The sequence below is a fragment of the Homalodisca vitripennis genome, chromosome 3 (assembly GCF_021130785.1).
Source record: "Homalodisca vitripennis isolate AUS2020 chromosome 3, UT_GWSS_2.1, whole genome shotgun sequence".
Classification (NCBI taxonomy): domain Eukaryota; kingdom Metazoa; phylum Arthropoda; class Insecta; order Hemiptera; family Cicadellidae; genus Homalodisca; species Homalodisca vitripennis.
In genome coordinates this window covers 69470609-69758966 of record NC_060209.1, presented here as the reverse complement: position 1 = coordinate 69758966, position 288358 = coordinate 69470609, and the positions used below count along the sequence as shown (strand labels likewise).

The window sequence follows — 288358 nt, the reverse complement described above, 5'->3', positions numbered from 1 at the left end:
TCATGAAGTGACATACATCATTATCTATCTCTTTTTTCCCATATAATGATGAAGATTAATGCAAACTTTTAAGTTCACATGTGATTTAGCTTTTGATATATTATGATGAGAGATAGCCGATGGTGAGATATCGGTGGATAACCAGACAGGTAGACAGGCAGAAATGATTTTTTTCAGTACCTTGAGGGATAGGCTTTGCTATAGCTCATCTAACAACCAAAGGTAAGCTTGCAATGTGTAGTAGATTTCTTATCTACCTTTTGCACTGTGTTTGTAAACAAATTTTCAATGTATCTATGTCATTACAGTTCACAATGAGTTATAACGATAATCGGCATAGACGATTAGGAAATAATCTTTACTAACCTGTCTCAGAGAAGTGAAATCCAAGAATGTCTACAACGGTTTTAGAGGCAACTATCCTAAATTTCGTATAACTGCGTAGATTTCACACAAAAATTAAATTGACATTCTACACCTAATTTGCGAAATGAGAGTATTGTTCAACGTCTTAGAAGCATGAGAGTAGATTCCCATGGCAAAATCCTTATTTCATACATTAATGCTTGACGACAGAGAACATGCGAATATTATATATAGCCTCAGAGCAGTCCTATTTCTGAGTACTTACAATGCCCAAAGGAAGAAATTTAAATTATGTTGAATAAAACTTTCCTATATATATATATATATATATATATATATATATATATATATATATATATATATATATATATATATTAGGGTCTAATTAGAGGGATTATGACAAATTACTCTTTTTAATCCAAGTTTCTAAGAAAGTTCCATACATTGTTCACATAAGCAATTCGAGTATTGAAATAGCACAGCAGCTCTTCACTATAATGTATAATGTAACTAAGTCAAGTGACATTATATCGTCGGTGATTTTATGAGAGTTTAATTATCTCCTGGAAAATTAAATGAAATATAGTCCAAATGTATTAATGAAATACGGGTATTAATAATATCAAATAATGAAAACCTTTTAGAAGGTCTTATACTCCCAAACAGATTTGACTGTTTTACTTCGTTAAATAGGTAATGTAATATTATTAGTACTTATTAATAACACACAATTCAATTTTATCCTGTATATTAAAGAATTAAAAACTGTATGTATGTTCAACCCACTTTAACTGTGGTTCTTCATTATTATATTGTATTATACGTTTCATAAACCAATTTATAGACACACCATCTGTTGATTTATGGTTATAACATCAATGGTGTTAGAACCAGTGCCAGATTAGTCTCGTGACTGGTAGGTTTGCCATAACTCTTCCGACATCTTCAACTTCTGCGCTGTGGTTGTTATAATATCACTAAACGTTTTACATTGTGTATGTAAAACGCAAAATCTAGGAAATTCAGTTACGTATATTTTTGCTTTTGAATTCATCACTTGGTTAATATAAGAACATGTTGAACTAGTTTACTTAGATTTACTAAATGTAGCACAGTATATTAAAGTTTTGTCATTATAAACTAAAGGAGAGTTCTCCAAAGTGTGTCACATTATGTTTGCACACTATTAAATTTCAAATAAATATAATTTAAAACTGCATTTCGGGTAAATCCAATTGTTGAGAGCTCTAACACATCGGTCCCCGAGGTGTTGTTATCTACTTGTATTAACTTCCACGTCGTTCCTAAAAAGTTCTTGGCAAGTTTATTATATATATCAATCTTCAATGCCTTTGTTTATTTACTGTGATGTTGATGCTTAGGAATTTCAAAGGGCAATAGTCAAAATCAGAGATAGCTTATAGAAATTTTATTTTTGGCCTCTGTTTTACTGTATTACGCATAATAACTTTATCGCATTATCTTTACTCTCAACGATTAACTAGTTGCCTAATAACTAATAACAAAACTAAAAAAGTTTAATTTTTTGAGTGTGGGTTTTAATGTTTTCACTCCCACTATTAACTCATTGACGACCTAATATAGCATATCGACCCATACATCAGAATTTCAACTCACAACATTTAAAGTATGTGTCAATGTACCAATAGTAGTGTTATGCAAGGTAATGGTTAATCATTATTGCCTGTTCCACTTCTAACTCTAAGTGATCTATTCCTCCAACTATTATTTTTACAATAATAAATAACATTACAAAGTGTTGTAGGAATCTGATGTTCAAGGGACTGATTCCATATTATTTAGACAGTGTACATTTTAAATGGAATAATAATTTTAAATAAAAAAAATATATCTTTTCCGATTTCTTAAATTTGTTTCTGAACAAATAATATTTTTAATGTCTAGTAGGACAATACAATTTGTGTTAGATATTATTATTAACCTTCTTCCCCCACTATTACTTAAAGTTATACATTTTCTGAATATAATCTATCTTTTTATGTGTGAGGCAATTTCTATCAGGGCTTTATGAACATAAGTAGCAGTTACAGTTACACACACACGTACAATCAACTTGTAACGAAGCAAAACGTCAAAGTCGTGCACTATATTCAATATCTGTGAATACTGGATATAACTGTAACCTTGAAACAATAAAAATTATACCGATGACTAATTACAATTTGTTTTTAATAGGTAATTTACTTACCCGTCACATTCCAAAGTGATAGACAACATTACGTGTTATAATTATATGAAAATCAGTTTAATTATAGTGAAAATACAATACGACCTGACGCTATAATTAACCATAATGACTTAATATCATAAACAAATGATGTCTGGATTCAATTACAATTATTTGATGTTTCAGTTTTATGGATTTAATTGGATAAAACCCATTAAAATAAAATTATTTTTGAACGTATATGTCAAATCTGTCCGAAGTAACAATGCTTAATTTTTTTCTTTTTGTTTTTTATTGTTTTTTCGTCAGTTCATGGTGTTCATTCATCAAATTAAATATTAAGCAACATATTATTGCAAGTAACCATTTGGAAGAACATAAATACACTCTAAAGCCATTTAGAACTTACTCAGATAAGTAATCAACATTGTCATTCGTGACCTTTCCAGATGAAAATGTCAATAGGAGTTAGAAGTACTTAATATTTAAAAAATTCAAATCATGAATCCTACATTGAGGGCAGACACAATATAATTGTGTATGAAGATGATCAAATAGAACTCCCATATATACAATTATCCATAAACCGTTTACTCTGGCCTCCAGAATTAGTTTAACTGAAAAGTAAAATCAGCTGTTTGAAAAGTAATCTTATTACGCTAAACAATTTAATATTTTTCAATTGATAGTCTCACATATTAAAGCCCGTATTTTAACATTTAAAATGAAATTTAAATTGTTTTCAATAACTATTTAAATCAGAATGAATCATATTATAGTAATTAATACATATTAAAGTTGTTAATTGTTATATAAAAATAAAATTTTGGAAATAAAAAATAGATTTTCTCGAAATACCCTGTCTTTAACTAAATTTACTCGACAGCGATTTAATTTTAAACAAAAAAAATCAGAATTGGAGCGGAATTGGATTAAAATCTGTTAAAATGCGGTGCATTAATAAAAATGCTTATTGATTATTTGAACTAAATTTTTATAAATATAAAATGCACAGAATGTGAGGAGGGTTTAGAGTATGTACTTTAGAGTATGTCCCAGATAACTTTAGTGACTAGTTGTTTTAAATAATTTAAAACGTGAATTAAATAAATAGGTTGTTTTATTTTCTCCGATTTATAAAGCATACTAAAGTTATAGATTGCACGAAATAATGCCACTATTAAAATACTATTTCAAGTATTCACAGTATTTTCCAGGTTTATGAACAGTTAAACTGGAATATCTACAGAGTTTTGTATTTTCCACTTCAGGCTGTGATGCTATATAACAAAATTGAATTGTTTTCCGTTTCTTACCTTATATGTTAGATTTTGGAAGGTCCTGCGTAATCTAATAAGAAAATTTTAATATCAAACCTCTAAGTAAACAGTTTCTAATCTTTCCACCACTTATTGATTGCAGAACGAGAGTAACAATTTCTAATATACATCTCTGACGTAGTACGAATTTACAAATAATAATGTTAAGATGCACTATCATATTAGATTCCAGTAGTTCCAAGCCGTACATGTGAGAGGGTATGTTCTCGAACTTGGAAAGGACAAACGTGTAACAACAATTCTAAATACATTACTTACCACCTATATAAGTATTAAAAACTAATGGCAAACTATCCATTCAACTGCCACTCTTTATATTGTAATTGTAAATTGAAAATATTTTGTATTGAATTCTTTGCAATTTTTTCCTGCTTTCACACGATGCTCACAGGAAACTTTTGCCCATTGGAAGAAGCAGCACTGCAGTATTCATTGTTAATTCAACAACAGGCACATATGTCAAGTTTTCAAACATTTTTATGTATTAGCTTACATATATTGAATTTTGTGTTAAATTGGCATTGCCTACGTTTTTAAAAGTACTATAGTATATACTTTTATGAACAGTGCATTTTGCAGTGTATAAAATTAAGAACTAGTTAAAACTATGAATGTAAAGGTTAAAATGTTTTAAGATTATATATTAAAACGTAATTTATGTGTACAGAGTATTAATTAAACTTTTTATTTGCAACTTTTCAGTTTTTTCAATTAATGTATTTTTATAAAGAAACAATATGGGTTTAGATGAATTACATATTAAATAAAAGGATTGTAAAAAGTAAAGTATGGAATATCCACTCACGATAAATTATTTACTCTAAACACCTTTTCAAAAGACTCGTTATGATGACACGCATTAACTTTAAATTATTCATATTTATTATGTACACACATACAGGTCTTCACGTACTGTAATGAAAGGTGGTTGGAAACAATCATAACATTGTATGAAGTTATGTTGACAGTGTCAATCAGACGACAGTAATTATGAGTATGTGATGTTGACAAAGAACAAAGTCCTTGGAAATGAAGACAATGTAATTATCATCATCAACCAACGTCACATATCGCTACGGTAACTCAATGCTCTCATTAACTTTTAATTACACCCGCCTTTGTCAGCTGCTTTAATACATTCCATTTGTCATTTATTGCGTGTACTAATCATACGTGTGTTTGTTTTCCCCCGTTTGCAAGAGGCATTATTATTATCTTCGAGTAATGCAGCTCTGAGCTTCGTTACATAATCCAATTTGTTATTAAATATTAGATAAGTGAATTGTGTTTGTTAAATTATCAGTTATTTTCATTCCAATATACAGGAATTGTATAACTAACATATAAATAAATAAAAATCGTGTTACCAAAGTGATTACATATGAATAAAACCTAATCAATAAAATCGCTGAGGATATTATTGTTATTTCAGAACAAGGTATTAATATAAATATAGAGTGAACAATTTTTCAAATTATTGATATGAATTTGTTTTTTAATAAATTGAAAAAACATCCTTATAATTTTACCTAATTATCAGCCGTTCCCTCTACTTCGTTAACTAACCCTGATAATTTAATACTATGTTACAACATTAACTTATTTTACGTCACAAAATTATACAATAATTAATAAACCTACTTGACTCCTAAATTAACAGAAATAAAATATAGTAATAAGACTCACATTCTGAAGATGTTGAATAGTGAAGAGTAGAGCACGAGATGTGGAATTCGCATAAGATAAAAGTATATTATTTATTCCTCACAACGTTTTATGGTAAGTGCTAATTTGCAGAACTACAACCTATAAATAACCATGTTAGTGAGATTTCTGGGGCGAATTGTCTTTATAATAATTATGAGTCTTTCCAAAATCTGTATAACCATCTTATTGGAACAAAAATCTCATGGTAAAATCCAGAAATCTGATCATGAACATGTATGCTCAACACATTAATTACATACACCAATACATTAGTAGTCTACTTTAACTTTACGTGTCATTGTACTTAAATAGTAGTTTTATAGATTCAATTTTGCACACTGCTCAATCTAGCACAGTAATCATTAATAACAGTGGATCATACAGGCATTATCAGTACCACGGTTGACTAGGTTAAATACAATACCTGGAAACAATGAAAAAATGTTCACATATATTACCATCAGTTCATATAGTAATTGTGGTGTAGTGGGGGAGAGAGTGGCTAATTTGCAGGAAACACGATGCCTGTCACTACTAAACATACGACCGACGGGGACGTCATTGCATAATCAACTTTGTGTGGTTAGGTAAAATATATAACCACGCCATCTATGGAACAGCTACAAGGGTGCTTTGAACGTTTATTGTTTTGTTTGATAGCACACTTTTTCATGTAAATGTATACACTCATCTTGTAATACAAAATATAGTATTCGGAATTTTCTAGTATAATTTATCCATTACAACAAAATATACTGTATTATATTTAAAAGATGGCATTTACCTATTCATTAAAGACATTTAATCAAAAATTAGTATAACTTTGTTGTTAATTGTATTGAATAGTAATTCATATAATTTTTTCAATTTAAAATAAATGTTACACCTTCTATGTACCTGAAATCAAAATTTAAATATAGATTTAAAAATTTTAACAATATTTCTTAGTAAACTTCATAACAATACAGGTATACTGAATTTTCGAAACCAGTTGAACGTTTTTTGTTGTTGCAATTGTACTTTGAATTAAAACGTTAAAAGATATGTCAAAAACTATTAGTTTTCACCTTTCTTTTCTCACGTATTTTCAATTGAAATTGACAAATAACCAGGATTTAAAATATAGTTTTTAATTAGGACTCCTAAGAACTTATATTTGGCCAAATATTTTTAAAAGTACTTACCTAGTTTCAAGATGCAGGGTGCTTTCTACGTTCGTGTCAATTCTGCATAATAGCAAATAGTTTTCTAGAAAAAAAATGTATTTAAAAAAGTAACTAAATGTTTCAATCTTGAATTTAAAAAATTGCGTCGGAACTAGTATAGCTATTAATCTTGATAGTAACTAATATTTATTAAAAAATTTTAAAAATTAATCGCTCATTTCTAACTTCAGTGCCAACACTTCACAATACTCTGTTATATATAACGCTTGTGGTTTTAAAGAATAATAACAGTATAATACTTCCCGGCGGAGCAAGTACTTTTTGCGATTCAATTTTTATTGAAATTAAATAAGGCTATTGCCATTTATACAATTTAATGTAAATAAAAGTCGTTTGACAGGTATTTGGTCTTCTAATCATATGTTAGTTTGCTTATTTAAACGCATATGTGACAGATACGGCCAAATACAAAATAATTGAATCGGAAAAATTAAGGGCTCTGTGGTGTAATGGTAGCACATTCACTCGGCAAGTGAGAGATCCGGGTTCCAGTCCCGGCGGAGCAAGTACTTTTTGCGATTCAATTTTTATTGAAATTAAAATAAGGCTATTGCCATTTATACAATTTAATGTAAATAAAAGTCGTTTGACAGGTATTTGGTCTTCTAATCATATGTTAGTTTGCTTATTTAAACGCATATGTGACAGATACGGCCAAATACAAAATAATTGAATCGGAAAAATTAAGGGCTCTGTGGTGTAATGGTAGCACATTCACTCGGCAAGTGAGAGATCCGGGTTCCAGTCCCGGCGGAGCAAGTACTTTTTGCGATTCAATGTTTATTGAAATTAAATAAGACTATTGCCATTTATACAATTTAATGTAAATAAAAGTCGTTTGACAGGTATTTGGTCTTCTAATCATATGTTAGTTTGCTTATTTAAACGCATATGTGACAGATACGGCCAAATACAAAATAATTGAATCGGAAAAATTAAGGGCTCTGTGGTGTAATGGTAGCACATTCACTCGGCAAGTGAGAGATCCGGGTTCCAGTCCCGGCGGAGCAAGTACTTTTTGCGATTCAATGTTTATTGAAATTAAATAAGACTATTGCCATTTATACAATTTAATGTAAATAAAAGTCGTTTGACAGATATTTGGTCTTCTGATCATATGTTAGTTTCCCTATATATATATAATAGGGTAAGGAAAACGAACCGTATTATTTTGGTTGACCCAATCTTAAATATATTATCCTAAACAGCTGTTTAATTTCGTTTTGTTGTAAAAACCCCATCCAAATGAAGACATAAACAAATTATACAACTACTGGATTAATAGTTCATTTGGAATTTCTCACGAACTAATTAAGATATGTATTAAATCGTGTACATCTTTAAGCCAGTTTAAAACTATAGATTTCTTCCAGTAAATGGAAATTTCAAAATTGTAATTGTAATTTTAGAAGAGCGTTTAAACATAAAATTCAAATGTGATTTAGAAATATGATTACATATTAGGCCTACAGCCTTTTGGAACAGCTGTTTTTCTTTAAATAAACCATGTTATAACATTTCGGGTTCCGTACAAAGATGGTGAATGCTTAACTGTCTCTTAAAGGTAAAAAAATATGGTTACAATTTTAAGGCACGATAAACTAAGAAAGTTCGTTCATGCCACCTGTATTTTCACAGTGGCTCGTGATATCAATACTCTGCAAATTTACACGAGCAAATCTTTCACAGTTACCATTGTCATCGTGTGAATCATACAGTTCGGTATGGTGTGGTGGACGCAGATAACTATGATTAATGTAGACTAATCTCTGTGGTGGTGCTGCTGTACCGCCATCCACCACATCTCTGGTATAATTGTGTCCTCACTGACACTTAATAATTAATTATTAATTTCTGACACCTTTTTAGAGACGTTGATCCGTTGATCAAATTGATATATTAATATAAAATAAAACTTAAACTGTTAACTAAACTAGTAAATCTCCGGTGCCACACAAAAAAGAGAGTTTAATCATTCACAAACACGCAATGTTATCTGTTTTATTGCTTCTACTTTATGCTAAACACATTAATATATGTGAAGGAGAAAATTAAACACTTTTCATCACAAAACAATATATTTACATTTGCACAACAATTACAATTAATTTTACTGTGAAATTTTAAAATACGTTATTTTATAGAACTTTTGAAGTAATAAAAGGAGGGCAAAGATCAGGTCAGAGTGTATAAAGTTTACAGTAAAACTAATTTACCACCAATCACCAGAAAGCTCTTTCAGGTATAATAAAGTTTTCTCACAGTCCAAAAAAATATTGGCATTGGGCTCGTTATGGAGCTCTTAATCATTATCTTTAACGTATAATTATAACAACTCTTTTAAACTTTTAATTTTCAAAACAGATTATATAAAGCAAGTTTTGATAATTTACCTTAACCGGCAACTGTTCGTTTTACCGTACAATCGCCAGAAAGCATAGGGAGGTGTCACCTCATAGTGGCCACGAATGACAACAAACTAACACAGTACATAACTGGCCTGGGCAACTCACTCACTACTGTGACAACTGGTCCCGTCGGAACTACTGCAAAATATACTTTGTACCGGGTACTCGTCTGTCCCGTTCCCGCAAACCGAAAGTACCCGGTACGGAAAACACATTTCGAACACATTTTGTACTCGGTTGCTGAAAGTACCGGAAGATGTCGCAAGTAATATTAAAAAATAACCTCACTTTTGTAGATGCTACGTGAGGGTGAAATTCAAATATTTATCGTTTTGAGCAAAATTGAATTATTATGCATGCAGTAGCATATATTTCGTAAATTAAAATAGTTATAAAAATTGAATTTATATATTAGATTATGGTTGATTTTTAAAGTTCCAAAATAAATGTTTTTAGTCAAAAATAGCCTATTATAAGATATATTTTGAATTAAAATGCTTTTAGCGGGAACATGTTTCGTTCGTGCACCCCGTCGGTGCACCCTGATCCACGTTGACCGGGAATTTCACGGGAATCACAAAAACTGTTTCATTGAAATTAATATTCGTTTTGATCGTTACATTTTTTTGTCTATCTGAATAAGCATGTCAACATTGTAATAATTATTTTCAACCTGAAGGTCTAATTCGAACCGTTTATCAAAGTACTTTAGTCCACGATGAGATTATTATTTATAAACATGTAAAATTCTATGACTTAATTGAATTACAAACCAAGTAGTAAAAGAAGTAGGGATAGTAAAAAGTGCCGTGACGTATACGACATCTGCATTATATAAATATGGTATAAGATATGCCATTTACCCACATATAACTAACTGCTATAAACTTACAAATAATACAGGATAACACGTTTCCTAGCTAGTTCAGCTTAGATGTTGTCTGTCTGTATGTATGTTTGTGGGCGATATTATTATCTTTTGAAGGGTTAAAAATCAATGTATGAACTTTAGCAGAAATATTTATCATATTGTGCAACACAAGCATGCAAAATTAAACTCTCTGCAAATATCCCTGTGAAAATGTTGGTGATTTAATAAATCGCAAAGTAAATTATTTTAAAAATACAGAAAGGGTTTAAATACAAAATATGTGGATAATATCTAGACAAATTAAAAGATGTATAAATTTTTATCATAGGGACAAATATAACGGAGAAACTTTTTTCGCGATTTTCCCGATTATGAAGAAAAATTCATTGGAGTCGTGCATTAGTCCAAATTACAAAGGGTTAAGAATAAAGTAAACAACAAGATAAAGATTCATGTTTTTTATCATAAAACAGTGTATTATATGAATAGCTTACATTTATTGCGATTATTTAGCATTTGTTACTTCTTCAGTATTACAACTACATAAAAGGATGTTGAATTTAGTCATGTATTATTGTTTGAAAATTAACCTACTTTAAAAAATAATGCCATTTCTATTAATTTTATTTTTATAGACAGCAATGTTTAATTCCCAAGCTGAAAATAAATAATTTAATATTTTGTACATATTACTGTAACACTCATTATTGTGCAAACTTGTGTCACAACATACGATGTGTTTCCCTGTGTAACTTTTCTCATTTTTTTAATATGAAAAGTTTTAAAAGTTGCAGTGAATAGAGTTTCAAACCTGGATTCCTGAGGTGATAATCTGTGTTAATTATTCATTTAACAGGGATAGTAACCTGTGCTGTCACGTATATGTCATTTTAATTTCTTAAAACTCTACAAGTTTATCAAAATAATAAAATATGTAGGCAATGTAAAAACATGTCCAATGGTGTATCAAATTTTTTATTAACTCAATAATAATCTATAACAAATGGTATAACCGTGGTATATGAGTGCATTAGTCACAATTACAGAGGTTCTAGGGAAAATATTTTTAAATAGATAAAAACAATATATGTTAATAATAACTCTTGTATTTTATGAAAAGCTTATATGTATATTTATCTATGCTAATGGTAAGTTACATGCCTTACTTCGTTACTTTTACTAAATAGAAAGAAGTTCAATTAAATAATGTATTATAATATTTAAATGTATAAGGCTTAAAAATAATTGGTTTTCTCTTTTTTACAGTCGACATTGAAAACAATGAATTTAATATTTTGTTAAAAACTTAATTTCTCAGTACATGACAAGAAAGCTGTTGGAAACCAAACACACATTAAAAATAAACAGCTGTATGTTTGACAGTTAAGAACAAACCATGTACTCGTTTTTGTGCAAACTTGAATCAAACCATTCACTTTATTCATCTGTGTAAGTTTTATAATTTTGTTTAGTATTAGCGGATTTAAATTTGCAGAATACAGTATGTTGACATCAATTTTCCATGAGGGCAGTGTACTAATGCACATCTAATGAGCTTTTCTAATTATCGGGAGAGACAACTGTTATAATTGTTTTTCTTAGTTATTATCATTTACTCTATAATAATATCTTATACCACCGATAGATACTAATGGGTAACCAGACAGCTCATTTTTATTTTACTTGACTTTGTGGTCGAAAATATGCAAGGAGCACGTTTTGAACGTCTTCGTCACCGAATTTGTCTATTGAATTCCAGACGGACCTGAACATTTGGGTCAATCAGCTGTCAAACTTATCACGCTGAAATAAGCAGCAAATTAAATTAAGCTTAATTTAATATTTACAAGTTTATGAATATTACAAAAATTCTGCTTGTCGATTAAACAATCAGGCAGATTATAAAAAAAATACAGCCAAATCAATATCAATATTCTCCACTGCTCAGGTTGTATCAGTTCAAATTAGTACGTAATATTTTAGTACATATAAGTACTAAGTAATTCGTAATCATTAGGTACAGTATATTAATGGAATAATCGAAGAGTTGCTATTTCACTCGATTGGCTGGGATAACACACGTTTGACTGGGATTTTAGCATAAATATATCTAGTATATTTCTAAAATATTTGTAACCTATTTCTCACTGCAATATTATAATTCTGGAATTTTTTCTTTATAATTCAATAATTGAACAATGCACTCATTGAAAGCACATCCCACAAATCAGATTGTAAAATATACTCACCTCGATTAATTAAACTGTAATTTAGTTCAAAAGCAAATCCTCCTACATAAGAGGAGCTTATGGAAATGAAAACTTTATTCAGATTGTTGAAAGTTTTTACCTCTATTTTTATGGTTTGAACATCATTCAATAATATAAATTACGTTTAAACCGTACTTTTATATTATTTGAACATTTGCCATAGTGACTATGACGTTTACAGTAGACAAAAATCTGTCCCTAAATGAAAAGAATATTCTCATACAAATTTAGATTAAATCAATTTATATATTATACCTTTGATTTACGTTGATTATATTGACTAAAATATTAACATACACAAGATTACATTGTATGGAATATGTATAGAGTATATTTCAAGTATTCTCTTCAATTTATTATTAAGTAAGCTACATGTTTAAAGGAGAACTTCATTCCAACGTCATAATTAATACAATTAATTTACAGTATTATTTTACTATTTTTATTGCATTGTTTTTATATGTTGTTTTTCCTTATTCTATTTTACCGCAATTTTCTTGGGTACATTTACTATATATGTAAGAAAGGTAAAAATTTCTTTTTGAAGAATAATAATTTTTATTACAACCTCTGAAAATCTCATAACATTTTATAAAACTTATTTACTACCATGACTTCTATTTCATTAATTAGCGTTGAGACAAATTTAAAGTGTTGTCACTAAATAGAGATGTAACAATGTTATGGTTGATTCAATGTTACATTGTAGATTTTTATTTATTTCACTTACAATGTCTTAAATTTAAATATAACAATTTTACGGAATAATTCAGTAATTGTTTATATTGTGTTGAACATATTATTCTCACTCTAATATATTTTACAACATATATCTAACAGTAAATTTAAAAATTATTAGCCTAATATAAATAACTCAGTAAACTTAAAAACGCGTTGCAGTTTTGTACGTTAACACAGCAATGTCCTATAGAAATTAAAAGGCATTGTACGATAATTAATAGCATAATTCTGTAAAGACTGTAAGGTTAAGCGAGTCAAAACATGACATGGACAATCCATTCCACGTCGACAATAACGGTGCCAGTGTGTTTGCCGGAGCTATAGTTTCTTTACAATAATGTGGTTGTTTTGATCTTTCGAAATTTCGACTCATATTTTTTTCGGAAAACTGATTTACAATATGTAACTGCTACATATGCGCTGCTATATGTTTTCGCGTGTGCTAAATAATTTCTCTCTATTCGGTACCTTGCGGATCTCCTAACAGAGTGTACCCTGGTACTCATAATGTTTCTAAAAAGTGGTCGTATTAAGTTCTGATACACCAGAAACCTCAAATTCTTGTAGGAAGGACCTCATTTCACCAAACCTGTAATTAATGAACGCTTGACCAGATTCGCAGAATAAGTGTTATTTAGTGATTTTTAAGAGTAATCCACAAACCCAAATGACTTTAAAATATTTTTTGTCCACTAGAAGCTATTAAAATAATAATTAGTTCTTTTAATATTTAAGTTTTAACATTTTTAAAAGGTTCTTCTTATAAATTTCATTCATACTCCAAAATATAAGTATTAGGGAAGTAACGTAAGGGAAGAGGATAGATATGTATTATGAGTTGTGTGTTGTATGTAGGGGTGCCGGCGCGCGTTTGTGTTTTATTACGCTTGGTTTCAGTAGGTTATAAATAACTACTTTCCTGACATTATAGTATGTTTCCTGGTGTTATATATATTTTAGTCCGCAAAGGAATGGCATAATAGTGTTGATATTTGAAATCATTATTATTTAAACTAAGCTTAATTCTAGCTTCAAAACATTGACATTCTTATACAATTACAAAATAATATGTGTATTTATCTTGGTCAAAAAACGTGAATAGAAATGTCCTTGAGGGCTCCTAAGTTTTCCGAACAGCGGTTGAAAATGTATTCGTCAAATCGATTGTTGTTCTCATTGGACTTGCTGTTAAGGCAATATAGTCATAAGTTAAACATACTACTACACATTTTTTTATTTCTTTTTTAATGTTTCGTTATTAATTCATCTTAGGTCATTTGTAGTTATTTTACACTATAATGCATGTCCAATTATAGATAATTCTCCATGTTTATCTGAAAGTTAACCCTGATGTTCAGTTTGCCACATATGTGTTCAACGCTCAGAACTGAGAACATCTTTAAATACTTCTGGGAATAGTTTTTAGCATTTAATACATCTTCATAATTTGTATCTAAGCCGAGTTAGTTAATTACTGATGTAAGTAATGAGACTTGAAATTATTGTATCCTCTCTATAATAAGCATAGTACGTTTTGTACGTAACAGATGTTCAATAAAAATGCTAAGTAAATGACTTGTAAATATAAAGAATAACCTTCCGCAGCAATTCTGGTGATTTGGCTAGACTTGTCGTTTTGTAACTAAAATAAATAAAAACTAAAAGACATACACTTTAATAGAAACACTGAAACAAACCGAACACTGTATTGTATAGGTGATTCTAATAATAATTATTATGCTCATCTCTAAACCTACATTTTAATGTTTTCATTTATTTAATATAAACCAGTAAATATCTGGTTGTTTTATAAATGTAATAAGCTGAATTATATTAAACAGGTAAAACAGAAAGTATTTTGAGAGTGAGATATGCTGCAGCTGAAAGTTTACAGACGCGATTTGAACTTAAACAACGAAGTTACTTGAGCTGGCTGACTTGGATTGAGATCAAAAGTTTGACGGGATATGCCACGCACTCCTCTGGCTTTTAAACTAAACCTTTTCATGATTTGTATCTTTATTCAGAATACGCGTGTTTTTTATATAAATAAATGTAGTGTGTAAATCCTGCAGCTCAATATTCCAGAACTCCCTTTTCTGATATTTATATTATGTTTTCATTTAGCGCTTGTCATAAAAAACGTAAAATCATAATAATTTAAAACTCAATACTATTCACAGTTATTAAAACCACTATTACCGCAAGCAACCATTTACTAAGTCATCCGATTACATGTTACTTCAGTAATATATGAGTGACAGAAATAACTAAATACAAAATAATCTAGGAATATCTGTGAATACAAAAAGTGAGGGCTCTGTGGTTTAGTGAGAGAACGCTCGTTTGACATATAAGATATCATGATATATTATAATTTTAGGGTGTACATAAAACCTGGTATATCTACAAATTTACTAATAAAATAGACCAGCAAAGTTCAAATCTGCATTAAAAGCTCTTTTAAATTAAATATTACATGAAAATGTTTTGTTAAATATACCCATCCAAAAAAGTTTATTAAATATTTTTTTTAATTTTAAAATCAGAATCTACAGAAAAAGGTTTTATCCCATACCTTTACATTAAAGTTATATTAAGTTTACTTTAAAGTTGTCATATTCGTACCGAGTACTTTCAATTTTGGGACATCTGGTTTTTTATGAAACTATTTTAAATGTACTCATTGTATGTGATTGAGGCAGGCTGCATTTTATTTAAATGTTACAGCTCTACCTAATCTCCTAATATAAGTGTCGGAAACCTTAACTGAATCACGCTTTACACTAAAAGCCTGTTGGGACTTTGCCCAATGCGTTTTCAGTTGTGTAAAACGCGTTGACCAATGTAAAATTCCTACTAATAGCAGGAATTTTACATTGGTCTCAAAGAATTGTATTGCCCATAACGAAAGTTATATTAACCCTGCAGATTAATTTTTGAATTTACAACCGTTTAAAAATTTGCTAGGTTGTACTTTTTTAACACTTTGTATTTTATTTGGCTACACAGTAATTCTAATTAGTACAACAATTCATTGTCATTATTTCATTTACAAAACAGTAAATTATCTATTCAGAGGCTGCTATTTCAATACCTTAAATTAATTTTTAAAATTTTTCATTTAGAACCGGTGACGACACAGATAACACGGATCCCTGACACTCACCCTGACCAAAGTAACTACTTTAGTGACCAACAGAGAAGTTGCGGGATTAGAAATATCTATACAATTACAAACAATTTAATGGTTTCTATCTGTACCTTCGTGTATCTGTGTTACTCAATCACGTAAAACTATTTAGACCGATTGTACTGAAAGTTTACATAGACATTCTTAAGCTCTCTGGTTAAAACATAGGCCTATTTCGAAAATCCTTCCGTCCCAGTGTGACATAACTGATCTTGAAAACTCCCTTTTTAAGTTAATCAGTAGAATTGTTTTTTTTTTATTAATGTTCTATACATTATAATGTGACAATACAAATATATTTTTAATAATTTAAGTATCATTTTAAATCTATTTAAGTTTACATTATTTAAAGCACAGAATAAGTTTAAAACTAGCTACACTTCTCATTTTAACTTTCTCTGCAAATACTGATGAACAATGATGTAAACCAACTAGAAAAACAAGAATTATACAAGTAGTATTTTAGATTAATTTAAGTTTACTCGATTTAATAAAGCACAGAATAAGCTTAAAACTAACTACACTTCTTATTTTAACATTTTCTGCAAAACTGATGAACAAAGAGGTAAACCAGCTAGAAAAACAAGAATTGTTAGTAAAATTTTACTATTAACTGTAAATTTTAGCACATTTCAATTACGTAGTGCTTGATAGTTAGTGTGATGCAGATATCAAGACAAAGTTAACATCGCCTTCAGTACAGATTTAAAATCAATTCGTCTTAGAACTTTTTTGACTGAAGTATGTATTTTAGACCAACTCATCTATGGCACAACTACCTTAAAGCGGAACCAACTGCAGTGGCCATTGTTATACACTTTCTTTTAATGTGCTTCTCGGACCTGCGTATATCTATGAATGGGTCTTTATAGAAAAATCAACTCGTGTTTAAAAATGATATGATGTATTAATCATTACATCATGACTGTGTTAACTGAGAAGCTAAGAGCTTTGACTTTAGAACTCCTTCACGCTGAGCTAAAATAGTTTAAATAATATTGCAGATAAATTTGAATATTAATACAATAAAACTGTTCCTCCCTCCGAATAAGTTACCCTAAACCCAGGTCCTGAATCTTAACTCTAAATGGGATCAGAAAATTGGAATATCTTTCAGTGATTATCACCAAGCACAGGTCATATTTAAAAGTAATATGACCACGATTTCCTGGGTTCTTTTGTAAGAACTTTGTCTTACAAAAATTTCCTACTTTATATATTTTATTTCATGGAGCAAACACCTTTAACCTTAGTTCTTGATGATGCAAAATCGTAAAACAGGGTAATTTTATTGCCGATGAAAAGAGTTATGGCAACCCTATTTGCTCTACCAGTCATGCCAACCTCACATAATTCTTCCTTTACAACCGGTGGTGACACAGATAACATGGACCCCTGACACCTATACCGTCCAAGGTAACTGCTTTAGTTTCCAATAGGGAAGTATCAAGGTTAGAAATATTTATTAGGATATGAAGCTTACATTCCAAGAATGTTTTAAACCATGGTCTGAAGGTTATTTACAATAATTTTACTAATGAGCAGACTAACTTCCTTAATTAGTAAGAGCTAATGCTATATGTACTCAAGTATAGCCAGGGTTATTTGCACTCTGCAAAAAGTTTAATGAAATTTTAAACATAATTGAAAATCAGATAAAGTAATAAAAACAGCCATGTTTAGATGTATATTACTACTACAGTTAACAACGATTAAAACGCATAACTAGGAGTAATTACACAACTTTCTGTTGTTTATATTACGAGGTCGAATAATCTCAGTTAAACTCCTGAAATTACGAGTTTAATGACGAGTTTTACATCTGTTACTATAAAACTTGTTTTAACACAACAATCTTCCTTTTTAAATAATAATTATTTTATTTTAGTGTTGTTTTTCGTTAATATTTATTTAAATCGTTGGAACGAGTCACTTTAATTGTCATTTGCATTTCTATGAGAATTATTAATTAAAATTTACAGCAAATCTGCGCTTATACGTTTCTCTTTAGAATATAGTCATTTCATAGTTTTTTAACTGAGATACTAAAAACGTATTTCATTACAATACAGTATTTTAATTGCAATATAATCGTTATTTTTGCAAGACAGAATAAAATTTGTTTGATATTAGGGCATAGGATTGAGAGTTGATAAAAATATAAACAGCGAGCTTAATGCAGAAGTGGTTGTACTAGTTACTTAAGAAATAATCCATTCATTGCTAAAAATTAGCAAAATTGAGCGCTCGGACGATTTGTCTACTCGGTGTGCCCAGGCTGTCGAACGTTAAGTTGATCAACGAAGCGAGTGATGAGGTAGCAAGTGTCTCAGTTATAGTTGGCTCACTACAATCACAACTACTATTATAGTCCACTAGCCAAGGACATCGCGGCTGAGAGGAATTAAGCGATCACGACGCTACGCCATCACTCGACACGTCACTTATTTCAGGGAGGGCGGTTGTGTTTCTATGAAGCTTAAGAATATCATGAAATGAGGCGGAACATACATACGCGGTAGTCGTGGTGAAGCCATAGTGTTCGACCTCAAAATGAACAGAACTAGTTTCCCGTATCTGAGCCTAACTCGTCCATATGAATGGTTTATCTCCTATACAACTAATAAAAGATAAGCAACACCACGTGTCACATAACTTCGTGAGGGTGCTTGAATAATTTCCAATCCACAGGTCATTTCATTCTCGAGATGTTTCGAAGAGAAATATATACACGAAGTCATACACAAAAGTATATTTTACATCCAAAGATAAATAAAGAAAAAAATTAAGCCTCCTGAATAATAGTAACGCTAAGCCAAATTCTATTGGGCATGCATTATCATAGAACTTACTCATTATGCTAAATTAAAAGTATACAGATGAAATCTCTCCCGAGGTATCTTACTTCATGATACATCGTATTTTGTTCTTTAATTTATTGTTCATAGCAGTGATCACTCAATAAACGGTTAGAATTTGCTAGGGAGCTTAAGAGCGCACTAAAACCAAATCTTATAATCAATTTGTAACAATTATTCTCGACTCTAATGTTTTTTTCTTTTAAATTTATGAATAAAACAAAGTCTTTGTATCATATGGTTATACTTAGTTTTTTTACAAATTTATTTATTCTGTTACCCATAACAGAGTAAAATAATATTCGTTAACGCTCGGCGAAATCACATGAAGTGTCATATAACAGTGTGCCCCATATAATAATGAAGCTTCATGCAAACTTTCAACAATCATTGCAAAAGTATATGGGTTGGGTTATACTTCAAGATATCGTGCGAACAGATAAATAGAGAGACTAAATTTATTTTTCGTCTCTTAAGGGATAGGCTTTGCTAAAGCTCAGCCAACACTCAAAGGTAAATCTTGCAAGGTGTACATTTCTTATCTACCTTTTGCACTGTGTTTGTGTCAATAAATAAATTTATCTATGTCATCACGTTGGTGAAAATGAATTACAACGAAAATTGACATGAATGATTAGCAAATAATCTGTATTAATTTGTCTCAAGGAGGTGATGTTCCAAAGTCAAAACTTTTTTAAATACAACTAATTTGTATAACCTTAATTTGTATAGTTATGTAGATTTAACACAAACTTGTAACGCATTTTCTACAACTAACTTGAGAAATGAGAATATTCAAAATCTTATAGGCATGAGAGTGGATTCCCAAGACTAAAACTGTTTTATAAAATAATTCTTGACGTCAAAGAGAGCCATGAATATTGAATATAATCTCAGAGCAGCCCATTTTCTGAGTACCTTCAATCCATTTCAAGCGTAGACAGTTAAATAATGTTAAACAGAAACTGTCCAGGATATGTTATGGCCAGAGTAGAGCAATTATAACACATTGCCGTTTTTAATCCAAATTCTTAAGTCAATTCCATATATTAAATCAATATAACTAACTAGAACGTTGTTATCGAGCAGCAACTCTTCACTGTAATGTAACTATGTTGAGTGGCATTATATTTGATTTTATGAGCGTTTCATTATCAACTGGAAAATTAAAATAAATACAGTACAAAAATATTAAATAAAATTGCATAAAGAATTTTGCTGTTAATTATATCAAATCCTCAAATAGCTTTTAGAATATCTTGTAAACCAAAACAGATTTGACAGTTTAACTTAATAGTATGAATTGTTAACAAACAATTCAAGTTTATCCTGTATATTATATTATTATTGAGCATTGTATTTCAATGTATCGTCTACAGTCACTGTGGTTTTTCATTATGAGTTATATGATTTATAAACCATTTTATAGAAACAACATCTGTGGAATTAAGTTTTTTTTATCGATGGTGTTAAAAGCAGTGCCACATGACGTCACGTGACTTTTAGAGCTGCCATAAATCTTCCGACACCGACTTCTGCACCGTGGTTGTTGTATTATCAAGAAAAGTTTTACATTATGTATGGAAAACGCCAAATCTAAGAAATTCAGTTACGTAGATGTTTGCATTTGAATTCATCACTAAATTCAAAATCAATTTATACAAAAAGCAACTGTTAGCACGGTATAAAAGTTATGTCATTATATACTGCAGAAGTATTCTCCAAAAATTATAAACAACATGGCTACACAAACATCATGTTTGCACATTATAAAACTTTATATAAACATTATTTAAATGGTGCTTCCATGCATTTCGTTGAACTGTTAGTATAAAACCAAGCCTTCCAGGTAAACACAATTGTTGGGAGCTCTAATACATCGGACCCGGAGGTATTGTTATCTACTTGTATTAACTTCCACGAATTCCCTGACAGGTCTTGACAGGTTTATTACATCTGTCTACCACCTTTAATACTTTTGTTCAGTTACTGTGTTACGTTTTATCGTAATTATTTTACGAATTAATGTTTCTCTCTCCCACTTAAGGATTCTAAGTGCAAACCAGTGAAGTGAAGTGTGGTTAGTTATAACCAAGAGACTAATAACAGAACTTTTAGTATTGGCATCTTTTACAATGTATTACGCATTATTAACGTCCATTATAATGAAGCTAATAATAAAAAGGTTATGTTTTTCAATATGCATTTTACGATTTATAAACCAATTTATAGAAACTAATATGTCACCTTCACCTACTCCAAGAATATAATATATAAATCGGTCTCCTCAGTGATTTTGGATTTTAAATTGCAACATACGCAATGGAAAATGGATATAATGTATTTTCATTTGGTATTTTGATGCCTATATTATTATTATGGCGTTAAATTTATCGTATATGAGTAGAAAGATTTGTTTTAGTTCCTGTAATGCATTATGATCCAGTTAACTGTTTCATATCCTTATTATCGTCTAATAGAACTTTCTTAAAATCTTGTCGTTGTCTGTCAGTCTTTCCGTCAGTTTGTGCGATAACGTTTATGAGAAAATCCTACAAACTTGGTTTATAGATAATTTTGGTCCAAGGAAGAACTCTATTTATACTAGGTTCAAAGGGTTAAAGAGCAGTCCAAGTGTGTCTATCTGTTCATCTGTATGCCCATCTGTGACTCTTGAGAGAACAAAAAGTAGAGTCTATAAACTGGGAAGATAAGTTCCTCTTGGTCCATATAAGAACCTTATAGATTTTGGAGTCGAAAGGTCAAAGAGCAGTACATTTGTGCGTCCAGCTGTCTGTCTGCGCATGAACTCACGTTCTATTGGGATCTTGGACATCACAATTTTCTCAATACTTAAAGTATGATTCATTGTACCAATAGTAGTGTTATGCAATGTAATATTTAGCCATTATTGTTTTCTCCGCCACAAACTCTAACTGACCTGTTCTCGTAACATTAAATTTTATCCGAACAAATAACATCACAAATTGTGTAGGAATCAGATGTTCAAGGGTACTTAATCAATATTATCTTGACGTTATACATTTTAAATGGACTAATAATTCAACATCACAAAACAATTTTTTCCACTTCTTTAATTTGTTCCAAATTAACGATATTTTTAATTCAAATAGTTAAAGATGTAATTGGACAAAAACTATTAAAATAAAATTATTTCTAAACGTATATTACGCATCTGTTTGGAGTAACAATGGTCAGATTTGCTGCTCTATTGATTAATATTTTTTGTTTCTATGGTTTTCATTCACAAGATTCATTAGTAAGCACCAAATTATTGCAAGTAATCAGAAGAATATAAATACACTCTACAGCCTTTTGGGACTTCCTTATTGAGATAAGTAATCAACTTTGTTATACGAGACCTTCCGTGATCAGGAATTGAATTTAGAAATTAACTTAAAACTTAATAAATGAAAAATTCAAACAAGTCCTACGTTGAGGTTAGACAAAATCAACAATCATCTATAAAGTCCCAGTAGAATTCACAAATATAAAGATCAATAAGCCGACTTTTCTACATCTATTTTTGACTGTGAAGTCTAATCGGATATTTGGAATTTAATCTTTAGTGTACGCTGTAAAACCCTTTATATTTAAATTCAAAGTCTCACAGCTTATGGCAAACTTTTTCAGTTTAAAATCTAATTTTAATTGTTTTAATAGCTATTTAGATCAGGAAGAACCGTATTATTACTATAATACGTTTCTATAAATAAATATTATTATTAATATAGTAATTAATTGTTATATAAAAGTAAATCTTCTGAAATAAAAAATAAATTTTCCCTAAATACTCTTCCTTTAATTACATTTACCTGAAAACGAAGTCGTTCAACATAGTCCAGAGCTAAATATGAGAAAAAGTTTAAGAACATCTGTTGAAATACATTCTATAAAATCGCTTTATTAATAAAAGTTATTAACTCTTTGAAGTATAATTTAAAAAAATATAAAATACACACATTTTTAGGAAAGTTTGGATTATGCGCTCCATAAGGATGGCTCAAAGAACTTAAGTATATAGTTGTTTTGATTAATTTAAAGCACGAATTAAAGAGTTTTGTTTTCTGTTATACGATTCAAACTGCATTTAAGACACACACACACACACACACACACACACACACACACACACACACACACACACACACACACACACACACACACACACACACACATATATATATATATTGCACGAAATTATTCTGCTGTTAAAATATTATTTCATTATTTATAGTATTATCGGGGTTTAAGATAAATATAAATTGGAAATTTTAGACAGTTTTTTTATTTTTTCCTTGTCATGCTGTTATGATACGGGATCTATAAATACTGAATTGTTATCCGTTTCGTACCTTATATGTTAGAATTTCGATGTGTGTGAGAACCTGCGTAATCTTAATACAATTCAATATCAAACCTTCAAGAAAATGGGCCCCCTCATATTTATATTATTTCCTAACTAGTAAGTAATGAATTTTTCAATCACCGGTCGGTTGGAGAACGAACATAATAATTTCTAGTATACCTATCTGCAGTAATGTTATAAGCATATATATATATATATATATATATATATATATATATATATATATATATATATATATATATATATATATATATCATTCATTATCCTAATTAGGTTTAAATAGTTTCAAACTGTACATATCAGAGAGGTATTGTCAAACTGGATAAGCATGAACGTGTAATGAGTCTCTATACATTAATTCCAAATTTTAGGCGTCTTTTTTAATATTATAAAGTAATTGTTAATGGCGACCTATCAAGATTATGTCATTATAAACTGCCTGCTCAGGCTCCAGCAAAATGTTACAAGTTCAAGTTGGTTGAAAATGCATCGGATTACAAATATCACTATCACGTGCAGTTTGTTGCTGACAGACTTTGAAGGAATTTTCATAGGATGACATAAAGAATATATATAAAGAATATTGCAGACATTTTAGTGAAATGGGTATGAAACAATTTTTCCTAAGTTTATTGCTATTCGTTTCTTTTTACCTCAGAAGAAGCATAATTGCAGTATTTACTGTAAGTCAACAAAAGGCACATATGTCAAGTTATATATTTTTGTTTATTTGGTGCATAAGCTTGCACATATTTTATTTTGTGTTAAATTAGTATTTAATACGGTGATTTTACTATAATATTTGTATAAGCATTCGTTACTTTTGGCAGTATTAATAGTTAAAATTACGAACGTAAAGGGACAGTATAAGGATATATGTTAATACATGATGTTACAGAGAACTAATTAAACTTATAATATACGCCATTCAGTTCTTTTCAATTAAAGTACCTTATAAAGAAATAATACGCTGTTAGATTAATTACAACTTAACTAAGAGGATTGTAAAATAATTAAAGAAGGAATATCTATTCACGATAAACCACTTACGCAATACAATATTCATTTTCAAAACACCCTCAGTGCTCACCTTCATTAAATTTAAATGAATTACGTCTTCGCGTAATGTAATGAGGGTGGTGGGAGACAATCATAACAAAGCATGAAGTAATATTTACAATGTCGATCAAATATAGCAGTAATTACGAGGCTGTGATGTCGACAAAGAACAAAAGCTCTTGGAAATGAAGACAATATAATTATGATCGTCAACTAACATACGTCACATATCGCTACTGTAACTCACTGCTCTCATTAACTTTTAATTACACCCGCCTTTGTAAACTGCTTTAATACATTCCATTTGTCATTTATTATGTGAACCAATCATATTTGTATTTATTTTATTGTTAAAGGCAATACTATCTTCGAACTATCCAACTCAGAGCTGCGTTTACCAAAACAATTTGTCATTAAATACAAAATAACATATATATATATATATATATATATATATATATATATATATATATATATATAATATGTAAATAATTAAAGATATTATTATCTTGGGTTATTATATTTGAATACAACCCAATCAAGAAAAAAGGCTGAGAAGATTATTTTTAATTATAGTGCACGTTAAGACTTTAGAACAGAGTAAACTTTTCAAATTCCTAAGATTTATTTGAATTTTAAACTTATTATACTCCGTTATATTTTTACCTCCTTATAAGCCGTTCCCTCTACTAGCTACGCTTACTAAGGCTGATAACGCACCATATAACAACGTTTAAATTTTCCAGCAAGTCAAAAAATTGCTACGATATTTGAGAAGCCTACTTGACTGTTATATCAGAAATACAACAATGATAAGCCTCACAACTCAGAAGATGTTGAACAGCGAAAGGTATAGCATGAGAACGAGATGTTGCATTCGAATACTATAAAATTATCTTAATTATTACTCTTAATATCTTATGAGAATTGCTCATTTTCAGAGCTGTAAACTAAAAATAACAGTGTAAGTGAGATTTCTGGTGTGAATTTTCTTTATAGCAATTATGAATGTCTCCAAAGCTTTTATAACTATTTTATGAAAGATAGATCTGATGTCAAAATGCAGGAATCCGACTATTAGCCTTTATAGATCGTACATTAAGTTTCGTTCAAATTTCATGTTATAAATAGTAGATTTATAGGGTTAAGTTGTGGACAGTTGCTCAATCTAGAACAGTAATTGTTAAAAACCGTGATCCATACTGGCGTTATCAATATCGCGGTTGTGTAGGTTAAATACGTAGATCAGTGGAAACTATAAAATATTATTCTAAAACAGAATCATCAGTACATGTAGTGGCCGGGGTGCTGAGGCGGGAGGGAGTGGTTTATTTGCAGGAAACGCGATTCCTGGCCTTATTAAACATACGACCGACGCCACTGTAGAATCAACTTTGTGTGATTAGGTAAAAATATAACCACGCCATTATTGAACAGTTACATATCAATAGGAAACGATTTTCAATATAAATGAATACTCTCATATTAAAATCAAAAGTATGGATTTTGGAAGTATCTGGCACAACGTATAAATGTATTCATTTAAGCGAAATATATTTTAACATATTTAAAACATGGGATTTTCCTATTCAATAAAGACATTTAGCTACAAAATATTATTAATTTTATTATTAATTCAATTCAAAAATATTTATTGTTGATTTTTACATTTAAATTATTTGTTATAAGTTTTATGTGCCTAAAATCTAAATTTGAATATACATTTATACTATTATGTTTTGTTCATAGGTTTTAACAAAGTATGGATATATTGTTATATTATATATGATATATTGTTCTTATGGATATATTTAGACAGATGTAGACTCCAGATTCCCCAGTGTTTCCCAGTGTCAAATTTCATACGCTGTACTAAGCATAAGATGAAATGAAGTTTAACTAAATATTTGCATCTTATGAATGTCGATTTTAAGAAAAACCAGCAGATTATAAACAAATGCAGTCACATCAATACTGCTTACTCTCCGCTACCTATATTGCATCAGTACGAAATAGTACGCAAGGTTTTATTACACATAAGGGTTATTATTCATAAGCCTTTGTATTATTTTAATACATATTATTGTAATTATTAGATACATTGTTTTAATTGTTCACCATGTTTGACAATGTGCACTCTCTACTTACAAAGTTTCATGTCAAACCTTGCAGTGTATCCTAATGGAAACATATAGTTTTGAATGAATTTCAAAAGGAATGAATCCTTATGAATACAATCATATTTGTTTATTTGGACAAAACAATAAAATAGATAGTTACCTCCGCTAAAACATACTTCAAAAGACTACAATCATTGTATAAGAGTATTCAAACAATTACAAACAATAAAACAGTGGCAAATTAGAGTTAAGCTCCAGGGCAACGAAATCTATACATTGTTGAAAAAACAGACTTTTCAATGTTTCCCTCCAAAAAAGTTTTGTTTTCTTAAATCTGAAGAGTATTTACAAAAGAGCAATATGAAGTGTGCGACTATATCAGAATTATATTATATAAAAAATATGAATATAATAAAGCTGAAAACTAAATTTCAATTCCAAAATATGATTTTTTAACACCTTTGAATATTTCATAACATAACATTAAGACCAAGATATTACAATGTTTAGTTTGGTAAATTGTGAAATCTTTTATTTAAGCTCTATTTTAACTAACGCTTAGTGTTTAAATTTAAATATGATATTTTACTGAATAATCGAATAGGTTTTATCGTGTTTTTAACGTATTATTTTACTCTATTATATTCCAAAACATAGATCTAACAGTTAAGTTAATATAAGCAGTTAATATAAAATGCTTTTCATATTTGTATTTTAACTCAGCAATATCTTTTACAAATGGAAAGGCATAGTACTATAATTAATAGCACAGTCTATGAACATTTCACAAATTATGACGGAAAATCCTTCATTAACTTCCTGTATTTCACGAATCCATAGTTTCTCCAAGATTTTTCAACCTATAAAGAGTTACATACCGTCACCCTACTTAGTGCCATGCTTATTAACATTATTATCATCTCGTATCAGAGTGTACCCTTGTACTTATAATGTCAATAAGAAATGCTCGAATTAGGTTCTGATACACCAGAAACCTCAAAGTCTTGTAGGAAGGACCAGATACGCACAATAAGGGTTATTAACTCATTTTTAAGATCAATCTAAAATCCCAATTGAATTTTATTGCTTTTCATATCTGCAAGAAGCAATTAAAAAGAATTGTTGGGTAAAAATATTTAAGGTTTAAGATTTTCGAGGGAAGTTGTGTAAATTAATTGTATTCTTTTCATTCTCAAGGAACTGTGGTCGTTTAAATTCCATACATCCTCTAAAACATAAGTATTAAGGAAGTATGTAAGGGAAGATAACATCCCGTATGAATTATAGATGTGTTTTATGTAGATTTTTTTTTTTTTTTTTTTTTTTTTTTTTTTTTTTTTTTTTTAAGCTAGGTTTCAGTAGGTTATAAATAACTACTCTCTTGAGATGATAGCATGTTTGAGTGCAAATCAGTGCAAATCTTTATTTTAGTTCGTCAAGGAACGGCAGTGTAGTATTTTTCATAATTATTCTTTATTTGAATTAAGCCTTCTATATTCAGGTCAGTTGGAGTTTCTTTACATTATTTTACATTCGGTTCCAATCAAAGATAATTCTCCACGTTCATTTGTACGTTAAAACGGATGTTCTTGTTGCCATATTTGTTCATTGCGATCAAATGCTCTGAACTTAGAACAACTTTGAAGACTTCTGGGAATATTCTTGAACATTTACTACATCTTCATAATTTTTATCTAAGCCGATTAGTTAATTACTGGTGGAAGGAATGAGACTTGAAACTGTATCCTCTCTATAATAATCATGTTTTGACGTAATACATTTTCAATGACAGGTGTTAAGTCAATGACTTATAAATATAAAAAATAACCATCCCCAGCAATTCAGGTGATTAGGGTAGTCTTGTCATCTTGTAACAAATAAATAAATACTGAAAAGACTATAAATGTATTAGAAACACTACAAACAAATTCTAGAAGGTTCTCATAGGTATTATTATGCTAATCTCAAAACCTAACACACCATACGACTTTTTATGTTTTAATTTATTCAAATAAACTAGTAAACCCTTGGTTACTTTGGTAAATGTAATAAGCTGAATGATATTAAACAGGTAAAACAGAAAGTATTTTGAAAGTGAGATATGCTGCAGCTGAAAAGTTTACAGACGCGATTTGTACTTAGACAATGAAGTTACTTGAACTGGCTGACTTTGATTGTGAACAAAAGATCGAAGGGATCTTCCACGCAGTTCTCTGGCTTTCAAACTAAACCATTTCCTGATTTGAATCTTTATTCAAAAGACCATGTTATATATAAAAAATGTAGTGAGTAAACCCATCACCTCACTATTCCCAAACTCTCTCTGCTAATATTCAGTTTACATTTAGAAATTTTAATAAATGACGTAAAACTTGATAATTAAAAAGTAATACTATTTACAAATATTAATATGACTATTATTGCACAGAACGTTTTTACTTAGTCTTTCGATCACGTATTACTACAGATATATATGACTGACATAAAGAGCTAAATACAAATAATCTATTCGTAAAAAATAAGGGCTCTTTGGTTTATTGGTAGAATGCTTAAGTAAGAGATCATGATATAACATAGTTAGGTTTTACATAAAACCTGCTATTTTCTACAATTATTGTATCTGTAATTCATAGAAAATTGTAGAATATGTATAATTTTTAAAATTCTAAGAAGAAAAAGTAAGACCAGTAAAGGTTTAATCTGCATTAAATACTCTTTCAAATTATATGTAACATGGACATTTTTAGCACAATATGTCCAACTCCAAACAAACGTATAAATTTTGATAATATTAATATTTGCAAGCATAAGGAACTTATTAAAATATTTTCAAATGTTATTTATTTAAAAAATTCATTTTAAACTATCTATTTCAAGGTCTAATTGAACGCTTTATTTGTACAGTAAAAACAATTAAATGAAGGATATTTTTTAAACCCTAAAACTTGTTATTTTTTGGTCCCCCTTTGTGAAATGATTGAATATTAATTTAAAAGATTGCACATAAATATTTCTTTTTCCAAGAATATTAATTCTACATACTATGTGACCCGGATATTAAAACGAATGAATTTATAATGGACAGCAATAATACTGGATACGTTTTAGATTTTAAAAAAAACTTTCTTTCAGTTCTTGCTCAAAAACTGTTACTGACTTGTATTCACTTTTTATTCAAATTTTTAAAACATTTTTTAAAGATAATGATAAATTATTAATGAAGATAATGATGTAATTTCTATTTATATCTGTTGTGTTGGAAGGAAATTTTAGATTGGTATCGTCGATTGTCGATATGGTCGAATGTAGAAAATTGTCTTCATTTTTCCAGAGTTAAGCTGCAATATGTTCAAAACCGAGCACCTAAAAGGCAAGATTACCATTTGTACTTACAAGGTTTAATGTAAATTGATTTTTTTACTGTTCAAGATTTCGCAATTATTCGGTCGGTGGTATTAACGATTTTATATTATTTATTCTATATTTATTTATCAGTTTTTTCCTTGTTTGGCTGCAATACAAATTTCGTTCATTTTTAAAATATTTTGTGATATTGTATTAGGTAAATCTGTTATAGACCATAGAGTCTTGGCTTTGAAAAGCACTATAAGTAACCTAAACTACTGTAAAATTTTTAGTTTTCTTTAGAGAGGTTTGAGTAGTTTCTATGTCAATTAAAAGCCGTAAGTGCAAAAAAATGAAGCTCTCTAAACACTCGAAGTGTAATATGAAGGAATGAGTGAAATTTAGAGGCATTTTATTGGCTAGTTTATACGATCACATTAGTTAGACAAACTTCAATAATTGAGTTTTTCAATCAACTCGTTACTAACGGCATCTGCAATTAATATAAGCTATTTATATTGCTGCTAATACGTAACTTTGTAGGCTCCCCTCTCACATTCGCCCTGAAAGTCTTATCAACTTAATCACAAAAGTAACTTGATTATATAATAAAATGCTTATGATTGAAATCTAATCTTAAGAAATTTGTATATTCTGCAATTGTCTCGTTACCATTACATTTACCCAAGATACCAAAGTAAATGAATAGACTTATTATGTAAACTAAAAGAGACCTATGTACCAAGTTTCAAAACCTTTCAAAAGGACCTTTCATCATGAGCTACCGTACTGACGGACAGAGAAGGACAGGACCTGTAGTGTGAGTTAAAATATTTCAAAGCTTTTGATGGATGCAGTCGAAGTTATTATATAAGTTTCCAAATCAACTTCAGGATTCATCATACATAGTAATTTCAAAATAACTTTATTTATCACATAATAATTTCAATTTACCTTACATATTACCACATAATTTATTTTTCAACACAAAACAAACATTATTGAAACATTGATTTTTATACGTATTCGATATAATAATTGTAGTTGACGTCGTTTGATATAATCCAGGATTATTTTACTCATATCAAAGCCATGAATTCACAAAAATAACTAATCTAAATAACTAATTGATACGTTTCACATGTGTCAAAGTTATATAACTGAACGGACTTTTGTGTACAATGGTTACTGCAGTTAACCACATACTTTCTTACGCTTTGATTTATATTACCAAATACCTGTCAAACGACTTTTATTTACATGTAATAGATTGTATAAATGGCAATAGCCTTCTTTAATTTCAATAAACACTGAATCGCAAAAATATTTGTTCTTCCGATCATATGTTAGTTTGCTTATTTAAACTCATATGTGACAGATACGGCCAAATACAAAATAATTGAATCGGAAAAAGTGAGCGCTCTGTGGTGTAATGGTAGCACATTCACCCGGCAAGTGAGAGATCCGGGTTCGACTCCCGGCGGAGCAAGTACTTTTTGCGATTCAGTGTTTATTGAAATTAAATAAGGCTATTGTCATTTATACAATTTAATGTAAATAAAAGTCGTTTGACAGGTATTTGGTCTTCCGATCATATGTTAGTTTGCTTATTTAAACTCATATGTGACAGATACGGCCAAATACAAAATAATTTAATCGGAAAAAGTGAGCGCTCTGTGGTGTAATGGTAGCACATTCACCCGGCAAGTGAGAGATCCGGGTTCGACTCCCGGTGGAGCAAGTACTTTTTGCGATTCAGTGTTTATTGAAATTAAAGAAGGCTATTGCCATTTATACAATTTAATGTAAATAAAAGTCGTTTGACAGGTATTTGGTCTTCCGATCATATGTTAGTTTGCTTATTTAAACTCATATGTGAACAGATACGGCCAAATACAAAATAATTGAATCGGAAAAAGTGAGCGCTCTGTGGTGTAATGGTAGCACATTCACCCAGCAAGTGAGAGATCCGGGTTCGACTCCCGGCGGAGCAAGTACTTTTTGCGATTCAGTGTTTATTGAAATTAAATAAGGCTATTGCCATTTATACAATTTAATGTATATATATATATGTATATGTGTGTGTGTGTGTGTGTTTTACGTATTATTCACACCAGTAATTAGTCGCTTAGTTAATTTCTACCCCTCCGTAGGGTTAATTTCTGGCCGGATTAAATCTACCAGTAAAACAGCACAAATTAAAGTATAAGCAGATATTATCACACACGATGAATGTCTAGGAGTGGCACCTTGCCCATCGCAAATATCGAGACACAGGAGTAAAGGGATAACTTATCTATAGCTCTAGTCGTACTTAGTAGAGGGTGATGATTGTTGGAGTGGATGGTTTACTTTCTACTAAAGGTTTCAGTAAGTCTAAACATGAGGAAGAATTATCCCTTGCCCGATTTTGCTTGTAGAAGCTAAATTAGAGCCCGCCCTTAGCCCTTCTACCAAGGTAGCGAGATTGAGATTTGTACCCATAATTCCTCCATATGTTGGATGTACCATGGTATCTATCCATAATATCCTATCACTCCAACTATTATAAAATTATTTCCAATAAACCCTTAATTTACGACCTACTAATATCTCAACCGTAAAAGGCCCTACTGAGGTCAGGACTATTACAGAACTTTCCAATATATTGAAGTGTAATGTCCGTATGGCCAATATCGTCTGGAATTATTATTACAATGCTTTGAATTGGCAATAATTTAAACTTTCATGCCTTTTATTATCTAAAATGAATACCCAATACAATGGTAACGCAAACGTACTACACCGATTGTGGATTATAAATACACAAAAATCGTAACTTTATTACAAGATATAGGCACAGTTTCGTAATGGTAAAATAATTAGTAAAATGTAATTTGGGTAAAACCCTACCTTTTTATCTTTCTTTCTGTAATTAATTATAAGTTAAGAAAGTATGGGACGCCTTCTCGAACACTCTGAATGCTGCAGTGATGGTTGAAGAGCCATTCATTATACATGTGGTGGACATGACCTAAGCGTCTTTATAAAGAGTGCAAGCAATTTGCTTTCAAGTTTAAGAATTTTGTTTCAAAGAGGTGGCAGAATTGCCTAGTTTAACATCAATTATGGAGAATCCAACACTTTGAAAGACTGAAAGGTTGATTATCATAAACACTGGAGTGTGTTTAAAATTCAATTCAATTCGACTTGGAAAACCTTATTTGAACATTTTCTTCTGAAGTCGTGCAAATTCATTGGTAACATGTTTCATTGTTACAACTCACGTCATGGCTCATCTCCACTCCTTCCACAGCAAATTGTGAAATCAATAATTGAATTGAATCCTTTTTACAAACTTCGTATTCCGTTCGTACGAGTCCAGAGACATAACTGAAGTTATGTGTGAAAAGAGTTTAAACACTACATTTAATTTTTTTAATGACTTTACTTTATAATATGTTGTATAATGTAAAAATATAGTAAATTTTCTATATGTAAGGCCACACCACATGTCGCGTACAGGCTTCGCTGAGGTTGAACGCAACATTTCAAGTCTGTGACTCATTTAATTATTAACAGATCGAACTACAGACAATCAAAAATAATTATATCCTACAGCAAACAAAAGATTAATTGAGGCAAAATACTAATTGATATTTCTATTCTGATAACTTTTGCCGAATTTCATGATTGGATATCTACTATACTAGGAGTCATTCTTGTTTATTTAGAAATAAAGTTTCGCTCGAAATATAAAGGCATTATATGAAATCTTTCTCGAGATAGAAGCCATGCGTTTACATTTTTTTCATACAGTAAGGTTTCGTAGCATAATTTTATTTAGATATTAAAGTTTCCGATGAGCTAGGAAGGGTACTGCATCGTTAAAGTGAGCTGAAATAAAATCTTATCACCAAATTCCAACATTGAATTTCACTGTATAATATTTTTATTTCTTAAATAATATATTTAACATGTATTTTATACAATCTAACATGATTTTACTTAGTTTGCTTAAGAATTTATTTATTCTGCCATTTTCTCATTATCATTATGGTTACCTAAAACACGAATGTAATAATATTCACTAAGGCTCAGCCAAACCACATAGAGTGAAATGAAACTTCGTGTACAATTTTGTCTATAGGTACATCCCTTACAAGATACCGTGCGGCCAGACTAACAGACAGACAAAATTTAAACTGTTTTAGTCCCTCGAGTGATATGCTTCGATAATGCTCAGCCAATAATGTATCTATACAACTACGTTATTTGTATACATTGGAAAGGGATATCAACATAAGTAAAGTTCCTATGTTCTACTTTTGCAAGTTATTATTATAACGAGCTAATTTTTTTATTTATTTGGCAGAAAAAATAATTTTTTGTGAAAACTTTTTATTTCTACGAAGTGGTTCTTTATACTGTATCGATAAATAAAGGTACCAATTAGCTTGTGTCAACTAGCTAGATTGTGGATGGGCAATAAGAGACGAGGAACCGGAAAGTCCCTATTTTCAGTCTCCATATCGTTGGCAGCTTATGTACATAACTATTACATAACAACTTATGTACATAACACACACACACACACACACACACACATATATATATATATATATATACACACACAGTATACAGTATAATACAGTATATATATATATATATATATATATATATATATATATATATATATATATATATACAGTATATATATATCTGTGTTGGATTTAGATATTTCTCATTATAAGAAATGTAAGTGTGATCTTTAAACTGTGGTATCTTTAACCCATTTATTGCCCTCCTACTTTGACTTGCAAATCTAGCAATTCATATTTCATTCTTTAGAGAAATCTTTTTCTTTCTTGTACAATAGAATATTCTAATAATTTTTTCGTTCCCCTTTTAACAAGACATCATTGTGGCTAAGAAGCCAATTTGGCGAATATGGATTTTCCTAATTCAAACTTCACCATTTTAGACTTATAGACTAAAAATTCAAGTTAAAGAACCTGTAATTGGAAAACAAATACATAAAACTTTCTTCAAAACTTAAACACCTTTTTTACAAGAACTTGATCTTTATTTAAAATCAAATTTAATTTTTAAAATATTCTATATTGGCTATTTTAAAATTATGATATTGGCTTATAAAATAGTCTATCCGTTTAAAACTAAAGTGTAACCATTGGACTTCATTGTAATTAACGTGCATGCTTATAATATACTTCATATCTCATCAAATACTTTGTTTGTCAACAACTCTATCAAAAATTCCTTGAGAACTTATTGTTCCAGTTTTATTCAATAAATTGTATTAATCTTTTCATTGAACAATAATTAAAATTTTCTATTATTAGAGAAAATTGAACACTTGAGCAAAGTTTTGGTGCTATATAATATATCCGCTCATGTCTGTAATGTTGAGGACTAAAAGAGAAACGTTTCGTGATTGGTCACACTCTAGCTTCAAACGGAAAATATATCACTTCGAGAGGGAGTTATGGCAACCCTGCTCAGTACAACATGCACGCCAACCCTATATGATAAAATTGTCCATTGGATGTGGCAATGAGATACGAAAGTAATATATTTAATTTCTGTTTTAAATTGCCTCGTTTATCACTTTATCTTTTTACTTTGAAATTAATTTCATATTCTTCTTATAATAACAATCAGATACAAAATGAATTCATGAATTCATAAACCACGGTGTGTCATATACGCGTGTTAAAAGTTATATTCAATTTTATTGCGTAAGTAGGTTATCCATATTCTTCCAACATGAAAGGAATGACAGTGAGATCAATATCTCACTCGTGACAACTAGTTTATGCCTTTCCCCCCTTTTTTAAATATCAGTAAGATATTCGATTTAACTACAAGCCTTTTTGGCACAAAGCCAACCTATCAAACTTATAGTAACTAACAATAATATTATGATAACGAAAATTAAAAGACACGAATTAAAACCGTGATTAGGATTGCTATTTACCTTACGGATAACTAGTTTGTCTCTTTGTCACCCAGATTGTGAAACTTTGGTTGTACTCATTTATTTATCTCACTGGCAAAACAGGAATTGTATTAAATTACATCTTAAAGTATTTAGTACTATTTCTCTGTTTTTGTTATGACTTTTTTGGATCTGGCGGACGTGCACTCCAAATCTCATGAGTCAAGTCTGTGACAGTGTCAGATTTCAGACGCTGCATGAATGCAGCGGCTGAAGCGAAGGGCGAAGTGAAGCTGAGCTTGGCATTCGCATAGAATCAACCACTCTCACGATAGCTACGTTTTGTGATATGGCCATATTTCTGGTTTGGGCATTTCAGTATCTACCTTAACCCTTGAAATTATAGACCCAAGCAAGCTGTAAAATAGTATAATTCACTTAAACTACCTACTCACCATCACGGTATTATAAAAATGCAAGTATATTACAGGAGGGGAAATATTCGAATAGTGATTCGGTGGAAAAATCTAACTGGTAATCTTTCGGTTGCACGTTAACACCTTATAACCACTGATTTATCTTAGCGAACTAATAAAAAAATAAGTTAATAGTTTGAAAAGGCTTATAATGATTTATTATACTTTATGGTTCTTGCCTCTATTCTTAACAGACAGCGAGTTATTTTAGCCATAAAAATAAGGAATTAAAATCAATTTTAAAGAATTTTTACCCATAAGGTATTTTCTGAGGTATACTCATAGCTTTGTTGTTCTTTCAATTTCATCATGTATCTATATGAACCTCTTAGTAGGATAAATACTATCTTATCAGAAGATAGAGATTAGGATCACGCAAGAATGAGTCAAAAACTTAGTGCTTATAGAAATTACAGCGGTAAATCACACTGTACGCGGTAAATACCGAGTAAATGATTCGGTCGATAGGTCTCACAGAATCTAGATCCGAAGGGGAAATATTTCCATGCTAATGCTGAAACAGTGCTGTCCACAATACGCCCACAATTTCTTTTTTTTCAGTAGCAAATTTTTATTACTCTAATTTTTTTATTAAGGATTACTCACATTTTACTCTAGTACTTGATGCTGCAAATCGTAAAGCAGGAGAATTTTATTGCCGATGAAAAGAGTTATAGCAGCCCTGTTCGCTGTACCAAGCACGCCAACCTCACATAACTCTACCTTTACAACCGGTGACGACACAGATAACATGGACCCCTGACACCCATACCTTCCAAGGAAACTGCTTTTAGTATCCAATAGGGAAGTATCAGGATTAGAAAGATATATCTATTCTATTATATAAAAATCCAATGTTTTCGGACGGTTGAGTGTGTTACTCAATCATTCAAAAACTCAGGAACGATCTCATTTCAATTTTGCACGTACCATCTTAGGCTCGCTGCTTAATATATCGTCTTATTCCAATATTTAAAATTAAAATTCCTCCGTAATACGCCACACTGGTTTTGAAAACTACCTTTATGCCGTAATCAGAGGGTAATAAATGTGTTATTGTAATCAACTGTTATTTTTAAACATTATAATGTAACAAAAAAATCGTATTTTAATTAGTAATCAGTAAGAAAGTACCGTTTTAAATTTCTTATTAAGATTGTGGTATTAAAAGCATAGAGTTACTGTAAAAGTAAAACAACACTCTTATTTCAACCTTTATACAATCGCCGGTAAGCCCAGAGTAAGAAGATGTCTAGATAATAAAATTAAAATGTTTAGTAAAAGCTTACTTTGAACTGTACATTATATACAGTTAAAAGTATGTTTTTATAAAAAATTTAAGATTAGTGTAATGCAGATATCGAAGGCAAAATTTACTATCTAAATTTGCTACAGAGTAAAAGACCGTTATAAAAGACATCTTAGTTGATTGTTGACTGAAGTAGACCTTTTAGACAAACTCAGCTATGACACCAGAAATACCCTAAGCCAGAATAAAATAAAATTGCCAGAGCTATACACTTTTTCACCGAGCGAGGGTTCTCAGACCTACTTAAGCTTATATTCTTGATAAGTTCATCAATCCAAAATCAACTGCCGTTCCAAAGTAACATAGAGCCACATTATTCATTATATCATGAGTGTCTTAACTGAAAAGCTGAAAATTTCAACATTAGGATTCCTCCACGCTGACCTAAAATAGTTTAATTGTACTTAGATCGAGTATAATGAAATACTGGAGGGACGTAAGCGTTATTTCACGGTACCTTCAACACGCCTTGATGTCACCAAAACACTGCTATTTTTTTTTATTTAAATTGCATCGGAAGATTGGAATATTTTTCAATAGCTATCACGTAACAAAGGAGTGATTAGAATGCCATTCAAAAGGTCTATTATCATGATGTGCATATTTTTCAGTTGGATTTTGCGTGCGAAACAGCGGGTAACTACAAGTTAAATATATTTATAAGAATATGAAGTTTACATTCAGTGAATTTATTATGCTATGCTATGCACTTTAAAATAAAGCAACTGTTATTTACAGTAAGTTTACTAATGATCAGACCAACTTTCTTACTTAATCATAACTGATGCTTTATATGAACCGAGAGCTGTATGCACTTTGCAAAAAGTTAATTAAAATTTCAAACAGTCTAGATATAGTACGAAACATACCCGTTGTTTAGAAGCATATTACTGTACTGCAGATAAAAACGACTAACAAGCATAACTAGCAGTATTAATATAACTTTCAGATGTTCATATTAATTAACATTTCATAAATTTGCGCTAGTTCGCTTCACTTTAGTAAAACGTCATTTCGTGGCTTTTTAACGTAGGTACTAACGCTTATTTCATTATAATACAATTCTAACTGTAATAATCGTTTGATTTTTTTCAAAAAATAAGATAGATATAAAGCATAGGAATGACAGTTGAAAAAATGTAAACAGCGAGCTTTATGAAGAAGCTTTATTTATACTAGTTATACAAAAAATAATGCATTCAATGCTATAATCTAATGACCGTTACTGTAATGCATATTTAAAAGGCAAAGTCAAATCTAAGTTTTGCAACAGGTTTAAAGATTATTATAAAACACATCTTTCAGTTGGTTATTGACTCAAGTAGGCCTTTTAGATAAAAATTCAAATTTGCATTTATCTTAGACACTCACTAAATAGGCTTCAGCGTATACATTCTTGATCGGTTCAACGGTGCAAAACCAAATATCGTTCCAAAATGACACAGAGCCCCATTCATTACATCATAAGTTAACTGCTCTAAAATTGTTTAATTGTTACTAAAACCATTTATAATAAAATATTGGAGGGAATTCGGGTTACTTCATGGTACTTTTAAAGACTGATTCACTCTCCGACTTGATGACCCCATACATTGGGGGTCATTTAAAAGTAATATGCTTGTACCTGTTTTCCAGTATAATATTGCGTGCGAAGAAGTGGGTAACTACTACTTTTATGAGAATATGAAGCTTAAGTCCAGTGAATTAATAATGCCATGCTATGAAGTTTAAAATAAAGTTTCAGTTATTTACAATAATTTATCTAATGAGCAGACTAACTTTCTTACTTCATGACAACTCATTCTATATATTACCTGAGTAGATCAAGAGTGATATGCACTTTGCAAAAAGTTCAATAACATGTAAAACATAATCTAGGTATAGTATGAAAAACAGCCATCATTTAAAAGTCTAATACTGTACTGTAGTTAAGCACGACTAACAAGCATAACTAGCAGTATTTATACAACTTTCAGTTGTATATATTACAAACTTGAGTAATCACAATAAAACTCTTGAAGTGATACGAATTTAATGAGTAGAGGTTTCTATATGTTACTCTAAAACGTGTTGTAGTAACAAAAACTTCCTTTTGTATATAATATTTATTTTATTTTATTGTTCTTCTTCGTTAAATTCATTTGAATCGTTCTAACACGTTCATTGTCATTTGAAATGCTACGAAACTTATTAATTAAACTTTTAGCAATCTGCGCATGCTGTTCACTCCTCTTTAGTAAAAGATATTTCGCGTCTTTATAACAGAGATAAAAATGTATTTTATCACAATATTTATTGTAACTCCGATATAATTAGTTGACGTTTTTGCCAGATAGAATTAAGTTTGTTTGATATTAGGGCGTAGGAATAAGTCTTAACACGAATTTTAAAAGCGAACTTGACAAAAAATTTGCAGAAAGAGCTTAATGTATGATCTTTGATGTAAGTACGTAGGTATTGTAGGGACGTAAGAAAAGAATTCATGCAATGCAATAAATTGAGGCGTGGCAAAAGTGAGCTCTCGGATGATTTGTCTACTTGGTGTAAATGTCTCTCTCATTAGCTACTACGATAGGGTAGCAAGTGATCAGTTGGTGTCTCTGTCCGGGTTGGCTCATTACAGTCGCAACTATAGTTTTCTCTACAATTGCAGCGTGGCTGAGAGAAATGAAGCGGTCGCGACGTTTTCATTTTCAATTGTTATGTCACCTTATTCGGAGAAGGCGGTTGTCTATCTAGGAAGGTTGCGAATATCATGGAAGGATACGGAACATGCAATCACCGTGGTCATGGAGAACCACAGAGTTGGACCTCACAACACCTCGTCCGTATGAATGGTCTGTTTTCTGTTGAACTAATGCTAATTACGAGTACGCAAAACCACGTGTCTCATACCAGGCTTCACTGAGGTTGCTTGTTGAGTTTCAGAAATATAGCTTACTTCATTCTAAAGATATCGCGAACATAACAGAGAGACACACAAAAAATAGTGTGGAAAACAAATTTGAAATTTTTACATCCCTTGATAGACAAATTCAAAACTATTCCATTGTTGGAAATACATCATCATATAACTTATTCTTTTCAATGTAAAAATGAACTTACATATAAATTTAAAAGTTTACAGATGAATTCTATCTCGAGATGTCTTGCCACATTCACATTTTTCATTATGTTAGGTTTCATAGCATTGTTTAAATAAAAAACGTTAAGGTGCGCTGGGCTGCTCAAGAGTGCGATGAATTCAAATCTTGTAATTAATGTTTACAATGATTTTTTACTCTAGTGTTTTTTTTCTTCTAACTCTATGCATAAAACACCACGATTTAAATCCCATATGGTTGTAATTAACCCATTAGATTAATTTAAAAATACTCGCTAAGGCTAAGCCAAATCTCATGTAGTGACATGACCATAATCTATCTGTTTACCATATATTGATGACGATAAATGCAACCATTAGAGTCCTTAGGTGAGGTGCCTTTCAAGATATCGTACGGACAACCAAAAAAATTGGCAGACAGATGGAAATAAAATGTTTCCACTCTCTTGAGGAATATGATTCGCTAAAGCTCAGCCAATAATCAAATCTAAAAGCTTGCAACGTTTTGGTAGATTTCTTATCTACCTTTTGCGTTGCGTTTGTGTCAGTAAGACAATGTATATACATAGATAATTGGCATAGATAATAAGCAAATACTCTGTATTAATCGGTTTCAGGGTGGCAAAGTCCTATAGTCAAAATAGTTTTACACAAGATTACCCTAGATTACTTAAGGTTGCGTCGATTTGAAACAAAATATTAATGGACTTTCTACAACTAAATTGCGAACTAAGAATATTGTTCAACGTCTTAGAGGCATGAGAGTGGATTCACTGGCCTAAACCCTTTATGCATAGTATAATTCTTCACGTCAGAGATTCTAGAATATTGAATTTAATCTTAGAGCGTTCTACTTTCTGACAACCTTCAATTGCAAAGGGTAGAAAGATAAATAATGTTAAAAAAGCTTTCCTGGATATATCATTCTCGAAGTACAACGATTATGACAGAATACGGGTTTTAATCCGAGTCATTAAGACAATTCTATATATTAACTCCATATAACTAATTAGAGCATCAAAGCTACGCTGCAGCCCTTCACTATATCATAACGCAGTTAAGTGACATTATACTGTTGGTGATTTATAAAAGTTTAATTATCTACTGAATATTATTTGTAATCAATATTAAATCCTTTCAGAAGATCTTGTACACCCAAAAAGATTTTACTGTTTCACTTTGATAACTCAGTATTGTAATATGAATAGTATGAATTGATAAAACACGATTCAAATTTGTCCTGTACATTATCGTATTACCTCGATGTATTACAACGTATTGCCCACTGCCACTGTGGTTTGTAACTTTAAATTATACTATTTATAAAACAAATTTTACAAATTTGTAGATTTTAATTAATATTATCAATGGTGTTTCAAAGTAGTGCCAGATGACGTCTCGTGACTGGTAGAGCTTCCATAACTCTTCAGACATCGATTTCTGCACCGTGGTTGTTGTACTGCCACGAAACGTTTTAACGTATTTCCAAATCTAAGAATTCAGTTAAACGTTCATTAAATAGATGTTTGATTTTATATTCGTTAATCTATTTAAAAGCAACATTTATATAAGAAACTGTTGTACAAGTTTATCTAACTCAACTAAATGTAGCACTATCTACAAAGGTATTGTTATAAGCCGAAGAGGAATTCTCCAAAGTGTACCACATTATATAACTTTAAATAAATATCACTTTAAACGGTGTTTCCATTAGCGGTAAAACTTATAATTTCAAATAATTTTTCCATGATCAGCAAAACGTAGAACTGTTAGGATAAAACCAAGCCTTCCAGGTAAACCCAATTGTTGGGAGCTCTAACACATCGGTCCCCGACGTGTTGTTATCTACTTGTTGTAACTTCCACGACTTTCCTAAAAAGCCTTGACAGGTATATTACGTCTGTCTACCTTTCATGTGTTTGTTCAGTTTGTTACGTTTTATCGTAATGCTTCTTTCTTCTACTTAAGGATTTCAAAGTGCAATAGTTATAATCAGAGACAAATAAAAGAAATTTTATTATTGGGGTTTTATATAATATATTACGCATTAGAAACTTTATCACATTAATTTTAACCTGAACTATTAATTAGTTGCGTAATAATTAATTACACAACTAATAAAGGTTAAGAGATACGTTTAATGCATTTTAATGTTTTCATTCCCACTACCCACTCTTAGATCCAATACAGCATTGTGGAATTACATTTTATTTTTTACTTTTTTATTTTCACTTTTATTTTTCTGTACGTTACTTTACTTCCTCCCAGAACACTATCTGTCACTCAGTCTCCTCAATGATTTTGGGTTTTAAATTTTAATGTTTGTATATTAACTCAGATTCTGTAATGTTTTTCGAAATATCATCCCTTTTATCAACACTTAAAGTATGACTTAATGTAATGTGATGTTATGCAAGGTAATAGTTAGTCGTCATTGTCTTATCCGCCGTAAACTCTAAATGATCTGTTTCGACAACCTTAAATTTTATAATAACACATAATATCAAAGAGGTTTTAGAGCTCTGCTGTTCAAAGGATTTAATCGATAATATTTTAATATTATGCATTCTAAATGGAATAATAATCCAACATCTCAAACAATCTTTTTTATTTATTTAATTTGTTTTATATTGAATAATATTTATTTTTCAAGGAACTCTATGTATAGGAAATAAACTATATTAGTTTTATGATCTATAGTATATATGAAGTATATTAGTTTAAGCTACTAATACTTAAAATTAGACGTTTTATGGAAACAACCTACCTTTGTATGTAAAGCGATTCGGTCAGGGATTTATCGACATAAAAACTGGCACCGTTACAAACACAATATCTTGTAACGAAACAAAACGTCAAAGTCATACACTACATTTAATTTTTGGGAGTACTAGATTGCCCATTACTAATTATAATATATTTGTAATAGACAATCTACTTTTTACTACTTTTGTCACATTTTAATGCAATAGACAATATTACTTATTATGATTATGTGACAATCGGTTTAATTAAAGTGAAAGTAGAATACGACTTGGCACTATACGTATTTAACCATAATTACTTTAGCAAACTATGCTTGAACTCAGTTATAATTATTTTATGTTTCATTTTTAAGGATTTAATTGGTCTAAACCCATTACATGTCGCATCTGTCTTGTGTAATAATGCTCAGATTTGTTGCTCTTTGGATTTTAATTTCTTCTTCAGTTCATTTACCAGAACCAAAGCATTGCAATTAACTAATTTCCACCAAAAACATATACAGCCACTTAGAACTTCCTTTTCTTGTTCTCTTAGTACAAAGAAGCTTAGAAAATTGCACCTTAGCACTGCTTTCGGTACAGGATATTTCGGATAGGTACTGTAAGGTTGGGAGTAGGGGCCGCCTCCTGTCGTGATTCTTTTAAATTCGGTTTATAATTACCTTATTAATAAAATTGTCCAATCATTCTTTGAATTAAACATTTTTAAATACGCTCATTGTGAGGAGGGATTCGGTGCCGTACTGCAAACGATGTCTCTTAGATCTTTAGTTATTAAATGTTTCAAATAATTTAAAAAAATCTAATTCAAAAAGAATCAAAAAAATATTTGCGTTATTTCGTTCGGTAGTTAAAAATTATTTAACATTTAGATTGCAAGAATAAACACGGCTACTAAAATACTATTACAGTATAATCCAAGTTTTAAGATCAATCAAAATTGAAATACTAGTATTTACACTTTTAAGTAAGTAAGTTTTCCACTTTTGATACGGGATGTACAAAATACTGAATTGTTAACCGATTCGTTCATCAGATGTGGCGGAGTGTGAGACACTTTTATTAGCCACCTCATATGTATTGTATATTAACTACTAACTGGTAAGGAATGAATTCTTCAACCACCTGTTGGTTGAACATAATAATTTCTACTACACATCTGTGTACAAATATACTGTACAAAGTATATTGTTAAGATGCTGTACCGTTATTATAGCACATATATTAAATTTTTATGGAGCTAATACTTCGTAAATCAAAACAACTTTTCGGAAATACTTGATTTATTCCGAGATTAAAGTTCACTCAAAATTTGACAAAGTTTACAAACTTTATATTCGATTTTCTTCAAAATTTCACACAATCGAACAAATCTAATTAAGAGTCTGATCAAAAAGAATTAAAATTAAAATGAAACTAAAAATATATTCTTTTCCAAAATGGTTAAAATTAACAAAATAAAATCAAAAAGTTCTCTTCTCAAAATATTCAAAAAAAATCAATATAACACAAAACTTGATACTAATTTTACGACCAAAATTTAATTCACAATGCGTCAAAATTTGAATTAATTCTCAGACTCTGAAAGATGGGAAACTTTAGAAATTTTAATTACAACAGTATAAAAATAAAAGATATTAACTAAACGCTGGTACGGGACTTACTACTTTGAAGATTGCGGAGGCTGATAGGGATTTAATACGCACTGAAGAAAAATTAAATACTTGAATTAAATTTACACGCGATAAAAAAGAATTACTCTAGATCCCAAAACTATAGGATTAGAGGAAGGACCACCGATGCTCTACTCGACGTCTGCTCCTTCTCGTTGTGGCTTCAAGACTCAACTGATCCCCCTCTCTCTCCAGCGAGCCGGGTCGGAACGTATCGCCGTAGTCATCTCGATCAGCTGATATCTTGTCTCGAACCAACAAACAATGTCTACGCACCGCATCTAGTTAACAAAAAGCCTACTTCCTACCGTGATTCAGCATAAATAATTACAACTACGGTACATATATTTTCCCTAACCCGAAGCTGAAATCACGGTAGGAACCTAAACCGTTAAAAAACTCATCCCGGACTAAATACAATAATTTCCCTCCACATTCACACTTTTAAATAACAATTCTTTTGTTCTTATCACTACATGGAGGCCGTGATGTGTGGTCCGAGGGGTGATGTGGTAGGATTGCCCGACGTCCAGTATGGATCCGGAGGTAGCCATCGCCGAGGGATGTGGTAGATGTGGAGTCGAGGCACAGTTCCCCAATGACCAGGCGGCAGGTGCATTGCGGGGCCTCGTTGATCTCGTGGTTGGCTGGCTCTGATTCGCTAATAGCACTGCTACCTGCTCCTCCAATCTAATAACAATTTCAGCCCGCGAGGCATTGAGCTCTTGGAGGACATTCATTTTTACAAAATATTCCCTCCGTATAATTGTATGGCTGTCAGTCTTTCACGGTGTTCTTAATCGTACGCCTGCGCCAGTGTCGCGAATGTAAACCACTACCATATGTTGTTAATTACAAAACAATCAATTTACAGGGATTACAATGGCACAATAATGAATTGTTTACATACAATAAACCTCTTATAGTGATTAAAATCAATATTACCCTGTCCTTCGACATTTGAAGGAACAGGGAAGAATTATCACTATCAATACAACTCATTGTATACCCAAAAATATTACCCTGTCCTTCTCTATTTGAAGGAACAGGGGACAACAATACCACAACATTACCAAAATTACCCTGTCCTTCTACATTTGAAGGAACAGGGAAGAATATCACAATACATCAGAATACATCTGTGTATTAACTTCATACACCATTAATGCCATTCATTGTCCCTGAAAATTACATGGTTTACAACACTCCTATCACACACTTACACGGGCATTTTATATCATGACTTCTCATTTTAGCCATACAATTTGCTGAAATAAAACCGTCGTCACATCACCCTTTTATATTCCATTATTTATTTTTACTATTATAATAAACTACTGGACTCTCATACTTAAATTGTTTTGTGTTTTGGGCCAAATTAATACATAAATATATAATCAATTCTTGAGGTTAATTTAGAAATAATTATATTGCCAATTTTATTGTTTTAGACCCATCTTCTGTTCCTTCTCGACAATATAATTGTCCTGAAAATAAAACATACTGACCTCTGCGGGGGGGGGTAATGTTTATTGAGTTCTCAAATTTCACATTTTATATGTTAATTTTAATTTAGAAATATGCACCTTCAAAAAAAAAGAAAACAAACTATCTTTATTTTAAAACAAAAAACACATTTAACCAGGATCGATATTTCCTTATTATTTCCGATAAGCATTTAACATCTGTATGTTCAATCATATTGCCCAGTCCTATCTTTACTATCGAGTCATAAATGCTTTCACTTATCAGGCTCACTTTGTTTTCACTTATCAGGGTTCACTTCGCTTTCACTTATCAGGTTCACTTGTAATAATACTTCATGATACGGACTCTTACAAACAAATACTTTTACAACGCGCTGAATTATTGCGGGTTGGGAACATCCGGACCTTTTTACATTTACACAGGAAGCTATCACAATATTCCTATCTCCTGCCCTCATTGTTCTTGACCCTTTCTACAATAACTATAATTATTTTATACCCCCTTTTCGAATTACTAGCATTGTCCCTAATATTTAATTTCAAAGTGGACCTTCACATTTTTCTAAGATTATGACGGTGTCATTTTCAAAAGCATTTCCGTCCCTAAAATTTTATTTCAAATATTAATTCCTTTTTGAGCAACAGATCCACATGCGCTAGCTCCATTTTATTTTTAAAATAATTTACTTAAAATAAATCCAATATTCTAAAATAACAATACTGTTCTAAGTCCTAAGTCTTACACACTACACAAAATTATGCAGGTTTATACACACTATTCAAGTTTATACAAGTCTTACACAAGTCTTATACAAGTTTTACACACTTGCAGGAATCCGACAAGTTTATGCAAGTTTACAAGTTCTTTCCTGTAAATAACCTGTTGTACAAGTTTATGCTCAAAAAGAAATAGCAGAGTGGCGCAAATTATGTACCGTTATTATAGCACATATATTAAATTTATATGGAACTAATACTTCGTAAATCAAAACAACTTTTCGGAAATACTTGATTTATTCCGAGATTAAAGTTCACTCAAAATTTGACAAAGTTTACAAACTTTATATTCGATTTTCTTCAAAATTTCACACAATCGAACAAATCTAATTAAGAGTCAGATCAAAAAGAATTAAAATTAAAATGAAACTAAAAATATATTCTTTTCCAAAATGGTTTAAATTAACAAAATAAAATAGAAAGTTCTCTTCTCAAAATATTCAAAAAAATCAATATAACACAAAACTTGATACTAACTTTACGACCAAAATTTAATTCACAATGCTTCAAAATTTGAATTAATTCTCAGACTCTGAAAGATGGGAAACTTTAGAAATTTTAATTACAACAGTATAAAAATAAAAGATATTAACTAAACTCTGGTACGGGACTTACTACTTTGAAGATTACGGAGGCTGATAGGGATTTAATACGCACTGAAGAAAAATTAAATACTTGAATTAAATTTACACGCGATAAAAAAGAATTACTCTAGATCCCAAAACTATAGGATTAGAGGAAGGACCACCGATGCTCTACTCGACGTCTGCTCCTTCTCGTTGTGGCTTCAAGACTCAACTGATCCCCCTCTCTCTCCAGCGAGCCGGGTCGGAACGTATCGCCGTAGTCATCTCGATCAGCTGATATTTTGTCTCGAACCAACAAACAATGTCCACGCACCGCGTCTAGTTAGCTAACAAAAGAGCCTACTTCCTACCGTGATTCAGCATAAATAATTACAACTACGGTACAATGCTGTACTATTAGATTTATGTAGTTTGAAACTTTATATATTAGAGGGGTACTTCAGCTTACAAGCAATGAATTTTGAGGAATTTTTATGTATTTTTAATATTATAATCATTGTAATAAAAATTCCTGCATAAAATTGCGAGTTAATTAAAGTTACAAATGTAAAGGAATGTTACAAGATTATATATCAATACATGATTGGTGTGCTACAGAGAACTAATTAAACTTTTATTATACACCATTTATTTATTTTCAATAAAATTACTCCCGTAAAGAAACCATACGAGTAACATTAATTACAACTTAATAAAGAGGATGAAACAATGATTAAGAATGAATATTCACTCCCAACGAACCACTTACGTTATACAGAATTCCTTTTCCATACACCTCCAGTGCTCACCTTCATTATCTTTAAGCTATTCTTCTTCACTATGTTCAAACATAGACATCCTTATGAAATGTAATAAAAGATGATGAGAGACAAGTATAACAAAGCATGAAGTTAAGTTGACAGTGTCAATTATATATGGCAATAATTATGAATTGTGATGTCAACAAAGAACAAAAGCCTTTTGAAATGAAGACAATTACCATCATCAACCAAAGTCACGTATCGCTATGGTAACTCAATGCTCTCATTAACTTTTAATTAAACCCGCCTTGTGAGTTATTGCGTGTACCGATCATATATGCCTATTTTTCCCTGTTTGTAAGAGGCGATATTATCTATGAGCCATGCAACACTGAGCTGCTTTTGACAACTCAATTTGTAATTAAATATTAGATAAGTGAATTGTGTGTATCAAATTCTAAATTATTTTCAATCCAATGTTTCGGAATCGTATAACTAATATACAATTATTTAAAGATATTATAACGAATTTGCTAACATTTGAATATAACACAATCAAGAAAATAGCTGAGGAGATTATTTTTGAGTTCAGTGAACGCTGTATATTTAAACCCGGAGTTAACCACTTTTCAAATTCCCGAGCTTAATTTTTTTTAACTTACTGCAAACCCTTGTAGTTTTACCTCCTTGTCAGCCGTTCCCTCTCCTAGCTACGATCACTACGTCTGATTATTATCAGACGTAGTGATTGTATATTTACCATGTCACAATATCTAAGTTTTCCAGTTTGTTCAGTCAAACTATTTGTACAATAACTGATAGGCCTACTTGACTCATACATATATCTTACATTTATAATAGTTATGAATATTTCCAAATCTCTATATTCGTATTATTGAATATGAAATCTGATGACAGACTTCATTGATCTGCTAATGAGCTTTAATTGTGCAATACATTAATTTCCGTTCATGTTTTACGTTAATTTCCAACAATAGTACATTGATAGGGTTGGGTTTACATAGTTCTTAATCTAGAACAGTAATTATTATAAACACTAGAACATACGTACGTCAATATCTCGGTTGAGAAGGTTAAATTCGTGGATCAGAGTAAACCATATACAGTGTTCACAAACGAAATCATCAGTACGAATAGTAGGTGCAGTGTGGGTGGGGGGGGGGAGAAAGGGGCTAACTTTCAGAGAACGCGACCTCTAGCATTATTAAACACACGACCGACGTCACTGCAGAATCAACTTTGTGTGGTTAGGCAAAAAAGGTATGACCACGTCATTGTGGAAATGTTACAATGGTACTTTGTACGTTTGAAGCTCATATTTACTCGATTATACGTATAGCAGCTGAACATGCTTTTTCATATCAATGAATACACACCTTATAAAAAATATATAGATTTCATGGTGTAGTCTGATGTAACGTATAAATGTATTCATTATAGAGAAATATACTTAAACATATTTGAAAGATGGCATTTGCCTATTCTTTAAAAACATTTAGTAGAAAATTATTTGCTATTTATTTTTTTTTTTATTCTATTGAAAAATAATTGAAGTAACTTTTTTAAATTTTAAACATTGCTGTAAGTTTTATTTAGGTACCTAAAATCCAAATTTAAATGTCGTACATTTATATTACTCAGTGATAGATTTTAACAGATTTTTGAGAAAACTATACAGAATTTTTCAAATCCGTTTAAAAATGTTTTAATGGAATTTTGTTTTTATATTAAGTTACTTTATATGTCATAAACGCTTAGTTTTTGACCTTTGTGTTGTCATGTATTTTAAACTAAAATTTACAAATCACACGAAATAAAAAATATTGTATACGAATAGTGCAAGGCTATTAGTCTTGCTAAAAGTATTTACATCTTTTCTAACTTTGGCGCTAACACTTCGCGAAACTCTACATAAAGGCAAATGATTTTTAATACAACGCTTAAGAGGAAAAAGAAAATGTTTTATGTGATATCTGTTACGATCAGATTAAAATTCGAAACAAATATTTATTTTGTACTTTCATAATAATAACAATGTTTTAAAATAATTGTTCCTCCAGGGATACTGAACGTATAGTAACAATAAAAATCGAAATTATATTGTTCTGTGAGACGCCTTTCAACGTACATAGGTTAAAAATCAGCGAATAGTGCCTTGATGAAAATTTTCAAGATACCATCTTGGTCTTTTATAGTTACCATCGATATCTCCTTTTCATACTTATCATCGATATCTCTGTGTGAACCGTACAGTTCAGTACAGTGTGGTGGCTGCTGTACCTCCATGCACCACATCTCTGGAATAATTGTGTCCTATGACAGCTATTAAGCTGCTCAGAGACTATTGTTTAAACTTCTACATTGTATCATATAACACGAAACTGTTAACTAAAAGAACGAATATACTGTTGCAGGAAAGCTTAATCGATCAAAAAAGGCACCACGTTATCTGTCACTTTGCTACTTTTGTATACTGAACATATAAAATTATATATTTAAATTTAAAAATACTACTAAACACTTTTAGATCAGTCATTTTTTAAGTTGCACATCGGAAAATGTTACATTGACATTTACATAACAGATACAGTTATTCATTATTGTGAAATATAAATTAAAACTTACAATCCCTCCAAATATGACAAAAATCACAGCAATCTCCATAAATTTGTAAGATAAATATTCTTTTTGTGCGTTTTTATTCTTTTTCTATCTAAACAAGCATGTCAAAACCTCATAAATTATTTATAGATTATAAATATACTTCAGTGATTCTTTATCAATCTATCATATGCCTAAAGCGAGCAAACCGTTTGTAAGCAATATAGTAATGATTTGTAATAATAACCAATTATCAAATAACTTTAATCTATCCTTAGTTTGTTTTGTAAGCATGCCAAACTTCCGGGTAATTGTGAAAGTAACGGCTGGAACGGCAAAATACAAGTTTTGTGTTATTAACTTATTGGAATTGTCCTACAGAACAAAACAATACAAGATTTGACGGGGCGCAAATGAGAAATAACGAAGTTGTAGAACATAAAAAATTGAACAACTGTTCACGCGCGGAGCAATATTTCTATGTTGTGTCAGGCGTCACGTGACCTTTTGTGACTGTGATTCAACCTCGTGATAACGTCATCGGATGCGGCGCCATCTTTGCAAACGAAAATGAAAAATAATACTGAAATGAGCAGAATTTTGACCCAAATGACAATGTTTTTCTTAATTTCGAGCTACAAATTAATTAGTTGTTATCGGGTTGAGACAAGTGCCTCCGGCCATCAGAGCGGGCTGCCGCAGCCCGCGCTGATGTCAACGGGAAAAAAACATTCATCGAGATAGTACATATCAGTCAAATATCAAATTATAGAAGGGCTGATCAGAAATATAAATCAAATTCTAAAGCAACGGCAATTATGTGCAGTGTAAAAAAGTTAATAAATCATGAATACCCCTAATATAAATATATAAATGAACATTAATAGAGAACACTTACCATTAGTATGTTCCACAGCATTCTGCACATTTGCAGAACGCCAAACTCCAACGAAATGTAGCGTTGTCTCGCTGGCTTCAAATGCAACGATGTGATCACCAAACCGAAATATGTCTCTATGTCTAAGCGAGTCTTTCAAAAAAGAAACCTGTCCGGGCCGATTTTTAAAAAACTACAACATTCAAAACTTATTTTTACTGCTTTTAAGAATTTTGCTGTCACTACGAAACATCAAAGTTTCCCGGTTTAAAAACAATACGCGACCGCAAGACGAACAAATACACTCATTATTAAAAATTCCATGTGCTATTAAAAAGGAAATCATTTCCTGTCGGTCAAAACGTAAACTCTTAACATGCCCGAGAAAACACTCCGACACACACAACTCACTACAATTCGTCGAACTAGGGGATGGCTGATCCAGGATTGACACGCACTCACTCGATTCAAACTACAGTACACGGTATCTTGTGAAGCACTGACCCAGGAGCGCTCAGATAACAGATATGCTATCAGTCCCAGCCGCAGACTATAGCATTTGTCTTTCCCGATTATTGAAAAAAAACTCAGTGGAACGGTACATTAGTATTTGGCACAACAGCTGCCAATCAGGGTTGAAGACAGTTTAAATTCTAACCTTGTGTGGATTCCATGTAGACACCGTCTACTTGAAATTGTGCTCTCCTTCGTTTTATTACAGCTTTTGGAGTTAGTGAGAGGCCTGATGTTGCTATATTTAAGAGATACTGGCCTCAGGTTGAAAGGGACAATTTTCCCCCAATATTAATGATTTGTTTGAAGCCAAAACAAATCCTATAAAAGATATTATGGAATATTATGGGGCTATTTTAGAGGACCAAAATTATTTAAAGCAGCCTCGAGATGACTACTTAGAGCTTCTACAGTTGTTTAATGTTTTTCTTAGTGATACAAGCTTAGAAGCTTAGTTAAGTTCCGTTCCCTGATTGGTTTCCATAATGCACGTTGGTTGGCTAAGGCTATTTATTGCCTCAAAATATATTTAACTAAAGTTCAGTTTATCCTTACATCTAAAGAAAAGAAAGGAATCACTGAGGAAGTATTTATTTATGGACGACTTTGGAACGAGGCGCCCAAAGCTGAGAAGGCAGTTATGAATGGCGTTCTTTTTTTTAAGCAATTTGAAGCATATCCTAGCTGTATCGTTACGAATGTCGCTTTAGAAGTATTTAAACGCCACCTATGTTTTTTTTTCGGAGCACTTGATTGGATGAGCACTTTTTAATACTCAGTATCAACACCAAAATTTCGATTGTTAAAAACCTACAGCACCCACCAAAAGCCTAAGGCCGTTAAGTGACTAGAGAGTAAATCATTTAACTGTGAGAGTCCTCTCGAAACATACATTACACAGCAGACAACGGAACTGTTCGACATTCTACTTACAAATGGTAAAGAAAAAACATCTTTTTTTCTTTGTAAGGCCCTGTGTTGTGACCTACAGATCCGAACTTTATGGATTTTCAAAAGAAAGTAAAGAACATTAAAGTAGTGAACGACTGTGCCGATTTGCTCTGATTCAAAACATTTAATACTTCTATAAAAAGAACATTAAGAACACTTTCAATACCTTCAGTTAATACAACTACACAGAAAACAGTTTCCAACGGAGAAGAAGGCAACGATAATGGCTGACAGTCTTAATAAGCCTTATTAAACTCGAACTTATTAGAAACTTTACATTTATGGAGATATATTTATTATTTTAATTTAAAAAGTTTTTTTGTATCAATGTATTGATGTTTTAGTATAGTCGAATAGATATAACTTCCGAATCGGCGGGGCGGGGCGTTCTGACGTTGGAGTGAGAGGGAGAACTGCCTGGTTGGCTACCTGACCAATAGGAGCGAGGAGCGTCTGACGCGGTTGCCATAGCAACAGGCACTGTTGCCACATCGGCAAAGGCATATTGGCAAAAGTGGTAGGCTTATTTTACTGCACGCTGGTACATCTGGAGGGTTTGTTGCTAATTATTGCTTGTTATTTGCTTCAAAGCAAACCACAGACTACCATGAAGAAATGAACCATGACACTTTTTCAAAATGGTTCAGAGAATCACTTCTACCTAACCTTTCTGCTCCATCGGTTATTGTTGTGGACAACGCCCCATACCACTCCAAGATTTTAGATAAGGCCCCAACGCAAGGTAACAAAAAAGCGGAAATTCAGGCATGGCTTCGCGAGCATAACATACAATTTGCAGAAGATTTTACAAAAGCCGAGTTGTTAGAAATATGTGAAATGAATAAACCACCGGTCCCCAAGTATATTATAGATGAGATGGCTAAAGCCCAAGGACATAAAATTGTCAGACTGCCACCTTACCATCGCCATTTCAATGCAATAGAAATGGTTTGGGCACAAGTTAAGGGACACGTTGCTCGGAACAATAAAACATTTAACATGACTGAAGTTAGGAGGTTAACCGAAGAAGAACTTCAACAAGTTACAACCGTAGAATGAACGGATATCGTAAAGCACACAAAAAAATCTATTTTAGAAGCTTGGGCACAAGAAGTTCATTGAAACAGCAGTAGAGGAAATGATAATTCACGTGAATGGAGATGACAGTGACAGTGAAACTAGTGACTTTGAAGATTTTGCTGACGAATATAGAGTGCAAACTGACCAAGGAACACAGGAAATATACGTCAACAGAATGTATGCTGACGGTGTTTGAAGTATTTTGACAGCCCCCGCAATAAATATATATTCGTGATGTGAATGCAATATTAGGTTTTCAGAGTACCCAAATTATTTGTGCTTCATGATATCCGAATTATTTAGTAGTTGTAGATTATTATATAGTATAATGGTAACATATTAATATCGCACATATTTGTGTTAAATTAGAGAAATTTCGTTTCTGATTACTAGTATAAACAATCAAAAGACAACACACACTGACGCGTTGTTTGTTGGTAAGTACGCTGGCGCGCACCGTCTCATGTTCTCTTCTCATTGTTCGGTGAGAAAGCGAGCGCTCACGGCAGTGCCCGCACCAACGTGGCAACACCGCGGCATCAGTCTCCCCACTGCTCGCTGCCCCTCCACACCCTTCCAATTCGGAAGTTATATCTATTCGACTATAAAAGTTCACTTTTGTTCATTAAAGTGTCAAATCATAGGGACCCCTAAATATTGACCTATTCACCTAAAATTTCTTTTGTATTATATATAACCAAATGGAACAAGGGCATGAATGTGGAGAATACATTTTGTAACCTTTTAGTTTTTGGACCACCCTAATGTCTAAATTTATTTGTATGTAAGATAATAATATTTTACGTATTTCAATACATGAACCATATAAAGAAAGCTCCATTAAACAATTTACTATACTATTTTAATCTATCCGACTTCAAAATACTTAATTTCTATTAATTTATTTTTCAATAATCATCAATGTTATATTCCCAAGCTGTAAGTAATGAATTCAACAGTTTTTAAAATAACACACACGCACACATACACAGTTTTAACTGTTTAAAATATCTATATCTTTCCTTAATTTAAGTAAATATGTATGTTCCAATCATAAATATTCAATTACTGCTATATAAATGTTAAAATGTAAGCAATAGGTAAAAATAAAATATTATGTAATTTAAATGTAGATTTTCCCCTCAAATAGCTAAGCTAGAGGGGATAAATTGTAATAAAACTGCATGATCTGTATTATGTTTTCTGAATAAACGTTTTTGAATTTGAATTTGAATTTAAAACTATAATCACTCATCAGATTACAATAAAAGGTTTCTTACAAACCAAACCTCTATTAAAAACAAACAGTTATATGACAATTAACGACTTTTAAGAACAAACCATGTATTCATTTTTGTGTAAACTTGAGTAGCAACATAAAATTTTTTCGCCTATTTAATTTTATAATGTTTTTAATACGGCGAGACGGGTAGACAGACGGACAGATAGAACTCGAACTGCTCTTTTACCATGTTATTCTGGAACCAATAGGGTTCTTCCTTGAACCAAGAGTACGCTATAAACCTGTGAAAGCTATAAGTTTCTAGAATTTTTATGTGAAGAGTTATCGCACAAATGGTCTGACAGACAAACGGACGGACGACGACAAGATTTTAAAAAGGTTCTATTGGACATTAATAAGGGTATGAAACCAGAACAGAAAACGTTTGGCATAATGCATTACAGGATCTAAAAAAAACCTTTTTTCTAATCAATAATAATGAAAACTTTAAACCTATTATCTACAAAAAGTAATTAAAATACCGAAAAAAACACGTTACATCCATTTTGAATTACGTGTGTTGCAAAATCCAACGGCACTGAGACCAAGTGACATATTGTGTACTTTGAGTTGGTGAAGATAACGTTTTAGTTTATATAAATTGGTATATAAATCGTATAATTCGTAATGAAAAAAACTTAATCTGTCATTATTAATGCGTAATACATTATATTACAATATAATAATAAGATTTTTATTAACAGTATCTGATTATAACTATTGAACTTAGAATCCCTAACTGGGAGAGACAAACATTAATTTGGAAAATAATTACGATAAAACGTAACACAGTAACTGAACAAACGCATTAAAGATGTAATAAACCTGTGAAAGCTTTTCAGGGTAGTTATGGAAGTTAATGCAAGTAGATAACATTATCTCCCGGACCGATACGTTAAAGCTCCCAACAATTGGGTTTACCTGGAAGGCTTGGTTTTATCCTAACAGTTCTACGTTTTGCCGATCATGGGGACATTATTTAAAATCATACTTGTATGAACATTTATAATGTCTAAACATAACGTTTGTGTATTCATATTTTTATAATGTTTTGAGACTTCTCTTTCAGTAATAACGAAAACAGATTTATAGATTGTGCTACGTTTAGTATATCTAGATCACTGGTACAACAGTTTCTTCTACAAATTGATGTTAAATAGGCTGATGAATAAAAAAGCAAACATCTACGTAACTGAATTTCCTAGCTTAGACAATATACGTACATGTAGAAAACTTTTCATGATAGCACAATAACCATGGCCCGAAGTCTATGTCGGACGTGTTATGACAACTCTACCAGTCACGTGACATCATATAGCTCTCCTGTTAACACCATTGATATTATAACTTAAAATTATAGTTGTTTTTTCTATAAATTGCTATATAAAGCGTATAATACATATTGAAAACCACAGTAAAAGTTGGCGGTACATTCAAATACAATGTGCGTCAATAATAATAATAATGTACAGGATAAAGCTGCATTTAATTTTAAATTTAAAAAGCTGAATTATAAATTCATACTAACAATATTAAACTACCCATTTAACGTGTTGAAAAATTCATATTGGTTTGGGTAAACAAAATCTTTTAATAGATATTCAGTATTTGATAATATCAACAACCTAATTATTCACGGTATTGCAATTAATATTTGTTGACAATATCGATGTTATAATTAGTTATATGGAGTTAATATAAGACATTGTCTTCATAACTTGGATTAAAAACCGTAGTTTGTCATAAATCCTCTACATCGGCCATAATATATCTAGGTGAGTTTTATTCAACATTATTTAACTCTCTACGCTTGGGGATTTAAGTTATCAGAAAGTAGGCTGCTCTTAGATTAGAGGATTATTACAGGATCCTTGACGTCGAGAATTCTTGTATGAAGTAAGTTTCTAGCCCTGGGAATCCACGCTCATGCCTCTAAGATGTTAAACAATATTCTCATTTCGAAATTTAGTTTTTGAAAGTCCACTTAAACTTTCTGTAAAATCTACGTAGCGATAAGAAATCTAGGATAGTTCTGTTTAAAATTATTTTTACTTTGAGATTTCACCTCCCTTAAAATCGATTAATAAAAATTATTTGGAAAACATTCATGCAGAATTTCGTTACAAATTCATTGAGAACTTCGTGATGACATGTAGATACATTGATTTATTCACACAAACGCAACGCAAAAGGTACATAGGAAACACATTGCAAGCTTTTATTTTTTATTTTTGGCTGAGCTGTTTCGGAGCCTATTCCTCGAGATATTGGAAAAACTTTATTTCTGTCTATCTGTCTAGCTGTCTCGTAAACAAACTTACTTCAATACTATAAGGGTAATCATGAGTTAGATTTTCCTTCATGTATTTCCATCTTATTTGGCTGAGCATTAGCAAATAATTTTACTTTGGTTTTACGGGTAACCGTGTTGGCACGAGAAAATACGATAACAAACAAATTTGTAAACAGACTGAGTATAACCATATGAGATTTCAAACGTGACTTTTGTATACATAGAGTTAAAAATAGAGTATAAAATCAACATTAAAAGTTTTTACCATACTCCTACCGAGATGGTTTTTAACTTTCAGTTAACATTTTGCAAAGTGCATAATACCTGTTACATCTACTCGGGTAATACACGTAAATAGCATGAGTTCTCATTAGTCTGCTCAATATTTCAATTTTTGTAAATAATTGAGGATTTATTTTAAACTACATTAGTTTTTGTTTAAGAGGTTAAATGTAAGAAAGGACCAATATGGTCCTAATTTCACCTCAATAAGGAAGTGTTTCTATTCCTAAAGTTAAGTTCGTCCGAAAGGTTTACTTCAATTAAAAAAAAACAACTAAATTGTGTTGTATAAAAGAGGTTGCAGAAAACGTTGAACAAGACTTGGTGTTACTTTTAAGCTTGTCCTATGCTTTCAACTATAAATGTTATCAGAAATTTAAAGCCAAAAGGGAGTTTTTCAAAACAGAAGGGTGTAGTAAGGAGATATTTTCAAAATAAAAAGGCTTATATGTTAACCAGGGAGCCTATGAATGTCCATGTAAAATTTCAATCAAGTCGTTCCGGTAGTTTTTACTCGATTGCGTAACACACGCGACAGGACAGAGGTACACTATAAGATTTATATTTGATAGAATAAATACATTTTTCAAACCTTGAAACATTCCTATTTGAAACTAAAGCAGTTATCTTGGACGGTATAGGTGTCAGGGGTCCATTTATCTGTGTCGTCACCGGACGTAAAGGTGGAGATATGTGAGGTTGGCGTGCTTGGTAGAGCAAAAATGAATGCCATAACCCTCTTCACTGACAATAAAATTACCTTTCTTTACAATTGGAAGTATCAAGTACTAGATTAAAAATTCTTAACCTTTTTTAACTTTTTAAAAATAAATTTAAAGCAATATATTTGATTAAGCCCAATTGTTTATTCCCTTATTAAAAAAAACATTGCTACGCAAGTCTGTCCACGTCTGAATCGGAGGAACAACAAAACTACTAGCAGAACATAAAAAATATTGTGTGGAAGATATTAGTTTAGTTAAAAAAAAATGGAATTGATTTAAAACTTTTAAAAATAATTTTACAACGGTTACAAAGCCAATTTATATGCGAAAATCTTCAATTACTTCTCCGATCGTAAAACGGTGATCGTTCATAACAATGTCTTTCACTATTTTCACGTTTTAATTGGTTGTTGATTTGCTGGCGCGTTCGCAAGGTTCGTCATTTTCAATGTTTTCACAGCCATCTTTGAATCATCTATAAATCTTGTATAAATCCTTGTTTTATTTAAATTAACTCACCATTGGCTTTTATTAACATTTCCTACTCTTCTTGACATATTATTTAATTTATCACACCAAATTTGATATATATCAATCATATATCAATTTTTTTTTACAAATGGAAATCGCTGATTTTATAAAACACTTCTAACCTGATCAGCTGCCATTGAAAAAGTAAACAATCAATACATATGAAAGTGTTATTATTCTTTAGGAGCAAGAGTACGAATCAAATAAAAATTCTTGAAAATTGGCCTCTTCAAACCTGTGAAACTTTTCAAGCTCCCGTCACTTTTTGAATACACCTCGTAGATTGATGTAATATAAACTGGTATTAGTATATGCTATTCATGTAAGGTGAAAATTTTTAAGTATTTACAGTTTATACATAATTATGTTAATAAATAATGTTCAAACCCCGCAAACATAGAGGTAAAAACTTTCATTAACTAATCTGTGCAAAGTTTTCATTTCCATAAGCTTCTCTTATGTAGGAGGATTTGCGTTTCAATTCAATTACAGTTTCATCAATTGCGGTGAGTCTATTATTGTACAAGTTTATTTGTGGGATGAGCCTGTAATGAAAGCCTTGTTCAATTAGTGGAATATCAAAAAGTTCTATAGTAATAATTTTATTTTATAATGAAATGCACGACACAAAGACTTTATAAATATACTTACTGTATTTATGTCAAAGTTTTCACCCAGTCAATCGAGTGTTATATTAGCGACTCGCCTTCGGCTCGCTGGGGGCTACCCCCCAGGCCCCCATTTGGGTATTGGCCAACTTCGGGGATAAGCGGAATTCGGGGACAGGAGCGATTTGGTTGTTGGTTCAATTCGGACTTGATGTTTTCCATTTACGTGTCCCCTACTGTGTCATTTCTCGTGGTAAAACACATTATTAAACAGTATTTAGTGTATAATGTGTATACAAAAAACTCAAGTAGTATTTTGCAGTATCTACCTTGTTTAGGCACGTAAAACGCGATTACGTTCGAAATTCTGGTAAAATTTACGTGAAAATTGAGATTTCGGGTCCGATAGCGGTCAAACCGTTACTAATAATGTTTACGCATCACGTGTGCAAGTTGGGAGATTTATCGGTACATATATTTCTGTCAAATTAGTTGCAAGTAACTTTTAGCTCATAAAAATGTTGTTTGCCCGTTAGTATGCCATGTACTGTAAGCACGACGTATCCAGTCTCGCCACGGGGAGGCCGGCAAACACTGAGACCATATATTATTAACAAAATTACAGCAATCGTTGGTTAATGATGTTCACTCATATCGTGTACAAATTTAGTTGTTTGTATACTTGTGTCAAATGATTTGGTAATAACTTATTGAAGATTGTTTACACATCACGTGTGCAAGTTGGGAGATTTAGCGGTACGTATATTTGTGTCAAATTAGTTAATAATAACTTATAGTTGATAAAACTTGTTTGTCCGTTAGTTTGTCAATGCTTTAAATGCAATCATGACGTATCCAGTCTCGCCACGGCGAGGCCCTCAAACACGGAGACCATATATTATTAACGGAATTACAGTTATCGTCGTTATTCAATGATGTCCTTTCATATCGTTTACAAATTTGCATATTAAGTTCTGTGTATACTTGTGTCAAATGATTTGGTAATGACTTATTATTGGTGTTGAAACATTTGTTTGCCCGTTAGTTTGTGAAAGCTTTAACTGTGTCCTTTCTCGTGGGAAACACATTATCAAACAATATTCAGTGTATAGTGTGGTCTACAATAAAGTTAAAATAATATTTTGCTGTATCTCCCTTGGGTAGGCCGTGAAACGCAATTACGTGCGAAATTCTTTTATATACAATACAAGCCAACTAGCAATTCTTAAATTAATACATTGAATTAATATATATCTACTAATTACTTAGTAGTTAGTTGTATATTATTACGTATTAATTTGTATTGATACAACCTGGGCAGCGGAGAAGAGTTAGTATTGATGTGGATGTATTTATTTATAATCTTCCCGTTTGTTTAATCGAAAAGCAGTATTTTTGTAACATTCACAAAGATGTGAATATTGAGTAAAGATTCATTTATCTTCTGCTTAGTTAAACATCTTAAATCTGGCTTAGGTGCAAATTGACTCCAGGAATCCGGAGTCTACAAATTTCTGAAGAGATACATAAAAAGTCGTCGACGAAGACTTTTAAACAAATTCTTTGGACCGTTACACACAAGAGTCACTTAGGCTACAAAGGAGATCAGTCTGGATACCCAGCAGCTATCCAGTGTAATCTAAAAGAATAGTATATATTATCATTGTGTCATCAGGTGAACAACTGAGTGCACAGCGATGTTTTAAGTACGATTCCATAACACGGTGGAACAACCAAGATTTGTACACCAGACGTAACTATGGTAAGAAGGGTTTATTCAATGCCAATATTACGTTATGCTATATTTGATGGGAACTCCCGATTTAAGGCGCCAAACTTTACCAGTGTCAAAATTTAGACTCTGTACTAAACGGAAATTGAAATGGAGCTACTCAATATTTGCATTGAATCAACCCTTCCCACCACAGTTATGTTTTTCATAAATATTGTAAAAAATTAATTAAAATATATATGTAAGTGTTCTAAATTTATACAAAGTTTTAATTTTTCCCAAAAAATAAAAATAAAATATAGCAATGCATTTTATTTGTGGAACTACTAAATGGTTTTGATATCGTAATAAATAGATGCAAAATATATTCTAATTAGAAAAAATTTTGAAGATTCTTCTAAATAGTAAAATTTGTAGCGAAAATTAGCCATGACTAGATCCCTCTGTTGCTATCAGACCGATTCTAGCGAACAAAACCTTTTTTTTATTTTTTTATTCTGTTCATCAGTGAGGCCTGATGATCTCAACAAGGTAAGGAGGGGATACCCCCAAAAAATACCTCTCTCTTGGCCAAAACTGAGAAACTACCTCAGTGTACATTAGGCTAGTGTAATTATCAGTAAATATTTAAAAATTGGCCGACCCGTTCGGCCTAAACTCCAATTGTAATGAATTGTACACCACCGTCTGATTGTATTACATAATATTATTTTAATAATTGCTATTGTAATATAAAGGTAACTTTTCTGGAAAATTAGTTGTTTCAGGGGACTGTTTGACTTTATATGTTAACATTTAAACAATTTTTTTGAAATAAATATCTGTTATTTGATATGTTATGATATTAGTTGCAATTTTCATTTTAATGTTCAAGCAATTTTAATTTAAATGTCCTACATTTTTATAAGATTGAATAGTAATTATAGTTTTTTATCAGAATTTGTAAAGAAGATTAAGAAGTATTTTCTGAAGCTGTTTTAATTAAATTTTATCACAGTAAGAAATTTTAATTTTAGAAGGTAGGGTTATTTACTTTTTTATTTACAAAACAAGAACTGTAAAAACTTTAAGAACTATCTTTTATACAAAATGTCTGGTCACGGAATAAATCAACTTATGTTCAGGTGACTTTAATTTCAATTTACATTTTGCCTTCGAAATTACACTTTAATTCAATAAAATTACTGTGTATCGTAATTAATTAAGAATAAGAATAATAAAAATCTCATGAGCGGTTTAAGATAAATTGATTAAACCTGGCAGAATCATGCACCATAATGAATTACACAAACATGAATAATATTAACTGTCTGCAGTTATCTGTATCAAAATGGTAGTAGCTAAAAGTTTAAAAGTTATGTTTTTAAATCTACCAGTAAACTAAATATATGAAAATATAAAAGCAATCAATAAATCCAATGGTGTATCGGGTTTTAATTATACAGTCAAATATAACTGAGAAAATTGTTTTTGTAACAGTTATCTTTCCCTACTATTACAAAAACTCTGGATTCTTTGCTTAGAATCTGATATTGAAGATGGAAGGTTTGAAATAATAATATAATTTCGAACATTTGCTATCATTATAAGTTACAATATGTAACTCATTGGAGAATTGCATTATTACATTAAGTTTAAAAAAACCGCATGTAAAATTAATATGAGCATATTCTGAAAATTTCAAATCGCCGCGTCCATCCATCCATCTACTAGCACTCCTTTTCTTAACACACAAGTATGAGTCATTACCAATAGTAGTGTTATTCAAGTTAATATTTAGCCATTACTATTTTCTCCACTGCAAAATCTAATTGATCTGTTCCCACACAACTTTCAATTACATCATAACAAATAACATTGCAAAGTTTTGTAGGGATATGCTGTTCAAGAGACTTATCGTTATTATTTTGACATTATACATTTTAAATGGAATAATAATTATACATCTCAAATCAATATTTTCCAATTTCTTTAATTTGTTCATAAACGTTTAATTTCCAAAGAGCCCTGTGTATAGGAAATAAACTATATTAGTTTGATAATAAAATTTGAAATATTTAATAATTCATATTTCCCACCCACTTAAAATTATACATTTTCTGAACACAATCTATATGTGTGTGTGAGTAAATTTCAGACAAGGCTTTCTCAACGTGAAATCCAGGTATAATACGCACAACACATACACACATACACATACGCACAACATCAATGACATACACTGTATTATTCAATTTTTGTGAGCACTAGACTGTCGACTTTTAAATGTAATTGTAACGCTTTAACCTTGAATAAATAAACATAATTCCTAATGACCAATTATAATGTTTTTAATAAGTAATCTACTTACCTGTCACATTCTAATTTGATATACAACATTACGTGTTATAATCACTATGTGGCAATGGATTTAATTCAATTTAAATTACAATAAGAACTGAAACTATGATTAACCATAATTATTTAATTTCATAAACAAACCGTGTTTGGACTTAATTCGAATTATTTAATTTTTTAATCTATGAATGTAATTGGAATAAAACATTGACATAACACTATTTTTGAACGCGTATGTCGCATCTGTCTGGAGTGAAAATGCTCGGATTTGTTGCTCTATTGATTTTAATGTTTCTTTCAGTTCACGGTGTTCATTCACCAGTTGCAAGAAACAAGTATTGCAAGTAATCAATTCCAAGAACATAAATACACTCTGCAGCCATTTGACACTTCCTTACTCAGATAAATAATCAACCTAATACGAGGCTTTTCCCATTCCAAATTCTAATTTAAAAATTAATTTAATACGAAGAATATTTACTTAATAATTTAAAAAATTCAATCAATGAGTCCTATGACGAGGTCAGAAACAATCTTCAATCGTCTATAAAGATGAACCAATAGAACTCCCAAATATAAAGATCAATCTTGACTTGTCTGTTTCCCAAGTTTTGGTCGACTGAGGAGTGTAATCAGCTGTTTGGAATTTACTTGACTCATCACGATTTAAGAAGCCTCATCACGTTACTTTCTAATGTTAGGCATTTTTTAGTGTTAAAAAGTAATGTTTTTATGGCCAACTGTTTCTCTGTAAGCCCGGTATAAAATCACAGAGGCAATTAGTTACTGAAATACTTTAGAGAAATGTTCGTAGGTTTATATATATATATATATATATATATATATATATATATATATATATATATATATATATATATATAAAGAATATTGAAATTTTTAATACATTTAGCAATTAAACCTTTTCCTAAATTCATTGCGATGTGTTTTCCATCTTTCACACGATACTCACAGAATAGGTTTCCCAATTAACCTGGAAGAAGCAACATTTTAGTATTCACTGTTAACATAAGGCACATATGTAAAGTTAATTTTTTTATTTGGTGCATCAGCTGACATATTTTTTATTTTATTTTATATTCGCATTTTTTATTTTTTATCTATAACCTTTTTATAAATATTTGTGATTTTTGGTTGTGCATCTATATATATATATAAATGAAACTGTTCGTGTGTAACAGCATCACTCACAAACGGCTGGACGGATTCGCCTAATTTTTTTTTTAATTTGTTCGTCTTGATCTGTAGAAGGTTATAGGATACTTTTTATCCCTTTCCCGATTCAGGATTCCGCCCCACTGGTTACAGAAATACCCGTAAGAAATGCATTGCAGCAAACATATGTTATTAAGTGAAAGAGTCTTTTCAAATTTTTAATCAGCTGTTCTTTGTAAACATATATAATGCGACAAAAAATTGTTGTTATTTTTGACAGTAACTAAGTAAACATAAATATTTTTGACGTTTCTATGTAAACAAACATTTTTTGACATTTACAACGTGTCACAAATGTCAAATTTTTGATAAACGTGATTTGATATCTTTTTTACAATTTCCAAGAACAGTGTTATTTTCCATCAGTAAAAGGTTTAAAAAAATAGTAAATGAAATGTAAATTATAATAATCAAAAATTTACATCCAAATATCATTGAAGCAACGATTTTGTCGGGAACATCTGCCGGGGAAGATGTCTTCATCCCTCGCATCCCCTTAATTCCATCCGACTTGCCATTTGAATTTAAGAGACTTCAGTTCCCCGTTCGACTTGCGTTCGCAATGACGATTAATAAGGCACAAGGACAATCACTTAACGTCGCAGGAATCCATCTGGAACCCTCATGTTTCTCGCACGGTCAATTATACGTCGCTTGCTCAAGAGTCGGAAACCCGAAGAACCTTTATATTTATGCTCCAAATAATACAACTAATAACGTTGTTTACCAAAACGCATTAAAATAAACAAAAAACTATTATAATAGATTTTATGATATGCTACGATGTATTAGTAGAGCAATAAATTAATTGGAAAAACGTATAATAAAATTAGTATTTCTTTTCGATGCTTGATTGATGTAGCCCTCTCTACTGCCACGCGAGCGGAGCCGCGGGTTTAGGCTAGTTATAGCTAAACTTACGAATGTAAAGACAATAGAAGGTTATATATATTAAAACATGATTGGTGTGTTACAAAATACTAATTAAAATTGTTATATGTAAATTCAGTTCTTTTCAATTAAATTATTCTCATAAAGAAGTAATACACTTTTAGATTATTAGAAGTTACTAAGAGTATTAAAAAAATAAGGAATATCTATTCACGAGAAACATCTTAGGCAATACATTATTCATTTTCTAAACACCCTCAGTGCTCACCTTGATTAAGTTTAAAATATTCATATTTACTGTGTACGCACGTACACGTCTTCATGTTAGGTCGTGGTAGACAATCATAACGAAGCATGACGTAATGTCGACAGAGTCAATCAGATATTGTAGTAATAATGAGATTGTGATGTCGAGAAGGATTAAAAGCCCTTGGAAATGAAGACAATATAATTACCATCATAAACCGACGCCACATATCGCTATGGCAATTCAATGCTCTCATTAACTTATAATTATTCCTGCCTTTGTAAGTTGTTGATACATTCATTTGTCATGTATTACATTTACAATCACATGTGACTTTCTATTTTTGTTAGATGCAATATACAGCAACACACGTGCTTTTGCATATTTAATCAAGAAAATGCCCAAGGAGACTTTGTTATATTTTATTGCACGTTATAATTTTATAACACTGGGTTAACCGTTTTTTAAATTCCCAATATTGATTTGTTTTTAAAACTTACCACACACTTTTTACCTTCATATCAGCCGTTCCCTCTACTACCTACGCTCACTAAGTCTGATAACATACAATGTGACAGTATCTAAATATTTCACTTTACTAACTCAAAGTATTGCTACAATAATTGATAGGCATACCCATACATTTAAAAGAAATAAAACATAGTGATAAGCCTGTACATTCTGGATATGTTGAGCAGAGAAGAGTAGAGCATTAGAACGAGATGTTGGATACGCATAAGATAAAATAATTTTTATTATTGCTCAAAACACTTTATGGGAAATGCTAATTTGCAAAGCTAAAAACTAAAAATAAACGTGTTATAATAATTATGAATGTTCTCAAAGCTTTTATAACCATTTTATTAAAACAAGAACCTGAATTTTTCGATCTGGAACGAAACTTTAATTGTTCAATACTTTAAGTTTCGTTCAAGTTTCATGTTCTAAATAGTAGATTTATAGGTTTAAATATGCACAATGTTTAATCTAGAACGGTAATTATTAAAAAAAAAAAAAACAGTGTACCATTCAAGCGTTATCAATATTACGGTTGAGTATGTTAAATACGTGGATCAGTGAAAACAATAAAATATTGTTCACAAACAGAATCACATGTACCTATTTAGGTGCTGTGCGGAGGGGGAGGGAGGGGCTAATTTGCAGGGAACGCGATCCCTGGCATTATTAAACACACGACCGACGTCACTGCAGAATCAACTTTGTGTGGTTAGGCAAAAAATATGACTACGTCATTGTGGAGCGGTTACAATGGTACTTTGTACGTTTGAAGTTCACATTTGCTCGATTATATAGCGGTTGAACACGCTTTGTCTATGAATACTTATATTGTAAAAATATATAGTTTTCAGAACGTAGTCTGATGCAACGTATAAATTTATTCATTATAGTAAACTATATTTAAATACATTTGAAAGATTGAATTTACCTGAAGTTATCACTATGTTTCTACTACAAGGATGAACTACATAAATTGAATTGCTATTTGATAACCATTCGCGCAATTCCATTTGCGGGCCTAATGTAAATCCTTAAGATGATAGTTTCAACTATAAAGACAGCTTAAAAGTATGGTCAATTAATCATACCTCTAAAATTGTTCAACAAAAATAAACTTTAAGCAAAAAAGTCAAATAGCTACAAAGTAACTTTGAATAATAATATATATATCATTGGATCTAATCGGATGTCCAAGCTCGTATTTGATACTCAGAATCATTGATATATAAATATACAATAGACAACACAATTCAAGAAAAACTGTATGGTTTTACTTAACAATATTGTAGTCGGCTGTTTGTTTTCTATAGGCTGGAAAAACGAACCGTATTATGTTGGTTCATGTAATCCAAAGATATTATCCTAAACAGCTGTTTTACTTGTGTTTTATAGTAAAAAGGACACAACCGAAATGTAGATAAAAGCACATAATACGACTAAAATAATGCTAATCGTGTATTAAAGACCCATTTCGATTTTATTACCTTATTAAAAAATAAAGGTGCTACGTAATTAAAGATATATTAATTAGTATACATCTTAGGGCTTGTTTGAAAGTACAATTTTCATCCGGTAAATAAACATTTTCAAATTTGCAATGTTTGTTTTAGAATACCGCTCAAACTTCGACATCAAACGTGATTTCGATACCTGACTACGTATTATGCCTACAGTCCCTCAAACCTAGAATGATGTTAATATTTACGCTTTGTTATTTTGACGCTCAGAACAGCTGTTGCTCCTTAAAAAAACCAGTTAAAAATGTTTGGGTTCCGTTCAATGATGGCGAATGCTAAACTGTCCCTTTAAAGGTAAATAAATAAGTTTAAAATTTGTAGATACCATAAACTAAACAAGGTCAAAAAGTTTTCACGGTTACCATTGACATCTCCGTGTGAATCACACAGTTCGGTAAGGTGTGGTGGACGGAGAAAGCCGTGATTAATGTAGACTACTAATCTCTGTGGTGGTGCTGCTGTACCGCCATCCACCACAGCTATGGTATAATTGTGTCCTCACTGGCAGTTTATTAAGCTGTCCAGAGACTGTTGGTCAAAACTATATTGATATTGAATAACACTAAAACTTTTATATAAACAGGTGAAGCTTATACGGGGATAATTAAAATTTTCAGTAATAATACAGTTTATATTAAGTGTATTTACCTCAAATTAATTAATAATAACATGAACAAAATAATTCAGTTTATATCACAAACCAAGACCAAAATGCTAAATCTTGATGTCTACTCTCGGATAAAACAGTATAAAAGTTGACAAATTTAGCTTGTTCATTTCAGCGTTTTACGTATAAAAGTACTAACTAACAATAACTTCCAGTTTTTACATCGGTAACAACGAAAAAATACCATTTGTTGGAGCTTTTCAGCAAACTGCAACTTTTAACATTCATAACTCGGATACTTGTTATCCGATTAAGACCAAATGTTTATGCAAGATAGGTACTTATGTATTGTAATTGAGATTTAATGTTATAATAGTATTAAAAAAATTTCTTAATAAATTATCGTATTAACTTTTATTTTTTACGAGTTAGTCCACATATTTATATGGATTTATATTATTTTTAATATTTCGTCACACAAATTGGTCATTGGTCACGTTATAGGAGCTCTAAGCCATTATCTTGCCCAAGTAATTTTGTAAACAACTATTTTAAACGTTTACTCTGTTAACATAGGTGAAATTGAGCAAGTTTACCGCATCCGGGAACTGTTCGTTTTATCACACAAAATCGCCAAACTGCCTAGGGCGTTGTTATCTCGTAGTGGCAATGAATGACAACAAACTAACACAGTACAGAACTACTTCAGAGCTCGGCAAATCACTCACTACTGACAACTGATCACGTCGGGACTACTGTAACAGATACGTTGTACTTGGTACTCGTCTATCCCGAGAGTACAAGTTACAGCAAACCGAAATTACCTGGTACATGTTACTTATACAGATACTTTACATCGTTACTGTTGTTCTTGGAACAAATTACTCAGATTCGGTTTAGCAGTAACAGTAAACTAACCGGAATATGTACCTGAACCATTTTAGGAGTACTACGTAAAGTATGATTCTATTTCAGTTCGTACTCAAAATACAGTTTTTACTCGGTTATTGAACGTACCGGGTACAGGTTGACTACACAAGAAGTAGTAAAAACTAACCTCACTTTTGTAGATGCTGTGCAATGGTAAAATTCTGAGATTTATCGTTTTTAACAAAATGTTATTGTTATACATGCAGTGACGTGTTCAACTTGTCCAGCCCCGTCAGTGCGCGCCTTAAAATTTCGTTTTGTACGTTAGATTTATTGTCTATCTCAACAAGCATGTCAACAACTCATAAAATATTTAAAGGTCATTACTACATTGATGCTTTAAAAATCTATCATAAACATAAACCATACTGCAATCAAACTCGTTGATTAGACTTTCTAATTTATTTTCCACCTAAAAATCTAATCCGAATCGACTATCAAAGTACTTCCGTAGTATCCAAAGTACTTTTTACCGACTACCCAGTCTACTATAATATGATTATTTGTAAACATGTAAAATTCCATGACTTAATTAAATTTCAAAAATGGATCCCTGGGGAGATAATCTGAACTGTTAGTTACTCAGTTAACTGGGATAGTGACAAATTCAGTTACGTATATGATATCAACATTAAATAAATACAGCATAATATATGCTATTTAACCAAAAATAACTAAATAGTATAAGCTAGCAAATAACGATAACATGTGTCCTATCTAACTTAGTTTAGATGTTGCTTGTCTGAATGTATGTTTGTGGGTATGTATGTATGACATGTATATTATCTTATGAACTGTTGAAGATAAATGTATGAACTTTATCAAGAACATTTACCGTACTGAGCAACACAATCATGCAAAGCAATAACATTCTATAGGTATCCACGCCAAAATAACGATGGTTCAAAAATGTCAAAGTTATTTTTTATCTAAAAGTTTAACAAAACAAAGTCAAAAATACACATTATGTAGGCAATATCAATACAAATTAAATGGTGTATTAATTTTGATCGTAGAGGCAAAAATAATACATAAACTTTTTCTAACCGTCAACTTGTAAATAAATAGTTTTTACAGTTATTATTAGCCTATTTAATATATCATAAAATCTTATTCACACAGTTGTATAGTTGCTAGGTAACAAGACTGAGCTCCTTTGTAGTCCAGGTGTCTATGGTGTCGAAACCATACAGAGTTCTATTTGAACATCTCCATTACCGACTTTTTATGGATCTATTTAGAAAGATGTAGATTCCAGATTCCAAGAGTTAATGTTTACCAATGTCAAATTGCAGACCCTGCACTGAGCAGAAGATGAAATGAAGCTTAACTATTATTCGCATTTTTATGATTATTACGAAAATACTGCTTTTCAATCATACAAAAAAGCAGATTATAAATAAATGTAGCCACATCAAGACTACTTACTCTCCGCAACCCAGATATCAATACGAAATAGTACGTAATGTTTTATTATACGTAAGTCTTAATAATTTGTAATTATTAGATACATTATATTAATTGAATCATTGAAGAGTGCTAGTTCCCTGGTTTTGTTTGGCCAAATGTAACATAAGTTTAACTGGTTAAAAACCTTAGCATAAATACAGCTAGTATACTTCTAAAACCTGTATAACCTTTATTTCATTATAACATAAAATTATAATTATATAAAGTTTTGTTTCGATGAACAAGGCTTTAATTGCAGGCACATCCCAAGAATCAGCTTTTGCAATAGGCTCACCTCAATTAATTAAACTGTAATTTAATTGAAACGCAAATCCTCCTACACCAGAGAGGCTTAAGAAAACTAAAACATTGTACGGATTAGTTGAAATTTTTTACCTCTATGTTTGTGGTTTTTATTATTATTCAATATTATAATTATATTTAAACTGTAAATACTTTACTAATTTAAGAGTTACCATTGTAACTATGCCGTTTATAATAGACAAAAATCTTACATGAAAAGGATATACTCCAAATTTAGATTAAAGCAATCTATATGTCATTATCTTCTTATAGACTTAATTTTTTATGTTTATTATATTGATTATAACATTAACATATACGAGAGTATATTTTATGGAAAATGTATAGTATATAATTTACTTAATCTATTCAGTTTATATGGTTGTAAAGTGCAGGTTAAAGGGACATTTTCGTTGCAACGTACTAATTAATAACATTAACTAAAAATAGTGTTTTTTTTAGCACACTTTATGTTATATTTTGTATTTCCTTATTCTACCATGACAAAGTTTTAATTGTTGATATTTATATATTTAAAAAGTTAAAAACTAAATTTGTTTTCAAAAATACGTATTTTTAATAATACCTCTAAATGTATCATAACATTTTATTAAACCTATTTACTCATATTACCATGACTTCTAATCAATTTGATGGCGTTTGACGGTTTAAGTTTTTTTTACAACGCAAAATATATCACAATATTATATTTGATTATATTGTTATATACAAGCTCAACAATGTGAAATTGTTGATACAACCTCTAGGTTCACATACCGCTTAGTGTCTTAAATTTAAATACGTTATTTTACTGAATAATTGATTAGTTTTGTATAGTGTATTTTTGAACGTATTACTTTTACTCCGTTGTATTTGAAAAAATATATCTAACAATTAAGTTGAAAATTATGACAATAAATAAATCAATAAACTTAACAATTCTCTGCATACTCGTATTTTTATTTTAACACAGCAGTATCCTTTATAAATAGAAAGGTATAGTACGATAATAAATTGCGCAAATATATGAATATTGGAAAGTTAAGCGAGTAAAAACATGACAAACATTACATTTTACTAATAGACGACAAAGGCGTCACTGTGTTTCACGGATCAATAGTTTCTTCAAGATAGTGTGGTTCTCTTGATCTCTCAATTTCTCGGATTCCTAATTTTTTTCGCAAGTTCTAAAATATAACATATAAAGTGTTAATACCTTCACTCTACTTGGAATACCCTACTTTACCAACGGATATTATTGTCATCTCCTAACAAAGTGTACAATGGTACTCATAATGATCCTAAATTTGCTTAGTGAATTATGTTCTGATACACCAGAAAACTCAAATTCTTGTAGGACGCACCTTAACCCATCAAAACTTGTAATTCTTGAACTCTTGCCCAGATACGCAAAATAAGTGTTATTTACTGATTTTTAAGAGTTATCTACAATCCCAAATAACTTTTTCATATTTTTAGGTCTGCAAAAAGTAACTATAACTAATTTTCACATTGAAATAGTTAAGCTTTAACATTTATGTGAAGTTTTTAAAATTAAAATATCAGTCTCCAGCAATACTCATGATTTAGTCATAAGACGTGGCGTAGTTTATGACAACAAAACACACCATGTATAATTTAATGTTTTCATTTGTTTAATATACACCAGTAAATCTTTGGTTGTTTTATAAATGTAATATGCTGAATGATATTAAACAGGTAAAACCGAAAGTATTTTTAAAGTGAGATATGCTGCAGCTGAAAGGTTTACAGACGCGATTTGAACTTAGACAACGAAGTTACTTGAGCTGGCTAACTTGGATTGAGATGAAAAGTTTGACGGGATATTCCACGCACTCCTCTGGCTTTTAAACTAAACCTTTTCATGATTTGTATCTTTATTCAGAATACAAGTGTTTTGCTCAAATAAATAATTAGTGTGTAAACCCTGCAGCTCACTATTCCAAAACTCTCTGTTCTTATATTTGTACAAGTTTACATTTAGCACTTGTCATAAAAGACTAAGAACTTGATCATTAAAATATTAACATTATTGACAGATATTTAAATAACTATTACCGTACGTAAACGTTTACTTAGTTTTCCGATCGCGTGTCTTCAGAAAAACGGTCTATACATCGCTTCATAGGTTGAATGCAGAACAAGGACTTTGTCAATTTTGACCAGATTTGTTTTAAATTGTGTTTATGTACATTATAATTATGTTTAAAATTATGGTTAATTCGTCACGTTATAATAACCGATTGCATCATCAACAAAATCCATTCACATTTACGTGTTTAGAGACACTTGTGTGTATCAACTCTGGTTTTAGATATAAACTTATCAACTTTTTGTCAAATATGGGTTGTTGATTATATTTTCACCATGATACTTAGCATCATTCTTAACATATTTTATATAAACTCATAAGCCCATAACACATATCCAACTACTGTTAACACATAAGAAAACAGCAACGGCCATAGTTATACACTTTTTGACCAAAATAGGTATCGTCAAAAAATCAACTTCCGTTTTAAAATTACATAGATCCTCATTATTCATAACATTATGAGTGTGTTAAATGAAAAGCACAGAATTTTCACTTCAGAATTTCTCTACGTTGCCTTAAAACAGTTGTTACCGATCGTTTATACTGAAATATTGTTGAGAAATTTGAAATAAAAATAATAAAAACTGCTTCTGCTTCCAACTTGGGGGACCCGAAACCTAGCTCCTAAATCTCAACTGTAAATTGGTTCAAAAAGTTGCATATTTTTCAGTGATAATCACCTCTATATAGTCTATATAATTTCGTACTAAAATATACTACTTTAAATTTTTGTAGAAATGGTGCACACTTTCTACCCTAGTATTTGATGCTACAAATCTTAAAGCAGGGGAATTTTATTGCCGATGAAAAGAATTATGGCAGCCCTGTTTGCTCTACAAGACACGCTAACCTCACATAACTCTACCTTTACAACCGGTGACGACACAGATAACATGGACCCCTGACACCTATAGCGTCCAGGTAACTGCTTTAGTATCCAATAGGAAAGTTTCAGGATTAGAAAGATGTATCTATTTTGTTATATAAAAATAGAATATTGTCTATCAGTTATTGAGTCTGTTAATCAACCACCTAACATCTCCTAGAACGATTTCATTGAAATTTTACATGGACCTTCTTAGGCTCCGTAGTTAGTTGTTATATAGGTTAAAAAATCCTCACTGAACATGAAAACTATCTTTTTGCTTTGATCAGTGGATATTAATTGTGTTATTTTAATCAATTTTATCCTAATAATTCATGTTGCTAATAAAAACTGCTTCTGCTTCCAACTTGGGGGACCCCAAAACCTAGCTTCCTAAAATCTCAACTGTAAATTGGTTCAAAAAGTTGCATATTTTTTAGTGATAATCACCTCTACATTATAACTGAAAACCGTTTTAAATATCGTATTACGATTATAATATTGAAAGCACAGAGTAAATTTAAAAGTTACGATAATTATTATTTCATAATTTCTGCAACCGCCGTTGAGTACAGACTAAGAAAATATCTAAAAAAATTTAAATATAAGTTTAAAATAAAAATATACTTCTGAATTTAAATTTTAGCAAACACTAAATATGCAGTGCTTGATCATTATATTAATGCATATATAAAAGGCAAAGGTAATTCTGAGTTTTGCAACAGATTTAAAAACTGTTATAAAACGTATCTAAGTTGGTTATTGACTGAGTAGACCTTTTAAACAAACCCAACTATGCATTTACCTTTACCTTAAAACTTAATGAACTAAAATGGCCAGAGGCATGCGAAATCTACTTCCATTTCAAAATGATACAGAGCCCCATTCATTACATCATGAGTGCGTTAACTGAAAAGCTAAGAACTTCGACTTTGTGATTTCTCCATGCTGGTCTAAAATAGTTTAATTGTTACTGAAATAAAATATTGTTTATAGTAAAATATTTGGAGGTAAATCTCAGTTATTTCTTGGTACCTTTACATAATATTTCACTTTCCGACTTGGTGGTCCCAAAACATTGGGAATCATTTAAAAGTAATATACCTACGATTTCCCTGTTTTTCAGTAGAATATTGTGTGCGAAGAAGCGGGTAAATACTAGTTAAATATGTTTATAAGAATGTAGAGTTTACATCCAGTAAATTTATAATGCTTTGAAATTTAAAATAAAGCTTCATTTATTTACAATATTTTAACTAATTAGCAGACTAACTTTCTTACTTCATGAGAACTCATTCTATATATTCCCTAAGTAGATCAAGAGCTATATGCATCTTGTGTAAAGTTCAATAAAATTTCAAAAATAATCTAGATATAGTATGAAAAACAGCCATTGTTTAACAGTATAGAACTGTACTGTAGTTAAGCATGATTAACAAGCATAACTGGCAGTAATTATACAACTTTAATAAGCTTTTATTACAAAGTTGAGTAATACACAATAACATTCTTGAAATTATACGAATTTAATGAGTGAAGGTTTGTATCTGTTACTTTAAAACGTGCTGTAATACCGCAAGCTTCTTTTGTAAATAATATTCATTTTTCTTGAGTGTTCTTTATCGTTAAATTCATTTGAATCGTTCTAACACGTTATTCTTAATATCATTTAAAATGCTATGAAACTTATTAATTAAAATTTTAGCAATCTACGTTTGTTGTTCGTTTCTCTGTAATAAGGGTTTTTTAAACAGATAAAAATATATTTTACTGTGATATATTATAATTTGTACTGAGCTATAATATTTTGGTGTTTTCTATTTTCAAAAAGTTTGTTGTTTGCTATTAGGCCATAGAAATTAGTGTTAAGTAAAAATTTGAAAGCGAACTTAATGAAGAACATTTGATTGTACTAGTTACACAAGAAATGATCCATTATGTACTATCGATTGAGGCGTAGCAAAAGTGAGCCCTCGGACAATTTGTCTACTCGGAGTATCCAGGCTGCTGTGAAGTCAATGTAACGTCTCTCTCACTCGCTCCGTTGCTGGGGAAAGCGAGTGTCTCTGTCCGGCTAGGCTCACTACAATCACAACTATAGTCCGCTTGCCTAGTGCAGCGCGGCTCAAAGGAATTAAACCATCGTGTCACTAGGCTGTCACTAGCCATGACACTTAATTGAAAAAAGGGGTAGTGTTTCTAGGCAGCTTGCGAATATCGTGGAACGAAGCGGAAATACATACGCGGTAGCCATGTAGAACCATAGAGTTGGTCCTCAGAACTAACTGAACCAACCCCTGGACCTCAGTACACCTCGTTTATATGAATTATTCACTCCTACAAAACTAATAAAAGGTAGGATACGTAAAAACTACATTCCACGTAATGCAAAATGGAAGTAATGTGTATTCATTCGGTTTTTTAATAGCTATATTTCATTATTATTGTGTTGAACTTAGACGAATATAAAGGTTTCTTTTAGATCCTTTAATGCATTATGTAAAACATTTTCTGTTCTGGATTCATAAACTTATTAATGTCCAATACAAAGTACTTAAACTTTTCGTTGTCTTTCTGTCTGTCCGTCAGACCATCTGTGCGATAACTCTTGGTAGAAAAGTCCTAGAACTTAGATTATAGCTTATTATTGGTCCAAGGAAGAACCCTATTCATTCTAGGATCAAAGGTTCAAAGTTTAGACCGCCTGTATGTCTAGCTGTCCATCTGTCTATCGATTGTGTGATGCCTCTAGAAAGTCTTAAGACTAAAAACAGAGAGCATACCTCATGGAAGAACCTTTGGACGATTTTAGAGTCAAAAGGTCAAATTGTGGTTCGTCTGTCCGTCTGTATGTTTTTGTTTAAACTCAAATTCTGACGTAATTAAATATTTAGGATCTTATTACCAAAGTGCTTACATATGAATGAATAATCCTAATCAATAAAATCGCTGAGGATATTATTTTTTTCTTATTTCAGTGCACGGTATAAAACTAAAAACATAATTAACTATATTTCTAGTTTTTTTTTTTTACTTTTTGTACTTTCTTATAGTTTAATTTACTTATTCCTTACTTTCGTCGCAATGTGTTGGCATCGTAAAAATGATATATAAATAATTAAAGATATCGTTAAACACGTGCTTATGAATATCTAATGAAGAAAATGACTGAGGAAAATTTTGTAATATTTTTGGGTGCGTGTTGTAACTGTAGACACTGAGTTAACCGTTTGTTTAATTCCCAATATTTATTTGTTATGAAAACTTACTTCACACCCTTATGGTTGTACCTGCTTATCAGCCGTTCCCTCTACTAAGCCTGATAACTTACCATGTGACAACATCTAAATATTCCAGTTTGCTACATCAATAAACTTACATCAATAATTAATAGCCTACATGACCCCTACATTAACAGAAATAAAAGATACTAATAAGCATAACATTCTGAACATGTTGAACAGTGACGAGTAGAGCACGAGATGTGGATTCACATAATATAAAATAATCTTAATTATTCCTTATAATAGGTACGTTATTGGAAATTCAAATTTGCAGGGCACCGCACTAAACATAACCTAACCGTGTAAATGAGATTTCTGGAGTAAATTGTCTTTATAATCATTATGAATGTCGCCAAAGCATTTATAACCATTTCATTGAAACAGAAATCTGATGGCAGAATTCAGAACTCTGATCATGAAATTTTATTGATCAATACAATAATTTTCGTTCACGTTTCATGTTATTTTCCAAACATAGTAGATTTATAGGGTTCAATTTGCACAATACTCAATCTAGAACAGTAATTATTAACAATATAGGAAGGACCACACAGGCGTAATCAATATCACGGTTGACTAGGTTAAATACGTGAATCAGTGGAAACGATAAAATAATGTTCACAAACAGAATCATCAGTGGATATAGCATGTGTGGTGCGATGGGTGGTGCGGTGGGTGGTGGGAGGGTATAATTTTCAGGAATCACGATGCATGTCATTATTAAACACACGACCAACGTCACTGCAGAATCAACTTTGTGTGGTTAGGTAAAAATATAACAACGCTATTGTGCAACAGTTACAGGTGCGTTGAACATTTCAAGTTTTGCTCGATTACATATGGATTTGCTTTTTCATGTAAATATATACACTCATGTTAAAATAAAAAAGATAGTATTACGAACTAATTGGTGCAAAGTATAAATGTATTCATTACAGTGAATATACATGAATAAATTAAAAATTGTCTATTCATTAAAACATTTAGTCACAAAAAAGTTGTGAATTGGTTGTTAGTTCTATTGAAAATAATTAATGTGGATTTTTAAATTTAAAATACTTGTTATGTGTTTTATGCACCTAAAATATAAATCTCACTTGTAGATTTTAACAAATGATTTAAGAAACTTCATAAAAATAAACAATTTTTTTTAAATCCGTTTAAAAATCTTTTAATGGAATTGCGTCTGGATCTAAAGATACCCTAAATGCTACATGTCAAAATTGTTTAGTTTTTCACATTTCCGTTGTTATGTCTTTTTTTACTTCAAATTTACAAATAACACTGAATTGTAAATATATCGTATGAACTATTAGTCTTCCTAAGAACTAATATTTAGTATGCATTTAGTATTATTTTAATAAGTATTTACTTCCTTTCTAACTTTGGTTTTAACAATTCACGATATTCTCCATAACGGCCAGTGGTTTTCAAGAAATACTTTACTTGAGTGAACAAAATCTGTCATATCATATATGTTAGAATCGGATTCAAAGTTTGAGCAAATCCAAAAATTATTCCTCCAGGGATCTCAATGTAACGGAACGGATAGTTACATTGAAAATCATAATTCGATTTTTGCTACCAGACTCCTTCTATGTAAATAGGGTAAAAATAACACAATAAAACTCGTACTTAACAGGCTTCCGTTCACTTGATTTAGAATTCAGTAACACACTTTAGAACGTAAAACGCAATAAAACAATATTTAAAGCAATCTAGAAACTCTTGTATGTATTGCATAAAACAATATTTAGTTCGAACTAAAGAAAATGAGCCCATTAAAAGTAGCACAAAATAAAGATAAGATATTATGCACGTAAACAAAACTGCATATTATTTCTCGAGCATTATTAGACACTAAACAAAGTTTGTTGATTAAAAGTTTACTTTTCTTCATAAGTATACGAAACTAATAAACACGAGTTATGAGTTCAACTGTTAAATACCAGTAAATGTGAAATTATTAATTTATTATTACAGTTCCAAAAATTTTATAAATGATGTTTTAATGTCCTTTTGTTTACAAGAAGTAATAAAATATACTTTGTGGTTTTAAATATTTAAGGCTTAACATTTACGGAAAACAGGTTCCCACAAATCCTTACATTCTATATGATAAACAAAATTATTGAGGGAGCTTAAGAAAATATGTTTGGACTTTTATAGAAGATTATTTTGGACATAATTAAGATAATTTGCTAGTGTTAGAACAAATAGAGCATTCGAGCTATATTACAACAAGTTTTTAGTGCTATATTATGAAGAGTAGAAGAAAGAGACGAACGTTTAATGATTGGCCGCACTCGAGCTTCAAGAGGGATATATGTAACTTCGATTGGGAGTGCCTACTTACCGCAACATGCACGACAACCCTATGTGATATAATTGTCTATTGCATGTGGCAATGAGATAAGAAAGTTTAAATTCTGTTTTAAATTGTCTCATTTATTTGTTTCTCTTTTTACTTTGTAATTAGACATTCCATTTGATACTTCTTTCAAAAATCCTAATTAAAGGGTGCACACCTTTTACCTTTGAACTTGAAGCAGCAAATCGTAAAGCGGGGGAATTTTATTGCCAATGAAAAGAGTTATGGCAGCCCTGTTTGCTCTAACAGGCACGCCGACCTCACAGTACTTTACCTATACAACCGTGGTCGACAAAGATAACATGGATCCCTGACACCCACACCGTCTAAGATAACTGATTTAGTTTCCAATAGGTAAGTTTCTCCATTTGAAACATATATTAAATATATTTATGAGAATATGAAGCTTGCATTCCGTGTATTATGCCATGTTATGAAGGTTAAAATAAATCTTCAATTATTTACAGTAATTTAACTAATGAACAGACTAACATTCTTACATAATGAGAGCTTATGCTATATATTACGCGAGTAGTTCCAGGGTTGTATGCAATTTGCAAAAATGCCCAGTGAAAATTTAAACATAATCGAGATAAAGTATGAAAAACAGGGATTGTAATCACAATTAAACTTTTTTAACTATACAAATGTAATGACGAGTCTTGTATTTGTTACTCTAAAACGTGTTTTTGTAACGAAAGCTTCCTTTTGTAAGTAATATTTATTTTATTCGAATTTTCTTTTTCGTTAAGGTTTTTTAATCGTTCCTAACGCGTTCCTTTAATTGTCATTTGCAATGCTATGAAACATTTTAATTAATATTTCAGCAATCTTCTCTTGTTCGTTTCACTTTATTCAAAAGTGATTTCGTGGCTCTCTAGCTGCCTTTTAATATTGTATATTATTACACTATATGATTTTAACTGCATTATAACCGTGTGATGTTTTTCCAAACAAATAAATAAGTTTGTTACATATTGGGGCATAGGAATTAGAGTTGACAAAATTATAAAATGCGAGCTTAATGAGTGCTATAAATTGAAGCGATCGCGACGATAAGCTGTCACTCGGTATGACTCACATATTCAGAGAGGGTGGTTGTGTTTCTAGGAAGCTTGCAAATACCATGAAAGGAGGCTGAACAAGCATACGCGGTATTCGTAACTAAGCCGTAGTGTTGGACTTCAGAAATAGCTGAACCAATTCCCCGGAGCTCAGTACACCTCGTTTATATGAATGATTCACTCCTATAAAACTAATAAAAGGTAGGATACGTAAAACCACGTGTCAAGTAACAGGCTCCGCTGACAGAAATATATTTTTAAATCCCCAATAAACAAAGAAAAAATTTTGACAGCTTCCTAAAAAATAGGTTCAATGACGCTAAGATCAATTCAGTTGTCGGCATACCGTCAACTCATTCTTCTCTATGACAAAATTAAGTTTCATGTAAAGTTAAAAGTATTACAGGTGAAATCTTTCTCGAAATATCCTGTCACTCACATTTTTATTCATTAAGTTAGATTTCTTAGCAGTGATTAAATAATAATAGGTTATGTGAGCTAAGGAGCGCAAGAGAGCGCTGCACTAATCTTATACCAATTTGTAGCATTTTTGTTTAAAAAATAATAACCTAAATTTTAAAACGAGAATATTGTTCGATGTCTTACAGGCATGAGAGTGGATTTCCAGGGTTAAAACCTTGTTTTAATACAAGAATTCTTGACATCAGGGATCTAGAGCAGCCTATTAGAGAGTTAGAGAGTAGTAGAGAGCTACATAATGTTAAATAAACCATTCCTGGTAGAAGTAGAGCAATTATGACAGATTGTGCTTTTTAATCCAAGTTATTAAGACAATTCCTTATATTAACTTTATAACTAATTAGACCATCGATATCTCACAGCAACTCTTCACTATAATGTAAATAGGTCGAGTGATATTGTATCGTCGGTGAGTTTATGAGCGTTCCATCCTCGACTGAAAAATTAATTTAAATTAAATATAGTCAATAAAAATTAACTTTATAAATAATTCTATTGTTAATAATATATAATCATAAATTGCCTTTAGTATATCCAGGTAACCCAAATAGATTTGACTATCTCATTTCATTAACCGGGATCTGTAATATTTTTAGTATGAATTGATAACACACAAATCAGGTTTTATCCAATATATTATTATTGGCGCATTGTATTTTAATGTATTTCCCACTAGTACTGCGGTTTTCATTATGTATCATACGATTTATAAACCAATTTATAGAAACAGCGTCTGTGGATTTAAAATAATTCTATCATCAAGTGATGTTAAATAAAGCAGTGCCAGATGGCGTCATCTGACTGGTAGAGTTGCCATAACTCTTCCGACATTGACTTCTGACCGTGGTGGCAAACGTGTACTACACGAAAAGTGTTACATGTACGCATATTACCAAATCTAGGAAATTCGGATACATAGATGTTTGCTTTTGTTTTCATCAGACTATTTAAAATCGTTTTATATAAGATACTGTTACTAGTTACCCAATTCTACTAAATGTGGCATAATCTATTAAAGCTTTGTTATTATGTACTGAAGGAGTACTCTCCAAAAATCACAAACAATATGGCTGCACAAACGTTATGTTTACACATTATAGAGCTGCATATAATTATAATTTCAAATAATTTTTCCATGATCGGCAAAACTTAGAACATTTAGGATGAAACCAAGCCTTCCAGGTAAACCCAATTGTTGGGAGCTCTAACACATCGGTCCCCGAGGTGTTGTTATCTACTTGTATTAACTTCCACGAGTTCCCTGAAAGGCATTACAGGTTTATTACGCTTGTCTACCGACCTCAATGCGTTTTTTCAGTCACTGTGTTATGTTTTATTGTAATTATGTTTCATTATAGCACTTAAGGATTCTAAGTGCAAATTTTATAATGAGGGACTAATAATACTAATTTTATTATTCATCTCTGTTATAATGTATTGCTCATTATTAATTTCAATTATAATTAAATTATTAATGACATATTACGTTTTATACTATACGCTATTATACGATTTATAAACCAAGAGCGCAAAATGTTACACGGTCTCCTCTGTGTCTTTGGTTTTAAAATGCAACAAACGCAATACAAAATGTATGTAATTTTATTTTCATTGGGTATTTTAATACCTATATTTTTCATTGTTAATGTGTTGAATTAGATGATTATAAAGGGATTCTTCATATCTTGTAATGCGTTATGCCAAACATTTTCTGTTCCAATTAACTGTTTTATACCCTTATTAATGTCCGATAGAACCTTCTTAAAATCTTTTCGTAGTTCTTCCGTCTGTCCGTCAGTCTGTTTGTGCGATAACTCTTGACAGAATAATCCTAGAAACTTGGTTTATTGCTTACTCTTAGTCCAAGAAAGAACCCTATTCACACTAGGATCAAACTGTTAAAGAGCAGTCCAAGTGTATGTCTATCTACCCTTCTGTCTGCCCCTCTGTGAGATGACTCTTGACAGAATAATCCTAGAAACTTGGTTTATTGCTTACTCTTAGTCCAAGAAAGAACCCTATTCACACTAGGATCAAACTGTTAAAGAGCAGTCCAAGTGTATGTCTGCCCGTCTGTGAGATGACTCTTAATAGAATGGCCATAGAGATGGAAGCTTGGAACATAAGTTCCACGTGATGGAAGAACCTTATTGTTTTTGGGTCAAAAGCTCGAAGAGAAGCCCATTTGTCTGACCGTCTGTCTGTGCATCAACCCAGAACTGTGTAGACAATCATAATAAAGCATGTAGTAAGTGTAAATATTTATAGGTGTATATGTAAATAATAATATGTAAATGGCAATGAAGCACTTTGGCCTGAATTCATTGCAATGTTTTCTCTTTTTTTCACGTGATACTCACAGAAAACTTCTTCCCAATAAACCTGGAAGAAGCAGCATTGTCGTATTTGCTGTTAAGTAAACAAAAGGTACATACGTTAAATTTAATGATTTTTATATATTGCATTAGCTTAATATATTGTATTTTGTGTTAAATTGGCATTTTCTAAGTGTTTTATACTATAATCATTGTATAAGCATTGGTTACTTTTGGCAGTGTGTAATAGTTAAACTTACGAATGTAAAGGGACGATAGAAGGTTATGTATTAAAACATGGTTGGTGTGTTACAAAGTAATTAAACTTTTTATATTTGACCATTCCGTTCTTTTCAATTACAGTATTCTCATTCAGAAATAATACGCGACTCCATTGCAAAGTAACTAAGAGGATTGTAAAATAATAAAATAAGAAATATCCATTCAAGATAAACAACTTACGCAAAAACATTATTCGTTTTCAAAACACCCTCAGTGCTCACCTTCATTAACTTTAAATTATTCATATAAACTGTTTACACACACACACACACACACACACACACTTCTTCATGTATTGTAATGTTAGGTGGTAGTGATATACAATCATAACAAAGCATGAAGTAATGTCAACTGGGTCATTCAGATATGGCAGTAATTATGACGTTATGATGTCAACAAAGAATAAAATCTCTTGGAAATGAAGACTGTATAATTACCGTCATCAACATCAACCAACGTCACATATTGCTACGGTAACTCAATATTCTCATTACATTTTAATTAAATTCGCCTTTGTCAGCTACTTTACTTTATTCAATTTGTCATTTATTACATATACCAATCATATGTGTTTTAATTTTTTTTTAGATGCAATATCTTCGAGCTATGCTACTCTGTGCTGCGTTTGAAAATGCAGTTTTTCGTTAAATAGAAAATAAATAAAAATTATGTACACAAAATTATCAGTTACTTTCATTGCAGTGTGTTGGCATAGTAGAAATCATACATAAATAATTAAACATATTATTACACACGTGCTTATGAATATCTAATCAAGAAAATGAGTGAGTGACGAGAATTTTATTATATTGTAGTGCACGTTGTAACTTTAGACACTGGGTTAACTGTTTTTAAAATTCCTAATGTTTATTTGTTATGAAACCTTACTACATATCCTTTTAATTTTACCTTCTTATCAGCCGTTCCCTCTAATATCTACGATTACTAAGCCTGATAACATACCATGTCTCACCATCTACGTTTTTCCAGTTTACTAAGTTGAAAAATTGCTACAATAATTAATTGATAGGCCTACTTGACCCTTATAATTAACAGAAATAAAACATAGTGATAAGCCTGACATTCTGAAGATAGTTGAAACAGCGAAGAGTTAGAGCATGAGAACGAGATGTTAGATTCGCATAACATTATCCTAAAAATTACCTTAATTATTCCTCATAATACTTTATGAGATGGGCTAATTTGTAGGAACTGAAATCTAAAAAAAACCGTGTTTTTGATATGTCTGAAGTAAATTGTTTTATAATAATGATGATTTTTTCGAAATCTTTATATTTATGCTGTTGAATAAGGAATCTGATGACAGACTGCAGTGAGACAGACTGCACTGTTCATGAGCTTTAATTGTGCAATACATTAATTTTTATTCACGTTTTACGTTAATTTCGAGCAATAGTAGATTGATAGTATTAAATTTACACAATGCTCAATCTAGAACAGTATTTATTAAAAACAATATACCATATGGGCGTTATCAATATGATGGTTCAGTAGGTTAAATATGTGGATAAGAGGACACGATAAAATAGTGTTCACAAACAGAATCATCACTACACACTGTGGAGCAGTGTGGGGTTTGATGGAGAGGCTAATTTGCAGGGAACGCGATCCCCGGCATTATTAAACGTACGACCGACGTCACTGTAGAATCATCTTTGTGTGGTTAGGCAAAAAAATATGACCACGCCATTGTGCAACAATTACAATGGTACTTTGTGCGTTTGAAGTTCACAGTTGCTCGATTATACGTATAGCGGCTGAACACGCTTTTTTCATATCAATGTGAACTATCTGGTGTAACATCTAAATGTATTTATTACAATAAAATGTACTTACATATATTAGAAAGATGGCATTTGCTTTATATTTAAAGAAACTTAGTATCAAATTACTAGTAATATAGGCTACTTTAAAAAATTAATGTGAACTTTTAAAAATTACATTATTGCTAACAGTTTTATTTACCAAAATCCAAATTTCAATACACATTTATATTTCTCAGTCATAGACTTTAAAAATATTGAACAATTCAAAAGACTGTACAGAGTGTATGAAATCCGTTTAAAAATGTTAATAGAATTGAGTGTGGATCTAAAGATAAATTAAATGCTATACCTTAAAAACTTTTAGTCTTTATCTTTCCATTATCAAGCCTTTTCAAATATACAAATCGGACGGAATAAAATATATAGTATACGAACAGTGCATCGCTATTAGACTTGCTAAAAAACCAATATTTAGTAAAGTAATTACACCTTACCTACTTTGGTGCTAACACTTCATGATATTTAACATAATGGAAAGTGGTGTTCAAGAAACACAAGTGAATGACACAAGCTTCAGTGAATGTAAAATATTTCATATCATATAGATTATGATCAGATTAAAATTTATAAAAATCCATTTATTCTGGACCTCCATAATCATAACAATGTCTCAAAACAAATAGTTCCTTCAAGGATCTCTGAACGGATAGTAACATTATATATTAAAATTATATTTTTAATATCAGATGATTTTCTATGTAAAATGAACCACTTTACAGGCTTCCGTTCAATTGTTTTTGGCATTCATTAAGACGAAATAAAACAATATTTAAAGTAATCTTAAACTCTTTTATTTATAGCATAATTCTGTATTTAGTTCGTATCGACCAAACTGGATCCACTAAAATACGTTATGCACGTAAACAACACTGCACATTTCTCGACCATTATTAGAAACTAAACATAGCCTGTTGATTAAAAAATATTTACTTTCCGCCATAAATATAATTCAGTTTAACTCTTAAATACGAATCTATTTGAAATTCACTTTGTTTCTTCTACATGGGAAACCTGGGTTAAAAATCCATTTAGATTTTCTTAAAAACTGTTTAAGAAATAAAGGTGTTACATACACAAAGAAATGTATGAATTTGTGAACATATTTAAGTCAGTTTATAATGTACATTTTATCCGAAAAATGTCCAGATTTCCAATTGCATTTGAATTTCAAACGTGATTTAGAGACCTGATTACATATTAGGCCTATAGTCTCTCAAACCTAGAATGATGTTAAAATATCCACGCTTAGAACAGTTTTTGTTCCTTAAGATAACTAGGTAATAAGGTTTCGGTCTCCAACCAAAGGTGATGAATGCTGCCTCTTAAAGGTAAATAAATTTGTTTTACAATTTTTAGATACCATAAACTAAGTAAGTTCATTCTTGTCATCTGTGCTGAAAATTTACAAGATAAACATCTTTCCTAGTTACCATCGAAATTTCTGTTTCACAGTTACCATCGACACCTCTGTTTTACAGTTTATCATCGACACCTCTGTTTCACATTTACCATCGACATCTCGGTGTGAATCACGCAGTTCTGTACCGTACAGTGTAAGCAAATAACAATAATTAATGCAGACTAAGCTCTGTGGTGTAGCTGCTGTACCGCCATCCACCACATCACTGTTGTAATTTTGTCCTTCCTGACAGTTATTAAGCAGTTCAGAGACTATTGGTCAAACTTCTATACTGATATCAAATAACACTGAAACTGTTAACTAAACAGGCGAATTTTCCATGGGAAAATATTTATAAATCAAATACGAATTACGGTCTCTTTCACATTGCTATTTTGTATGTTGAACATGTACGTATTAAAATTACAATTAATCACTTTTAGATAAGTCCTGTTTTTATTTTGCACATCGCATAAGCTTACATTGACATTTTTGACAACAGATACATTTATTAATACCAAACTGAGGCTTTTTGAAGCCTAAGTGTCTCTTGTGTGTAACATTGCAAAGAGTTTTGAACGTCTTCGTTGGCGCCTTTTTACGTATCTCTTTTGAAATTTGTAGACTCCCATTCCAAGAGTAAATCTTAGATACAGTCACATTGATACTAACTACTCTCCGCTGCCCAAGTTGTATCAATACAAATTATTACGCGATGTTATACATTTAATTACTAAGCAATTATTAGATGTAATGTTTTAAGCGAACAATCGAAAGGTTTGCTAGTTTGTTTGTTTCGCTAGTATAACACTCGATTGACACTGGGTGAACACTTTGACATAAATATAGTCAATAAATTTCTAGTCTTTGTAACATGTATTTCATTATGAAATATAATTATAAACTATAGAAGTTTTTAATATTCCAATAATTTCACAAGGCTTTCACTGCAGGCACTACCCACAAATCAACTTGTACAATATAGGCTCGCCTCAATCAATGAAACTGTAATTGAATTGAAACGTAAACCTCCTACATAAGAGAGGCTTATAGAAATGAAAACTTTACACAGATTAGTTGATGAAAGTTTTTATCTCTATGTTTGTGGGTTTTGAACATTATTTATCGATATAATTATGTATAAATATAAATACTTAAAACTTTAACAATATATGTTTAGGATATACTCATACAAATTTATATTACATGAGTCCGCGACGTGTTTTCAAAAAGTAACGGGATTTTTAAGTTCACGGGTTTGGAGAGGCCAATTGTCAAGAATTTTTATTTTATTGGTACCCATGCTTTTGAAGCATAATAAAACCTTTATGTGTATTCATTGCTTACTTTTTCAGTGGTAGCTGCCAAGGTCAGAAGGTCTGAACTGAGCGATTTCCGTTTGTTACTAGACATTGATACAAGAACTTGTATCCAATTTGGAGTGATAAATTAAATAACGTGTAAAAGTTTGTGGGAAATGTTAAAAAAAGGCCTATGATGGGTAAAACATATATGAGTAAAACAAGGATTTACGATAATTATAGATGTTTCAAAGATCACCGTTAAAAATATTGAAAATGACGAAAGCTCCGAACGCCCTAGCACACCAACAACGGATGGAAACGTGAAAATAGTGGAAGATATTGTTATGAACGATTATCGTTTTACGATCAAAGAAGTCGTTGATGACTATCCCATATCAATTGGATCATCGAAGGTTTTAGGTATGAAACGTGGCAGCAAATTTTGTAAAAATATTGTTCAGTTTTCAAACATCAGTGGCGAATGGAATTTGCTTAAAAGTCACTAAATGAAGTGAAAGACGATTAAGAATAACTGAAACATGTTATAACAGGTGACTAAACATGGTTTTACGGATATGACGTTGAAACCAAGGCTCAATCATCCCAGTGGAGGCATTCTGGATCGCCAGAACCGAAAATGGTTCAAATGGAGTCAAATGTGAATATTATCCGCTCCATGCTCACTGTGTTCTTCGATTTTAATACCATAGTGCATTATGAATTCTTGCCTCAAGTAAATAAGGAGTACTAACTGCAAGTTCAAAGCTGCTTCCGTGAAGCAATCCGATTAGAAACACCCGGATTTATGATTAAATGATTCAGAGTTTTTGCACCATTTCAATGCACCTGCGTCATTGCTTGTTCGTGAATTTTTTGGCAAAAACTGTATCGTAACGATGACCCAGCCTCCATATTCTCCAGAAATGGCTCTGTGAGACTCTCTAAGTATAAAGAGAACCTTAAATTCCTCTTTTGGGAAGAGGGGTTAAAAACTAGTAAAGATGACATAAAAGTGCATCGCTCAATGATCTAAAGCTATCTCAAAGACTGAGTTTGAGATGTGTTTTAAGGATTAAGAAGTACTGGCACAAGTGCATAATATCTTATTAGGACTATTTTAAAAATGACGACATTAATGTAGATGAACAAATTTTATTTCAAACAGTATTATCTCTTCTTATGGAGTTTTTTGTAAGGTTGTAAATTACGAGCAGTAAACTCGTAAGTGGTTAATATTTACTGTAATATTAACATATATTAGTTTATTGTATGGAATATTTATAGTATATACTTTACGTTTTCAATTCATTTATATAAGTTAAAAGGATACTTTCATTCCAACGTCCAAATTAATAAAATTAAGAAATAATAATATTTTACTCATTTTTCAGTGCACTGTACTCTCTATATTGTATTTCCTTATTTTATCATGACGTAGTTTTTGGGTGATAGATATTTATTGTATATGATAGAATGATAAAAACTTAATTTGTTTTTAAAATAATAATACATTTAATAACCACAGCAAAACACCTAAATGAATGTTTTATTACCTAGAGATATAAAATAACTCTAAGGAAACATATTATTATAAAATAAATAGCCATCAAATCAAATCTTGTACTACGTGGGATGACTAACAGCTTAATTAAATACATTTATTGCTCATGTTATAATATATAAAGATCGTTTAATACATACAACTGCAGGACTTATCTAAAGTCTAAGTATATAAGCTTGACATAAATAACATTATTATCTAATTTACTAAAATATAATTAATTTATTAACACAATTTATAATAGTAGTTATTAGCCAGAAATATTAATTACAAATATATTTGTATCAAATTTACAAACTTTCCTGTTTTCAGCATTATTTACTCCATACTATTTCAATATTGCAAATATTAAAATAGTAATTAGTAATAGTATTAAACTCTCAGTTCATTATCCGCATATATAATTTAGTCAGATAATCTTGTCAACAAAATTATAATCTATATTTTAATATCGCATCACTATACAACACATCTCACCTGTTTCATTACATACTCATGCACCAATATCAACTAAATATCGCTTTAATTATTAATGTAGTTATATATTAAAAATTATTTCCCTCCTCCAACACGAGTTATAGAAAAAGTCAAAAGTGACCAGAAAAACCAGTGATATCAGCCAGCGTTAACTTCCCTATACATTATTACGAAAATTATATCAAATGCCGTTTCCCGAATAGCGTCACATATGGGTTAACTTATTTCCTGGGCATCATCCTAACAAATTTCCCTAATATTAGTATTTTTAACAAAAAACTTACATCTTGCCAAAATACAGTGGCCAACAGTAGTTTCACATCCCTTTTCAACATCAAGGCTTTGCCTCATTCAAACTTTACAGTTATTCCAAATAACATTTCCCAAATTTTAAACTCCTTGTTTAACAAAAACTGAATCCATATTCGAAAACAATTTTTACTTTTAAAATATTCTATTATTAATTTTAAACTTAAAATTAAACTATTAGAACTCATTTTACTTAAAGTGCATGCTTATTATATACTGCCATCCCATCCATATGTAATAACTCTTATTAACTTTTTCAAAATAAATTTGGATTTTCTACATTTTTCCATTGTATTTAAACATTTTTAAATTTTAATAAATGTAAATATATATAATTTAATAACTTAATAGGTATTCATTTGTTATTTTAATGGACAAAAAATAGACAATTTGTTTTGATTTAACAACTATAGGCCTGATCATAATTTTAACTTAAAGTAAAACGTAAATATCTACAATATCAAATGCAATCAATTGTACATATGTAGGTTTTTACCTTTTGTTTGTTCGAATATATTATTTTATATGTTGCATAATAGAAAATTATAATACAGGAAACAAAAATTCATATTGAAGAAATAACCTCGCTTTTCATCATACCCTAGCACTATGTGTTCTCTCCGAGAGAAAAGTTCAAAATAAGGATTTTCCATCGCTTAGCGATACAACATAAAGGAAAAATTTGGTTTCCTTCACAAAACAAGGTGACCTCGGATTGCGGAAGCTTTAGAACGTCAGGTAGTGCGTAACCCCACCATCCGTAGGGAGAACTATCTCAATCTTTTAGGAATATATATATATATATATATATATATATATATATATATAATTTATATATATATATGTATGTATAATTTTATATATATATATATAATTTCAATAAACATTGAATCACAAAAAGTACTTGCTCCACTGGGACACGAACCCGGATCTCTCACTTGCCGGGTGAGTGTGCTACCATTACACCACAGAGCCCTCACCTTTTACGATTCAATTATATTTTGTATTTGGCAGTATCTGTCACATATGCGTGTATATATACTCGTATATATATATATATATATATATATATATATATATATATATATATATATATGACATATACGAGTATCAACCGTGTAGACCCAGGGTTTTATGCACTTTGGATAAAGTCCTAGAATGGACTAAAAATTCAAACAGTCTAGATAGAATATGAAAAACAGCCATTGTTTAAAAGTGTCTTATTGTACTACAGATAAGCACAACCAAAAGGCATAACTAACAGTAGTTATACAAGGTTAATAAGGTCAGTTGTTAATATTACGAGGTTGACTAATCACAATTCAACTTTCAAAGTTATACGAATTTAACGACCGGGATGTACCTGTATGTTACTCTAAAGCGTGTTTTAATAACGCAAGCTTCCTTTTGTAAATAATATTTAATTTATTTGAGTGTTTTTTCGTTAATTTAACTATCCTTAATTCTTTAATTCGTTCTAACGCGTAACATTAATTGTCATTGGCAATGCTATGAAACTTATTTATTAACATTTCAGCAATCTGCGCTCGTTCACTTCCCTTTAGTAAAATGTAATTTCGTAGCTTGTTAACTAATGTAATAAAACGTATTCCATTTTAATATAATTATAACTGTGGTATAATTGTTTTATGTTTTTCAAACAAAATTAAAAGGTTTGAAATAGGGTTAGGGCATAGAAATGAGGGTTCACAAAAATGTATCAGCGAGCTTAACGAAGAAACTTTGATTATACTAGTTATACATAAAATAATCCATTCAATGCTATAAATTGAAGTATGGCTAAAGTGAGCGCTTGGACGATTTATCTACTCGGCGTGCCCAGGCTACCGTGAAGTGAAAACGTCTCTCGACTCGAAAACGAATGCTCGGACTTAACCTGTCCCCGAAATCCGCTTATCCCCGAATTTGCTAACACCCCACTTAGGGTCCTGGGGGCATATCTAAAGGAGCCGAAAGCGAGTGTCTCAGTTATAGTCGGCTCACTACAATCACAACTATAGTCCGCTTGCCAAGTACAGCGCGGCTCAGAGGAATGAAGCGATCGCGACGCTAGGCTGTCACTCGGCATGACACATTCAAAGAAGGTGGCTTGTTTTCTAGGAAGGTTGCGAATATCATGAAATGATGCGGTCATACATACGCGGTGGTCGTGGCGAAGCCTTTGGTTTGGACCTCAGGACTAATACCCTGAACTAGTACATCTCGTCCACATAAATGATTTATCTCCTGTATTACTAATAATAGGTAGCATACGCAGAACCAAGTGTCATGTAACAGGCTTCGATTTCGTTGCTGAAATTTTTTTAATTTAAAGCTCATTTTATTCGAAAATTGTATAATAAATATATACATAGATGAAGAAAAAATTGTGTCACCTCCTGATAATAGCCTTCAATGGCCTTAAACTAAATTCAATTGTTCGACATACCTCATCTTTTGTTTACTTAACTGTTTTGTTTACAAGTTTCATGCAAAAACTACAATTTTTGTTTACTTAAGTTAGATTACATGGCATTATTTTAATAAAAAACACTTCAGCGAGTTCATTTAAGAGGTTATTAAAACACAAGAGTGCGCTGATATCAAATCCTGTCATTAATTTTTAACATTGATTTTCTATTTATTCTTTAACTCTATGCATATAAAATTCACGTGAAATGTCATAAGGTTATACTCAGTTTGTTTACAAATTTATTTATTCTGCTATTTTATCGTTTACAACATGGTTACGCATAAAACCAATGTAAATTTATTCACTAGCGCTCAGTTAAATGACATGGAGTGGTATACAGCAATATCTAACAGTGTTCCCCTTATAATACTGAAGTTTCATGCAAACTTTCAAGTCTATAATTGAGTTACTTTACGGGATATGGTGCGGTCAGACAGCCAGGAATACACTTAATTTCATCATCGAGGGATATGTTTCACTAAAGCTCAGCCAACAATTAGTTCACGATGGATTATAACGAACATTTGCATGGACGATTGGCAAATTTTATTAATCGGTCTCATTGAGGTGAACTGCCGAAGTCAACATCGGTTTAAATAAAAGAAACCCAGATCTCTTATGGTTAAGTAAATTAAGACACATCATTTAAATGAATGATCTAAAACTAAATTACAGTATGCGATATGAGAATACTTCTAGAGCCATGGGGTATAACTCTTTTTAACACAATAATTATTGACGTTAGTGATCCTGTAATATTGAACATATTGAAATATTAGAGCAGCCTGTTTTCTGACTACCTTGAATAGCCAAGAGTAGAGAGTCGAATAATGTTTAATAATATCATATATTATGCTCAAAGTAGAGCGATTATGACAAATTACGGTTTTCCAAGTTAACAAGAATTCCGTATATTACTCCATATAACTAATTAGAGCATCGAAATCGCGCAGCTACTTTTCACTATAATGTAACTAGGATGAGTGACATTATTCAGCGGTGGTTTTATGATATATATAATTATTTATTTAATTCAATTAGTGAGTTTTACACCTGTTTCTGTATTTCACCAAGAACACAATATGTCATTCGGTCACCTCGGTGCCTCTGGGCTTAAAATTTCAACAAACGCGATACAAAATAATGTAATGTGGTATTTTAATAGTTATACTGTATTTTTCTATTTAATATACCCCAAATATTACTGTGTTGAATTTAGATAAGAGAATGGCTTCTTTTAGATTATATAACGCATTATGTTATATGTTTTCTGTGCCGGTTAACTGTATATACAGGGTGTATATTATGTCTGGAAACACCCAAATATATCCTTTAATAATTTAAATATAAATTTGAAACCTCTTACAATCGTGATAGAGATTGGGCATCTACTTTTTGGAACAATGTTTTGTTATGTCACACCAACGGGGGACGTGCTGCCGAGGGTATCGTGAATATTCTTAATGGAAGCCTATACCTTGTGATACATAATGTTGAAGGTAATAGCTTACTGAATTGAATGCCACAAACCGCATCTCAAAGGAATTATTCTATCAGAAAATAGAGCATTTTTAGTATTGAAAATTTACTGATGTTCAACAATGTAATTTTAACATGGTTCTTGCCACAAAATGTGTTACACTAATTTTTTAGCATTTTTTTAAATGTTCAATTAAATAAAACAAAAATTTCATTTTAAGCTGGTTCTATTAGCACAAATTTGCCAGTTTTTATTACAGTACAATTATGGAAATACTTATGTTATTGATTTCTTATTACAAATAAAAAATAATGTATGCTGTTAGAAAAGTCTTACAACAAACGTTTTACCTGCATTTGGTGTCAAAGCAATTGTTCGAACTGTGTTCCTTCTACGGTTTGACAATGAGCCAATCTTGTGTAAAATGATTCGACAGAGTTGCCTAACATTTCTTCAGTTATCAAAGCAATCTCCTCTATAATCCTGTTTCTTAGGTCTTCCAAATTATGAGGCTTTCTTCTATAAACATTGGATTTTAAATGACCCCATAGGAAATAATCGATTGGTGACAAATCCGGAGATCTTGGAGGCCATTCGATTTCTCCTCTTCGGCCAATCCATTTATGAGGAAACCTTAAATCCAAATACTCTCTTACCCGTCTCCCATAATGGGGTGGAGCACCATCCTGCTGAAACCATACATTATCAAAGTATTCTCCTGATGCAATTTGAATAGCTGGGATTATTTCATTTTGGAGCATATTGTAGTAAAGTTCGGCATTTAAATTTCCATTGATGAAAAAGGGTCCAACAATTTTGTTACCTAAAATTCCACACCATACGTTCAGTTTTTGTGGTTGCTGTGAATGGGACTCAGTAATCCAATGTGGGTTTTCACTAGCCCAGTAACGGCAATTGTGCCTGTTAACATTGCCATTTAGGAAAAAAGTTGCCTCATCAGAAAATAGTATGTTGGTCAGAAAATCTCTATTGTCATCACATTTGCGCATCACAAGTTCACAAAACTCAACTCTTCTGTCGTAATCATCCTCACTTAACTGTTGGACTAAATGAACTTTAAATGGTTTGTATTTATTAATTTTCAAAATCTTACTCACAGACATAGGGTGCATATCATGTTGCTGTGCAGCTTTTCTGAGCGATGTATGTGGGTCTTCAATAAATGTTTGCAAAACATCTAGTGCATGTTCTTCATCTGTTGCAGATTGTATCCTACCCGACTTTGGCCGATTACGTACTCTCCCTGTCATTTCAAAACGCTCAATAGTTTTTGATAATGTTGAAACACTTATGGGATTCCTTTCTGGGAAAGTGTCATTAAACAAATTACAAACTTCCCGATAAGATCTTTGACGATCGCCATATCCTCGCATCATCAACAGAGTAATTCGTTCTCTTTCAGACAATTCCATTAAAATGCCAAATAAAAACTGAACTACTGTAATTAGATAACTTGTTGACAGCAATGCTTCAGAGACACTGATTAACTCGACAGGAATGATATGACCTTTGTCCATTTGTAATTCCCAAGCTTAGACCTGTCTAGTGAAAGCTCCATGCTCAACAAACTGAAACCTGTAGACCAGATGATTAATAACACAATAATGTTTCTCATAGGCTAGTGACCTTTGTCTCTTTAAACCTTCCTGCTGACTGGAAAACACCAAGTACAGATTCATAAGTAATCAGAGAAAGTGACTCATAAGTTTTATTCATTGTAATAAAAACTGGTAAATTTGTACTAATGAAACCAGCTTAAAAATAAATTGTTTATTTTATTTTAATTGAACATTTAAAAAATGCTAAAAAATTAGTGTAACACATTTTGCGGCAAGAACCATGTTAAAATTACATTGTTGAACATCAGTAAATTTTCAATACTAAAAATGCTCTATTTTCTGATAGAATAATTCCTTTGAGATGCGGTTTGTGGCATTCAATTCAGTAAGCTATTACCTTTAAAATTATGTATCACAAGGTATAGGCTTCCATTAAGAATATTCACGATACCCTCGGCAGGACGTCCCCCGTTGGTGTGACATAACAAAACATTGTTCCAAAAAGTAGATGCCCAATCTCTATCACGATTGTAAGAGGTTTCAAATTTATATTTAAATTATTAAAGGATATATTTGGGTGTTTCCAGACATAATATACACCCTGACCTTAAAATCTTTCCTTGTTTGTGAGGATCTTTTATTGTACATCAAGTAAAATCCTAAGGCCAACCTAAAAATAAGAACATTCTTTTATAACTAATACCAGGTATTTCCCTTTGTCATTCATCTCTGCTAAAAAAACTCACTTACAATGGTGTACATCTTCAGCTATGCTTCCGATAAATTTTTTTCATGCGAAAAAACTTATTTTCACCAACAACCTCTAAAACGATTTCTTAAATCCGGTACTCGTTTACTAAAAAATCCTTTTTGGTAGTTTCAAAAAAATCTGTTGAAATACGGTTTAAAATCCTTATTCATTATATGAAGTTATTTTTTTATAAATATAAAATGCGCAGATTGTGAGGAGAGTTTGGATTATCTAGTTTATACGGATGTATTAGATAATAGTTATTAGCCGTTTTAAATCGTTTAAAATATGAATCAAGTAAATAACTTGTTTTGATTCTTCGATTGTTTTAGTATACCTAAGATGTAGTTTACATGAAATAATGCCGCTATTAAAATACTATTTCAGTATTAACAGTATTATCCAGGTTTTAATTTAATTTTTTTAGAGGTAAATTAAATTTGAATATAAAGCAAAGTTTATTATTTTTCCACTTCAGGCTGTTTTGATTCGGGATCTACAAAATACTGAATTTTTATCAGTATTTAGTTGTTATCAGTATACCTTAGATGTTACATTGTAGCGGAGTGTGTGGCAGACTCTTAATACATTTTAATATCAAATCTCCAATAAAATGGTTCAGCCACCTTATGTGGATATTAATTTTTAACTGGTAAACAATGAATGTTTCCACATCCTCTCGGTTGGAGAACATAACAATAACAATTTCTAGTATAGATTTTTGACAAATTGCGGATTTACCAAGTATAATGTTAGGATTCAGTATCATACTAGATTTAAATAGTTTCAAACTGAACATATAAGGTTGAAATTCTCAAACATGTAACAAGAACTCTAAATACATTATTTCCTAGTGTTACGCACCTTTTTTATTGTTAAACAGTGATTGGTAATTGCAAACTGTCCACTGCCTGCTCAGGCTGTTATCATAGAGGCCGAATTGTTACTAGTTAAGGTTGGTTAAAATGCATCAGATCACCAATCCAACTATCAAGTGCAATTAGTTAATAATAAACTTTGGAGAAATGTTCATATATTTATATATTGAAGAAAATAAGTTTTAATAAACTCTTTGCCAATTTTTCTCCTATTCTCACACGATACTCACAGCAAAGTTTTGCCCATTGGGAGAGGCAGCATTGCAGTGTTCATTGTTAATTCAACAAGAGGCACATTTGTCAAGTTATATAATTATTTGCTGCATCAGCTTACATACATTACATGATTGTTTACATTTTGTGTTCAATTGGCATTTTCTACGTTTTTTTAATTCTATAGTCATTTTTTGAAAAATGCTTACTTTGAGTTATTTTCAATGAAATTATCTCATAAAGACACAATACGCGTTTATATTAACTGCAACTTAAATAATAGGAATGTGAAATAATAAAGTATGGAATATCCACTCACGATAAACCACTTACGCTATATTCCTTTTCAAACCACTCTCTATGCTGATGTTCATTAACTTTAAATTATACACATTCACTAATACACATACGGATCTTGTCAGCTGTTTTAATACATAACATTTGTCATTTATTGCGTTTACTAATCATATGTGTCTTTGATCTTCCCCGTTTGTTAGAGACAATATTACCTTCGAGCTATGCAACTCTGAGCTGCGTTTGGCTAGTCAATGTATTATTTTTATTACATGTACATATTAAATACATAATTTTTTTGCTTTAAATTATCAGTTTCTTTTATTTTAAAGTTTCGACATAGTAGAACTAATATACAGGATGTACAAAAAGTCCCGCAAGTCTTGTTTGAAGTAACTACCGTTATTTTGTCATGTCAGGGGGATAGCCCGCAAGGAGGCAGTAGGAAATCTCAAATGAGAGCATAGGTCGATTAGTACATCAAATTAAAGTGTAATTATTTAAACGCAATTTCAAACGTTAAATCAGTGTAATTATTTGGAAGAGTGAACTTTGAGGTCATATTTGTGGCATTGTACTCTACTAATAAAGACCTTTAATTTGATGTACTACTCGACCTATGCTCTCATTTACCATTTCCTTCTAACTCCTTACGGGCCATCTCCCTGACATGACAAATAAAAAGGTAGTTTCTTACAAAATTAGATGAAATGATGCACTAAGTTTTTTTGCTTTACGTTTAATTGTTCGGGAATTATAAACCCCGTGTGGATCTTTTTTTACGCCTTGTATAAATAATTAATTGTTAACAACAGTAATCAGTACAATATCATTAGCCATGTGGTTACATATGAATATAACCTAGTCAAGAAAGTAGCCGAAAAAAATATTGCCTCTAGTACGTACGCTCACTCAGACTCATACAATACCATGTGGCAATACCATTATATAAATATTCCAGTTTACTAGTTCAAACAATCGTTACAATAATTGATAGGCCTGTTTGAAGCCAGAAATAAAATATAGGATAGAATTTCCCTTTTATACAAGAAGTAGGTAGGATTTCCCCCGAGGCCATAATAGGCTCCTCAATCCTACGTATGTATGTATATTTTATTCATCAGGATCACGCAAACTCAACTATGGCACTGGAAATATCGAGAGTAGATTGCAAGAGCCGGAAAAGTCACTTTTTGACCGAATGTGATTTCCTAAAGCTAAAAAAATATTTTTTGGTCGGGGCATCAAGGCAAACTCAACTGTAGTACTGTAAGTAATTTTGCGGTCAAAAGTAGACAAATTTTAACCGAAGTGGGGTTCTCAGATCTACGTATGTACATATTCTTTTCTTCGTCGGGAGAACAAGGTAAACTCTAGTCGTGGAAATATCTAAGACCGGAAGTACATGTCAGGTGTTGAAGTGAACTGTTTTTGATCAAAGTAGGTTTCCGAGACCTATATATTTGTATTTTTGATCGGGGCAACAAGGCATACTGAGCTGTGACGTTGGTAATAAACTCAGTGGTTGTGCTGCTATGTCGCCAACACAAAGAGTCGCCTGCTGGCCGTGGTGGAGTTTACTTGCTTCTCTTGTGATCTGTACTTAACCTCAAATTATAAGCGATTGTGTTGTGTGTGAGGATCCTTTGCTACAGGATTCTGATTTCTCTGTATGTTGTATTAATCAATGCAAGATTCATTTTAACTGTGCCGGAATTACTGAGTCAAAATGGAACAGAATGGGTGCCAAAAGAAGAAATGCATGGAGCTGTAAGCAGTGTGGTAGGTCATCTTCTAGTGCAGGTAATACAACAGAAAATATTAATAAAGATAGTACAGCTGATCTCATCACTAAACTACATGAACAATATCTGTCAAAAATGCAATCAACAATCAGGGAACATCTGTCATTGAATTCTAAAGAAATAAAATATGACATAACTGATTATAAGCGCTCCCTTGATTTTTTCTCTGATAAAATTGACCATTATGTGAAGCAGATTACAGAATTGATTAATAAACTTTCCTTCTTAGTTGAATTCAAAAATTCTGAATTAACTGCAGAAAATAAAAAGCTAATGTCTGAGACTTGTAATCTGAGGTCCAGATTGGAATCTCTTGAACAGTATAACAGAAATAAAAATGTTCAAATAGATGGAGTCCCGGAAGCTAAAAATGAGGAGATGGTAGGGATTATTAATAAAATTGGGGAGATTATAAGTGAAACTGTGTTGTTTGAAACTGACATTCAAGCTTGTCATCGTGTACCTACTAAACGAAGCTCAGGAATAAAGCCAAGCGTTGTACAAATTTACAAATCGGCAAAAAAGGGATGCTTTTCTGAGGAAATCAAGAAACAAAAATCTTATTCTTAAATCAACAGACTTTATGAGTAACATTCCTGAGACAAGGGTTTATGTTAATGAATACTTGACGCCATACAATAAGGAGCTCCTTTTTGAAGCAAAGAAGTTAAAAGGTATTGGTTTTGCGTTTGTGTGGGTAAAAGATGGTAGAGTACTTGCCAAGAAAACAGAAAATGGTAAGACGGTTCATATAACTTCTATTGCTGAAGTGGAACAAATTATTTTACGCAACGGTGAGCATGGAAAATAGTTGCTCTTCAGTTGTAGTTATAATCTCCTATCGGGATTATGAATAACAGTTTTAAAGGACTTAATATTTTTCACTTAAATATCCGTAGTCTCCGAAAACATTTCAGTGAGTTAGAAATATGCTTAACTACAACAAAACACTATAATTTAATAGTTTTGAGTGAAGTTTGGATAAAATCGGATGAGGAAAGCCATTATCAACTACCAGGATATAACATGTTGCTACAGGCTAGAGAAGGAAGCAATTCTGGTGGAACCCTTATCTACGTTGACTCTAAACTTCGTTATCATCATCAGCTTATCTCCCTATCTACTGCTGAAATAGTAAATGTTGTTATCTCAGTTGATTCTAATGATATAAGTAATAATATTACCTACACTTAAAATATCATTGTATGGAATCTATCGTTCTTGTAAATACCTATTTTCCATGTTCAAAAATGATTTTGAAAATATTCTTAGATTAAATAATAATCCTACTGTCATAGTTGGAGATATGAACATATGTACTTTAAAGATATATGGTTCTGGCCTAGATTACGTAAATATGATTTCATCATATGGTTTCAAAAATGTTATTGATGAGCCAACCCGAATTTTCAACAACTCCCGCTCATGCTTAGGTCATGTGTTAGTTAGGAATTCAAGGGCTTTGTCATTTGATTGTAAAGTACTCCCTATTTCATTAACAGACCATTATGCCTTGGATGTGTCAGTTGAGAATGTAAATAAAACAATAAGTAAAGATAATGTACATTTTTGTAAAGTTGTTGATTATCAAATGTTGCGCACACAGTTATTAAATGCTAATTGGACACCTTTGTATCAATGTAAAGAGGTGAATGAATGTGTTTCAAATTTTTATAAATTATACAATAATTCTTATGAAAATTCGTGTCATTTGAAGCTAATAACTAGTAAAAATAGAAAAAGAAGTCCTTGGATTACAGATGATTTAGTTAAGTTAGTAAATAGGAAAAACTTATTACATAAACATTATGTTAAAGATAGGGCAAATATTAACATACTCATAAACAGTATTAAGACATCTATTCATTGAAACTGCAAGGTTGGTTTGTAGCCATATAAGGAAGGAAAAAATTATGTATTATTCATTTTTGATTGAGAGAGATGCAGCAAATACGGGAAAGTACTGGAAAGTTGTAAAATCTATATTGAATAAAAATAAAGGTAAAACTGGCATCAAAAAATAAAATTTAATGGTGTTTTAATTGAGGTAAATGGGAGTGAATAAACTAGTTGCAGATTATTTTAATAACTATTTTATTAAAGTATCTGCTCAGTTAAGGGAACAAGCCTTTGGATCGGATGTATTTCCTAAACAACAAACAGAACAAATTAGTGAAATTTTTCGGTATTTTCATGTGAACCATGCAGATACTGTATCATTAGTGTAATTAGTAAAATGAAAAATAAGAACAGTAGTGGTATAGATGGAATAAATATAATCACAATAAAGAAATTTTAGATCTCTTTGTACCAATTTTGTTTTATATATATTTGATTTGGCTTTGTCAACAGGAGTATTTCCAGATTATTTTAAAAGTGCTTGTGTTGTTCCTATTTTTAAGAATGGTGATCAGGAGGAAATTCCCTCATATTGACCGATATCTTTGATTAATTGCACGGCTAATATACTTGAAACACTTCTAAAAGAACAATTATTGGATTACTTTCTCTCCAGATCAATAATAAATTGTCATCAGTTTGGATTTTTCCCAAATAAGGGAGCAGACTTAGCTATCGAAAAACACATAAAAACATAGCAGAAGCCATAGATAAGAATAAATATACCTTAGCAATTTACTTGGACTTACAAAAGGCTTTTGATATGGTAGATATTGATATTTTGTTACAAAAATTTAAAAACTATGGTGTAGGTGGTAGGGCCCTACAGTTATTAAGCTCTTTTTGTGAAGATAGAAGACAGGTAGTCAAGATAAACAGAGCTGTCAGTGATATTTTGCACCTAAGTTACGGGGTTGCTCAAGGAGGAGTTCTTGGGCCTCTCATGTTCATTGTCTACATGAATGATTTGTTAAATGTGTAATTACATTCCCAAATTTATGCATATGCAGATGACACATCCTTAGTACGTTCTTCCGACAGTAGGGATGGGCTTTTGACGTGGATTACACAGGATTTAGACGTAATTTCGGAGTGGTTAATACATAATAAACTTCTCATAAATACAGCTAAATTAAAATGTGTTTTATTTTTTGATCGGAATAAAAAAAGTAAAGAACTTCAAATCAGATACAAAATTTATTGCCACACACATCAATGTCTATATAAGTGTTCTTGCAAGGAAATAGAAATTGTAGACTATGTAAAGTATTTTGGATTAATAATTGACAGGAACTTAAAATGGGATCACTATATATATTATTTAGCAGGAAAATTATGAAAAATTAATTAGATTTTGTATTTTTTAAGAGATTATATAAAAAATTATCATTTGAAGCAGTTATATACCTCCTGGGTTGAAGGCACCATTCGGTTTGGTATTTTACACTACGGAGGAACATATGAGAGTATCCTAAAACCAATTATAACTAAACAGAGATTTTCAGTTAGAAACATTAACAATATAAAAACATTTGAACCTGTCAAACATTTGTTTATAGAACAAGGTATACCGAAAATTAACCAATTGTGTGTATCATGTATTTTAAATTACATTCAACAACATATCTTTAATTACAGTGTTAAGCAAAGTATACTAAATCTTCTTTCAATGAATAATTCTTGAATTTTCTTATATTTCACAATATTGGTGTATTTTCTGTTTATTTATAATGACTCAAATTTGTAATAGTATGTATTACAGTTCGTTATTTGTTATATATCTATTTAAATGTCATTTGTATTGTTATTATAATTAGAGATTTTATAATGTTATCTGTTTATTTATTGTAATTCATATGAATTGTTATTTTGTTTGACTTGTTTATTTATTGCTGTTATTATAATATATAGATGTATATTATTGTTATTTGTATTAATAGTTTAATATGTACTTATTATTACCTTATGAATGTATGTGTATAAGTAGACTTGTTATTATGGTTGTCATATGTGAAACTTGGATCTGGTATGAGCTGGGAGTCTGTTGTTGGCATTTCTTTAGTTTAATATAGTATAAGTTATATACCATATAAACATTGTATAATAATAGTAGTAGCAGGATTTAGTTTGTTAATTTAATGTCCAGTCGACCAAATTATATAAAAATTTGGTGTGATATGTGTAAAGATTTGTCACACGTGCTTACTGCACTTGACAATGTGTATTTGCTATAATATATTGTAGAAATAAAGATTTTTACACTGGTATAATTGTGTACTTACTAACAAATCATCACTTCTACTTTCATAGTCAGCGACAAAACACGCTACAAATGTACGAGATTAGCAACTTTTTACAGTTACCATCGACATCTCCGAGAGAAACTCTCAGTTCGGTACGACGCAACGTAGCGGACCTAGTTGACCATAATTAATTGAGACTAACCTCTGTGGTGTGATGCTGTGCCGCCACCACAACACTGGTATAATTAAGTACTTGCTAACAAATCATCACTTCTACTTTCATAGTCAGCGACAAAACACGCTACAAATGTACAAGATTAGCAACTTTCACAGTTACCATCGACATCTCCGAGAGAAACTCTCAGTTCGGTACGACGCAACGTAGTGGACGTAGTTGACCATAATTAATGAGGACTAACCTCTGTGCTGTGCACTGGTATAATTATTGTGTCCTCGCTTACAAATTATATATTTGCCGCACCGTATGATTACATCATCCAGTCGTCAATGATGTCCTAGATACGCGTCGTAAAATGTAATTTTAGTATGCTAGCTTTATAATAAAAAAGTATAGAAAAAAAGAAAAATTGTACACTTTCTTTAGCACTAACGTTTATCTGAACGTAATTGTAGAAAAAAATCATTTAATTTAATGTTATACACATATGTCATTGTGTAAAAAATTGTGTTTGTAAACACTATCTAAATGCAATATTTATATATAACTATGTATACGTTACTCATGATAATTATGCATTGACTAGTTAAAAATAATTTTTGAATTTTTAAAATTTTCTTATCAATCATAATATGTACTGGTATAAAAGTTTTAAACATTTTTTTGAGTATTATATAAATAAATAAATATATATATATATATATATATACATATACATATACAGGGTTAATAAAAAGTCTGGAGACCCCCGACTAATATTGTAACGGCACACACGAGATAAACTAAACTCGCCACACATTTATGTTATATTATGAGGTACTTTTTGGGCATAATTACTGCTTCATTCACAAACCCAAAATGGGGGATTTTGGGGGCAGCTCAAAAATTTTAAATGTAAAGCCCCATCAAGTGACTTTGTCATTTTCAAGCCCCTGATAAAAGAAAACAAACAACGCAAACTAGAGGTCTCTATCTTAACCTAGTAAAAAATGACTGCCAATTGAAAATTGTATAAGCCAGAATAAACTACTTACAATATAGGAATGAACTTTTGGGGCAGCTAAAAACTGTCACTTTTAAGCAACACTCAGTTGATCTCTCATTTGTTAGGTATTAAAAGGCAAAACAATCTCAAAACGAAGTATGGGTTTAAATATCAAACCTAGCAAATAACAAAAGTTCAAAGAAATATTGGGAATTCCTAACTGCAGGAGGACTACTAGGGTACACTAGTTATGAACTTTGTCCCGAATTATCTGTTGTTTACACCAGTCTTTTAATTGTTTCATGTTCCATGTATATACATATGTGTGTATCTATGAACGTATGCAATATAAACCGCAGCACAATAACTGCCGTCATTTAAAAATATAACCAGACTAAACTTTGAGACTAAACAAAAGATGGTGACAATTCGCTTTCCAATAAAACTTTAAACTCGATTAATTCTCAACAGAAATCCAAAACAGTATGTTTTTTAAATACACTAGGCAATGAAAAACAACTTTTAAAACACAAGTTTTAAAATGTTAGGGTCTTATATTAACATGCAAATATTGAAAGATCCCTTCAGTTTTGTGCAAATTAAACATGTAAACTAATAATGTATTTTCAGTTTGATATTTAAAAAAGACGCCCAAAGGTAAAATCTACCTTTCTTCCGACTTTTGCAATAGTTTGATAAAAATCAATGTCGGCGTTTTACACACACACACACACACACACACACACACACACACACACACACACACACACACACACACACACACACAAATAAACACAAATTACAAACTGTTATTAAGCTGTTCGGAGACTGTTGTACAACCTTCTATGATTACAACAAATACCACTAAATGTTAACTATAAACAAGAAAATTGCCTGCGGCACTCAGAATTAAATCAATCACTAACACTGCTCGGTAACTGTCACATTGCTACTGTTTCATGCTGAACATATCAATTTACGTGTTGGAAGTTTAATTTATCACTTTCAGATGAACTGTTGTATCAAACGTTTGGCAATGCAAAATAAACATAGGGATTTGTAAAACAGTTACAAATTATTTGGTTATGAAGAAATATTAATTAAACCAGCTGACCATCATAACTGACAGAGAATTATGTCAGTGTAAATATTTTTCACTCAACTGGTGGTCCATTTTCATCTTTCTTTTAAATTCGCAATAATTGCGGAAAAAATCTTCGTCTACCTATAAACATAAAATCGACAACCGATACAATAATGAACGTTCGTTACCACAGTGGTGAATACTTTGTTGAAGCGTGAATCTTTATCCGATCATATGGTATATTAAAATCAGTCAGCCGGCAAACTCATTCTAGCCAACATTTTAATAATTATTTTAGTAATGTGTCCCTAGCCCGGAGCCGTTGAAACACATAAATTCGAGCACAAATGCGATATATGTCTTTTCTAGTTATATGGAGCTGTCTAGAGATGTCAGATGATCATAATCCACCTTCTGCATGGATTCTTTACATTCTCATCTCATCAACCCAGGAACCCGTGTGCGAATTCTGGTACGGGCAAGAATGATCACACAACGAATTATCACATGAGCGATACATACACTACTTATTGCTGTCTAATGATAAAGTAATAGACATCAATAACTATGTGTATACTAATCGGTGCAAAGAAAGGTTTCACTGTATATAATATGGCTTAAAATTGTAGAACCACTTTATTATTATGTTTTGTTTTTTCCTGAATTCTGCATTTTTATTTGTTTTGAAAGTTATTTTACGGTGATTTATCGAATCATTCTTATTTCTCCAGTGCTTAACAGGGAAATTTTGGCAGCGCTAAACTATCTACCAAACTATTTTCTTAAAAACAAGAAACTCGATATTTCTGGTTCTATTTCAAGGAAAGAATAAGCATACTCCTAGTTGTTGACTGAGGTAATGTGTTCTCCAGCGCTCATTTAATCAAAGGGATAAACTACAATAATATGTATCAACTTAGACAACCTCAGAAATATTACTTGGAACTACATTATAATTATTTTACCAAAGGGAACTTAGATTTACTAAGTGTTAGTAATCAGCTGTGATGAAACTCTTTTAAAATATTATCCTCTCTTAAAACATTACATAACAATATGTATAATGTATTTAGTTTGTTTTAGTGAATGTGAATTAGTTTTATATAATTTTTCCCTATATTATTTATTTTCAATTTCTAGAAAAAAAGATAATGTTGTAAGTAATAAAACAGGATTTTACGAACGTTTTTCATCACTTAATGTTTAAAAAAATTCAGTAAAGCCTGGCTACAGGATCTGCAATCTAATGTTTTCCACTGGTGGATAACTAACCTGATACACAACTGCAATCTATATTAAAATAAACAAACCGTACTAAGTAATATGACGCGCATGTCATGAATCACAATAAACATGTTGCGTAACTGTGTACACACTTATCTGTAAGACATGGACTTATAAAAACAAACATTAAGTATTATAATCTTAACTAAAATATAGAGGTCAAATAGGTATACACACAATAACAAATCACTGACAAAACCAATGGCCAATTTTAAATTGTCATAGTAGAAATGATATAGCGTCAATCCAGGTAAAGAGAAATGCCTTCCTTGTAGGTTCTTATTAGTCAAATTGCTTAATACCATACTGTGCCGTTCTTTGCTAATGCTAAAAAACGAACTATGAAGGAAACCTAAAATAACAAACAAAAGATAAATTTCTAGTAAATCAATAAGGAGTCACAGCATGGACTGTCTCATTATGAATACTGTTATGACTGTATGTAAAAAAAAAACATAAATTTTAACGTTGACAATGTAAATAAATTAGATTGTGGTAAAGTACTGGAGTACTACTGCCATTTACCAGTTATTATTTTACTTTACAAATTTTAAGAGATACACCTCAAATTTATTTTAAAAACTCAAACTTAGGGTGCAATAACCAATATATAATGTTTAAAAATACCTTTTCAATCTGCAAATGTTTAAAAATTAGCTAGGTTGCACTGTTTCAATACTCTTTATTTCGTATACTCTCTAAACTACGAAGTTATTTATCCCTATTAGAACAACATTTTATTGTCGGTACTTGATTTACAAACAGTTATTAAACTATTCAGAGGCTGTCTGACAAGCTTCTGTTTTTATATCAAATAACTCTAAAATATGTTTGCTAAACAGGCGAATTCCCTGTGGCAGATAAAACAGTTTAATCAATCACTAACACGGCACGGTATATGTCACATTGCTACTGCTTTATGCCGAACATATCAATTTACGTGGTGGAAATTTCATTAATCACTTTCAGTTTAATCTTTGTATAAAAGAGTTGCACATCGCGGAAATTGACATTGACATTTGGAAAGGAGTTACAAATGATGTAATTATTCTGGCATTATAATGAGATCATCTGACAATCTATTAAAAAGTATAAAACATATATTCTGGTCAAATTGGTTTAAATCCGTCGATTTTGTACGTGTCTTCTCTGTTAGGTTCGAAGTAGTTCCATATAATATGTCATATATGTTTAGAAACTCATATGCCAACTCTCCATGGAGTAATGATCGGACGTTATGATACTGGTAAATTATAATTTATAAATTATTTATTTATTTATTTATTTATATACGGACAACCCATTTTAACAAAATATAGTACAAAGTTTCAATGGCTAATATAGATAAGCTGCAACACAAAACAGTAATATTAACAAAGTACTGTAGTATGATAATAGATACAAAACAAGATGAATTAATACATGCAAGATGCAAAAGACCAAATGAATTAGCAAACAATAAGAGGTAACAATAATAAACTATGAAAAATAACATGATGACTAACAGACAACAAGGCAATAAAATATGAAAGAGCTAACAATGATCGACTATGAAGAAATAAAACAAAACCCAGAATATCAACAAACGAAAGAGAAAAAAAAACACAATTTGTTAATATCAAAAAAAATTTTATTTATGGATAAATTCATCATTATCCATAAATATCTCACCACGCCATAAGCAGAGCAATAGATATTTAGGTTTCAAAAATACGTTGATGTTACCGGTTTGTTATGTTTCAAAACAAGAACCTGATACAGAGTGGTGGTTTACAGAGCCTTTCTCTTCTAGTCAGACTAGATGTCCTTAGCAGGAAAGTACATACACGAGACGAAAATGACATCCATTATGTCCACGAAGTTCCTGGACCGATATGGACTGAGTGAGTTGTGATGTCTGATTGACCTTACAGATAACTTTTATCAATAGACATACATGACAGGTGTACACAAAGAATTCTAAATTAATGCTTCTATTCTATTTGTTTATTATTTTATGGATCTTTTAAAATTAGGAAATAAACAACATGGTTTATTAAAATACTACTTTAAATATATTTTCTTAAAGGTCACACTCTTTTTACCCCAGTACTTGGTGCTGCCAACCGTAAAGAAAAGGAACTTTATTGCCAGTGAAGAGAGTTATGGCAGCCCTGTTTGCTCTACCAGGCACACCAACCTCACATAACTCTACCTTTACAACCGGTGACGACACAGATAACATGGACCTCTGACACCCATACCGTCCAGGTAACTGCTTTAGTATCCAATAGGGAATTATCAGGATTAGAAACATGTATCCATAATATTACATACAAAATATATATCAGTTTATGTATGTGTGTTACTCAATCATATAAACACTACAGGAGCTTTTTATTAAAATTTATTGAAGCATAATATTTCAATTATCCAGCCGGCAATCTAATTATAGCCAACATTTTATTAGTTACTCTAACGATCTGAGACTACATCGCAATTCACGATAAATTAAGACTGATATGTTTACACCCCGCGATTCAGTAACGAATACTCAATCTCTCATTCGTGATCTTGGTTGAAGTGATTATTAATTGTTATATGTTGCTAATGAATGATCAGCAGCTACACTTAAATGTACTGTAAATAAACGGAGAGAAACCTAAAACTAAAATATTTTTTAGTTACAGTGTTAAAACCATGCTGAGGGATACTCCAAATTATTAAATAAACATGCAATATAGATTTTAAAAGCCTTCCCTTTTTCAGTTTGCTCGATTCAATTTTGGTTCTTCAATTAGTTTACAAGAAGCATTTAAACTACATATTATCTAATTTCTAAATGCAAAGGAACTCTAGCATCTGTTGTATTTTTTTTATTTCGTTTTCTCGTAACTAAATAATTTGTGTTGGATTGTACTTTTGTTCTATCTAGCAGGTTACAAACCTTATTTTAATACAATCATGGCAATCCATCTTAACACATTTTCATATTTTCACACATTTTAGCTCAAGAAAATTTTAGATTATTCTAGTATTTTGTCGGGATTTTCTTACAGTCAAAAACCTATTTGTAAAGATCAGCTGTTCGCTTTAATGTCTCTGATTGGTCGGAGATCACTTAGGTCTATGTGACATGGCAGCTAAACGAAACTGGGCCATCCCATTGGCTTTTAGTGAACCATACAGGTATATGCAGGAGAGAACCATGCAGATATATGCAGGAGCATGTTACACGACGTAGACGGACACGGGGCGAACCGCCCGTGGGGTCATGTGTTTCCAGTTTAGGAATTTAACTTGCCTTTAATTCTTGTTTTAAAAACATAATATTTATTCGTTACAAGGGGAACAAATCACACAAATTGTTATTTTAGACTTTATGTATTAAGCCCTCTTTTCACTATATTAAGTCAACTATTTTCAGTTTAATTTACACTTTACCAGAGATAATATGAATCCTGTAAAAAATCAACATATTTGCAGAATAAAAATTTTTGAATAGTGTGCTACAAACACAATGTTTTAGAACTCTAGTAAATTGCGTTTCAAAATTGTTTATTGTAAACTGAAAGTCTGTTTTAGGATTAAGTTGAAACATTCCATTTCAGTTGGACTCAAACATCTCCACATTTTCGTTTTCTGCTGGCGTTCTTGATCTCGTACTAGAATTTCATTGTAAGACCTGATTTACAAGTTCTATTGCAGTTGAAAAATATTTCCTTCTTTAATAGGATAATCTCCTGGTATAATGTTCTGTTTTATCCTTCTCCTTCTTCGAACTACTCTAGCACGATTAGTTTTCTTATGCCTTTCCTACTCCATCGCAAGTACTGCAGGAAAGCCCAATCAAAACTGTTTCACTCATCAAGTCGCTGTTTGTTTGCTCCTAAAGCACGGAATTACACGTCCAATTTTACCCGATCTCGGTGCCGACTGCCTTGTGAGGAGGATAATACGTCTCTCCCTCTGACCGACCACGTTGTCATTATCTCTGGAGTTTCTGTCCGGTTCTTAGTCTCTTACCTTATGGTTAACTAGACCAGTCTCTTTTCGATGTGTGTGGTTATGCCCCCCTCCCTCCCACCGCGGTTCACGTTGGCTTACAACTTTCGTTCCACAAAACTTTTTTTATTCATTGTAATAGTTCATGAGTTTAGAACCAAATCATGACCATATTCTTGGTTATAAGTTTGATGTTACGCGGTCGGTGTCATACCTAACATCAAAGTATTCTGGTTCACTATGCGTCAATGACAACAATGCCGACACAATGATCTTCTTGAATTATATCAGACTTGCTGTGGAGATTCATCTTTAGTCAAGAGAAGGCGGGAATAAATCTTGAAGATAATTGTGTTAGTAAGTTTTTAGATGAAAACTTTGATATTAGTTATGATTATATTGTTTAAACAAATAATAATAAGTATTGAAATTCCTTTCCTAAAATTGTTGTTGTAGCTGAAATTCTTGAAATTAGTTATTAAATAAAGTAGTAATTTGTGGAAGCTTCGTTTATTTGTCAGTGAAGAACCGCTGTGAATGAACCGAATAACTGAGCTGGAAATAAAAAGTGCTAAGACTCTTTTGAACATACTCTCAACATTGTTTTGACTGGGTTGTCCAAGACTATCAGGTTTTGTATCTGGGCCAAAACCTATGCTATTACTTGGCACGTTAGAGTGAAGCCTTATTTACCGCAACCAAATTAATTCCTTACGTTCAAATTTTGTAATTTACAAACCTACTGTACCGCTTTGTAACCCTCCCCGTCCAGCAGTCCTTGCTACAAATTTTAATAAGCTCCATTTTAATTTATTCTCTGCACCTTTATTAATTTGTTTATGTAACCATTCAAGCTGTAACCTATATAAGTAGGCCTAAACAATCAATATAAGTTAATAAGTTAGTGAAGAGGTATATATTCAAATAGGGTGCATAGTTCTGATAAAATAAAATTATATTGGTGCACTTTTTTGTCTTGTTACAATAATTGAACAAGGCATTCATTACAGGCGCATCCCACAAATCAGCTTGTACAATAGGCTCACCTCAATTAATTAAACTGTAATTGAATTGGAAACACAAATCCTCCTACATATGAGAGGCTTATGGAAATGATAATTTTATACAGATTAGTTGATGAACATTTTTCGTTGTATGTTTTGATATTTGAGCATTATAAATTAATATAATTCATTAATATAATTTTCAAACTATTCTATTCAGAGTATTCTATCTTATTGGCAGATATTCATTTCATTTCATTTATTTATTTTCAAAACATTATTTGGCAATGCTTTAAAAAGTATATAATATTTGTAAAACAATATGTTTATTGAACACTAGCTATTAACCGCGGCTTCACACGCACTTTTAAATATCGAAGTCCATATATTATTTATTAAAATCTCTTACAATGTAACATTATGCAGTCCTAGGTCATTTTCCAAATCTAAATAGTCGGACATCAAGTACATATTATTTCAGTCCTCATCAGATCAGAGGTTACCCTGACATTTTATTTTTCTGTACGTCTAGGAGCATTTCCGGTTTTATATCATTATATGCCAAAAGCGTCTAATTCTTGTATAACAATCATTCTGGTGTTACAATTGATTTTTGTTGTTTAACTTGATCAATAAAATATAATATGTGAACTTAACAGAAACTGCTTTGGCCGAATAGCATATGCTTCTAGTATAAATGGAATAATAGAAAATCCTTGAAGCTACATCATTTATAATTTCAAAATTATCGTTTATAAAAATTTGCCGAGATATAAGTCATTTTTGTCGGACTTTATTCTGGAAAAGCATAGCTCGTTGAGGACTGTTTGTATCAGTCTCCATGCTTTTACTTAAAGCACACTAATAATGCTATTTACAATCTAAAGGGAGCCAACCAATTTGGGTACTTTTATGTTCAAATATTACCAGCTTTGTTTGTTGAGGTGGTTTTTGTAATAGAGTTAAAATAGCACTTCCAATGGATTCAATGGTTTATATTCGTGAATTTTCCACTCATTAGTAAAATTTAAATAATAATTTTGTATATGCAATCTGCATTACACAACTGATCAAGCACTACATATTTAATATTTTATAAAATTTAAATGTAAGGAAATGCTTCTTCTCTTTGGTAAACTTTAACTGCAAGTGTCAAAAGTTGTACCCTACCCCTTACTTCAAGGAATATTTAGAAAATAAAGAAATAGCTGGATTGGTCAAGCCGTTTCCGAGATTAAGGCTTAGCAACACATTTGGCAATTCATTTTTATTTATAAGATTGTTATAATAATCACTAAGGGTTATATAAAGAATGTTCAAAAATATATTGAACAAACAAAATTCAAAAAACTTCTTTTTTCCAGACTATGTTGATAAAATGGATAGTAAAAGATTTCTTTTGTATGATTTTTGTTAAATTTGTAACCACTTTTATACCACTAATAATCGTAGGGCTATGACACTTAGCGAGTCAGAACATGGTGAGAGATTATACTTATTTAGCTGAAGATCATGGTGTTATCGTGTTCCAACGATCTTCATAGTTTCATAAAGTAATCTAATTCTAATTTTCTTTCAATTCATCCCAATTTTAGTCAATAATCTCAATGATCAAACCGCTATAAAGAAATGACACGCCATTTGTTGTTAAGATTTCTATGAGGATGACATTGCAAATAGTTTGTACAATAGAATAAAAACAGTAGTATTATTTTACTCTTTATAAATATGTAGATGTTCCATGTTTTTCTTTATCGTTTATATCAATTTCTTTCACTTTATTCACAAACACACATATCGTACTGACAGACATGACTGACATTTACCAGACCCTCAGTTGATAGGCTTTGCTAACAAAATATATTGTTCCATAATTATAAACACAAGAAAAACTAATAGACTAAGGCTCAGCAATTTCCTAGTCTATCATAACAGCGATAGATAATTTTAAGCATTTTGTGGTAGTACAGAAACACAATGTTGAAAACCAATGATAATTCAGTCGATGTCGTAGAGTTATGGCAGCTCTACCAGTCACGCCACGTCATGTGGCACTGTTTTTAACACATGTGTTATTGTAACCTTAAACCCACCGACTTTTAATTCCAAAAATAGATAAATATACAACAGAGTTTGATATACAAGGATAGTGATTTAGGATACCGAATCGATAATAGTAGATCAATAATTATTAATATATTATTATGGTGCAGGTAGACAGACATACAGGATGTTCAGTAAAAGAGCTCCTATACTTTGGGATTTTTTACACATAAAAATGAGCAAAACTGTTCATATGGACCGGTAAGTCCTAAACCTTTAGTTTTACGTCTATCGGTCTGTATGTGTTTTTTTATAAAAAACGTGATTTCTCTTGAACCGGTTGAAATAATTATAAAACTAACCTTTGGTAGACCTTTTTGAAAAAATATGAGCAAAATCCATTAACCCGTTTCAAAATGGCGGACGTTAGTCGGTTTTAAGTTATTTTGATGGAATAATTTAAACGTCCACCATTTTAAAACGGATAAACGTATTGCGTTAATATTTTACTTTCAAAAAGGTCTAGTAAACATTTATACATTCCTGAAGTGTCATAACTTTATCTCAACTGGTTCAAAAGATATAATTTTTTTATAAAAGCACATACAGGCAGGTAGACGGAAAATTAATGGTTTTTGGACATAGCAACATAGGAATATGTTTGCTAATTGTATGTGTAGAAAACATTCCAAGGTATTGGACAACTTTTAATTAATACCCTGTATAGACTTTAATATCACTTTTCCTGCCCCTCGAATAATAGGTTTCACTGACGATCAATCAATCACAAATTAACTCCAAATAAATCAATAATAGTAAAGTTTCGAGTGTATTTTTGTACATTTTCTTACCACAACTCATAACTGTATTATTTTCCCGCTTCACCTTTGTTTACTGTTACGAATTTAACATGCTGTTGATATTAAACACGTGAAATACAAACCTTTTAGCTAGTTATGCATCATTAGATAAGTTACAGGCGTAATTTTAAACATAGACAACAAAGTTACTTGATCTGGGTGGCTGTGATTGAAACCAAAAGTTCGACGGAATCTCTGGCTTTCAAACTAAACCTTTTCACTATTTATATTGGTGCCAGCTTTATGCAGAACACGCCTGTTTTCTTTATATAACTAAATGTTCTGATAATACGCAATTTGATCTTGTACTTGATCAAAAACTACTACTCTCTGATATCATATGCAGTTTGAGAGTTTGTAGCTCAACGGTGTTCTCAACTCTGGAACTTTTCAGTTTCTACATGTCCTCAATCTTTGGAGCTCCAGTCATCTAAGCTTTTCCGGCCTTAGGAGGGCTTCAGCCTTAGGTAACTTGCAGCTTTTAGACTCTATAAGCCCATGGTTCCGAGAATTCCTAGATTTTTGAAGTTCAAGCCCCATAAGAGTAGCCTTCTCCGACCATTTATATGGATTGCTCACATGAAATCTCAAATTGTTTTTTTTTTATTATTTCGACTTGGAAAAGGCTTATTCGCACTGGAAATTTTGGCTTGTGAGAAGGAACAGCCTGCAGGAGTTCCTGGCTTCTGGTAGTTTCCAGATTTCACTTTAAAATGAATTTCAAATCTAAAACAAGTATTAGCATGTTTGAAGTGTCACCCATAGATATCACAGAGTCTGGATTGTTCTCAGGCTTTAGGTCTATGTCTATAGGGGCTTCCGGCCATTGATGGCTCCTAAGCTCTTTGAAATCTCAACCTCCTGTAGCTTTTAACCAGTATGCTTTTGAAGTTAGCAGTTTTTAGATTAAGAGAGTTTCCTAATTGGTCTTCAACCCGGAACGCTGATTCTGAGATCACACAGCCTTTGGGGAAGCAACTTTAAAATTTGCAGTCGCCCCAAAACTTCTGATGTACTTCAGCCATTGGGAATCCCCGACCTCTGTAAATATAAAATTTCATGAATTGGTGTATATACTACCAAATCACTTGTAGCTCCCAGCTTGTGTGGATATGTGACAGAATATTTATTTGTTTCAAAATCATTTCAGTACATCTAACTGTAGTGAATAGCATTAAAAACTCACACAACCTATTGAAATATTCATTTTATATGTATGCATTATGGATAACTGTATAAATGAATATACACTTTTGTAATTAATAGGTTTTAAATTTATTGTGTAAACGGATCAAGGGGTTTTTATAGCTCTCAAATGCACAAAAATGACGAATATAAATAGTAACTGATAATTGTCACGTGCGTGAAAGTGGTGTGATCAAACAGGGTTCTGTGAACAATAAATAGTGTAGTTAGCTTCATATTTCGTTTCTCTTTGATTTATGTAATATTATTGTACCATATTTACCACCGTTTATTTGTGTTCTATGCAGATACCTACAAGTATTGCATAAATATTTAATATAGTTACTTTTTTGTTTCAATATCAAAATTAAGAGTATGATAACTAAAATCTAGAGTAAATATTCTTAAAAGCAGTAAAAATATAATTAGTTATAATAGCACACAATCATTACAGGATCCTTTGATTATCGATTCTAAAACACAGAACGATATTGCTGATACATTTATTCAATGATTAATAACTTAATTATAAATTTTGCTGATATTATTTTAAAGAGGCCAATCCCCTGTTAAGCCTTTTAATGTCCGTCCTCGAGGATCACTGGCCTGTGTGAGGATCTTATCAAACAGAATATGGAGAGTCGTTACAATACAAGCTCAGTGGTACTGATAAAAAGTGTTACGGTAACAGGCAGGATTTGAACCTGCAAACTCAGATCCAAAGTCCAACGTCTTGGACCGTTTGACGTCAGCACCTACATGATAATTATTATTAATCAATTACTAAATTTAATTATTATCTTTACATTTTATAGGCTGCTTTTACACTGGCAAGGTAAAGTTGCGCAAATGCGCAACTACTGTCGCATACTTTGAACAAGCTAATTTTACCTCGCTGGTTGCTGCGACAGTTAATGTCAACTCTGTTAACACACGACAGTAATACCCAGCAATGAGGAGTCTGTATAGGGTTCTGAAATCTGCCACCAGAGACGGCGAGGCGTCATCTTATACAGTCAATAGGACACTGCCTCAAGAGGTTGGTATGTAGTGTTTAGTAATTTTTCAAATTTATTTCATTGCTATTAATTAATATATTGTTATTATTATATATTATCCGGGTTAGAGTCCCGGCGGAGCAAGTACTTTTTGTGATTCAATGTTTATTGAAATTAATGTATTGTTACTATTGTCTTAACCTGTAAAACACTAATGCTTTATGTTAAAGACTCGCTAGTGATTAAGTCATTTTATTTTATATTTAAAATTTAGAAAGAAATAAAATGAAACCCTAGTATAATGAGTATTCAAATGTATTCAAGAGCAATAATTATATAATAAAACCCGGTTTTATTTGTCAGTAATAAGAAATTCTGTTAACGTATTCTAAACAAACACAAAAATAATAATTTGTACTCTAAAAGTTTAGTAAAGTGGTACAAATTTCTTTTAAAGTTCACTTCTTACTTATAACAAACATTAGTGTTTTAAGCTCTAAAATAAGGTATCATAGACTTTAAATTTTAAAAGGGAGGAAGTTTTTTAGACTCCATTTATACCAAGCCATCAAATAAATAAAGTTTATTTGGAAAGTTTTACAATAAAAAAGTGGCACTGATTCTAAACACAAATAATTATCCTGTATGAAGAACAACCTTGAAAAGACACTGGAAATCAGCAGAAGGGTTAAGCACGGGTTAAACTTAACTACTTCACGTAATTTATCCCAATAAACCTAAGAATCGTGAAAATTATTGTAGATTATGTAACATATTTATTTTATTCTTTAATTCAGCTCACGTCTAAAACCGCTTACCAGATTATTGTCACATTTACTGGAAGTGAGCTTAAACCGTAACTCAACTAAACCACGTAGAAACATCATTTTAAAGAAGCTTCATTATTTTCGTTTTACTGTGCAATACAATTTATTTATTTATACATGGTTAAAATGACAACAAAGTGTGAGAGATTGCTATTTCAAAAACTCTGTACGCTAAAGTATTGTTTTATTAAGGATTTTCTTTTTGCAATTGCTTACATGTAATGTAAGTAATACCTCTATAAACAATGCAAGTAGCTCGTTTTCAAGTCTTCGGAATTGTATTTCAAAGAGATGGTTAAATAATACAGTTTAACATCAATAACGGCGAAGCCAACACTTTCAAAGTCTGAAAGGTTTGATTATCATAAACACTGGAGTGTGTTTAAAATTCATTCATTCCTGATTCAACTTGGAACAACTTCCACTGGAGAAATGCAGATCGCTATGTTGTAACCATTGGAGAGGGATTATCAGTTCTTCAGCTTGTTACTATTTGTAATATACTATTTATTATGTATGAATTAATTGTATTTACCAGAGAAGTGTTTTTATTTACTGGTGTATCATTATTATTTACAAAATATGTAGAAGAGTTATTATTTTAAATTGATAAATTAGGAAAGGAAGCGAGAGCCTAGTTGTGCCCATTTAACACTTATATACGACTTTGGATAGGTACAACATGGAAAACGATATTTATATAACATTAAAAAGAACAGAAGATTTGAGTAAGTTTCGTGTGTTATTTATTACATCCGTTCTGTTTATAGACTCAAGAACAAGAAGGAAGAGATCGAAACGTTTCGTGATTGGCCGCACTCGAGTTTCAAGAGGGAAATATATCACTTCCGTGGGAGTTATGGCACCCCTGTTCACTCCTGCATACACGCGAACCCTATGTGATAAAATTGTCCTTATACGTGGCAATGAGATGTGGATGTGAGATATTGAAATTATAAATTTACAAAATGTGTTCTTCGTCCTTAAAAACTTTAATCTCTGTGTAGTTTATCATTATAAAATGTTACCAATACGATTACTTATCAAAACATTATTAAAGATAATCAATTTTGTTGAAAAAATAGCTGACGTATATATTTATTTATATAACTCACTAGTAAGTCAAAACTAATACTATTGTAACGTGAAGGGAATTGTGACACTCAAGTGGGATCGACCTCTGATGTGTGACACTTATTTTGTTCCTTTGGCACGCTGTGAAAACTTGGAAGTGCAGCCGTCCTATATACAAACCTATTAGGCACCACAAAGAGTGTATAAAATTTATGTTTCGTGATATATTAACAGAGCCCACTAGCTTATTTGATTGCTTGTAGTTTAAAGCTTATCAACTCAATCGGTAACTATAATGTACTCCTAGATGAGCTATTAAGCAATAAAGCAGTAAAGAGCAATCATCTTTAAATTTTCATAATTCAGGAGCTAAATGGGTATTTTCGAATAATACATTTAAATGTTTACAAACTAAACGCTTTTATTATAACGACACTATAACATGTTCCATTGCCTGTAATTTTAATTTAAAAACTATATTTTTTTTTAACTATCGAAACATTAATCCAGTCACTAAATTAATGAGTATTTAATGTATCGCTCCGGATTTAAACTTTACAAATGAAAATAAAAGCCACGTGTCTATTTTGGGGATAAGATAAATTTAGAAATTGTGACTAATTTTTAAAATTATTTTCAAAATAGTAGAAAGCAACACATTGTTCAAAAGCCACGAAATCGGTTATATATTGTTCTTGTACCTTATAATAGATTTTATCTTTTTCTAAATAAATAAAAACCAATATGTTACGAAACAAACGATTGAAATGCATAAACACTTAGTTACATTTCGTTTAACACATGGTAACATAAGCGAATCAGCTAAATAACCTGATTGATTTATAAAGCTTAATATAACTCTTATAAATTAATAAATGTAGAAAACTTAAACAATATATGACTTCAATGTCAGAACCGTGGGTTTTGGACTTTAAAGCAGCATAACAATATTTAATTTCTTAAAATGACAAGAAATCAAATCGTTCTAAAACTATGATTAATAAATAAAAGACTAATATTAGTAAAGAAACGAGATCACGAATGCTAATGGTGTGGAAGAGCTGCTTGGAGTCGAACTATAATGGATCGAATTCCTCATATGGTGGTATCCAATAGGGTGCGATGTGTGACATCCTTTAGATGCTGTGAGATGATCGAAGGGGTCAATTAGGATCCGCAACGATGATGTGAAGGTCTGGTCATTTATAATTTCATATAATTCATGTCAATTTTCGAAAACAGGGTGGCACAAATAGGTACGGTAGTGAACTAAATTATACACAAATACAATCAAATACTGACAACATTTTGATACTTTTGAAATATGCAAAGTGAAGGAGAAGTAAGTTTTGGGATATAAATTAAATCGATATCTAAAAGTTATGTGTGTTGATCTTCTATAATCAAAACGTAGAATAAATTTTGGTCAGCTGGGTCATTGCTAATTAGCAGACAATTAAAACAATTACAAACTTGAGGAAGTATAATTCTGATATTGTATGGATGATTCAGTAATGATACACTTCTATATATATAAAAATGAATGTTTGTGTGTTTGTCCTTTATGGAATCGTGAACTATTGGACCGATCATGATGAAAATTTGTACGTATATGTATTTTTCCACGGAGAAGGTTTATAAGCTATGCCCATCCCTTTCCCGATTCAGGATTCCGCCCCACTGGTTACAGAAATACCCATAAGAAATGCATTGCAGCAAACATATGTTAACGTCTTTTCAAATTTTTAATCAGCTGTTCTTTGTAAACATATATTACACTTATAGTTTTAAAGCATAGAGTAAGCTTAAGAGAAACGACAAATTTTGTTTAAACTGTTTTTGCAATCACTGTTAAACATAGACTTTACTATCCAGATAATACAATTCAAATTTGACGTAAAAATTCACCTTTAACTGCAATATTTATTTAATATAAACCATGCTCATGCTTGATCAGAAGAGTAATGCAGATATCATAATTACTATCTTACGTTGGCTACAAATATAAAGAATGTTATAAAATCAACCTTAGTTGTTTTTTTTGACAGAAGTATGGTTCTCAAAACTCCGTGTGTACATATTCTCTCGATCGAGACAACAAAGCAAGCTCAATCGTGGCATCGGAGATATAACTAATTTAATCTAAAATTTATTATAGTAAAAAAAAAAATTACTAAGTAATATAAGGACTTCGGTTCTTAAGATTTGCGTGCGAAGCCGTGGGTAACAGCTAGATAGAGGCAGGAATATGGTACATACCTTCATAATACGCCCAAGAGGCTCACGATGGAACGACTATCAATTATCTCAGCAATGTTTAGAATGTGATAGAAAAAGAATAAGTGAATATAGTGTACTGTTTTCAACGGGAAATTGCGTGCGAAGCCGCGGGCAACTTTTGCAAAAAATTATTGAAATGCGCAGCAAAGCGCGCCGGGCCCGCTAGTAATCTATATATATAAAAATGAAACTGTTCGTGTGTAACAGCATCACTCACAAACGGCTGGACGGATTCGCCTAATTTTTTTTTTAAATTTGTTCGTCTTGATCTGTAGAAGGTTATAGGATACTTTTTATCCCTTTCCCGATTCAGGATTCCGCCCCACTGGTTACAGAAATACCCGTAAGAAATGCATTGCAGCAAACATATGTTATTAAGTGAAAGAGTCTTTTCAAATTTTTAATCAGCTGTTCTTTGTAAACATATATAATGCGACAAAAAATATATTTATATATAAATTTCTTTACACTTATAGTTTTAAAGCATAGAGTAAGCTTAAGAGAAACGACAAATTTTGTTTAAACTGTTTCTCCAATCATAATATATAAAAATGAATGTTTGTGTGTTTGTCCTTTATAGACTCAGAAACTATTGGACCGATCACTATGAAAATTTGTATTTTTCTATGTAGAAGGTTTATACGCAATGCCCATTGATGTAACTAACCACCAGGCTGTACTGCAAGATATAAAAGTTATCAAAGCGCCTGCACATTATAAACTGCAATTACAACACAGTAGTTACGTATATTAAAATATCCAAACACTATTTGAAGGCAAAGAAATATACGGGCAAAGCTTAAGAGACGCGTGCGAAGCCGCGGGAAACAGCTAGTTATTGTTAAAGGTAATTTCATTTAGACCCACATTATAAAATGAGTCTTCATCAATCTTGATTACTCGTTCAGTTATCAATATTTTGTGAACCATAAATGAATAGTTTAAAGTTATTAAAATATTTTGACAATAATTTTGAACTTTTCTTGTGTTATTGAGCTACTACGTTTTTTATCAATTTGTAAAATAACAAATGAATTTGATATTATGTGTTTTTTTTATTACACCACGAAGAGTAGAGTTGAGTTAAGTCACCGTTTAGTCTATGATGAGAAGTATTGAATTGATTTGAGCTGTTTGTTAGTTTGTAGGTATTCTGTTGAATTACGCTTTTTTTTCATAAATTTGAACATTCATTTGAAATATAATATCGAGAAGTAAGGTGAAACGAATTTCGTTGAATTTTTTCATTGATTGAAACCAATTTTACGAGTAGGCCTATTGGTCATAGTTTTGGCGATTGTAGGGTAGTGGATAAAATTTTCTTGTGAATATATTGAAATTTTAGTTCAAGTTCTGGAGTAACAGCCTGTTTATGGAATTCGTAAATTCTTCTGGTGTGTTAAATAAAAGATGGTATTTCATAAAATATGGTATAAGTATCAATTTTAGTTCTTTTTTAATACTGAACATTTTATAAATTTAAAAGTATTTTAAATACTTGATTTTGGGTATTCTAACACAGTATTATATTTTGATATTTAGATAAACGCTAAAAGTAGACTTGATGTATTTTGTTCTGCAAAAGTGGGTGAGATCCACGCAACGGGTAATCGGAGCTAGATGATTACTCGTATGTCATGGCAGTGATTAACTTCTATAATTGGTGTTGTTTGTCATTTTCCATGAAGCAAGTCTCTAAAAAAATCATCTCTAATGGTTACTTTTAAATTATATTATTTATAATATAGATATTTATACCACACTCAAGCTCAAAGCCCAAAGTAATCTCACACTTTAGAGAGTTTTCAATCAAATGTTTAAGGTCAAGTATGTCTCTCATTTTTTTCTATTTGAAAATGTGAGCGATAAGAGGCCGGTGATGTAAAAGTTACCCAGATTAACTTGATAATGATTGGAATTTTGGTGACTAGAGTTCAAAGAATTTATCTTACATTGTTTTGTTTGAAATTATCTTATCCATCCCTTTTATAGCGTACTAGCGGGCCCGGCGCGCTTTGCTGCGCATTTCAATAATTTTTTGCAAAAGTTGCCCGCGGCTTCGCACGCAATTTCCCGTTGAAACAGTACACTATATTCACTTATTCTTTTTCTATCACATTCTAAACATTGCTGAGATAATTGATAGTCGTTCCATCGTGAGCCTCTTGGGCGTATTATGAAGGTATGTACCATATTCCTGCCTCTATCTAGCTGTTACCCACGGCTTCGCACGCAAATCTTAAGAACCGAAGTCCTTATATTACTTAGTATTTTTTTTTTTTTACTATAATAAATTTTAGATTAAATTAGTTATATCTCCGATGCCACGATTGAGCTTGCTTTGTTGTCTCGATCGAGAGAATATGTACACACGGAGTTTTGAGAACCATACTTCTGTCAAAAAAAACAACTAAGGTTGATTTTATAACATTCTTTATATTTGTAGCCAACGTAAGATAGTAATTATGATATCTGCATTACTCTTCTGATCAAGCATGAGCATGGTTTATATTAAATAAATATTGCAGTTAAAGGTGAATTTTTACGTCAAATTTGAATTGTATTATCTGGATAGTAAAGTCTATGTTTAACAGTGATTGCAAAAACAGTTTAAACAAAATTTGTCGTTTCTCTTAAGCTTACTCTATGCTTTAAAACTATAAGTGTAATATATGTTTACAAAGAACAGCTGATTAAAAATTTGAAAAGACGTTAACATATGTTTGCTGCAATGCATTTCTTATGGGTATTTCTGTAACCAGTGGGGCGGAATCCTGAATCGGGAAAGGGATGGGCATAGCTTATAAACCTTCTCCGTGGAAAAATACATATACGTACAAATTTTCATCATGATCGGTCCAATAGTTCACGATTCCATAAAGGACAAACATACAAACATTCATTTTTATATATATAGATATTTAGTTGAAACTGGTTTCACTTATAGTAAACTGTAAGTGAAATGACAAATAACAGCTGTTTTTCATTTCTCAACTTAGTTCATGAAGTGAATGTTTTGCGTAAACTTGTAACAGGGGTCTGTAAATAAGCTGGCGAATAATTTAAGTTTTTTCAGCGCGCTTAATTCAAATTATGTATTGTTTCAATAGAAGTAGTTGTGTACAAAATCCCAACTGTTTTTCTTACGTAAACTTGACAGTATGCTTATGTTGAGTTATTACGTAGTAAAAATTAACTTTTTGTCTTTGTATCTCGTATATCAAAAAACCTTATTCATCATACGGACCAAAAGCGTCTTCCGGCACTTCGTCGTAAAACACGATTGCAAACAATAAAAAACCACTTTTGGTAGTAGTGATGAAATTTGCTATTCAATAACTTTGACCAACACTAAGTGTAACCTGAAATACTTCTTTAATTGGCTTCCCTTTCATTTTTAACAAAAGATCTCGATTTTGTCTACAAATGAGACATAAGTAACAAAGCCGTTTGAAATGAACATGCTATTACTTTATATATATATATATATATATATATATATATATATATATATATATATATATATATATATCTGATATCTATGTTTTTCTGTTCACACCGCATAAATATATTGCCGATAGAAGTAATTTCTTGAAATATTGTAACCTCGCTGTCGAGAGACATTTTCAGTCAACATTTGTTAAACCGTGTTTTTGATAATTCTATATTTAGCTGCTTTATCTGCGTGATTTTCGATCGACAAAAATGGAACATATTTATAATATAACGGAAAATGTGAAAACTTAAATTTAATATTCCAACGATAAATTAAAGCCTTATATTTGGAACAAGTGTCAGTTACCAGGGCCAGGGTTATGATTTAGTACATTGCCTAAACGCACACTATTTTAAGAGCGTAAAACATAATTACAGTCGAGAAACACTGTAATCATACAAAAAGAGTGACAGGTCGCGTTTCAAGGCAACATAATCAGCTCTTGTAATTACATTCAAACATTTAGAACTGCAACAATAATAATGTAAACACGTAGCTAAATGAGGATATTATAGTTTTAGTTTTCATGTGACTATCGCTTTTATAACTTTTTATATCTATTTTTTTCACTTTAAACAAATAAATAAAGTAATGAAAAAAGTCAGAAACGTGTTCGTCAAATTTGTTTATTTCCACGAAGAAAAATGTTATTTATTAATTCCAGCTGATCTAACATGTTTACATTTCAAAATTTGTTTCATGTGATTTTATACCAGACCTTATTAAATGTTCCCCTATATGCTAACGTATTCTGTTATTTATAACAACTGTCCTTTTATCTTAACCTGAAACTTACTTAATTCATTCCAAATTGTTAATTTAAGCTCTTATAATTAATTGATTTTCCTTAATAACCGGTGTAATATTATGTTGAAATATAATTACAGTACAACCAAACTAATTTATGTACTTTGGTAGTTGAAATACTAAGCTATGGCTGCAGAGGGACAAGTTAGTGTGAGGAAGAAAAGGGAACAAGAAAGTTTGTGGCTTTGTTTTTCAATGTCAGAACAGCTCCAAAGTGTCTTCAGAGATTACAAGTTGTTGAAAAGTTTGATGGTGATCGGACAAGGTGTCGCGTCTCTGGCGGGCATTGGGCAACTTAAATACCTCGAGGAACTGTGGTTGGTTGACGCTGGTCTACATCAACAGGTTCGTGACGGTTTTTCCAAAACCTTCAATTCTAAATCTAATTTTCAAAGTTTCTGTGTTTTTTAGAATATTATTAGGTACTTTGGGATTATACCGACCACACCCAGACATGAATCGTTATTTCACATTTCGTTTCTACTGATTACTAGATTAGCGTAGAACAATATTTCGTCAATATAAAACAGGAATTGTCTTATCGCAAACCCCTCCCCATCCTCAGACAGAGGTCAAAGTCGAGCGTCTAGTAGATAACGTGATTGCAGAGTTTCGCCGCCCGTTCAGCTGGTGCATCGCTTTGTTGTACTTCCGTGTTTTACCTCTACATTTCTCCAAACACAAAAATTCAACAAAAACAAACATTTACCAAACTAAACTCTTTATTAAAAAAACACTAAAAACTTGTTTTTATTCTTGATCACATTCCGCCACCCAAAATGCGAGTGCCTCCGGCCATCAGCGCGGGCTTTGGCAGCACCTTCGGTGCTGCCCCGCGCTGATGTCGACGAAAGAAAAACATCCCTCGAGATAGTACCTATCAGTAAAATATCAAATTCTAGAGGGGCTAATCAGAAATATAAATTGAATTGTAATGGAAAGGCAATTATGTACCGTGCAAATCACGTGATGCCGCGCGGCCTGCCGTAATCAGGATTCTCGAGAAAGATAAGATAACAACGACAACAATACCGATCACAATACCTGGAAATGCTTGTAAGTTTGTAATTTTGTAATTGAAGAGTTGTTTTTTCGTTCTATCATGTTTGTTTCTATAAATTTCTATTTTTGTGTTCTTCATACTAGTGTGGTCGGTATAATCCCAAAGTACCTATTATTATATTTATTTAGTGTAGACACAGTCATGTATTTAACATATAAGTGTCTTAAACGTTATTATATAATATTATTGTATAATAACGATTTTTTATCGTTATTTTAATGAAATTTATTTGATTTTACTGACAAAATTTGTGTTATTTAATTTTAAATCAATTAGTTTTCTTAGAAGTTACGGTCGTGTCTCTGTGTTGACTTTTTCAAGACCGATACAAACCTGTAAAGATTTACGAATCTATAACGATCTGGACTATCGGTCACGATACCCTGAATAAATTCAAAGATTAAATTGTGATTAACTATTCCAGTTGGAATAAAATTATTTTTTTTATTATGCCTTACCAATGCTTAACCATCTAATACCAAAAACTATATTTACGCCTATTAAATATCATTTGAGTGTTTTAAAATAAAACTCAGAGTTCAAAGTCAATTAAAATTTAATGTCACTTAAAACTCATACTTTGCTGTCGAATTCTTAATCTTTATACTATCGTCAAAGTTGGAACTTTTTTAAAACTACCCCTTTGGCATGATTATTAATATTCAAATCAAACTAAAATAAAATTCCATCTACTCAATAAAAAAAACAATCGGCTCTAACTAAATTTTAATTAAATTAAAATAAAGCTTCTTCTCTTCTTAAAATAAAATAATCAAACAAATTCAAATTAATTTATATATATATATATATATATATATATATATATATATATATATATATATATATATTATTTAGCTCGAGATATACATATACAATATATATATATATATATATATATATTATAATATATATATATATATATATATATATATAATATATATTATAATATATATATATATATTTATTAATTCTAAAAGTTCTATTGTATACCTCGAGCTAAAGTCTGTATTTATATCCAGTTCCCGTTATGTTATATTGTTAATGTTTCAAATTCAAATTTAACTTGCTATAAAGTAAATTCTTGTTGATGTTCAAAATTACAAAAGTTATTCACAAAGTGTTCAAATCTTAACTATTATAAAGGTGAAATTAATCATTTGTTCAAACATGGAAAACAAGTATGATATTAAAGTTTTCTTTCTTCTAACAGCTTTCCTTTTTACTCGATTACTTCAATAAATCTGTAATCAAGTTTTTCGTAACTGCGTGATTCCCAATAAAAAGAAAACATGTCAGTATTAATATCTGCCGTTTGATAAATCTACTTAATACTAAAAATCACGTTTTTAATTTCTTAAAAAATTAAATTCACAAAATTGTAAAATTCAAACAAATGTAATCCAAAACATCTTTTAGGACTTCCGCAACACAATAAAGTATTAATAAATTATTATTTCACATTATTATTATCCTTTGAATTTGATAACCCACATACCCCGCTACAGCCCGATAGCGCAGGTTTGACCGTTACAGTCCGTAGCAAAGGAGGATCTTAAGTTAAAAACTTATGTTGATTGATATTGCGACTTTCATAAGAATCACCCATGGGTTCTCAGAGACTGTCATTTCAATATGAGTAAACAGGGCAGTACAAGTGATCAGAACAGCAGGGGCTGCAAACAATCAAGAACTTCGTTTTCCTATTTCAATTGCTGGAACTGAATTATCCAAGAGCCTACTACATTTGTCATTAATGACCTTCCCATCTCTCCTTTCCTCTTGACTTCCTCCTTTTTTCATTAAATCTACGTCATAGTTCGTTATATTTCACTGTGACGAGGATAGATCAATTTAAATATTAGTTGTAAAACCTATTTCTCGATGTTGGTGTAAAACTACGTGGTGATCCCTACAGAAATCATTATTCCCTCAGAGGCCCGAATCGGTGTTATTTTGGAACGCCTCTAGCCAGCTTTGATTATGTTCCCTAACTAATATTGGCGCATAATTAGAACCCCCATTAATTAAAACATAAAACTATCCTCTACGCATACTGTCCGTATTCCTTGTGCTCCACAACCCCACAATCCTCCGTCTAACACTTTTAGCCCGTTATAATTTATTTGGGTCAAATTCAGAACAATATTATTCGCTTAGATAATACATTTAAGAATAATTGCTAAGCCCACGGATACCTGTCCAGTCACAGGCGTCGGTCAGTGTGCACTTCTACTCGCACCCTCACTACAAGTACGTTCTGGCTCAAATCCGTCCACCGACCAAAAAGGGTTCATTGTACCCCGTCTCGATCCTCGGTCAAAGGTCACCCGACTACATCTTACACACCGACCGACCCAATCACAGTGGCTACACGCCACACCACATAACGGTAACTTTATCTACACCCTCATACACTGTTCTACGTTGTTATCGACTACTATCAATCGTGTTTTAAGGCATTATCGGTGAAACTATCCGAGTCGAGCTTCTTGCCGCTATATAGATAACGCACTTTGAACGGATCAGGCGGGCTTAGAACTACTCCCTCTCGCCACTCTTGGTCCCGAAGTGTCCTCGTTATCTGCTTAATCCTTGTATAAACTAACACATTCATATTATATAGTAGACATATCACTTGAGTGTTTCCGAATAAGGAACGGTGTATGTACGCAGTTCCAAGGGTTCAAAAGTCCTGTTGGTCCCATTTAACCACTATTTATGGCGCAGTTAACAAAAACAACAAATAAATATATTATTAAAAGTCCTACACTTTTATGATAGTAAATATAAAGATTGCGTTACAGAATGCCCTGTACATCAACGAGTGCCCGAGCCTGACACGCCTGTACCTGTACGGCAATGAGTTAACGGCGATTCCTGTTCTTGACCAATTGGGCAAACTTACACACCTGTGGCTTTCAGACAACCGCATACAGACTTTACAGGTGACGATGATAAATACCACTAACTTTAATCATTAATATAGAAGAACGACAAGCAAATGTATTTTATTATGATAGACTTTATCTGAGTTTAGCCTCAGAGTGTGTAAATACAGAACATTCTTGATTTTTATGTAAATATTGATCTATCTCCTGATTGTAAAATACTTAGTTTATGGGAGTTTTATAATTTAAACAAAACTATTGCATAAAATACGTTTTAAATAATACAATACGTTTTAAATAGCGAAGTAATATAGCTTGCAACAAAAGGATTGATTTTAGTAGAATAAAAAGATACTCGTTACTAAAGCTTTATTGTCGCTGTAATAAAAGTGTATTGTTTTTTATTTTAATTTAAACTAAATTGTATATCTTTACTACATTTGTGGTGGATACATAAATTTGTACCTAATTTACCAGTGTTACCGATCAATGAGAATAGATACGTTCGTTACCTGATAAAAGTTTTAAAGTAACTACCAATTTATTTTACCCAATTATGAACTAGCATTTTCTGTTCTTACAGTCCTGATGCAAAGCCTAGTTCTTAATCTTACGTTACTGGTGCCATGATTAATGCTATCTGCCTTGCATTGAGAGAACGATTGATGAAGTAGTTAGCATGCTAAAAGACAAATATTAAAGTTGTAAGCAAGCTCTCTAAATGAATAAATTTGATTAAAATTCACTTTATACATGTGGCTGGTAAATAATGGCTAAATAACTTACAATTTGGAGATTTTTTGTGAAATTATAAATCTCGTATTTTTAGGGCATTCATGAGAGGGTCTTTTTTACATTTGTGTACTATTCTTAAGTTGTGATTATAATTGATGATGCCATAGGTATCATCAGTCAGGTCTTCTGTAAACGTGGATCGCTGTGTCGAAGGTTTTGGTTTGGGAAGGTTTACAGTTTGCAGAGAGAATGACCGGACTGTCCTACGTTAAACTTGGTACAATCGATGCATGACAATTTGTAGACTCCTACATCATGTAAAATGTACGTAATTAAAGTTCATCTAAAAATTCCAGGAGACAAAACATGCATAAACACAAAAGCACATCATCGAAATGTAATAATTTTGTACATGGCCAAGAAGCAATTAATGGCCAAGTAAGCAATTTTAATAATTAACATCATGCCTGGGTGATTATTAATTTTTCAGAAAGAACGGTTTGTAATAGGCGCATATTTAAAGGCAAAGTCCTTATTAAGTGGTTCTAGCTTTTTATTTTAAATTTCAGAATAAAAAGACCATTCTTTCTAAAAATATATTTTATGATATAATACACATTTTCGTTGATTTCGCTCTTGATGCTGAAAAATCGCAAAGAAGGGGTATTTTATTTCCGATGAAAAGAATTATGGCAGCCCTGCTTGCTCTACCAGGCACGCCAACCTCACATAACTCTACCTTTACAACCAGTGACGACATAGATAACATGGTCCCCTGACACCTATACCGTCCAAGGTAACTGCTTTAGTTTCCAATGAGGAAGTTTTATGATTAGAAACCGTTATTAAAAATAAATCTTGAGAAAATTACATTTCGTGAATTTATCATGTAATGTAATGCTCTGAAGTTTACATAAACCTCAATTTGTTATAGTAATCTATGTAATGCACAGATTAACCGGGCAATATATATTACATGAGAATATCTGGAATTGTATGCATTTTGTAAAGTCCACTGAAAATTCAAACATAATCTAGATCGAGTATGAAAAACAACCATTGTTTAGAAGTTTGTTTATTACTGTACTACAGTTAAGCACAACTAAAAAGCATAACCAACAGTAGTTAAACAACTTTCAGTTGTTTATATTATGAAGTCAAGTAATCACAATTAAAAGTTTTGAAATAATGTGAGTTTAATGACTAGATGTACGTATATCTTACTCTAAAATGTATTTTAACAACGCAAGCTCTCTTTATAAATGCTATGTATTTCATTTGAGAGTTTTGTTCAGTTAAAGCTAATTTAAAACTGTATTTTATATCTATCTCAGTGTTTCTTTTTCTTTTTGTTTAAGAAAACGTTTTTTATTAAACATTTATTTATATTAGCACAAATGAACGAGACTTTAAACCCTTTTAAGAGCCAGCGAGTTACCCAATTGATGTAAGACAAGGTTTCAACGATCGTATTGTTTGAGTAGTTTACAACCTTTTGGATATATTTCACATCTACTACTACTATTTGCGCTGTGATCGTGTAAACAAATCTTGTAACTTATTCCTTCCTGAAGAAATTTCAGTCAATAACGAGAGAGTATGCCTTTTTCAGACAACCCTTTTTCGTTTAACACACGATCGACGATACTATCTATCACCTACCGTACTCGTAACTGTAGCAGAACATTACAATTAATCAGTTAACATCGTGTATTGCATATGGTAAGATGTGTGTTGTTTTATATCACGTAGTACAGATATTGAGGTATGTTGTACTAAATTTACGATATATAGCGAGAGATTAAACCCTCTAGAAACCGATTAATAATCACTTGAAACCTCTTAAACTCTAAAAACATTAAATTTTCCCGGGAGGGCTCACTTCTGGCTGGTTTATATCTTTCAGTTGAACTTACGTTTCGTACAGCACAAACCGATGTGTCACTTAAATCTGGGCAACCTTACGGATGTCCAAGAGCGACACATTACTAACCGAAAATGTCAAGATATTTGGATTTTAGTTGTAGATTGATAGGTCTGTCTATTGCGGGCGATGACTGTTGAAGTTGGTGGGGCGCCCTACATGTTAAGGGCTGTTGCTAGTCTAGACATAAGGGTGTACCACTCCTCCCTGCTTGCTTTACTGGAGAGGATGGTACAGAGCTGGCTGCCCCTTCTTCCGAGGAGACATGAATGAGATTAATGCCCAAAATCCTTTCTCATGGTTCTTGATAGAGGCGGCCCCTTGCCAATTTGGAATAGCTTGTCACTTTGGAAGCAGTTCAAAGGTCTTTTAGGACTAAGTGCAATTTCTCATCTTCTTGTCATAAGAGAAAAAAAGCACATAAATTCAGATGTCTTATAAGGTTTAACATATTTAATATTAAATAATCATGTAATACTAATACACGCCTAAATAGATTAGTCGAATTACTCAATTTATTTTTTAAAGTAACCTATAAGTTGAATGTGGTAGCACATAAGTCAGGTATTCCTTTCGCGTGATAATAATTATTAATATTAATGCTGAACACTAACAATAATTGTTAATATAATATTATCAACTCGGTAACTTCAATCCCTATCTTTCTACATGTACTGTTCAGGAAAACGAAAGTCTATGGATTTAAAGTTATAGGCAAACATCACAGGTGTTAAAAGTAGCGCCACGTGAAGCCCCGTGACTGGTAGAGCTGCCATAACTCTCCGACATCGACTGAATTATCATTGGCTTTCTATGTTGTGTTTCTGTACTACCACGAAACTTATAGAAATATGAATTGCTGTTATTCTAAATCTCAAAAATTGCCTGAGCTTTCTAAGATTTAGCTTATGTATATAATTATGGAAATATATATTATCACAAAAGTAATACGTAAACCACGTGTCGTGTAACAGAGTATATTGCTCATTTTATTCTGATAGTTAGCCTGCACGCGTTATTATGTCATACGATTGTACTCAGTTTATTTACTCTGCGATTTTCTAGTTGCCATCATAGTCGACCATAAAACCAATGTTAAAATGTTTACTAACGTTCAGCCAAATCCGATGAAGTGACATGCACCATGTTTTCCTGTATTTCTAGAAGAGAATTTCTATAGGATCCATTCAAGTACTCAAGCCTATAGGTTAATTTGTTAGAGATATCGTACGGATGGGCATACAGATAGACATAAAAAGAGAAATTAAATTTTTTCAGCTTTTCGAGAGTTAGGCTTTACCGACGCTCAGTCCATATTATTTGAAAGCAACTTTTCTGTTTGAAAATAACAGTTTCACTATTCGTACACTAATTTCAATTCTATCGTTTGAAATCAAATCTAATGGGTGTTTCAGACTTGTGATTTCCAATTGTGATATAAATTTGATGTAAATATTTGTTTGCAATGTCTTTTTCATGAACGGCAACACATACAGTAGAACTATTAGGATAAAGCCGATCCCCGAGGTGTTGTTATCTACTTGTATTAACTTCCACGACTTCCCTGAAAAGCTTTGACAGGTTTATTACGTCTGTCTGCCACCTTTATGTGTTCATTCAGTTACTGTGTTACGTTTTAACGTAAGTGTTTCCTGAAACAATGTACTTCTCTTCCACTTACGTATTACATATGAATATTTTTTACTGTTATGATGATTTTATTATTACCTTGTACTTTTATTAAATCCAGGTTAACTTTATTCAATATTTATTTATGTAAGTTCTATTCATTCTTAGTAAGCCGCTTCTTAGTAATACTATCCAGATTGTGAAGGCAGGTTTTAATTATATCAAATAAGGAGCTTTCAATATAATACAATTCATATAACGTTTTAAATTAAACAAACAAGTGGCATTAATCAAACAAGTTATTTGTTTTTATAAATAGCTGAAACCATCTGCTTCGAATATTCCGCTAATTACAATACTGGTTTTCTATTCAAGATTGTGTTTTAATTCCCTTTAAGATAACATAAAGTAGACAGTTTTATGTAAGTGTACGTAAAAGAATTCCTATTTATCAATCCGCGAGGGATATAAAGTGGGATATTTAACCAATCTTGTAATCAGGCAAAATGAAAATAGCTTTGAATAATTCTTAATCTGTTCAGTAATATCGTAGATTCTATAAAACTTATATGTATTCTAACTACTTTTTTAAATAATTTATTTTTTATCAATAATAAGCATGTCATTCCATCGAGCTATTTCTCATAGACACACTGTAAAACATTCATCTCTTAACCTTCAACTGATATTTTACATTTAAATTCTTCAAATGTCCACAATTATTCTTGGAATCATTGAAAGTAAAATAAATTCTGTTTTGAGACAACTTTCTTTAAAAGCACTTAATGTTTTCATTTTTATATATATAAAAAAACATTACTTCCACTCAAAATCGATTACACCACATTAAGAAATATTGATATTGAATTACAACAGAAATATGAGATTGAGCTGTACTTTCTGTTATGCAGCATGTTTACTCTTCATACTACAATTGCAACTAAGGTATTTGTAATACTTTATGGCTTCATCTTCCGCAATAATTGTTTTGTTTCTTGTGTAAATGAAATTAGTGAGTATTTTAATGTAATTGAAATTTTTTTACAGAATTTGAACTGTTTGAAATCGGTCAAAAATCTTTACCTGGGCAATAATAAAATATCCAACATTGACATAAAGCCTAAACCAATATTGAAAATTGAAGCTATTAATTTATCAGGAAATCCACTTCATACTTTTAACGTAAGTATATCTATAATTGTTTCTTCTTGTATGCACATTTACTTTCGTTTACTTTTCTTATATTAGAGTATAAACTAAATGCACTTATTTAACATATATGGCAGAGGAAATTATACAATAATGGACTATTACAAACATATGGAAATGACTTTTATTAATATTTTGTTTGTATTTAAAATTTAGTAAAGTTGTAGGTTTAACTAAGTAACAATAGATAGTTGTATGATTTTTCTCTCACTTAAAAAAAGGATTTTGGAAGCATGAAATCTGCTTGAGGTTTCTATTTAAAAACTGTAATTTGAGATCAAATAAAAATTTCTTTTTTTTATCTATCTAATAATATTGCATATTACTGTACTTATATGTTTAAAACACTTTTTTGAACAAATTTAAGATTTCCTAAACATTTATAAGCATGAGAGTGTTAAAAATGTAATGATTTTTCATTTATATTTAGTGTTTTATTAAATTTGCATTTTAGGTTTATATTAACGCCTAACCTTTCCTCGCTTGAAGTTACGAGTATTACTTCCACTTTGTATTACAATATAGTATTCCCACAATGTTTTCCCACATTCCGACATTGGTTCAGAACAATCAATAAAACTCATTAAAAACTGAAACGTCACACCTTGTAAGGTTGTTTTAGGGGTGCAACTCGAGGGCTACAACTTATATAAAACTTATAGGGGGAAAACAAGGAATGATGGTGTGTTAGTGTTTGCGAGTGAGCGTGTGTGTGTGTCGGTGCGAGAGGAGGAGCTGGGCGACGTGTATGGACTCAGCCTGGATTTCATATATAACAACAAACAATGTAACGTACTCGCTTTGTACAGGACTCATGACAGTGACCTAGACATCTTTACTAACGCTTTAAACCAATACTACTCAAATACTGATAAAAGCAAAACATACATCCTTATCGGTGACATCAATGCAAACCTAATTAAAACAGATAACAAAACTGAACGTTACTTGGACGTGATGTATGAGACTGGTTTTATGTGTGGAATTACGGAACCGACTAGAGTCGTAGGGGACAGTAAGACTTGTATAGACCATATATTTGTGAAGCACAATAACTATGATCAGATTAAAACTGCTGTAATAGCGAATAATATTACAGATCATTACAGTATTGTGTTAAACATTGAAATAAATTACCCTCGGTCTAATCCAAGCTATCCAATTGCCACTAACTACATCTTAGACAAATACAAATTGCAACATAACATAAACGGGTGTGACTGGACTCATGTTATTGACACAGCGGATCTCAATACTAGCGCTAATCTGTTTTTAGCCACTATAAAAGACTGTACGGACAACGCGTGTAAAAATATCACTAATACCAAACCGAGACTACGTAAATTGAAACCTTGGATTACAGAAAGCTTAGTACGGTCTATCAGGAAAAGAGATAAATTGAGTAAGCTTTTGAGAAAACAACCATTTAATACTGATTTGAAACTTTATTTCATGACATACAGGAACAGACTGGACAGACTTATAAGTATTACAAAAAAGAACTACTTTAGGACAAAAATTAACAATAATTGCAATAACCCTAAAATTTTTTGGCAAGCCGTCAACGAAATGAGTGGAAGGACTAATAAAAATGACGGATTTCCTCTAGAACAGTATACAGGTAACAGACAGTACGCGACGATGAATGATGTAAGTAAACAGGTGGCCGACGAGTTCAATGACTATTTCTCACAAGTTGGATTTAACTTGGCTAGCTTAATCGACTCGAGCGGTCCGCTTGTTGTAGACGATAACGACTATTATTATTATTATTATTATTATTTATTAACGGACAAACCATTTTGCAATAAATTACACAATAGCTGATACAAGCGATAAGGCAATAAAAATACAAAAAAGAATAAGTGTATAAATCGAGAGAATGCGATACAATAACATTATGAAGCTTATAAACAACAAGATGTAAACAAAAATATAAGCTATTGAAACATAAACAATGAAACTGCAAGATGTGTTCTGCAAATACAGCAATTAATTAACAAAAACCAGATACCAACAACAATACAATATATATAATAATAAATACCAACAATAATAAACTATATAAAAGTGCAATAACAGGAATAAATAAAATATAATAAATATATAAAAGCAATGAGAACTGATATTAACAGCTAATAAACTATGTAATTTAGCAATAACAAGAATACCATATATTAGTATTAAAAATGAGTAATTAATAAGTAGCTAGGAAATAAATTATTATATAAAATTGCAGTACACGACACTCCGTAGAGGCGCTTCCAATCACTCTTGAGCTGCGATAAGTGAGGTGACCTTCCTCCTGAACAGCTGGCCACTGCTGTATAATCAGTAGCCTAATTGGTGAGAACTTCCACTCCCCGCGCGATGGTCCGCGCCTGTACAATCCCAGCAGAACTATACTGTGGACTCTGTTTTTACTATGAGAACTGTACGGAACAAGACTTATACATCTGTGTCAGTAGCCTACGCGGAGGCTCAGCTCCTGGGTACGATTGCATTTCCGCTTCTTTTCTTAAAGACAACTTTCAGCTGTTTTGTGAACCTCTGCTACACATTATTAACAGTAGCATACGTTCCGGGAAGTTTCCCGATGCTTTCAAGGTTGCTAAAGTGATTCCACTGTTTAAGAGCAATGATATTACAGAAAAATCTAACTTCCGTCCAATTAGCTTGATTAGTGTCTTCTCTAAAGTGTTAGAGAAAATCGTAAGAAATCAACTCACGGATTATATTGAAAGACTAAATATTCTGACAGACCGCCCGTTCGGGTTCAGGAGATCTAAAAATGTGGCCGATGCGCTGTTCTCAGTAACGAAAGATATCAATTTGGCATTAAGCAAAGGTAACCGATGTTTATTAATATTTCTAAATCTAGCAAAAGCATTTGATACGGTAGACAGGAAAAAATTACTTCAGAAACTTCATTTGATTGGCGTACGTGGAACATCATTTAACTGGTTCCAAACATACTTGGCTAACAGAGAGCAGTTTACAACTATCAATGGTGTTAATAGTGACCTGAAACCCGTCAACTATGGTGTAATCCAGGGGAGTACCTTTGGACCATTATTATTTTTAATTTACATGAATAATATTTCAAAAATCAATATTTCCGGTAGCTTGTATCTTTTTGCTGATGACACTGCAATTTTATTCCAAGCGGAAACGTGGGACGATATTTTCGTAAAAGCAGCTCAAAGTATGTCAAAAATAAAAAAATGGTTCGATCAAAATTTGATAACCTTGAACGTTGCTAAAACAAAATGTATGCCCTTATCATTACGCGAATCCAGCGACACTTCGATTAATAGTATTAAGCACCACGTATGACTTCACTCGTAATACTGATTGCCCTTGTGACATAATTGACCGTGTTAATGAGTATAAATATCTTGGCGTTATGTTTGAAAATCGATTGACGTGGACTGTACACGTAAGTTATATAATTAAGAGATTAAGGAAAATGATTTTCGCTTTTCAACAATTACAAGAAGTGCTGACAATTAGAGAAATTAGGATGGCATATTTCGCATATGTGCAGTCAATTATTGAGGGGGGAATTTTAGCATGGGGGGGGTGCTTACAGGACAGTTATAGATCGGCTTCTCGTCACACAGAAATCTATTATGAAGGCGGCATTGGGGAGGTGTCGAAGGTACTCTTCGGATGCTTTGTACAATGAAATGCAAGTTTTGGATGTTAGACAGCTTTACATCAAAGCACTTGTTATTTACGTTTTTAAACATCAACCAAACCTATTTGACTCTTTGCCTCATGAATATTCCACAAGATACGCTACTACAGGACAGACTAGAATTCCGAGATTAATTAAAACCTTCTCTACTACTAATACATATTATATAGCACACATTATTTTTAATAAATTGCCGGATTCCATAAAAAATACTAATTGTATAACAATGTTTTCTTTAAAAAGAAGAATTATTAATTGGCTAAATTTGGTGGGAAGAGATCGTACTGAATTCTTAATTACATCAAATTATAGACAATAGATGATGTGGGTTAGGATGGGAGGCGGAAAAATTAATATAAGTGTTGGTGTAACAGGCATGTAAGGATGTAAGCGTGAGTATGTTTGAAATATACTGGAAGCATTTTGGGTTTGTTTGGAAGTATATAGCTAATAAGATTGTATGTATGTTGGCTTGTAAGTAAGTATTAGAAAATAAGTAATATAGTGTGAGCGAGTTTTAGTTTTAGTTTTTGTGTAAATATGTGTGTTCGAATGTGTGTGTGTGTGTGTGTGTGTGTGTGTGTGTGTGTGTGTGTGTGTGTGTGTGTGCGTGTTGCACGCGAGCATTTGCGTGCGCGTGTGTTTGTGAACTTGAGTGGGTGTGTGTCTTCTGGGGGAGGTCATGCGAGACTAATACTTTGATGCCATAAATATAGATAACAACCCTCGATGATAAGGAATGGTGAATTTTTGTACGCAGTTTTTCCGATGTCCGTCTGTTAACTAAGAGTTGCACCAAGGCCTGTCCGTGGTCTTGATCTCCGACAGTTGGTCGTTTGTCCTTCTAATAATTATTTCTATTCACTTACTTCATCTAGATACATTCTCACTTTAGTTTTATTTTTCATTCTATGAAACATTATTTTTACTTTATTTTATTTAATGTTTTTTACTTAATAAGATATAACATTTTTAAGGTTTGAAATACCAATCAAGTACTTTGTGGTGACTCGTTCTCACGCACAGGCTTTAGTAGCCCATGTGAGAATATTTCTCAAATAATTAAATTAGAAAAATATAAATTTATTTTACACAATATACGTTAAAACCCAAATATTTATGGTAATTGTATATTTTTAGACAATGAATATATTAATATAATTATATCATTTGTAATTTTTTTTGGAGAATAAACGATTTTTGATTTGATTTGATTAATTGTTTATCTATATTTAAAATTAACTTTTAGCCTGAGAAATTAGTCCTAGTGAGAAAACCATAAGCTGTATGTCCACCCACACTGTATTCTAGTCAGGATGAACCATAGCTAATAAAGGAACAGTTCTGTTGGAAAGGAAGTGGAGAAGTTGACAACTCTGAAGAGCCTCAAAACGTTGACCCTGTGGGACTCCTTGTTCCGGGTCACTCCTGTTACTCTGCTGGCCCACTACCGAGCGCACGTTATACACTGCATGCCCGACCTGGACTCCCTGGATACGGTTGACATCACAGAGGCCGAGAGGCATCTGGTTCAGGTTGGTTTAAAGCATATTACATCACATCATCAATCTCGACATCATAAAGTACGCCATAAATTACAATGTTAAATCAGACTATATGCTGTTAAGATTATATGAATGACTAAGAGGATTGTAAAATAATTAAAGAAAGAATACCAACTCACGATAACCCATTTATGCTGTACAGCATTTCTTTTCACAAGACCCTCAATGCTCACATTCATTAACTTTAAATTAGTTAGATTCGCTGTGTACACAAATACACATCTTCATGTACTGTAATGAAAGGTGGTGGGAGACAATCACAACAAAGCATCAAGTTATGATGACGGTGTTAATTAGGTATGGCAATAATTACGAGGTTGTGATGTTGATAAAGAACATAATTATCAATATAATTATCATCATCAACCAACGCCACATATCGCTACAGTAACTCAATGCTCTCATTAACTTTTAATTACACCCGCCTTTGTCATCTGTTTTAATACCTTTCATTTGTCATCTACGATAGTTGCGTGTACCACATCCTGTCTTTAGTTTTACCCGTTTGCTAGAGGCAATATTACCTACGAGCTATGCAACTCAGATCTACTTAGAAAAGAGCAAATTGTGTGCATTCGATTATGTGTTATTTAATTCCACATATTTATAGACCTGTGACAATAATTGAATAAGCATCAGCGAAGCCTATCACTCGAGGGCTAGAACAATTAATTTCCGTCTGTATGTCTATCTTCTGTCTATCTGTATGTCTCTCGGCACAATATATCGAAAATGAACTGACATATAAACTTGAAACTATGTATGAAGCTTCATTTTTATATGAGGAACGCTGAGTTCAATGATGATGCATGTTTACACCGTAGGATTTGGCTGAGCGTTAGCGAATAATTTTACATTGGTTCTATGATTTCCGCGATAAAATAGCAGAACAAATAAATTTGAAAACAAAATCAGTACACTTATAAAAGAATTCATCGTGTGACATATTATTAACACCTCATGTAGCCTAACTATCCCAACATAACAATCATTACTCCTAAATATACATCATGTTATGGTGACTAGGTATGGAGACTATTATTATTTAAACAATGATATGAAACCCAATTTAATGAGCAAAAATGTGAATGCATCATGCGGCAAAGTATTTTGAGAAAAGGTTTATCTGTGGACTTGAAATTTTGCGTGAAACCTAATTTCTACATAGACAAGAATGAGTTCTATGACGGTTTATCTCCAACCATGGAATTTCGATGAGTGTCTTTGAAGACTATCATACAGAAAACTTACATAATTTATCGTTTGTTTGCAGAGGTATGTAAAACTTTCTTTTCCGTATGATTGTCTTTCGTTCCGTCTATCAATAATAAAATGAGTTATAATGACTTGAAATTTTGAATCAGCGAAGCCTGTTATGCAACACGTGATTTTGCGTACTCTTAAATAAATACTTTAATATATTATTCGTTTTCTTGACTGTTATTTACACGTTTTCTGGTTTACATTGTGCCTAAACTTTTTTAACACAGTTCAATATTATTAATTAAATATTTCTACCCCTATAAATAGATGGATGTTTAAACGTCAACCCTATTGGCTGAAGCTAAACCAATCAGTGATTAATGAGACGCCATCGTTTTAATAATCTGACGTTATCTCCTTTGTTAAAGCTAAGTTCTTTATTTAAAGTGATTTTGGAAATAATCAGTCACTTTAAAAAATAAGATAGCATTTGTTGTGCTACAGCCAGCAATCTGTAATGAAGGAACCATATTGATCACTGATTGGTTTATCTTTAGCTAAACAAAGAACAACTCGTTCCCCTCTAGGCACCAGTCTCGTTGATCGGTCCAGTCTCGGGTCATAAAAAAGCAGCTCTGATCGAATTCTTTCTCTGTGACCTCTTGCTTCGCATGTCACCATCGAGAGATCTGAATAGGATGAAAAGGATAAGTGATTATCGAAGGATTATCAAGAGGATAAAGCACTCAAGGTTGGTATTACAACGTCTGGACGGTATAAAAAGCTCGCTGAACGCAATCTGCCACAGTCCCCAGAGCCAAAGATCGTTACAAAATCACTACCTACTTAGTACTATTCAAATATTTTGAGTATCCATCAAGTTCAATTTTCCTACTCCATTATTACGCAAGAATTCTCTTATCCCTATCATAAGTGTTTAAATTCTAAATATTACTTGTGAAATGTAAAAAAACTTCTTTATTTTCAGGTGTTTTATGAATCAAAAGTACAATTTTACCATTTAACTCTTCAACATGAACTGGCAAAACTTTGGGCAAATCAAAAATATGATTTAGAATCTAAAAATAAAGAGCTGGAAATTATTTGGTCAGCACTCCATTGCCACGGACCTGTCGACATAAAGGTTATCAATTTATAACATATAGAACATTTAGTAGAATTGTTTCTTAATAGCTATTTCTTAAAAACTTTATTGAACTATTTATTTTCTTCATAAATAGTACTAAAATGTGATAAAATAATCTTTAGAAAATAAATAACTGATCAGTTTTGTAATTATTTTATACAATATGAAAATATTCAACTGACGCCAAACCTATATAAGGAGTATATAGCTGTCCAGTCCTTCTTATCAAAAGGTATATCAAAAGATTACTGAAACAATATTAGTACATTGACGTTAATATTTTTTTACCTTCTTTACGGTTGTTGAGTTCAACTCCCAGTCACCTTCCGCTTAGTGCAGCGTCTGGAATGTGAAGGTGAAATGGAGCTAAACTCAACATTCGCATTGAATCAACCCTTCCAACCATAGCTACGTTACCTACTTTGACTAGCTAACAATTTGTCAGTTTAATATTGTAGACCTCAAAAATTATTTTTTGAGATTTCGAGTGATTAAAAAGATAATAATACCATCAATCTCCAATCAAGAAGAACAGTGCAAATTCAAAATTAACTATTACAGAGTAGCCTACACCTAACACAATAATGGTAAAGTCGAATACACCTAATAAGAGATCTAACAGGAGTTGCTGCTTTTAAAATATAAACTAGTTCACAAATCTGGATACATCTAACAGTTAATTTCCAAGTATTTACAGCCTTTTGGGATCTAATTGAGTAATTTCTAAAATAGTATTGACATGGTTGAAGACAAAGTAGTAGTAGATAGCTCCTTTACATCGAATTTAGTACACCTAATACAGTAATGGCAAGGTCGAATACACCTAATAAGAGATCTAACAGGAGTTGCTGCTTTTAAAATATAAACTAGTTCACAAATCTGGATACATCTAACAGTTAATTTCCAAGTATTTATAGCCCTTTGGGATCTAATTGAGTAATTTCTAAAATAGTACTGACATGGTTGACACCTAACAAGCAATCTAAGAGGAATTAGTTGTCATAACGCAGTTGTAACATAATTACAATTGATGTACATTACAATTAATTAGTGCCTCTAAATACAATTGTTGAATACATATAACACATTACCAAGTAAGTTTGATTTCTTTGGATCCAGTAGAGTAATTCCTAGTACAGTGAACATAGTTAAACAAACCTAACAGCAAAGTAAATAAGAATAGCTTCTTTAACTTCAATAACTTCCTAAAACCTTTGTTGCATAACTGAAAACACCTAATATCTTATGTCTCGTTCGTTAAAATTCAAATACTCAGAGTTTGAATTATAATTAATCTACATTTGAAAATCTGAGCCACTGTCGCTTTATTTTTCTCCATATATTTATTCCACGCACTAGGTGGTACGTAACTCATGTAACTCCTTTTAATCTAAAAAAAGGGAGCGGGCATCTGTAAATAATCTATTTAGCCGTGAATGATTATGGATACAGTCAATTACCTGAACGGATCTATTGATATTGTTAGTTTGTTGAAAATACAGTACTTATTATATTTCAGTACGTTTCATACATAATAGCACATTGTTCACTCCATTAATAAGGACATATATCTACAATACGTTTAGTAAGATACTCGTACTTTAACTATTAAAACTGACCTGTATAGACAAAATTGTGTGCGTAAACTCATTTTATTTCGAACATTAATATGTGATGTTGAAAACTAAACAAAGTCCGTTAAAACCTCATTCGTAACATCGGAAATAGTTACTGTGTTTAAACTCATATCTAGAATAGCGTAAGATTTTAATAATGTTATCAGAAACACAAATAGGTAACACAATAAGAATTTTAAAAAAATAAAACAAGTTTTGAACAAAAGACTTTAGTTTATGTTGATGAATGTACAAAATATTTAATAACCTTTTCAGACAGCAAAAAATAAAAGTAGCAACTTGCGCTTTTGGGAAGATGAGGCTCAAAGGTGGAAAGATAGAAAAGAACTCTGTCTTCAACAATATCGAGTACTGGCTGAGGTGAGTGTTTGGCGTCTCAGGTGACATAATTTTATACTAATCTCATTGTTGACCTTCTTACATTTTCTACTTTATATTCTCATAAATGGTTCTGAAAGTATCACTTTATCTTAAACATGTCATCAAAAAGTTTTATGGCTGAACACAAGCGAACATTTTTTCTTTTGTCTTATGGGTAACAAAAATGGCAACAAGAAAATAGCAAAATAAATACATTAGTAAACAACTAAATATAAGCATATACGAATGTTACATGTGACACGTTAACACATGTAGTCTAAGTACCCCAACACATGCAACATAATCTTTGTGACTTATTGTGTGGCATAGAGTAAAAGATAAGTGTGTAGACTTTTATTATTTAAACACTGCTAAATGTTAATGTAATAACACTGCACGAGAAAGATTTCATCTGTAGACTTGAATTTTGCATGAAACATTATTTCTGTATAGAGAAGAAATAGACTTACACGCGACATGTGGTATGGCATACTCCTACCTTGTCATATATACTAACTGTTTGTGATAGGTAAAAACGTTTCACAATTTGTTTTAACACAAGTGTTTCTATGTCGTTCTAATATTAGTGTTATTACTTTTTTCATTTTTCATGACTATTATAAAGTATTTTGTTTAAAACAATAAATCAGAGACAACATTTTACATGCAAGATTTTTGTCAAATATATTACACACAAGCGATGTAATTTCATTCAAAATTCAAATATTTGAATAATTTCTTCAAAACTTTATTTTAACGTTTATGTGCATATTTTGTTGAGTAACCCATAATACACACTACTAAAAAGTTGTTTTCGTTTGTTACGAGATTATTTTAATGTTAGTTAAAAATAATTGTTATTAATTTTAATATGTTAGTTATGCAAAACAATAAACGTATCATTTTTACCACAGTATAAAATAGTTATCATTAAACCTACATAAAATGTATGCCTCATGTCCACATAAATACATACAAAATTAAACATCATAAACCCCCATAATATACACTCACATATAGTTATACCCCTTTAGTGCATTGTTTTACTATTACCGAACCAATTTACGTTATTCTGTTTAGTAAGCTAATGCGTGAACAAATAATACAAAATTATGTTTATTTTTATTTCTTGAATATAACATTTGTTATGTCCCAGTGGGACAACACAAGAATATTGATGCAATTTTATTAAGATTTTTGTTTATCACACTTAATTCACATGCGGCAGAACCATATTCCCTCTCGCTTATCTATGTTAAAAATGTTAGAATATAAGTTTTAAATTGTTGAATATTTGCTATGTGTAGTCAAATAAATGTCAAGAATATGAGAGAACAAAAGAGTAAAAATATTACCATGGAAAACTAGTTTAGTTTACATTGAAATATCATACAAAACGTATACTTATTTTAAATAAAATTTCATAAAATTAGGTTAAGTAAAAAAAAAAACAATTATTGTCTTTGTTGTTGAAACAAAGGTGCAATTACTTACTTACTTACTTCGGTATCAGTGAGGATATTTTTCCGGCTTTATAATCACGATTCTTCCCTAAGAAATAGTACAACAAACTTGTTTCTTCATAACCTCACTTTTTTAATAGTGGTGGCTGGGAACCGCTAGTGCTACAACCTAGTGTCGTGCCATGACAATATCATATTGACAAATGTTCCACAAGTGGAATGTTGTAGAGCTAAAACAATAAGATTATGAGCTAAAACTTCATAGACGTTCTCCTCCGTTGACTAGGGGATATAGTCACGGCTCTCTAATTGAGATATCCCACGGGTTAAAATCCCATCAGACAGGAATAACAGCCAAAGTGACCCAGACAAGCCAGCATAGCTAAGAGCTAAGGCTTAAAAGAGATTTTTAAAAAAGTTCATAGATTATACTATGAATGCGTGGAGTTAAGTAAAAGTCGCGCGGTGCCAGGTCAGACGAATAAGGTGCGTGGGACAGCGGAACCATGCCATTTTATCCAAAAAAACGTTCCTTTTCCCGATGTTCCTTTTGCTTGTCAGTTAGGACCCGAGGAACAAACTTAGCAGCAACTCTTTTCATTCCAAAATCTTCCGTTAAAATTCGCTGAACCGAGCTCCAAGGTCAGAGCATTAATCTCTGACAGTTATTTTCGTCCATTCGGGCAGTTGGTGAACGAGTTTTGTCATCAATCTGCATGTCGCCATTTTAAATAGTGCAAACCTCTCGTACACTTGCGTTTTTCCCATAGCGTCGTCTTGGGACGCTGTTTTCAATATAAAAACAGTTTCAGCAATACTGAAACTTTGCCATCGTAAAAAAAACGAAAAAAGAACAAAACAGCACTAGCAAAAGCAATCACAGCAGATAAACGGAACAAGCCAGGTTGAGAGTACAGACGGCACTGAACTGGCTATGAGTTGCGATATACACGCCAACACCAAAAATACATACTACACATGCTCCGCCCACGGCAATGCTATTCCGGTTTCTTTTGAGTACCCCATCGTATATACTGTATATCGAAGCCTCAAAGTTTGGTGGCCTTCTCTTTGTATCTGTAATAATAATACTTCAACTGCAACGTACGTCACATATTCAATTTTTAAGCGTAAACGAATATGATACACGTTTTTCTAAGATTGTTTCAGCAGATTTGCGACATGTAAGTTAGACTATAAATCTTGTATGAGAAAATATTTTAGCAATACTATTGGATTTTATACTTTAATAACATTATCAGTTGAATGAAGTACTAGTTGTATAATTGGAAGTTTTAACTTCTACTGTGTTCTACTGTGTTGTATTATACTTAATGGTTTTATTTTTGGACCTCGTCACATTATATTTTAAAATTAAATAGGCCAAAACTAGATGCTTGAATTGTGTTAGTACGTAAAGTTTACTTGCACTGAATATTCGGAAGTTTATATATATATATATATATATATATATATATATATATATATATATATATATACACACACACACATTAAATTGTATAAATGGCAATAGCCTTATTTAATTTCAATAAACATTGAATCACAAAAAGTACTTGCTCCGCCGGGAGTCGAACCCGGATCTCTCACTTACCGGGTGAATGTGCTACCATTACACCACAGAGCGCTTACTTTTTCCGATTCAATTATTTTGTATTTGGCCGTTACAATAAATGTATGTTGATGTATAGGTTGATGTTTTGTTTTATTTTTATTATGTTCTTATAGCCCTATTTATATGTTTGTAATTTCCTGATAATTTCCTTAAGCCGAAATATAGAAACTGTTAATAGATTTGAAGATTTCTTATTGAAGATTTATATATATATATATATATATATATATATATATATATATATAATTCCAACGAAATTTCAATTTATATATTTTTTACATTCTTCTTTGATTAACATAAAACATATATAGTAATATAGTAAGATTATTACATTTAGCCACTGTTGTGTCAAAATTAAATTATATACCAATTCTATATAAATGTGATTTTAGTTTTAATAAAATTAATAGTTTTGAGGTATGAAATATATACCATGTGATAAAATAAAGTACATAACTGTTTTAAAGGTACAGTGTAAAATTTGTTAAAGTATATTTTGTAGTTTTATCTTTTATCATGGTTCATCGCAGTTTAGTAGCTTTTGTCCAGGTCATTACTGACAAATTTCAAATCGAGTTGGGATCCTCTGGAAATCTCCAGTTTGAAGAGGATGCTCTAGCGGGAAGTGAACTTTACCACCATTTAAAGCAGAAGTTTGATTCCTTTGTCTGTCATAGGTTAAAAGAGTAAGTATGTCACTACACAAAACAAATTTTGTTCTAGTTCTATACAAAAATACTGAATTTTACACTACAATCAATATTCTTATAATTATTTTTCATTGGTATAATTTTTGGAATTTGGTCAAAATATTTTATAATTACAATCTTTGGACTTAAATAGCGTTTTTTGCGCTAGTAAATATTTTGTCTATTCTATACAAGTTTCTGAAAAATTATTCAAACGAATTAATCTTTGGCACTTTCATAGGTTCAAGTTATGAAACCAACCAAAAACATCAACCAGCGTTTTTTAAAAGAGTTGTTTTTCAAAAAAGTTGCAAATGAATATTACATTTTCAATGTGCATTTTGAAGCCAATCAACTTCTTTAACTTTATTTTGAAATGTTATAGAAGTTCTTTTTAAAAGTATACTACTAAAATATCAACGTAAACACTAAGGTTATTTTTAAATCGCGATTGTTGCAATATTACAACAGTCTCTTGGTAACAGTTTCCCCAGCTATTGCTAATGTACATATTGTTACAATAGCTTTTATGCAACATACAGGTTGTTTCAACAATGTTTGGAAAGAGCTATCTCAACAGCCTATGGACCAATTTCTATTTATTGTTTATTCATTGCGGCTGAATGGAAGGGAAGTGGAGGACAAAGCTGCTACAACCAACATTTTGCTATGTATGCTTTCCGTAATAGACAGAAACATTATTAGTTCGCTTTTTCTACTTTTCAGACACGCTGTTACCTAGTAAAATATATATAATTAGGATTATTTTAGATAGTAATAATAAGAATACAGTAAGAAGTATATATCGTTCATATCATTCAACCTTATTTTATTAAGCGTTTACAAAATATACATAGCAGTACGTTCTGTGTGAATCTTAATTGTTTTGTTCAAAGGGTTAGGTTTAAAATGGAACTTGTGCTTTACGGTCGAAATAACATCAGTCCTTCAAATGACCTATTATGTATTATGTAAAAGTATGTAATCACTTGCTCAAGAATGGATGAATAAAAGCGATTATCTTCAGATGTCTGTATGTTCTATTTATTGAGATCTATGTAGAAACTCCCCTTGAAGTAATGTTATAAAAGTATCCACTGTTCACTTTCATTGCGAATTGCAAATAAAGAAAACTTGTTGAATCCCATTAATGGCTTAACACATCAGTCACCTCCATGAGCCAATTATTAAGTAGATAACAAACGAATTTATATCATTACAAGCTTTAATACTCTTCGGTAGTAAATTTAAACATTTTGGATCGAAATTCAAAAATGTTCTATAAAGGAAGGTTTTATTTGTTTTTAGTCTGATGAAATATTTTTGAACGGTACTTCTCGTTTTATAACATAGATATCCTGAGCCTCTATTTCCGCTTCTCTTGTAAAACTATTTAAATACTTTAAACGTAAATATATTTAATAATAAATGGATTATTAAAAAAGGGTCTTGTATATACTCAGTAATTCTTGAATACACTTTTATTCTTATAACATGTTTGTGCGTGATACTACGTAATTTTATTACTAAGAAATGCGTGGTTCCCGCCCAGAATGTAAGCCTATATTTTACTCTGAAAATAAAAAGAAAGGAATAATGAGTGCGTAATAACTGTACATTGCACATTTTTCTTACAAAATACAAAATTCTTATTCTCTTTGTGAGTTTGGAATTAAGCTGGTTTACATGAAAAAGCCAACTAATTTTGTTGTCAATATAAACTACAAGATTTAATTCATTAAATACTCCATTTAGTACAACTTATTTCTTCAATAATTTTATTAACTGAAATTTTGATGGATCGATACATGAGTGGTACTTGAAAGGTTGATTAAAATGGAACCCTGAGAGATCGAAGTTCAAAATTTGTGTTTTGACATTTGTAATTGATGCTGGATCTATCTCAAAAGTATAATTTCGGGGCCAATGGCCTTAGCATGTTATGCACGATCACGTTGCTTAGTATTCAATTGTCCCAAAGCACTGCTTCCTTAATAAGTAGAGATCTAACGACTCGATACTTAAGAGTATTATCACAAGGGTTATACAAGACAGCTACATGATCGACTATTTAGGAGTATTATCACAAAGGTTATACAAGACAGCTATGCAATCGACTGCTTACGAGTATCACTGTATAGAGGATATGTTAGGTTTATCCGACACAGATATACCAACACCTGATTATGAATATTATTACAGAGCTATCCGATGCAGCTATATGATAGTCCTCTTAGGCGGGTTGTCCGAGTCAGCTATTTGATCAACTGCTTACGAGTATCACTGTATAGAGGATATGTTAGGTTTATCCGACATAGATATACCAACACCTGATTATGAATATTATTACAGAGCTATCTGATGCAGCTATATGATAGTCCTCTTAGGCGGGTTGTCCGAGTCAGCTATTTGATCAACTGCTTACGAGTATCACTGTATAGAGGATATGTTAGGTTTATCCGACACAGATATACCAACACCTGATTATGAATATTATTACAGAGCTATCTGATGCAGCTATATGATAGTCCTCTTAGGCGGGTTGTCCGAGTCAGCTATTTGATCAACTGCTTACGAGTATCACTGTATAGGGGATATGTTAGGTTTATCCGACACAGATATACCAACACCTGATTATGAATATTATTACAGAGCTATCCGATGCAGCTATATGATAGTCCTCTTAGGCGGGTTGTCCGAGTCAGCTATTTGATCAACTGCTTAAGAAAGAATATCACCTTAGTAGAACCAGACGGCCATCAGTACTTTGCGTTATTTAGTTGTCCATCCATCACGTGTTTCAAATTAATTGAAAATAATATCGTAGTTCAAGCGCCTTTATTATGATTTATTTTCCATTTCGGAATTGTACGAGATAACTCATTTTCTAAATTCTTGGGATTTTGTTTTTATCACTGGCCATCGAAACTTCCGCTGTAATGAATTCAAAAATCTTTAAATTGAATTCATTTAGGCTTTATGTAGTACTCACAATTAATTATTTGTATTTGTGGAGACTTTTTAAATTTAACTGATTTAGTGCTTTGTTGACGTAGAATAATTAGCACTTATTTTGTAGAAAAGTGGTGGGAGTGGACTTTCAGAAGGTTTGGGTTCTCCGTGGTCCTTACACCAATACCCTTCTTCAGGTTAAGTTTAGAGATGTGTTGGACAAGGTTTACATATTTGGTTCTGTACAAGACTTGAGTACTTCCCCGATGGAACTTGCAGAACGTTTATTGCTTGGAAACCGAGTAAGTATAATCGTAGAGTTATAATTATTTTCAAGTTAAGAGATTTATATTTAGCGTAAAGTTTAACTCTCGAGATTATCAGTATATAAACTTACAAATATATATAAAACAATTATTTATATTTTTCAAAAAGGTATAATAAAAAAACACTGTTTATTTATTTATGTAAATGTTTATTTATTTACTTATGAAAATTTTGTTTGCTGTGTTATTTTTTTATTATACCTGTTTGAAAACGGAAAAGCCGAAATATTAAACGAAATTATATACCAAGAAGTCCAATAATTCTTATAATAGAGCAATTCTGCTTTTATACACCCGAAGTGAATATAATATAGTGAATAGGTAATAACTCTGAAAAATCACTGTGTTCACAATTTAAAACAATTCTTTGAAGCTTGCAAAGCTTTTTACCAGCGACAAAATATCTCAGCTAAAGCAAGCGTTAATTAACAAAATGGAGAGGGCAATTCAACAAAATGGTCGTAATGAAACACTTATAAGTTTATTAAATATCAGAAAAGTTTAAAAATTACATTGCTCACTTCTTCAAAAATTTGTGAAAATGTGTGTTTTGGTTGGATGTGCTCTAAACCAAGCTAACTAACCAAAAACTAATCTAAGTACTTCACTAAGTAACAGGTGCAGGAAGAAGTGATAGTGACTGGTTGCCTGGCTGCTGCCGACCCTCTGTTGAGCGACTCAGCGGCTGTCCATCGTCAGTTGCTGCTGCGTTCTCACGTCTTGTATCGCATTCGTGTGGCTCTTCTCGCAGTGAGTGATATTTTATACGGTTTTCATGAAAATATCTCACAAAAGATGTATAAGATTACATTTAACTTGAAAATATCTTTTTGATGCCTTTTTGTATAGCTCTTAATACTTGACAAAATACCCTCTAAGCCTGTGCAAGTTATCATTTATTGCACAGGAAATTCTATCGGTAATCGAATTGCAACAGCAAAGGTCAATGTTAGATTATGGTTTTCTCAGTTTTGCGTAGTTCTGATAACATTATTGATTGTTTTAAAAAGTTGTGTAGTACAGTAGAGCTTTGCTACTCTGACAATTTGGTTATCCGAATTTTCAATGATAAATCTCGTACTTCAAAGACAGTTACTTTCAAATTGTACAATAATAAATTATCTTACATCCCAGATTCTAATTTTAATTATTGAAGAAACTAGAAAAAAATTTAACTGAGCGGACAATGCCTTTGACGTGTCCAGTAGTAACTTAACTTATAAATCAAGTCTTTTTAAAGATTTTTTTTTAAGGATCATTTATCTTCCATGAGTTTGGTTTAATACTAAACAACAAAATAATATCAATAATACAGTATTGAATTCCTTTGTAGTACTGATAGGTTTTTATTATTTTTTCTCTATGTATTTGGTAAACCATTGTTCAATAAAATTTGAAAGAATCAATCAATGTATTTACCAAAATCTTGCAATAAAATTCTTTGGTCACTTGATTTTTCCGACTACTGTTTTTCAAAGCTACTTTCGCTTCTCTACTCAAAACGAATACAAATTTAATTGAAATTGTATAAGAAAATTTAGAGTCTCCATGAATCGTTTTTATTTCTGACCATTCTAAAATGTGATATGTGTGTTTATAGTATATACAGGGACTATATTGTCCAATTTTAGTAATAATATACTTTTTCATTTTTGTTTAAATTGCCAAACTGTTTTCACAACAAGATATGACTCAATAAACTTCTAAACGAATTGACCTCTTCCATCGTTATGAGCCTTATATACTTACCACAGTCCAACCCTTGTTGTGTACGTAATAAGATAAAACATAGATTTCCGTGACAGTTTATAAAAATCCTGGCATTTTGAATCTTTGGGGTCTGAACCAAATTGTCCCTAAAATCCTCTATTCTCTGAAGATACACCATCTCTGGGACAACTGTCTTTTAGGATCATCTAGATATAGTTCTACATAGCCACTGGAACCCTTGAAGCCTCTGATGGATGGACAGTTTGCCCTCTAGAAGCTTCTGGGACCATTGGTATACGGGTTCACGACCTCTGATAGCAACTGATCTCTTGAAGTTAGCAGCCTCTGGAAAACCTGCGTTGAATACCTGTGCATGGCTCCACCTGAACCCTAGGATCATCCACTCTCTAGCATTACCTAACCTTTGTTAACGTCCTACATTGTTGTATTATTCCAGATTAAGAGTATAATTCTTCTGGAACCTATTGAGCTCATGGAGCTTCATTAGCATAATCGTTTATAACATTTAAGAGCTTCCAACCTAAGGCTCACTTAGCCTTTTAAATCTTCCTGCCCCTATTGGTCTCTGGGAAACTCGCCTCCTGAGACACTTAAATCCGATTTCTGAATTCAACCAGCTCTAAAGTGCACACTGCCTGTGTTTTAACTATTGAATCTTCAGGCCACTAGAAGATGTTAGTATACTTCCTCGGATTCATCTAACTCCTGGGTGCTTCCGGGTTCTTAAACAATCCTGGTTTTTGGAAACACTCGACTTGTAGAAGCTCGGAACACGATAGATTCTGATTTTTCGCATTTCTCAGCATCTGAATACAGATAAATTGATGTACATTCAGTAAATTGATGAAAGTCATTCAATAAATTAAGATATCGAATTATGAAAAGTCAAAGGATTTCGGGTGAAAATTACGTTTCGAGAACAAGAAACTGACGTCGTTTTCAAGTTTCAGAACCTAAGGTATAAGGTTAGCATATCTTAAGAGGTGTTTTTAGCATTTCGAGCCCCTGATTTTATTTATAAATTGCATTTCTCTTTCATTGAGGAAATTAACTGACAAACTTGACACTGGTGACTAATTCATTGCCACTTTCTTGAACCATTTTCTTTGGCAAAAGTTACACAATAAACTATATACAAGTGTTTTATAAAACATTATTAGTTACATTATAGTACTATTATCACCAACCATATAAAATATGTACAGATTACCTAGTGTAAATAATGTACTTTTCCAGCTTAATTAAGTAGAAAGAAATTTTCATTCATAGACTTTACAATGTTTGTAAATGCAAATAACCTAAATATTTTATAATTATCTATTCTTATTATACAAAATAATAGGATACTTTAGTATATAAAATGATTAATGAAATCACAATTTCCTCTCACATCGGAATGTAAGTCAGCTTTCAAGAGCAGAGAGGTTTTGTAGATAACCGTACCAATAACAGTTGAGCCCGGGGTAAGTATGCAATCCCCATAATGCTAAGAGCTAGAGCCTGTAATGGTCTGTTACATTACGTGATTTTAGTTTCCAAGAGAAATTCTCAAGCTTCAGGTATTTTCAAGCAAGTATCTATTATTATCAATCACACAATTTATTACTAAAGTTATACTGTATGTTTATTGAAGTACAGTTTTCGATGAGTCATGTAGTAAAAATAAACGATTTCCAAAATATTCGACATATTTCAAATAGTTCAAATAAAAAAAAATATTTATTAGTATTTCAGAGTTTTGATTATGATTAAAAAACGTGCAAGTGTGGGTTTAGAAAAATACATTGATACGTAAACACTACAGTGCTACAACTTCCTACCTATCAAAAGCTTATCCATATAAAATGGCAAAGGCTGCATACAGAGTAGGATCGTGCCCAGGCAATGAGCTCTTACGCTAGCGGCATTGCCATCCAATAATGCAATACGGTAAACAGCATCGTTTAGTCTTATTGCTTATAGAGAGCTCCGAAGGGAACAATCCAGGTTGTCCAATGACACTGTATAGAGACTCCTAACACTTCTTAGCTGTTGTATTGTCTGAATGAAACTTTACACTTCCTGTTGTTAGTTAAGTGTTGAACAAGGTGTCATCTTTCTTAAAAGTACAATAAAAAGGATTCGCTTTTGGATTAAAATTGTACTTATCAATTACTTTCACTAAATATATGAAAGTCATTGATTAAATTAAGATATCGAATTATGAAAAGATAAAAGTATTTAGGATTTTCCATCGTTTTATAATAAAACATGTGAACATTACTTTTCTAGAACGAGAAACTGATGTCGTTTTCAAGTTTCAGAATCTAAGATATAAGGTTAAGCGTACAAAAAAGATAAATAATTTTACAATAGGCCTACATGGCGGTGAACTCGCCAAAGTCAAATTAGACCGCAGAAAAAGTTTGTACATCGTCTAGTAATTACGGTTGACCAACTTACATAATATAATGTAGACACATATGTGTCTCCGTGATATCAGATTGCATAAAATAGGTTGATTCAAGCGTAATATGTTCAAGACATTTTATTCAAATCGCTTGAAAATGGCGTAGTTTGACCTTGAATATCGCTTTTAACGGATTCACCCATGTCACCAGTGGTTGCAAGTTTGCACACGAAAGACTTTGAGAAGATTGCTCTGGAGTTGTGCAGAAAAACCGAAGTTATGGGTCCAAGGCTTACATGATGTGTGGTCAGTTTGGCCTTAGGACAGATCATGGATCATACAAAAATGGGGCGCAGCAGGGTCATCCTTCCCCCTCCTAAAATTTTTAAATACAAACATTAAATTTGCACCCATTAGTTTATTTTAAGCTATAACACATTTGTGAGGTCTTTAAACTCAACCTTAAAGAAGATTTCCTAGCCCCAATTTTTGGAGGATATTTCATACTAACCACCCAGTAAGTCAGCCCGCGTAATAATTCCTATGTACGCCACTGGGACAGATTTTTTTACAATATATAAATGCTATACATCCTTCAAATCTATGATAGAAGTTGAAAGTAACAAGCGTTTGTCAGTTACGTACATAATGGCGTAAAAAACAAATTAGCCCTACGGAAGTTACTTGTCAGATTGTGTCACATGTAGATTAAATTCAAGATGAACGTCCAAAACTAGCTTATCTTCCTTACAGTGGCGTACTAAGGGGCGAGAGGATGAGGAGGATAGAATTGTCCTCAAAGTTTTAAAATATTTGTTTTAAATATACACATAAAAGCAACCAACTTGTTTTAAATTCTCAGTGTAATATTTACGTTGAATTAAAAGTTGTAGGCCTGCCTAGTTTATTTATATTTGGATCTATTTAGATTTATTCCATTTCCCCCGATGTTATGTGCTCTTCAATCAGGTTCACTCTCCCAACCGAGAAAAGTCAGATCCTAGTTATGCCACAGATTCCTTATATGGTCGGAGCAACCAAAAAAAGAAGGAGTATATTAAGAAGATGAAATACCAAAACTGATTTCAAGCCAGCTCAAAAATTATACTGTTGAGACCAGTGAACATAATTCCACTGCGTACCCAGGGAGTCTACGAAATTCCACATAACTGTGGTTGTCGGTATTAGGGAGAGAAAGCGTTTAATATTCACACAAGTAAGCAAACGAAATTGACACACGAAACATTAACGAAAAATCAGCATAGTGAAAAACAGGTAGCCTACATCACTTTGTTGCAAAAATTTCTTAATTATACAGGATATAAGAAACATTTACAAATAATCAAGAAAGAAAATAACTTCAACGAAGAAGATAACGTGAATTTGTTGAAAATCTGGTGGCCTGTGATAAAGAAACCATATTGATCATAGTAGGTTGTTATTTGGTTAAGCTTCATCCAATCACAATAAAGCTTCACCCCTTCTATCTCACTAACTATACAGACGAATTCTTATTATTGTTGGTAGTTTCGGCTTAACATATGTTGACTGAATATGGTACTCTATGCGATACCGGCTACGTGAACCGGAAAACCGAGTTGCTAGTTATGACTCTATCCGCGTGAGCCTCAGAACTAAGATTAACTGGGTTAATTTCCAACAAATTATAATTTTTATTAACTAAATTATTGTCCACATTTCAGTGAGAGCAAATTCAGTCTCCAAGTTGTGGATGGAAAATTTGAAATTCTATTGCACAATAGTGTTTGACTTCCCTACAACAAGATAGGAAGGAGTACGCCACACCACGTGTTGGATAACCTTGAGTGATAGACTTCATTGACTCTTATTCAAATCCTATGAATAGACATGTATCTTCATCCAACTAATTCTTGTCTGTGTATAAATGAAGTTTCTTGCAAAATTTAACGAAATCGCTTTCGAGATATCCTGCGGATATTTAGGCTATGAAAAGGCTCAGCCATCGTCAAACATGAAGTGGAAGTTTCCTATGTACAAATGACGGTATATCCTAAATTTTAAGTACATAACTGATATTCTGGTCAGGCAAAAGAGAAATTTGGCCAGAAAGCTTATTGATAGATAAGCCAAATTTATGTTTAATATAAATTTAAAGCACAATAATTCGTTCTCAAGATATCACCCTGAGTTATATATAGGCTTTGCAAGCACTCACCTAAATTCTATGAAGGGATATGCGCCATTATAGAAGTTTATCTTGTTTACATACTTGTACAAATAAACTGTTACAATAGGGTATTTTATTATTTAGTGTTTTGTTACACATGTACATACACAACTACGTAAATCTAGTGCTGACAAGACAATTATTATCTTTGAAATATAAAAGGAAAAAGTTAGGTGCATAAAGAAAAACATTATTAGGGAATCTGTGTTATTTTCATTTATCACCCCACTCCATAATAGGACAGGACCAATGAAATCAAATGAAATGAAAAATGTCTTTATTAGAGGCGAAGTTAAGACTAAGTCCACTCTACCACTTAACCTCATAAAAAATTAAACTAACATATATACAAACATTTATAACTAAAAATAAATCTATTTATTTACATTACATATTAAATGAATCTTAGATTAAAAAACAAGCATCAATAATAAATTAATGTAACTTTATACATATTTACAATAGTATAACAAGACACACACGCATTCATTCAACTTGCATTCAATTGTCCTAAGTATCACACTCCAAAGTCACCAACCGCTATATTCCCTGAGCCCCCAGCATTAAGGCCCATTAAGGCCCAGCATCCACCCCAAAGCGAGCGCTCTTATCAATGGCTCTGATGTTCACAAGTAAAGCATTCCACAATCGACAGGCAGAAACTGTAAATGATTACTAAAGTTGTTCTACAATTGGGATAGATAATAAGGACGTACCCCTACTTGTACTTCATTCACTTATTTCAGACATAAATTGAAAGTTCTTTGAAAGATAACTGGAACAATTTGTATTTAAAAGAGCGTGCAACGGAATGAGTGAGTAAGTCTCGAAGATCTTCTAATATTACTATATTTTTTTAAAGTTATGACTGTATACTCGTACAAACTTTAAAGTTTATTTTTAATTACTGCTATATTTTCAATGTTTTGGAGAGTTACAATAGTCTTCAAAAGTATATTCCCAACAAAACAGAGTATTTATGTTTATATTCTGTGAGTATAAGTGTATATAACTTGTTATGTGTTTGCCCAGCAAGGCTCTCGGTGTGGAGTGTTCTCAACTCTCTGACTGCTGTAAACAACCACACACTCGTATATCATCGTCCCAGGTGGTGCCTCTGTACTTGGTTCTCTACCAGTACACCTTTCAGGTACTGTGTTAGCGATGATTAGAACTTACTTTCATTTAATACCATATGTATTTGTCTAATTTTCAGTGTAGATATACTAGACTTAAAAGTTGCATTTTTTTTAATTCCAGCAATGCATATACATTACAAGGAAAAGTAATTAAAGATTAAATATGCGGTGACTAATTTCTAATGTACCAAAATATTTTCTCATTCAAAACCTCTGAGACCAACATCAAGCTCTTTAACTCACTTTAAAAGTGTGAACTGAATAGATAAAAACTTATAAAACATTTTGGTTATATGATCAAATAAATTATGCATAAATATCCAAGAAACCACGCATGGTGGTGATCACTAAATTTATTTTATTATCTTGTGTCATTTGTGTTTTCTAAGTACTGTATACTTTTAAAATAAATAATTAGTGCCAGAATATCATTTTAAATGTTGTGCTCTATTACTTTATTTGTATTTTTACCTTTTTATTTCCTAACACTGACCATTTCATTTGTAGAAAAAAACTTTCACAACATTATAGAATTTAGTTCTTCCTGTTTTAATTGACAGGATTACTTCAAGCCACTGAAGAACACAACTGTTTCAACACCTACACCAGAAAATGGTACATCACTGTTACAGTCTGTGACCCATCGCTCAACATCCCAGCTTCTCACTAAACTTGTACTCACATGTGCTAACTTGCACCAACTGGGTAAGAACAGCCAGTTCAAAACTTTAACTTTATAACTTGTATAGACTGGTTTTATTCTGTATTCATATTTCATCAGAAACTGCATCTTAAAATGTTGCACTTGTATAGTTATAGCACTGTACGTCTTAGTAATTAATCTTCTGTAAAGCACAATTGTCAGTAAATTTATAATGATGATTCTGAAATTAAAATAAATATTAGGAAAAAATATAATAATAATTTATTAAATTACAAATTTTTAAATTTTTAACCCATAGCATACCTAAAACTCAAAATATTACAATTATAAATCCAAGTAAAACTAAATTGCTTTTATTCCAAATAAAATAAAATTTTTAAGAGCACAATATTAAGTCCTTAATGGACATCAGCTGTACAAAATGGAACAAATTTACAAGGTGGGTGAATGTAACTTTATAGTATAAGTACATTTTAGGTACTAAATTGTATATGGTCAGGGCTGTACTCAGCTTTTGTACTCACCGTGTCGTCCGTCGACTTGGTCCTTTCAAACTGACGTGGGGAGAAGCCCGCCCCGGCCCCCTGAGGTAAAATTGTCCAAAAAAAAGGTCTGAGTACAGTAATAATAATTTCTGTATCAGTAAGCCAGACTGCACAACATTGTAAAATAAGCATTATTATGGATCTATAATACTAATTTCACCCCTCTATTGTTTTTACGGAGCACTAAAATGTGAACTCCATGGATGTCAAAACTTGTGTAGGTGAATCCCAATAACATAGCAGATAAGAAGTATTTTAGATGCTAAAACTAATAAATAAGATTAAAAACAAAATGCTTTTGCGGCAAGAATTAAAATACTTAAAACAGACAGAATAAATTAAACAAGACAAAAATTTATTAAATACTGTATATTGAAATGACACAAGCAAAGGGAACTAACTGTTCAGCTTAGGTTTTACAAATATTTCTTCACTTTTAACGTATCAAAAAATCAATCACTGCATTCAAAATCAGAATCAGAACTTTATTGCCATATTAAAAATTGTTGTAATGCATGGACTATACAAGTTGAACTGCAGCAACTTCATAAACCATTTCAATAGAAAGTTCTTTGACTTTTCTATCTCAATATATTCAACACTGATGTGTAAACAATATGGCAGCACCTCCATGCATTTTGCTTGGCCTACCATCCATTCATTTTTAAACCAGGCAATGAAAGAAAAGGAGCTTTACAAGCTTTAAGCCAATGTTCATCAATAGCTACAATTATAAAATTATAATTAAAACACAATAGAGACAAATAATCTAGCTCATTACATGTACCCTGTACATTCTAAAATAAGAAACTAAAATTAAAATTATCTTTAGTCAGAGTCGACTGAGTGAGCCTAATTTAGGATTAAGGAAATGTGTTCCAACTTTATCTGAAGTTACTACTAATATCAATGTTATATTGTGTCAATCCAAAACAATTAGACTGAAACCATCCCAGCTCACAAGTTTTTTGACATGTCCTTAGTAAATGTTTTACACCTAACTAAGAAAATCTCTTAAATGGCAAATCAAGTAAACTGCTCTCCAGATCTGAGGCTGAATCCAGGCCCCCCTCTTCTGATTTTGGCCCCGATAGTATGGCCTTGTTCTTGTAAGGGCAATATTACTTTTTAAATTTGCTAATATTTCCTTTCTCCTTTAATTAAATGATGTTCCTGTCTAGTATGTAGATCTCTAACACAGCCTTCAACATTTACTACAGAAACATGTTTAAGTCCAGTTCAAATATATTCGATTCTCATATTCGCCGCCTTTACTTCTTTGTTAACACACGACCATGTCTGCAGGTCATACCTATGTGGGATGTTTACAACAATTACATTTGTCTTATCTAAAACACACAATGTTTCTACGAGCACTTCAATAACATTATCCTTCAAATTTTTCACCACATAAGTTGATCCAGAAATCAATACAACAGTCTTTAACACCCAAGTCGGCACTCTTCATTCACACTACTTGTAACACCACAGGATAAGGCACTGGGTTTTACGTAGCACTTACATCAAATTTTCTCCCACATTTATTGTTAACAACCAATGAAGCTAACTCTTGCCCAAAGCTGTCAGAGTATATTTTAATCTCGTTAGACTTTGATCATTTAACCTTGTCTCTCCCGATAGTGGCAGAATATTGCTGGTTATGTTTGTTGGGCTTCTGCTTACTTTAGGTTCATTACTTAAAAAACTAACGCTAGAGTCCGCTACCAGCTGAGCTCCCTCACAATGTCCATCTTCAAGATCTGACAATATTTCATATCTGTTTCTGCTTCCAAAGTTTACAGAACTTGTGGTATGAGGTTTAGTTGTTTTTTTTTTCTGGTAGATGAAATTTATTTCCAAAAAAATCTGAATAAAGGACAGTCGAGTAGAGACAACTTGCTCATTATACCTTGATACCTGTTCTCACAAAATATTTATTATTTCATTTTTAGAAACAAGTTCTTCATTAATCAAATAAATTTGCTTAGTCATTTCTATTTTCAGGAATTAATCTTTCTGACTTTTTCTTCCAGTTGTTGAAGTTGTGACACAAGCTGTATTCTTGTCTCCAAGGTTGGTAAAAAAGGTCTGCAATAGCTTCAAATTTGTTATTTTCAGCTTGAAGAGTAGCCACATGAGTTTATTGAGTTTTAAGTTCAGTAATAGAATCTTCCACCTCATTTTCTAATATTGTTCATCACTTGACTATTTTCAAACATTAGCTGACTATATTGTACTCCTCAGTTACTTCAAGCATGTTCTACGTAAATCACAATTTCCTCGGAATTTTGTATCTTTTATAGCTATTTTTTTACCACCCCTGAGCCACCTTGTGGCAATAGGATTGATTGGTGATGCCTTCACCATAGAAGATATTTTTACCAAAGCAGTAAATTAGTAATAATTATGAAAAGTATATACAAATAACTTATTTAGTCAAATAAAGTATTATTATTAATAGTAACATCAATATAAAATAGAAAAAGAAAAAAGTGAAATAGAAGTTTTCAGTTCTAAAGGTTCCAATATTATTCGTATCTTTTATAACTATTTTTTACCACCCCTGAGCCACCATAGTTGAAAGATAAGTTATCCAATTGTTCACAACTTAGAGCAGGGCAAAGGTCATGATTTGATAAACAGCCAGGCCTTCCTTATCACTATTGCTGATAAAGATCCCTCTTATCTCTAAGTGAATAATCTTGTCCTTAATTGTAAATTAAAATAGTTTTTTATGATCACTTTTCCACTTTTTCTATTTATGTTTAAAATGTCACCTAACTTTCTTCACAGATTGGTTTAAAAAATTTATAAAATTTCTTTAGAAAAAACCACATAAACTTTAAGCAAAACACAGGAGCAAACTGAAGTGTTGGTCACTGTTGGTCCACTCCCACTGCACACCAATGTTTCACATTCAATGTTTTAACTCAGAGATTCGTAACAGATCTCTAAAAGTCAACTCCATAGATGTTAAAATTCATGGAAATGAATACCATTGTCATAGAATATAAGAAGTATTTTAGATCCCAAATGTAATACAGAAGATTGAAAACCATGTGCTGTTTCTGCAAGAGTAAAAAAGTATTTATTTAAATCATTTAGAAACATATATCACAGTATGATAAAAACTTATTGAACATATGGAAGAGACACAAACTAAGAGAACTTAACTATTCAGTTTAGAGTTTTAAAATGTTTCTCCACTTTGAAAATATTAATGATTCAACTACTCCATTCAAAGTTCTTAAACAGAGATGAATTTCATTAAAGTTTGAAGGAGTTGTAGATATAGTTTAATTACCAACCTTTCCCATGTGGTAGACACTCAATGCTTCTAACTCATATTGTTAGCAATTATTTTGTAATATCATTTATGAACTCGTTACTTCATAAATTTTCATTACTAAAATTGACTACCTCTGCTTTGTTCCTTATGCCCATTAATTTCTGCACTTTTTAATAGATTCTATTAGGTAATCCAGGAGGGTTCACTTCTGGATGGTTTTATATTTTCCAGTTACACCTAAACTGGATACAACAAAAATTATATGAGATTTCATTTGGGCGACTCCATGGATGTCCAGGAGCAGCACATCACCAACTATTGATATATTGGTTTAATATTAATATATCGGTGTAAAAGGGCAGATTGATAGGTTTAGTCTGCTGTGAAGGATGACAGTCTGGTGACAGGAGCTTCCTAGTGTTAAAGGCTGTTGCTAATCTAAACATGAGGGAGTAACTTGCCCTACCCAATTTCCCTGGAGGAGGCTGGAACACAGTCAATGTCCCTTTCTTTGACGGTAAAGTAACAGTGGCCCCTACAACCAACCTTCCACATCCTGAAAATCCTGGCATTCAGGAAGCAAACACTGAGATCCTCTTTTAGGAATAAGTGTAATCTTTTACTCAGCTTCTTTTTGTAGGTGAACAAGAAATATCTAAGACTAGTTAAGTTAAAACATGGTTGGCAACATGTCTCGAGGAGATATTTTACATATTTTTAAAATATTTCTAGGGTTATTAATATTAAATATACATTTGGAACTCACTTATGGGACAGGACACCAGAACACACAAGTGAATTAGGTTAAACTCATTTCATTCCTTCATAAAAAATATAAGGTCTACTGAAAATTAATTACATCTATCACATAAAATTACACTTCAAATATTTCTTTCCTGGCCATTTATTGCATCTCTCAGAACTGCCCACAACAGATGGGAAATATCAAACTGTATTTTACAATTTGTCACAACTTGTGCGTTGATGTCATTATGAATAGTTGTATATAATGATAGCCACATCAGTTAACTTTGGATATCAATTTTCTAAGGATATTTTTAATTGCACTTGTATGAAATAGACATGTATAAATATTCAAAGTAAGCATTATTATATCAGTAGGCAAAATATATCAATTTTATAATTTGTTGCTTTTTAGGTACTGGTAGTACAGATGTTTTAAATGTTTTATTAATTTTTTTTAGTTTAGGTTTGTTTTTTGTGGGGTGTGGATGTTCTATGCTGTATTTAAATTTTGTATTTAAATGGTTCTGATATTAAAATAGATTCTATTTTAATAGGTTGGAATAACGCTATAGGGTGCAATGTGTAATTTGATGAAAAAAGGTACGGACATAATTTTATGCCCGATCATATACTTCAACCTGAATACTATTCAGTAGCTGGAGGAATAGGGTGATTAGAGGTAAAACTGAAAGGAACTTGTGCTTATCAGGGAAGTAGGAAGGGTCATATTAGATACATATTATGGAATCAAAATAGGAGTTGAATTATAGAAGCTGTGTTTTTTGTGCATTATTATATTAAAAGATTTTCTAAAGAAGGATTAAAGACAATTTGTAGAAAGAAGAACAAACTAAAAATCTTATTCCGGCTCAAAATATTAGTTTTGATCTAAGATATAATTTTTTTTTATTTGCTATATGAACCAGTATCGCGTATAGGTAATATTCAGTCAAATTAAATTATAGTAGCAAAAATTAATTTATTGCAGTATTTGACAACCATAATTCTAAACAGTTTTTATATATGAGCTAATTTTTTTCTACTTAATAGCAAAATATGTAAAGTAATCTTTGAAGTGTGCGGCAACTTCTGCTTGAAACTTCAACATGAATGTAGTCTTTCAGCCAGTGTCAGAAACAACATAACAATCCACGCAGCTGCGGGAACTTGAAACAGACAGAATTCGTTGTTTGTTAACAAAGGTTGGTAGTTAAAAGTTAACAAGAACATATCGAGTTACAGCTGTGTCCTGAATGTCATCAGGAATAATTATATTCTCATCTGGCAACTTGTTGTTTCTGTCTAATTAAACTTAGCTGTTGCTGCTTGCTGTTGGAAATGTAATATATGTCATAACTTTATTAAACCGAATATATATATATACATATAAATAAATGTAGGCAAAGACATATTTAAACAAACTTAGAAAATGTAAATTTTTACCCTTTTTTAAAGAGTTCCGCGAGAGAACATTTGAGCACTACTAGATTGAACCTAATATTTACAACAGAAAGAGCCACGCAGTAAATTAGGCAAACCGTCCATTCCATAAGTGGAAATTAGGTTAAAAAAGTTCAGTTTTGTAGTCACCTGCGTTTTTACAAATATTTATTTCCACGTCACCTAAATATTCCCTGTTGTTTATCTAAGTATTGCTTACAATATAAATGTATTAGAAATGTGTGTGTGTGTGTGTGTGTGTGTGTGTGTGTCAAAGTCAAAGTCAAAAATCTTTTATTCAACAAATTTACAAAGCTTACAATGTTTCCTACACCCAAGCACCCAAAAAGGCGCGCGAGGGTTAGGGTAATATGAATATACAATACCATACACAATTTAAGCTTCGTGGTATCTAGTTATTTTTATCGAATTAAGTTTTACTACTAGAAATTTTTTTTTTATTTGTGTGTGTGTGTGTGCGTGCGTGTGTGCGTGTGTGTGTGTGTGTGGCAAAGTCTTGTTTTATTAGTTACAACATTTATAACTCAAGAACGGCTGTAGTGATTATAATGATATCTGATTTGTTGGATTTGTCTTTAGATAGTAATAATAACTATTAAAATACTGTAAAAGTTACAGACAAAATCAGATAAATTAAAAACAAAAAAGATAAAAGAGAAAGATTTCTATATAATAGTATACATTGAAAGAGCCTGTTAAATGTAACTAACTGTTCTGTATAAACATTTTTTATGACAGCACAACCATATTTTTAATTTATTTAACCACTATTTTTAATTTGTTTACATTTATATTCTTGAAAGCATAGAGTAAGCTTGATAGTGACAATATTTCTTATTTCAACTTTTTCTGCAACCAGAGTAAGAAAATATCCGAATAAGAAAATTAAAAGTCTATTAAAACGTACTTTTAACTGTACATTTTGGCAAATATTAAGTATACAGTGCTTGGTCAGTATACTGTCTTTGATATCAGTATACAGATATCAAAGACAAAGTTACTACCTAACATTTACAATAAATTTAAACACCTTGTCATAAAACCCATCTTAGTTATTTTTAAAAGAAGTAGACCTGTGTATGTAATTATATTTTCTTGATAACGTGAACAAGCAAAATCAAATATAGCACAAAAATACCAAGATCGAAATAACTTACAATGGCAATAATTTACTTACTTTTAATTTAATACTTTTTGACATATTTCATTGATTGTGGCAACAGCACAAACTCAGCATTGGCATCAAAAATCCACTCGAAATTCTAATTCACTCAAATTAGAAATGCTCATATACATGCAAAACCTACGAAATTGCTTACAAAGCCGTGGGTAACTGCTAGCAATAAAATAAAATAAGAACAACCTTATATATTTCATTAACACCAGATGATACCATTACTCGTTTGGAATCATATTCTGTGCTTGTCTGTCTTCTGCATTTGGAACTGAAAAGGACAGTTTGTCTCCACGCTTAGTCATAAAAGGACCTTTGCGCCTCCCTTACTTTAATTTTGTGTCCTCAAAGTCCAAGGATTTGCAAAAACCGATCAAATTTGAGGGCTCCTGTTCTCTGATGTCCTTGGGGTTGAGGAGATATGCTCCCAGGAATCTTTTCCGAGTTTCTAAGATGGCAGGACAATCTGACCAAATATGCTCTGCTGATTCCTCCTCTTCTCCACAGAGTCTACAGGTATATTCATCAGTCTGGCTAAGGCCCACCCTCTTTCTTAGGGGGCCATGTCCTGTCAACATCCTTAATATCAGTAATATATCCTCCTTATTCTGATCCAAGAGAGCTGTCCACCCTTGTAAGAAAAGATAAATATTTTGGATAGTCTTAATCCTGAGGCTCTAGTCCAACTGTTGTTGCTTAGTAGACAGTTTAAATAAATACAATCATATAAATCTTTAAAATATACCATTTATGTATTTAAATACATTTAAAATAATGATTAAGTGTTTTTGAACCCTTGAGATTACAATGAAAGCAACAGCTACAGGATAAAAGCTTATATTTATATTTGATTACATATTTTCTAGTTATTTTTATGTATATAATTCTTTTAATACACGTTATATCATCCAAAACAAACAAGTTTAATATTTTTGTATTTTTCAACATCAAATTTTAAAACAAGTTTTTTTTATATTTCAAGATGATATCTACTTTTTGGCATAATGAAGACATGAAAATTCAGTGTTTATCTCTGTTAAATTTACCATACTTAAATTAGGACTTGTCCTCTATGTTAATTTTAAAATAATAGCAATGCTAAACATTCTTTATCTATGTCTTTTTAAAATGTAAATTTTATAATTTGATCTTAAATACCTAGAAATTCAACATGGGTTCAAAAGGCTATGATTTTAGTTCGCTCTCAAATTATGTAGCGGAAGATATATAATTTTAAATCCCATTTGAAAACTTTGAGTTAAAAAAAACTACTATCTTAATAGAGAAAATTTTGAAAACACAACATCTAAGAGAATTATGAGATGAATATTTAAAGTATGACAAATCAAATTTGTACATACTATTTATAACAAATCAATATAGTGTATTTCAATAGACTTATTTTTAGTTATAAATGTATACATATATATGTTAGTTTAATTTTTATGAGGTTAAGTGGTAGAGAGGACTTTATAGTCCTAACTTCGCCTCTAATAAAGACATTGTTCACTTCATTTTTCATTTAATTTCATTTAATTTTTTCAATTTATTGTAATACTCAAAATTTTTTTTATATAAAACAACACATAAAACAGTCACGTTCTATCAAAGGGACCAATTGCGTAAAATTCAAGAAACCTTTGACAGACAGGATTTACCAATTACTAAGATTATATGGTGTTATTAGATATCCCAGTTATGGAGCATGTGTCTATGGTCAACCTTTCCTACAACTATCTGCAGGACTTATCAACAATAGCTTCTATCTTTCCAAAATTGTCTTTCCTCAATGTAGCTTTCAACAGAATAAGTTCCTTGGACACCTTGCAGGTAAATATATTTTTACTTTTAAATTAGTATTCGTTTCAAACAAGATCAGTGTAATAGTTATATCTCACAAATATTACAACTATTGGGTCCATGATGTAGAGCTTTTCTCATAATTAATTATCCTTATGATGAATTTGAACCAATTCTAGTGTGTGTGCTACTGTTGGTTAAGTGTGTCGCCGAGATTATATTATCATATTAAGCACTAACATCATATTATCTTGCTCTCTGCTGCTTTCATTTCCTTCATAATATCACTGACCTAAAACATTGTTATATGCGCAAGCAATCATATTTTCAAATTATGTTGTATCATCTGCGACATAATATTCAACAAATTGCACAACTACTAGTTAATTTGGTGTTGTCCAATTTGTAGATGAAATATATAGTCTAGGATTAATTTTATATGTAAAACCTATTTCAAAATTATATGGGTATTGCCATAGATAAAAACATACTCCTAATAAGAGTATGCTTTTATCTATGGTACTTCTTAGAATATTCAACAGATTACAGCATAATACAACCTACCTAGGTGATAAGACAATTCAACTTAATTAAATTTTTAATTCCTGTATAGCAATCAACCCACTTTATTCATACTAATATACCCTTTAATCGTAACTGTTCAGAAACTGTAAGGATATGTGTGGGGTGACAGTTACAATAGTACTGTAGCATGAGTATGGGAGTCAAACCAAGCATGTACAGTACATTTAGAAAGGTACAGCTGTACATTGGTATGCCTGTGACATCTGACAGACAAAGGAATACCTATGGCTGTTTACACTGACTTCCAGAGGTAGATGCGTCAGAGTGTATCAAAATGAAAGTTGTAATAATTATGCTGTCACTTTCACTTTCTAACTGCCGATCTTTTAAACAGACATAAAAAAGAAAAAATGCTTTGAAAATAAAATTAGGTAGTGTTCAAACTGTTATTCAAAAATAATATTTTTCTAAGCATTATTAAAAAGGAATTAATTGTAAAGTGTATAAAGTAGGTAGTATTGAAATTTTAAAGAATGTAAATAAAGGGTATAGGTATTTTAAACATTTACATTCACTTTTTGTAGGACACCTTTTGGCATAAAATTGAGCTTAGGAATGATAGTTTTGATAAATCTATTGTCATTAATAACTTAGAAATGGAGAGATTGTTTTAACACAACTAATATCAGAATCAGGTGTCACTAAGATTGGACCAGTAGTAACAGATACATTATAATCCTTATGCATACGTCATAAGGACTGAATGTGAAAAAAATCATATTGTATTGAATACAATACATTTCTAAAGTTTTATTCCATTAAATTTAACCTTTGTTTTTTTTCTGAACGCTTTACTATTTGTTCAGTTTGCAACTGAACTTACCTTCAAGTAGCTCATTATGATCCACCCCACATTATTGAATATTTTCTTCCATAGAAATACATTTAAAATGAACACGCAAATGTGTGTTTGTGTGTGTGCAGACATGCACACGCACACATGTGTGTTAAAGTCCCCCACTTTACAGCAACCATGGTTCAGACTGGAGTGATCAATCCACTGAACCAAAGGATTTAACGTGATTACTGCTCGTAGTGGTTTACTTATAGCTGTAATCCGTTTACTGGGCTTGCTACTCTTGTTGCGTTAACATTAACTGAACAGTCTCTCAGGGAATTTTCAGATTTCCAGATTTCTCAATTAATATTTGTTATTATGCCATTAAAAGTTGTTGACTTGTTTGTTATTAATGAGGATAACATTACCACATTAATTACAAAACAAAATTCAACTTGTTTCAAATGAAATGACTAGGTTTTAACTAATAACTGGTATGTATATTTTTTATCTTTAACACTTTTTTCTGCTATTGGTTTTTGGTTTAAACTTAATTGTATGATGTTCCATGAGGAGTTTTAATTCCAATAATTTCTAATGGGACCCTAAATCTTATATCATTAAAACAACTACATACTCAACTAAATTATAGAAACTGAGGTTATACGTTGTTCTACGATATCGCACTTACTTTTTAATAGTTCTCAAATAATGTGGTTTAGGAACAAATCATTTTGGCAATCTTTAATACAAGTAAGATGAAACATTTGTTAATATTGTCTTCAGCTAAACCCTGGCTACTAATGTGTATTTTTTGTACCAAAACCTTTTGATAAAGCCAATGTTGATTTCAGTTACTTATCATCAAATAAGTATATCATTTAAAGTGAATTCCCATACACAACAAGACCTCAAGGGCACACCTAGAATCAAAACTAGGTAGGAGCAGCAAAGTATGGTTGATCATATTAATAACATTTTAGGACAAAAACGTTGAATGAAACCAAAACTTTAAGAAAATATCAAAGACAAATTTTTTTATTTACATAAACTTCAAAATTAATATTGGTGTCAGTAAATATAATACTAAAAGCTTTAATCCTGGTTTTCTTGGATATTCCATTCATTACATTCTTTCAGTGAGTAGAATGGTTGGTTCTGTAGTCTGTTGTTAAAGCTGTATCCAGAATATTTCTTATCCGTCCTCTTCAGATCCTCTATTAATATATTCCACATAAATTATAAACTGGTAGGCAATAGTTGGTCGCATATTTTGTGCTATAGAGTGGTTCATCTGAGCACGTTTTTTAGAATCACTATCTTAATATTTTTGAAAAAGTCTCTCCCTTAAGTAAATTACTCCATACTTCAAAGCAGACTCAAATTGTAAAAATTTTTACAGTCCTTTAGTGGTGTTAATTACAAATCATCACTGTATTCTTCTCAGTATTTTTAAACAAGTCACTCCACTTAATCCTCCACCATAAGTCAGAGTAAATGTGTAAGCCCAAAATATCAATAAATTTAAAATTCTCAGTTACAGTCATACTAACTTTCTCAAATGCTGGAACAACAATGGAATTTGGTTTGTTAAAATTATCATAAACTTATTTACATTATTCCAGTTAGATATACAACTTAAATCATTCTTGACTTTATCATTCAGTATGTCAGTGTTGTGGGCACAGAACATAATATTGAAAAGTTGCCCACAGTTGGAAATTTAGTTTTAAGGAGAGCAGAACATTAATATATTAAATATAAATAGACCCAAGAAAACGCCACTAGGTGAGATAGTAAACAAAAATTTTCTCTAAAAAATTACCAAATATGTTTAATAGTTATAACATTTAAAACATAAAATATATGACTGGATTCTAATATTGACTTGTATGTTTTATTTTAGAACATGAAACACCTCAGCCACCTAGTGCTGGCTTGGAATTCCCTCAAATACTTGCTGCCCACATTGAAAAAAATAAAAGAGCTGTCCTCAATGAAACACTTGGAGCTGAGTTATAACCCATTCCAAGACGTGCTGTCAAACCAGCATGAGCTGTTTCTGGTGTGTAAACATCTTAGTAGCCTGCTCTCATTCAACGGTCACTCGCTGTCTCGGTCACTGACCTCGGGCCAGGTCACTCTACAGGGACAGGACCAGTTCCCCATTGTTCCAGACTGGAGAGACACCAAATGTCCTCTGAGTGTCAGGTGGAAGTCCAGACTGAGTGGTGCTTGTGGGAGGAATCATCTTGGTGAGTAGTGTTATTCATATTATAATGTATTTGTAAAATTTAGTGTCATTATCATCTGTGTATATTTCCTTCATCAGCTGTCATGAATCTATGCACAGCACACTTTTGTTTTTTTCAACAGCAACTGATTGAATATTGAATTGTTTGTTTAAATTTTAAGGCAGTGTGATATGCACATTATGCAGTTGTGGTAATTTGTATTTCATTAGTGTTCAGTTCAGGAAAATAATTCATCTAAAACGTTTTACGTTTCGGATGAATTTGAAATAATTCATCCAAAATTCTGTTGTTACGTTTGATTTTGGTGTTTTCACTCCCACATTTTTTCAACTTTAATGCATGTTTATTCTTATTCTTGTGATATAGAGCCTCAATCTAAAGCAGAGATCAGATTCCAGTTCTTGAAACTCTGTCTTTGATTTTTCTTTTTACACGTAACAATTGCAATTTTGTTGTCATAATATTATTCAGATCACTCATAGTCAATGCCAAACAACGGAAACAACTTATTACTACTTAAATTAATATATATTTATCAATTGAAATTGGTAATAATACAGAAGACATATAATCTCTATTTACCCTACTGAATTGTGCTGAATAGTGGTGTTGAATAGTGATACTTTTCCAGTCCATGGACCAAACCTACTCATTTAATGATTTTAGTTTACGATACATATCCATTTCCTAATTTCAGGTGTAGTTATAATATTTGGAATAGGTGTAAATGTTTTCTATAATTAATTATGATGTAAATATGCTTCAATTATACTGACTATATAAGTCTATGTCTCTAAGAAAGACATTGTTTAACATAGTAACAGGATTTTTTCAGGCATTTGGTTATCATTCAGTGATACAAGAAACCAGTAACAATAAGTTTCAAGATCTGCAATCTGATCTCTTCTTCAGCTGGATAACTAACCTAATACAAAAACTACAAACTATGTAGTCACTGATGAACAACCTTAGCGAGTCAGAATCACTAAATTAAAATTAAATTAAATAAGGTCTTTATTTAATAAACGTTCATCAGTACAAATTAGTTTATGTTATTTATGACAACTCTTGTCAGACAAAAATTCAAATAAAGCATTTAATCATAAAATAAACGTTCAGACAACAAATCTACATAAAACTTAACAGATGTAGCCTATATAAATAGGCAAATAAACATTTCTTTCACTCGTTCTTTAAATTTCTGACAGCTATAATTTTTTTAAGTGGGTGGCAAAGCATTGTATTTTACTCCAGCTTTATCTTTGGCAGGAGCAATAGGCTGTCTTGAAGGGTTCTGCACTCATTAATTTCATTCCTAAACACCAGCTTTTTCCCTGAGGTATGCAGGCTTTCCTGTCTGAAAATTGTATGGACCAGATTAACGGTTCATAAATCAGAGAAACCATAATTGAAAACATTTTAGTGTTTAATCTGTACTTGCTGATGTGGTCAAATTTCTTCAGATTGTTAACGAACTTCAGCGCTCTGTTCTGCAGCTGGGTAAATATCATCAAACTTTTCTGTCAGACAACAAGCAAAAGCTGGAAGAGCATAATGTATAGCAGGAAATATTGTCGCACAAATAATTTCCAGCTTGGAAGGTTCTGAGAAAATGATGCTTAATCTGAGAAGGGCCTTTAATCTGATTGTAACTGTTTTGCATTAGCTTTGAAATGACTGGAAAAATCGAGTTGGGAGTGAATAGTGATATCAAGAATTTTAGAATATTACTTGACGCAGAGGCTTCAAATTAAAAAAAAAAACATAGCAATGCCAAGAAAGTTCAGCAATGCTATTCACTGATTGACCACTCAAAGATAACCTGTCTACAAGTAATATGGAACATTTATTAGAGTTCAATAGTAAACCATGTTCATCTGACGAATTCTTCATGCTCTCTAAATCAGTGTTAACATGACAGACAGCTCCAGCTGTTTCTGAGAGTTTAAAAGAAATCAGCAACTGTGAATCATCCATGTAAGAATACAAAGAACAGTGACCCAAAAGATCCTTCAAATCTGCTGTGTTTATAAGAAAGAGAATCAGTCCCAAGCAACTGCCTTGAGGAACACCTACAAACCTAGGAAGTGCTGTTGATAACTTCTAACCTTTGTATGTTGCGTATGCTCAGACAAGTAAGATAAAAACCATCTAACTGAGATATCATCAAACTGATAAAAATCTTAGTTTTACCAACAGCAAATCAAAATTCACTGAGTCAAAGGTGTGGGAGAAATCAATGGAAGTAATCACACTCTTTAGGCCCTTATCTTTAGACGAAATAATTTCACCAATAGCATTGAGAAGCACTAAAGCCCTGCCTAAATCCTGACTGTGTTCAGGTAGTAATACTTCAGAATCTAAATAGAAGACTAGTTGTACTGCCACTTACTTACTCTTACTCCCATGGCCATGGATACCCTAGGTGGTATTTGGCCTCGCCAACCAGCTGCCTCCATCTCTCCCTGTCTTCACAATCCCCCTGACCCGCTCTCAATTTCCGCAAGTCCTTCTCCACCTGGTTCTTCCAGCGATTTTTGGGTCTACCTCGAGGTCTTCTTCCAACTGGATTGTGTTTCCAAACCTCTTTAATCAATTTATCATCCTCCCTCCTCATCACATGGCCTGCCCACCGAAGTCTCTTGCTCTTTGCTTCTCCTACAACGTCTGGAGATTGAAACATCTCTCTGATTTCTTGGTTGTGCCTGATTCTCCATCCATCTCCATCTCTAATACTGCCACTACTTTTTCCAATATATTGGAGATAATAGGAAGGACTTAGGTTGAAATTCAAAAACTCAGGAAGGATTGAGGGTCTTTGGAAGAGGAACCAGCACACTCTGCTTCCAACTAGAAGGGAAGTTGGCACTTTTCAATGATACACTGACCAGATGAGTAATCACTCCAATGCAAGAGGGACTCAATCCTCTCACAATTTTTATGGATATCAACTCGCTTTACCTTACTTTCTGAAACAGGAGCAAAAGTAAAAGTAGTCTATCTCTGGACATTTATTGCTGTTAAATAATCTCAGTTTTTCTGTTTTCCCTGTCTAGCTACAACCCATATTTGAGAGGTAATGATTTAAATCTTCTAGAAACAAAAGAATGGTCTTTTACCTCAACTGAACTCATCTAACCACCAGCTTGCAAAGTAGCCCAGAAAGTCCCTGAAGAATATTCTTTACACATTAACATCAGTTACTCATGAATGGGACATGATTGGGCTCTACAATGGTTGGCTCAGATGGAGCACCTGAGATTTATCTGTTAACGTGAGAAAGGCTAACATCAAACCATTATCAAACAGTGTGTACCAGTGACTGAATGAAATCCCAGTATCTGCCATAGTTCTTTTTCAAAACCCCTCATCAATGAGCTCAACATTGACCAGTATACTTAGACCACATTCATAACTGTTTTTTTTTTCTTTTATTTTTTGTTGTTAAGTGCAACTCAACTCATGGAAACTGTTTGCCTTAAAGCTCAGTTTTATTGTTATAGCTTTTGCCACTACTGAGTTTGTACCAAGCAATAAGTCTAAATGGTAAACCAAGTGTCTAGAAACTTCAACAAACAGCAAAGCTCCATACGAATCAGTGTCTTGCTTTAAAGAAGTGGCGTTACCACTAAGACACAAACATGCATAATCAAAGCTATTAAACATAAAATCAGCTAATAAAGCTATTGTCATTACAAGTACTATGGTTTACAGCCTGATTTACAGAGGGACCCATAAAAATTACCTTTGATAAACTATCTTTGGTATTAATACCAAAAGACTGAAAGAAAGTATCCAGAATGGTCTCATCTACCCACCACCTTTTAAGCCATGATTTGTCCTCAGCTATTTTACAACTGAGGATTTTATGTCAGTTAAAAATCCAGTCAATTCTAGTTTTTAATTATTACTAGTCTTAAAGTTTGACTGAAGTCCAGTAATAATTTAATCCTTCTTGCCAATCAAATACTGCAAGAATAGACATTCATCAGATTTATTTTCTAACTTAGATTTAACATCAATAAGGCTAGATAATATTCCACTTTCTTTTTTAAAGCAACGTCTTTTTCTTCACAGATGATATCCAGTTTATTAAATGAAGCGTTGAGATCAGACTGCAGCTGTTGTTTTTGTTGTTGTTTTGTAGTATCACTATAAGCATGTTGAATGCCAACTCCATGTAACACTATCCCTAAAATACACAATTAATAAAACTAACACTAAGTATTACAAACTGAACTACAGATCATAGGTCACAATATGACTTCTCGCAACAACCAATCACTGACAACTGACCAGCAGCCGATAGTAAATGACAATCGTCAAAGCAGAAACAAGATGGCAACAAATCAGGGAATGAACCAACCAATTTTTCGATGCATTTTTTTGACCCATGAGCTGATTTGGCAATAAAAATCATATTTTAATCTAATCTCATATGTCATTGTCATAGAAACTATTTAACTTTGTTTACATGACTTAGAGCTGCCTATGATTTTATGATTGAAACACAACTTTCTTATTTTATAACATAGCTTCTTATTTACTTCAATAAAATTTTGAAGTTAGAAACTGTAGTAAACTTCTCAAGACCACAATGAATTCTAGAGTTTCATCTAGAATCTTCGAACAATAATCATCTGAGCCTAAAGTGAAGTATGTGATATATGATTCCAGGCTAGAACTTCAGAATAAATTCAGAAAAAGGAACAATATATCACATGTGACTATAAAGCTATTTTCTGAGAAAAAAATGGAATACTCACCACAGAGTTAATGAATAATAAACAAAGAAACATTTCTTAATTACTGGATGATTGGATCAAGCAAGTTAGTGCTTCTCTCCAATATCCAGTAGTTATTGGAGTAAATTTCTTTATTTCCATGGATCAATTGTTTGTTTATAAAGTTACTACTTATTTTACTGCAGGTGTAACTGGAAGTCAGATCACTAGCATAATATTGCGGAACCTTAAACTGACACAAATACGTTCAGCATTCTCTCTAAACAAACTGAAGTGGTTGGACTTGTCAGAGAATCTTATAAGTGGCCCAGCTGTGCTAAAGAATCTATTGGTACTTGAAGAACTAAACCTTTCTTACAATGTGATGGAAATTTTTTCTTGTACAACGGAGAAATTCAAAAACTTAACAAAGCTTGATCTGAGCCACAACTACATCACTAAATTGGTGGGCATTAACAGCCAATCATTCCCTAACCTCGAGGTGAGTTTTTATGAGTAGTTTTTTTTTTTTTGTTTTTACATTTTAAGACATTTTTGTATTAGAGAAGTTTTTTAAGTTATTCAATTGAATCCTTGATACACTGTAGAGCCCAAAACATTCAGTGAGCTATGATAGGTTGAAGTGTAAAATTATTGTACAGTGTATCATTAAATAAATATTTGGAAACCTCAAAAATATAACATGCTTAAAATTAATAATAGATAATTCATGATTTAAATTTTATCTTGTATAAAAACACTGTTTGTTTACATAAATATAAAAACTTAGTTTAATACAATAAACTACCAAATTTAATAGAGGGAGTTAAATATGAATAAAATCAGCTACAATAATGTATTGTTTTCTAACTTTAATATCGTTGTATACTTTTGTTATTCCTAACCATAACAGTAATCTCAAAAACTCATCAGACCTATGGCTGATAGCATTTACAATGTGAAAAACACTCAATTTCTTAGCACCCTGTATTTTAACTATACCATTAAGAGTTCAACGCATATGTCAACATCTTGCAAACATATGTATGGGATATATGTGGACAATATGTGGAGGAGTGGGAGTACGAGATGTGTAACTGGCATGAGCAATCATTACTTAGTTGCCACAGAAACTCAAATATTCATTATTCACCACAGAGAAATCTGACTCTTATTTTGACTGCTGCACAAGAGACCTGATCTCCCTACTAAACATGAACTTTTGCTTTGCAAAAAAGTTAGGAGTATTGCAGAGATACATCGTTCTTTGTATCGGTAACTTCCAAGCTATACCAGTCTGAACAATATTAAAATCCTCATTCTCTATATTACTAAGTTTTAATATTAAACTATTCAGCCAGACTATTGTGTTTTGATCATGTGTTCTTTTTTGAGATTTGTAAATTTGCTTTCTATGAAAGTACTTTACATGATAATGGCCATGGCATGATCCTCCACAAAGTTCTCAGTACTCAGTACTGATGAAGGAAACAGGATTTTCCGCACATTTTTCATCGTTCAGTGATACAAAAAATCAGTAACACTCTGTTTCGAGATCTGCAATCTGATCTCTTCTTCAGGTAAATAACTAGCCTAACACATAATTACAAACTAGATTAAAATTAATAAATTATACAGAGCGTTGGACACATGTAAATCAGGAATCACTGTGTCAACTCCACTAACTCTAAAATAAGCACTTAATAAAAATCTAAATACAACACTAATTATTAAAACTGAACTACAGAGTACAGATAACAATAGGTGTGCATTAACCTACCAACCTCCTAGGAAAAATATTGTTTCCTTCACAATCCTTGCATCATCAAAAACAAATTTCAATCAGCACTGACTTTAGAGCGTCATGACTTCTACAGAATGCTAATCTGAAGATTTAGAATGATGTTCCTCAATACATTACACATCTCTACAGAAGGGTCTATTTATGAAGATAAACGTTCTTACTCCGACCCACGTATTAATTTTTTGTAACTATGACATTTTTATCATGTTTATAACATTTTAAAATATTTCTTAATCACCCATCCATTGTTTAAAATAATCCATTATTAGTCTTCATTTTAGTTTCTTATTAGACGTAGTCTTAAGATGTAATAATAATAAAATCTGGTTGTCCTTATGCACGGTCTGGACCAGTAGCCACTGGGCCAGGCTTATCAAGAGCCCCTCCTATTAATAACAGCAACAATGTTATCTCTCCACTTGGAGAATCTAAATTTAGACTATATTCCACTGTTTTATGTCTATGATCACCCTTCAGCAGTTTCTGCTAATGATCTGTTTCTGATATTACTATCCTTATATGATTTTGTGAGGTAAGATGCTCTCAGAAGATAAGTAGAAGCTTGGTAGATGTTTAAGACAATTACCATTCTAACACAACTATCTGTTAGTACATTCCTTGTGACCAGCACAGCACGACTATCTGCAATTTTTCGAGAATGGATGATTTAATGTAGCCTAAGTTGGTGTAATGTGTTAGCTTGGCATCTATTTCACCAGTTCAAAAGTTCACTGTCTCTCTCAGTTAGTCTTCACTTTAGCAGTCTTTCATGAATCATCATCACAGGTGTTTAAACATAACAATTCATTGTTGGTAGTGATGTTAATGGACACTCTGAGTAATTGTTTCAGTTATCTTAAGTTTGCGCAACAATTCAGGCTTCACTATGTTCTCATAACTAGATCCAGCTAAGTTGAAAGACTTCATAAATTACCAGAATAACTCTGGAGAAACTAATCTAATTTTATAGAATATTTCTCCCAAGGGTGTAGAGTTGCTTAATTCTCATCATACTAGATGTTTCTTTCAATATTTGGTACAGTGGGCTTACTAATGTTAAGGGACATACATTCTTAGATTCAGAGTACAGTGGAAGTCTACAACAAATTCTTGTTAATTGATTCAGAAAATATCAGATATCTTACTAAGGGGTTTAAAATCTGGCTTGCTCAACTACTAAACCAAACTAAATTCTATTATTTAAATATTAGCTCATTCTTAGCTGAGATAAACAATCTGAAGCTGAACATAATGGATGTGTTGTAGGTATTGGATTTGTCAAACAATCAAATTTGTTCACTGTCAGAACTGATTGGATTGAGAAGTTTAGTAGAACTCTACATGAGCCATAACTTTCTGAAGGACTATGAGGACCTAACGTACCACGACAATGCTTGGCAGAGCCTCAAGGTCTTGGATCTTTCCTTTAACCCCTTTCCACGCAGCAATGCTTATAGACACACTTGTCTTTATTACCTGCCTGGACTTGAGGTAACAATAAAACTTTAAGTTTAAATCTTCCTCTAGTGGCCATACTGCCTTATCAGACTATTCAAGATTACGCAGTATAAAGCCACAATAGAGGCGTTAAACAAAAGGCACAGAAGGAAATATTTTTCTTTCACAGCATTGCTGCTGAAAGCACAAGTCCTTTGTCATGTTACACATATACTATTGGTCTTGTTGTTATCATGGAGTTATCTACAAAATTATGAAAAAACTCATACAAAACTATAATGTTATTTTTTAAATATTAAAGGTCATGACTTGAGAGAGGTTTTAAAGAGATTGTGGAGGAGTTAACTAAACTCCTTAACTGCGGATTGGCTGACTGAGGAGATGAAGCTGCTGCACTTACTTACATAACGCCTCTCCATTCCCAGATAGTTATAAATGAAAATAAGACAAATTTCTGTTTTAAAGGTTGAACTTAAGTTTCCAAGACTTCCAATTATTGGAATCTGACTGAAATTTTGTCTGATTTGGTTTGATACTGGGAAGCCATCAGTGTACCACAATATTTCAATTCGTGTGAGTGATAAATCATTGTACTTGACCAAGTTTTCTCTAGGGTTAATGTGGACTACAAAAGAGCAATGAAATAGATGCTTTGTTAGCAATATTTCTGATACTACACCTCATACAGTGCATTTGGTCTTCTCCTCAACAATTAGAGAAGGTCCTTCACCAACTAGGCTTTCTCTCCAGTTGCCAAAAATGCCCAATCTGTACACTCCCTCTGAAGGATGCTGAACGAAGGATAGTTGGTTGAGTAACACCTTCAGTACCACCTACGGAGCACTTTCAATGGTTCCACCACAAGTCTGTGTATACTAATGGTCGGTCTAAGGGTGTTCATTTTCAGATGGATTTTTTAAATGCATTGATTCTGTTGGAGATGCTGTAAGAGGGAAACGCTCCTCATCATCTAATATATCTCCTGTTACATGCATTTCCAGTTTCTTTACTCATGTCCAGTATATTTTTATAGTATATCGATGGATCTTTAGTGGAAGAGGCAGAGCGAAAGAGTGCAATGTTGCTTTATGGAGGTCTGCTGGATCAAGACTACCTCATGAGAGTTTATAACAAATCCAGACTTTCAGGCCTAACTCACATATCTCTCACAAACTGTTCAATCAAAAAGGTGAGTTTTTGAATCAACAAATAGTGGAAATGGGATGAAACAGGTTCCAAAAATTAAACTTCAATTTTTTACTTACTCACAAAATATATTACTGTACAAAATATATATCACTGTATGAAAAACATAATTATAAGTACTTTTTCAGATTATAATGTAGATACCTCATCTCCGACAAATAACTAAAATAGTTATTATAACTTAACAGTTATATATAACTTTTTCAGTTAAAAAATATCATCTGATTACTACATAGTACTGTTAGGTTATAATGAAGGAAAAGAAAATAGATTATATAATGAAGTTTCCAGTGACTCCTGTAGCATTCACAACCACATTCAGGGATATTGTTTTCCCCCTTGCATTTTACCTAATGCACATTGCTGGACTCAATATTTACAGTAACTATCAATAATTCATTTAACAATCCATACAACAACATACAACATGCAAAACAAATTCTTTTACTCACTACTTTATACAGTTGTACTGCTTTCTACTAGATACATTATCTCTTAGTACCACCTCTTGATCAAGAACCACTTCAGGTTCTTTTATGGGGGTATCCGACTTGACCTTCTAATCATACAGACCTCCAAAAATCGGGACTAGATCCGCCCTTGCTGTCAACAGAAGATTTATTTCAGCAGTGTAATATTAGTTTTCCTTAATTGTATTTATGAATCAACAGTGACATATATTCTAATGAGTCTAGGTACTAGAGTTATCTTAAGCACTCACCATTACTGTACTCCTGCAATCTTTTATGTTTTACAACAGGTGTCACTGTCCGATGAAAGTCTTGTTAATGTGACCTCAGTAAATCTGGATCACAACAAAATATCATCATTATCATGGGTCCATATGTTTCCTAAACTGTCAAGGCTCAGTCTAAGTCACAACCGTGTCTGCAGCTTTTCTGGACGAGATGCACTCACAGTCCCTCTTCAGAAACCTTCTCTGACTACTCTGCTCTTAGACAACAACGGACTCAGCAGCCTGTCACAGCTCCACTTGAATCTATTCCCTAACCTCAAACTGTTGGCACTGAATGACAATGAGATACCCTCATTAAATGGTAAGTACTTGAATCAATTAAACAAAGTTAATCTTTTTCAAAATGGGAACTTGTTAAATTTGTATTCATACTGTGAGCTACGTAATTGAAATGAAGGAGATTATCACTTCCAGCACAGTTAGAAGGAAAGTAGATTACATGTGTGGTGTAATCTCAAAATATCCAAACTGAAGATGCATTATTTGTTTCAAGATGGAACGATATAAATGGTATGGCCACCTTTTATAGTTGAGATGTTAATATAATTATAATATTTCAAAAAAATGTGGACTTAGTTTGGTTGTGGACTTATATTGATTCAATTTTACCATATAATTCTTTAAAACTTTGTACTGAAACTATCTGGAAATTTTATGATAAATTAAGAAACATATTGTAGGAACAGCAGTTGTTTACGATGAAGGGCTAAGGGTTCCAAAGCCCTTTTCCGTTTTACTCTACAATACCCAATAACTTAGAGATAACCATCCTTTTCAAAACTTTGAATGATTTCCCTTGAAATCTTAAAAAAGTTTAATTTAAAAATTGTTTATAGTTTTCAAGAAGGCTTCATTTAAACAACAGCCAAAATATAAATTTACAGAAATTGAATGGTAACCGTCTTAAAAATGTATATTAATTTATACTGGTAAATAAACTAATCTAAGTTAATGTGTAGGACTATATCTGTACCTAGTTTCATTTTAATTATTCTAAATTATGGCAGGTATTGTGTTTATAGGTAATTTGCCTACAACATATTATAAAGCCATACATACACAAATATACAAATTTTCTTACTATGGAGGTCTTGGGTTCTAAAAGTTTTGGACATTTCTTAATGAAGGTGATCGGAATAGACCAATATGTATATAAAACAAAATCTGTCTGACAGATTTAAATAGAGACTAAAGGGATGACTATAGGTAAAGTATTAGTAGACATTACACTGACTGCTTTAAATTCATTTGACAGTAAACATGGAATTGAAGGATTGATTATGTAGCATCCAGCTCCTACATTCTGGATATCACATACATACATGGCTGCCTCGTTCAATTCTTGGAGCCTAGCTCTTTGATGACCTTAAAAAAGGCCAATATAATATGATAAGATCCCCAATGCCAAGAACCTTAAGACACCCATATTCTCAGACATGTTTTAGAGATTATTTGTTCTCACTTCAAAACATCTCTTAACTAATTTTTTTCTCTAGAAGTAAATCACTGCTTCAGTAACTGTAACAAGGGATATGATGGTTGTATCAGCACCAATCCATCTCATCTACGACAACTAAGGTGTACAATGTATACACTTTGTGACAAATTACTATTGTGGTACATTACCAGCACTTCACTGTCTAGATGGCATTAATAAGACTTTATTCTGAAGGGTAGACGAGTTCAATACTGAGGAAGGTTTCTAGAAGTAAGCCTAACTTGATGTGCACAAAAGAAAATGTGTTTTATATACTTAATAAGTATGGACTATACTGTAAGTCAAGGGGCTCAAACCAAAACAGTGGGTACAGCTTTAGGCTAACAATGTCATCCTTACAGGATGTTATTTTATTCTATGTTTATTCCAATTATGTGTCAAATTATTTTGCTGATTTATGTTAAATGCAGGTATGTTGCACTTGTTCATAAGCTTAATTTTCAAAGACAACATAGGGTGCAGCAAAATGCCAAGCCTGAGGAAAAAGACTTGGTATGCCATCTTCCTAGGTTTTTAAGATTCAGTTAGCCCTGTTATAGATAAGAGAAATAACAATCTGCCGAATCATCATCTGATGATTTTTCAAATTAACCTTTACCAGAGTCATCAATGATTCTAGTAGTTCTTAATAAGTTTGACCAATCTGCCAAAGCACTACCAGCCAATATCAGCCCTAAGTGTTTATCACAAAAGTGCACCATGCATAAAGTTTAATATGTTTATTCAAACAATAATCACACATAAATTATGTGCATTCCTGTTTGGGTTATTTTCAATCACATTTACTTTTTATAGCAAAAGTGAAAGAAAATAGAATGTTCTGAAAAAACACTCCATTTATTTGATATTTTTAAATTAGTACCATTTTAAAGATGTATATCTGAATATAGGCTACAGTGCCAATTGTTGGACTGTCCTTAGTTGGCATACAAATTTCTTTTGTGTAAAATACAAAGTACGATTTCTTGCTTTATTGATTGACAAAGGAGTGCGGTAGTCTGATTGCAGGATGTATTCCTATCAGATCTGACTGCTATGTTGGTCAAATATACAATATTTACTACTAACCCCTTGAAAATATGTGTGATTTCATAGTAGGAATTTGCAGATATAGAATAAACAATATGATAATAATTCCAGATAAGTTTAGAGCTGAACACAGATTTAACATCTTCAAAGTGAAAGTTATGAGTGAAAATGCTTATCGTTTTACTCTTATATCAGCAGAATAAGATTCATACAGTACACTTCGTAATAGCAGTGACATACTGATCGTAAAACTGTAAGTAAAGTACGGACCACCACCTATACGGACTACTACAGATGACATTCGTTCCTTTGGGCAGTAGCCAGGATCACAGTACCAAGAGGACAAGGTTATGACAGCATTCCCAGGAAGTGCCTGGAGCACATGGGAAGCCCATGAAGGCCAAAAAGGATATCCTCTGAAGATGGTCAGCCTGACCACCACCACCTTAGTCTCCATTTTAGGCCACCACACTACAGCTCTGGTTCTTTAAACAGATCCAAACACAGAGACATACAGCCAATGCAAAAGCCTTGACTCAAAACCCCAAAATCTGCAAGTTACATATCTGATTAATTGTATCATGGACCATTTGCACTTGATGACAATCCTATCCAGATGTGCTCTCTGGCTGAGCTCTTTATCTAGAACAACATCCAGTACCATAGCTATTCAGTTAAAAGTTACTAGTGCCTCCTAGCTGACACTTAATAAAAAATCAAAAGCAAAAAATAGTAGCAATCTTAGCTGAATTATGTTAAAATTAACCTTCCTTCGCCAAGCCAAGAGCTCAATGAATTCTTGTGTAAAACTTACTAATCACAAGAAAGACAATATCAAACTAGTCTTAATATATTAGCTGTTGTGCTGCTGTTTGTATTAACAATGGATCGTCTGATGTTTCATCAGGTTACTGAAATTGAACCCAAAACTTGATTGGTGTACAATTTCTTTGCTGAAATGAGTCTCTTCCTAGAGTCAGCCTTGTTAGTCTCAAGACACTATGTATGCAGCCCTGTAGTTTTTCAAGAAGATATGAACACATCCGTTTTTCAACTTCTGCCTCTCAGCCATTCAATCATAATAAACACGGTACCGTAGTCATGATCCATCCATTCTTAACTCTTTAATTGCCTCAAACTTTACTTTATTGACTTCTATCAGACAACAGGATTGACAATAATGGTGAAAAACCTGGTTCAAAACATTCAGAACCAAAGGTTACAGTAGCAGTGTATATATATGAACATTAGTCACTGCGTTTCTCAGTATTGAAATATGACATTAAACAAAAAATGCTTTTATTAAAGAGGCATTTTTAAGGTGTGAATAGTGAAAGTGTATGTGGGGATGTTACCTCTCACTATGTATTATCCATTAAATACTTGTTTATAATAATAATAGTGTTCATCCCTTGTACATTACCTTTATCGCATAATAAGTAATGCACACAAACTTTTGTGAATTTTATGAATTACTTTTATGAAATACCTGAAAAGAAAAAAAAAATGGTTTAACACATGTTTATGTATGTTTAATTTTTTTAGTGCAACTTGAATTTTGTTTCCTTGTGATGTATTGCAATACCATAATAAAAGATTAATGTATTTACCAACATCATGCAATTTTCTCAATTCAGTTGAATTACACATACATTTTTCCAATTCATCACAAAAATGTCATTTGTTACTGATGCCATTTGTAAAAACATTTATAATATTCCTATAATGCTACCTAAATATTAATATTTTTAAAACTATCCATTAGAAGTTAATTTTTATAGTACAATCTTATAATTTTGATTTTGTTTAGTTTTGTAAAAACCACTAGTATTATGTAGAAAAAATAGTTTTATTGTAAATATCTTATCTGTAACAAATTTCAGTCGCTCTAAAATGTTGACCATTTACCTTTCATAGGACACTTCTTACCTCTAAACCTGCTCTTTCCTTGTAACCACAGGTTATCATAATTAACTAGTGTAATTCTATGGAGATATCACACTAATCACTTCAGTAAAGGAGACATTTTTTATATTGTATTAACAAATGAATATTAGACCAAAAAATAAATATGTTAAATGATTGACTCTTAATTCCTGCAGGATTGAAGGGAATGTTTCAGCTAGAACAACTGATCCTGGACAAGAACAAACTGACCACTATCACTCCTGACCAGACTCTAGATCTGGAGAATCTTAAAGAACTATACCTGGAGCGCAACTCTCTGTCCAAACTCGAATTTATCAGACCGCTAAAGAAACTGAGGAAGTTGTTTATAGGGTTCAACAAGTTCGTGGTAAGCACTGTGTTGTAATATTTACTCACTTTTCTCTTGTTATGAATATTGAGGGTGTAACAAAACTCTCTATGGAAACTTTAGGGTATTGATCCATGCTTAAGATGAAGCAAAATATCAAATATAACCAATGGTCTATCTCTTTCAATTAACCATGTAGTTTTTACTTAAAAATTAATAGTAAAACAACTACTGAACTAATTAAAACCAAAGCTTTACATTTGCACTGCCTACCAAAGAAAAATGTATTGTTTAGTTTGTTTCACCTATATTTTAAAGCCAGTTTACAAGAAAACAAATGGTTTGAAAAAAAAAGCTCAAGAGAGATAAAAGATAGAATTTATAATGCAAATTAAAACGATACCTTTATACCAATAATCCTATTAGAATATCATTCATTATAAATTATAATTTATAGCCGAGTTTTCTCCATACATAATATTAAAAAAATAAACTTGTTATGTTTATTTTTGGTAAAGTTACAAATTATTTAGCACAACACTACACAAATATCAAAAGAGTGCTTGGCTCTGGAAGAAGTGAATTGTCAGAAATGCTTGGCACTGGCAGCGCCACGCCGTCAAAAGCGCTTGGCACTCCAATAATAGACATAAGAATAAAATCTGAAGACGAATACACTATGAAATTAGGTTTAAAATGGTTTATTGCAAATGGATTGGAGGTCAATACAACAATTCAGTCAAAATTCCAAATGCTAAATGGACAGATATTTAGACTTACCAAAGCTCTACTCTTTAAAAAAAAACTTGTAGTATTCTAGAAATAAAATGCCTCTGCACAGACTATACTGTTAACAAATCTGATAAGTTTGTTCTTCAAATCAATGCTGCTTAAAACTAAAAATATTAGCGATAAAGATTCTTTTGTACTAAAGCACTGTATGTAAATTTTAGTTATTACACATTATTTTTATTGGTATTATATGTTTTTCCTCTAGGTTCATAATATGTTTATAAATCGAGGAAAGAACTGTTCATTTTAATTGCAATCTTGTTCTTGCAACCTATAAAAAAATCTAAATTTTACAAATGACCAACTTATTTTGCCTCCTGTTCAGGCCAAAAGTTCCCTCACACTCCTCAGTGAACTAGAGGATCTACAAGAGTTAACCATCCATGGCAACCCTCTGTTCCGCCACAGCCACTCTTACAGAGACTATCTGCCTGAATTACCCAAGTTGCAGTTGTTAGAGGGTCACCCCGTCACAATAAACTAATCCATTCTGGATTTGTGACAAAATCTTTCAAATAAAAAAAAAACTTTATAAACCTGAAAATCTGTAGTATTGGAATGTATTTAATATATTTTACTCATTCACACTAGATTAATAATCAAACTACTATATAAATATACAACTACTATCAAATATCACATATTTGTAACTCATAAACTTTTACTCAACAGAAACAAAAAGTTTTTGAAGCACTCGGTACACACAACACTGTAAAAATTAAAGGGGAGACCAACCTCAAATTTTTTGAGACCCTTTACAATCAAAACAAGTCATGGGTAAACAGGAAGTACATGCCTCTGTGGAGTAGTGGATTATAACCAAGGAAGGAGTGAACCCAACCAAAAATTTGAGGTGATTACGGGCACAGTTAGAGTTCTTTATCAAGAACCTGTATGTTTGCTAGGCACACGAAAAATTTTTAAGGCCATGAAAAGGTTCAGAACAAGGGCCACAATGGTCACCCTAGGATGAGAAAATTAGGGAGTAGGCTGAGAAGGCAGTTGAGATCAACATTGTGATGAGGAAGGATGTAACTTTCAGCTCAGTCTAGAAACTTGTGCTTTAAAAATTAACTGTTAACAAAGTATATGGGGAGTGAGGATTTATATTTATTTGTTAACAGCACATTTTAAAGTGAACTGTTAATCAGGAGAAGTTCTTTAAATCAGTCTCACACACGTCATCTTCACAACTGTCACCTAAGTGAAGTGCCATGTATAAGGGGATTCTAGCTCTGCTAACAGTTGTCTGATATCAGTAGTAAAAGTTATAAGAAGTTTGTTTTGTACAAAATTGATTTTTCTTGGATAACTGTTTTCACAGAGACATTAAAAAGATTGACATAGTGTGTTTTCCCTAAATTCAATTATTTTGCATTGACAGAAAGTACACTATTCTCTCACTATCTCTTAAATAAGATGTTGAAGCAATGCAATAAGTATTGATAGAAGTACAATATGCAAATTTTATATGAAAAATAAAGCACAGTAGCTAGAGAGAAACTTGGTGGTGATACCAGATACATTGAATTTGTTTCTACAGCTGCGATGGTAGAAAGTTAAAGTCCATTCATTGGCCAGATATTGCACCCAGTCTCAACTAATTTGCACGTTCCTTGGGGGAGGGATTTGTCCTTCCTTTGGGATCTGGTCCTTCTGGCTATCAAGATCTCTTTCTTGGCTGCAACTGGTCTTGATGGAGAAATGCAGTTCCAGCATCTGTGCTGAGAACATTAAGATGTTTAATCTTGTCAGAAGCATTATTAAAATTGCCTCGCTTCATTAGACATTGTTGAGGTATGAGCCACTCATTCATGGACAATATGTATGAGCCACTTTGTCACAGCTGAAATTAGGACCAGAGTTGCTGCAAGCACTTAGAGACTACGTGAAGAATATTTATAAACAAAGTTAGAAGTGGCAAATGAGATTTCATGTGTTTATTATGTAGACCATGGTGCAATCAGAATGATCTGTTGTCATCAGTTTTACCTTGTAAGTTTTTTTTGGAAATAGCAAGGTCCAGATATATCTATTATTTGCTACAGTAGTTATTTACTAAAAAAATGCAGGAACAGACTGATAACCTAACAGCACCTTCTTAAGATTGTGTAGTCGCCTGTACATCCGCCCATATCTGCTAAATCTTGATAAAAAGGTTTTAAAGACTTAAAAGTTGGGGCACAAGTTGCTTTTGGTCCAAGGAAGAATTGCATTGATTTTGGGGTCATAAGAACAGTCTGTCTCTGTCTGTATCGGTTGATAACTTTTTCATTTCATCCTATCTCTTACTTTGATACTCCATTACATTTGTTTACTGAAAGTTAATTTATTCATTAAAATAAAAAATGTAAATGATATATGTTGTCTAAACTAAATTGGCTTATATTGTAAGGAACAAACTGCTATTAGTGTTTACATTTCCTAAAAATATTGTTTAAAGCTCCATTAATGGAACTGTTTTTCCAGGAATGTGTTTAATCTAGATTAGAAATGAGAACACAAGTACTGTAATATGATTGGTGTTAAATAGTATTGATTGACTTCAATCCTCTATGGTGATAAATGGTGTTTTTCTGGTTTTCCTTCTATTCTCTACTATTTCAATTGTTGTATTACATTTATAATTCAGCAATTAATATGTATTTGAAAAAGTATTTGTTACATATGCAGTAAAACTTCTCAAAATGTTTACAAATTTAAAATTAACTGTAAGATTGGAGTTAATTTGAATGTAGAAATACCGAAACATTTATAAAAAAATTAAATATATACTAATGTACGAGGGGTATTAGAAAAATAAGGTTCCCTATGCCACTGAGACAGAATGCGATATGTTAGGAGAAATCTGGCAACACTGTTTTACTCATCAGCTGTCCCTCTCTCTATCCATACCACTCGCGCCTCGCTACTTCCTACAGTGCTGGCCTAGCTGCTTTCGAAGATGGAGCTTCCTATCGTTGTTACTGCCAGATACAAAATTTGTGCTGTGATACGATTTTTAAATGCAAAACAGATTTCACCTATTGAAATTCATCGTCAGTTAATCGAAGTTTATGGGGAAAACTGCATATCTGTTCAACACGTTCGGAAATGGTGTAGAGAATTCAGTGAAGGCCACATGGAAATTCACGATGAAAACCGAAGTGGACGGCCTTCAGTTTCAGATAGAGTTGTTGAAAAAGTTGAGACAATATTGCTTGAAAATCGGAGAATCACCATTCACGAACTTGCTTTACTTATTTCTGAGATTTCCAGCACGATCCAGAACCGCCGGAGAAGAAGATTGTCCAGTGGTGTGAGGCTTCTCCATGACAACGCTCAACCTCATGTCTCACGTCAAACTCAAGAACTGCTGACAAATTTTGGCTGGACTATTGTGCCCCATCTCCCCTACAGCCCAGACCTAGCCCCAAGTGATTATCACTTATTCCCAAAATTAAAGGAACACTTGGGTTGCCAACGCTTCAGTACCGATGATGAAGTCAAGGAAGAGGTTACTCGATTCCTCAAAGGATTGGCGGCAAAATTCTACAACATGGGGATAGAAAAGTTGGAGCATCGTCTACAAAAGTGTTTGGACAGAAACGGTGATTATGTGGAGAAATAGCTTAACTTTTAAGTTTTAAATTGATGTATAATACTAAGTAGAAATATAGATCTGTCTATTTTAAAAAATCATGGGAACCTTATTTTTCTAATACCCCTCGTAAATTTTACTATTACTACAAATAAACAATTTGATTTCTTTAAAACAATTTTCATGCAATTTCACTGGACAGCACAATTTTGAATAAACTTGATGGCTACATTCATGCCAATAAACTACTTTGCACAATCTTACACCCTGCAATGGCCTGTTTTGGATCACTTCTGTCAAATATATTCGGATGACACTCTAATATGTTGTAAACCAATTGAAAAAATTTCAATTAAGTGGTATTCTGCCTGAGAGAGACACACATAGAGGTTGAACTGTATTTCTCTTGTGCCTATGAATCCTGCTTCTCATTGTATTCCACCTGTTGATATATGTTTATTATTATTTACCCTGGGAGTCTGTTTTAATGGTAATTCAAAATTGGCATACTAACAGTTATAAAAGACAAATTTATGTCCACAGAGAAGAAAAATACCAGTAATCAAGCTTTTAAATTGTTGAAGCCATTGAAGAAGTATTTATTGAAGCCTCTTCAGTACTAGTAGCAGCAATTAAATAGGGCAAAAATACAAGACTGCTTAAAGCTTTCTATAACAAAATCTATAAAAGATAGAGCATTATTTTTTACCAGTGTCTTCCCAGTAAAATCTTCATTTAATGTAAAATGTGTAAATATTTTACATATTTTGTAAAATACATATTATGTAAAATATGTTATAAAGAATATAAATACTATATTTGTAATACAATTATTCATTTTAAGAAATTGTTAATTTCGTAATTATATAAATATTTTAATTTTTGAATACAAAATTGTTATAGTTTTAACTACTTTCTAACTAACTTTAATATACTTTACCTATGATATGACCATATTTTTACTTAAATACAAAGTTTCATGTGTATATCTAAAATAATGAGCTCAAAAATAAAATAAAGAAATACGACGTAGGCCCAGAAAGTAAGTTTCGTTTGGGAATACAATTAAAGTGTGTACAGATACGGAAAAATTATTTATTGCACAAAATTCTACAACTCTTCAACTACTTATCCACATAACCGCTGAAATTTTGCAGGCATTTGTCATAGCGTGGCACAAGTTTTTGTATACCTGCATCATAGAAGTTTGCGGCCTGTGTCTTCAACCAGTTGGAAACATTATGTGTCAGCTCTTCATCGTTATTGATGTGTTGACCGCCAATGAACGACTTGCGATGTAAGAACAGGTGAAAGTCGCTAGGAGCGAGGTCAGGGCTCTACGGAGGATGGTCAATGGGTGCTTATTCTGTATTGCGCTGCACAATTTCCTGAGTGTCTCGCATTAACATTTGCTCTGATTGTTTGACCATGCGGTAAGAAATCAATCAGTAAGATGCCTTTCCAGTAGTAGAGCACTGTGCACATCAGTTTTCGAGGTGTCAAGATTTGTTTCGCCTTAACCTTGCTGGGGATGAAGTGTGACTCTATTCCATTGATTGCCAGTTACTTTCAGGGGTGTCGTAAGAAACCCAACTTTCATCTACAGTGACTATCTGTGTCAGAAATTCTTCGCCGCCTTCATCATAAGTGTGCTATCCATCCGTTTTGTTTTGTGTTGCTCAGTAAGAATCTTTGGTACCCAACGTCAGCAAAGTTTACAAAAGTTTTTCGGTAACAATTTCACGAATTAGTGATCGTGAGATTTAAGGAAATTCCATAGCGAGAGCACTAATTTTAAACTGGCGGTTTTCCTGGATCTTGTCATCAATCGCATGAACCAGTTCTTCTATAACCAAAGACGGATGCCCACTTTGTTCTTCATCGTGTACTTCACTAAGTCCTTCATTGAACTGTTGGATCCATCTTCTCACCATTGAATCACTCATAGCATTTTGTCCGTAAACTTCACAAATTTGCCAATAAATTTCAATTGGTTTCACTGTCCTATCATTCAGAAAATGAATCACAGATCTTATTTCACAAGCAGCGGGATTTTCAATCAATACCGACATTTTAAACAAGCACAACAAAGCGTACGTGGCTGACAGTGATATCACAATGGCACACGTTTCTACTCCTTGATACAGAGCGTCTACCACGCATGTGCGGAACTACGATCACAGCGATGCAGCGGCGATAAATTAAAACGGAACTTACTTTCTGGACCTACCTCGTATATTACCAGTAAAGATTTTATGATTTTGCTGGAAATTACTCAAACTTCTTGGTTTCTAAAATTTTTGTTTTTTTTATTCCTTGTAAAATTATTGTATAAATTATGTATAAATCTGAATAACCATCTTGACGTTCAAGTTCTTCAATCTCGCACAAACCATAAATCAGCAAATGATTTTTCAGCATAGGAAATAATTACGCCACTATCACTGATAACAGCATTGTATTACTGTATTATTGTATTACTTTATAATCACTGTCCAATTACACTGTCATAATTAATTACAAAGCAACAACAGAATCCAGCAGGCTCACTCCATTACGATTAATCTCACAACTAAACAAACACAAACAACCTTCCAATATATCAACTGACAAACGAAATCAATGACAAACGCTCCAACTAACAGGTGGTCAATTTAGTGCTGCCAGTAACAAAATAATATCAAATGCATTATTTTCTTAATAAAGGAACTAGTAAAGACCATGGCACTGATATCTAAAGCATATTTTCAGAACTACATCGGCCCATAACAATAAAGAGTGACTAAACATAGACCACATACCAGTTCGTGACTCGGCATTCAGTCCAGGATTGCTCAGCACGTGCGTCCCAATGGGTTAATGTGAAATAACCAAAAAAGTATGTTTTTAATCGGATAGATTTGTACAGCACTCATAGTGTAAAAGTACACTAATGAGGTATTTTAAATTTTATTATAAAGAAAAAATAAAAAATTTTAATAATAGGGCACCTTGGCAGTCAGGCAGTTTATGCATTCAAACGAGCAAGTTCTGGCCACTGTAATAACTTAACAAAACTTGCTTGATCGCTTCATAATGCTGAATGTTGTAAACTACCCGGTCAAAAATGAAAGTTAAGATGTTAATTTAACCCTTTTAGTGCCGAAGCACAATAAAATGTGTGTCAACATATTGCCAGAGATTTCTCTCAAGGTACTGATGAAAAATGCTAAGCATATTTCAGCAATTTTGTAAAATTTTACTAAAATATCTAAAAAATCTATACGGTTTTAGACATACTCTTTAATTTTGTATACTATCTTTACAGATAAATTGTTTCATTAAAAACCATATACAACATGCATATACTGCTAATTTATTACATAAAAACACATAAATGGTACTAAAAACATTTTTCAAGTTTTGTATGCAAAATAAATATAAATCTTGTTATTTTATCATTAATAGTTAATTTTTTGTTAGTAACCAAACTTGGATATCTCTATTTATTATCCGAGGGTTGGGCATCTGTAGCAGTCAACGTGTTACTCAATGTATATATTTTTGAGGTCCATCATACTATAAGAATGCATTTAGAGAATTTAATTCATCTATTATGGTGAATTTCTATGAATCTATATTACTCAAAGGCCAAGTATTCAATATCTCACAACAGGAGTTCTTAAAATTATGAGTTATTTTAGCTTGCCAAATCAACCTACATTAAATATATTTCAGACAATATGTGTAAAAATACACAAGAAAAGAAAGAAACCAACTAAGCAAAAGCTGATGAGATTCTTGAGAAGCTGTCTGGCAAGACTGTAAAACTTCTTTAAACAAGTTGTCTAACATAAGAGTATTTTGGTATTTGTGTTGTTTCTTGTCATGCTGCACCACTGTCAGCAATGTTCCTTTTCCCTTAAAAAAATCCTATTTTACTCGTTTAAAAAGTAGTATACCTTTAGTTGATCTTGCCAATTACAACGCAAAAAACATTAGGACTACAATATTATTAAGTTGTTCTTAAATTGAAGTAGTATTAATAAACTTACCTACTTCATTATAATATTATTGGTTTGAGGCACTACTATGTACTTATATTTTTACTAGTATCTGACAAAACTATAATTGTTAAGTTTTTATGATGATTTTGTCTATTTTTATACAGTTATGAATGTTTTACACACAAATTGGAATAATTATCAACATTACTTTACTTAAATAAATTACTTTATTGACAATATATACAAGGGTGAATGAACACTGAGGTGTAGCAAGTCAAGTACGTCCTGTTAGGAGTCCTATCAGAGCAGCTTTCTCTTTATCTTTCTTCCGAACAACATCAAGACTCCTGTTCCTCCAAGAGCTCTTGCGCAATTTGATTGGTCTGCTCCCCACATATCGTCCTGAAACAAAATTTTTACTTTAAAAAATAGAATAATGAAAGTGATTCAAGTAACAAACAACAAGAAAGAGCTGAATGTATTGCATACAATTTCCAGACAAGACTATTCTACTTCAAAGTACTATAAGTAAATGAACCACAAGTTTTTGATATCTCAGCATACTATTTTTATAGAATTACCATAGATCTGGTATTATCCAGACATTATTTAAATTTGTCAGTGACTAACAAATCTAGAATATTCTAGATTTAGGATGAAGAATTTATATTTATATTTTTTTATTGTTGGTTGTTGCACAGTATAAATATTCTACAAGTAACAAAATCCTGTGAAGTAACAATGGAATATGTCCACCCTTGAAGAGGGATAACAGATAAAAGTAATAAGGGGGAAAATGTGAATCAGGACTAATATTGACTTTGCTACTCAATATCACAGCAATCTCTGGTAGCTGGTTCTTGATACTATTTAGGAATGTAATATTTACAAAACCACAGAAAATCCAACAGAAATCTCAGTGCTCTATAAATGATTTGCATAGTAGTCTTTACATCAAACTTTTCAAAAAATGAATTTCAAGTACATTTATTGATGAATTATAACTTTAACTAGTTATATTTTAAGACACATTGAGACTTTGTGAAATGTGTACATTCGTTTTTAAAAATAACTACACTAGAATAAAGTCAAGAGTTCAATCAAAATTATGCGCAACTGAAAAATTAATGCATCTGACCAGTCAAAATATAAAATCACTGCACATAAGAGGAGCTGAACCAATACTGTAATGCAAATAATCTAGCAATCCACACAACATATCCTTGTTAATAAAAACAATACTTTTAGATATATCATTATAAATGACAACAAAATAGTATACTTATTATTAATTATTAATCAATTTGTACACATTTTATATATAACAAGTTCAGTAGATTTCATTAAATCTGAAATCATTCTCATATCAGCACCTAGAAAAGTCTATAGAACTTCATACATTCTCTATTCTCTATAGCACTAACGAAAAACTAAAAAACAATACATAATTTTATAACATAAAAAAATTATAAGTGAATGTGTTTTTTTTTCTACCAGATAAAACACTCCTTACTCTACATTAATTTTATTTCTAAAAATTTACATTTAAGAACAAAGTAATGATAAAACTATAAAATAATATTGAAAGTTTTTAACAAAAGAACAAACAACAAAAGTGAAGGAAGAATTGGAACCAAACAATACACAGGAGAGCTATATATTGGCTTAGTGTGAGACTGCATCAGCCTTAACCCCAGAAAGAGATTATCCTTTATAAAATACAAACTTAGAAAACATTGCCATACTCAGAAAAATATAAAATCTATTTCCTGAAATCAAATTTTTCAATCTAAATTAACATAATTGAACTTAGCAAGTGCAGGCTATACACACAACATGGAATGACTAAAATATAGATATACAATTTTTTATACATTCTATAATTAAATTGTAGCTTTATTTTTATAATTTATTATTACAATTCCAAGTTTATATCTATAGGCACAAACAAGTTAAAAACTTTTTTCACAAATTTGTAATTTGCCATTAAGTTTTCCTTGGATGAATTTAGAAATAGATTTAAATAAGTTTTTACATTTAAAGTACTATATTTTCATCTTTGATTGTTTTCCTAACTCTTAGCACATTTTTTATAGTATAATTAACTAGTATAACTCAAATAAACGCTTGTGTCATATAATTTAACCCTTTCACTGCTATTGTTTTAATAATATCAGAATAACCTGAAGTGTCAATGGCCAGACAGTACTTTTCAGTTGTAGATAGCATATGTTCAAATCCTGTTTATGACAAGCATTTTTTGTCATTTAAGTCAATCTTGTAATGACACTTCCCCTTATCCAGTTTGATAAGGTCCTTGCATAGGCCAGTGCAAACACATTGCTTTTATTTTGAAGAAATTAATATTTTTTACTTTTTATTTTTAACATAGTATTTAAATGTTTAGAATTATATTTTATAGAAAATAATGTAAGATGATCAACTGATTAACACATTTCATTTAGTACCAGGTATTTCTAAATGAATATCAGAGTTTGAACACTTTGTTGTATTTATCATATGAAACATAAAATTATAATTAAATAATAATAAATGAAAGATAAACTGATGCAGTCAATAGTTAGTGAAGAGTGTTAAAATAGTAAGAGAGTCTTTCACGTGTAGCCCTAAGAAACTACGACTGGTAACGACTCATTTACAAAACAAAGGCGACATTGTTACTTGAAAACTGTTTATATAAACCACATATAAACATGGTTTACCTGTGTTTTTAGCAGACTGAAATTCATAGGGGATTGTAAATTGCTTCTCATTCTTAATCTAAGACTATTTTATACTGTATATGTTTAAGAAAACGTTTTTGTAAAACTGGTTATTTTTAAAATAGCACTTTTTAAATAAAATCATAACAATAATATTTTTGAAGATAACTACAGGACTTGAATTTGTAAGTAAAGAATGGCCAACTGACTAAGCAAGTGATTTGATATTGATTTTAAACTTGTAAAACCAACTAACAAGCAATTTGGTCATTGGTATGTATTTATTCTTGTGTTATATTTAATTACAAAAATTGCACTAAATATAAATAAACTAATATGGTACATAAAATATAAAATGATTACCGGTAACAAAAAAGTACAGAATTTTATCTCAATGCTACACTAACTGCTTTATAGTCCTTGTCTGTCTAATTAGCCACTATTTCTTTCTGTTCAAAAACAGTTTGCCGCTAGAATGGATCACACGCCCACAATACATGTTTAAATAAACTGTTTTACACTTACAACAAGAACCTGAGATAACCTTTCATTGCACCTACTTCTAAAAGGATCTTTGCACTGATTCTGGAGTGACAGAATATACTCAAGATGGGTAAGGTTGGAGATAAGGTCCACCTCCTATCAAGATCCCATGTTATATCCCCCTAGAGGAAATCCACCAGGAGGTTAGGTCAAAGCGGACAGTGGCCAGTACTCCCTCTTCCTATTTAGGTTTGCATAAACCTTGAACACCAATATGGTCCTTCCTACTCTGAAAGTCACCCTTTGCAGTTAACTAGACCAACAATGTACTGGTCAAACTGCTACCCCAATATCTCGACATTTGTGTTTAGTGATGTGCTGGACATCTATTGGGTGGGCCAAATGTACGTGACACTTGAGTTTTTGCTGTACCCACAATAGGTTCTAGTAAGCATAAACCAGTCAGACGTGAAACCTCCTGAGGATAAATAAAGACTTACATATGCATATTTCTTGTACCAATCAGCTAACAGCAATTTTATTTCAGTTCAAATATGGTTATCGAAACAACCTCAACAACAATCAAAATAAAGAAAATTACAGTTATCAGTTACAGTTGTATTTATTTTATGGACAGATTTTCTGATTTGAAACTAAAAATATATTTAATGATTCAGTTGGCTTTATTCAATAAAAATTGAAAAATTTAAAAATAATTGTTTTGTTAATTTTTTTAATAAAGTGCTATATTTTTATACTTATACATTTTCCAATACATTTTATTTAGTATTTGAAATTTTAGTTGTGTTCTATAGCCTCATTCTATACAAAAATCTTTAGTTTTCTTAATACAAGTTAGCCTGTGACTTTAAAAGTAGTCATTTGAATGTAATGGTTTGTAATGCCCGTTGTCAACATGAAATGTTGGCGATGACACAGTAAATGGCTGTCTTGGTGTTAGCTGTCACACGAGTCAATGAATTTATTTATTGATCATAAACAGACAGGTCTTGGAACTGTTTAGTTTATAGATGGGTAGGCTCTAAAATAACAACATAGCATTAGATTCCAATCAATAAAAAACATTTCATCTTTAGAGTAAAAATAGTATCAATCAAAATCTAACAAAGTTCTCTTTTCTTTTTAACACACATTATAGAAATTCAAATCTCAAAAGTCAATTCAAATTCCATTTAATTCTAGCCCCCATTCTTCATTGTCCTATCTTAAAAATTACATGTAAAACTAAAATTATTTTTTCACATACTTATAACCACATTTGTTTACTTAAGCTATTTTTATTAAACACATAATTAAAGTTGTATTTGAGTCAGGGAATGACATCCATGGGTAGACAGTAACCACTGCCTCAAGCATTCAGTGGTTTGTTCTGAACCACTAGAACCTTGATTAACTGATAATTAAGTAAACGGAAGTAATTTCATGCATCACCTGCCCCACTCATGAACTACACCAAAGAATAAAGTCTTAATAGAACTAAAAAAAAAATTTTCTACAGTTATTATTGTTACAGTATAATAATTATATTGTTTTAACATGATCACAGTATACAAATTCTGCATAAAAATGCAAGGAATTTCTAAAAACATATATTGTCTTACAGTTTAAACTAGGTTTGTTAAAAACATTCAAGAAAAAAATGTATATTCAAAATGTCTCTGTTATAATCTGCCGATGCATAAACACAATTTAACATGTCCGATACTTAACCTATCAGTAGTAATATATGGTGTGTTACCGAACATCAGACTGTGTCACTCGTTAGACAAAATGTTAATCAATTATATGTGTACTGCCATATTTAAAGGGTACAATTTCTACTTACGTTTCCAAAATGTGCTTTTATTGTTTGGGAACAATATATCCAGCAATCAAGACATTTTACATATTTTGGAATTGTTTAGTTATGACTCAAGCTGAATTATGAAATAGTAAATCATTTATAAAAGCAACATCTTATTGCGTGGGCTTTGGTTTTGAAACAAATGTCATCTACTGCAAAAACTATTGTGTTGGGCTGTTGTCTATTAATCACTAACAGTACTCACACTTGTAGAGAGGACTCTCCATCATTTCAAATTCCAAGATCTACAAAAATAGTAATCCTCAAATTTAAAACGTTTTTATACTTGCAGATGCAAAAAAAATATTATTGCCTTTAAACAACCATTGTTTCTTCCTGTATGTATCAATATTCCTGCCCATTTAATTCACGAACTCCCAGTGTTTTTATTTTAGTAACTGTAATCAGAATGAAAACTCAATTTTATAACAATATATCAATTTCTCAAAGTGGCAGTTTTAATGTTTTACTATTATTCTTTGAAATACACCAAAAACATCTTTTATTGTTAAATTGAGGCAGAGATAAAATTATTAGTTTAACAATTCGAACACAATGAGTATAATATATGTTTGAGAGTAAAAAAATGGAAATGTCTGAGATTTGTATTCTTTTTTAAATTTCAATTTTATACTTATACGTTTTTTCCAAAATTTAATATTGATTTAAGACTTTGTACTAAGTGTACAACTTTGTGCATTTTCTATAATATTGAAAAATATATTAAAAACGTAAGAAAAGACATATGAGAACATTCACCACATGTCCTAAGTTAATTACTTAAATTTTGGCAATTTTGTATCATATAAGCTTAGAAGATATTCTTTTAAGTAGTTTACAAGCAGTATATTCTAGAGATACATTATATAAAATGCAAGCATTTATATATATACTATTTTAATTGTTTTGAAACTGATCTACTAAAACTACTGAAGGGTTGCTTCAGTATCAACACATGAATGAGACAGGAAATTTGTGTTGAGATAGGAGGAAGCCACTTGAAAGCAAGGAAGCAACCTTTTAGTCCCAGCTTGGAACTTGCATTTTACTTTGCAATTAATTTGAGTGTAGCTCTGTTTTTAATTTACTTTATAAAAGAAATAATAAATACATTTAAAAATTTAACTCTTAAATTATTTATGAGTATGTAATGAATCCCAAGAATGATGACAAGTTTAATTGAGGAACATTTACCAGTTCCTACTCCCAATTACCTTTGGGTTATGATGAAAATCTTTGTTATCATTTTAGCAAATACTTTTTTAACCTAAGAGAGTTTAATTAATACTTTTTTTTATTCAATTAACAATATTTAAATGCTCTTGAATACAAAAACAAGTTGTTATACAGTAAAATTTAATTATTAAAAATTAAGGAATAGGATAAAGAGGAACATTTATTTTGCTTATATAAAATTTAACCAGGAATAATAACTTACACACTAAATACTGTATTATTTGATGGATTCCTGTTATTTAATGAAATAAGTATGATTCAATACAAAACTGTTTTTCTATTTTTAATGATAAAGCAGTTGTAGGAAGAGTGTTATCTAACTGGAGTAGGATCGATAATAATGTAAAAATAATTATCCTTTTCTAAATAGGACAAAAACAATAATATCTTATTATTTTTCTTACAAGAATAGCTCTCACTTACAATAAGATTAAAGTATTTTACTCCAATAGCTATTTAATTTACTATTGTATAAGTTGGTTTTAAATATATAACTGGGGATACTCATGGATTCAGTTTACTTTCCCTTTATTATTATGACTACTTTATTGGTAGAAACAAAATGATGAATTAGAAAATTCATTCAATGTACGGGAATGAATGAACTATTGGGAGGATGAGGAGGTGGGTGAAAGGGGAAGGGGGTTGAATATATAGCTCCGAACCACCCTCAGCAATAACAGACGCGACGCGCAACAAACACACTACACAAGGTAAGAGTTCCTGTCCACTAGCAAGTTCTGATTCGGCTATTGTTTAACACTATGCTAAAAATATGTTTTATGCTTAACTGTCTTTGTATATATTAATAATGTTTCAGGTATTATTGCAACTAATGAATTACAAAGTCATAATTATAAAGTAATTCATCTGTTTTCTTAACACCTTCATATTTTTCTGAAAAAAACCAATTATACACTGTTATAAATACACTGATTAAGCAACTTAAAGCATAAAGCTAAAACTCGATAAATAATTAGTCTTAGTATAAAATAAAATTTTAGATTAATAATATTTTTAAATTTGCATTCAGAATTTATTTTTATCAGTCAGAAATATTTCTACAATAGATGTGATATGTTAATGTCAGTGGTTGGTTGTCATTTTTCAACTGTTCATGAAAGCAATGTTCACAAGAGATTAATACATGATTTATAACATAATCAAATGTATTTAATAGTATCAAAATACTATAATAGATGTTTATTCATTTAAAAGTATATATAAAGATACATACAATTCTGATGGGAAAATTAAGTTATAAATTATACTTCCGTGGTCATATTTATTAAGTAATTTCAACCAATAACCTAATTTTTTCTAATTTACTAAAATACACAACTTGAAAAATCTGAAAAAGCAAGATGATTCTCCTCATGATATTGACATAAAATAACAAGAAACATAACTTTCACAATTTCAAAGCAAAATTATGGTGGTTGAGAACTTCATTTTCAGCTCTTTATTTCTAGATAATACTTTTGCTTACCTCTTGTGCTCATTCCTTTGTCAAAATATTTAATAAGACCAAAGTTAAATGAGGTAATAAATATGTTGTTACTGAAAGGAGCGTAGGAGTTGGGGTAAACATTTTAACAATGTTCATTACAATCAAATTAATACTGCTTCACTCGCTATATGACAACATAATTTGATATTGCCAGAATTTACTAACACTCTAACAATATTTAATAAAACCACTATTGCTTTATTATTCAATAAAAACTGTCAGGATAAATATAACTTCCTTAGTCCATTACATTACTCAATTTTAAATTAAAATAAGGCTTAAAGGTAAAGAAAGATAGTAGCCCTTTTTGAATAACAGATTTAAAATTAATGAATTAAATATTTTATTATATACTCTCTAAACAAAACTAACTTTCATATGTTAGAGATACTAGAATTTGTTTCCAATCAGAATTGGTCAGAATTTTGTTATAGTCTGGTTACATGTTATGAATATAAACATATCATTTTTTTTAAGTCATCATTTTTTTTAAAGTTTATTTAAATAAAGCTTCAAAATATATAATAAATGTTTTGTATGTTAAGACCTTAAATCTATAAAACCAAACATTTTAGTCATAATTTTGAAATGTATAGAGAACCCAAACTTACATCTCCATGCTGTTTGTTCTAAGCTGAGATATATATGCAATATGATTTATCAATTCAATTTTAAATCTGAAATTTTGATTATCTAGAGTTTAATTCCAATGATACCACATAGCTTCTGAAATATGAAAATTGCCTTTATATTACATTTAAGAGAATCCTAATTAGTTTATTTTGTGGCATGTAGTGGTGAAAGTAAATGGTAGATGTATTAGAAGTGGCAATACAATTTAGTTGTTTAATAACAATTTCTGATAAAAAGCATTCACTTTCCGCAATGACAAATCTTGGAAATGAACCACCCACTTCCAAAGTTACTTGTTTAAGTAAAGTGAATGTCAAAACATTGTTTATTAAATTGTTGTTAATAACAGAAATAGCACAACATTTTATGATGTAAATTTACATGGTAAATATTATGACAAAAAATATGATAAATGTTTAAACTCTTTGAGTGCATCAGAGGAAAAATTGAGTGACAAAGAGATTCAATTAAAAACAATGTTGTATATCATATGGGAGAAATGCCAAGTAATAATTAGTGGTATCACAGGGCTTCAGGGGAAAATTAATTTTTTAATATTTTTTATGGTATTTTTGTGAAAATGGTATCAAAATGTTTGTACTGAAATGTACAAGAAAATAGCATAAAGCGAATAAAACAACAGAAAAAAAAATATATATATGTGTGTGTTACACAAAAATTGAAAAATATATATAAATATACTTTTTTTTACTTTTGATGTTTTTTAAAGAAATTAAATACAAAACTTATACTTTTTTAACACATTCATTCATTATAATGTTAAATGTTGAAACAAATTATTGTAAAATTTGTTCTAGGAACACAATACACAGTTACATAACAGTTTTTTAAATTATGTACATAATAAAAAAATCATTTTTGCAATAGTCCTACCAGTAGTCTACAACACACTAAAACAGTCAGTGAACAACGCATTGTGTACTCACATTTCTCTTGTTTCATATCTCAAATATGTAGTCTTCATACTTATTTTGATTTTTCCAAATAGTATATATACTATATATAGGCATAAAAGACAGACAATATTTTGTATACGTGTTTGGGAAACTACGTTAAAAGGGCTCTGTAACATCGAGCCAAGACTTTTTAAAATTACAAATTATATGTCACATAATCCTAATTGAACTTAAAATATAAAACATAAATACAAGATTGTGAATTAAGAAGGCCACTAAAACATAAAATTAATTAAATTGGAATTAACTTTAATTTTATGAATACTTACTACAAATTAATTGGTGTTGTCACTATTGAGTTTCATATTGTATGGACACACAAAATAGCAATTAATGTGATTAACATGTTCACAACGACGTGTACCTCATATGGTGAACTTTCACAACTGCCCTTGTGCTATTGTAAAGCACGTTTTGTGCCCGATGAGGTACACGTTGCTATGCATTTTCGTATTGTGTTTTTATTGTTTGCATATCTTGGTGGTTTGTTAAATTTGATCCTGCGCTTATATAAATACCTCAGACTATCGTGTACCCTGTTAGCGCATGATTGCTTAATTTTTAGGGTAAATTTATTTTTGTAAGTACCCCTTGGGGTACACGGAGAAAAATTTTAAAAAACATATTAAAATAATTTTTTTTGTGCAAAGTTGTAAAGTTTACATACTTTTCCTGTTATGCTTAGACGTTTAACATACAAAAACTGATTACAGTTTTTTGCCATTATTATAGAAAAATTCTATGGCAAATAAAAAAATCCGGAAAAACCGTTGTCATGAACGTGTTAATAAATGTGTAAATACGCTTACAAATCACCACTTGAATAGACATGAAACAAATGACTTCACAGATTCTACAATAACAATTACTAAATTATGTTAACAATTAATTATTTTTGAACATGTTTCAACCAATAAAATCATACCTATTTAATATAACAAAATGTTATTATTCTTTAGATGAAAATCACTTTTATTAAGAAAGAATTTAGTCTTTTATAAACCTGAAAAGTATGATTGTAATGGCATTAGTTACATCTATATTAAATTTTAAAAAGGATTCTATTTTTATTTTGTAAAAAAACACAACAGTAACAACTATAGGGCTAAAAAATGCCTTCAGATAAATTAGGTCACCAAGAAGTCTGTGATAAATTAAAATGCATAAAATCATTTACTTCAGCATAAAAAAAGAAAATATGCACATTTTATTTTGAAATATTTTAGTCACAAAATTATATTTTAGGTTTCTATTTTCTATAAGTGAAACTTTTTAACATAAAAATTAGTAAACATCTTGAGGCATCTGTCAAACAGTGTGTATAGAAGGAAATGAAGATGTTACATTTGATATTATGCTTGGTGATTTTTAAACCTCTCAAACATTCATTAAAAAATAAATTTTCCTTTGGATGGAAATTTACTGTATATTTACTATACTTTTTATTTATATTTACTGGCCTCTTTACATCCAATACATTAAATGCATCCATTAATAGATTACTCTTACTGTTTCAACTCTATTGTTTTCAATACCCCTCCATCTTATTTTCTTTTTTACTACCACTATTATGCTTCATGCCCATTGTCTTTTTTTTCTTTCAATGCCTTTCTTGAGATTTTTCATCTCTTTCTAACTTTTGTCTTTTTAGGAGATATGTTATAACAACAAAAATGGAGAAAAATTTAAGTACATTTTAAATACTTTAATACATAAACATCAGTTGGACATTATAACGATTTAAAATCTTAAAAACAAGAAACAAAGAGGCAGTACGGAAATAATAACCATTTATGTTAACTGAAGTTATTAGAAAGTCACTTTGTGATGTGCCTTTATAATATGCTTCATGTGTTATGTCTTGACAATGTATAGACTGTACCATTTATTTATTAACTAGTTTAATTCATGGAAATGTTTTACATTCCTGAATTATATATATATTGCTCCCGGCGGAGCAAGTACTTTTTGTGATTCAATGTTTGTTGGAGTTGAATAAGGTTATTGCCATTTTTATATATACATATATATATATATATATCGTTTCACTGTGACTTGGTTATTACACAATTAATATTATGTACAAATTATGCATTACTATGTATTCTATTAAATTCAAGTACAATAAATAATAAGTAAGTCTATTTTAATTTACTCTGATCTTTGCACTTTTAGTTCCATAGTTGATTTTTCCTGGTATCCCGATCAAGATAAAATACTCATATATACATATACAGAACAGAGAAGCCTATTTTTGTCAAAAGACTTCTTTTAAGTATATAGAAAAAGTGAAATTGTAAACTTGTCTTTAATATAACATTACAGTACTAATCAAGAATTGCATACTTGATTTTGCTAAAATATACAATTAAAAGTATATTTTAATACAATTTTTAATCTTTTTTTTCTTAATTTCTTATCTAGACATTTTCTTATTCTATGCTAAACAGCAGTTGCAGAAAAGGTTGATATAAGAAGTGATGTTACTATGAAGCTTACTCTATGCTTTCAAGACTATAATAAATGTAAACAAATTGAAAATTGTGGTTAAATCAATTTTAATAACATAATTAATTAATTAACTATGTTTACACAGAAACTTTTATTACATTTACAGGCTCTAGAAGTAAATTCAACCCTCTACCAATAAAAAAAACTTAAATTCGCAACAAAAAATTTATGCATATTAAGCAATATAAAAATTGTTGTACCTTTTAAGTTGGACCAATCAATACATATCTATTTTAATTCATTGAAATCAGTTAAGTGGTTTCAAATATTAGCATAAAGCACCAACATCGTGGCATGAGATTTATATATATATATATATATATATATATATATATATATATATATATATATATAAAAAGATGAGGTTAAGTAAAGACGAATAAACCTTAAATATAAATAAAAGTATTTTTCACCCTAATATTAATTTCAAGAGAGACTGATGAACAAAAAGTATTCGCTCTGCCGGAGCTCGAACCCGGACCTCTTACATACCACATAAGAATGCTGACCACAACTGCACAGAACCCTTTTTTGTCCATCAATTCTTTTTTATTTGGCTCTATTCTGACATACATATTTAAATAAACAGACAATATATTCGAAAGGCACATGTTAGTTTATTTTATTAATGGCTTCTTACATCATAACAGTTATATATTGTTTTCTGAAAACTCTACAGTTGGTTTAGTTCAATCTTTACAGGTTTCTACTGACATGAGTAAATATATCCCCCGGTGGGAGTTCATATGATAAGTAAACATGATCTCCAATAAGCTGTAGCAATGTGAAACAATATAATATATTTCAGTAACAATTTATAGTAAAAAATTATAAGATATTAAAAAAATGTTATATATTTTAATGTAATAAATTATTATTTCAAATAGATGTTTGTGATAATAGGAAAAATACAATACATTGGGCAGTACAGAACATACAATGTGTTTAAATTAACTGTGATCAATATTTCTTCATTGACTAGTGAGGATGTTTTATTTTAATTTACTCATTATTTATTAAAAAAACTAAAAATCAAACGACTTATTAAAAAAAGATTGCAATTGCTTTTTATTATAATTCATGCTCTCACACAGTTGTACTTAATAGTCAAAACATTGCCAGTAAAACAAAACAACCCACATTGTCTGTAAACAACAGTGTAGAGCAATGAGAACAGAGAAAATAAATACAAACAGGACAATCGACAAAGAGAAACAAAATTTTATAAAAACACAAAGTGTATACTGTTAAACACCTTTGTGTTAATTATTGGCATCTGAATATTACAAAACAATAAAACTATAATTGCGAACATCTCTTACATCGAATGTCAGGCATTTTATTTCAGCTACGTCAGAGTTCAACAAACAAACGTCAAACTTTTAAACAACACTAAACACACCTGACATGTCAGATGTAAGGGTTAAAATCGTCCACACTTTGCTCTATGTGTGATCCAAAAGAATTTTGATACTTTTACCTCTAGATTGGCAGTGTGCATCCATACATAACTTAATCTCCAAAGATAAAAACTTGCTATTTGGGTTATACGAGCATATATTAGTTCCTTCTTCAATTTTTCTGTATTTCCTACACTGCAAACTGTATTTCTACATAATTTATCTCTGCGATATTAAGACACTAAAGAATCTTGGTCTTTGGTTATTCAATTGCTAGATCTTAATATCTAAGAGTTCTAATACCACTGAGTTGTCAATCTTTGGACTTTGGCTTGGTTGCCAACAAATCTGAATTTCTAGCCTTTCAAAGATTTAAGTTCTTCATTCCTTCTCTCTTTTGCAATTAAGGTTTAAAAGCTAAGGTCCTGCATTCTAAAACCTCTCCAGTAGCTATAGCTTCCATTTTTCACATTCACCAAAATCTCTCTGGACACTTTAGTAATATGTTAATTTTCTTTCCCATATTTTGAGATTCCCTTCGGAAGCTGACACAGCCTCCATGAAGACACGGGATCCTGGACATTGTTAATATGAGTTCCAATATTTTGGTACTTCAATGCTCTACAGTAATGTTCTAAATTGCTACATTGTGTGTGTAATACATGCTTCCCAATGTCTCTTCCTTAGTATATTCCATGATTATTCAAACTTGTTCATTAATCCCAAAGACCCAAATACATTACATTTGACAGGTAAATACGAGAATGTCTATTCAGATAATTAACTTGATTTGATCTTTTTAGAATTCTCTTTAGTCTACATTCAATTCATCAGAGATAGAAAACCTTGTTACATATTTTGTTGCATCCACTGTAGTTTAATGGTAACAAGAAAATGCTTTAACTTTGACAGTTTTATTTACTATTTTGTTTACTACATACCGTTATTCCATGCCCAATATACACAATGTTGAATATTAATTCAATTCTAGTTAAGGCTAATTTAAATTATAAAATATTTTACCAAAACAATTCAGAAAATATTTGGTTTAATGGTTCTGAGATCAGTGTTAGACAAATTCAGCTTGTTAATTAAATGTACTTAAGAATAAATACTTAAGTTACAAGCTTTGTCTTCAAATGTTGTAAATGGCATATTATTATTTCATACAACAGGATTTTTTCAAAGATTACTTTTAGTATTAAGTATTTTAATGTCATGTATCCATCAATCTATTTATCGTTAGCAGTGATGTCTTGTGATAATTAACAAATCTTTGTAAAAATTGAAATGGCCATTTTATAAGGAAATTAGAAGGTTAGTTCATTGTTGGAAATAATCAGATTTATGGATTGTAGCCTCAGAGAAAGCAAATACACTAGAAGCCTTGTGGTTGCCACGAAACAAATAGTTGTCAAAAATTGACATAAGGCCTAATCCTAGATGCACTGAGGACTCATGAATCTAATTAGTCACTAACACTGAGATGCCCGTTCTAGGAAATAAAAACTGACATTTTCTGTAAAACTACCCTACTTCATTTATGAATCCAATAGTACCAATCAAAATCGTTTTGGAAATTCCTGGAACAAATGTCAATTTGAAACAGTTAATGGAACATCTTTGGGAGCCAATGAGAGGAAGTCCCAAAACCAAAGCCTCTTTTTACATCAATACTGGGTGAAATGCTATAATCCATAGATTTGAAGCAAAAGATAAACATCTATGAATAAATGTTAACACAAGATAGTTATTAGATGGCCTTTCAGACAAGGGGGTGGAACTAAGGCAGTAATTGTTCCTCAAAAAGATGTTTTATACTGTGTAAAACCACCAGTGTGTGTATGTATGTATGTATGTATGTATGTGTGTGTGTGTGTGTGTGTGTGTGCACGCGCGTGTGCGTGTATATGTGATTTCCACCAGGAGTAGTTCCAAACTGTCACAGGGCAAGCATTGATTTCCATACAACTACCACACATTTTATAAATTTGAATGAACGGTTTTTTGAACAACTTTTAATTCAGAACAATTATTTAGTTCCCATCTACTCCTTTAGTAGAGCTCCAAGCCCAGACAACTTTTCAAATACAACAACTGAAAGTATCAGTTAAACGCAAGTCTAACAAAAATAGCACGGATTTTAATAATAATTTGTAAAAATACTAAACACATGTGTAACCAAGGAAAACTATGGGCAGCTTCGTAGTGGAGTTAAATGGATCAACCCATTTTCTATACTTCTAGGTTCCTGGAGTTTTAACAAAATTGACATGAACATTCTGTGAAACACTAAGGAAATTTATTGCCTTTGGATAAAAGATGGAGGAACCTCTAGGAGTATTGATATGAATACATAGCTTCAAGCAGCCAAGCAGTCAAAAAGTTAAAGGTTTGAAACTCACTAAGATTAGAATTTTATGTATGCTAAATAAATCTTGATAATAGAAGTTTACAGAGGTCAGGAACCCACCAACCCTCTTCTATGGGGAGCTGAATATTCCAGATCTCACAACCTCCTAGAGGATGAAATAATCAGTAATCCCTAAACTTCTACAAGCCAGGAGCTCCAGAGGCTAGAATCGCTCATACGCCAGTAGCCTCTGATGGTCTTAGGCTTCTAGAAGCAGGAAATTCCCAGAGGCCATAAATTCTATAAGCATATAATTCTAAAAATTATAAGCTTTCAGAAATCAGCAAATCAGGTTTCAGATACTGAAAGCTTCTAAAGGATAGAGATTCACAGACACCAGAAGTTATCATATATTAGGCTGAAGAGCTTCCAGAGGCTATGAATTTTAAGAGGACAGATATTTTTTAATGCGGCGATAGGATCTCCCTGTAACCAAAATAATTCTGGTGTTGAATGATTCAAGGAATTTAAGTTTTCATAATCTGTAATATTCTATAGGACTGAAGCCTCTTCAGAAGAGAAGCTCTCAAATACCAACAGTTCTATGAGGTTGGGAACACAAAGGTAAGATGTTGCAATAGACCGGATGTTTAAAGGAATCAAATGAAGTTCCATTTTTTTCCAGAGGTGTTAGTATTTCTAAGAGGGCAGATGAAACCAAACACAAAACTATCCTAGAGAGATCATAGTGTCTTATAGACCCCAAATCGTTCACTGCCTGGGTAATTAAAACAGCTAAATGTCTTATGATATCCAATAGCAGTTATGGCCAGTGAAACCAAAGATTTTTTTCATTTCTATTACAGTTTTATAAATTTTGTAATACATGTTTTAGTTTTTAAAATGTTCACTAAATTATTGATTTTACCCTCAAACAATAATATTAAACACGGTATTTATGATTTAAAATCCAAACAAAATATACAGACAAAAGAACAAGTTATTACTTATTTATGTAAGCTCTTGTATAGAAAAATGTTTGTTATTTATATTTACTTTATAACTACATTTAATTATGAGAAAAACTGCTCCAAAAGTTTATAGCATATGTACACAAAAGAACATCATAAAAAATTATCCAATCTATATTAAGTTCTACTTAAAATTTATTAAATGTTTAGTAACTTTTCTCCACGATAGTAATTTCAATATTTAACCAAAGACAGTGCCTTTTCTTTATTATTGATTTTACTATAATAATATATGTTCTAATGATTAACTCTCTCAAACATGTACTTTTACCATCTGGAAGTTTAGTTCTCACACGGTTGTACTTTACAGTCCTCTATTGACTTTATCATGTATGTATTCACACATCCATCACAATATCCATACTCGGCTCATTGACTTTTCTTTTGGGCTCAACATCCATAACTTTTCAAACGATCTGAACAACCTGAAAACCAACCAGAATAAAACAATAAAGATAAAAAAACTTTGTGTTTTCTATTTAACTGTGAATAAATACAATAAGTTCAGCTGTTTACGTTTTAATTTTAACAACCAGAAAAATTTAGGTATATTCTACTGAAGTAGAGATCTGATGCTAGAGGTGGCAAACACGAAAACAATGAATTACTTTATTTTATCCAACGCCCAGGTTAGGCATATTTTTGATTAAATTATCTTTCTAAAGATGTCAATAAATGCATTAGTTGAAATTCTTCCATATCATTAAACTAGAAAATAGATAAATTTTCATACTGATGTCTTTTAATACTTTTATATAGCATTGCAGCATTTTTCAGAAACTCTAAATAATTGCTAAAAAATAAACTGAGATAAAATAGGATGACGCCAACAGTGTATTTTCACATTAATAGATTAAAATATGTAACAGATAAAATTTGAATTGGCATAGTAAATTACAGACATATACATTTCCCAGTGTATTACATAGATTCTATGTATATCTTTGACATGTGGATTCATATTGCATAGTCGATTATACAAATCTGTTTCAATTACTTAAATAATTCAAAGTGTATGATTATTTTTCATTGTTTTTATCTTTAACTTTGTGTCATATATTCCTAACATAATACTTAGTTAATGAGTACGAAATTTGTTGAGATTAAATGTACTGTATATGAATCGATACCAATTTTTAGTCGTCTATTGTGGGAATTAAGAGATTCGCATAATTACGAGAATGTGGGTCTTTAAACAATCACTGTTCGTAATGAAAAAAATTATTATTTCCAAAAAAAAAGTCAACTACATTAAACAAAAGTGTACAGCTTCTGATTTGAGGTTATGTCAACAATGAAGTGCAAATTACAACAAGAGATTGAAAGAATATGCAGCTGATTGTCTATAGATGACTGAATAATATAAAGAAAGCTTCCAGAGGTACATTATCATCAGTAGCAAAATAACATTCACCGATCTAGACATGGGCCTACCAAGGTGAAAAACATTGAGACAAATACACCAAAATGAATCTTGAAAGTAGAAAAATTATAAATAAAAACAATCATATACCTGAGACCAAGAACCGAAATCTGTAGAAAACAGACAATATACCACTAAAAAACACACATATAAGGACTTAAGGAACATATACCAGTAAATTGTGTTTTAGTTTTTGTGTCATATAATGATAGAAAATATTTTAAATCATGCTATCTTATTGCTATATTACCTAAAAAAGGTAGAAATATCAACATTTCAGTCGCCACAAACATGTTCAAATATATAATTTTATTTATATTATTATATAAAAATCTCATGTAATGTGTCTGTGTTTGTGTTAACCACTACTGAACCGACGGTTCTGAAATTTTAAATGGAAATTCTTAAGGACCCTGGTTAACATAGACCTATTTCTATTTCAAAAATCCTTCCGGGCTAAGTCCCACTGGATGGAAAACTTCATTATCCATTATATTTAAGGACTTGGCTTAATCAGCAGGTCATTAAAATTATGTGCTTCAACTGTCAAATTCAAGAAGAACAAAATAATTTATACACATTTAAACGGGAGAAAATCCATGTTTGTTAAAGTCAGTTACACTTTACAAATGTTACGTGAACAAGCTTTTCTTTGTTCGGGTTTGTTTTTATTGGGATTTTAATCAACTACAGTAAAATGTCATCATAGTGTATTAACTGAAAAGCTAAGGATTTTGACTTTAGTCTCCCTTTAGACTTACGATTTCTCCACACTGGCCAAAAATAATTCAATTGTTACTGGTATCATTGAAGCTATCCAATAAAGGATCATAAAATACTGGAGAGAAAGTCAAGAAATTTGTGAGGTTTCACTCTCTGTATGAAAACAGTTTCACTCTCTGACTTCTGAACTCTGATCTTTAAACTTAAATCTAGAATGGATCAAGAGCTTAGAATATCTTTCAGTGACTATCACTTATCTCAGGATTGTTTGAAATGCCATTTAAAAAGAATATGCTCATAGGTCCATGTTTTTCAAAATGAAATTGTATGTGAAGTGGCGGGTAATTACTAGTAATTAATATAAATGGAATATCTTTCATTATCTCTGAATTGACTTTTGAATTAAATTTATTAGTACATTTATTTTTCATTGCACAAATGGATTGAGGTTTATTTCCCCCTATAGATGATAAATTGCTATTAAACTCAAATGACAAAACTCTTGATTTATTTATAAAAGTTTATAAATTCTTTTCAAAACATACCAGATATAGAGAATCTACTGCTTTCATTTATTTATTTATTTGAGTTATGGCGTGGATTAACTGAAAATTGAGAATTGATTCCCAACTTTTAATTCTCAGTGAATAGTCCTCACTGAAAATCCATATGCTATTGTTAACCTCCTCGAAGCCTCACAAAAGCTAATCCTTCTCATTCAAATCTGACGTTTAATTACATTTTTATTATTAAACTGCAGTACATAGGAAGATTTGACTGAGTCATAAGCTATCAACAATGTAACATGAAATGAAAAAATTTTTGTATTACATGTCAACTATTCAAAGTAGTTGCAATAAACAAAAAAAATAAATTACTTAAATTTTCTAACCTAAACCACAAGATAAACACATACTTTTACAAGAAGTTTAAGCCGTAACATTTATAAGTACTTACTTAGAATTTATTTCAATTATAAAGAAACAATAAGTTATTATTGTTAGAATACTTGCTAACCTTTCTACCAGAATTCATTATTACTACGAGGGTCAGTCAAATATAAACAAGACTTTTAACTTATATGTTTATTAAAGCTAAACAATACAATAGACAATAAACAATAGACAATAGACAATAGACAATGTACTTTATTTGCAACAATCATAGAGAATGGCATTAGCGTCAAAAATATAACATCACATTATAAGAACAAATATTAGTTGTGTCAATATTATTACATGTTTATGTCAAAAGTTCTCCAAGATAAAAATTCATTTATGGAATAGAATGGGTGTTTCAACAGCCAGGTCTTTAATGTTTTCTTTATGTTTTCTTGGGACTTGATGTCAGCAGGCAGGCAGTTGAACAACTTTGCTCCCATATAGGATGGCTTTTCTTCAAATTGAGCAGAATGGTGTTGGGGAAGAGCGAAGTCTGCAGCATAGCGAGTGTTGTGTTGGTGTACGTCATGGCCACGGGTGAAGTTATTCTCATGGGCATAAGTTATTACACTGAGTATATAGAGTGATACTACAGTTAGAATTGAGTGATCAACAAAAGCAGCTCTACAACTGTCTCTAGACTGCAACCCAGCTAGTGTTCGTATGCACTTCTTTTGTAAGATTAGGGTTCTTTGTATATTTGACGAACTAGATATACCCCAAACTAAAATACCATACCGAAGATGTGTTTCAAAAAGTGCATAATAAGCAGTTTTTGCCGTCTGCACATCACTAATTGTCTTTATTCTTCGGATTACATAAAGTCCAGAACTTAGCTTCCTGCAGAGACTGTCAACATGAGAGGTCCAATTAAGACTTGTGTCAATTATAACACCTAGATACTTGGCAGCTTCTACTCTATCTATGTTAGGTAGAGTTCCCGCTTCAAGCTTTCGTCTTCCCATTATTAAATGTTGCGATTTTGTTTCATTTAGTACCAGGCTGTTCTGATGGCAGTACTGAGTGGCTACATTCAGTGCTATGTACGTTGACACTTCAAGTGGCTCTGTTTCCTTGTTACTTAATAAAAGCACAGTATCATCCGCGTACATAATAGTGGTAGCAAATTCTTGCAGATACTTAGGCAGGTCATTTGTAAAAAGTACAAATAAAACAGGCCCCAATACAGAGCCTTGAGGTACGCCTCTCGAGTTTGTTAGCAGGCTAGATCTCACCGAACGAGTCATACCATTGTCCGAATGAACCAGCTGAACCAGTTGTTGTCTATCAGTCAAATAGCTGTCAAACCAACTCGCTGAAATTCCAGAAATTCCAAGAGCTTTCAGTTTTGTTAGGAGTTGTTTATGATCAAGGCTGTCAAATGCTTTACTAAAGTCTAATAAAACAGATGCACAGGTATTGCCATTTTCAAGTTGATCAATAATGTGTTCTATTAGACTAACTATAGCGGTTGATGTAGAACGTCCTTTGATAAAACCATGTTGCTGACTAGTTAGTAAATTATTTTCCAGGAGGTGAGTAATAAGACGAGTCAGGGCCACCTTTTCAAAAACTTTAGATATTGTTGATATCAGCGATATTGGTCGATAATTACTAGCATCAGAGGTGCTACCCTGCTTGAAAAGGGGAATAACCTTCGCCAATTTAAGCCTTGTTGGAAACCTCCCTTCTGCGAATGATCGGTTTATCAGTAGAGTTATTGGGTCCGTCAGTTCCATTACACAAAATTTTAGCAGCTTCGAAGATACCAAGTCAATTCCATAAGAACATTTTGTTTTTAAAGAAGATATGATCTTTATTACTTCGTCTGAAGTGGTAGGAAAGAGTGTTAAGGGTGGAACATTATTCTGAGCAGTTACAAGTAGGGGTGGTTTTGGATTAGCCTCTAGAGCCTTGTCTGCCGCTGTAACAAACCTAGAATTTAGGTAATCAGCGATCTGGGTAGAGTCAGTAATTTTCCCTAATACCGGATCCATTAATTCCTTCGGACTATGTGATATTTTTGTTTTCCTTTCATTATTTACTACTGCCCATAAGGCCTTTGACTTATTTTCTGCATGAAGAATTTTGTCTGTTATTTCTTTACGCCTTAACTCTTTAAGTCTTAAATCATAGGCTTTCTTTTTAGAGGCAGTGTCTTGCTTATGAATCAATTGACCAGTAGTGTTGTATACAATCTGTGCTTGTAAAAAAACTTTACGTAGTCTTTCAGCCTCAGCATCTGTTATTTTATTTCTCCTTTTTCCTTTTACTCTAGATTTTTTTAGTGGGCAAGCAGAATTTATTATCATTCCCAAGGTGTTACTAAACAAATTGTAGGCTGTGTCTGCATCTATAGCAGTAATCAGATCTTCCCATGATTCTTGTTGTAGTTTTATTTTAATGTCCCTCATGTTCCTTTCAGAAAATTGTCGTTTTTCAGTCATCTGGGCTGTTGGTTTTACCTGCTGGTGGTGTAGCATACAGAGCTGTGCCGTATGGTCAGAGATCCCCTCATCCAAAACTTCCACTGTTATTGTTTCATCTTCTACATTAGTACACACACAATCTATTGATGATTGTGAAAAAGGTGTTATGCGAGTGGATGGAAGAGAAATTCTGAACATTCCACAGCTTCTCATTATATCCTCCAACAGCATGTTGTCTCTGTTAACGTTTAGGCAGTCTATGTTGATGTCCCCCATAACAATTATCGGACACCTCCATATCGGTACCACTTGTATGCATTGGGATATAATCTCAAGGGATTCCTCTAGGTTGCCTTGGTTTCTATAAATACCTGCAATGTACAGACACCGATCCTGAAGTTTTATTCTTATAAGGGCCATTTCACAAACCATCTCTACACTCTTCACTTCAATAGAGATTGGATCAATTAGAGTTATTAGTGAGTTTTTGCAGAAAATACCCACACCTCCTTTTTTATGAAACTGCCGACAGAAATCAGCAATCAAAGTATAATCAGTCAGGTTAGTATTGTGCAGCTGGTCATTGCTCAGACCATGCTCAGTGAGGATTAGAATATCAGGCTCAAGTCGTTGAAGAAGATGAGTTATTATGTCAATTTTGTTGCTGAGCCTGTCAACGTTTTGGTGTAGAATTTTTAAGTGTTCCTTGTTCAATTGGGGTATGGTAAAGCTGTTTTCATTTTGAGATTGCTGAGGCCGGTCTTGTCTAAAAAATATTTGTGCTGTTCATCTTCTGCTCGTGGTGGGCTCCGCTGGCCTGATTCAGATGGAGATTGTTGGCTTATAGGAGGCCGGGAATTGAACGTGAATGAATTAGATTCAATGCAATCAGCATTCGGCAATTGATTGTTTGTCATGATCGAAATGTAGTAATCAATGTTTGTGGTGTAGAACTCTTCTATACTCTCATCTTTAGTTCGTGATCTTGCATTCATCGGAGGCTTTATTACTGAGGCTTTAGCGACTCCGTGTGTGTCTAAAACGGACGTCACCTGTAAGGTGTTACCAATGTTCAGTCCTGTGGATGCTTTAGCATTATTGTTACACATCTCAAATCCTTCTAAATTACCCATGTTGTGGTTTTTATATTTTTGAGCTTGGAGAGACACACTAAAGAGGTTCTTTCCCTTTGCGTCCCGTCTAACTCCTGATTTCCTTTTGTTCCCTGAGGTAGACTTATTCAGGGTAGAATCTAGAGGATCATCTTTATGTTTGCATTGTTGAGTAGATTTAGATGCTATAAAGTTAGTAGGTAGGATTCTTCCAGACTCATTTAGATGAAGGTGAGTGTTGTCTAGAAGTGCTGACATTTGTTGCTCCAGTTGGTCTTGCCTCCTCTTAAGGATTAGCATCTCTGAGTTCACTGACAAGGATTGTGGTGCAGGTGGAGGGGTGACTTCTATGGAGGTTTGGGTGGAGGTGTTTATTATTGCTTCCAGACTTTTAAACTTTTCTTCCATGGCATTATGGCTGTTTTTTAAGAGTCCGATTTCCAAGAGAACTGAGGGGAAGGTATTATTTGTTTGATAGTCAGGGGCCAATGTTTGAGTTCCTGTAGTCCTGAGCCTCCTGTCAGTTTTTTCAGGTGTCTGTTGCTGCAGTGTCATAATTGTACTCTCTAATTCTTCAATCTTATTTTCATAGTCTTTAATAAGTTCGATCTGTTTCCCGTCATGGTCCTCAAAAATAGTTTGTGCTTCAACCACATACAGTTTTTCCTTGGTCAACTGTGCTTCGAGCTCGGATATCTTTTCTTGGAGCCTTTCCATATGTGCGACATACTTTCCTTCGCAGTTTTCTAACTCCTCTACTTTGGCTTCTAGACTATTCAGTTTGTCTTGGAGTCTACGATTTTCATTTTTTAAGTAGTTGTTTTCCTGGAGTAAAGCGGATCCGATTTTGGCGGCTACTATCAAGCTTTCCTCGCTACTCTGTGTGTCACATTCTGTCAGACTTTTTTCGAGTTCTTGGAGTGAGTTGCTTAAGGGGTTAAGTTCAGAGTTGCTGTTTATATGGGGTTTAGTTTGAGGGAGGTCCTGTGAGACAGACTCCGCCATTACTAGGGCTTCATTAAATTTTTTGTTTTTAAAATTGTTGGTTTTTTGTTTCCCATGTATGTGCTTGTATTCTGTGTATAGGCATATGTCATTTTGTCTGATAATGGCGGTGGTGTCTTCCCCAAAAAATGTAACTGTGTATTTCATAGTTTTGTTGTTTTCTGTAATTTCTTTTATTTGTGCTGGCCAGTAGGGGTAACCTTTAATTTTGGCAAAGACTAAAGTGCCAACTTGATATAGAGAATTATTGTGTGTTGCCATCTTGATTAGAGGTGGGGCAGATTGATTAAATTCCAATAAATAAAGGTATTAAGGTCCTTCAGTAATTGGTGTGCTACTAGCAGTGAGCACATGTGCTGTTGTTGCGTCCACAACTTCAAGGCACTGCTTGATTCCAGTTCAATGATTACATGTTACTGCTTTTCTACATAGTCTCCCTCAACTCTCACACACTTTTCCCAGCGTGAGGATAGCTTATGGATCCCTTCTTCATAAAAGATTTGAGGTTGTGTCTTGAACCAATTGCACACAAATTCCTGTACTTCCTCATCACTTTCAAAACGGTTTCCACCAAGTGCTTCTTTGAGAGGACCAAAGAGGTGAAAGTCACATGGAGACAAATCTGGGCTGTAGGGAGGATGTTCCAATGTTTCCCAATGAATTTGGCGTAATTTCTCTTGGGTCAAGGCAGCTGTGTGAGGCCTAGCATTGTCATGAAGCAAAATAATATCTCTGATTGGCTGATTACGCCTTTTGTTCCGAGAGGCTGCTTTTGCTTGCTCAAGAAGTTGACAGTAATAAGCAGCGTTCACAGTACTACGTTCGTGTAAAAATTCAATAAGCAAAACGCCTTTGCAGTTAAAAAAGATGGTGGCAAGAACTTTCCCAGCAGACAACCGTGTTTTGGCTTTCACAGGGCGAGTTTCGTCTTTCCTTCGCCACTCCATTGACGCCATTTTGGATTCAGGGGTGTAGTGATGGACCCACGTTTCATCACAGGTTATTATGCGATTTAAAAAACCATTCCCCTCTCTCTCAAGCCGATTCAAAAGCCTTTGGCAAATGTCTCTCCGGGTTTGTTTTTGATCGAGAGTCAGAAGCCGAGGGACCCACCTTGCACAAATTTCCCGAAAACCCAGATGCTCTGTGACGATGGAATGCACACTACCATGACTAATTTCCACTTCACTGGCAATTTCATCTATTGTTAAGAGTCGATCATTTTCAAGAAGTTCACGAACAGCACAAATGTTCTGATTAGTCAACCTTGGACGCCTATTGTGACTTTCATTTTCAACTGTTTCACGTCCGCCTTTGAACTTTTTAACCCAATCGTACACTTGAGAACGTGATAAAGTCTTATCCCCAAACTGAGTTGTCAGTCAAACAAAAATTTCACTTGGTTTAACACCTTCGTTTGTCAAGAACTTAATAATAATTCGTTGCGCAACTGCAGGTACAACCTCTTGTTCAGACATGGCTACAATGACAAACAAAACAGCACTGAGAACGCATTGTTGCAGCTTTCCCCCTCCCCCAGGCTGCCCCCTACCACTACTGCAACATGGCTACCTGCTACAACCTGGACGTTGGGTATAGTAATAAAAGTCCTGTTTATATTTGACTGACCCTCGTAGTATCTAAAATTAATAAACAAAGCAAGATACTTAAAGGAGAGAAAACAAATTGAAAGAATGGTTAAATTGATTTGCTTTATAATGGTAGTCTGCAGTGGATATGTAGCAGGTATGTAGCAATATGCAACAACATAATAACACATTTGAAATGATTTAAATTAACATACATATTTATTTAAATGCCATTATATGTGATCTTAGAACAATTAATAAAGTTGATTAAAAGATATGTAAAGATCCAAGAAAATTATTCATTCAAACAAAACCACAATTTAAATAATATCTGACCACTTTATTACTGTCTAAAACTTGTATACTAATTAAATTCAAAATGGGCTATATTTTCAATAAAGGGACAAAACTACCAGTAGGATCACTTGAGATACAAAGAACTACAAAATTTAAGTAAACATTATAAATAACATAAACCTCTATATTTATTCAAATTTCTTATTAAAACAACTCCAATCAAACCACAGTAAAATTATTCTGTAAAAACTAATGATCAATGGAGCCAAAAAACCCATGTGTACACGAATTATATTGTAAACATAAAGTATTTATAAATTCAGTGGAATTTAGAGAAATTTTTTTTCAAAAATTCACTGATATACAATAAAATCTGAGCGCAAACTACCCTGTGGACTAGGCTAAAGACCTAAATTATAAGTTTATTACACAACTCCATTATTGGCCAGTCTTCATAAACTATAAACAAATATAAAAATGTTATACTTGTATTGACATTGTCTAAGGATATTTGCAGTTTTGTTAGTTGTCCTTAGAAACCATGTTACACTTAATCGACAAAAATAAAATTATGACAAAGGTGTTTTTATTAAGTAATTGAAAATTATTGTAACTTTTAAAGCAAATTTTATCCTTAATAATTAAAAAGTGTAATAGACAATTCAAAATAATTTTTGGTGTTAAGACATTTAATGATAAAATATTTACAGTTCTTTAAAAATTATATTAATTAATATTTAATTAAGGGATTAAAAGTGAAGTGATTTTAAGCTTTGTACTGGTAAAATATTTCTTGACTTTGTGCATTTGGCAATAGAAGGGAAAACTTTTGTTTAACAGTGTAATTAATAATTTTACCATGTGGTCTTGTAAAAATAAATGCAACATTTGTAGTTGTATGTACACTCAAAAGAAGAATTTCACTGTTAACATTAAAAGGAAATAAATGAAACAATATTACATCTTAACAACATAATGATGTTGTTACATCACAGACCCATTCTTCTAAAGCTTAGTAAACAAAATACTCTTTAATAAGAAAAATCAATAACACATTTTTAATGTATTTTTACCCTTTATAATTTTTAAGGTTTAATAAAAAAATGTTTAAAATATATTTTGGTATTTATGTTTGTACTCAAAAATCAACCTTTTCTCAAAATCAACTCTACATTTTGGGTTAAGGTGCTATTTAAAAGTGACAGAGATGATCAGTTTCTAATGAAACTGATCACTATATAATCTTATATGACTATCTTTAAAAAAACATTTAGCAACTTAAACACTGGAGGCCAGAATTTCATCCATATGGAGGATATTAAAAGAACATGAAATGCACTCATACAGAATGTCATTGCAACAGGAGCTAGAGGGACGCTGATTTTCAACATCGAATTAAATTTTACACTTGGGCTCAAGACAGGCTTTAACACAATGATTTAATTTAAATTACGTTCTCTGGTGCGATTAAGCAACTTTGAAAGTAGTGAAGAAGTATTTAGACATAAAACGAGATATATGAAGACAATCAACCCTGGGTGAGAGAGAGATACCAAATACTACAAACACAAGGTATGGAGTACTTGGAAACAAAATTAATTGGGCCTCACTTTTTTGCTTACTGGAGACATGTACAACTTTTTTCAAATCATACTGTCAGGCTTCTGAAATATGTTCCTCGTGAGGTAAAGGAGATAATGTGGATTCTCCAAGATGGTATATCTCCTCACAATGCTATAGATGTTTGGAACTATCAGTTTTCAAAGAGGAGGATAAAAAGAGGTGGTCCGGTCTTTTGGCCTCCTAGGTCACCTGATCTCAATTGTGTGGACTATTATATCTGACTGATATAGAAAAATCGACCAACAACGTGAGAAGACATTCAGATGTGAATTTTAATTTAATTACTGGGCTCCAAGGAGAAGTGTTACGGTCTATTTTTGGATTCAACAATAGAATTTAACTTTGCCTAAAAATCAATGGCATGCACTTTGAACATTTGTAAGGTATGAAAACATATTTTAATGTTTTATCCTTTTTACTGTTCATTGCTCAGCAAAAAAATTCCAAATAGGTGATAAAATTATCCATAAAGTTGCATTTGTAATGATAAAAAATAAAATTGTAAATAAAAAAAATTCAAATATAAATAAAAAAAAATTGGAAACTGTTAAGTTCAAGGACTTAACTGTGAGTGATATTTATCAATAAAGTTAATACAGCTTCTTAATATTTTATTTTATATTTTAGCTTTTTAATTGCCTAACAACTAGTAAAGAGACAATATAAAGTTCCACTCAATACTCATAAATAAATACAGTTTATTTGCTACAGTTTTGAAATGGTTAGAGAGAACAAAGATTAAATGTGAAAGTTTTTCAGTTGTGTATGGCCTTTTATTTAATGTAGCAGAAGCCCCCCAACATCATTTAAAATTTTTGGGTTACAAGCATTTTAATATATTTAAAAAAGTAAATTTTAAAGTGGTAGAAGTTTTGAAAAATACAACCATATACGGTATAATTTGAAAGCTCTTGTCATGAAGTATAAAAAATATAATTTTGGGGTGGGTTCATATCACAGGAATGGCAATAAAAATGAAATACTATTTTCTTTTCTATATACAGTTTAGATTACAATTCTGAGATGAATAAAGATATCTAACATGACATGTATTTGCATTTGAAATGTTTTATATTCGAACTTGATACCCGCTGTAATTAGATTTTACCCACCCTGGATTTTTTAGAGTTGAAATTATTTAAAAAAATTTCTTTGGAGTCAATTTAGTGGCAACTACGTTTAAACTAAATCTTTACAGTTAAGGGAACCATGTTAAAGTAAAAAAACAGAAAAATTATTTTTTTTTTTATTCTTTTAATAATTCTACGCTTCTTTCTGAGAATGTTGATACAGAACACATTAATATTTAATGCATTTCTCAATTAAAAATGGTTAAACAGTGCTTTACCGGTTTGCTTTTCCTTTTTCCTCAAATCTCTACAAGCCACTGTGTGAGCCCCTTGCTATGATCTTATATAACGATACTTTAAGTTATACTCTCTTCCTGTTCTCTCTCTATTGTTACTTTGGTGCAATCACGCTTTCTGCTTTGTACCTCCAACTGCTTCTAAATATATGGTATTGTTGAGTTTGATTATGTTTTATGTTTATCCTTAATTTATAAGTAGTGATTATTGTTTGTGTAACTTTAAACTTGTGACATAATGCCTACAACAACTGAAATTGGGTTAGAAATCTTTAGTACAGCCTGACCAGATGCTTACTGGCAATTGCGTAATACCAATGTCATTCAATTTAGATTAAATTGTGAGTTTTAATTTGAGATTGTTTCTTTAAAGTGCATAGATAGTCAACACGTCTTATAAAAAACCCCTAAATCCAAAAAATTGTTCTAGTTGATTTCCAATATAAAAAGGACAACATATGAGATTTTAACAAAAATAAACAATTCTTGTTCTGTTTTATATTAAATTATAAACAAAATTAAGCTATTTATTTATAAAACAGGGTTTCAATATATTTTTACAAAGTAAACTGTAGAGGGCAAAAATTTACAGCATAAATAAGTTAAAGTTTGTATTTGAATAATATTTCTTCATAAATAATTTTTTAAACAAATATTTTTAGACTTGTGCATTTGTATTTTTACTTGACAGAAATATAGTATTTAAACATTATTAAATTTTAACTTGTACTAAAAAATTGACCGTTTTGAAATAAAACTGTTATTATAATAAATTTTTAACCTGTACGGTTACAATTAACATATACTGAAATAAAACAATTAAATATTATAATTTTTGTCATACTCTTTTCATCATATATGTTGATTACTGAATGTATAAAGAAGCAGCCTTAAATACAACAAATTATTTAGGGCACCTTACTTTTAAATAATTCAATAAATTAAAACTAATTACACCAGCAGAGCCAATGTTTCAAAATGCCTGTACAAAACTGGTGAGATACAGTTTGCAGTAAAGCCAGTGTTTCACAATACAAGTATAAATAAAACTGGTAATATATAGTTGTCAGCAAACCCAGTGTTTACCAAAGTCAATATAAAACTGATGAGACATAGTTGTCAGCAAAACCAGTGTTTCCCAATGTCAATATAAAACTGGTGACACAAGTTGTCAGCAGAGCCAATGTTTCCCAATGTCAATATAAAACTGATGAGACATAGTTGTCAGCAGAGCCAGTGTTTCCCAATGTCAGTGGTATATGAGGTGTTTTTGTGAGGATTTTTTTTTCGGGTCAAGGAAAAACAAATTGAGACATAATCATAGGTCTGAAATGGTTACATCTTCACTTAAATGTTTCAGGAACAGCTTAGTTTTTAAACAATATTTTTTGAAATCACAAAAATTAGTTTATAAATAATGTTGATAAGCATTTAATTATTAATGATGTCACAATCATGTAAGCCATGAAAATTATTCTGTGCATTTAAAAAGTTAAAAACTTACATCTACTTGTTTCTTAGTAGATTTTTATGTTTGGAGTGAAAACATTTTATAATTAATTTTAGATGCCTGTCTGTATGTGTTTTTTAGGTTTTATTTCAGAAATCACTAGTTAAAAGTTTAAAATTTTGTAAAATATTATTCTTGCAGTTTCAGACAAAGAGAAAATTAATATTACTCTAGCATATCACTTTTCAATATAATTATATCACAATAATATAATATATCATATATATACGTATTGAGGTAAAATAAAATATACCTAAATACGTATATTTTATTATATTGCATGAAAAATGGGAGAACACGTGCCCATTATATGCTATCATTTATTTCATTATTCACTGAGCTCTTTAAAAACTTCAGGAAATCATGACACACTAAGGCCTAACTTCTTATGACTTTAATATGACTTAGAGGGTAACAGAAATGACTTTAATACAAGATCTTGTGACACATTGAAACACAATAAAAGTCACTTACAAGTATTCAATTTTCAAACTTCTGCTGTATCCTCATATTTTAGTGAAGAGTTTCTTCGTTTTTATCTGTTTCATTCACTTACTAAGTAATAAATTTGTATATCTTCTGTATGATTATTTCACATTGTACAAATAAACATATTATTTTTTTAAACACCTAGCCCTATTTCATACTTAATAAGCTTGATGTTAATTTAGAATTATTGATTTTATATTATTTCCTTAATTTTGTATACTTTTGTATCTGATTTGGTACAACTGTCGACAGTTATGGTTGGAATAATAAGCACCACAAACTACACGTATACCAGAGTCAAATCACTAACTATACATCACAAATCCAAGTGAAGTGATTATTTTTCGTTTATCAAACTTTATAGATTTAGTTTTGGAATTGTCACTTATACATATTTTATGATAATATTATAATATAATAGTTCATATAATCACTTTTAAGAAAGAATACAATTAACTTAAATATATAAAAACTTTAATATATCAGAGATACCTTTCTTTACCAATAAAAGTAAAACAATTGCTCAAATGTTTTAGCAGATATACTAATATATTCAAATCAATAATAGTATTAAATAATCCCAACAATGAAAAAGTTAAGGTCACCAACTGCAAACATGTGTTTGTAACGTTTTTATATATTTAAGTTAATTGTATTCTTTCTTAAAAGGTATTAGTATACAAAGTCATATACTATGATGTATAACTTGAGATGAAAATTCTACTCAAACATCTACACAAACCATATACCCTCAAAAGGTTACTGATCTATTAAATGTATCACACGTTACCATTTTGTGGGAAAATATTGATGTCTTTCCCACATTTCATCCCTGTGATGACAACATATTGATTCCAATACTATGAACTTTTTCTGTATTCTTTATAGTTTCATTCAAATGTCTTTAACAGGGTGTCCAGTAATGACCAAATCTAAAATTCAAGCACATTTCAAGGTTTTCAAGGCTCAAAATTATAAAATTCAAGGCTATAGTCACGGTTTACTTTTGGCTCTTTATCGGTAACTAACAATTTTACAAGCTAAAATCAAGTCACGAAATAGTGTTTACTTTCCATGTAACAATAAAGATTTCTCAAATGTTTAAGGCCTAATAACAGCATTGTGATATTTTAAAATAACTGCTTAAAAGAATAGATACCTTTATTTTAAACAATGCTCAAAGATAGTAGGCCCTCTGTTTAAATTACTAATGTCCTTATACATTATTAACAACATCTTAAAATTCGTTTTTGAAAAATCTACAGTAAATGAGGTTTTTTTCATAACCTATAACTTATAATTGAACTTCCTTGTGTTCAAAAACTTTGAACTGTAATCGTACCTATAAAATATGTTAATTTAATTATTTAAACAATACTATGCTTAATTTGGCATTTAATTTAGTTTAAAATGAATTTCAGTGTAATTTTACTGTTTAGAAAAATTTTAAAAAAAGTTGTAGGCCTATAAGAAATTATGATAAAGTATCAAAGCCTAATTTAATGTTTATATTGTAACAGTTTGTTACAAATACATTTTAATATCCAAATAGGTAAATGATTTCGATTTTTTATTTGAAGTCTGAAAACAAAACCTCAAAACACAGGATAGTAACGAAACAGTTCTACTTTTAAGTTAAAGAAGTTTTACTTACACTTTCAACATCAAACCCAATACTATTCTAAACCAGTTGAGGGTGTTAGTTTTAGGTGAATTAAGTTTCATAAAATCAAAGTAACTGTTAAAATAAATAAAAATATATTAATATTCATTTTGTAAAAAAGTATTAAACTCAAAACGTCCAAAACATGGGCTATTCAAATGTTGAACCCTTTTTACAATTTATTTTGTGTAAATTTGTCACAGAAAAAGTTTTACTCTCTTTAGAAACCATGTGTGAAAGTTATAAAACTTTAACAATTGAATTACTAACGATGTATTGCACCTTTACTCATTGCACAAATTAATTTAAACAAATAAGGCTATTGACAATAAGTTAAATGATAACAACCATTAATAGTATAGCAAGGGTAAATAATCACCTAGATTACTAAAAAAGTGTTGTATTAATTATATATCTAAAAAAAAAATTGAAAATAAATCCTATAGGCATCCAATTGTACACCATAATTGATCACATGATCACGTTTTTTCGATTACCTTAAATTGAAACATTTAATATTCATCACTATGTTTCAAAGAATTGGCAACCTCTTCAACATGCGAATATTATAAATACAATATATAGTCGCGTAGGTTATTTAGCCACTCTTCAAATTACTTTAACATCAAGCATATATAAATGCCATCTCTCATCACACCTACTACAACGCCATTTTTGGCGACTGCAACGAGAGCGAGTTACTTCCAAATTTCCTTTGTATTATGTCAATTTCACATCGATGTGAACATAATCGAACTGTTGCTTCAATATCTTCATTCGTGTTAAGCACGGCGTCCACTGCAACCGGCCCGGTCCAGCCCAGCCCGGACTTTTATACTCTGTCAAAATGCATACGATCAAATGAAAACCCGCTAACTGCGACCGGTCTGGGCTGGGCTGGACCGGGCTGGTCGCAGTTGGTGGATGTTCATTTGATTGCGTGTATTTCGACTTCACAAAAAGGCCGGGCCGGGTTCACTCCGGCCTAGCACCGCCGACTGCGGCCGGGCCGGGTTCACTCCAGCCTAGCACCGCCCACTGCGGCCGGCCCGGCCTTTTTGTGAAGTCGAAATACACGCAATCAAATGGACACCCACCAACTGCGACCGGCCCGGCCTCGGTCGGCTCTTCGGGTGCCGTGTGGGTCGAGTTTTCCCGGGCTGTGCCGGGCCGGCCGCAGTGGGCGGGTGTCCCTTTGATTGCGTGTATTTCGACTTCACAAAAAGGCCGGGCCGGGCCGCCCGCAGTTGGTGGGTGTCGATTTGATTGCGTGTATTCGACTTCACAAAAAGGCCGGGCCGGGCCGCCCGCATTGTACGGGAGTCCATTTGATTGCGTGTATTTCGACTTCACGAAAAGGCCGGGCCGGGCCGCCCGCAGTGGGCGCCTTGCATTAGTAACGGCAGCGGCGTTAAAAAAATCAAAACTCCCGATTTTCTACAAAATATAAGCATAATTCCCGCCCTATTCAAGGCAGATAAAATTCAAGCATAATTCCCGCTCTTCCCGATTTTCAAGGCTGCTGGACACCCTGTTTAACATTTTGTGAAACAAGATGTCAGGAGAGTACAGTTTTACTTTACTATAGTTATCTTGGAAACCATAACAAAAAGTGTGTATATATATAAAATTTGTTCAGCTCTCACAAACACAGACATATCAACAATACATATCCTATGTGTTGTATTAGACAATCCATTGACTCTAAAACCTTAAGTCCTACAAGGCTGAAAGCACAAACACTGCGTATTGTCCAATTCTTTATATCTACATAAGATTCCTGAAGTGCAAAAATATATTTTTAATGAGTTTTAACATTTTGCTCTATATATTTCACCAACATTTAACATATTCTCTCAAAGGAACCATTTGCCTTTATAGACATAGCTTGGTGGGAGATTACAAAAGTGGCAGAACAGCTGCCTGGAACACGGTTGCTTCAGGACATGCAACAAAATCTACCCTCGCCCCTGCCACCATTGTCCCTAAATAATGCAGTAAAAGCTGACAAATGTAATGCACAGGTTGTTAATCCCTTTTTTGTCACAGCCATGTCTGTATTAATCAAATTCAAACATTTGTATAAAAACATGGTAAGCCTTTACTGGAAGATAAGTAAAGTTATTTTTCATATACTGTTATACATTGATATTTTTATACAAACTATACTGTCAGGTAAATACATAAAGCATCATTTTCATGGTTTAGATATTTATGGTATTATTAAGCGTGTATTACAACAGTTAAAAACTTATAAGTGCATTATTTTCGAACAGATTTTTATTATATAGTTTGTAAAATATTTGTAATTAAATTTAGCTACTTTTTTATTTTTTACAGTTTTTAATTTATAAAGCTTTAAAATTGTCAAGTATTATCAATCTTGTAATGTAATATAATAATCTAACATAAATTCTTTCTTGATTTAAGACAGCAAAAACAATAATTGAGCCAAATTTGATATTTTTATCTTTACTGGTTTACCTGTTTTGACTGGTATTTCATAAAATCTTAAGAATAAATACAGATAGATGGATGGTAAACTAAGTATTTCTGACCCATGTTTATATTGCATTTTTTGTCTGCCTTGACAAAACATTTTGGTATATTTTAAATTATACTTTTTCATTACGAAACATAGATTTGGATGCATTGATATATGTGTATTTGAGGTAATTCACAAAATCTTATTAATTTCATAAATTTGGGTATAAAAAGGGCCTTAAACTTTTTTGTATAACTTATTATATTAAGAGGTTTGTAAAAATTACAAAATTTTATTCAAATTATTATCAGTGTGGGGAAAGAGGTAAACCCCTGGTTAAAAATGATAAATATAGCTTTTTTATTTGTGACTTGCAGGTGTTTCTTCTAGTAAGAATGTGGTAATGCCACCATGACAGCCATATCTTTTGATAAATTAATCATTAAAGTTGGTTCAATATAAATGATTGATTATACATGAACATACATAGAAAAAATCAATAATATTGATAACCTTCTTTCTTTAAAGTTGCTTAAAAACTCACAAGTCAAATAAACAAGAAAAACAAATCACAACTGAAATTAAATGTTACGTGGTCTATAAATAAAACAAACTGAATGTGATAAGCTGAATAAACATTAACAATTAGTAGCAAAGTATACAGGTGCTAGGTTTAACTGACCTGTTTATTAAATGTTACGTGGTCTATAAATAAAACAAACTGAATGTGATAAGCTGGATAAACATTAACAATTAGTAGCAAAGTATACAGGTGCTAGGTTTAACTGACCTGTTTATTAAATGTTACGTGGTCTATAAATAAAACAAACTGAATGTGATAAGCTGAATAAACATTAACAATTAGTAGCAAAGTATACAGGTGCTAGGTTTAACTGACCTGTTTATTAAATGTTACGTGGTCTATAAATAAAACAAACTGAATGTGATAAGCTGAATAAACATTAACAATTAGTAGCAAAGTATACAGGTGCTAGGTTTAACTGACCTGTTTATTAAATGTACTATAATTGACTATAAACCAATAAGTGATGAGGAAAAGTGACACTAAGTTGATGGACCAAAGTGATTATTTGTAATAAAGTACATTAATGTTCATTAGCAACAAACTTTCGATAACATTATAATCTGATTGATATTGATAAGCATCTAACATTTTTAATTCAATTTCTGCTTAGTTCTCCTTATCTGCTAAGTATTCATTCATATTTATAATACTATTTTTCTAAACCAAAATTGTATATTGTTTTTAGATAAAATTATGAATATAATTACATATTGGGTGAATATTTTTGTGAAATTTAAAATCTAAATGCATTTCAAAATTTGCAATTTTGAAGTATTCTTAAAGAAAAATACCGACATAAAGCTTTATTAGCATTATTATGTACATTTATGTATTATTATACATAAAGCTTATATTAGTGATCATGCTCACTTAAATGTGTTGATGGATTTCATTGAGAAAAGTACTGATGGAATTGCTATAAAAATTAGGAAATACTTGGTATCTTGTAAATTTTGTATAAGTATATTGGTTTTTTTTTTTTTTTTGTTATCTGACTTTAAATGTATTATACAGGTGCCATTTTGTTAATATAAAAGCAAATAACATTAATATTTACTTATTTGTGCAAAGATTGGTATCTGTAGCTATACTAGTAGTAGAGATAATTTTTTTTACAGTAATAAAAGATGGTGCCTAGCAGCTAAACGACAAATTTCTCTATGTTTATAGAACATATTTTGTTTGAAATCATGAGTACTAGCCAGAGATGTTTGTAACACCATTTTGTGAACCCTCTGTATATATTTGTGAGTTTCAAAATTACTCCTCAATGATTCCCAAAATATTTAAAGGTTGGATAAAAACACAACTGGTCAAATGTTTTTTTTTTTTTTTTTTCAAATTAAGTCTTGATAAGAAAACATTTAAAAATTACTTCCAAACATATCTCTGATATTTGAACAGTAGGAGACTGTAACATAGTTCCATAAAAAACCTGCAATGCAAATATTCTTGTATAATGTTAGTAGAGATAAGCAAAGGGTCTTTTAAAACTGTCATCCTTTAACCATTTCGCCCCCTTTAACAATTCATTACTAAACAAGTTTTGCTCAAAAATAATTATTTGATGATTTATCTACATTGCCATTAACTATTGTTTGTAAATTTTGTGTTTTCCAAAAGAGGAAATGCTGGTAAGCTGTCGGCCGTTCCCCTGAGTCTATGCTTAAAATGAAGCATTATTTTAAGCTTATTATTTAATGAAGGTTATTTTTAGTTTCAAATTGTGTTATAAATAGGAATTAATCTAAAATCCATACATTTTTTAGTATTTAGTATAAAAACTTAAAATGTAGTGTCTCAATGCTAATACTAATTGTTAAAAATGTATATTCAGTATAGATATTCCCACATTAAACTCAATAATATACATTTATGCATTCCATTTATTCACCTCTTTGTTAGGGATTGAAAATTTCTAATGGTGATTTATATTTGTATGTTTAAAATTCTTGTATTGTTCTTGTATTCATATCTGTTTCCAAGTTTTCAAATAGAACTTAAGATATTAGTAACATATCCTTGACTTGTCTAATGCATAATCTGTAACTGTGCCTCATTATAATTTAAAAAATGTTTTTAAAAATAACAATGTTATGTTTTTTTTTTTTTTTTTTTTTTTTTTTAATGTGTATTTTAAGCATGTGTTTTTAATGTGACAAATTAAAAATTTTATTTTTAATACCCAGAAAACAAAATAATGATAAAGAACTTGGTTCAGAAAAATTATATATCTTAAAGGGGGAAGGGAAAATTTTGAAGCTGGCTGGCACTTTCTTTTGGAATAAATCCCATATTTTTATTTAGTAGATAAAGTAAGATAAAGCCGACTACATTAACCCAGAAATACTACTCTATCTGCTATCATTAAAAAATTAACAGGGAGCAGACTTTATCGCCCTTTAATTTGTAAAACCGTTTACGTCCCTAATTACATCATCAGCTGTGGCATTATGAAGGATTTATGACAACACCTTTAATCGTTATAATAGAATTATAAAAACATATGTGTTAACAAAACAAATGTATTTGTAACGGGGCAGTACATATCCTTGTATTATTGTCAAAGACATAAAAACTATTATATTAACAATAAAATATGCATTTTTCTAATACAGAAACAATTAGGAAAAGTTAATTCAAATTTGAAGTTGGGAAAATAAATTAATGAATTAAAAAGTTATAACAATATTGAAAATTGCTTTTACCAAGATATTGCTGCTCTCCTCTTGTATTTCCTTGGGGAATTGAGATGCTCCATTATAAGAGACATGATTAACCGATAAAAGTTGTAAAGGAGTCATAACTAAATAAATAATGTTTTTACTTAAAACAAGAAAATAAGAGGTTATAGTAAAAAGTTTTTACGCAGTGAGACAATACATATTTAGAACTAGCTATATGAACAGAGAATGTTCACCTTTCAATTTAAACTAATAGATCAGAGTAGATTATTATTTTTATAGGAATTTTCTTTCTATATTTCATTATAAATATGTAGACTAAGTTACAATTTTATGTTTACATTTTTAATGTTAGTTAAACCGAATACAATGTATTTTAATCCAGAAATATCACGTTGCATTATACATCAAAAGTGATACTTCATTTCATGTTATTAATAAAATTGAAAATAAAATGGAAACATAGCATATCTCAAATTAAATGTGTATTATTGATGAAACTAATATTAACGTTAATGTAATAATTAGGTTACTTAGAGTAAATTGCTAACAGACATAATTTAAATGTGGTGCTTTCAATGTTCTCCCACTTCAAAATGTAGTTTCATTTAAATATTCAATGCTATCTATATTATACACTGGCAAGATAGAATCAGAAACAAAATCTTAAATGGGTTGGCCAAAAAGAAACTTTCTAAGTTAGTGGCACTCAGAGTAATAAAAGGGGGATGGACTCATAGCACTATTAAATCATCTTCAGGACAAAGGGCTCACATATCCACCTGCAGAGCTTTGTGATTAGGCGATATTAATCAAATTTACTTCGGCCTCCTTCCTTTGTGGCCAAGTCACATCTTCGAGTGCCCAACTATTATGTGACTCTTCTTTATGTGAGTTCAAATTCTGTCTCTAGAAACTCCATTAGAGAATGGTTAACTTATAGCAATCCAACACTTGACTAGATCAAAATTAACATGTCATTGTAAGCCCCACTGTTGGTGGACAAGTATATGCCCTGTGGCAAATTGCTCAAAAATATTGTATAAATGTCTATACAAATGATAAAAATGAATTAAATATGAAAAAACGTGAGCAAATTTCTCTCTTGTTCATTGTCTTTAATACATACAAGTTTTAAATGAAAATAATTTTTCTGAACTAAAAAAAATATACTTCCTGCAACATTGCAAATTTAAACGTACTGGGACTACACACAACATTAGCAATTTGTCATTGACATATTCTTCTGCCAATAAAGTACTAAAACATATAAGGAACAAACAGAATTGAAAGTAAAAAATAACAGCAAATTGTAAATGTAATGTAACAATGTCTGATGACGAATTGCTACATTAGTCAAAAACGACAGTTCACCATCACATGCACGTTAGCAAAATGAAACACATTAAATTAATGATCGATCAGTACCAGACCAAAGACGCAGCAGTCTGTTTTTACCCAAAATCAGATAGTGGATGAAGAGAACAAGGATGCTCCATCTCTACTTCTCCCAAATAAGGAATATATTTAAAAAAATTGTCTCTGTGGCATTTTGCCATGGGTCTAACAACGTGTTAATTGAAACCAACATTTTTAATTTACTAAAATACATGATCAATTTACTTTTTTATGTTCTTGAATATATTCACACAATAATATTATTTCAGTATTATTATTTTACTTAAAGTATTTAATAAATTATTATAATGGTTTAAATTCTTAACTACCCAAAATAAAATATAAAACCAATAAGAACTACTGAACCAGGAAGGAGTTGTTTATAACACTGTACATAAAAGGTATATTTTAACTTTGGAACCACAAAAGAGATTTGCTCTTTCACACTTTAATTTTTCTAAGGTTGCTCTTAGCTTCCTAAAAATTAATTATTCTTCAAAATGTATTTTAAATAATACGCAGAGTACCACGATAGAATGGACTTGATTAAGGGTACCAGAAATAACACTGTGAAAATCATAGAATTTGGAGTATCTACATAAACTCCTGGAAAAATGTATGTAGGAACTGGAGTTTTAGTTTAATTACCATATGTAAAACAATAATTTCAAACTATCATAATAAAATGTACAGCTTAAAATATAGTTTCATGAATGTACAGATTTAAAGGATTTTACTACAATATTTTTCTGTAGTACAGACTTAAATTATTAGCATGAAAAAGGTTAAAATAATATTTTAAAGAAAATTAATGTGTTATTTTTATCCAGGAGCAAATAACAATTCTAGTTTTCCAAAAAACAATAAATTCTATAAGAGATATGCAAATTTTCATTATATTACTCTGTTTGGTTAATTTACAAATGTAAGAAATCCACTTATCTTAAGGTTAAGGTTTTAAAATTCCTGTTAAAGTTACATAACAGACTTTCAATGCTTAGAATACTGTATGTCCATAAAACATAAACAAACATTGAGGTACAATGTGATTTTCACAATGTTGTAAAAAATCCATACATTTTATCAATATTATAACTTAATGTGGTTGAGCTATTTTAAGACTAGATTTTATACTTCCTGCCCACTAATTGATATATGATTTTAAACTTCATTTGTTACTGATTATGCATGTATCAAAATCATTAAGTACTGTGAGTTAATTGTATTTATTTGAGAACAGAAAACTAGCTTTAATACTTTATCGTTAAATACATTCATACTTCCAGGTCAGTATTAGGAAACTCTTACATTTTATTAGGCCTGACTGTTGCCCAGACACATCCTTGGTTGCAGTTATGACACACTTAAGCTATAGTTTATCACTAAAATCGTTTTATAAAGTGTTGGTTAGAAGAGTTAATCCATATAATAGTTTTCTACCAACCTTGGATGGAATTTTTTGAGGTTTGTCACATTTTAACACATACCAACAAACCTTCACTAAAAATAAGTCTTAAACATAAAGTTGTTTGTTTCTATCCTTCAGCAGTAAATTCTATACTGTAGTTCAATATTATGTTAAAGAAAAATATATTGAAACAGATGTTGACAAAAATATCTTAGAAACATAACAACGGCTGTTCATTTTCAACCATTATAAACTAGTATTAATTATTAAGTGTGCCAACTTAAAGTATTTCTCATTTAAATATGTCTTTGGTTTCCTAACTTAACCCACAATCAGTTATAATTTTTTTTTTATTTCAGTATGCAGCAATAAACTCCTAACCACATTAAAAACAGTTTCATAATGTTCGAAAAAGGTGTTAATAGGATGATAAAAATTAAGTAGACAAAGTCCTTGTTGAATCATAACAAGACATTTGACATCGGGGCGCGAGAAACCTGATTACAACTTAAATGAGGCACAAACAGTTCGGTTAATTGAATTTTATTGCTGGTACCAATCCAAAAATAGTCTGAGGGCAATAAATTACGGTTTAAATACCGGGCGGCCAATGGGAATCCACAGATAAGAATGGTTTATCTAGGCAACAGGCGCCATCCTAGTAACTCCGTCTCTACCTCGCTTAGCCGCTGGAGTAAGTTGCGTTTTTTACTTGGATTTTAATTTAAAACAAAATCATGCTTTTTAACTTTAATTTAGAAGGGAACATGCATATTTGTTAAATTTTATTTAAATTAAATTACAAACTGAAGTTAGAGTTTTAAGTAAGTAATCCATCATTTTTGATATTTAATAGTATTTTAGTTGTGTGTGTTCGATTTTTTTAAACAAACTTAAAAATACTAAGTAAAAATACAAAAAAATGAACCTCAATAAGTTGGGCTAATAAATAAGACATGTCAGGAACTGAAGATGTAATATTGAATTGATCTAGTTCACAGTTAGTTTTTTATATATTTTGATTACATATAAGATAAATATATACACAAAAAATACAATACATATCAATCACACACCAAACAAAATGATAGGATGAAGTCAAATTTTTGGTCAGTCTTATGTACAATGTAACAGAGTGCCAAATACCACAAAATTATTACTATTATCGATTTCGCACATCTTGTTGAGTTGTCGGACACCTTTCGTTGGTCTTGATGCTTAAAAATGTCAAAGAAATATTACTGTTCCATTGCTTTTAAAATATAGTTTAGTAATACATATTTTAGCTTTGTCGATCGCCCTCTCCAAAATGATAAATATCTTTTATGACTGATAAAGGTATTAAAATTACAGGCCTCAATATTTTAGAGCTATTCTCATTTCTCATCCAACTTAAAGATTCCTTAAACCATTGGAAAGTTGCTTATTTAGAATCCTACTCAAAATTCATCAAATTATGGATCAATTTTTCTCTATAACGATGACTTCTCAACAGTTCTGAGAATAATAAATATTTATTGCTAGTCTTCATAACTACTCTATAAAACATTATTTCTACAGTGGACATGAAACTCTTGAGCGCTAAAGATTAATTCTCATATGAATATGTTATAAGATTTCACAAAATAATACTGTTTAAAAGGTATTGTTAAAATATAGATAGTCTTGACAAATATATTTTCATTTCATTTCTCATATATTTTAAGTTAGTTTAACAGTTTAAAAGAATACCTATAAGTACAGGGCAGTACATCTCATAGGTCCTTTACTTAAAAGTACTCTTTTAAAACTGTGTCAGACACTTAGCTATACAAGCCTACATAGTTAAAATATAATGTACTGGACTGGTTACCTGACATGTTGAATTTACTACATGTCTACATGTAAAATGGTATTATATAATGTATTACAGATACATAAACAAATAGAGAAATTGCTGTACACATTTGTACATAAAAATATTATATTAAATATAAACAAATTATTGAATTATTTTTCCAAAAACTTTTCATGATATCCAATATATAACCCTATTTCGATGAGTGCTTTTTGTACAACAGAGTATTCACATACACGTATATGTATATATTCAAGGATATAACAAATCCAACAAGTGATGTAACCTCAAGTTGATCTACTTGATCTCACGAGTCATCACTTTTCCTTTTCTTTAATTGATGAAATCAAGTCAAATATTACATAAGGTGTAGGTTTTACATTGATTTCTACAACGGTAAATCGAGCATTCTTAGATAACTGTGATTTTAGTCACAAATCTAGGAATAAAATTAACCTGTCAAACTCCAATGTTTCTGACCCTTTGAAACATATCTTGGCTACTAAGTAGGTATGTAACGGATTTTACATTGCCAATCGAATAGACTCAACGAGTAAGCATTAAATTGGTTGGTGGTGGGAGGGGTGGTTGGTCAGTAAAATAGTCTACGGTGTACATTACTAAGAGTAAAGTTTGAGGATTAACTCACACGTGTATAGTTTAGGAAAAAACATTAAATACATAATTAAATTATGTGTGGTGTGGTTACAATTTTAACAAATCGTATGTAATCATCAGCATTAAATCTACTCATGTTTAAATTGAAATTTGAAGTAATTTTAATTTTGATAACAAACATGTTTGTATTTTATTCAATTTAACAATGTATCATGTATAAGAGAACAAAGTACATTAAAATAATGTATGTAAGTCAATATTATTCGAAGAAATGATTTCATCACCACATAACATAATACAAGTAACAGGCATTCGAAATGTGTTCACCAAAACTTTTGAAAGAAGAGGATACATAAAATTAATGGTTGTGATAAGTGAAAGCATCCAACAAGATCAGCATCTGCAAAAGCATTCCTTGGCCAAGCATTAGGTCACAGTCAAACCTTAAGCTCAGGGAGAATTTCATTGATGTGAGGAATCGTCAAAGTCGTATCAGCTCAAACGTCATTGTAATATGCTGCCAGAGCACAATTGGTATGGTGGGGTATACAATTTGGACACTAAACAAAACTATTAAGTTGTAACACATCTTATGAACAACAGATAAAAAGATAAAAATTGATTATAATTTGTCTGGACGTACTTTAAAAGCTGTAATTTTGTTGATTCATGATTTTATGTGTGGAAAAATCTACAATGTCTTCCAGATGTTTTTAAGATGTTTAAGATGTTTTTATTTTGTTAAGTATCAAAATTGAATGAAAATTTTCCTGCACTTTTCCTCGGATGGTCATCACAATGTTTCAAGATATAAGAGGAGTATTTAAGATTTAGATATAGTAATGAGTTTTTCAAATATTGTAACTAATGTGTGTAATATAGGTTTATCATTATAAATTCAATTACATATTCATACAATACAACATAGTATGTTATTAAATACATTTACTTAAATAATTTATTGATTTCTATACGTTTTACAGTGACTTCAGTAATAGTATATTTATACGAATAAACCAAAGTCCCTAACCTTGTTTTAGACGTTGTAGGGTTATAAAACTATATAACACAAATTATTTTGATACATTTAAAATTAGTTGTACTTATTTACAAGTTTTGCTTAGACGTAAACCAATGTTTCTTATTGTTGGTCTGAGTCCTGGTGGACCAAGTATTTTCTGCAATCTTCATTGAAGTTAACATAGGGTATTCCCATTTTTATGAATCTTAATAAAAACAAAATACTTACACACAGACACAATACTAGAAACTAGAATTGGCATATATTTGTTATTGATGATGGAAGGTTTAAAAGGATAACAGGATTTAGGATATTTGCCATAATTATATGTTAAATATATAACGATGGTAATGTCCAAAATACAATTATCCTTCCATACATTTTAATTTGAATAATGCTTTATTCGTGTCAAGTTTGCCTGCATAAATTTGTGTATACTTTAACACACAATGTAAATTATTATTAAATATATTAAAGTACAAAAAACACAGTAATATCAATAAATAACAAAAAATACACACATTATCTTCTTTACAGTAATATGGTTATGCCAAACTTTGAAAAGGTTTATAAATAAATTTAAAGTGTTATCTTCAAAACAATTGGAAATTATCTAAAAAAATTTAAGAAACATATTTTTAAATTCGAAATTATGACTCTTTCAAGACACTGTTCCAGTTTACTACAATACAATGTTTTAAGAATAACTATTAAAGTAATCTATATATTGTAGACAGTGTCACTGTTTTAGGGTTACATTAAATTAGAGATAAACTAGTCCTGACAACCACAAGATGGTGAGTGAAGGTGTGAAGGAGTGCGGGTGAGAGAGGAGATGTTGTCTGATAGTGTAATCCAGTTAACAGAGCCTTTGGCGTGATCATTAACAAAGTAAAATTAAACTGTATAGGGTAAAAAATACTCTTGTGTTTTTTCAACAGTTAGTTAATGATTACTCATCAAAATTCAAAGACGGATAATCACAAGGATAATATAAAGAGCTTTATGAAGTTTGTTTCTTAATTTTTAACAGATCATTTACAATGTGACATACTGTATTATGTCATTATGTATTGATACAACCATTTGTAATTGATAATTGATAAATATAGATATTGATGAAACCCCAGTAAAAGCATAACATATGAAAATATATATTTCACAATATATTTGTAACTGACGATCAGTTAAAGCCTGTTGGTTCTGAGAAGTTTGTCAGTTTTGATAATTTTTGTTACATCCGCCTAAAATCCTGTGATGAAACCAATGAGGTTAAAGGGGAAAAGTTCTTTCTAAGTACTGTAAAACTTAGGTGGATAAAAATAACAAACAATAAGTAAACCACTGCCCCCACGACTTGCACCTTATTCTATTATTACACTCAATAAAAACACTTCTGTTTTACTTTCCTCATTTCATTAATCCTTCTTTAGCTTATTTTCTGTTGAACAAATGTCAGAATGTAAATAGCATGTATTTGCAAGGTTGTTAGCTCCACATTATTGGTTTAATATTCCTAATTTTATTATTATAAAACCTTAAAATATATTTGAGTACTGAGCATTTTTTTTTAATACACATTCAAAAACTACATACATATAAAAGCCATTTAGTCAATTTTCAATTGAACACTTTTCAGTAGTAAGTAACACAAAAGTAAGTTTCCTTGTTTCCTAAAACTATAAAAAATAAATTAAAACATTGGAGAAAGGCTCTAGATCAAGAAAGTAAGACCACTTTGTACAACAATAACTAATCCCTATCTTATATTCACTTGAGAACAAAATATGGTAAATATTTAATCAGTGAAACATTGTAATGTAAAGTATTACAAATTCTCCAAAGCACGAAGAGAAATTATATTATGGAAAACATTTGATTGTCTAGGAAAAAACGTATATTGCTTTAGCTAAATCATGCTTATTTTAATTGGCATTAATAAAGTATAATGAAAACATATTTTCTATTAATTATAACATATAATAAATGGAGTTTTCTACAATTGATTTATTACCACATAGCCCAATTATTTCATAAAATAAAACAGAACTTTTTTACACAGCTAATCCAACATAGGAATACACATGTATTTGTTGCAGAGTACAAAATAAATTCCATGAATAAATAATCAAGTTTAATCAGTTTGTTGTTGATCAACACAGATGGATTTAAACGTGAAGATTTAATGGTAATTTAGTCATGTTAATTCGTACACATAAATTACACATTAGTTTATTGTTTTTACACTAACAAACGAAACAATATACTTCATCTCATTATTTCCAGTGAATGAGTTTTTCATGATAGAAAATACATTACAAATACAGTTTTATAATTTGATGTATTATTCATTTAACATCTGTTATTGATTCTACAATATTTATACAGTAGTATTCTGTTCTTGTATCCATCACTCATTTTAGGTACACTAAATTTAAATAAATTTTACAATATATTTTGATTTTTGGTTATATATTACAAAATAATGTCAAAGAAGTGATTTGACATTATTGAGTGATTTTCTCACTGATTGGAATGAGAAAATAATAGAGCAAAGTAAACAAACGAAAGGATGTTTTAGGTTGGGTTAATTAAAAAAAGAAAACTGTTTAATCACATCCTTTTAAGATGCCTGCAGTGAAGGCAGCAAAATAGAAAATCTTTTTGGTTGATTTAACAAAGGATTGTATGTATTTAATTAAATATTGGACCATCTTCAAATCAGGATGACAGAAAAACAAGTGAAGGTAAAGAATGATGTGCGTTTTTAAGTGTAAAAAATATGACTGAATCGAACAAATCTTACTTTTTTAAATAAAAAAAAAACATGAAAAAGGTAAGTCATAATTTATACATGGCTTTAACAAATTTATATCCTCACCTTTAGCTGATTTTCCTTCAGCATGGTTACAAAATTGTTACAGTTATGACTTTAAATGCCTTTTTTTACCTCGAGGCTTAAAATGAATATAAATCTAAACATAATTAAAATAATATTAATTCAAAGTATTATGTGGGCCAGTATATATTGAAATGAAGGATTTATATATAAAAAGTTGTTTTCACGATTATAAGTGGTTCAAAATCCATCTTATAAAAACAGTTTTGTGATATAAAAACAATTCCTGTAAATCATCTGTACATTTTTAGTGCAAATGTCATACAATTTTATTCTAGTAAATATGTGAATTTATTAATGACTATGAACCTTTTTGCATAACAGTGTTGTTAGGTATATGCAGTATAAGTTTTGTACAATATTAATGCAAGAAGCTTAAGTTGTTTGAGTTTGTACTTCAACGTCACTCTTCCCTTGAGAACTTTTAAATTAACTTCTGAATTTAAGGGTTTTGTTATGTAACTCTGTTTAAACAGTATCCACACTCAGAGTTAACTAACCGTCAATCTTTGTGCTTAAACCAATTAAATATGTAGTTTCAAAAACTTTTAACATTTTTTGTTTGTTTTTCAAAGCACTCTTGTTTTAACTGATAAGAGTTAACATTTACAAATTTATAATGCAGTGCCTCCTCTCAGGACTCAACAAATACAAATATAGGCATGTTACATTTATCTGTCAGCTGGAAATATTTTATGTGGTCTCCCCTAGTAGACATGCTCACAGAGGCTACATTACATTTCAATAAAAGTTACCTGCTAGGAACATTCCAGTATAACATGATTTTGGACATTTACCACCACTGTATATTACAACTAGTTTCAAGAAATGGCTTTTATCCTATTCTTAGAAGACAAAACATTTAAGACATAAAATTAAGCACTCACAAAAAAATCTGTAAATAGCAATGAATTTACTAAAGTCTAACTTATAACAGGGCAAGTTGTATATCAAAGTTCAAACATATAACTGGAATATACCTTAAATCATTACTCATATACCCTTTGATGTACAATTTACCCTGTAGTTAAGTTTAACTTTGGCAATTCCATTGTTATTTATTCATTTGTTTTTTATTTATTTTTTTTTTTTTTTTTTTTATATTTAACCTTTAATAATAATTTATTTATGTCTTAAATTTGTTGCCACCTGTGAAGAGGATAGATTCCAATCCATAATTAAAACATAGGGCTTTTTCCAAAATATAACAAAGGCAAATATCTAAAATCTTGTAATCCTTTCAACCCCTTTAGTGCAAGAGCGTAATAAAAGAGTTTATCCAAAAAATGCCAGATATTTCTCTCACGCTATTGCTGAAAAATACCAATACTATTTCAGCAATTTTTTACATTTTACTAAAACATCCATTAAATCAAAACTGTTCTAGATAGACTTTTAACTTATTTTTTTACAGATTTTTCAAAATTAAAAGCACATAAACTTGAATATACTGTTAATTACTTGTATAAAACAGTCACACAAATGATACCTACCAATAAAATTCAAAAAACTATTCAGTTTTGTATGCAAAACAGCACTTGAAAACAATTTTCCTCAAAACAATTAATACTACTATGTACAACAACTAAAATTGTACACATACACCACAATTTATTTACTTTTCCACAAAACTTTAAAGATTACACTACTTTTGAGATTTTTTTATAGACAAATCTATGTTAAATATAAATTCATGAAATTGAAATTTATGTAATATTGGAAATATTATTCTAACTCTGCCACCTCATTAAAATCAAACTGTGAATTCGTACATGCAAAGTACTCAAAATTGACTTCTCTGACATTGCAACACTGCACATGTATAGAGGTTGAATGGAAAAAAAAGGATGGGATATTCATGCAAAGAGCACTCACAGTATTGAATCAAGCATGACAAGCCATTCTCTTCCAGACTAAAGAAATCCAGCAAGTGTAGTAACCCTGAGCTGTAGTGTTGAGAGATAAGATACTTAATCATATAAACATATAAACTGAAATAATTCATACGCTAAAGACAAAGGAAGTGGAAAAAATACAACAAAGAGGAATCAGAGAAAAGCCACTGTAGTGCATCAAGTTTACAGGCAGCTTACGAGCAAAAGCCAGGACGGCCCCTTAAAGCAATTTAAGATGTTAACCATTTATTCTCATCCTCAATATTACTTTATAACTAATAATAATATAACTGATTAAGTTATATTTCATACCTTGACAATGTCACATGTTCTTCCAGCTGTGCTGCTTTAAAAGAATGTATATTGTGTAAATTTTGGCAATAAAGAATTTGAAATTGAATATTATAATGTAAAAGTTGGGATGTTTCTGATTGAACTATGAAAACCTACTATCCTACAATAATTTGCATTAAATTAGTTTAAATATTGAAATAATAACTGTGCTAAATATTTGTGCACCATTACCAAGTTGTCTGAAAATTATTATGGGTAATCCTCAATTATTACGTTATTGGTGCTCAGTAAGAAGAATAAATTATATACTTCAGCGCTTCAGCCAAATTACTGAAATCCTATTTAAAATAACTATTTAAAATACTTGTATTTTTTAATATATGCTTGAAATTTTGCATATATATTCAAGTTACCTCATTGGTAGTCAAAAAAACTATTTCTCTCTCCAACACACTCCTCTTTAAAACTGAAATATCTATAATTCAAAAGTGGATCTGGGAGATGAGAATATCTTAAAACTATCTTTAATCGTCAAAATATTGACGTTTGTATTATAGTATTATGTTTTAACAGGTATTTGTTTCAGGTGAGATTGAAGGAAGTCCTGAAGGAACAACCACCATGCCTCACACTATTCTAACAGCAATCTTGTTAGTCGCAATGATGATGCATATTGGCCAAGCTATTCCTGTTTCTCAGAACCACCGCTTCACTGTCTACACTCCTTACTGGCATCAGGGTTCTCACCCCCACTTCCCACAGGAAGCTCCCCGAAAATTCCCTGACTGTGCCACAGATTTGTGTGATATCAAGCCAAACCTTCCACCCCTTTTAGCTAACAATGATTTCTCCAACAGCATTCCAATACTGAAAACTACAAAGAGGAACAAGCCAATGTACAAAACAGGTATTTATTTATCTTCTATAATATTTGAATAGCTAAAAAATAATTTTGTAATACGAGAAACAAAAATTGGTAACATTGAAAATAAATAGACTGACCAGGACCTCTTTGAAAATGGAATGGTTAAAAAGAAGAGATTGGTAAAGGGACTCTTAAAAAATTATAATGATTGTTAAAACAGGTTTTATTACTGAATTTTTAAATATATAGATAGATCCAACAAATATCAAATCAGTTTATAAATGGAAAAGTTACATGACATTTTTGGCACTAGTGCACAGACCCAATTTTGATTCACCTCTTTTAATTTTAAAACATAAAAGACCAATATTACGGCATTGATTATTACGGCAATCACAAATGGCAACATTTTAGATGCTAATCTTCATAAAAATAATCGCACAGAACAATTCTTCTGAGAAAACAAACACAAACCAATCTAGAAAAAACTATTATTGATTTTATCCAAGCAAATCAAAAACAGCTTACAAAATGTGTATCTTTTAATTGATGTAACACAACTTAGTGTTACACAGTCGGTTACCTTTCAGGGAGTGGGGTTGCATTAGTCTTGAGTGAGCACTCAATTCACAGTTAATCTAGGTCAGCTAGTGGGGGTTTTGTCCTGTGTAACTTAAATGAGCTTAACAATCTATAACACTAAGGTCAGTCTACCTCTGCTTACACAAGTCACACATCCCTTACTGAGTGCTGCTATGGAATAATTATAAAAAAATAATAGGACTTTGTTCAGACTGCCTCCTTTGACACATTGTAAAGAACTCTTCAGTATGCTAGGGAATCATAAGAGTGCCAAGTCTTTATGTCTGAGCTTTCAGTCTACATCACAATGTACACAGCAGAATACTTAAATAGTTCACATAATCATAAACAAAATACAGACAACTGAAAAGCAAACTAAATCTTTAAAGTAAATAAAATCTGTTTTAATTATAAACTGTTTTTATAGCTTACATGGATTCACCAATTTTCCCAATCTCAAACATTTGACCGACATTTGATAATATATTTTTCCACAAATGGGACATTAAACATTCTGAATTTTTAAGGCTTCATAACAAGTCAAGCATAGTATAGGCAATTATATGTATCACCAAATATCAAAGTAATTTAGTAGCCTACTCTATGAAGACATAATATAGTGATCAAGATTACGGTATAGAGAGTTATATAGAGAGTCTTTAACAAAGTTATGCCACACTTAAAGTTAAAGTAACAGCTTACATATCTGTGATACTTCATAAACTGCTCATAATCTTTCAAACTGTTCAAACAATCAGCAGTTTTTATTTGGATCTATTAACATTGACTATAGAGGAAATAGCACAAACCGAGTAATTAGTTTTTATTTTATTTGTCTCCTTATCAATGGAACCATATGTAGCTCAATTAGAGAAGCACGCCATTATTCTTAGGCTACAGAGGAAGTTCCGAAAACATCGGTTAATTGTACAAATATTAGCTAATTCTCTGAATTAACCCTAGAAGTAGAATCTCACTACTCACTTTATTGTACTGTAACCACCATGAGTATTTTCAGTAATAATTGTTTCATTCACTAAGTCTCCAATAATGTAATCATTGCATTCCTAAAAGTCAAAACAGTTCTGCTACACCTAACCTTCATTGGAAAATATACAAAATAATCACACAAACCCAAATACAGATTATAACGTAGACTTAGTAATTTGAACAGAAACAAGCCGAAAAGAAGATGTTCAGAGACACTTTGGCTGTAAAACACTGTATAATGTATAGCATATATTAAGTAATAGTAAATACTCCTGGTTTTAACATTAAACACAACTTATTTATTGTATTAAACTTGACATATCACATTTATTACAATCATATATTATTACCTAGATTACTCTAAAGGCTATTAAGGTTTACTATTTCCCTACCTCCATAATGTGTGTGCATTTGCAGATACAAATCAAATTTTTTATTTTGGAAATTTCATTTGATTGGCCTTCCAAGTAATTTCTTTTCCAACTGTCAGAAACACTTCTTATTTTGCACTCACAAAATAAGTATAGAAACTCTCTCTAAGTTAAATGGCACTAATTAGTACTTTAGTATCACATACTGCAATTTGATACTTAATAGTATGTGCATTTGCAGATACAAATCAAATCTTTTATTTTGGAAATTTCATTTGATTGGCCTTCCAAGTAATTTCTTTTCCAACTGTCAGAAACACTTCTTATTTTGCACTCACAAAATAAGTATAGAAACTCTCTCTAAGTTAAATGGCACTAATTAGTACTTCAATATCACATACTGCAATTTGATACTTAATAAATATATGTGCGTTACATTTTAAAAAAGATAAATGAGTATTTCAATAATGGAACACAATAAAGATAGAACTCAACTTAGCGATGTACGCAGCTACACATGTTGTATTGACAGGTGGGGAGAATTGTACTCAGACATGGTACTGCTGAGTGACAATTTTTTCCGTTACCGTTCAGCCCCATCCGTGACACAAGTTATAACAGTGATTGGGCAACAGGTGTTGTCTTTTTAACTAAGGTTTCAAAGATCAATGGAACTAAACCAACTACACAATTGGAAGACTGTATGGGCTACTCAAGAAATCATTTTACTCTCACAAGAATCAATTCAATTCCAATTCCTGTACAGAAACTCAAATATTCCATCATGATAAGAGGACACATACTATGATTATTTCCACTTCATATCTAATGCATGAATTCTAAAAATCATATCAAACCTTTGTTGGCCTGATTCAGAATATGAGATGATGTTTGATGCCTAAATTCTGAAATTAATTTTGTAAGAATTTTATAGGGCTAAACACTTTTGATCATTAAAAAGTGCAATCAATAGTGCAATCCCTACTATATATTTTATAAAAATAAAGTAACATCAACAATAACACTCCAGACATGGCTATCTATCCATCACAATCAATGCATTAACTGCACAAAGTTCTTTTCACATGGACAATTCTTTTTAACATTTACTCTTTTAAAAGTAATACTTAATTATTTTAAGTTATGTTGCAAACTCTGTTTGCTTACTTTTAATAATATTTTTATAGTTAGTCAATCAGATATTTCTATTCGATATTGTACAAATGTTGTAATGTGTCTCCATAAAATTCTTGCAAAACATCTTTAAAACTATAACTATCTCTCAATTCTGTCATAACCAGCATTAATGAAAGTTCAACTGATCAAAACTATAAAAATCTCTCGGTTTTGTCATAATCAGAGTTCAACTTATCAAAACTATAACTATTTCTCGGTTTTGTCATAAACAACGTTAATCAAAGTACAACTTATCAACCACTTTTAGCCCAAGAGCACGGTAAATATTGCCACTACAACAGTAATAATGCATGACGTACACTACAAAGCAACATACTACAATGTACCGATCATTAAAATTAGAATTAGTAGAGTAATTAACTCAAGTAGACTCAGTGTTTCCCTATCAATTCAGTAACCAGGAGAGTGTGTAGCACAAATAGATACAACTATAGTCTCATATTCAATTTTAACATTAGAGGTTCAGTTACGAGCATTGAAAGAACTATATCTACATATGAAATGACTTCATGACAACATTTTATAGTTTTTGAAAAAGGTGTATGGAATAAGATTGAAATACATTATACAAAAATCAAGACAAAGATTTCAAATTACTTTTGTAATCAATTCATGGATGACTAAAGCAACATTTTATTTTTATTATATACTTATACATTACTGAACTAACATATTCCAAGTTATATTTTTAAAATCTTTTTTAATATTTTGATTTATAATTTTGTGAAATTACAAGTGGCAATCAATGATTAATGAGATCAATATTGTTATACCTAAATTCAGAAACAAGTTGTTAAATTAATACAATAGTTTCAATGGTGGTATCAAGTAGCTAAGTTGGCATCCCTGTACTTTCTCATTGGCTGTTAAGGAGTATTTAGCAAGAATAAGCTCAATTTTACTCAGCAAAACTATTTGAACATTGCACACTTGATGATAAGATTTTAGACTCAGAAGGTGTCAAAGATAATGAAATCCAAAAATGAATGTTGAAATTGTAAAGAACATAAAATCAGGTAAATATAAAATTCTACGTAATACAATATCTTTACAATCTATAAGAGTGGAGCAAATAGCCAATTTATACTGTATATGCACACAACCTGCTTTTTTAATCGATACGGAAATTTTTCTTCAGAAAGAAATTGATCACCAACCACTGATTTTGGTGGAGATTGAAATGGGAAAGTATCAAAAGGGATACAAATGTGAAACAATAATTTTCCTCAATTTTATTTTTTCTAGCTTGATAACTTAAAAACTTGTCAGGCACATGAATAATAGTTATATTATCGTCGTATAACTAGATAAAGAGACTGGAAGTCATCACTTTTAAGGGTTTGCATATGATTATAGATGATGCTGATTTAATATTTATTTAAATGTCTGAAGGATGGTTTTAAGTATGTTAGCCATAAAAAATACGATCCGAGAAAAAATAATAAATTAATTTTTTTAACCTTTTTGATACCCTCCCATTATGACCTCCATCAAAACTATCTTCATTTATATTTCTTGTTCTTTATGTTCTCACATTTTTATATCATTTTGAATGAAACCAGATTGTGTGCTTATACAATGCAAATTGGCTCTCGGCTTATAAATTATTAATTCAATCTTGAACTGTTAGATTTTTATATTAATTGCACAGATTATAAGTTTAGTACTTTTTAAAAAAAATGTTACGGCCAAACACAGTTTACTGTAAACCTCAACAAAATTTAATTTTGTAAAGCAACTCACAAATTCATTTGTATATTGAAATTTTAAGTTCTTCAATGATTTCCTTGTAAATTTCCTTAAGTCTTCCTTAAGTAAGAATATGATTTCTATTTTACCTTTCCAAAAGATATGATTTATGCACCAACTATATAATATACAAATTCTGGATCTATAAAAAAATTAAATAGCTTTACTGTACAAATTGATACCTAGATGTGTATTAACTAAGACATGATGTGTATGGATATTCTCAACTAGGTGTAAATCTTTTAAATGTGAAGCTGGAAAAAAAGCAAGACATTTATATACAGAAATAAAATTATTTAATCAATTGCCCAAAAGACATAGTTAGTTATTTTGCTTACATTCAAAAATGTTTGAAGTACTTGGCTTAAAGAGAAAACTTTTTATTCTGTAGATCAATATAAGTGATAAGTGATACAAGTTACAAGAAATTTTAAAGTAGTTTATGTCTTTTAATATTGTTGATTTTGTTGTTCTAGTAATATTTTAATATTAATTTAAGCCATCTTCTTTGTTATATATTTAGTCTTACCTGTTACAAGTCTTTCAAGTTTATTGTTGGTTTATTTATGTGCGTGCGTGCGTGTGTGTGTGTGTGTGTGTGTGTGTGTTCTGTATGTATGTATATAAATTTGTTTTTGTTACCCTGTGTAATTTTTATCTTTTATAAATAGGAATGTCATTATTTTACTAAATGATTCTTATTCTCTTAACAGTGTAATTGCATATAATAATAATATTATCAAATGTTACATGATACCTTTATTTTTATAATAGGTATGTACTGTGACGATGTCAATAGCATGTTAATTGTGTCTAGAGACTAATAAAGAATCTTGTAATGTCATGGGAGGCAGTCAGATATGTATAAAGTTTCGTCAGTAACCTATGGGGAGTATAGGCATCAACTTCTCTACAATGATAACAGTAATATTATCCACATTGATTGAGTAATAATTCAATTTAGTAAGGTGACAAATAAATCTTTTTATGTTTGGTTTTGTGTTTTCCATTTTGGTTTCATCTTTAGTTGTTGATCAAAATTTATTGTGTGTTTTTCCCATCATTCTAATTTTGTGACCCTGTTTTATTATATTATTGTTTATTTTTATTGGCATATTTATTGAATGTCTAAATATTATTAATAAATACAAATCATATATTTCTGTGTAAATGTTTTTTAATCTGATAGTATTTTTTATATGTACGCTATATCGAATTTATTATTTTTGGGGTAATATTCTGTTCAATATAAATATATGATAATTATTGTATACCAATACATTTTCAAATACATAAATTTTATTGTTTATAAAAGACATCACTAATAAAAGAGTAACATATGGTTCTTATTATGTGACGTACGAATTTAGTGATTGAAATGTATAATCTTTCTCTTCTATTACATGTTTTATCCATGCTCAACAGGTTGGACCATGGGTGGAATGCCTTTCAGTGTACTCTACATGAACCCCAAGCCACAGATATCCGTAAGATCCCCGATGGCCGAGCCCCTCAGATCCCTTCCTCTACCGTATGAGGACAGTGACCTCTTCATCAAAGATACCCAGCAGCCCATGATGGATTACCCCCAGGAGGTGCAGGCCCAGGCCCTAACTGCAGAGATGGAAAACCCTCCTCCCACCACTATTCCCACCAGAAGGCAGTATTCCATTATACCCCAGCTGTTTGTCTCCTATGGGTGGGGACCACTGGGCAAGTGAACTCATCTCGGATGTTAATTCTCTTGGTTTGCAATTAAATGTGATAATGATTTGCTGGACTCTTCTTCTTCTTTGTAAATGTTGTATATACATATATTATTATGTTACTTTACAAACTGTGTACATTACTAATTGTCTCCAATTCTAAAAGCAGTTTTTGTTTTTTTTTTTTTTAGTTCTCAGGCTCCAAATTCTTTTAAAACATTGAAATATATGATCTTATAATAAAATAAACCATTTTTTAGTAAACAATGTGAAGATTTTAATAAATCATTTACATATTGTGATCAGTTTCGATGTGTGTTATTTTTTTATTTAAATAAGAACTGTGCACAGTAAGAAATTAGAAGTCTAGGCTACACCAATATATTGTATTATACTGAATTTACCTAATTTGCCACAGCTTTTGTAATGTAATAGACTACATGAAGAAATGTCACTCACGTTAGCTCTGGAACTAAAAACTTGTCTGTATGAATGTCTTACTATTGTGAGTGGATTGCATTTTTATTTATTAATTTTCGCCCCTCTGAATTAAAAATCAAAATAATTGTTTAATAAATTATATATATGTTTTTAATATTAATTGTTATTTCCAAACACCTAGGTAAAAAGATTACTTCCAATTTATGTTTGGTCTCTCATCTAGTATAAGACATACTCACATACACATTGCCATGTGCAAGGATAAATGACTACAAAGAAAAAACTGAACACTTAACCCCTTGAATCCCATGCCCATGTTGACAAGGGCGATAAATATTTTAGCCAAATACATTATAATAACATTATTTTAGTATTACTAATTACTAACAGTAAATCCTTTTACTTTGAATTGCTCTAATCTTTAATAAAAATTATAAAATTATGTTTATTACACTTTTTGAGAATTAATAAAGTCTCTCAATCTCTGTCTTTCTATGTTAATAAAATCAGTGTTTTGTGCATTCTGTTGAACTTCATTTTTCTATTGTAAACAATATATACAATTATATATATTTTAAACTAGATAAAATTTAAAATTTAAAAACTATGTTGAAAGTCCACTTTTATTACAAATGCACTCTTTGCCAGTAGCAATCTCCCTACTCATTATTTTAAAATTAATTGTTGGGGCTAAAATAAGGTTTGTGTCGGAAAAATTTGCATTTGTTCAATTATTTTCTTAAACCTTAAAAATATATTATTTCCAGTGAAAAAACACATAACACAATTATTTTATGATAATTGTGTATGGATTTAAATTTTGATGGTAAAGGTGCAAATTGCCCAAATATGGCCTACCACTACAGTAATTTTGAACAGTAACTTCAAGGGTTAAATGATAACGCTTTTTATTATTAAATGGTAACAACATGTAGATACATCGAAGGTTTACTTGTTTTCCCTACTTATAACAAAATTACTGTTAATAGTTTATATATTTTATTTGTTTATACAATTTCTAAATTGATAAGTGACAGTTTAGTTTTGACTTGGAGATTGTTGCACTGATGGCAGCAGTGATCAGATGACCATTGTTCTGTACAGGATGTAACTTGTTATATATTTTGCATTTTATACGTTTTGATAACAAACTGGCTACACAGCATATCTCAGCATCCAACAGTCATGGAGCACTATGTTAGTATGGGGGAACTGTTACAACTTTACTGCTAATGTGGCAAGTCAGTATTCAGTTGTGGAGTTGGTTACCAAGAAACTGTTGAACTGATCACTTGTTCCATACAGAAGTGGTTGAATTCATATCTTTCACAACATAATGTAAGTATGACTAAAGTGTTCACATCCAATGTGCCTGAAATGACCTGCAAGTGGCGGTGACTAAATGCCCCTGGTGGAGGAATTTTGAACTGAACAAGTAACCGGTTACTCCTTTCACACCCAAATTATAATTTATTACCACAGTGTGGTGTGAGTAACTCATTACTTGTGGCAATATGCTCGGAATGAACTGCAAGTGGCAGTGGCTAATTTTTTATAATTTAGGAGGTGAAATGATCTTTGAGCTTACTTTTATATATATTTTCATAACTATAAAATTATATTAGTAAAACTTATAAAATCTCTTATATCTTATTTTTTAAGTAACCAACAACAGCGTGAACAATTCAGAGTATTTTCATAAGACAATAAAAGTAAAGACCTACAACACATGATATATGTATGTGGCTAAGTTAATAAATCTTAACACTCCACTTCGATTCTTAGTTCATTCATAAAATAAAAATCGTAAACTTTTAAAATTTGTAGATACTCTTATTTTTTCAAAACTGTCTCTTAATAAACTCTTAGTAAACACAACTGTTAAATTTTGTTTTCATTCAACATACTTTATTTTCACATTTCCAGGAATTATCAAATTCTTTATAAAACGGCATCTTGTATCAATGTGTTTAGTTCTTTTACTATTTTCAAAAGACTGTGTCATGTCTATTGTACCTTTGTTGTTAACGTATAAGATAACTTATGACCTATTGTTTTCTATGATCATTTAAATCATTGCAAAGTCCTTTAATATTTAATAAATTATGTACAATTGAAGCAGCAGCAACATAGTCAGCTTCAGCTGATGACAACGACACACATGCTTGTTTTCTCGAAAACCACGCTATTGTATTTCCATAATAAAAACTCATAGATTTCCAAAATAAAAACTGACAGAGCCACTATAACTGTCAAGTTGGTATGAAGCTCAATCTGCATCAGAATATGTCTAAAATAATTTTCGTTCATATTTTTGCAAGTCACATTTCTTGAGTTGTCTTTAATATCTTAATACCCTCTTGGTTTCTTTCCATGCACCTTTATTGATACCTTATCAAGAAATTGGCTTAGAGAGCTTGTTTTTTTTTTTTTTTTTTTTTTTTTTTTTCATTACTTCATTCTAAAATCCACCAGCATGAGCTATTCGAGCTATTCTAGAGAGCTTGTAGCATAAGTTATTGAAGTAGTACTTAGAAACATCAAGCTTGCGATTAGTTCTCGATAAGGTACCTTCTTCATCTAAGCTCAATCGAAATCCTTTGGTTATAGGAGTTGATGTTCCATTACATTTTTTCATATAAAATTTTTCTAGCAAGTCAAGTTGCCTTTTCTGAGTTATCTTCATTTCATTTTTATCTCTTTATTTACATAGCAAAAAACTGATTTATTTCTCCTAGGTATTAAGCATTAATTCATTTTTCAATTTAATTACAACTTTTATTTATTTCCTCTTATTCTTCTCCAGTTACCAAGATGTCACTGGAAAATAAAAAACCAAATATTTGTTCCAATATATAAACAGAATCATTAGATAACCTTTTAAACCATTTCGTTCAGCAAATGTGTTAAATCTTGAGTTACAACTCTGACTTCCTCTTAATCTATATAATCCTCTATTCAGTCTGAGAACTTTTGAATATAATTTCCATCTTTGAATCCTTTGGGTATTTTCACGTATACTTCATAGTCTAACTCACTGTTTAGAAAAGCAGTTGGTATATCCAGTTTTATACACCAATCTTTCTATATAGAATCTGCAAAAAATTATTTTCTTCTTTAAAACCTCGTACAACCAATCAAGCTTTTTTAGTTCCATCCTCTTTTGTTTTAAATATCCACTTAGCATCTATTGTTTCTTCTGTTCTGGTAATGATGTTATTGTCCATGTATGTATATTATCTAGTAAGCATTCAATTCTTTCTTTAATTGCTTTTTGCCATTCTTCACCTCTACTTATACCTTTTTTATAAGTTAAAGACTTATTTTCAGCCACCAGACAAAAAGCAGAATACAATTCAGTCATCAAGGTGTTGATGTTTTATTGTTTCTTTTCCTTTGTGTTTATTTTCATCGTCAATATGTAAATTACCTACTTCAACATACAGTTTAAAGTTGGTTTTTTCTCTTAGTATTTAATTTGTCTTGTCGAATTTGACATCTCTTGATTTGAGAATTTCATTCATTTTCAGATTCTAGAGCCTATAACCATTTAATGTGTAGCCTACCACTCTTGTTTTCAAAGCTCTTTCTTAAATGTTTGAATCTTTTGGTAATTTAATTGCCTATCCTTTGCAAAATATTTTCAGTGTATTTATGTATAATTTCCATGCCATATTTTAGCAGGTACTTGATTATTTATTGATCTATTCAGCTGATATGCACCACATATGATTGCTTTGCTCCAAAGGTGCACACGTAGTTCTGTTTCTGTCATCATTGTTCTTGCTTTATTACAAAGTATTAAGGAGCTGAAATGATTCTTGAGCTTATATTTGCATATATATTTTCATAACTGTAAAATTAAATTAGTAAAACTTATTAAAACTCTTACAAAATTCATTTTAATAAACCAACACAGTGTAAACAAATTCAGAGTATTTACATATGACAATAAAACTAAAGATCTAGAACACATGATACGTATGTGGGTAACTTATTAAATCTTAACACAAACTGACCCTGGTGGGGCCTACCCAAATTATAACTTAATACCACGGTGCAGTATGAGTAACCCATTGCTTGTGGCAAAGATACAATTTTATCAATCTTTAAGAAGAACTAGCTTTCTAGAAATAGAACTTTAAATTAAATCAAATAATAAATTCACGAAATTGAAGAATGGAAAAGTAAGGAAGCACCACAGTAAGGAAGAAGATTTGTTACTTCACTTGTTAATTAAATACAGCTCAAGTAACTAGTAACCTGTGGATATTAAGATCTATTATCTGTTTTAGTAAGATTTTTGAAAACCAAAAGCAACTTAGTACTTTTATAAACTTACATAAAGAAGTACATCTTACATTTCAACAGATTCTACTTAAATAAATATTAAAACATTATTTTTAATTATATAAACTGATTTCTGAGTGTAGCTAATTTTTTATTGGCTTTGCTACTTTTCACAGGACAATTTTATATCACCTATGAGTTATCATGTTTTCCATTTCAGTCTTGTGGTACTATTTTATGGTTACAGATTAAAATTAATGTGTTGCATCCTAGATTAGACTTTGATTTGACTTACTGTGAAAATTATATGTCATTATGATGATCGGTTCTTGTTTTCTGCCTCTGTCCTAACCTACTATTTGTTATAGCCTATATAAGTAGTCCAATTTATATGTATGTATTATAAATATACAAAATTAATGCACACATGATCTGAGCTTAAATTCAGGTAATATCTCGAGGGTGTTTATCTTTTTTACCAGAAGTGCGGAGGTGGTGTTGAAGGTCCAATGTGATCTGACGTCAAAAAATTGGGACAATCTGGGATGGGATCTGGGCTCGGTAGAGTACAAATTGGAAATGCCCCTGGCCATTAGTATGCTCAAAGGGGATTTTAATTATTAAAGTGAACTTTTTTTGAAAATTATTGTCATTAATCATTTCTTGCTCAAACAGCATTAACAAATTTGCTAACAAAATTCAAATCTTGAATTATTTAAACCTTTTTGAGCAGAGTCATCTTAATTTTGGTCTAACATTTGCTGTCAAGATGCTCTACAGCAAGGCCTAAATATTTCAAAATTTTAATTATGATATTAATTTTTTGAGGCGGTTTGAACTGGAAAACAACTTTGATAATAGTCATGACACTGGCTGTGTAAGCCTAAAAATTAAATGTTTGAAAGATTCAACACATTTTATGTAATTATTATTCTCTTCATTATTTGTATTATTAAGAGATCACAATAAAGAATCTTGACTTTGAATAAAATAATCAAATGCTTTTTAACAGGCAATATTGCCTCTTACATTACTTTTATGATTCTCAAGAGTTAAAAATTTGTTATTTTCCCCAAACTCTTGCTACCTATTAGTTTATTGAAGGACAAATTATTACACACATTACATAAGCGGGTTAACCACTCACCATTCATTAATACATACTGACACTGTCAGTTTTCAAAATAAAATTGGGTGTTACAGTAAACAATACTAGACTGTATATAAAGGAATATGACAAAACAATGTTTTGTCTCACTAAGCGTAAAACATCAAAAATTAACTCGATTCCAGGATTAATAATTGTATTTTTTTAATTAACCGTTATTATTTTATTCGTGAATTACAATATTTATTATTGATGATAGTTTAATACCACAAACAGGAAGACACTAAACATATGGTACACTATCATGGATACACTAACTTGAATTAGTTTTTAGATCACATTAAAAGTATTTCTCCTTCCAGTAAATCAAAATAAAGATAAATTTGCGTTTGTCAATCCCTTATGTGACAGGATTATCAGAGAAAATTCAAAGGGTGGGTAGAGAGTACATTAGAGCCACGTTTAAAAAAGGCAACACTCTAAGACAAAGTCTTGTAAAAACAAAGCCAAAAAATGAACCACAAGATTCTAAAAACTGTGTTTACAGTAGGAAATGTACCTGTAATAGGGAATACATAGAGGAGACAAAAAGACAATTAAACATTAAGATAAAAGAACACGAATAAAACATGAGATAGGGGCTAACAGAACAGTAGAAAATTGCACATCATTGTTGGTGCGAAGACCATAATATAAATTTGGATAAAACCGAGATTATATATCGAGAACCTCATTTTTTACAGAAAACAATTGAAGCATCATACATTAAATTAGCAGACCAACCAATCAGTCAAAATTAGGCCATTTTGGTTGCTAATTTAAAAAAATAAACTAACAAGAAAATTTAAAGTTTTAAACACATTACAGATTTGTAATAAACCAATCCAGAGTCACAGTATGGTTTTAAGTAGTTCATCTAGAATGAATCAATAACAAAACAGGCCCACTACTGTTACCTTTTTTGTGACTATCATGTTTCTGCTGTAACAATCACCATTTACTCTTGGCCTCTGTTCAGTGCTCTGAGGTTGGTCAGTCAGTGCAGAACAATTAATTGTGTCCTGTATTCTTTAGTTCAGTTTTAATAATTAGTTATTTGTTTTTATTAAGTACATGTTTTAGAGATAGTACATGGAGTTGACACAAAACATGGCTGTTGTGAATCCCAGCATATACATGTCAAAACACTCCGGTGTGATTTGTTTATTTTGGATTATGTGTTAGATTAGTTATCCAACTAAATGATCAGATTACAGATCTAGAAATGTAGTGTTACAGTTTTTGTATCACTGATGGCAGATGTCCAGATAATCCTTCTTTCCTTCTATTCTCAAAAACAAACTTTAAAAAAAGCTCTGAATTGGTGAATACAAAATATCCAAGAACAGACTCTCCTCATCAAGATACAATACTGTATCACTCAACAGACAGAACAGATCTGAATATAAAAAGACAAATATTTAAACAATTGTTTATGGCTAGTATCTTTAATGTTCAATTTAAGTTATTTGAGTTTTATATATATATATATATATATATATATATATTTTTTTTTTTTTTTATTGTGTATGGCAAGTCCAAGAGCATTAAACACTTGACTTGTTTATTTATTGTTATCATATACAATATCGACACATCTCTAGGAAGAAGTAGATGATGGAGGGTGTGCTGTCTCCTTTGGTGCCAAGGCCTTTATAAAGCCTAGACCACTTTGGCATGAAATATACCAGAGACTTCCTTTCTCCAAAAATAGATCACATGATGTTCCCCCTTCCCACATAATCCTATATCCATCCTCATTATTATTTCCCTTCATAAGTTATACAATAAAATATAGGTTTTATGCAATAAAAAATAAAATAATAAGTTTAAAGAGGACAAAATCCAGGTTTTAACAAATGAGAGGTTTTAAAGAGCAGATGGAAGAAGTGTCAACTTATTCACACGAACATCCAGTTTAACATAAATTGAATATTTTATGCCCACTAGCAACTTTGTCAACTACAGAAGGAGAGTTACTGATTTTCAATTTCAAAGTATCCAGTATAGTTAAAATTTATGAGACAAAAAAGGCTGTACTTAACTGTTAACTGACTTTACAAACTGTACTATATTTGCACACAATATTATATCTACACAGTACATTCAGGCCATGTTTCCAGTTATTAAGTAAGCTTTGCAAGAGAAGCGTCGAAGTTAAGAGTTTGGCAATAGGCCACCCCTGAGAGACTTCTCTTTTTTTGACAAACTGCTCAGTGGGAATTATATAATTTCATTTATAGTCAACTTTATGTAAAGAAGAAGAGTACTAACGTTCAATTTAAAGTAAACCTGCTCTTCTTACCCTATCAAAAAGCTCACTAAATCAATAATTAATTGTTTCAAGACACTTATACTGATGTACAATCCTAACTAAGGCACATCCACAGCACAGGCAGCTGTAGCCCGTAAAAACCTACCATTTACATTACACAAACCTTTTTTAGGATGTTCAGAAAGGAATTTTCAGACACCAAAATACCACGCTATTCCAGCCCGTACCCGAAAATGTGATCTTTTTGGATCTTATAACTTGTATTTTGCTAACTATTAGTTAAAATACTTGGAATATACTTATACAGTTCACCATTCAACCATTTACCATTTAATATTACTGCATGTGAAGTGTTCTTATTGATTACAAAATACTAATTTACTTTACTTTTATAAATTCAGTAAATAATTTATTTGAACAGATGTGAGTTATATGGTAGTAAACTATCAGTCTTATTTTTGTTTCATAACTATAAATGATGCAAACGTGAGCTGGTTTTAATCTGTATTTGACGTACAATAATACTGACTGTTGCTCAGCCACCTTAACAGATTATGCAGATTCAGTCACTCGTGTGTACATAGATTTTGTTAGTAAATGTAGTATGAGATCCATTCTCAATGTTAGGAGATGTAGTTTTATATAAATTTAACATCAACGATGGTCTTTTAGATGTTCAATTATCAAAAATCATGTTTTAAACACAAAATAAAGTAGTTCAGTAAAAACATTCACAAAATTTTGTTTCAAGAAAGATTTCACTTACCGTTCATCTCCTTTGTAGCACGGATGAAGTCCTGCGGGTCTTTAAAGCTGACAAAACCAAAGCCTTTTGTCTTGTTTGTCCGTTTGTCTCGTACAACCTTTGCCTTCAAAAACGAGGTATACTTGCTGAAGGCTCGGGTTAACACTTCATCCGTAACGTCATTCCCCAAGTCACCACAAAACAGTCTGAAGTCATCTGAAAGTGATCTACTATAAATACATTTTATATAGATAACTTGAAGAACATTTCCAGATTAGGTTTTATAAGTTCTATATGTTTACCCCTCTTGCTACTGCGCTACAAAAAAATCTATTATTACATCATTCTTTGCAAAGACAAAAACACATATTTTCAGAACTGGATGTTTAAAACTACATTTTAATTATTAATGACGGTATAAATCTTCTTGATCATACTGTACACATAACAGCTGTTTTTTATAATCAAGTTGGTCCATACAGTCATTGTTTTTCATTACCAACAGAGGTCTGAAAAATCTGCTGATGCAAAATTCACGTTTTTTTAGTGCACTAAGCTCATGTTGTTTCAGTAAAAATAAAAAATTACTACTGTTTTACACACGTTAAATTTACATATGAGTTATTATGTAATAAAAATTAAATAAAATGTGTAAGTTTTAATAATTCTGTTTCCCTTACGATAAAAATGTTGTTCATCCCATGGAGCAAAAGTGTCATTAGACACTTAATCATTTCGGCTTGATCATAAAACATGATTGTGCACAGAACACAAAACAAACACTTTTGCTCCAAGTGTTGAAAACTACTATTTTGCTCTTTAATCAGATTTTTCACTTGTTTCTTCCAGCTCAGGAAATTTGAGAAATTCAGTTCTGACTGTTAAGTTATGGAACACCTTCACTGCAACACAAGTCACCTACTTTAGGACAGTAGTAATGTGCATGCACAGCAGTCAATGTGTCAAGCTGTTTCATACTAAGAGGCTGTTCAACTTCCTTGTGGTTTACATTGTGTTGGAATTACAAGTCAAAGTGACTAATAGAGCAATTTCTGTGCCCCACTCACTGAGTGGTAAAGTCATACTTCAATACTGAGAAGGTCTGAGGCGATACTCATTTCTCGACCGTGGCCAAAGGCAAGTTCCTATAATACAATTTTTATTCATGATCATTAAGCCTTTCTGTTTGTATTTTAATTTTACTATTGATCCACCAGACTTTCTATGTATTTTAGTGCCAGGTGTTTAAATTTAGTCATAAGTTGAAACTTGGTAACTTCAACTTTGGTTCTTAGGCTTAAATACAGTTCTAGTCACAACATCATCAAAGCTTCCCACAATGCATTAAAACATTCCTTACACAATTGAATTCTTTAAATATTTCTTGCCCTTGCTGTGGGGTTTCCTTCAGTAAACAGATGTTAAAATGAAACTCAGTTTAAACTTTCAGTTTAAGATCTGATGACTGAAGACGGCTCCTTACAGCGAGGCCAAAATATTTAAAGAATTTAATTGTACAAGCAATGTTTTAATGCAGTGTAAACTGAAAAATTTAGATGATAGTTGTTATGGCACCTTTAGCTATTCCCTGTGCTGTTTTGAAGACATCAATGGTGGAAGATCCTTGTTTGAGATTCTAATTACACTCATCCTACATAGTCCTGCGTAGGATACATGTAAACAATCCTCCTACACAATTTATGTATTACATTGTGTTATACAATTTGGAACATATAATAATGGCAAATGTCTGAAATCCTTTTAGCCTATCATCCTTCATAATTAAACTGGATGGATCCCATAACTGCATTTTGGATATTAGTAGCTCCATTTTATTTGGATTTTGAATACCTGTGCGTACTGCACATAATCTTTCCTCATGGCTTGGCAAAAAAAATTGGCAATTTAGAGAATTGATTGGATTTCATCCAGACAAAACAATAGTAAAAATACTATTCTATGAACAAGGTAGGAATACACCACACATGTCGCTTAATAAACTTCATTGAGGTTGCATGTAAAAATACATATCTATAGCTCATTTCAAGATTCAAGATGTCTTTATTTGTCATTAAGCAACATAATGTTACAATAGACTTCGTCAAACTATTGGGCAGTAATACTTTTAGAATTTTAGAATTGGAGACTTATTTTAAAATTAACAGGAACGTTGCGAAAGACATGAGAACTTACAAAGCTAATAACTGATATAAATAGAGAGTGGTTGTATAAAATTATTTAAGAAATAAGAAAGCATTGTAGGGTAAAATAAATAAAAAACACAGATTGAACAAGAAACACAAATAACATATACAATTAAAACCCAATGAAAAATGTTACAATATAAATATTTAAAATATGTAAATCAGGTGGTTAAAACATAAAATCTCCAAACTATAAAACAAAAGTTAAAACTTAAAACTTGACTAGACAAAATTATAAACTAAAGGAACTAATATCACAGACCAAATATTCATTCACAGAGTAAAATGCCTTTTCTTTAAGCCATTTGCTTACAACTCGTTTAAACCTATTTATATTTACAATCCATCCTCCTTTTGGTAACTTATTAAATAGTTTTATTTTCATATAGATATGACTACCTTTTGTTTTTTTAAGCCTGGTCCTTAGCAGCTCTAACATGTACTTTTTTCTAGTTTTATAGGTATGTATGGTTTCTCTAACAGTATAATTTTGCAGATTTGCTTTCACATTCAATAAACAATAATATATATACACACAGGGCAACATCATGATATTTAAGTCCCTTAAAGCTTGCAGGCAAGATTCCCTTTCATTAAGATATTTTATAATTCTTATTGCTTTTTTGCCAGACAAACACTTTATTTGAATGGCAACTATTTCCCCATAAAGTAATTCCATAGACTAAGTGGAAGTGGAAAAAGGCATAGTAGGAGGTTATTAGCATTTCTTCGGTGATGCAGAGTTTCAATTTGCGCAGTAGGAAAATTACTCTCGCCAATTTAGTACAAAGACTTTCTATATGGCTTTCCCAGCTTTGTGTACTGTCTAAAAAGATTCCTAATAGTTTAAAAGGTTTAAAACATTTGTAAATTACATTGTCCATTTAAAAATTTATATTTTCTGTTTTGCTATTGTTTACAACAAGCCTGTTAGCCTGAAACCACTCAGTTGCTACCTTCATTGCATTTTCTTGTTGTTTTATTAAACCATTAAGTGTACTATGGTGATTTAGAAGAGTAGTATCATCAGCAAACAAAACTGACATACAGGGTAAATTGAAAGGAAAATCATTAACTGCAACGATAAATAAAAGAGGACCTAAAACTGAGCCTTGTGGAACACCAATTTGAATGGTTTTTATGAGAGAAGAATTAGAACCCTGAACCACCATTTGTTTTCTATTTTTCAAATAAGATACCAACAAATTCAACTCACTACCTTGCACACCATAGCAATAAAGTTTACTTATGAGTAACTCATGAGGTATGCTGTCGAAGGCTTTAGACAAATCAATTAAGGTTGCAGATGATGTTATTTTATATTCAAAATTATGAATAACATTACCAACTAGAGTTACTACAGCTTTTGTAGTATTCAGTCCTGGTAAAAACCCAAACTGTTCTTTACATATGAGACCATTTAGCATGAAAAAGTTTTGTAATTGGATTTTGATACAGTATTCAAATATTTTGCTAAAAACAGGTATTAAAGATATGGGGCGATAACTGGAAGGGTTTGTTTTATCACACTTCTTATAGATAAGAACTACTTTTGCTATTTTTAAACATTGAGGAAATGTGCCTTCAATTAACATACGATTAAATAGATAAGTTAGTGGTTCAGCTATGACACTGATAATCTGTTTAGTAATCTTATTCGAAAAACCATAGTAATCTTCACTACCCAATAGATTTAATTCAGAAGCACACTTTAGGACATCTTCAACAACAATTAATTTCCAATATAACGTACTTCTTGGAGTACAACTATTTACATAATTATTTACAAAGTTAAGAGCTACACTAAAATCAGCAGGTACTTGAGTTTTAGGTGCTAAATTTATAAAATAATCATTAAAAACGTTAGAATCAATATGAGATTGTGATTCTGCGCTTTTTTCAGCTTTGATAATATTTTATGCAGCTTTACATTTATTTTTGGACCTCTTAATGTAATCTTCATTTGCCAATAGCTTTTCTTCCTTAATCAAGGTTTTATACCGTTTTCTAGCTTCCTTGTACACTGATTTAGCCAACAGTGTTCTCTTTCTGAACCTTTACTATTTTTTACATTGTCATAACAAACTAAAACAAAGCTTCTAAAATTCTTAAGTTTTGGCATAAACCATTGAATATTTGGCCTTTTTGGATTTTTAACTATGACTTCTTTTAAATAATATGTTTCTTCATATAAACTAGTTAATAAATTAATAAAATAAGAAAATGCATAGTCAACTGTATAAAAAAACTGAAGCCTAGTCCAATCTACTTCAAGAAGTAGTTTTTTAAAACTATCAATGATGATAGGCGTCACCACTCTTATTGTTTTGTACATGTTATTCGTTTTTACAGCACACTGTATGTTTGTCAGATTAGATTTATAAATAAGCTAGCTAAGATGCCAGCATGGTCAGACAGGTGAGGTTCTACTACTCTACATTCAAGTTTTCCTGTATTTATATTAGTGATAATGTTGTCTAAACATGCCTCTTCTCTTGTTTTTTCCAGGTTCAAGCAATATATATTGTAAGTGCGTAATAAATTAAGAAAGGACTCCTTTTCAAATGAATTTTTAATTATATTTATGTTAAAATCTCCTGACAAAACTATGGTTTCTTTGTATGTTTTTAACTATTAAACTAACTAAATAATAGAGCTCACTCAAGTCCTGTTTCAACTCAAAGCAGACGACTCACTTTTTCATTCCCGAGATGTCCTGTTGATATATGGACATTATATAGAAAAGACATTTTCACATCCTCTCGGCACACAAAAGAAACTGTGTTGGTCTACTGAGTGATATGCTTCTAAATTCCATGGTTGGACACACAACATTATAGAAATCCCTTTTGTCTATGCAGGAATGAAGTTTCATACAAAATTTAAAGTGTACAGATGATCCAGATATTTTACCACATAATATATTCACGTTTTAGTTCATTGAGTTAGGTTTTATAGCAGTGTTTAAATTATAAAACTTCCATTGAGGTACGGAGGGTACAACAATGCAAGAGTGTGTTGAAATCAAATTATTCTACCCACTTTAACCATTGACTTGCCACACTCATAGTCTTTTGCCAGATTATTTTGTCTTTGTGTACTGTATGAATAATCTACATGTGTCAAACTATTTACTACCAATTAAAATATTTTTACCCTCAGGTACCAAAATAATTTTTCATTTTGCAATGAAAATCGATGTGGTGTGGGTGCTTAGGCTCAATTAAAAATATCAAACTAAAATATAACATGTTAAAATTGTATTCTAAGTATTTAGTGGCCTAACAACAATTGGATTTATACTAAATCTGTGACAAGAAAGAAAGTTATGTAGATCATTTGCTTGCCTTGCCAACTTCCAAGTTTGATAGTTAGGCCTTTTCACATAATTTTCTTGAATCTCTTCATCACTACTTTCACTATTACTTTCACTCAAAATTTCGTCATTAAAGTTACCATCATCCACTTCATTTTTACTTTCATTGAATATGTTCTCCACATAGTTACTAAAACTCTTGGAAAAGAACGTGATTTTGCTGCGATGCCAACTAATCAAAACAAATAAAAAACAGCAATGAATTTCGAGAAAATCAACCAGTTTCAAAATTCAAATGTTATATTTTAACAGTCCATCGATATAATAGTATAGACAACTCCCAAAATAATCTACATCAGGATTTATGCCATCGGTAATTACGCCGATGCTGACTGACGATGGGCAATATACATTATTAATAGCTAATGGGTTAATGTCATGTTAAAATCTCATGTGATTGTACTCAGCTTGTTTACAAATGTATTTATTCTGCCATTTTTCGTTGCCATTATGGTTACATATAAAACTAGTGTAAAAATATTTGATAACGCTCAGCCAAATTCCATAGAGTCACACGCACTATTATCGAGCTCAGAGATGGCTATATGAAAATGAAGTTTCATGCGAAATTTCAAGTTTACAGGTCAGTTTGTTTGAGATATTGTGTGGACAGACAGACAGAAATGAAATTTCTCAGACCCCACAAATGATAGGCTTTGCTAATGTTCAGCCAATTAGAATATAAGGAATCACAGAAGAGGGACAATTCATATTGAGTAATATGTATGGTAAATTAAGCGTAATATATATGGGAAAGCAAGCCAAAGGGTTAATTTTAATATGCATATTTATTTAAATATTACTTTGTCTGAAGTTGAAAAATTGTTGAAAAATCAATCAAGGAATTATTAGGACATGAAATCTACATCAAATCTATGTACTCCGAATCACCATCCAGTAGGCCTATGTTTTACTTTGCTTCTGAATTACTCATCCAAATAGAATATAAACTATATTTGTAATATGTGATGTCTGTTACTTCTAAATTTTAAAGTATAACGACAATTTTTTAGTTTTCCTCCTTCACAGCCAATTCCCATTCAAACCACATAAATTCTTCAAAATTGTTCTCATAATAAACACAACTCAAACAGAATTCAAAGATCATATAAATTTTAAAAAAATATTACTTATAATTTCTTACATTAGAGAAAGATTTTGTAAAGCAAATCACCCATACCTTCTTCCCACTCCATTAATGAAGCATCTTCCCAAGTTTGACCTCCTGCAGTCCTGATGAACTTTTTATTCTTCTTATCCTTTTTCTTTTGGTTGGGTTGCTGTTGAGATCCTTGTTCATGTACTACCGACACCACTGCTGAAGCTTTTACTTTTTCTGCCATTTCTTTTGCACTAGACTTTTGTTTCTTGCTTTTCTTTTCTTCTGCCAACTCCGCTGGGTATTCTGGTCCCACAGTAACAGGTTTCATGGATTCTTCTACCCCACTGGCACTGTATTTTTTTGGTGCCCTACTGCAAAATTTAAAAAATATATATTTAACAAACAATTAATTTTTATGAAAACAACAGAATAAGTTAGGGAGTTTTTATAGCACCCAAATTTAAACCTACAACCAGTATGTTGTATTTCAAATATTTCCTTGCTTTTAAATCATATAAATCTCATCTTTATACTATTTATTTATTACCTATCAATGACTCCATCTTAATTTGTGTTTTGACAAGTATCATACTACAAAAAACTACAAATAGTACGAGAGCCATGCCAAAACATGTATCAAGGGCCCAGGATACAAAGTGTTAAATAAATTACTTGCTCAAGCTCTTTTACTCTTTAACACCTGTCAAAAATATTCAGTCTTAATATTATTCAACGATGTTTTCCATGATCTTAATCTGTAAAAATTTAGATTTATACAAATTTGACAGATGGGCACTCTAGTCTACGATAACCTTGCTAAAACTTTTGGTCCAAATTTGGTTTTGTATGGAGAAGCTCCTACAATACGTAATAAGACAACGAAAACCCCTTAAGACGCTAGTGGTGGTCACAAGAATCATGCAAATATTTTCCAAATATACGTTTATTTAGTTTAGTTTTATTTAAAAGTACATTTTCAACTCTAAAATGTGTAAAAAAAGTGTATTAAAATTTATGTTTGTAACACTTTCTCAGAGAAAAGACCCTGACTCCCCGTAACCTTCAGATCCCCTGTTGTGACCACTCCCCAAACTTCATGTTAAATCCGTCTGTGCTTTGAACACAACAATGTCCACACTTTGAATCTATCTGGACAATTCATTTTTGTTTTGTGTTGATATAAATTAAATTATATCATCTTACCTCACAACAACTGGTCCTTGAGAAGACTGAACTTTAGCCTGGACAAATTCAGGAGGTGGAGGGATGAAACCAGGACCCGGTCCCATCATAGGACCTGAACCTGGTGGTCCCATTGGGTTTATCGGTCCTGCAGGAGGCCCACCTGGTCCCATTCCTGGGCCTCCTGGACCAATTGGACCCATTCTAGGACCCATATGTCCCATTGGACCACCAGGACCCATGTGTCCTGGGCCAGGACCCATTGGACCCATACCAGGTCCCATAGGACCCATTGGCCCACCAGGTCCCATGGGGTTAGGACCCATTGGACCACCCGGTGGTCCCATATGTGGCATAGGTCTTGGTCCTCCTGGACCTGGACCCATTGGTGGCATTGGTCCCATTGGAGGTCCAAATCCCATCGGACCAGGCATAGGGAAGCCACGTGGAGGACCAAAAGGCATAGGTGGCATTGGAGGAGGTCCAGAACCATCCATTGCTGTAAAAGAAAAAATATTATTAAATTAAGTTACATTTCCAAAGATTATTTACAACGTAACACAAAAGGAGAGACTAGTTTTTGTGACCATTCTCAACTCATTTTACTAAGAGCAAAAAATCTTGTTAAGAAAAAAATGTAAATGAATAGGCTCCTTCCTTTGCAGTTGTAAGTGAAGACCTTTATAGTAGATAACTTAAGACGTGTGGATATTTAAGTAACTCTTCTTTAAATTTTTGAGAAATAAGTATCCTCTAAATGTAATATTAAAGTTTGATCAGATAATTTTTTACATAATAAGTTTTCCTTAAAATAAAAATTGCATTATTACTATATATTTTATTATATTAGTAGGCTTTTGAGATGTAAATAATAAATTTGGATGTAGAAATGTATATAATAGGCTTACTACTTACACATGTTCATCGGTGGTCCCATTCTTTGAACTTGGGGTGGTACAAACATTGGCGGTGGTGGAGGTGGAGGAGGTGGCACAATGGACCCAGGTTCATTTTCGATTTTTCTCAATTGTGCCTGTACTTGGCTAAAAGTATTTGCACCAATAACAGTCTGTACAGGTATACTCGGAGAACTTGGAGGTAGGGGTAGATTAGGTAATCCAATCTCCTCCTCAAACCTGTAACAAATCATCAGTTTAGCTAGTAAATATATCCATCCATTTTACTTCATTACAACATTTGGAGGAACCCATCAAATCTCTTTAAGAGTAATAAGCTAATTATTAAACTGATATAATATATATATATATATATATATATATATATATATATATATATATATATATGTCTTTAAAATTAATTTCTGGTTGAACTTAAAACTTGAGTGTTAGACCACTTTATAATAAAGTACATGTACATGAACAATATATGTGATATAAACATACACTTTTGACAGATTTTCTTGATCGTGGCAACAAGATAAACTCTACATCGGCATGAAAAATATATTTCACTTGAACAAGAAGTGGTCATACACGTACAAAGCTTACGAAAAGCATGTGAAGCCGTGGGAAACAGCTAATCACTAATAAATTTTACACAAACGGTGCCTATTACAGCTGTCAAAAGTAAAACACAAAAAACCCAGCCAGGCCGTGTGACTTCATTCTGTCAGTGGCCGTTTACCATTCAGACTGTATTCAACAAGATTTACTACACAATTTGATACAGTACTTAATTTTGATGTAACAACCTAATCTAGGTATCGTTGGAAATGTTAGTTTCAATTATATTGTCTTGTATACATATTTCAATTCTTATTGTCAATAACTAGGCCTGGTTTAGGTCAAGGTTCTTGCCTTGATAATATAGCCACTACAATACATCCGGATAGAATTTTTGGTCTAAAGTTGAGCCTATGATTGTTTTTGACCATTTTGCAATCATTATGAGGTGCCAGTTGTACTGCATCTACTAATGGTGCTGATATGGTTGATATAGGTGCTACAAGGATAATAAGACCTATTGATTGTGTGAGCTCACTTTATTTTACAGTGCTATTAAATAAAACAGGTTAGTTGTTTCCCTACACCCTTCTAACAGTAGATGAGAAGTTTCAATGGTTTTTAACTACTTTTTTAAACATTGTTGACTTTGTGTTTCCTGTAAAAATTGTTTCTAGTAGGTACATGTACATCTCATAAAACTAATTGATATAATGCTGATCTTAGACGTCTGAAAGATCGGTGTTTGTTTATGTACGAACAGTTTAAATACACTGGTCTAGCATGTTATAAGGATTGTTTTAACTATTTAAGATGCAAGTACAAGGAGATCTGTTAGGGAGGCAAAGAGATTGTATAGCTGTAATCAAGATGTTAATGCCAAGAACAAAACCAAGCAAACATGGTCAATTGTAAAGAAGAATTCAAGCAAAAATTATAAGCCTAAATGTATGAACAGTAAAAGAAATTTTACCTCTGCTGCAATTAATGATATTTCACTAGTAGTGTAAGTACTATTGTTGGTAATATTTCTAACACAAATCATTGTATGTCTTTTTATTTAGATAAGGTTAAGGTCAAGCACTCAAATTTTCTAGGAAATGTTTGAGCGTAGAGCAAGTCTACAATGCTATCAATTCTTTGAGCTGTAGTAAGAGTGGATTTTTATTGCCTGAACTCTGGTCTGCTAAAAATTGCTGCACCTCATATCTCTGAGATTTTAGCCTATTTATTTAATTGTTATATTGAAACTGATGTATTTTGTACTGATTGTGTTTCCCACAATGTTTGAAATTAGTTAAGGTCATACCAATTTACCAGAGGGGCTTTGTGTCTAACTACAATTATCGACCTGTATCAATCATACCAATAATATCCAAGGTATTTGATATTATTTTAAACAATCAAACTGTTGAGTATTTTGAAAAATGTCTTTTTAGGTACTGATAGTCAGTTTGGATTTAGGTCTAAGAAAGGTACTAGTTTAGCCATTTTCAAATATTTGAGGAGCTGTATTTATGGTCTGGACAGCAAGAATAACGTAATTGGTGCCTTTTATGACATCTCAAAAGCATTTGACACAATCTCACATGACAAACTGTTATATAAACTTAAATTTTATGGTTTTGATAGTTTGGCAGTTAATTTTGTAGACTCTTACTTGTCTGAAAGGCTACAAGCAGTTTATTATGAGGCTACTTTTCACAATACTTAAAAGGACTGGCCAGCTTCTTATTCACTCTGTCTTATTAAAGATAAAACCCAGACTTTAGATTTTTTTTAACCTTCTATCCAACAGAACGTTGACAATGTTAAATTCCTAGGAGACATTCTTCAGAGTAACATCAAATGGGACAAGCATGTTGAAATGTTAGGCAATAAAGTGTCTAAGGGTATTTTTATGTTAATTAGGCTAAGATATACTGTAACTACAGACATCCTCATTACTGTCTACTATGCCTACCTTCATATTTCTTATCTTATGGAATTATTGTATGCCATGACTGAACACACAAAAAATTATTAATTTTACAAAAACGTACAATCAAGTTTATAGCTAATGTAAACATAAAAGGACTCACTCACCGTAAACCTTTATTTAAAAAGTATGGTATTCTTACAGTACCTGCAGTGAATATTTTAGATTACCTATTGCATACAAAATGAAATTTTCATGCCATACCTACAAGTAGATCTGTTCATAACCATATGACTAGAAACTCACATTAATTTAGAATATCTCAATGTAGTCTTAGAACCACTTTGGATTGTTATGCATAGACAGGCATTAAACTCCACAACTCTCTTCCTTCTCATCTTAAATCTCTTGAAATCAATTGTTTCAAGAAAAGTGTAAAAAAGCTATTTATTAATATCAACTAGTGATTATTTTGCTACAATTGGATAGACACTAGTTTATTAGGCCTAGGCAATGTTTATCATAGATGTTATTAACACTGAATTTGTTTCCGGCATTGATATACATTGTGAAAATGTTCTGGCACTAAAGAATAATTGAATTTGAATGACACATACTCATTTTATTCAACTTCAAAATTATTTATTTTTGAAATCTACTTCATAAATATGCATATATATATTTGTGATTTTATTTTATGAAGCGTGTTTTATTGCTTGTAAAGAAGATTATACTTTATAGAAGTATCATTCCTTGTGTAGTTCTAAATGATCATGTTTCATCTGTTTCCTACATAACCTTTTAAACTTATTTTAAATGATTATGAGGAAATTTGCAATTACTACTGTGAACTGTTCTAAATATTATGTCTATATTTAAATATATAAAAATGACTATTACAGGAAAAAATGGTAATTCTAAGCAATATATGGGTCATCCTCGATTTTTCTCATATTACAATATAATGTTCCAATAGTCAATTAGAAAAGGAAATGACTAGAATTTCTTGCCGGAAAGCAGTTATAGGGAGCAGGCAACTCATATTACAATATAATGTCCCAATAGTCAATTAGAAAAGGAAATGGCTAGAATTTCTTGCTGGAAAGCAGTTATAGGGAGCAGGCAACAGCGAGAATTACCTATTAGTGATTAGGGGCACTGACGTGATCTGGGCTTCAAATTTGGAACTACTCGAGTTAATTTTTTTTCTAAAAGAGCAAGCAGCGCGAAGCGCTGCGCAGCGGGCAGGCATCGTGCGTGATCTTCGTATATACTGAATTGATTCAGGCCAAAGGAATGACACAGATTCCTTTACCAGATTTTTACGGAGATTGTGTATTGGGCGGATTATATTGGTTTACTTTGCTTTCCAGCATGTAATTATGTGTTTAAAATTGTTTTACATACATTACCTACATTATATTGTAATATGTAATAACAATTTATCAGAAATTTTTAATAAAAAAAAGATCACGCACGATGCCTGCCCGCTGCGCAGCGCTTCGCGCTGCTTGCTCTTTTAGAAAAAAAATTAACTCGAGTAGTTCCAAATTTGAAGCCCAGATCACGTCAGTGCCCCTGATCACTAATAGGTAACTCTAAGCAATATATGACCGTCTGGCGGTTGCCTGCTCCCTGTAACTGCTTTCCGGCAAGAAATTCTAGTCATTTCCTTTTCTAATTGACTATTGGAACATTATATTGTAATATGAGAAAAATCGAGGTTGACCCATATATTGCTTAGAATTACGGAAAAAATGTATTTTACCCACTTCAGAAAATTAGGTGCTGAAAGCCCTAAAAGAATATCCTCAAAAAAAGGAACTAATAATAGAAAGGACTTACACCAATACCTATGGTCTTTATGGTTGGCTCACCAAACACATGGCAACAAACAAAACACATCTCACAAGATAGTACCTAACATGGTACTAGATCAAAATGTGTTAGGGCTATAAACTAAACTTCCATAACTGTACTATTCTTGGTAAGAAACTAAATATTTTGGATAGGTATATATTAATTTGTTGTACAAAAATAGTTTGTGAGCGTCTCGAGCATGATTTGTTGTAAAAATGAAAAAATACTGTTAAAAGAAATCATTAACGGTTCTTTTTCGATTGTTAAAAGCAAAATACAATTACATTAGCAACTTCAAACACTCAATTTCAAAAGTTTGCAAAATATGTTAATAATTATCACAATTTACTTAATTACTATTACACAGTACAAAGTAATATAATAAACCAGCAAATGTTTATAAGTCCCACTTCACATGATTTACTAATGAAAAGTACTTAAAAAGTATTAAAAAAGGATACTAATATTAAAGAAAAAAGTGAATAAATGCCTGATAAGAAAAATCCTGCACAGGAGAGTAAGTCCCTCAATGTAGAGAATCCTTAATCTCCCTAACTTAGACCTAAATGTACTTTCTTATTACACAGAGACCACCTATTCAAAGCACGCTGCGGCTGATGTAGTTAGACTATTTAGGTTTAGGTTTACTAACCTAACCTAACCCCTAACAATAATCCCCTAAACTAACCTACCCACTAACCTAACACCTAACCCCTAACCTAGCATCTAACCCCTAACCTAAAACATAACACCTAACCCCTAACCTATCACCTGACCCCTAACCTATCACCTGACTCCTAACCTATCGCCTGACCCCTAACCTATCACCTAACCCCTAACCTAACACCTACCCCATACACTAATACCTACCCCTAACCTAAAACGTAACGTTAAATATAACCCCTAACATTAACCCCTAATCTAACACCTAACCCCTACACTAAAACCTAATCTAAGCCTGAACCATTTACCTAACCTATTAACCACTAACCTCTATTAACTATTTCTATTAATTTGAAACATGAGACTGTAATTTAATATTTTATATACACTGATATCAATTGATTGTACTGTTATTCGATATATAAAGTATCGATGATTGCAATACTGTGAGTGATATAAAAAACAGGTCCACCTATCATACTCTACCACAAGTTTTTTTGTTCCTATGTGTTTCCTAAAAAAAGTAACATATGTGCAAGTTGTATACATTTTTCTAATTTGTAATAAATTTGTCTTTATTTTGGATTTTTATTTGAGTAAGTTCAGTATTAAAAATGCTATGCTGTCCTAGGCCTAAAAGAAAGTTTTAAAAATTCTAATAAAATGCTATAACTTTTCAACATGCAACAGTGAGCAAAGGTCATTATTATTTTCTTAAATTCTGTAGTTTTTGCTAAAAAGGACAGGGATGATATTTTACACTTTGTTAATTTTCATGTACTTTGTAAAAGGAACTTTGGATTCTAACCTCCAAAAGAGGGTTTCTGTGAAATTATGAATTACATTTATATGTAGAATAAGGGTAGAGTACAATAAGAGGATCCAGTTTTTATTTTGATTAGTATAATCATTGATACTTAATATTAATGTATTGAATACGAGTCTATCAATCATATCATCATATTTATAGTCATAATAACAATCATATTTCAAATAAAAATAATTAATATAAGTTAAAACATGTAACTTAATGACAATCTTATAAATAATAAAGGAGCTAAAATGATAAAACAATCAGAACTCGATAAAAGGGGGTAGACTACTATAAGCTGACCCGGTTTTTTATATTGAAATTGGTAAACAATTACTTAATCATAACCATCGATATAATCAATCGATACTGATTAATTATTTTGAACAATTAACTTAAATAATCTATATCAACAGCTGTAAACACTTACAAATAATACTCGTAATGTAATATTTCAATTTTATATAAGTAACATTTGATTATTAAAAATGGCAGTCAATTTTAGAAAACTACACGACATTGCTTTTAAAGATGATAAGACCAGTTTTACGTGGCTTCAACATGTTGGACTCGTACCGAAAAATCCATTATGTGAAATTTGTGGGAAAGACACAACTGTATCTGTGAGAGGAGCAAATATGGTCGTCTTCAGTTTTTCAAATTTTGGTTATAATAATTTGTTTTATCAATAGGCTATAAATATTAAATCCAAATTTTAATTTCAAACATAATATGATTGTTATTGAGGACTATGGATACTTTTATATCGATTGATAGTCTAGGATTTGAGATGCGGATATTAGGTATTAATGATTACATTCTTTGATATAAAAAACTGGGTCTGCTTATCGTACCCTACCCTAAAAAACAATATGTTTATTATTTGAAAGTGTTTACAGTTGATAAAGTTAGTTATTGTTAAAAAATCAGTATTGGTTCATTATTTCAGTAGCTATAATTAAGTAATATCATTTATCAATATCAATATGAAAAACCGGTCCGCTTATCATATTCTATCCTGAACATATTTGAATATAGGCTACACCTGCAAAACTGCCTTGGTGTATACAAAGTAAATAAGTAAGTAGTCTACTCTATAACCTGTGGACTGACCTATTGCAATATAATAATCTAAAATGACTATTATCTTTATTACTAGCCTCTTAAGACAAGACCTATATGTTCAAGAACTGGTTTTATTAGCAATAGTACACTACTAGTAGACAAATTACAATTCCATCACTTTAAGGTTAAATTCTTTTGGTTGAATAATTTATTAAATAATAAGCAAACTATTAGCTTAAACAGCTATGCTTACTTACCTGTTCATTTCATCTTCCATCATTTTGAGTTTTTCGTCGTTTAATTCGCCCATTTTAATGTTATTTGCACCTCTTCTGTAAGTAAAACAATATTATTACTTATTAATATAAACTGACAAAATGTTCTCAACCTGGTGAAACCACTTAAGTGTCTAGAGTAAATAAGAATTATACACTCAGTCACGAACTTGCATTACTCCGTTTATTCACAATAATTGCAATAAATAGCAGGAAGCGGGCACCGGACAAAACTACTTTTCTCTAAACATTAACCTCAAAGTTAATAAGTAGGCCTTCTACCTTCTTGAAGTATTTCTTGTGTTTCATAAACAACAGATAAATCAAAGACAGTGGAAGAAACGTGAAGTATTTTTTTCCTTCTCTTTTATTGCCATTTTAATTCAATGTTGCCGTGGTTCGTTTCCACGTAACCTATTTGAACACTTTTATCTAAGAATATATAATTGTAGTTACCATTTTATTTAGTTTGTTTATGTACATTTGAATAAAATTAATTCCAGAGGTTTTTTTTTTTTTGTTATACATAATTTACCATGACTGTGAGGTATCACAACTGTTATTTTATTATTATCTCCAATAATTTAGTATTGGGTGTTTATATTTTTGTACTATTAATGTTCGTAAAAGCAGAAGTTTTTCTAAGGATATTCCACCCATAGGATTCTTATCTTCTCACCTGGGACCTGTAAGATCCCGAAATTTGTGGCCAACGAAATGAAGAACCACATGATACCAGGCAACATTATGGTTTTTAGTGTATGAGCATTTGATATGTGCCTGTGTACTTTTATATTAGATATTTTTATGAATTACTGTTACATATTGTACAAAATCTAATTATATAGTTTCATATCTAAACTACGTAGAATTTCTATGAATTTTTCTTCATTGCGTAGATTGTTTTTTTATTTTTTCAAAGTATTGCTTTCTAGAAAAATAGCTTTGGACATTCCACGATTATATGTCTTACAATTCCTCTTACTCTAATATAATAATCCATTTCGACACAATAAGATAAAATATTGCTTAAGGTAAAATTATGTTTCGTAATGTGTAATGTTCAAATTACTATGTTTAATAATTTGTTCCTGATATTCATTAATATCAGGGTTAAAATTGTATAAGAAATTTACTTCTTTGATATATGATGTAATATTTTTTGGTTCCAATAAGGATATCCATTTGCATATGGATAGATGGCCTAATTTTGTGAAGACCAAGTGTTCCTATTCTGTCATTATCTTATACACTAGTTTTTCAGTGAGTATATCTCTTCTTTTATGTAATGGCTATGTTGAACTTTCCACGTTGAGTGACACAATAGGAGTGGATTTAAATTCAATTATGCTATTCTTAATGCATTATTTTGTAATATATCAAGTATTTTCAAAATATTGTTTGATACATGACAGTAAGAAACTACAGTAGGCCTAATTTATCTTTTTACTAATTATGATGTTGTATATTTACAGTACTAATCTGGAGTGAGCCTCCCCTCTACCACAAAACATACTTCTTTATATATTGAGGTCTTCTTGACCCTGTTTTCCAAGCTATAAATGCGTTGTTTAAAACTAAGTTTATAATCTATATTAACTTCAAGTATTTTTACACTATCAACTACGAGTATGTTTTGTTGTCTATATTTATATCGTAATTTATCTGTTGATTTCTTTCCTTGTAAAAATTAACATTTTAGTTTTATTCCCATTTATTTTAAGATTAAAATAATTGAATACATTTTCCAAATTGTATAGGGCACTTTGTAAGTTTTCCTTTGCTAAGTCAGAGTTGTTATTTGTGTATTTTGCTATGTCATCTGCATATTGTAAAGAGAATGTCGGCTGTAGGTACAACTTGATGTATTTCTGATACAGAGATTGGGAAAGTAGTGAAGTTAAAACGCTCCCCTGCAGGGTACTTTTATTTTTAATTGTTTTTATTACTAGTCCTTCTTTTAACATTATTATCTTGCAACCAATTACTATAGTATGTTACAAATATTACTGGGATATTAAACTTATACACTTTATTTGTCAGGGTTGATACATGTACATTGCTGTACGCATTTCAGATGTCGAAGGAAAATAGGGAGAATTGTTCATTATGAGTAAGAGCTATTTGAATATCTCTAATTAAGCGTAGTAAATAGTCTGCACAGCATCGCTTATTACGAAAACCATATTGTGAGTTTGGAATGATTTTTTTTTCAACAAATCTTTCTAAGCTGGACTTGATGATTGTATTAAGTATTTTTATAAAAAAGGGTATTAATGAAATTGATCTGTATATTGATTCAGTATATTTTTATTTGTTTGGTTTAAGCAATTATTTTAAAATTTTACCATTTCTTGGGTGCTTTATTTTCTTGTGCCATGTATACCTAATTATAACCATTTAATAACGCTGATAAAGCTTTATTTAGGAACCTGTTAATTCAGCTATATTAAAACCCATCCATAAGTGGTGCAATATCTTTTCCTTATTTCTTAAAACTAATTCTAATTCAAGAAGCGTAAAATTCTTTTCAAGGGAATATTTTGTTTCTTTAATGAGAGGAACATTTATTTCATTAAATTGTGGGATATAATCCGTAACTATATATTTGATCAATTAGTCTTGTAAATCATTGTTGTTTAATATCTCATTTCCCTCTGGAGCATTAATGTTTCTATTTTTTTAAATTATTTCCGAAGTATAGAAGTTTGACTCTTTATCACTTATTTTCTAACATAATTTCTCCCACTGTATTTGTTTAGTTAATTTTAATGTATCTCTTGCTTTAATTTGGACTACTTCATAGTTATGGTAGTAAATGGGGGTAATGTTTCTTCTATCATAGGAAATGCCTTCGAACATTCTTTTGTTCACCAGTTTCTGTAAACAAATCCTGCTTTATTATTTATGTTTAATACTGTATCTGAGGTATGGTTATGTCTGCAGCCTCTAGTATTGATTGCTGAAGGTTTTATATTAGTCCTCCTATAACGACTTGGATTGTAGGTATTAATATTTAGACATCCAAGACGATATAAAATATTTTTTTTATTAGTAAGCTCCGAGTGAATATTCAGTAACATTTATTACTAGATTTTTAAACTATTAAATATTATCTGGTTTGTCTTAAATAAAAATCACTGTTCTAAATTAAAATAATGGATTTATTTTAAACTGGCAAATTAATAAGTTCAACGTTTCAGAATTTTCATCACTATTTTTCACAAAGAATTGACAAACCGTTTAGTTAATTTAAAAGTTCCTTTGGCAAGAAATAAAAATATTAATAAAAAACATCAAACTAAAAATCAGAGCTCTCTTCTAAAATAAAATAATACATTTTTAAAATAAAAATCAAATACCACCAGGAAATAACTAAAATAAAAATGTTCACTTCTAAGTTCACTCAAAATTCAAAAATAAAAATTTAAACTTCTCTTTCTACTAGTTGAACCTTAACTTTCAAGTCTCTGCAATTCAGATTACAACTCTCTCAAACCATTATTAAAGTTCAATTAATTACTAATTTACAATTCACAATAAAACAGTTCCAATTAAATATTAATAGATTACTAAATTTCCAAATTTCAATAAAAGTTATTGACAAAGTTCAATTTTAATTTACCTTTCTTGCAAGTTTGAACCAAATGTAACTTGTATTATTATATTGTGCTCTATTGTTCATCGAGAATCAGTTATTCAGATTGCTCTGTAGTTTCTATGAATTTAATCTTTCCTATTAAAAATGACAATAAAATTAATTTAATATTAGATCTGGAAGGCTATTTCAATAAAACGTACAATAAATTTGGTGCTTACCTCAAAATCCCTTGCGGAAAAACATTTAGAAACACGGTGCACTGTAAGCAACTTAATTCACGAAAATTACCAAAAGAAGGGGCGAAAATTATGGGGGGAACAATAGCCGTAATAAGACAAGTTCTGATCACTTCAACGCAGTGAACCGCCTTCCTAACAATTTAAAACTACCAGTAGAAACTTGCCAAAGGATTACATATTCGTTTTTCTAATTTAACTTCTCATAATCTAATTTAAAATTAAATCCCAATATTTCGTTCCCCAAAATTTTCATTTAATTTAAGTTTTAATTAAAAAAATTAAACCAATGTAGCTTTAAAAACGCTACACCTCCTAAGTGGTTGTTATCTATGGAATCTATGTTATTTTCCATAAAATTTAATAGTAGGGACCAATTGGCTTAAACATGTTTTTGTTAGGTCTATACTTGTTTTATTTATTTCATTTTGTGAATTTACATTGGAAAACATAAAAATAGGATAATGAATTTTATAGGATCTTTCTACACATCCCACTTAGTTACGAAATGAAATAACTCATTTGTGACTAAAGTCAAATGTACATTTTTGTCTAAATATGTTTGTAGGTATTGTAATATAGTTGTAATCATTTGTATCATTTATAAACAAGGACTCACTAAAGAGTTTAAAAATATAATTTCCCCTTTTATTGGTTTTTACAGTTCCAAAATGAGTGGTGGATATTATAAAATCTCATTATAATATCCACGTATCTCTATTATCTTAAAAAAAGTCTTTTCGTACCAAAGTTCTTATTTATTTGTTAATACGTACAATATATATTAAATATAATATATTTTTGAATTTTCAATAAATATTGCTAATATTTAAACATGTTCATTGTTTATTTACTTTTCCGTACTAAATTTTGATAATTTATGTATTACACACATAATACCACCATAGATATATTCGCTATTTAACCTATGTTGTAGTTACTGTATTGTAGCCTGCCTGTCTTGTCTAGCTAGGCTTCCTGAACAAGAGCATTATGAATTTTATCTTTTAATAGAGAAAATATAAGCTCTAGCCACTTTTTATAGATCTTGCGTTCCATTGAAATAAGTTTAGTTCTAGGTCTGTGGAAGTCATTATCTGTTACTTTTACGTGGTCGTATGTTATGGTACACATGGTGGTGGTCGTATGGAAATTGTGTGTAGTATTACATGGTTAGTTTTTGTTTCCTATATCTAGCTGATCTATTTTATGTTTCAGGAAATCTTATATTTAGTCAGCCAAAAGTCTGTTTCTTAAACTAGGAGTTTTTCTTCCAGTAGTTTGTCCTAATCCTTAAAATTTCAGTAAAATTATTAGGTTTTCTCGATTGACATGAGAAGAAGCAATTTTTATGAGATTTCTATAGTTTTAGGATTTTGACCTGTCAATTGGTTTTCATTTTTATGAATGTTCCTCGTGATAATAGCCGGCCTGACATTACAAAAGTAGCTCGTAGATTATGTGTCGTCCCTAATTTCGATTTTATCCGTACTTGATGTTTCTGTGTAGTTTTGATTGTAAACAGTGCCATTGCGCTCATCAGTATCCAAAATGTATATCCACTATTAAACCTTATATTTTGTTTAAGTTATCTATGCTATAAATTGGCTGCTGGATTTTTGACAGGTTTTTACTTAGAATAGGAGGGTTGTGTTCATTTGCATTGCTTTAGGATTTGAACATAAGTTAATGATTTAGGTTTTGAGTATCTAGTTTCGTTTCTTTTGTATGGGGTAAAGAATGCTAGCCCCTAGAGATGACTCATTATAAAGAGACATCCATATATTAATATTTTTGTCTAATAAACTCTGGGCATATTTTACTGTTGCTGAAATGATACCCGTTACAATGCTTACAAGAGATAGAATTCATCTATTCATCTGAACGAAAGGGATCTCCAAAGACCCTACAAATCCTTGTGTTACCACTAGTTCCTTATGCATAATTAAAACATCAGTAACATTGTCTGATTAATTCTATAAAGTTGTCAATAGACATTCATACATAATTTAAGGTTATGTATTCCAGTAGTTTCTCTGATTTGAATGTTATTTTGACGAAATGTGTATCTTGGAATTCTGGTTCTTTGTTTTTTTTACCGTTGTCTTACCCATTTTTTGATACTACTAATGCGGAAACGCTTTTCAGTCACTTCTGTGATGAACTTAGGAACGCTATTCTAATGAACTGTGCATATATGAAAATAGGCATACCTCATTTCCTCACTGGTTTTCTACTGATTTGGAAAGATTATTCAGAAGAAGCTGTCTCACAAACATTTCAAGGAAACCTTTGATCCTACTCACTACGCAGTCTTCCAGGGACTTAGAGCCCAATGTACTGTTCTTGTTTCTCAGTGTCGTCGTAAACTCCTGGATCGCATCAATGATTCAGTATTGAACAACCCTAAAATATTTGGTCCTATGTCAGTCAAGAGAAGAAAACATCGAACATATCTAAGATGTTTCGTCATGAAGAATCGGTTACAGAAGATCCTGATAAAATTTGCCGTGTTTTTGCCAGCTACTTTCCTACTATTTTTAGTAAAACTCACGATAATCCTCCTGTCTACCATCCTCGTGAGTTCAAAGTCTTAAATTCTTAAATATTGCAGTGTGGTGATTTCTCCTCATTTATATATTTATTTCAACATATTCTTCTCAAGAGGTATTTTTCCAGACTGCTTAAAGACAGGATACATAGTTCCCATATTCAAATGTGGTGGTCGTACCCTAGCATCGAATTCCAGACCGATTATCATTTTAAACACATCGTTCAAAGTTTTTGAGAGTCTGGTATTAGATGGACTTGAATTTGAGCTTAAACACCTAGTAGTGCCGCAGCAGCATGGCTTTCACACCAAGAGATCCACAACCATTAACCTCATCATTTTTCAACAGTATATTACCTCAGCATTTGCAAGAGGTCGGCAGGTAGACTGCATTTATCTGGATTTCTCCAAGCCTTCGACCGGGTTAGTCACAAGTACCTGCTGGCTAAATTGGACTCCCTGGGGTTCTCCAGTTCTCTCCTGCAATTCTTCCAATCCTATCTTCAAGGTCGAACGCTGAGGGTGAGGTTTGGTACCGCTATTTCTCACTCCGTTTGTGCTGAGTCTGGAGTAACTCAAGGGTCACACATAGGAACTTTCCTTTTCAAAATGTTTATCAACGACATTGGTGATGCCCTGACCGACCAACATCTTCTATTTGCTGATGATATGAGGCTTTTTCTGGAATCTTCCTCGGACCATGATGTGGGCCGTCATCAAGGGCACTGGAGCACTGGTGCTTTAAAAACTCTATGGACCTGAACATATCAAAATGTTCAGTTATGACCATTTCCAGATCTCAGAGTCCACTTTTTCATGATTATTACCTTGGCAACGAACTTCTCCACAGAGTCTGGAAGATGAAAGACCTTGATGTCGTAACTACTTCAACTCTCCAATTCGATGAGCATGTGCAGTTCATTTGCAGGAAAGGCAACTCCACGCTTGGTTTCATCTTTCGCTTCTCTGGTGGGGTGCATTTTGACTAGTAACATTGTATAAGACACTGTGCGTCCAGTCCTGGAGTTCAACCCTTCTGTGTGGGTTCCGTATCAATCTACGCTCATATAGGATATTGAGAGAGTCCAGGTCCGATTCATTAGAGTTGTTGGCTGCCGAATGGGATACAACTACCTTGAAGTCCCTGTACCACAACTGAAGTCTCTTTTTCTCTCTTGGTGTGGCTCGATTTCGTAGCCACGTCTCGCGCCTTCTTACTACAAATGATGGAGTTAGTAATGAGTGATTGGTGACGCCTTTTCTTGTTGAAACTTTATATTCTATTACTTGTCGTTTCATAATTATACACACATATACACTACACACTTCCTGTATTATAAGCTAATTTATTGCTTGTTAAAACCCACATATTATTGTTAGTTGTTAAACATACGCACACCCCCACATATCGCATGCTAACATCTTGCTGTAATATTGTAGTGATTGTAGATAAGTTGATACTGAGTGGTTTGTTCTTTTTTGTTATTAGTTCCTTGTTTACAATTTGAACCACACAATTTATTTTTCTCTTTATTTTCTTAATATTTTATATTGTCACTTTTAAAATTGTTCGCTGATTGCTATTACAATACTTTTATAAGTGATATATGTTATTTTTCGTCGTTATTTTTGTTCTTAGTATTTTTTGCCTAACATCATTTCATGGTTTTATATACATATATTATTGTTAATATTAGTAATTTTTGGCTTCTTTGGTGAAATTAAACATACTAAGTTTCTTTCTTGTACTGTGATAGTCATAGCTTAGCATGTATTTAACATTTGGATGTAAAATGGTGTATACCGTATATAAATAAAAATGACGTTAAAA

General features: G+C 31.4%; 2 protein-coding genes across 4 annotated transcripts; one reads left to right on the top strand and one right to left on the bottom strand.

Annotated features, from left to right (window-relative positions):
• Positions 1 to 127788: 127788 nt before the first annotated feature.
• On the top strand, positions 127789 to 192842 carry LOC124357051 (leucine-rich repeat-containing protein 9-like). 2 transcript variants are annotated; one of them, XM_046808447.1, is made up of 19 exons: positions 127789 to 128211; positions 131734 to 131874; positions 137153 to 137287; positions 142370 to 142549; positions 144771 to 144926; positions 146822 to 146926; positions 150572 to 150708; positions 153791 to 153965; positions 154608 to 154739; positions 161355 to 161468; positions 162018 to 162162; positions 171025 to 171167; positions 174407 to 174755; positions 179686 to 179981; positions 182550 to 182774; positions 183775 to 183930; positions 184708 to 185005; positions 189334 to 189527; positions 190606 to 192842. In XM_046808447.1, the coding sequence occupies exons 1-19, from the start codon at positions 127993 to 127995 to the stop codon at positions 190762 to 190764; spliced, it is 3459 nt and encodes a 1152-aa protein (XP_046664403.1). In that variant the 5' UTR covers positions 127789 to 127992; the 3' UTR covers positions 190765 to 192842. The 2 variants fall into 2 exon arrangements, with proteins under 2 accessions (XP_046664403.1, XP_046664404.1); XM_046808448.1 differs by lacking the exon at positions 190606 to 192842 and having other exon boundaries at positions 184842 to 185005; positions 189334 to 189469.
• Positions 192843 to 198054: 5212 nt separating this feature from the next.
• Positions 198055 to 280457, bottom strand: LOC124357052 (RNA-binding protein 42-like). 2 transcript variants are annotated; one of them, XR_006921917.1, is made up of 7 exons: positions 280122 to 280457; positions 273000 to 273220; positions 272106 to 272583; positions 270981 to 271273; positions 264242 to 264436; positions 214839 to 214992; positions 198055 to 198248 (listed from the first exon to the last, which is right to left on the bottom strand). XR_006921917.1 is itself a non-coding variant. In XM_046808449.1 (6 exons), exons 1-6 carry the CDS (start codon positions 280172 to 280174, stop codon positions 198121 to 198123), a joined length of 1368 nt encoding a protein of 455 aa, XP_046664405.1. In that variant the 5' UTR covers positions 280175 to 280456; the 3' UTR covers positions 198055 to 198120. The 2 variants fall into 2 exon arrangements, 1 of the variants encoding a protein (XP_046664405.1); XM_046808449.1 differs by lacking the exon at positions 214839 to 214992 and having other exon boundaries at positions 280122 to 280456.
• Between the last annotated feature and the right edge of the window lie 7901 nt (positions 280458 to 288358).

Coding starts and splice junctions, on each gene's coding strand:
- LOC124357051 (XM_046808447.1), top strand. CDS start 127,993: ATGGCTGCAGAGGGACAAGTTAGTGTGAGGAAGAAAAGGGAACAAGAA. Junction 146,927..150,571: donor AATATCGAGTACTGGCTGAG/GTGAGTGTTTGG, acceptor GCTTTTGTCCAG/GTCATTACTGACAAATTTCA. Junction 154,740..161,354: donor TTCGTGTGGCTCTTCTCGCA/GTGAGTGATATT, acceptor TTGCCCAGCAAG/GCTCTCGGTGTGGAGTGTTC.
- LOC124357052 (XM_046808449.1), bottom strand. CDS start 280,174: ATGGGCGAATTAAACGACGAAAAACTCAAAATGATGGAAGATGAAATG. Junction 271,274..272,105: donor CAAGGACCAGTTGTTGTGAG/GTAAGATGATAT, acceptor TAAATTTTGCAG/TAGGGCACCAAAAAAATACA. Junction 264,437..270,980: donor ATTAATGGAGTGGGAAGAAG/GTATGGGTGATT, acceptor GATCACTTTCAG/ATGACTTCAGACTGTTTTGT.